Source organism: Mytilus galloprovincialis, chromosome 1 (genome assembly GCF_965363235.1).
Source record: "Mytilus galloprovincialis chromosome 1, xbMytGall1.hap1.1, whole genome shotgun sequence".
Lineage (NCBI taxonomy): Eukaryota > Metazoa > Mollusca > Bivalvia > Mytilida > Mytilidae > Mytilus > Mytilus galloprovincialis.
The window spans coordinates 19,198,419-19,435,929 of NC_134838.1; the positions used below are offsets into that span (position 1 = coordinate 19,198,419).

Below are 237,511 nucleotides of genomic sequence, written 5' to 3' on the forward strand. Positions count from 1 at the left end.
CGCTGAGGTTAGGGCGTACACTTGAAAATAGCCTAGCTACGCCACTGGATACTCAGTAAAGGATTAAAGTATATACCGTCTCCCTCAACGAAATTTGCACGATCTAGTATATTGTATCGAATTTCCATTAATTTGCCAGAAAACTACAGATGTAAATATCATATTGACAAGAGTGATCATGATTTTTAAACGTAGATTCAAATTTCGTTTATCAATGAAGTTTTCAAATTGTTTTAGGATTTTTCAGTAAAGTCTACGGATATGGATGGTAAACTATACCAGAGACGTATTATAGGCCTTTATGTCTCCGACTGAACATTGCTAGAAAACACAGAAATATCACGGCGGAAGCTTACGTTAAAAACGAAAATACGAAAGGAGTTTGATGAACCAAATTTTAATCTGTTAACCGAGTCACTGTGCATGCAAACATCTTTAAACCACTTGTATACAATGATCTGGGACTGTATTATACTAGATCAGCTGTTAATCAAAATAATCATGATTGAGTCCCGCGATATTTTAAAGGCACTGGCTACGGTTACATGGAAATGTAACAATAATAAAAATATTATTGTTACATTGGGGACTAAATGCCGGAATGCATGGTTGGATAAGGAACCGATTAATTACGAATGTAACAATAATTATTGAGGCTACGGTTACATTGCGTTATTGTTACATGAAAAACAGCAATGCTCGATGGGACTAGTAATATGTACCAAATAATAAAAGTTGAAGACATTATCTTATATTTACAATACATACAAGTATAACATACAATTTTTTTATTTTTTTTTTATAGTACGTCCTCCATGGATTCTGAAATCGGACTCGGACATGCTACTATGCGTAGTGTTGTGCGTTTATTTTTTCTACATTGGCTAGAGGTATAGGGGAGGGTTGAGATCTCATAAACATGTTTAACCCCGCCGCAATTTTGCGCCTTTCTCAAATCAGGATCCTTTGCATGGCCTTTGTAAGTCTTGTATGATTTTTTAATGTTAGTTTCTTGTGTATAATTCGGAGTTTAGTATGACGTCCATTATCACTGAACTAGTACACATATTTGTTTAGGGGCCAGCTGAAGGACGCCTCCGACGGGTGCGGGAGTTTCTCGCTACATTGAAGACCCATTGGTGACCTTCGGCTGTTGTCTGCTCTATGTTGGGGTTGTTGTCGCTTTGACACATTCCCCATTTCCATTCTCAATTTTATACATGTATATAGAAGTTCACAGTGTTAGTTCACAGTTAGCAAACTTTGTGTTTGATGTATCAATTTTTGGTAAGTGCGTTTGTATAGCTGTATGAAATTTGTGTCTTGATATTGTTTCAGTTTCGTTTCAAACGCATCCCATGCAAGTTTTAAATTTTTCACCCAACTTGACAAAATTGGTAATAGGAATCTCTTCATCTTTTGTTCAAAGTATAATGACAGTAATACGAGTAGGTGTGCAGTTAAATACTTAAGTGAATAGTTTTCTCAGCCCGAGTTTTCAACAACAAACCATTGAACTATATGTTTCGCTCTTTGACACTACTAATTTGAAGTAGTATCTTTAAGAACATCAAATCCATTAATACTTAAAACTATTTAAACACCATTTGTTGAATAATAATATTTATTATTTATTATTATAACAAGTATTATTTAGTAGACATGAATGAATTAAGCAACAAAACTATATAGAAGATTTAAGTTTAATAACAAGTTTAATAATCTAGCTTACATTGCTGTTTTTCATGTAACAATAACGCAATGTAACCGTAGCCTCAATAATTATTGTTACATTAGTAATTAATCGGTTCCTTACCCAACTTTGCATTCCGGCAATTAGTCTCCAATGTAACAATAATATTTTTATTATTGTTACATTTCCATGTAACCGTAGCCAGTGCCTATTTTAAATGCGCAAAATACGTCATAACTTCTCAAATAATTTCCTACCATGACTGACATGATCAAGCCAAAAGTTATAATACTAAAACTGATCGAGAGCCTCTGCACAGTTTTCAAGTGAAAATATTAGTATTAATATCAATAAAAAGCGTATTTCCCGCGAATTAAACAAAACCATTCGGAAAGGAAAAATTCGGAACAGGACATGCGCACATCAGTGGTTGTGAAGATCAACAACATGGAGGATAACTGAACTATATTTGTAAAAAAATAAATACCTGATTTATGTCATAAATGCAGAGATATCAGCTTAATTATGAGACAATAACTTAATAAAATAAGAGTAGACGAATTAGGTACAATATTTTATTGCTAAATAAATACTCGAAAGGTTCTATAGCCTAACTAAGAAGATATAAAAACTTACAAATGTATCCAAAAATGTCTCAGTTGTAAACACAGGCACTTGTTTCTGTCTATAGGAAGACCCAATATCAACGTATATGTAAATATACGTTGATGGTTGGTCTTTTAAGGGATAGAAACAAGTGCCTGTGGTTGTAAAGCTTTAAAATAGATAACCTGCAAATACCCCAGGTCGTGTACATTTGTTTATCATGTGCAAGGATTTGTACGTATAGTTAAATCCTTGTCATGTGTAAGTATCTTAATTTTGTGAACAAAATGCCAAATGAACATACATAAGGAACATGTCAACGTATATTTGTTCCGCCTAACAGAAGTTCCAATGAACATTGTCATTACATGTATTCCTGTTGGAACAAATATTCTATACCATTTATTCCGTTAGGATATGTTCCTAACGGAATAAATGGTATAGAATAATGTAGTATTTGTTCCTGTGGAAATGATATTCCAGAATTTTTTTTTCCTTTTGGAACTTACAATATGAAGGAACTTCTGTTCCGTGACACCATCCTGCATAATGTAACGGCCGTGGCCTGTCACAGGGGAGATTCAAGTTTAGGAGGGATATTTTTATTTCAATATATATAATTGTCATTGTTAAGTACAGAAATGCTGAACTTTATTACAGTTATATAACGTATTGAATTATTATGAAATGTGTTTCTTACCTATACTAGATAATAGTTGGCATTTTTCGTGGTAGTTAGCATATCTTATTAGGGATTTAAAAGGTATTGTACAGTGTTAATGTTGCACAACACGGTCTGTGTTGTTATATTGTCGTCAGCCATTATTGTTGACGTTATTGTATTGCATCTTGGGATAGCGATGGTGGCATGACGTCACAGACGTTACCATGCTATTGGCATTATGTCTTTAATGAACTTTGTGTCGCACCGTGTTGTACTCATTATAAATAAGGAAGTTCGCATCTCTCGGGTTCAGTCTTGTCTTTTCTAGGCGCCATATCCAAATATTTAGTCTCCTTTTGCACAATAATATTGTTGTTTGTCGTTAAGGTGGGCACAATTAATATTAGTGTCAAAAGTAATTTTGATTCATTTTATCTATAACAATTAATTTATCCTAATAAAGAAAACAGTTAGCTTTTATTAAAGATAATATACTGTATTAACTGTGTCTTGACACAACACAATCCCGACACTGCTAGAGTGTCATTTCTAGGAAAATAGGTTAAAACCCTTTGGGGAAAATAGATACCCGAAATTTGATATAGAGTTACGTAATTGAAATTAATAAAACTATTACAAGATAATATTTATTCTACAACACATACAATCATATTACAAACATTTGACTACGCTAGAGTTTGTTGAGGGCCAACAGGGTTTTTCATATACACATACAAAAATCAATTCAAAGTACGACATGCTAGTGACACATTTTTGAGCTATCATATTGAATATTTATTACTATATCAGTATAAAGTACTTTAAGTAGATTGACACTCACAGAGATAATAAAATGTTAATTATACGAACAATCATAATATCAGACATTATTTCTCTGTTTATTAAGAAATATAATTTTGTTGCTAGAATTATTGTGTACTATTTCTGTTAATACCCTTGTATCTACCATATTTTGATACCACAGCTAACTACCACGAATGCCAGTAATACCTATATATAAATCCCCCTTTTTCTCACTTGAGTTATAGGTGCACCACATATTACTAGAGCAGCTAATAGTGTTTTAATTGTATATACTATACTTATTTATATATATATATATATATATATATATATATATATATATTGTTCAGCCTTTATAAACCATGATTATTTTGGTTAATAAATCATTACCTTTATTCAGTATCATTCTATAAAAGCCCTACAAGACTCAAAGTGGGTACTGATTGCAGATTCGTAGGGTGCTACACTAACAAATAGAAATAGTAATACGCAACCTACGACCTGTTTTCAGGTATAAAAAATTATCAGACACACAACGCTTATAAGAAAGTTGTCCGTCACCGGAAGTTGTAACCCTCAGCCCGCTGCTATAATATTAATAGTACTGGAAAGTACTTGACTAGGGGTGGGTCTTTTCACCACCGAACACTGCCGAACACCTCAAAAACCACCAACCACTAAGAAAAACTGTGATATAATACAATAAAATGATAAAACAAATGAAATTACGTATAATTTAATAAATTTTTAGATTTTTACGGGCATCATTTTTATGTTAAAATCGATTATAAATATAAGGAAAAATGTCTCCGGATTCATCAATCATCACTTTCCGGATTACATTGTGTGTGTTATTCAAATAATAGAATTCAAATATATTCATAATTAGTAATCAGTTCAAGTATCCTCGATCTCTGTTCTCGGTTAGATCTTGATATTTTTCTCTTCTCTTATTATTGGTACAACTATTTTATAGAAGAAAAAAATGGAAAAAAATATATTTGAGGTGTCCATGGGGGTCTGCGGAGTTCAAAAAGTGGGGTGTTATAGACTCTCCCTTTCTGTTTTCTGTAGATATTTGGACTCTTGATCTTCTGATTTGTTGTCGAGCCTGCAACTTTTGTTGCAGAAAGCTCGACATAGGGATAGTGATCCAGCGGCGGCGGCTACGGCGGCGGCGGTGTTAGCTCACTTCTTAAAAGCTATATATTTTAGAAGGTAGAAGACCTGGATGCTTCATATTTTGTATATAGATGCCTCATGTTACGAAGTTTCCGTCAGTCACATGTCCATTGTCCTTGACCTCATTTTCATGGTTCAGTGACCACTTGAAAAAAAAGTTCAGATTGTTTGTAATGTTAAATTCTCTCTTACTATAAGTAATAGGATAACTATATTTAGTATGTGCGTACCTTGAAAGGTCCTCATGCCTATCAGACAGTTTTCATTTGACCTCGACCTCATTTCATGGATCAGTGAACAAGGTTAAGTTTTGGTGGGCAAGTCCATATCTCAGATACTATAAGCAATAGGTCTAGTATATTCGGTGTATGGAAGGACTGTAAGGTGTACATGTCCAACTGGCAGGTGTCATCTGACCTTGACCTCATTTTCATGGTTCAGTGGTTATAGTTAAGTTTTTGTGTTTTGGTCTGTTTTTCTCATACTTTATGCAATAGGTTTACTATATTTGTTGTATGGAATGATTGTAAGGTGTACATGTCTAGCGGGCAGATGTCATCTGACCTTGACCTCATTTTCATGGTTCAGTGGTCAAAGTTAAGTTTTTGAGTTTTTGAGTTTTGGTCTTTTTATCTAATACTATATGTCATAGGTCAACTATATTTGGTGTATGGAAATATTTTATGATCTATATGTCAGTCGTGCAGGTTTTATTTGATCTTGACCTGGTTTTTCCGGTTCATTGCTCAGTGTTAAGTTTTTGTGTTTGGTCTATTTTCTTAAACTATAACCAATAGGTCAACTATATTTGTTGTATGGAAGCATTGTTAGCTGTACATGTCTGCCTGGCATATGGTTCATCTGACCTTGACCTCATTTTCATGGTTCATTGATCAATGTTTAGTTTTCTTGGTTAATGTTAAGTTTATGTGACAGTCGTAATAAAGCTTTATATTTAGGAGTATCAACATAATATCAATGATTAGTAAAGAAGGCGAGACATTTCAGTGTGTGCACTCTTGTTGAATTAATAACTTGATTATTATATTTAAGTCACATTTATAACGATAAAAGACAAAATAATAAATTTTTGGGGTGTTTGGTGGTGAAAAGACCTACTGCTTGACTAGCACTACTGAACATACATTTTCTATTTATAAACATATTAAAGGATAATATAATACAAATAATAGTTTTATATCCAGGGTTTACTACAGAATCTGAGATAGTATAAAATTTCTGCTAAAAAGAAAAAGTAAAATAAGAAAGGTTTCGTTTTGAACCTATATCTATTTACCAACTAAACATAGAAATATGTGAGACCTAAAAAGGGGGTAGAGCGATCAAACAAAAGTCTATTTATTATCTCAGTGCAAGTGCAACAATATTGTGTTATTTAAAAATAAAAACAGTAATTTTAGGTCACTTTGAAAGTAACAATAAGATTAAATGCTGACATCGTTTGATTAAATTATCATACTTATTAAATGCTTTATTTTTAGCTCACCCGGCCCAAAGGGCCAAGTGAGCTTTTCCCATCACTTTGCGTCCATCGTCCGTCGTCGTTGTCTGTTGTTAGCTTTTACAAAAATCTTCTCCTCAGAAACTACTGGGCCAAATTTAACCAAACTTGGCCACAATTTTCATTGGGGTATCTAGTTTATCCTGTTGTTGGGTTGCTGCCCCTAAATTGGTAATTTTAAGGAAATTTTACTGTAAACAGCAATAATGTTCAGCAAAGTAAGATTTACAAATAAGTCAACATGACCGAAAAGGTCAGTTGACCTCTTTAGGAGTTATTGCCCTTTATAGTCAATTTTTAACCACTTTTCATAAATCTTAGTAATCTTTTACAAAAATCTTCTCCTCTGAAACTACTTGGCCAAATTAATCCAAACTTGGCCACAATCATCATTTGGGTATCTAGTTTAAAAAAATGTGTGGCTTTACCCTGCCAACCAACCAAGATGGCCGCCATGGCTAAAAATAGAACATAGGGGTAAAATGTAGATTTTGGCTTATAACTCTAAAACCAAAGCATTTAGAGCGAATCTGACATGGGGTAAAATTATCTATAGGTCAAGATCTATCTGCCCTGAAATTTTCAGACAAATCGGTCAACCCGTTGTTGGGTTGCTGCCCCTGAATTAGTAATTTTAAGGAAATTTTGCAGTTTTTGCTTATTATCTTGAATATTATTATAGATAGAGATAAACTGTAAACAGCAATAATGTTCAGCAAAGTAAGATCTACAAATAAGTCAACCAACATGACCAAAATAGTCAGTTGACCCATTAAGGAGTTATTGCCCTTAATAGTCAATTTTTAACCATTTTTCTAAAATTTTAGTATTCTTTTAAAAATTTTCTCTGAAACTACTGGGCCAAATTTAACCAAAGTTGGCCACAATCATCATTTGGGTATCTAGTTTTAAAAATGTGTGGCTTGACCCTGCCAACTAACCAAAATGGCCACCATGGCTAAAAATAGTACATGGGGTGAAATGTAGATTTTGGCTTATATCTCTAAAACCAAAGCATTTAGAGCAAATCTGTCAGGGAATAAATTGTTTATCAGGTCAAGATCTTTCTGCCCTGAAATTTTCAGACAAAACAGACAACCTGTTGTTGGGTTGCTGCCCCAGAATTAGTAATTTTAAGGAAATTTTGCAGCTTTTGGTTATTATCTTGAATATTATAATAGATAGAGATAAACTGTAAACAGCAATAATGTTCAGCAAAGTAAGATCTACAAATAAGTCAAATGACCAAAATTGTCAGTTTACCCCTTAAGGAGTTATTGCCCTTTATAGTCATTTTTTAACAATTTTCATAAATTTTTGTAAATTTTTAGAATATATTTTCCACTGTAATTACTGAGCCAAGTTCATTTTAGATAGAGATAATTGTAGCAACAAGAATGTACAGTAAAGTAAGATCTACAAACACATCACCAAAAAACACAATTTCGTCATGAATTTATCTGTGTCCATTGTTTAACATGCACCAAGGTGAGCGACACAGGCTCTTGAGAGCCTCTAGTTTTATTATTCATGTAGGTGAGAAAGAAAATGTTTTCAAGAGCTCACCTTTTGATTGAGAGAGAATATGAGAAACTGCAGAAGTCTCCTCCTTGGGTATGTTTATTTGTTCTTTCCTATTTTGCTTTGTTGCATAAATATTACTTTTCAAAATAATTCCTTTTTGAAAAAAAGAAAACTTTTGGCCTGAAAAGTTAATTGTGTGTTTGGTAAACACTAAAAGTATATGTTTCTGTCAAGTTAAGTATTATCAAGCTCCATTCCACCTTCGTTAGGGGGCATCAATATATAGTTTAAGTCTGTGGTTAATGTTTTTTAAGACATTGGTTGGACTAATTTCAGTTATTGTAAATCATTGACAAAGATATACGTGTATTAAAAATCACATATTTTTTATTTAGGGAATAGAAGCTTTACCGTTACAGAATGACAGTTTATTTGAATGGGTAGCCAAGATAAAAGGCTTGAAGGATTCCTTATGGGAAGGTATTTCATAATCTTACATGTACCTTACATATTTTAGATAAAGTTAACATATACATTGTAAATGCAACACTGAATAGTTTTAATTCAGTTGTCGTTGTCTTAAAAAAGAAATAGGCATAATTATTTAAAGCAAACAAAAAGAAAAGAGACGTACATTTCAAAATACTATTTCTTTAAAAAATTATTTTTCACCTCATTTCTAATGTGCTGCATTGTTTATTTATGAAATGTCAACCTGTGACCATTTCTTAAGTATGAATAACTAAAGTTGTTGTTAATTCCAAACTAATAACTGTCAAACTGTTTGTGTGAATTAGGTGGAAGGGAGATAATTAAATTTTGATGTGTGAACAACTTTTGATGAACATTTATAATTTAATTTTCAGGTGGAATATTTCGTGTATACATAAAATTTGATGAACATTATAATGTGAGGCCTCCTGATGTCTGTTTTCATACCATCCCATTTCACCCTAATGGTAAGTACTATTAATTAATTATCTTCAACATGGATAGCACTGGAAGAATGACTTTTTGTAACAGCCTTATCTAATTTTTAAACTGTGAAATTTTATATTATTACTATCTTTTAATGATTGGTCAAAGTAAAAATGAATTTTTCAAATGTCAATTAAACCACATATTTACCAAAATTTAAGACAGTATTTTTTTTTCTCGATATTTTTAGCTCACCTGGCCTAAAAGGCCATGTGAGCTTTTCTCCTCACTTGGCGTCTGTCGTCGTCGTCGTCATTAACAATTTTTCAAACATCTTCTCCTCTGAAACTACTGAATGGATTTGAATGAAACTTAAAATGATTGTTCCTTAGATTATCCTGCACAAAGTGTGTGCTTCGATTTTTGATCCGTCAAAAAACATGGCCGCCGTTACTTAAAATAGAACATAGGGGTCAAATGCAGTTTTTGGCTTATATCTCAAAAACGAAAGCATTTAGAGCAAATCTGACATGGGGTAAAAATGTTCATTAGGTCAAGATCTATCAGCCCAGAAATTTTCAGATGAATCAAACAAACCATTGTTGGGTTGCTGCCACTTAATTGGTAATTTTAAGGAAATTTTGCAGTTTTTGGTCATTATCTTGAATATTATTATAGATGAAGATAAACTGTAAACAGCAAAAATGATCAGCAAAGTAAGATCTACAAATAGGTTAATATGACCAAAATTGTCAATTGACCCCTTAAGGGGTAAATGTCCTTTAATGACAATTTTTCACAATTTGTTCATCATATTTGCTAACTTTAAAAAATCTTCTCCTCTGAAACTACTGAATGGATTTGGATGAAACTTAGCATGATAGTTCCTTAGATTATCCTGCACAAAGTGTGTGCTTCGATTTTTGATCCGTCAAAAAACATGGCCGCCCTTACTTTAAATAGAACATAGGGGTCAAATGCAGTTTTTGGCTTATATCTCAAAAACGAAAGCATTTAGAGCAAATCTGACATGGGGTAAAAATGTTCATTAGGTCAAGATCTATCAGCCCAGAAATTTTCAGATGAATCAAACAAACCATTGTTGGGTTGCTGCCACTTAATTGGTAATTTTAAGGAAATTTTGCAGTTTTTGGTCATTATCTTGAATATTATTATAGATGAAGATAAACTGTAAACAGCAAAAATGATCAGCAAAGTAAGATCTACAAATAGGTTAATATGACCAAAATTGTCAATTGACCCCTTAAGGGGTAAATGTCCTTTAATGACAATTTTTCACAATTTGTTCATCATATTTGCTAACTTTAAAAAATCTTCTCCTCTGAAACTACTGAATGGATTTGGATGAAACTTAGCATGATAGTTCCTTAGATTATCCTGCACAAAGTGTGTGCTTCGATTTTTGATCCGTCAAAAAACATGGCCGCCCTTACTTTAAATAGAACATAGGGGTCAAATGCAGTTTTTGGCTTATATCTCAAAAACGAAAGCATTTAGAGCAAATCTGACATGGGGTAATAATGTTCATTAGGTCAAGATCTATCAGCCCTGAAATTTTCAGACGAATCAAACAAACCATTGTTGGGTTGCTGCCACTTAATTGGTAATTTTAAGGAAATTTTGCAGTTTTTGGTCATTATCTTGAATATCATTATAGATAAAGATAAACTGTAAACAGCAAAAATGATCATCAAAGTAAGATCTACAAATAATTTAATATGACCAAAATTGTCAATTGACCCCTTAAGGGGTTATTGTCCTTTAATGACAATTTTTCACAATTTGTTCATCATATTTGCTAACTTTAAAAAATCTTCTCCTCTAAAACTACTCAACCAAATTCAACCAAACTTCATTTGAATGATCAGTAGGGTGTATAAAATAAAGTTTGTGTTTTATTTTCTATTTCGTCAAAAAACATGGCCGAAGGCATTGTTTACCAGGTGAGCGATTCAGGCTCTTGAGAGCCTCTTGTTAGAGAAAGCGATGTATAAATTCACTATTTAATGAGCATTATTTACCAAAACCAATTGACATCAAACATCTTGCCATAAAGTTACATGTAAAAGCATGTGACATTTAGTGTGATTAATTTCCCTATTCTGTAGCTGAATATGCTGTTTTATTTTAATCAAATTCATGTAGAAAAACCTTCTAAAGTTATACCAATATAGAATACCTTATTATTTATTCAAACAAAACTCATATTAAGTACATGCATGATCCTTATATAGATGACTTTATTTTGTTTTTTTTCAGTTGACATGATCACAGGAAGACCTTGTATAGATTTCCTAGATGATTATTCAAAGTGGCAAGAGTCCTACAGTCTTTCATTTATATTAATAACAATACAGGTACACATAGATGCATAATTTTAAATTTCAAAAAGTCATAAAAAGTGCAGGTTGACCATCAGCATCAATTCGGTTTATACTTGTGCTTGGGGAAGATAGTTAAAATTAAGTCCAAATTAGAATAGCTATTAACCAGTTATATACATGTATATCATATTCCTACTTCTTTGTTGTGCCAAAGTTGCATACAAATTTTCATAAAATCAAGTGGGATGCACCTGTTACCTTAAATACATAAATTGCATGATCAATCTTTATTATATTGTAGAATTTATTATCCAATCCCAACCTGGACAGTCCTGTGAATCCTGAGGCATCAGATATGATTATACATTCACCTCATGCCTATAGACAAATGGTACTTGACTGTGTTGTAGCTAGTCAGCGTGTTGAAGGTAATAATTAAAAAACAGGTTATGTTACGTTTTATTTCTTTTGTACATGTATGCATGAAATTCACGAAACTATCAAAACTAGTATTTGTATCCAGCTTTACTCATTGATCATTTCATCTGCATAAGCCGTCAGAGGGAAACTTTTTTTGTAAGAAAAAATATCAATAAAGATATGATAGTTCATCCCATGTTCATCTTTTTAAAAAATGGTAAAAAGTAGACATAATTGAAGTAAATCTGCTTAGAGATGTCTCCCTTTGTCAACAATATGAAAAATTTAAAGCCATCAAAGGGAAACTTTTTTTGTAAGAAAAAATACCAATAAAGATATGATAGTTCATCCCATGTTCATCTTTTAAAAAAATGGTAAAAAGTAGACATAATTGAAGTAAATCTGCTTAGAGATGTCTCCCTTTGTCAACAATATGAAAAATTTAAACAAATTGATAATTTGAAAATATCAAACTGACAGTTGCATATATTGTCCTAAATATGATATTAAATATCATTTAGATAGTTGTCTTGTCTTGTATAAAAGTCACAGAGTGTGAGACATATGTAGATTTATGTTTTTGACAGTTTCAGTGATAATTGTTCAAAAAATCTTTCTCATGCCTTTTTTTACGTATAGCCACTGGGTATACAATAGACTTTTTATGAATCATGGAATAATAATTATGTCATATTTCTGCTTTCTACAAGCAAACCAACATTCTGAAGTTAAAGAAATGGAAGTTCTTATTCTTACTAACACCAAAACAGTAATGTAAATTGATTATTGAAAATTTCAACATTTTGATTAAAATATACTGTATACATGTAGCACAAGTCACAGCTAACTATATGTTCATAAAATGAGTGTTTTGATAAAGTGGCAGACATCACTACAAAATAACAATATTAAATATCCTACTATTGGCATTTCCTCAAAACAATTTTTTTGAAGTTAAAACATGCTAGTTATATTTGATAAAACAAATGTTTTAAAGTATTTAATTTATTTTTAGCGGGTGTAACTCCTCATTCCGAGTTGGAGTCGAGAGTGAGATTTGCCACACCCACAGAAACTACAAAAGTAGCCACAGCTGCTTATAAACCTTCATCATCAAAGATAACAAGATTGTCCTTTGATGATTATCACACAACATGGAGTGGTATAGCTACTTCTAAACCAGCACAAGAATTGAAAAATCCATGTAAGTTTAAGAATAAGTGAATGAAATAAACCATGTTTTGCAAGTTGTATGACTACTAGAAATATTAAACTGTTTGATATTATAATATGATAAGGAAATAATGGATTACATTTTTTCTATTATTTTTTTTAAAGAGTGTTTACAATTTGAGTTTGCTGAAACTATTGATTTTATTACAAAGATTACTCAATTTCCATGTATGTTCACATATCCTCATGAAAAGCAATCAGGGTAAAGGGACTTGACATGGTTGTCCAAGAATAGCAAATAAGTAAGAAATGACATGTGAATTATCAAGGTATCCATACAGTTTTCAACAGATTCTGTTTACCTGCATTTTAAGCTAATATAGCTCGATCAGACTCTTATACCATAAGCCAAATTGAGCTATAATAGAATTATCTCCCTTGGCAATTTTTCAAAGAAATTCCTGTTTTTTGTTAGTTATTTGTGAATGATTTTTAAACTTTGCAAAAATAATATGGTAGCCATGCTGAGTATAGTGTTATTCTATAATTTTGTACAAGAAAAAATACACCATTTAATTATCTATATTCCTGAATAATGTTAATAATGTTCTTATGAAAAATGTCAAAAGGGAGATAAGTCTTTTGATATCTCAATATCTCAATCAAGCTAATTTGTACTAGTCTTGTATTACAACTCCAGTTTCTGGTTCTTGTTAAAACATTGAATGAAATAAGATAGTCCATCATTTTTTTCTGGACTCATCAGAATTTATCCTGAAATGAACCTTACATTTAAAAATTAAAACAAAATATTGCATTTTTGGGGGATATCACACCATGAAAGTGGAAGATACATTTTTTTGTACTATGGTTACTGGAAGTGGTGCAGGATAGTAAAATCAGAAAACAGAAAGTAGAAAAAAGTGGTTTTGAATTGTTTATCTTTGTGTCATGAGGTACCTTTTTCAAATAAATCACAATTTCACAGACCAACAGTGTTTGCATATTTAAGATTACGATTTGCATGATGTATACAGGCTTTTGTCCTTATATAAAATCTTCTAAAAAATAACTTGATTTTTTGTCCAGGAAACTGTTTATATACAAAGTTATATTTTTAAAGCTGTTATAAAGTCAGAAACAAGAATACATGTCCAAAGTGAATTGAGGGTTTCCATGAATTATGTTAAACAATTTGATTACAGGAGACCATTAAAAAAATGTTTAGCATTATTGTTTTTGATTTTAGTATTAGAGATAATTAAAGAAAGTACAGTTTTACAGAAAGTACATTTAGGTCTACCACAGGAAGAAATCGAAGAACAGATGAAAAGACAAATAGAAGAGTAAGAATAACTGACTTTTATTCTGGGGAAAAAATTAATTACAGTTACTGCAAATTCTTGAAGGTCCTTTGTATAATGTCATTTAGGAGATAAATGTATTGTTTTTGAAGTTCCGACAGCATTATTTTTTTTTTGTGATTTGATTGTCGGAAATTAAATTTACTGGTGACTTGTTAGCAGAGACAGTAAATGGGTTTTCACGACCATCAAATCACCAATTGAAGCCCTCGGAGTTTAAAATACAACAAATATTACTAAGGATGTTGCATTACAATTGTCATTTTGTAAATTGTAACAATGTTTCAAGTTTCAAAGATATGTATGAAGTTATGATATGAATTATGTGCATGAACTTTGAATTTTACATCAGATTATAAACTATTGATCCCTAATAAAGACAATTGACATGTTTCTAACATGGTTATTACCAGGAATATTAGTGAGCACATTGCTACATGTTCTTTTTATTTTATATGTTTTCAGACATTCTGCACTGATGTATGGTAATTTCAAAACCAGGCCAAATGAAGAGGATGAAAAAGCTGCCAAATTAGCAAGATTAAGTAGAATGAAGAAGATATATCTTCCTCCCAGATTATCACCAAGTAAGAACAATCTTACCACTCAAAAAAGAAGAGACAATGTATAAATCTTTAAATTATACCCCACTTAAAAAGGGGGGAGGAATATACTGTTTTACCTCTGTCCTTTCATCCCTCCATCTTTCAGTCTGTCAGTTCCATTAATATTTTCTGAAATTTGATTTCAGGGTTTATATGAGTCAGCTATACTGTGTGATGTGTTTTCAGATTCATTACTCAACAACTTCCTGTTTACATTATACTTTTAGCAAGGCATGGGTATCATGAGTGGGCAGTAAATCAGATTCACTTGTTTAAACTTGTTTTGTTGCATTTTCACTTGTATAAAGAAGACTTTCGTGTTGTGGATAGCTGCATGTATTATGAAATATGCCTCATTAAATGAAATTCTATTTGATTTGATAAATTATTGTTGGACTATTTTAGATTAATGTTATCATCAGTAGTTAAAATCTGATATAGTTCATGAAAAGTTGATGTTTGAATTTTTATTGTTTCGATAAAAAATTGACCTTATGACCTTTGGTATCTTACAGCACCATCAACAGCTCCACCTCCAACAGGCCACAGAGATGAACCCTGGGAAAATGAAGTTGAAGATCTGGTCACATGGTCTTCTAAACTAGATACTGCTGCTCTTGATGAATAAACCAGTGTTCTTTTATTGTCAAAATTTGTCAGTACAGAACTTAATACTTGATATATGGCCTTGTGGGAGAATCTGCTGAAGGTTCAAAGACAATATATATTTTACTGTTATACTTAGCAGTGAATAACTAAAGTTTCAACAAGTATCTATGGGCAGAACTTTATAGATAAAGCATAGACTTTAATCAGTCTAGTTAAGAAAATACTTTTTTTTACATTTTTATAGCACACTTTTTTTTTAAGTTGTGTGTTGTGTGTAGGAAAAAAAGATCACATTCCATGAAGCTATGTCAAACCACTGTATTGACCTTATTTATATTCAAATAAATATATAAAAGTAGTATATGTGTGTGCTCTGTATGAATGTGTTTGTTTGAGAATGTATCATGATCACATTTAATTAGGGTCCCGCCAAAGGCGGTCCCCTATAGTGATCAGTCTGTCCGTCCGTCCGTCCGTCCGTCCGTCTGTCCGTCCGTCTGTCCGTCCGTCCGTAACACTTTGTGTCCGCTCCATATCTAGAGAACCATTATGATTTCATACTTTATACTTTACATGTTTATTAACCACCACCAGAGGGCGTGTCATGATGTATGTACAACTTCCTAGGTCAAAGGTCAAGGTAAAAAAACTTTGGTTTCAGTTGACAACCCTGTGTCCTGTGGTGAAGATCGTGTCCGCTCTATATCTTGAGAACCGTTATGATTTCAAAGTTTATACTTGACATGTATATGAACCAACACCAGAGGGTGTGTCATAATTTATGAACGACTGCCTAGGGCATAGTTCAAGGTCAAAAACTTTGGTTTCAGTTGACAACCCCATGTCCTATGGTAAAGATTGTGTCCGCTCTATATCTTGAGAACCGTTATCATTTCAAAGTTTATACTTGACATGTAAGGTAAAAAAACTTTGGTTTCAGTTGACAACCCTGTGTCCTGTGGTGAAGATCGTGTCCGCTCTATATCTTGAGAACCGTTATGATTTCAAAGTTTATACTTGACATGTATATGAACCAACACCAGAGGGTGTGTCATAATTTATGAACGACTGCCTAGGGCATAGTTCAAGGTCAAAAACTTTGGTTTCAGTTGACAACCCCATGTCCTATGGTAAAGATTGTGTCCGCTCTATATCTTGAGAACCGTTATCATTTCAAAGTTTATACTTGACATGTATATAAACCAACACCAAAGGGTGTGTCATAATTTATGTGCAACTTCCTAGGTCAAAGGTCAAGGTCAAAAACTTTGGTTTCAGTTGACAACCCCATGACCTATGGTAAAGATCGTGTCCGCTCTATATCTTGAGAACCTTTATCATTTCAAAGTTTATACTTGACATGTTTATAAACCAACACCAAAGGGTTTGTCATAATTTATTTACAACTTCATAGGTCAAAGGTCAAGGTCAAAAACATTGATTTCAGTTGACAAACCCATGTCCTATGGTAAAGATACAATTTTTTAATGCACATTATTCACAGCGGGGCCCACAGAGATGGCTCCCATCTCAATGATATCTAGTTATATTTGTTCATAAAAAAATACTTTATTTAAAAAGCTGTGATAAATGACATATTTGTGTGAACCTGTTTACTGGTTTTATTTCTCTAGTATCTATAATTGCATTTACTTGATTTAAATCTTACTTCTGTTGTATGATTGCCTTACTATATACTTTTAATAAACCTCTGTGACAGATTTTGTTTTACCTCTATTTTTGCCCATGTAGAAAAGTCAGTATTTGGTTTCTTAAGTAAATGAAACATGACCTAAACCTGCTTATCGCTATTTTGTGCATTTTTCCTTTAATATTTTTTAGTGATAATTTTTCATATCATGCTACTCGCTTGAGATGGAAAATTATCGCTAGAAACTAAGGAGGCATGGGGCGTTGCTAATGAAATTGACATGAAATTGACAACGTCGTCATAGGTAAAATAGCGATAAACAGATTATCATTGGTCATCTCAACTTGATTGCTTTTCTCGCTTTCGCCGTCCCGGCTCAAGCGAGAAAATCAATCTCGTTGAGATGATTAACGATAATCTATAAATATATATGACAATTTCCAACCACAGACAAGGAGAAAATTAAATGTTATATCTAACAGCTGCTTTATGGCAGTTGACAATGAAAAAAAACATGGAATGTTGTTAATAGAAAACCTTCCAAAGCATAAAATTGAAAAGGCCTATACAGAACATCAAAACCTGTTTTGGGTTGGCATGTCCTGATTAGCAAGTTTAATACATTTCACAGGCAACAACTACAAAGTCTTATTAAGGACAATCTTAATTTTTTTTTTCTCACTTGTTGTGGTAATAAGCATTGTATATAATTTTCATAACATTTGGTTGAGGCAAACTAAAGTTAAGAGAACAGAAACGAAAAATTTGGCAATTTTTCCATTTGTAAAGGGGCATAACTCTAGAATGGTAAAAGTGAGGCCACCAAAATTAAAGCTTGATCTGTATTTAGTGGTAATAAGCATTGTGTATAAGTTTTATAACATTTGGTTGAGGCAAACTAAAGTTAGAGAATGGAAACCAACTATGGGACATGCGTACAGACAGACCAGGGTAGAGCTACGGCAGGTGCATAAAAATGCTACTATAAACCGTGCACCTAATGGATTGGATACATTCGAAATTGTGATTTTCTTTCCTTGTAAGAACTAAGGTTGATGACTCCAATGTTTATCAAAAGTAACCACCAGTTTTTGTGTCGTCTTGCATTTAAGCAAGAAACTAACCTGGCAGCAATGGTGTATACTATTTGTATAAAGTTTTCTGCAGAAGGTTGTACTCCATACCCTGGCTATAGATGCTGTTTACTCTGAAGTTTCTATTTGTCATATTTTCATTGTTCAGCCACTACTTGGTAAACTTTTTTTTATCAAATATATTTCTTAACTTTGTTTTGTGTATGCAATACTTGTATAGTTTATATGCCTATCTGGCAATGTTTGTCTGCCCATGACCTTATTTTCTTGGTCAATGTTAAGTTTTCTGAGTTTTTTTCTGTTTTTCGGTATTATAAGAACAAGTAAGCTATATTTGGTGTATTGGTTGATGTCTGTTTTGCTGTTTGGGAATAAAGATATAAATATACAGTTAGCTATAATAAATCTGCAATCAGTTCCAGCTTTATTCCTAATATATATAATGAAATGTGTCCGGGTGCGGGAATTTTTTCACTACATTGAAGACCTGTTGGTGACCTTCTTCTGTTGTTTTTTTCTATGGTCGGGTTGTTGTCTCTTTGGCACATTCCCCATTTCCATTCTCAATTTTATTTACAACTCTTAGATTCTACAGACTGTACTGAAAATTAAAGGTAACACTAGGCCACAGAAAGCTGAATTATATTAGTTTAGTCTAGGTGGCAGACTGGTCTTAAGTGATGGACACAGTGCAGGTTGTGTTGTCTCCATATCCCAATAGCATGAGTTTGAATCCTAACAAGGGATTTAACATTGTTGTATATTTAGAGAATTCAATGTTAGTTATGTATATATAAATAATTACTCTAAATAACAGAACAACAATATATATAGAACTAGATGTGTTAGAGCGGCACGAATGGCGTCTCAAAAAGTAGAAAATCTGCAATTTCAATAACACATGTGGACACAAACATGATGGTAGTCTCACATATCAAAAATCAGCTCAAAATTTGGAGGAGCATCGAAAAATGTCCATATCACTGTGATTTCCAACAATTTTCAAAGATGTAAACCCTTAATTTTGGCAAAAATTAGGGGAGCTGAATGAAACAACTTGATCTGTAACTCATCATGGTTAGCTCACTTACCAAAAATCAGCCCAATATCTGAAAGCATTTAGAAAAAAGGTCCGTATAACTGTGATTTTTAAAAATTTAACTAAGTCCAAAGCCCGAAATTACAGCAAAACCCATCTGAGCGGAACTAAACTTATACTTGATCTATACTCATCATGAATAACTTACATACCAAAAATCAGCCCAATATCTGAAAGGGTTTAGAAAAAAAGTCTGTATAACTGTGATTGTCAACAATTTATCAAAGTCCAAAGTCCGTAATTTAGGCAAAAATTAGCAGAGCGGAACAAAACTTAAACTAGATCTGTAACTCATGATGGTTAACTCACATACCAAAAATCAGCCCAATATCTGAAGGCGTTTAGAAAAAAAACTCTGTATAATGGTTTCTTGCGGAATGACGGAATTAAGGAAAGACGGAATGACAGACAAGGGTAAAACTATATGACAGCTTCATTTCGGGGCCATAAAAATTCATCTGACCTTTTATAATGGTTCTCAGAAGGGTGACATGCCTTCCTCTTCCTTATTAACTTGAAGAAAAAGTTGTTAAAACTCAGCATGTTGGTCTAGAGTGCAAAGCAGGGTATAAATACTAAGTTATATAAATATGTTTTTCGCTGAATATGAATGAAGTGTTTGCTGCTAGAAACTAGACAACCATCAATCATATCTTGGAGATTTTTAAAATGTATTGGCCAAGGAATGTAAAAAGAAGAGGACTAACAAATGGATGGGCCATTTCTATATATCTCATAATACATTTTGTGGAGAGAGCTTTGCTTAGATCTTTATATGATATCTCAATGAATAAAATATGTTTAAAATCAAATCAACTATATCTGATAATCTTTTGGTATCAAAAACTAAAATGACATCAATTATTATTTTTTTACTTTTATTCATTGTCTTCATAGCATATAACAATCAAACATCAAACTAAAAATCAATATCAATAGTTACCTGCAAATATGTAAACAAAAAATCAATCACAAACAGTACCATTTATAGTTATAGTTATCTATTTAGTTGGGGAAAGAAGTCCAGGGGCGGATCCAGCCATTTTAAAAAGGGGGTGTTCCCAACCCAGAGTAAACAGGGGTTCCAGCTGTATGCTCACATTCAAAAGCATTGATCAGCCAAAAAAAGGAGGGGTTCCAACCCCCGGAACCTCCCCTCCTGGATCTGCCAAAAAAGTCTCCATTGATGACATCAAGACATCTACATGAACATCATGTTTGTTCTTTATTAGCACTTAATTATTTTTTCAATATTATGTGTTGTTTCTTGATATTAAGCAACCAACAACAATCAATCAATCAATCAAAGGTAATTTCATTAAGGAATGACTAATATTTTTTCTGTCTATGAAGAAATAACATTAAAAATGTGGTGCATACTGAATAACACGTGTTATTCAGTGTGCACCACATTTTCTATGTTATTTCTTATAATTTAATTCTAAATTCCTTTTAAAACTGTAGAAAACCATGAAAAAACGTTAGCCAATCAGAAGATGTGTTACATTCAAAATTAAATTATTTTTAAATATTACTTTAAATGCCTTTCCATAAGCAGGGTTTGAACTCACATTCTCAAACATACAAATCAAAGTAGTATAACTTATTTATAAATAAACAAAATGTAAAAAAAATCCTGAATAATTTAAGTTAATATTTTCAGATCTCACAACACATAAATGTTTCTTATTTCTTGAAACTATTGTTTTATCAGAAATGTAAAAATATCATAATTAAATTAAGAAAGAAATATATGGTATTTAATTCTTGATCTTGATTTGTAGGTAATCAATAAAATCAAACTTGTTTGTTTGTTAACTGAACATGAATTTGTTTTATTAGGTATGAAAAATACAAAACATTTGAACAATGAAACTGAATCTACAGGCATCATTAACTTAATATCTTATATTTATAGTCTAAGATTATCGTTGGTGATCTCAACAAGATTGATTTTCGTGCTTATGCCAGTACGGCGAAAGCGAGAAAAGCAATCATGTTGAGATGACCAATGATAATCTGTTTATCGCTATTTTACCTATGAAGACTTTGTTAATTTCATGGACAACGGCACTTGCGTCCTTAGTTTCTAGCAATAATTTTGTATATCACGATTCTGTACTGAGCAAGAATTTATCAGTCAGTAAGATCAAGAGTAAATGCTTAATGAGCGAAAGTCAATTTTAATGTTCTGATTTTTTGTGTATAATTGGCATTCTATACTTTCTACATTGATGCAAGTCATAACAGAAATGTGTTATGACAAATCTGAGTTAAAGAGTAAAAAATACTGTTTAATAAATTATAATAAAATGATAAGTGCTGCGATGTGCTTGTAAATTTATCAATCATTTGTTCCAAACATTAATGAAAATCTTTATAATGAGGTAGAATGAAACAGAATTAATTTCAAGATAATTTCCTCAACAATATTATCATCATTGTTCACCAAGAGCAGTTTTGGGAAAAGAAATAATTGTACAACTCTTTAACATCATCTCCAGTAAATAAAAACTATTTTCAACAATTTAATGCCCATGTTATGTTCATATAAATGAATTCAAATATTGGATTGGTGGTTGGTAGAATCTTCAAATAAATAACATGCAAAGAATTCCAAAAAAACATATATTACATGACATGATATTCTTAAATTTATGTGAAGCACAAGCTTCCAGTGAAAAATCAACCAAGTCAAACAATGTGATTTCAAATATCTTGATATTGTCAAGTCAAATGTGATGGAATTACAATAAATAATTTCCATCCTAATAATCTGCTATTTAGTATATAACTTCACAATGTTTTTATCACTCTCTATCTCTTTCTTGTACAAGGCCTAAAAATACAATACAACAATAAAAAACTCATTTTATATAAAAATGTTGTTTTTCATGCTTCCTCCCTCTCAATAACATTGTCAGACTTTTCTTGGTAGAGCTCTTTATAATTATAATCATTTGAATTTGGTTGAAGTGAAGGTCACACAATGATTCCAATATGAGATTAAAGCTTTGACTATCACTAGATATCAGTGAGGCTGAGGTACATGTCCATCAACATAAAAGTTCCTGGTAGCCTGTGGTAACGTTACTTCTAAACCTTCCAATTCTTTGCTTAATATTATCTGACAACCTGAAATTATAAAAAATATTTAAGAAAAAAATCTACTTAAAATTCAGTTTTCTTTTAGAAGATTTAGTTATTGATTAGTTTGAACATATTTATCTGTAGTGGATTGGGAAACAAGTTATTACAACTTATATTAATCCCTTTCCACTTTGCTGGCACAGGTGCTGCCTTGTAGAGGCATGAGCTTGTTCCCTTTTTCAAAATCTACAAGGGTGTCTTTAACGTGTAAGAGATATTGCTTTGCAATTTATCATCCCCTTCCAACAGGCTATCATCATTTCTCTAGACCATACATGCAAATGTTGTAAGGGAAGGCCGAAAATAAAGTCTGAAATTTTATTCCTGGAATGGGAATCAAGCCAGGAACTTGTGTTATTAGTCCAATGCGCAAACCACTACACCTAGGCTGTCCACATTACAATATTATTGCTTAAATTGTAACAAAATAGGTATCACAAAAATATTAAGAATTTGTCCATAGTACACAGATCATTTTCTATGTTCAGTGCACAGTGAAAACGGGGTCAAAACTCTAATTTGGCATTAAATTAGAAAGATCATATCATAGGGAACATGTGTACTGAATTTCAAGTTGATTGGATTTCAACTTCATTAAAAACTACCTTGACAAAAAAACTTTGATCTGAAGCAGAACAGACTAATGAACAGACAAATGAATGAAGGGATGAACAAACAAACGGATGCCCAGACTGAAAAACATAATACCCCTATGTGGGGTATAAAACTCACATTTAAAATTTTGATAGCATTATTTTTATGTAGTATCTAATACAATAATTGTAAAAAATAAATTGCTCTTTTGTCCATCACAATAATTTCATCGTTTACAGTACAATGTAGTATTATTAATCAGATTAGATATTTTGATGTCTGATAGTGTTAAATGTTAAACACTTCAACTCCTTTAAAAAGCTATTAACTTTTAAATCAAACGCTTAACCTTTAATAGCAATGTTAAAGTTTTCCAATATTGTTTCAGTTTATACGCACCTAATCTAGAATTCTCCTTCAAAAACACAGCCATGTCTAACATATCTTCTTCCCTTAAAAAAATGTATTTAAATCATGAAAAAAACTTATTTCTAATCAAACCTTCAACAATATATCATAGAAATTTCATCTATGCTATTGAATATTTTCCTGTAAGCCTTATAAAAATAATAATTACATTACATGCATGTTTCAGAAGAATCTGTTATTTTGATTGGATAACAACGCTTGTGTGTCATACTTAAATTCACCTTCATATCCCAATGAAGTTTAACATTCATGATGACACGTGCTATCACAAAACAAAAATCTGATTATTCAAAGAAATAAATGATAAAAAATGATTTTTCCTGATCATAGCTAAACAATGTAATTATAAGTATTGAATGCTTCTTTTAGTAATTTGAATTTACAAATATAAGCATTCAATTCTTAAGTAAATCTTAAATAAAGTAGTTTTCCAGCTAGGTTGTTAGTTAGTTTAAACATATTTATTTATAGTGTATTGGGAAACAAGTTTTGCATTAGCCTGCTCTTTTTCGAAGTCTATAAGGGTGTCTTTTATGTGCAAGAGATATGGCCCTCTCTTAACACGGATCAGCCATTTATCGTCCCTTTCCCACGGGTTATTACTGATTACAGAAATGAATGCTGTACAGAATAAAGAAATCATATAATCATACAGAAAAAATTAACAGTAAAAGTGATCAGAAGATTGTAATTTTAAAAGATCTTTATTTGATAAAAAATTTTAAAAAAAATTACAAATGTAAATTAATGGAGAACACAGATGCTCCTGCTTGCAAATATATGGCAAATTCTGCACTTATTCAAACCACAAAAAGGACTTAACTCAAGAATGGCAAACCAAAGATTGAACTTGATTTGTGTTAGGTGGCAATAAACATTTGTATAAGTTTAATAACAATTAATTCACCAAAACGAAAGTAAGAGTGCCAAAATGGCAAATTTATAAAGGGACATAACTTTAGTTTAGAAAAGTGAAAGTGAAACCACCAAAATTCAAACTTGATCTGTATTTGGTGGTAATAAGCATTGTGTATAATTTTCATAATATTTGGTTTAGTCAATTAAAGTAAGAGAATGGAAATTAATTTCAGTACTTATCGATGTACCAACAAACAGACAAGGGTAAAACTTAATGCCCCCTCTGTCGCAGAGAGGGAACAAAAATAAGACTAAATATTCTTTTTCCCAGTCAGTATACAAAAGAACCTTTATATTATGGAATACATACTCTTCTTCAGGCTCTTGTAACTTATCAAAGTAATTGTTATGAACATAAACATGACATGTTGAACAGGCTAGTGATGCTTCACAGGCTCCTGAAATAGAAAACAAAATTTGATATTATACAGAGAGACTGAGAAGGGTGATACAGGTGAAGGAAAAAATTATTATCAAAATTTCCTGTTGATATGCACATCTACATAGTATGTCCTTATTATCTAAAAATGTTTCATCAAATTCTGTTGTGTGGTTTCCGAGGAGTTGTGATGACAAGAACAGGGCTGATGGACGGACTAACGGACAGACAGACTGGTCCAAAAACATTATACCCTTCGCAGCTTTGTTGCATGGGATGTAAACAGTTATTGTTGAACAGTTTGTTCAAAATTAAAAACCATGTTGAGGATGCTTAAAATTAAAATTTGATTATTTAAAATAATCATTGAACTCACAAGAACCTCAAATATATACCATTTTTTTTATTAAATACTAAATCATGGTTTTAAACGTTTTGATGATGCTTCAAACATTTAAAAAAGAAAACAAGATTGTGTTTGAATACATATATAACCAAGATTTGAGTTCAGAAAACAAAAATACCATATCCTGATAACTCAAATGATCCAACTGTTCCAACACCATGCCTAACAAAACAATGGTAAAATAGAAGTATTATGATAAGTTTTATTTTATTTACCTTCCAACTCTATGTCGTATCTATGAGCTAAATACATCAGATTATCACCAACTTTTCCTCTGACAGGTTTTTTAACTCCATTTCTATCTATATAAGTAATATTTACTCTAAAAAAAAGTAAAATGATGTAGATCACCAGTTGCATTTTAAATCCTTTTCTAAAATTTATTAACTTTTTTCTGATTATACTTTTCATAGGTTGATTAATTTGTACACATTAATATAATTAGTGTGAAAATTACGATGAAGGAAATTACTCTTTTGAAATCACCTGTTTTTTGCTCTGATTGAGTTTTCAAGAAACGAAAGGTTAAATATCAAATGTTTTTGTTTTGTTTTATATATATGTAGGACTCGGAGGTGCGAAGGGGACGCTGAAGTGCGAAGGTCATGCTGAAGTGTGATGGTCTAATCTAAAGTGTGATGGTCCGTTCGCTGATGTGCGATGGTCTATTTGATGCATGCTGTCTATTTTAAAAGCTACAGATGTGCAATTGTTATGCGAAGTACATGTATATGTTAAAATAGCTAGTACATGTATATGAATTTACATTCATTTTGTCTATGACTGTCCTAAATAACAGTTGCATATTAAATAAGAGATCGCTCTCTTTGATTTTCTGCATGTGCACATAATTTTGCATTAACATTTTATCTTTACTTGGTTCCTTGCATGAGTTATTGGATTACCGTAATATTATTATACAGATTGTCTGTATTCAAACCTGTATATTGTAAGAGAATGTCATCGTAAGTAAAAAGGAACTGTTTGTAGATTTTGAAAAAAAAAGTTCGCTACAGAAGGTCAACTTTCCCCTATTCACCAATCTTTGCAATTTCTCTTGTATAGTTTTTAAAGTTTACAAGCCCCTAATAAAATTTAAAACCCAGAAAACTGCTTCTAACATACAAATTGACATGAAAAGCATGGAAAATTAAGTTTATTATATTATCACCATCGCACTTCGGCATAGCTATCAACAAGATAGCGTCACAAAGCCACCATCACACTTCAGCGTAATCAAAAACATACTTCAGCTTCAGACCATCGCACCTTAGCGTAACCATCACAGTTTGGAGTACCATCACGGTTCAGAGTCCTGTTTTGAGGTTTGCTGTCTCAATTTGTTTGTCAAAATGTTCCCCAAAATCTTCTTTTACTCATTTTTGTCTATATTATAATATTCTTGCATTAATCTAGTTTAGTGCTTCACTTGTGTGTGCATATGGATGCTTTTATATAAATGAACATTTTTGCTCACAATCACATAGCTGTCTTACTTTGTATGTCTATTGTGAATATTGTATATGTCCTATATGTATAATATGTACTTACACTTCATCTTCTGATTTTGGATCTTTATATTCATAATCCCCATGACGTAATGGACCTTTAATAAATATCATAAAATTTTTAACTGCTCTTTTTACACAGATTAGTTTAAGGCTACACAAATTTGTTGATGTTTCATTATTAAGGAGGAAAAAACAAAAGCAAACACAATTCAATACAGTGTACGTACATGTCACTACCTTGTAGTTCAAATTCCATCTTTAAATCTATACAACAAAACATATAATAATTTGATGCATTTTTTAAATATATATTTTATGTTATAGTTGTAATTTTTATTTGCCTATCATAATCATAAGAGAATACATATTTTGTTTATTTGAATAGAGAATTAAACTATATAAATGATTAAATGTTTTATTTCACATAAATCAAACTTCATACAATGTATGTTGTTTAGTAGTTGTTAATTTTTTTTTTAAATTTCAATCTTGTTGCATTTTTATTTTACATTGTATCTTCAATTGTTATATATAATTCAATTTGGACCCTCTAAAAAAGTGAATTAAAAAAATAAAATTCAAAAACTTAGAGCTTTGAGAAAATGGGTACTTCCAGGTCCTGGCAGTACCCATTTTCTCATGGATGTACCCATCTAAGTTTTTGAATTTAATTTTTTGAATTCACTTTTTTAGAACTATTCCAAAAAATTATGATGTCCTGCAGGCGTGTTTAATTTTATGCTGCATCACTTTTCATTGTAGGAAGTCGTCACAGCAACAACAAAAATAGCATGCAAAGGTCATAGTTGTTTTGTCTATAAGTAGTTCCTGTTATCTGAACTGTAAATTCCACCTTTATAAGTTTAAACACTTCTTGTAATGCTTGTAAGACGTTTCTGCCACATGACCAGTTTGTCCAAAGACATTTCAGACACAGTCGATTAGACCATACTTTTTCATATTGTTCTTATGAGTTTTAAAAGATGGTATATAAGTATAAATTAGCATTAAACGGTTCCGCGGAACCCAATGTCTCGGCTACTCTTGCTGTTAATCATATTTTGAAAACTATAAACACAGAGGGAATGTTATGTTTCCCAGAAGAATAACTATCTTATGATCATAAACAAGCCTCCTTCCAATTTTGGTAGGAATCTGGTTCTTTTGTAACATTAAAATATGTTTGAATTAAATAGATAATCGATACAGACTTCGCCCCCTCATATTGTTTCTTAATGTAAAAACAATCATATTTCTCATTTCTAAATAAATATGAGGCTTTATAACAAGTCAAAAATGACTGAAACGACTTTACAAAGTTTGGCCAAACTGGAAGAATGGCCTACACGACTGTGGTCAAAAAGATATGACCGATACAGCATGTGGACGAAACGTCTTGAGCATCGGCCTGTAATTACTTATCTTAAAAAGTAAAACCTGCCTTGATAAAATGATTATGCAACACTCAGAGCTTAATTTACCTGCACTGACATGAAAATGTCTCGAAATTTTTGGAGTGGTTGTCATTTTTGTTTGTTCTGCAAATTTAAATATTGAAGGAACTCTTTGAGATTGCGCGATCTTGAAGCATTTGCTACAAAATCTTTTAGAAAAAAACTGCAACATGGGGGCTGACATATTGGACAACTAGTTTCTATTTTTTCACTTATTTTCGGATTTTACGAAACTTCCGGCTGTTTTGTGTATTGGATAGCTTTACATATTAGCATGCAAGATTGGTGATGACAAAAAAGCGATACACTCCAATACACTTTATTGATATTTTGCATTATGCTAGGGAATTTAGTGCTGTTTAGTTATGGATATGAAACTCAAGTGAATTTTCCAAAGGACGAGTGTAATAAGAATCTGTTTGGATTTCAGAAATGTTGACAGATGACCATTCAAATAGTCTGTTGAAAGGTCAACAAGATCTTTTTCAACATGGCGACCTGTAATCAAAATAGAATTTTAGTTTGTCTTTGTATTTTTATAACAGCCAATTTGACGTTTGTCAGATCTGGTAGTACTAAAAAACGTGATGTGTACAATTGTAAAAATAAACTTGAACAGGAGGCTTTCAAAGCACTCTTCTCTGCTGATGGATATTTCTCTGACACAAGGCAAGAACCAGTTGACCCTAAAATTTTAGGTGGAATAAGAATTCAGATAGAAGCTTTGAAGTTGTGGTCTCAATTAAGACAAACAGCAAATATTGAATTGGGGATTCCGCAAATGCAGGTAGGCTACATGTTTTTAAAAAAGAGTCTTGAGATCCTGTAATTAAAAGCTTCTTACATGAACATGTATAAATATTTTTTTCTTAGAATGATAAATGTACATGAATGACTTGTCTGAGTTGTCCCTAGTGTACAAATCTGGTTGACAGGTCCGTTCACCCTGATTAAACATGTTCGCCCTGAATCTGATCGCAATGAGTTCATTCACCTCTAGAGGAGGGTGCTAATGCCCTTTAACGTCGGGCGTCAAACGGTTATTTTCGGCTACCATTAGCGTCAAATTGGTAAAATTTTACTGTGATTCGTCAAAGGTCTCAAGTAATCATTACCGTAATTTTTGAAAAAAATTAACTTCATTCGTCAAAATCAGCTGATTTTTTTTATTCGTCTTAAATAAAGTGTACATTTTATTGTCATGCACTAAAAATGACTGTTAATGTCATTTGGCAAGAATTTTTACCGTTATACATCATGAAGGTACCCCCAATACTACCCTCATAAAGTCTGCTCGCGCTGGATTCCTTCTCCCTACTTTTATTAATGAAATATTAATATTATAGGTATTACAGTTAAATAAACCTTATTCAGATTTTTATATGGTATGAATTCTTGAAAATTCACAAAAGACATGGAAATAAATAAAAGTTGGCTTGTTTTGGCGCATTAATATGTCATAATAATTGTTCTCACTGATCATTGTAATTAAATTATTTGGTTGCAGCAATTCCAATATTTGGCAAATTTTCAAAAAACTCAAATATATTCTGTTCCAATAATAAACATTAATATGCAACTAGACAACAGCAAAAAAAAAAAAAGGCAAATGGACCCTGGGCAAACTGGTACATTTATTTTGTTGAACAGGTACATTTGTACTAGGACGAGCCTGAATCAGGGTGAACAAACCTGGATTCATGAATCTGTGTCTGTTTGCTCAAAATCTTGTCAGCTCTCATTGCCTCAAAATTACGTTCCACTCTTTTTCTTACGTACCCTAGGCCAAAAATGAAATATTGTTTGTTTCCCCTCCCACCACCGACCCGGTAGAATCGCCGCGACTCGAAAAATTTTATTGGCCATTCTTGCCCAAAATTTTTTTTTTTTTGCTATGTTGGTTTGTGGTGATATTTTTCCGATGCTGTAGTAAATGTGTGTTGGTTTTTTGTAATACCTTTCCGATGCTGTAATCAACAAGCGTTTTAAATCAAGGCATTTTTGCATTGAAGCGTCTATATGATTCGGAATCAAGGAAAACAAACTACCTTGCTACACGATTTGTGTTGTGTGCAGAGGTGATATTTGAAAATAAAAAAATCTGAAGCATCTTTCAACCCACTGAGTCCACCTTGATTGGCTTTGTCTTTTACCTCTGTTCCTGTTTAAAGGATAAAATCTTTGAGTAAAAATGGTCTGAATCGTGCTTTGAAATCAATCTATTTTGTCCTCGACTTCGAACAGGTTGGGCACAAGTCAGAAAATGTTGGATACATGAATTCTCTGCTTTCACCTCTTGTGTAAACAAAACCAGTTTAAATATGTTTTTATTTTTCAATTTATGGCATGAAATTTACAAAAGGGCACGTTTTACGTTATAACTGGATCAGTTGAATTTGTAAATACTTAAAGTATTCTAGGAACAACAAAACATATAAGTGAAGCCTTGTTTTTTCTAGAACTCGAAAAAAACATGCAAATCCTTTGTTTAGGAAATAATTGACCAAGCTGCATGATCCAGGTGCAACTGAACATAACTGAATTATGTTCACTGCTATTGAAAATTTTTATTCATTAAATTTTAATTCCCAAGTCATTAACATATCTTTTTGTCATCTCATATTTGATGATCAAGGTATGAATTGATAAACAGGAATTGTTTTTTTGTGAGTTATGCATCAAATTAGACTTGAAATAAGCTTGATTTTTAACTAATTAAACACTTGCTTTCATTACACATATTGTTATCATCATGATCATATGATCAAGGATATGTGCTTTTGTAGATTTCATACCATAAAATGAATAGGAAAAAGGAGGTCCCTGTATACTGTTTTAAACATCAGAAAACTGGGGTGTACACTCAATACAGGTTATACCCCACTTTTCTTGACTTATCTTACCTGTTGAATTTTGTAAAAATTCAATATACATGTAGAAAAATTATATCAAGAAATAAAATAAAATAATTTGCCTACCTACCTACCTACCCATACCCTGATAACCTCAGTCGGGGAGGGGAAACAAAGATATTTTTAATGTTGGCTCTACACAATTGCACCTTTTTTCAAGATTTTGTCTTGAACAATTTTTAACATCACATTTTAGTTAGCGTATTGTTATAAAGAAGGCTGTTACAAAATAAAGTGACATTACACACAGGTATACTGTTTTTCTTTAATATTTTGTGAATTATATTCATGAATATGATATTGTCATGATGACCAAAGGCCAAGTTCATTCATCTTAGACTAAGACTTGTAAAAAGGGAAAAAAAGGATATCAAACTTGTTACAATGACATTCCCACAACAATGCAGTCTGTACTAAAATCAATTCTGACTTTAGCTTCTACACTATGTTTCCCACTGTGCTAGGCAATACTCATAAAACCTGTTTTTTGCTAACCCAATACAATGTACAAATAAGCTCTTCTAAGATTGTGATTAGAAATAAATATTACCAGGAATAAACTAATCGAATATGATCAAATTCTGATTTATTTTAATACAAACATAAATAAATTTCTAAAACGTAAATAAAATTACTGTAAATTCAGAAATGATCAAGTGTCATATAAGATTCAAATGCGATTTAAATTATTGCGATATTGAGGAATATCCATTTTTATTTGTATAAAATATTTCAAAATGCAAGTTTAAATTATAGCGATTATAACCCTGTCATAATTTTCGCAATAATAGAAATTTAATATTGCAACAATTTCTGAATTAACAGTATTCAGAATCAGTGGGTCGGGCGCCTATGTCAAACAAATGAAATTTAATTTTCGGCCTTAGCTATTGATAGACTCAAGATATTCTTTTCTTTAATGGGCTTCACCAAAATCTTGCAATATTATCAGAATCATTCAAGTAAATTTATACTGAAAACCCTTAGTGTATGCATGCCAATTTGTCAAATCTTCGAGTTCTGAACTTATTTTAGATGTCTATAATAAAAAAAAATATGTATATCAGCAGTGTTTTGCACAAAGCTAAAGCTTGTTAATGTTAAGCATGAACATTTACAAAATGTAGTAGCTTTGAGTGTGTTCTTTTTACATGTACATGTATATGTTCCAGACCGTATGAGTATTTGGACCGTACGCGTACGGTCTGCACGCGTACGGTCTGGACCGTATGCGTACTTTTTCAAAATACTCATACGGTCGGACCGTACGCGTACGGTCTGACTAATATTAAAAAGTTGGTCAAGTTTATTAGTTACAAATGCATATAGCAGATCAACATAACTTAACTATCAAATTAATCTAAAAAAGTTCAATTGTAATTGAAACAAAAACTTTATATTTTAACTTTTTTTCAAATTCACGCTAATTAAATCTGTTAGTCTCTTGTATTAAGCATGTCGATCAGTAATACATTGAATTATGATCACTGAAATTGAAGATATCGGAAGTAAACATAATGTGGGAGGTCAATTGTTTTAGAATATTTAGCAACTTTACCAAAAAATGCAAATGCAAAGAAACATGCATGAACTGCATACATGAAAATGTAAAAAAATATTACGTTACTTGAATTGTGTCACCTTGGGCGAGAGTACCAAAATAGGATTCAGATATAAAATTAAACAAATACTTAATTTCAATTGTTCGGTTGTTCATTTTATCTATCTAATTGTAATAAATTATCAATAACAATTTGTAAAACTAAAAATAAAGATTGTGATAAATGCTTGTTTCAATTTAACCCATATGATCAAATAACATGTATGGTCAGCTCGTACTGGACCGTACGCGTATACTCATACGGTCCGACCGTACGCGTATGGTCGGACCGTACGAGTATACGTATACGGTCCGGACCGTACGCGTACGGTCCAAATACTCATATGGTCTGGAACATATATATTTTGTGTTGTCAACACTATACACAAAAAAATGTAAAATGTACCATAAAGGTTTAAAGATTCTGGTTCAATATTCCAATAATGATATTCATGTACTGTATCAAGAGGAATCATTAATCTTGTAAAAATTTAAACAGCGTATGACAGATTTTTTGGGGGGTTCTTCCAGTTTGGAAGATACATGAACACCTGAAAAAAACTTCCAAGTAAATACAAACTGAACGGCATTATAGGAAAGGTGTACTGACATAAGAGTACAAAAATACAAATTGAAACTTAATAACTAAGGTCTCCAGCAGAAATCTAAGGGGGAAGAAGACCATCACAACATGAGTACAAAGAAGAAGCAGAGATACTGTACCTAAAATCTTGATGATGTTTTATCAGGTTTATAATAACTTTATATATCTATGTATTTCATCAGTTTTTGATTCTGAAAAATTTACCTGCTGACCCAATTTTCACTAAAAAAATTATCAAATCAGATTTTGTCCTAAATTGTAACAGTCATTTTTTTTTCTATGAATAAATTACATACATTGTATGTACATAGTTGAAGTTGCAATATAGCTGTGAACAGCTTTCTGTCTCCAATAATTTCTGATTTTCATGTAATTTATTCTAAAGTCTTGGTTAAAATAAATTGTTAAACTGTTTCATCCTGCAATCAGCTAATGCAACTATTGTACAAATAACAGGTTCACAATTAAATTTTTGCCTTATTTGTAAAGTCAACTGTTACCCCACTTTCATGTTGAGCAAGTGGTACTGTGGATATTTCTTATTGTGTAACATTTCATTTTGGGGTCCTCTTCATGGGCTGCATTTAAATTACAAAAAATGTACATGTAATATGTAGATTTCTTTAAAAATTAGAGACAAAGATTTGGAGTTCAGCAACTAAAGTTTCATGCATTTACACAATGTATATATATATACATGTATGCATATTTGCACATCTTATTTCTATGGAAATTATTATGCCCGACCTTAGTCATAGTCGAATTTTAAGTCATTGCTTAAATAGTGATATACAATGTACATGTACATGTATAACCCGAATAATTCAGTTGTTATATTCCGCTGATCTACGAAGACTACATTAACGCCTGAACGTCTTCCTCGATCAAGATCGTCAACCGGAATTTTCACACCGCTTTGCAATATGGGAATTTTTATTTAAATTGGCAGCTAAAGAAGGAGGAGTTCCGGATGTTAATTGATGTTAAATGATGTAAACTGATGTTAATTGATGTTAATTGATGTTAATTAATTATTATCGGATTTGTGTTAATTGAACGCACGTGTTTGGTAAGACAATTACAAGAGAGTTGCGCAGACTCATTATCCTCATCGCCGCTGATTGGCTCTCTCTCACAGAGAGCAGGCGACGCGGCCAATGATCACAAGGAGTTCAAGCCCTCGTGTGGGAGAAAATCGGACACGGAAAGGGCTTGAATTATTCGAGTTAGTACATGTATGAAAATGCATAATATCAAAGATTCAAAATTGATTAAGTGCAATTATTTCAAAGGAAAGACAACCATAGATCTCTCTTGTATCTTGTTTAAAAGAGAAAACCCTCAACACCAAAATTTATTGTTCTGTTTCTATATAGCACATCAAAAGGAAATTTAGTACTTTAAAAAAAAAAATCAGGGTTGGAATATAAACATGTATAAACAGCAATATCTGCATCTGCGTATACAAATATAGGCCGAAATAAGTTTGTGGAAAATGTTTTATTGTTTTAATTTAAAGATTAAACTATCTTTCAAGCTGAATAAATTCTGAAATACAGTGAAATATAACTTTTACAAAATAAATGATCAATCAATAAATTACTACTGAATTGTGCAAGAAAAGTTTGATATATTTCCTTGAATAAAGATACTTGTGTGGTAACAGTTTTTTGTTCAATCAGAAATTGTTACAGTAAATGTATGCAAGTATCTATTTTCATATAGTTTCTTATCAGACTTCAAAAACTTTGTGAACAAGGTTTGTTTTTAATGTACCAGAGGATTTGTTTACATTTTCCTCCAAGCATACAGACCAACTATTTGCTTTAGGTTGATTTAGGAAGTTTGATCCAATAAAGTTCTTTGAAAGATAAAGACTCTCAACAAATGCTAGACAATATCAAACATATAAATTTGACATATGGATGTGAAATTTCTTTTAAACTTGTTAAATTAAAACCTTTAAAGATCTTTCTATCTTTGATGTTCTAAGTTTACACTGAATCAAATATTAGAACAGGACAAAATGTCAATAATTTCGCTTTATAATATTAGTCTACATTGTATTTTAATATGCATTTGCACCTAAAAATCTATATATGAATAAAATGTTCATGTAGCAAGTTGCAAGCACATGAAAAGGATTTGTGAATAAATTAAACTAAAATTTTGATCAACTAAAAGATAACATTCAGGGTTGTTATTATCTTTAGTTTTCATTTTCCTTGTGAATTTTTAACAGTTAAATACAATCACGGCAGTGTTCTGTTGGTGAATGTACATGTTGGTACATCATTGATTATGTCAGCTGCAATAACAAAGCCTATTTGGTCCATTTTAACTAAAAGTTTACATGGAATATGACCCTGATGACAATCCAGAGACCTAAAGTTTCTTTCCGTTAAAGTGTGGATTTATTACAATTGGAGAATTATTGTTGATGATCTAAACGCCATACACATGTTACTTGGCTGCAGCAATTAATAAAAGTAGAAAAGAGAGTCTGGACAATATAAGACCCTTATTTGATATAATTATAGTGCTAATTTAGAAATGACAATAAGGGATCTGAAATCTGTCTTAAAAATACTAAAGTAATTATATATTAATAAATGTTTAGAAAATAAAAACGTCATTCATATTTTTCATATGATCATGACAACAAACCCAGTCTGCACCATTAGCCACTAGTCCGATGCCTCAGACTAGTAAATATTGATGCAGACTAATTAGTGAAAATTTTCAAAATTTTATATAGTTGTATTGGGCCAAGTTTTGATATTTAGTTTTCAGACTAGTAGATGAAAAGGATTTGACGCAGACTGTTTCAAACCATTAAAATATTTGTGTATTTTGTATATTTTGTTCAATTTCTTGATTTTCCTTGTTTAACATCAACTCCCTTAAAGTACATGTATATTTGGGATTGTAAACATATACATGTATGAGCACCAAGGAGAGAACTTTATATTTTGTAAGATTATGTAAATAGTTGTAATAAACCTCTTAGATTATTTTGTTGTTTCCTTTGTCCTGGCTACAAACTTTGATATTAACATGTTATTATTACAAATATGCATGCAACACATGTTTGCTGGATGTTAAACAGTTTTGTAGTAACTTAGCAATTATTTTTATTTTTTTGGCCATCATAATAATTGTGATTTTGAAATGTCTAGCATGCAGTTAAGAAAGATAAAAAACTAAACTGAAGTAGGCCAATTGTCTTAAAAATTGTTTAAATACTACAATAATTTATAATGTGTCCTCTATTGGAATTTTGAAACAAAATGTTTAACAGGTGTCAATTGATACATGTAACAAGAAAGTTATAGTTTTTATGCCCCATTTATGGGCATTATGTTTTCTGGACTGTGCATCCCTTTGTTTGTCTGCCTGTCCCGCTTCAGGTTAAAGTTTTTGATTGAGGTAGTTATTGATGAAGTTGAAGTCCAATCAACTTGAAACTTAGTACACATGTTTCCTATGATATGATCTTTCTAATTTTAATGCCAAATTAGAGTTTTTATCCCATTTTCATGGTCAACTGAACATAGAAAATTATAGTGCGGATGGGGCATCCATGTAATAGGGACACATTCTTGTTTGACCTATTGTTAACTGATTTTTTAATGATTTTATTGTTTGGATCTATATGGTTCTAATGATCTTCATGGATGCCGCCAAAAATAATGTTTATACAGATTTACATCTGTAATGTTTAACCATAGGTTGGTGTCAGTGGTTGATGTTATATTCAGAATCTAGTTGTAGGTAGACAGATACTTTTCATATTTTTCTTTTTTTTACAGTCAATTTATGATTCACTTCCATACAAGAAAAAGAAGACAAATTCACAAGATGTAGTAGAAAGGGTAAATATTTAACATATTACTGGTTCAATGGGGAAAAGTTAGTTACGTTTTCACACATAATTCTGGTTCAATGGGGAAAAGTTAGTTACCTTTTCACACACAATTCTTACATGTAATGCTATTTAATTTTCCCCTTATGTACCATGATTTGGAAAATAGAAGAATTGTAGTAGAAGATTTGATGAAATGATTTTATGGTTACAAATTGAGTACTGGCAATGTGTCTGTGAAGCCTGATAAGGATATTTGCTATCATCAAATGCAAAACATAGTTAGCAAGCCAACCTGTCTTGATCTACAAGCATTAGGAAATTAGCTCTAAGTTCATTTTCATTTTTCATTGATCAGCATAAAAATTTATTGATTTAATTGAAAACAAAGACTAGAAGCAATAGGTCAGCTAGTTTTGGTCCTGAGAATTATTGTTATTTCAATGTCTCTTTGACCTTGACCTTATAATTAAAGTTCATCAATTTACAATTTGTATGGTGAATCATTTAATTATTCTTTTAGTTAGACATAACATTCACTGCTCTCAGACTATTTGTCTCCTTTTATTCCAGTACTTGTTACAATGTATGAAATAATATAAATTCATTAAAATGTCATATTTGCCACAATTTTATATAAGAGCTCTGTAAATTCAGGGAAACGTCAATATTGAAGTAATTGCCTTAAGAATTTCATCAAAGAGTCCTAGAAAGTTTTGAACATGCTAATTGGAAATTATCTTTACTCCTGAAATAATTACATGTATAATTTGTTTTTTCAGATTGCAAATAGGTTAAAAGAAAGATTTTCGGAATATTTCAAAGTGTTAAAAACGAATAAAGTTACTGTGCAAACACTGTACCAGTTTCATGTAAAACAACCAATAACTAAAATCTTTGGATGTTGTGATTTACAGTTTACTCAGTTACAGTAAGTACTCATTATCATTTGGTCATCAGCTTACATAGTCAGCCAGTCAAAACTTTTTTGCCAAATCTAGGTGCTTTTCGTGACAGCAAATTTATTTAAAAAGCATGAAAGTGTAGTTTGGATAAAACAATAACCACTTTATATTAAAATGGAATATGTAGATTTTCACTTGTTATATTTTATTTTTACCAAAGTGGTCTAATTTTCAAAGTCTACATGTACTTTAATGTTATTTTTGTATGTAGATTGTATTCGTTAGACTGTTTCATTGCCCTTTGTAATTTCCAGGTAATCTATGATGAGCTGTACTTGTTATGCTGAATCAAAGCATAACTGTTCAGAATTGGGTTGGGGTCCCTGTCTTAATTGTTAGAATCTGTTTCCATTTATTTGATAATGACATTTTTGAGTGGTCAGGAATTTCTTTTGTAAGGTAAAAATGTTGTTCACAGGCAAAACCAAAGAATTTCCAATACTGAGTACAACTTCTGTTTTGGACCTCATGTTCTTCCAGTCTAATCATTATATCAAAAAAAGAAATTCATTTAATTTTAAACAGATTGACTGATTTCTTTAAAAACTGTCAAATATATAAATGTCACATATCCTTTCATTTATGAAGATGTTTTACTACATTGTAAGTGAACCTAAGTTTGCAAGTAAAATATAGCCTTTGTTTTAAACTAAATTGCTTTATTTCAGTTCACTTCCTCAGTATGGATGTAAAGTGGCAACAAAAACCAGTTGTGACCTGTTCCCAGAAAATCTCAAGAAGGGTTCTTTTAATCCAGGAAGGAATCTCACAGAAGGTATGGTCATCTTGTTATTTAAGGTATTTTAACTTCCAATGTTTGTTATTGTGATCATCTTACTATACCTCTGAAAGGCTTAGATAAGACACAAGTGGGACGGGAAGATGATAGAAAAAAAGTCTCTTTTTTGCCACGAAAACAATCCAAAATATAAAGTAAGTTGTTTGTCAATGTTTTAGTCAATGACTATAAAAGCCAACATTACAGACAGTAACAAGTTTAATTAGACAATGTATATATATTAGATGACCAATTTAGTGATGCAGTGCTTATTCCACTATCTGAAATGCCAATCACTAGCCAGTCAACACTGAGGTTGTGAGTTTGAACCCCACTCTTGTGGGTGCACTTGGCTCCAATCTTAGAGTGCATTTGTTTCTAACCCGAAATTTTGTCATCGATGACTATCGTTTAGTAAACGTTAAGCTACTAGAAACAAATACATCGTTTGATAAACTTTATCGACCCCGCATAGTCAGACAGAAATAGATTACACTCAGGCACTGTAAACAAACAGGTAAAAGTACGGGAAATAAATAACCAGGACTTTGCGAAAACAACACGTGCTCGTAAATATTTAAACGACAGATGCAGAAACAAATTTATCGTTTACACATCTCAACGATAAACGATCAACGACTACGCAACTATTTTGCGCGTACATCATTTATGTGAACGATGTCAACGTTAACCAAAAAATGTAAGAAACAAATGGATTAAACGACTATGTACGTAATCGTTTAACTCATTTAGGTTAGAAACAAATGCGCTCTTAATTGACCAGGATTGTCAGTTTTCATAATTTATGTCTGTGGTTTTTACTGGCTTCCTCCACCAATAAAAAGTGGCACTTATAGTGGCATTAAAACAACAAAAATCAGGAAATGCTTTCAATGTAGACAAGTGGACTTTAAAATATATACATGAAGTATTTTAAAACTAGTTCTACACAGAACATCAACACATCTTTTGTAATCAGCATCCAAATTTCAATACTACAAATGACCCAATTAACAGTTGCAAATACACAATGTATGTCGAACTGCAGGCATTTACTGTCATTTAACAACATGCATCTTTAAAAAAAAATGACAAAGAAGTTACCAACTATAGGTCATCATGTAGCCTTCAACAATTCAAACAAGAATTTGATTGTATTCGTACAATAACTGGTAGCTTTTTGCAAAAGAGATATATTTTTGTTTGATATTTGATTTAATTTTATTAATAACAATTGCATTTAGAAAAAATCAAGAGATAAATTGGAAATTTTTTGTTTGATATTTGATTTATTTGAATTGAATACATTTGCATTTAGAACAAATCCAGAGTTAAGTTAGGAGATAAACCCCTTCAAAGGTACCAGAATAAATATCTTTGAATTTCCAGTGCTTTTAGGTGCTAATACATTTGTTATAATTTAATTGTTTTTGATAAAAGATATCTTTGAAACATTTAAAGCTTCATATTGGATTCTTGTTGAATCTCTGTGTTTGTTGAAATTGATTGTTTTGTCAGAACTATTGTAGTAGAGATTTTATCATTTTGCTGTTAAGCAAATGTTTTTCATTACTACAAATTCAATTTCTTTCACGAAAATTAATTCTACATAGTTCACATTAATATAAAAGGTTTTGATGAGCGTTTTAACTATTACTACATAAATCACAAAATTATATACTGTTTTATCATAAAGTCTGCTGAGAAAAACTTCAAAGGCCGTCTTCATTCTATACCGTGTTGATCAATTATACATTCACAGTAGCTCTTGATTAACAAAAAATCTATAGGAATTTATTTAGCTTTTTATCAACTTTTTATCCCTTAGATGTGAGTTCATTTCCTATATTATTTTTGTAGCTCTGACATTGTTCTTGTGAAAATTACTTCCTAAGCAAACCCCTTGGCATGAGTTAAAAGTATTTTGTAAGGGGATATGTAAGAATGTGTAGATAAACTTTTCTTTTCCTTCAAATTAGTAAAACGACAGATTTACAAAGATTTTATATATGTTTTTAAATATGTGAGTGTACATTTATTTGCTATAATAACTCATTCACATGTAAAGTTGAAAGAAAACACCTCATGTTAAATGTAACTTGAAGAACTCTCCCCCTCAATGTACCCCTAACTTTTATAGATGGTTCATCTATACAAACATTTAATGTGGTCTAGCAGTGTGGTGCACATTCAACATTTCTTTATTACCCCTGTTTCTATTCATCTTTTTAATAGTAGTATCATTTAGTTTGTAAGGACTTTTCAATGTGATATTTCAACTCTGACCCTTAACGCCTGTTGAAAGTATGATAGAAAAAGTATAGAAATAACTGTGACTATTTAAGTGTAAAGTCTGATAAGAAACGCGGAGATAGCTTTGCCATTGTAACTGAAGTCTTCCCTCATTCATGTATTCTATTCCAACCATGTTATTATAATATCTTGTGTTGATAGGACATTGTTAAACTGAAAATTAAAAAGTAATTGATCTGACTAAACCTTAGATTGTAGATAAAATATTGTTATGTAAAGACCTTATTATGTTATTGAATATCTTCAACAAGTTTTCATACATGTAACAAAAAAGGCTTTCTTTTGTTAGTAGTTCATTTGAAAACCTTACATTTATGTATTTATTTGGGACGGCAACCCATCAAAACATGAAAATATCACATCTTGTCGTTAGCAACAGGCATGTGTGCATACATCTTTTTATTACCAGGGTTGATACGAGTCTAGACAAGACTTATGACTTTATATATGAGGATTCGGGGGTGTGGTGTGATAGTCCTTCCTCAGGTTCCCTCCAAATCTTCCTCTAATATCATTGACTGAACAAATTATAATTTGTCATTTCTTTGAAATCTTCTTAAAAATTAAATATTGGCTAATAGAGGCTTTGTAAGCATAGGACTCCTCTGAAAAGCATGGTCATATTTTTCTACTTGAAGATATTCACAGCACAACCCATAATAATTTCTATTATTTCAGTATGGAGAGGCAATGTACAACTGGTTCCCAGTCTGAAGTGGCAGTATTTTATATCTGTGGATGGTGTCCACAGTGAGTACCCTGGAAATGCCTTCCAATGGTTTGACAACTGCCATGATGCTAATAACATTAGGCACAGGTTAGTATACATAACAAATTTATTTTACAATGAGTTCAAGGTCAAATTGATTATTTTTATTTTTGCTTACCTTTAGGGTCATATTGTATTGTTATGAAAGCAGTCAGCAAACTTTTGGAAATCAATAGGGATGTATGTTGAAATTTTGAGCGTCTTATTGTTCCAATCTTGCAACTACACCAGATTAACATGCAATATGTCACAAAAGGAAAATCTTTATTTCAAGGTCACACTGTCATGGTCATAGCATGAATTTGGAAATGAATGCTTGAAGATGCCATAGACCTCTAGTCTTTCCTTGCCATGAATAAAACTTTAATCCTTTTTTATGTGGAAGTTTGTTGGTCAAAGATTGCACTCACTTTACAGAATTATGGAGAAACTGACAATTTAAATTAATTAGGATTTTAAAAGGATACTACACTTAATGGTGCCTTTGATTTTAATTGAGTAACACTTTAAGAGGGTATTAATATACTGAAGAAATACTTTATCCTACAGTTTATACTGTTTCAAATACCATAGCTCGTCTTTTGAATAGACTTTCATGTTATGAGAGAGTAACCTAAGACATCAATATTAGAGGGATAATGATAATTTAACCTGTATAATCATAGCTTCATAACTATGCTTAAGATTACCTGCTTCACATAGGTAATAAGGAATACCTGTATTGTAGTATAGGTAAAATGACATTGGTATATATCTGCTCATCAGGAAAATGTTAAGTCTTTTGTTTGGTAATTATCTTATCATTTCGGATGTCATCTCAAATTTACGTAGAAATGAAATATACTTGTATCATTTTATTTAGGAAATTGTTTAATGCATATTGCATTTGATCTCAAAGTTTGTATGTATGTTAATAGGAAGGGAGACACCTTAATTTATTTTACCTTGCAAGTCCGCTGCATATATTTACGTAAAGATCAACTCTTTTAAAAGTTTTATCAGAAGTACAGAGCGAAGCATGCATTGTATACCATCACTTATCCTTTTGCAGTTTTCTTTGAACTTAGAATATGATAGTTTGAAACTTTTCCAAGTTGAAGTTGTTTGATAAATATTATAGTGAAAATTTGTGATATTGAATACAAGCCCAACGGTTTCAGTGACCTAGATTTTCTGTTCTTAATGTCTATAAAAATCAAATGAATTTATTTTAATGTACATTTACACATGAGGGAATTTATGAATCTTTTCCTTGTTGTTATATTCAAACATACAGAAGAATATCTGGCATATTGGTATTGATTTATACAGTTTTCCCTCAAAATAACATATTTTACACAGGGTTTCTATATACTTAATGATGGTTTGATTTCACTTTGTGACTCATAATGGTGAAATAATTGCTGGATTTTATTACAAAAGCCATCTTAACCAAAACAGTTTTAAATTGATTTTTACCAGTCTAGCCAAAATCCTGACATCAATAGTAAAGACCTATACTGATATTAAAACCTTTGTTTGAATTTCATGCTACTTTTTTATCTTTTTGTTTGTAAAACTTCAAAAGAATTTTCTGTTATTTGGAACATGTGTTTAATGCAATAAAACCATTTTTATTATAATTCTGAAGGCAGTTGTTAATCTTTGATAATTCTGACTGTGCATGTCAACATGCTTAATGGGGAGTACTGCATAGGCTATTTAGTCATAAACACTGCTATTGTCCTATAACTTCAAACATTTAGCCATGCTCTGTAATTATATTGATTTACACTGTGGGCCTTTTATGTTGTTTTGATCATATGTATCACATGTTACATATCTTTTTCATTTGCTTCTTTCCTTTTATCTTGGTTACATGTTTGTAAATTGTAGCCATTGTAATGTTAATTGGGTCTCTATGTTAAATGTTCATTTATAGATTTTAAAACAATACAGACTGGAAAACAGGCTGCAAAATATCTACAATGCAAATCAATATTTTATCAACTATATAGCTAGGTACATGTAGCTGTTATGAAAATATCGTCCTGAACATACATGAAATATTTGCCACTGGACATTTAGCAACCAACAATCAATCAATTTATGAAAACAAACATTTGAAAATAGAGTCAATAGGCAGAAATTAGTGTTTAATTTAGCAGGTTCATTTATGTAGTTTCAGTTCGAAGTTAATAGTAGTTTTTCAGAATACCGAAAATTACTGAAAAACTGATGTGAAGTCAACCTTGCAAACATTAAAAAAATATGTTATCCCTTCCCAGATTAATTTGACAAAGCATGAAAACCAATGTGTTTTCTGGGTCTCAATGTTTGACAACATGTGTTTTACAAATTACAACTGTCCTGTGATTTTATACACAGGTATTGGCATACTAAACACATTACAAACAATCATAAGCATATTAAACTTTGCTAGAAATAGAGTTACCTAGAGAGATGTGTTAAATGATTTTACAGTATTGTCAAGTGCATCATATCTCTGCTTTCATAATTAAAGATGTTGAATAAGGTAATTGATTGTTTGTTTCTGGTGGTTAACCTGGTCAGGAGGTGTACAATATAAGAACGTAAAGGACTCACGCTGAGAGATGTAATAGTTTCTCCTTCTAATTTATAGTTATCTATAGAACATTACCACATGTTTTTTTACTCTTTTGATTTTCATACACATGCAGGGTTTATCTATATTGCCAATTGCAATTCTGATGGTATGTGGAGACTATTATATATTAAATAGATTTAAGAAGATGTGGTATGAGTACCAATGAGACAACTCTCCCAATTTGTAAAAGTAAACCATTATAGGTCAAATTAAGGTTTTCAACAGGGAGCCTTGGCTCACACTGAACAGCAAACCATAAAGAGCCATAAATATGACTAGTGTTAAACCATTCAATCAGGAAAACCAACTGTCTAATCCTGTATAAAAAACAAGAAACAGTTATGAACCAGATCAACAAACGATTGAACATCAGCCTTGACGAGAGAGATGCACTATTAAGGTTTTTCTCTAGTAAGGAGTACACTAACAGGTTGCAACAGCTGATGTAATCTTACTCTGTCTAACCACATAAAATCATGACTCCTTGGTAGTGCGATCCTCTTCATGTTGACATCAAATGATTTTCTCTTCATAAATGTTTTTATATACATGATAAAAGGCATATTTTCTTTATATCTAATGACATGTTAAAGAAACTCTTGTGTTAATCTCAAATTTGTATGTAGGCTTCAAAAGATTTCTTTACTTTGCTCTATACCACAGGAACTGCATCAGACATCAATATTTCTTTGAAATGAGTTGATTACTAAGGTTTATCAGTGCCTTTAGCTTCTCTCTACAAGTCATCAATGGTTTTTACTTTGGATGATGTTACACTTTTTATTCATAAAAAAAGTAATAAATTTTATACCCTAATCCAACAAATGGCTCCTATTTTTAGTTTACTGAAATAGCTATGATCACCCAGTACTAGTATTGAGTAAAAATGTATTTAAGAATCACTATTTTCTAAATTGAATTCATTAAACCTATAACATGCCAAGAAATACATATAAAATTTGTTGGTGAAATGGTTCCGCAAGAAATAACTGAAAAGTCAACTGGGTGCAATTGTATTTTTTGTCATTAATAAGCAATTGAACCCTATTATGCAAGAGATATGCAACAAGATCAAAGAAAATAATTGTTGTCAATTGATGTATTTACAGTATTTTTTTAGAGTTACCCTTTCATTTTAAATGTGGCTCCATATTACCGATAAAAATATGGTTTATTACTCAATGACTTATTTATGATTTCAGAAATGTGTATGTTTCTACAGTACAACCACAGTCAAAGCATCTAGTGATTGTAATGGACCATGGTAATTCATTGAGTCCAAACCAACTACGAATAGCTAAAGGAATAGCTAAACATATACTGTCATCATTGTCAGAAAAAGACAGGGTATGTATGTTGTGGGAGTTATTTCCCTTATGTAGGAAATCAGACTTATTTCTTCAATTAATGGAAATGGTTTTAAAGTATCAATTACATATACATATATATTAAAGTTAATTCTACAAGCTAAGATTTATTTGTAAAGAGAAAAGTAAACACATTTGACAAGATTGATGATAACAACAACAAATTAAAACTACTAAAAGAACCAAGGAATAAAATTGTATGACGTAAGTGAAAAAGAATTACATATTTGTTACAAGAGTAAAAGTTATGATCTAAAATTGACTTTGAAGTAAAAATTAAAGGAATAAACCCTTCTGAAATGTGAAATGTAACCATAATTTTAATTATATTATGTAGGTTGCTGTGATTGGTCTTGCATCAAAGGTATCGTTTCCACGAGAACCTGATACAGACTCCTGTCTCCATAACAAGATGGTTCCAGTTACATATGAAGCTAATCTACATTTCAGTAACTTCATTGATAAGCTGGAGAAAGAAAATGGTAGGGACTGTAGTGTTCTTATACATGTTTAATTTATCAGAATTTTAAGTCCAGGTTATAACTTTTTATAAACATTTTTCCTTCTCTTGGAATGTAAACTATGAATTACATATTCCAGAATCTGTCTTGAGTTCTGATTCAGGAATCGGGATCATTGTATACATAGCATTAGAATCAGTGTGAGTCAGATTCTTGTTCCTACTTAACATCTTATTAAATTTTCTTTTTTAGCTCACCTTTCCAAAAGGAAATGTGAGCTTTTGCCATCACTTGGCGTCCGTCGTCGTCCGTCCATCCGTCCGTCTTCGTCGTCGTAAACTATTTCAAAGATCTTCTCCTCTGAAACTACTAAACCAATTCAAACCAAACTTCATCTGATTGATTCCTAGGGTATCTAGAATAAAGTTTGTGTTTTAATTCCCATTTCATCAAAAAACATGGCCGCCATGGCTAAAAATAGAACATAGGGGTAAAATGCAGTTTTTAGCTTATAACTCACAAACCAAAGCATTTAGAGCAAATCTGACAGGGGTAAAATTGTTTATCAGGTCAACATCTATCTGCCCTGAAATTTTCAGATGAGTCGGACAACCCGTTGTTGGGTTGCCGCCCCTGAATTGGTAATTTTAAGGAAAATTGCTGTTTTAATACGACCGCAAAATTTGAAAAATTTTGTCGTATATTGCTATCACGTTGGCGGCGTCGTCGTCGTCGTCGTCGTCGTCGTCCGAATACTTTTAGTTTTCGCACTCTAACTTTAGTAAAAGTGAATGGAAATCTATGAAATTTTAACACAAGGTTTATGACCACAAAAGGAAGGTTGGTATTGATTTTGGGAGTTTTGGTCCCAACATTTTAGGAATTAGGGGCCAAAAAGGGCCCAAATAAGCATTTTCTTGGTTTTCGCACTATAACTTTAGTTTAAGTTAATAGAAATCTATGAAATTTTGACACAAGGTTTATGACCACAAAAGAACGGTTGGGATTGATTTTGGGAGTTTTGGTTTCAACAGTTTAGGAATTAGGGGCCAAAAAAGGGCCCAAATAAGCATTATTCTTGGTTTTCGCACAATAACTTTAGTTTAAGTAAATAGAAATCAATGAAATTTAAACACAATGTTAATGACTACAAAAGGAAGGTCGGTATTGATTTTGGGAGTTTAGGTCCCAACAGTTTAGGAATTAGGGGCCAAAAAGGGACCCAAATAAGCATTTTTCTTGGTTTTCGCACCATAACCAGCTGACCATAACGTTAGTATAAGTAAATAGAAATCTATGAAATTTAAACACAAGGTTTATGACCATAAAAGGAAGGTTGGTATTGATTTTGGGAGTTTTGGTCCCAACAGAATAAGGGGCCCAAAGGGTCCAAAATTAAACTTTGTTTGATTTCATCAAAATTGAATAATTGGGGTTCTTTGATATGCCGAATCTAACTGTCATGACTGTGTATGTAGATTCTTAACTTTTGGTCCCGTTTTCAAATTGGTCTACATTAAGGTCCAAAGGGTCCAAAATTAAACTTAGTTTGATTTTGACAAAAAATGAATCAGTTAGGTTCTTTGATATGCTGAATCTAAAAATGTACTTAGATTCTTGATTATTGGCCCAGTTTTCAAGTTGGTCCAAATCGGGGTCCAAAATTAAACTTTGTTTGATTTCATCAAAAATTGAATAAATGGGGTTCTTTGATATACCAAATCTAACTGTGTATGTAGATTCTTCATTTTTGATCCTGTTTGAAATTGGTCTACACTAAAGTCCAAAGGGTCCAAAATTAAACTTAGTCTGATTTTAACAAAAATTGAAATCTTGGGGTTCTTTGATATGCTGAATCCAAAAATGTACTTAGATTTTTTATTATGGGCCCAGTTTTCAAGTTGGTCCAAATCAGGATCTAAAATTATTATATTAAGTATTGTGCAATAGCAAGTCTTTTCAATTGCACAGTATTGCGCAATGGCAAGAAATATCTAATTGCACAATATTGTGAAATAGCAAATTTTTTTTTAATTAGAGTTATCTTTTTTTGTCCAGAATAGTAAGCAAGAAATATCTAATTGCAAAATATTGTGCAATAGGAAGATTTTTTTTTAATTGGAGTTATCTTTCTTTGTCCAGAATCAACTTAAATCTTTGTTATATACAATATACAATGTATATTCACTTTTTACTACCAACTGATAAATTAAAATAATCTTTACCATTCAGTGATAACAAGCAGTTTTTTTACATCTTAATATTTTATGATGTATTTAAATGAGTAGTTATTGTTGCAAACTCCATTTGAAATTTTAATTGAGATTAGTTTTGGAATAAGGGAAAGGGGGATGTGATTAAAAAAATTGGGTTCAATTTTTCTCATTTGAAATTTCATAAATAAAAAAGAAAATTTCTTCAAACATTTTTTTGAGAGGATTAATATTCAACAGCATAGTGAATTGCTCTAAGAGAAAACAAAAATTTTAAGTTCATTAGAACACATTCATTCTGTGTCAGAAACCTATGCTGTGTCAACTATTTAATCACAACCCAAATTTAGAGCTGAATCCAGCTTGAATGTTGTGTCCATACTTGCCCCAACCGTTCAGGGTTCAACCTCTGCGGTCGTATAAAGCTACGCCCTGCGGAGCATCTGGTTGGTTATTATCTTGAATATTATTATAGATGTAGATAAACTGTAAACAGCAATAATGTAATGCTTGGGGTATACAATGTTTTTTTATACTTTCATCATAAATTATATTATGAACACGAGACAAACAAGACATTTCAGTGTGTCCACTCTTGTTTTTGCTTTTGAACAAGATATGACAGAATCGAAGAACCATTTATATAAATTGAAAACCCAAAATAATCATTCATGGAAGATTTATTTTTTTATTTTCAGCTGCTACAAACCATACTCTAGGATTTAAGACAGCTTTGGACATTGTACAGAAAACTATGCACAAAAGTCCAGATGTCAACATAGGTAGGTCCTTAAAAAATGTTTATATGTATAGTAAGTGCACAAAAGTCAAGTCAAGGTTTGATACAAATAAAATATGTTCAGTAGATTAAAAACACATTAGTTATTTTTTTGTGAGTCCTCATGCATGTGAACACTTTTAATGCACAAAAGTCTTTAATTTTACAAATGGAAAAGATAGCTGTGTTCAAAATCCCAAGAGAAGCTTACATGTGTACTTTATACTATGTGTAGAATTTTCTAGTGGTTTTTTTTTTGGGTGTACTTAAACCATTTAAAAAATAAATTCTTTGGAAAATATTTTAATTGAATTATTCCTAATAATAATTCTTTCAACTCTTGTTAGGCATAAAGTTTTTTTGGAAGGTTAATGTATTCAGATAATTTCAGATTTATTGATATATCTGAAATAGGCATAAATTTGTTCTTTCATTTTCGGTATTTGTTGACCAATTTATCTCATTTTATTTTTGACTTTGCAGATTATGCTATGGTAGTTTATATCAGTCGTGGATTACTGTCATCTATTAATGAGCCCAGTATAGTGTTAGAAACAATTGCAGAGCTGAATGGGAGACTTAAAAACAGAGTGATTATCAACACATATGCTGTCATTGATGGTAATCATTAACATGTAGTACTTATGAGTTGTGCAATCTTACAATATTTATAATGTACTAAGAAGTCATAAGTCAATACTAATAATGATATTTTTGTTTTGAACAGTTTACTGCTTACTTAAAAACTCCTTTACATATGTTTTACATTTACATAAGACATTTTTGGCAATGACGAAAAATTTGGTAACTGTCATAGAAATCAGATTGTTCTACTAGAGATAAAGCTGATTTATTTCAATTTGATAAATAGCGATGTGGAGCAAACATTAATGAAACCAAAATCCAACATTGTAGTTAAACCATTAACTATCTTGTGGTCACAGAAATTCTATGAAAGTCTGGAAATATTATTCAGACCTGTCCTGACACTTCTTAAATCTAGTTGAAATAGTTATCAAAGGTACCAGGATTATAATTTAGTACGCCAGACACGTGTTTCGTCTACATAAAACTCATGAGTGACGCTCATATCAAAATATTTATAAAGCCAAACAAGTACAAAGTTTAAGAGCATTGAGGATCCAAAATTCCAAAATATTGTGCCAAATACGGCTAAGTTAATCTTATGCCTGGGATAAGAAAATCCTTAGTTTTTCAAAAAAATTCAAAGTTTTGTAAACAGTTAATTTATAAAAATGACCACATTATTGATATTCATGTCAACACCGAAGTTTTGTCTACTGGGCTGGTGATACCCTTGGGGACAAAACGTCCACCAGCAGTGGCATCAACCCAGTGATGTAAATAGTTATCAAAGGTATCAGGATTATAATTTAGAACGCCAGACGCGCGTTTCCAGAAATCCAGAAATGCAATATATATATTATATATATACAAGTCTTAGATTTTGTTTGGCCTGACCCTCAGATGTAAAACCTTACCATCCATCACAAGAACACAACCATGGTGGGTTCTTTTGTGAGAATTTTTAAAACATTTTTTTTTTTTTTTTTTTTTTTTTAATAGACAAGGATATTTGAATGTCCTCATCATGTTGATTTTAAAGATGCAAAAAGATTGTTCCATAAAAAATATCAATATTACAATTAGACATATAACATGGTATAGTTTTGTTCATTACAGATGGAAAACCTGTTACATGGGAGAAGAGTTTTCTGCAGAATGTTGCCAAGCAAAACTTTGCTCAGTATAATGTACAACAAAGAAGTTCTGAACCAATTGTTGTAAGTGAAATGCTCGTTTAATTTATGAACAATATTTATTAGTCAATCTTGTTAGAAAAAACCTTGTAGTCATGTTTACCTAATATACATATACAATTTTACCTATTATGACCATGTATGAAAAATGTAGTCAAATTTTCTCTGAACTACAAATCAGAGCTTCCCAAATTGGTTATCAGGCTTCATTTGAACATACTTTAATAATGGAGTAAGAATTTTGTCATTTGACTTATTGTTTACCTAATACTTACATATTCTTACACACAGTGATCATTTATGAAAGTTTATAGAGGACAAAAATACTTTTTTGCTGTCAATGTTTAAAATTACATAGATTTACCAATACATGAGTTTTCACTTATTCTTGTTATTGCAAGTGCTTCTGGTCTTATTGCAGCCTGGTACAATGATGGCTATAAATACCACCAAAGATCTGAGTATGTCTGTAGGAAAGTTTTACTTACCATTTAACCAATCAGCATCAGAACAACCTGTCTTCTCATTACCTTATATAGACAAAGCTGATAAAGGTCAGTAAAGTTCTATTTACCATTTAACCAATCAGCATCAGAACAACCTGTCTTCTCATTACCTTATATAGACAAAGCTGATAAAGGTCAGTAAAGTTTTATTTACCATTTAACCAATCAGCATCAGAACAACCTGTCTTCTCATTACCTTATATAGACAAAGCTGATAAAGGTCAGTAAAGTTCTATTTACCATTTAACCAATCAGCATCAGAACAACCTGTCTTCTCATTACCTTATATAGACAAAGCTGATAAAGGTCAGTAAAGTTCTATTTACCATTTAACCAATCAGCATCAGAACAACCTGTCTTCTCATTACCTTATATAGAAAAAGCTGATAAAGGTCAGTAAAGTTCTATTTACCATTTAACCAATCAGCATCAGAACAACCTGTCTTCTCATTACCTTATATAGACAAAGCTGATAAAGGTCAGTAAAGTTCTATTTTAGTAATATATATTTCTATTTGAAGATAAAGTTCTTAAGAGAAAAATCATAGAATAAGTCAATCTGTTATATATATGTAGCTATTCATTTTCTTTGCATAAATCTCAAACACAGTCTTTAAACATAAGACAGGTGTTTATACATATTTTAAGACTGTTTTAAGTCGTTTACCCCAAGTGTGTAAACAAGAAGTATATTAGTTTAACAGAGACTATCTAATAGATATTTTTTTTTAAATAAAGGAAACGTTGTTTTAAATTAATAAAGCCTAAATGGAGATCTGGAAGAACCAAATGTCTTCTCTTTCGCCATATATAAACCTTTATAAAAGCCACCTCATTGATTTTAAAATGCTCAAATAAATATGTCTTTTTTTGTTTTTTCAACAGCATTGACCATTACCATTAGTCAGACATGTTTCCATAACAACAAGGTGATTGGAATTATGGGAGTAGATCTACATATGGAGGATATTGTCCAGGATATTACATACTATGATGAAATGGATGATTCATATGCATTTGTAATCACATCTGAAGGTATGAGTGAAAACTTGTAGAATAACTGTCACATTCAGATAATGATGAACTGCTTGCTTATATTGTTTTGTCACAAATCAATCTGAAAGTGACTTCAAATTTCCAAACTTTTTTATGACAATTAGATTCAACGCTTTCCCCAAAAATGTAGCGGAATTTCATACAGCAATATACAAACATACCAGAGATATTTATGGATTTAAGTACTGCAGATATTGAAATTTAAGGATTGCTTTACATTACTTTCTAGTAACATGATAAGACCAAAATAGATTGTTATAAAAAAGTTATTTTACTATGTATATAATCACAGTTCATTGAATTGAGGAGATGTTGGTAATTGATCAATAGGACTAAAATCCATCATCTTTAAAAAAACAAAATTTTATTAGTTAGTATTTACTTACTCATTTATTATTTTTGTTGCAGGTTATACTGTTATGCACCCATCTTTTACACGTCCAGTTAAAACAGATGTACAACCAATGCATACAGACATTTGGCATTTTGAAAACAATGAAGGATTTGCCAGAATAAGGAGTGACATGATCAAGTTAGTATATATTTAAATATTTCATCAACCCCCCCAAATAAACCCAAAAAACTTTAAAATCAATATCTTTTTAAAACTTTTATTAATTTGTAGTTTTAGTTCATGTATATAATTTATAGGTATAGAAATTAGGTTTATTTTGAAGAAATTCATTGATGTGTATAGGACTGGGTAAAAGCCTGAAACTTTATAACTTTCTAAAAAAATTAAGGGAAAAAAAGTTCAGAAATTATATTTGTCAACACTTACAGTACAATATTTTGCATACTCTTAAAGTACAATATTTTGCATGTGCAGGAATTTTTACTTGTGTGACATCATGGTTGCAATAAAACAAATGAAATAAAATTTAACATACAACAGTGGAATTGCAAATGTATAATAACTTAAATGAATTGTGTTTTCAGTATGGAATCTGGTGAAAGAACATTGATCTTGAGAAACGATGTGAAGACCAATAGATCTGAAAATGATGCCAATTATTATGCTACATACATATGGAAAAGAGTAGATAATACACCATTTATTGTAGCCATTAAAACTTTCTCTCAAATAGAAGATGCAAAAGTGTTAGAGAAAATTACCAGTAAGTTGAAAATTAAACAGTTAGGGTGATGATATATTTGTTAGTTTAAGATAAATCTGTTAAACCTAAAAAAAAAGTTGTCCCCTGTGCGACAGTATTTCTTAAATCATTGTCATACTTTACAAATTTGTTTGACCATGAATCAAGGTGAGACAAAGTAATGACCTTTTATTAAGTTCATCACTGCTTGGCTGAACCCAAACCAATGTATTTTGAAACCTTGTCAGGGCCACATTATGTATGATTTCAGATTTATTAAAGATACAGGCTTGGGTATGACTACCACAAGGGGACAGTTCCAGTTTACAAACACCACCATTTATTGCATGATAAAAATATAGTCATATTCCTTGAATTCAGAAGAATGTCTGTAAATAATGGTGTTTGATATAAAATAAAACTTTGTTCACATTTAATTGATTGATTAATATAAAAAAATAAGTGATAAAGAAAAAAACATGTAACCAACTTGTATCAGTAGATATCATAAGCATTAGAGTCAATTTTTCAATAGAAGTTCATTGAATGTTTGTTTTATAGGTTACAGTGCTAGTGATGTTAATATGTTGTATCACCGACTAGATCTTCTTCCAGCTAGTACCATGTGTTTACATCTTAAACAATTGGCCACAGAAGGTATGCAGTTATGACCTAATTATTGTTTAGCTTGATTTATGTTCCAGTGGTGTTTAGGTTACATCTAATGTATGTTTGGATATTGCTTTGAAGGAATACTGGCCATAGTATCAATTAAAAATTAATGTTATTGTACAAGATTAAATACCATTTATTAAAGAAGAGTCTAACATAGAGATCTTCAGATCTGCAGTTTCGACTATTTGATTGTATGGTCGCTCCAATTTTGCTTTATGGGTCGGAAATCTGGGGTCACGAAAATGTTGACATGATTGAAAAGGTGCACTTGAGTTTCCTAAAAAGAGTCCTGAATGTTAGATCAACAACACCAAACTATATGGTCTATGGGGAAACTGGCAGATTGCCATTAAAAATTAATATCAAAACTAGATTACTATGCTTTTGGTCAAGGCTAGTGCAAAGCAGTAGTAACAAATTATCTGGGATCTTGTATCAGTTAATGTATAACTTACATAACTCAGGCCAATACTCATTTAAATGGTTATCTTCCGTGAAACAAATTTTAGATGATACAGGATTTTCTTTTGTCTGGAATGCACAGGGTGATATCAAAAGTTCGGATATTAAAAAAGAAATAAAACAGAGATTGGTTGACCAATTCGGACAGAGCCTATCTGCTGATATGACAAACTCATCTAGAGGTGTGTTTTATGCTTCATACAAAACAATGTTTTGTTTAGAGCCATATTTACTCAATCTTAAAGTGGCAGATCGATACATCTACAGTAAATTTAGATGTTCAAACATCAAAATCCCTATAGAAGTTGGTCGGTGGAAAAATACACCAAGAGAAAATCGTATATGCTGTCACTGCGATTCAAATACCATTGGTGACGAATATCATTTTTTTTTGTATGTTCCAATAAACAAATTATGTCTTTAAGAGAAAGGTATATACCTACATATTACATAAAAAATCCTTCCCAATTGAAATTTATTGGTCTATTATCACACTGTAACGTGCCAGTGCTAACAAAAGTGTGCATGTTTCTAAGACATATTGAAAAAATATTTTCATAATTCATAGCATGTTACAATAATTTCTAATCACGTTGCAATTAAGAATTTTGCAAACAAATCAACCAAATATATTTCAGTTTTATTGTATGATATCAATTATTAATCTATTGTGTGACTTTCTTGTAAATGTATAAGTATGTATGTAATTTTTAATGTATAATTGTTATCCTCTTGTAGCACCATACGTGTGCCTAAGTTGTAATAAATTGTCTTGTCTTGACAGAAAGGGCTGTTTGTTCTTTTTGAAGAATACAAGTTAAATGACAAAAGCATTGGTTTCTTCTGATTATATTTTCCTATTGAATAAGCTCTCTCAACAGTGATTAGAGTTAGAATCAAAATATAATGTTATGCACACTTAAAATTTATATCAAAGGAAATGAACATTTGTATTTGAAAATTAAACATCTAAATATTAACAAGGAAATGTTAAACAGTGTTATGGGTGTCTTTAGATTAATGTATGTAATTTACCTTTGCAGATACAAGCACAATATTTTTGTCGCCAAAATGTTTTAATGAACCCTACGATCACATGAGTTTACGTGAAGACAAGAAAATGGTCAGAAGTTACACGGCTTACCTGAAAGAACCTTATGTAGAACTAACCAATCCAGGAATTAAGGTATGCTAACAAATTGAGCAAATAGATGTTAAGACATGTGTTATGAACAAGTCGGTGTCTATTTAAGAAAATTTAATGCAAGAAAGAATTGAATTTGTAATGAGTTGTTTTTGGATGCATTATTAAGAAAAAATGCTGTTTCTCGATATGTGCCATTCAATGCACAACTAGAAATTTGTATTTTCAAAGAGTATTTATTGTTAGATGCTACTGTACCTTGTTTTACCCTCAAAATTTCATTTTTATCCATTCATTGTCACACACTCTTTTATGAAAATTTCTTAAATCTCTCTTTTTGAAAATGCCAATGATTTTTTTAGAGTATTAGGGCTAACGTATTGACTTATTTGTTGACAGGATGGTGTTAGAGATGATGCCTTAGCCACTGGTAGAATTACCAATGATTGGAAGTTAAGATACAACACAAGTGCTCACAGAGATAGTATAGTTAGGAGGTCAGTGTTTTTCTTGTAACTTTTTTTTAAAGAATAATACAGTAAATTTGACATTAAAGAAACATAAAAATGTTTACCTTGTTGAAGTTATATCCTCAATTTATAGTAAGGGCTATTCCATAAAAAAAATACTTTTGTTTTCATAAATGACATTCACTTTTACAAAAAAAACACAAATAGTTAATACAAACAACAAAATATTGTGCGATGTCTAACCTCCCATAGAGTTTCTCCTGGAATATAGTCCTTATAATGTTGGTAATAAAGGAGAAGTTCTGCTACAATTATCAGCAATATATGTGGTGTTGATAGACAAATGTTATGGTAACTAATAGGTTGATACTAATATGTGCTCATCTTTTGACCAAAATAAGACCTATTCCGACCAATTGAAACATCAGAGTCTTTTAAATTATATGAAGTTGAGCTTTTTCAATACTGATGTCTTATTGTGAATAAATCATTATGATTGTAGACTATAAATTCAAAAACTCAACCTGACCTTGCTTAATTTGTATTTGTAGGTATATAGCAACAACCAACGGTGTATTTAGAATGTACCCTGGAACATTACTAGACAAAACATTTGATCCTTCAAAAAGAACATGGTAAGTTAAAGTTAGGACCTTCGTGTATTTAGAATGTACCCTGGAACATTACTAGACAAAACATTTGATCCTTCAAAAAGAACATGGTAAGTTAAAGTTAGGACTTGTACTGTTTTAACAGAAATTACTACAAATGCTTTTTAAAATCTGTATTTTATCAAAAGGATGTTTAATTCTTATTTAGAGCTAAAATAAGTGAACATGATTTCTTAATAATTTTTAAAAAAAATATCCTATTTATTGATTAAGATTTATTATACTTTATACATGAACGTGAATCCATAAATTCTTATATGTAAAACATATCAAACTTTTGTTAATGGTGTGTATCTTTCAAACATCATACATTGTGAAAGCCAACTGAAGCAAAATTTTGACTCATTCTTAGTTATACCTTCACACATCACCTTCTATATTTTAGGTATACAAGGGCGTTTGAGTTTCCAGGGAAAGTAACTCTGACAGCACCATATTTAGACATGGGTGGAGCTGGTTACATTACAACCATAAGTCATACCATCTATGAGGGAAAGTAAGATATTATATATGTTGAGTTCTTATATCGAAAATTTATGAGATATGTAATAGAGATATGCTATACACACGCATTAATTAAATGTTTTTTTATCGGTAATTCGTATATTTTCCCTTTGATCTTACTGCCTAATACTTTCGAGTATCAACGTACTGGCTGTATCACTGAAAATATTAGGCAATACATTGTGTGACGTCATAATTACCGATAAACAGAATAATAGGTAGTTTCGTTTTTGATACTGCCTATATTATGTTGAATATCTTAACTTGCCCTAACGGGCTCGTCTAGATATTCCACATGATATAGTCAGTATCAAAAACGAAACAACCTATTATTCTATATATATCTGTAAAATCAAGACTTTTTGAACAATTCAAATATAAATAGAATACCCTAAAAATGAACGCTGAAGCCTTACGATAAAGATACTTTTTATGTCAAGAATTAACAAAGGTGGAAATAACGATTTTGTTTTGTTATAGAGTATTCAAGTATCAAAAGTTTCTTTCAAACAAGAAATTTGGTTTGTAGTGTGTAAGTGTTTTAACTATGAGTTTCATGTTTTTAAATCTAAATGTGATATTTCTTTCAGAGATGATGCCATGCACAGTTCAGCCAATAAAGTAGTAGCTGTGATGGGTATGGACCTGACTCTAGGATATTTCTACAAAATGTTACAAGATCATATCTATATCTGTAGCCATAAGACTGTCAGGTTAGTATGTTATAACATGCAATTATTGTACATCTGGTTATTTTTACGTTCTGATGTCCAAGTTGAGTCTTTGAAGGGCAGTGCAAACTTGACTATTTTCATTTTAAGCTTTTCACAGCCCAGTACAAGCATTTAAAGCTCGGTAAAATGTTTGCATAGACTTAGTTTTTGCGCAACAATGCTTACACTACAGTGAAAATTAAAAAGTGCTAAAATTTCCTAAAGATGTTTACTGCTAATGAAACTTGAGTTTCCAGTCCTAAATGTTATGGTTTGAATTCCCCAAGGAAGATTTTTCAAAGTGTATTTGCAGAACATTATGATTGGTATTAAGTTTATATGGCTATTCTTTTGAAGTATTTAACATACCCTAATGAATCTAAGTATAATAATATCCAATATGAGATATTTTCTTTGTTTATTGTAGATGTTTTATCATGGACGACAGAGGTTATCTAGTGGCACATCCTGCTTTGATAGAACCCAATGGCAAAGGGCCTGTAGAAAAACAACATATCACTCATCAGGTATAGAAAGTTTATAATTGAAGAAAAACAAAATAATTACTAGCTGGAACTTACTTAGAAAAAAATAGTCATAAGAACCAAATACAATGAAGTATTTACTTGTGTGTATTTTACATAAAGATGGACAGGTTTTCCAGTGTTTCTGAATTAAGCATGATACATAGTATTAAATTATGAAATAAAAAGTTTCATAAGATTGTTATAAATTTTGAATTGACTTTTGGTGTAATTACTTGTTTCAAATTATTTTAAAAGATGGGATATCATTTGATTTCTTAAATTGCAGGAACCACTAGTGGCTAATGACATCTTGAACCACAGATATTTTGTACACAAGAAAAGATGTAATCGATTCAATGATAGAACCATTCAGAGATATTATAATGTAAGTTACCTATATTGATTAGCCTTATCTGATTATGTGTGTCAAGCTAGGTTGAATTAAAATGTTTCACTAGTAAAGTATATTGTTTTAAGGACAATGAAAGACAATGTGTATGCCCTGTCTGCAATATTGCAGCGGCATTATGTATGTGGGTGTGTGTCTCTGTCTATTATTCTGTTTGTCTGTTTTACTCAAATCAGGTTAAATTTTTTGTTTACGGTAATCTTCCAGGAAGTTTGAGTCACACCAATTTGAAACTTAATGAACATGTTAATTATGATGTTTTTTTTTTTAAATTTGTGCCAAAGTGGAAAGGATTAATATAAGTTGTAATAACTTGTTTCCCAATCCACTATAAATAATTAAATTTAAACAAAATTGAGGTTTTTACTCAAATTTCAATGTTCTTGATAATGCAAGATGGGCATGGTATTGTTGTTTTGACGTCAACTAAACAGGGGATTGTATATGTCTTATAAGCCAACAACATAAAAAAGACAGAACAGACATTTAATATATTTTGATTGTTGGCAAGCAAAATTTAACAAGTCTAATATGGAATTTATGCAGGGATTTATAATAGTATGTGTTCTTACTTTTAAGTTTAACACCAGTTTAGATGGAGTTCTTACAAACTTGGTCCATGGAGAAAAATGTTCAAGATACCAGGTTAGTCTCTGTAATATATTTATCAGTATAAAAACATTCTCATAATTCATAGCTAGAACTATCATAGGAAAAGTATCAGGAAATAAATGAAACAAACACAAACAGTATAAAAACAGAAAGATAACAATCTTTTTATGCCCCACCTACGATAGTGGAGGGGCATTATGTTTTCTGGTCTGTGCGTTCGTCTGTCCGTCCGTTCGTCCCGCTCCAGGTTAAAGTTTTTGGTCACGGTAGCTTTTGATGAAGTTGAAGTCCAATCAACTTCAAACTTTGTACACATGTTCCCTATCATATGATCTTTCTAATTTTAATGCCAAATTAGAGTTTTTACCCCAATTTCACGGTCCACTGAACATGGAAAATGATAGTGCGAGTGGGGCATTCATGTACTGAGGACACATTCTTGTTATGTAATGGAATGATAGATCCAAAGGAGTGATAGTTTTCCATGTAGTTTAGAGTGTGGAATACCTAAAGGTAGATACCATTGGTGTATAAACAGCTGGAATTTCCATCTTGTAAATGCAAATTGAAGTTCTTACAGAGAGGACCAAATAGATAACCTTACATTTTTAGTAATCTGGTAAAAGCAAGAAATTTGATAATGACTTCAATAAATGTTTATTAAATCTATTTCAGATTGTACATATTCGAGGAACAAATGCTTTCCTAGGAATAGTAAATCACACATGTGATACAGCAACTGCCTTTTGTCCTTGTAGTATGGTAAGTAAGGAATATATAATCCTACAAATATAGATTAAAGTTTTGTATTATTTTTTTTTTTATATACCATCGCAAAAAAAAAAAACAACACAGACAACGACATCATACCATTATATGAACGCTTATTTATACGACCGCAAAAAAAAGTGTTCATATAATGGTATGATGTCGTTGTCTGAGTTGTCATCCGAAGAAATATTTAGTGTCCGGATAATAACTTTAGTTTAAGTGAATGGATCTCTATGAAATTTTATAGGTTTAATACCTGAAAAGGAAGGTTGGGATTGATTTTGGGGATGATGGTCCTTAACGTTTTGAATTAAGGGGCCCAAAACAAACATTTTTTTTTCCTTTCAGGAAATCTACTTGTGTACCATCAATGTTTAATACCACAGATAGAAGGTTTGAATTGATTTTGGGGGTTATGGTCTGAAATGTGTAGGAATTTGTAAATTTGTCTCATTCCAAAACATACATGATACCCAGGGAAGGCACTTTGAAAACATAGTCCTGATTAATTTTTAACCTGTTCAACACAATATTTTGCATCCATCCATTGTTGCAAATTCCTGGGTCCCATGTATGTTTTTATGGAACTGCCCTTAGACTTAATTGATATTTTTATTTTTCAGTCTGACAGATTATGTTTGAATTGTAAACAAATGGAACAGACAGTATGTGAGTGTCCTTGTGAATGTCAGTTAGATGTAGATTTCTGTACAGGGGGACTACTGGAGGAAGAAAACTTGTAAGTGTAAATGTATTCTGCTATTTTATGATTTTGATGCTGGGATGCTTCTTCATGTATCAATTTCTTTCATAAAAATGACTTATGGAATTGTATCTTTTTATATTGGTGGAAATAAAATGAAAACTGTGATAGTGTTATAAATATATTTATTTGTAAACAATATTTAGCACTCATGTCAATTTCAAATAAAACATATAAATACAATATAAACATAGCTAAAAGTCAGATATAGCACTTATGCAAACTAGTACATGATAATATGAATTAAAAGTCTATCTATAATAGGATCCAGATGTCAACAGGTGGAAACAATCTTGTTCTGACTCCATGATAAGAGGAAGTCTTCTTGGTATCAAAGCTCTGAGATCTTTAGGCTTGGTTTGTTTCTTCTGGTTCAGATATGTACGGAGATCTTCCCTTTGGACTGAGTTGTGGGAGTCAGTTGATCTCTTCTTGTTGTGCCTTCTGTATCTACGATTACTGTTGTCATGTTGTTGTTTTTCTCCAAGTCTTGAGTATACACTGGGTTTTGCCAGTTCTGTTTGGGTTGTGCTTGGTTTCTCTGGAGTTGTCTCCCATCTGATAAGTGATGGCTTAACTTTTTCCTGTTTGATATCTTGTAAGGTTGGTTTTATGTCTTGGTCCATGGGTTCCATCTTGACAGTTGCATTAATAGTTGGTTCTTGTTTAATATTGGTCGCATACTCCATTGGCTCTTGCTTTACTTGAACTGGGTTACTGTCGACTGGAACTGGATCATTCTTTAGATGCAAGATAAGGAAGTGACCAGTATCTGTTCTCCTGGTATGGTGAGTAACTTGTAGTCCTTGTGGTATTGAAGACAGGTAACTCTGGACAGAAGACTGAATTGACTGGTAGTGAGACATCTTGATGTACTGGAGGTTACTGTATGAGATTGTTTGATGGCTGACCTGGTGGTCATGGGGTTTTTATCATAAAATGTTGTAAAAACACCTAGTCTGATTGGCTAGTGCAATGAAAACAATGTTTAATGGAATTTAACAGCTTGGGATTATGAAAAATAAGAAATGATTTGATTGGTTGGTATAGCTTGGGATTTGAGAAGGTTACACAAGCTTATTACCGTAGTTAATTAATAAGTTCTTGATTTGTAATTAAAGGTTTTAATTATGATTTATCTTTTTAATTAGTTATATATTACTTATGAACAATAAATGAAACACTGATAAGTGTTCATTGTTTATGTTATTCCCCAAAAAAGGTTTAAAATAGTTAAGAAAAAAATCTAAATAAAGCAAAATATTTGAATTAACATTTTAAACATTTAATATTCAATCTGGCTAAGATAAAACATTAGTTCAGAAAAAAGTACCATTAGGTCCAATTTGTGTCTTGTTATGTGAGAAACTGATATAACCTTGATTGTTATCAACAAAACAGTGAAATAAGCACCATTGGATTTAAAGTAAAATCTTACAGTAAAATATTTGTAAATTCTCAAAAAATAGCCATTGCCATTAGGTACAAAATGTATACATTATAATGATGACAAGTCTTCAGTTTTGTCTTGTAGTCTGTTGTATTCTCTTTACTTCGGTTACTGCAACATATACAAATATCTCTGCTGCTGTTATCGATAAAAACAAAGGATATGGGGGTATCCTTCCATGATACAAAATCAGTAAATGCACAGTAAAAAGCACACAAATAGCAAAGGAATAACATTTTTATTGTTGCTCTTCATTTCAAAGTCACAGTAAGGCATTCGACATGTGGGCAAAACCGATCTCACCTCACTGCAAGTTTAAGTTGACCCTTGCATCAACTTGAATGGAATACTTTGCTAAAACAAGTAGGATACAAATACAGTATAATACTAAATTTGAACATTTCAGGAACTATTTTAAGACTTCTAGTGATATAAGCATTGCAGTAAATATGAATATCATAATCCTGGTTTTACATAGAATGAAAATAATTATTTTACTTTTTCAGTAATCCAAGTTGTGAAAGGGTACCAGAGAAGGAATCAATACTGAGACTGGATCCCAAACTAACAGAAGATAAAACTACATGTGGAAAACATATCTGTGCAGGGAGAACATCTAAATTGTAAGTCTACAGGGCACTTTTTATGGAAAATATGAGTGGGGGAGAGGTTTGTCCTGCTCCCTTAATAAAACATCTCCAAGTTAGCCATTTTGAGATAGATATTATACTTAATTGCTGTTTTTAACTTAAGTGGTATATGATTATTATGGTTCAATAGTTCAAGTCATTCCAGGTAAATGAGATGCAACCCCTTTCTCAAATTTCTACATTGCAAATCAGAGCTATGTTATATTAATTTTATTACTATATTTTACAGGGGTTGTATCAGTGTGATGGGATGTCAGTGGTGCCAGGTTCATAAAGACATGAATCCTATATCTACACCTTATTGTGCAGACCAGAGAGTATGTTTTGGTGGGATAGAGGAAGCACCAACTCCATATGGTGATGAAGTCAGAGGTAAGTAACAGTTTGAAATTACACTTATCAATAAAATACAATTAAAAAAATGGGAGATTTACAAAAGACATATTAAAGAAATGAAAGAAATACTTATTAACACTTTTATTGTAGATCTCAATCTATTCCTTATCCATCAAATAAAACAAACATTCAATATAAAAGAATAACAAAAAATTTGGAAGATTTATGAAAGACATGTTAAAAAAATAGGAGCTATATTGATTGATACTTTTATTGAAGTTTGTGTCTTTTTCTTATTCATCAAATGAAACAAACATTTAATATGATGATGCAAATTACATGTAAATATTTAATTTGGTACAAATTACTCAGATTTTGTATTTCTATAGAATCTCTACACCATATGCTTGTACCAATACAAATACAGTTTTTATCAAATAAAATATTAAATTAACAGCATGAAATATTGAATTAAAAACAATATGCTTCCAGTTTTTAGGAATTGTAAGAAAATTGTTTGAAAGTTTAAATTAAATTTTAATTTATTTTGTAGCAATGGCTCAGAATACTGAACAGACGAATACAAAGACAACCCCAGTAGGTCCAGTGGCAGGTGGAATCATGGGATGTTTCCTGGTTCTAGCGATGGGCGTTTATTGTTATCGTCATCATATTCATCGCACTAATCATCAATATATTACTACTTTACAAGAGAATACCAATCGTACCTCTAATTTTTACGATACAGATGATATTGATCCTATTGATGAACCTGGGACAGGTAACATTTCAATTGTTGAACAACAGTGATTATGATTTAAGAAAATGTGGTATGAGTGCCAATGAGACAACTCTCCATCCAAGTCACAATTTGTAAAAGTAAATGATTATAGGTCAAGGTACAGCCTTCAACAAGGAGCCTTGGCTCACATTAAACAGCAAGCTATTAAGAGCTTCCAAAATGACTAGTATTAAACCATTCAAACGGGCAAAACCAGTAATCTAATCTATATAAAAAACTAGAAACACTTATGAGTCACATCAACAAATGACAACCAGGTTTTGCATTTTAAATAGATAAATAAAATTGGTACCTATCTAATACTAATACCATCACCTTTAAGTTGCCAACACTCAAAGAATGATAAAAGGTGGGGATCAATCAATGATGGAAGTATCACCAAATAGAGGAATACAATGAGTTGATATAATTGAAATTATTCTTCAGGAAGCTGATGTGCATGTTGTTATCAAAATATAAAGTTTTTATTCACTAAATGTATTTCTGATATTGCTTATATCTAAAGTCAGAATAATATTTCATATTTTATCTTATCAAAGCAAATATTTACAGACTGTTTTCCGCAAAGATTTTGTTTAGGGCAAATAACAAACAAGAATTAGTTATAAGTTTGAAATTTCATCGGGATATTTGATGACAAAAGCTTGCAATTTCTAATGCATTAAATTGCTTGCAAGTTTACTTATAATTCTATTTTGTCAGTTAAAACTTAAATTCTTTTGTAGGTCACACAAATTTTCTGTTGGCAACATTTGAAAATCCAGCAGCTGTATCGCCGTATCGTATGAGTACATCATATCGTCGACCTCCAGGTGGTGGTGACAGTGATCATGGTTATAGTACCATGACACCACACGAGGACAGTGAACATGCTAGTTTGCCGTGTTCTGAACCTTTTATAAGTAAAGACAGATACAAACCAGTGTCGTATGCAATAAGCAAATCTCATGCATTACCTCCTCCTCCGTCATCCAATAGGAGGAGTCGAAGTCCAACTCCGCCACAAACAAAACTTACAAACTTTTACCAACCAATACCTGAACAAACTATCATACCTCAACAAACAATCTTACCAGGTGTTCACAGTGTAATAGCTAATGTTCAAGTTCACATGGTGGACACACATTAACATGTGACTTAAAGGGCAATTATTTTACATGGAGTACTTCTCATCAGACTGGAGTGATGGTCAGGGATAAAATTCTGAAGAAAATTTAGTGTGTAATACATGACCATTTGAAAAGCATTAATAGTGAAGGTAGACAACTCTTCTCTGATATAAGTGAAGGTAGACAACTCTTCTCAGGTATGATGGATAGATAATTGAAGTGTTTAAATGACCAAATCACTCCATGATGAATAAAGAAGTTGGATCTCAGGAAGATGGCTAAGATTTAATATTTATTATACGTGTACAGATATATATATAGTGCTATAAACCTGCTTTGTTAATATACTGCTGAAGACTTTGTATATACATATTTTATGGCAAGCTCTTTAAATATGCAACTGTTCAAATTTCTTATTGTATTATGCAGTATGTGCATATATTTATTGCCTATTGTAAGCCTTTTCACTTCATATGTTATGAAGGTTAGTATGGTAAAAACCTATAGTGCAACAGAGTATGTTTCTATAGATGATGTGCAGGTACTTGCTATTTTTGATATTTTAAAAGTATTTTATAAGACAGATTATTTTGCAGATGAAATTTATGCCAACCTACTATATGTTTTAATGAATTAAATTTTAGCTGAGCTTTAAACATATTAATCAAATATTCAGATTCAGAAATAATTGTAACTCCTAGTTATCAAATTTTAATCAATGATGAAATGTATGAAGAGCTAAATTATAAAAAGAAATATATTCTAAAGATTTTTGTTTTAAGCAGTTTCTACATTATTTTAGCAAAACCATTTTTACAGCAGATGTACTTTGATGTGCCATTATTTTTTATAAGTGGATGTTTTTATAGATCTTTTTTCAATGTTTTACTGTGAAATATCAGAACAATTTTAATGTATCCCTACTTTATGCAGGATTTTGTGAGTTTGTGTTGTTATCCTGATATAGCATGGTTTTTTATGTGGCCTTTTTTACCAAGCTGTCAAATTATTTTAAAATGCCAAACAGGAGAAAATATTAAGTTTTTTTTTTAAATATTTGTTCCTTTTCTTCAAACTATTGCATCAGTTGTGACTTTAACTTTCATATGCTGATATTTTTGCAGCTTTTTAAATTTGTCTGAAAATGTATGAAAACATTCAAATAATGCATTTTTTAAACTGTGCCATGATATATATGTAACACTGTAAGTTATAGTCTTGTTTAATTTTAATTGTTTCTCAAAAAAAAATCTACAGTTTTATTTCAATATCTTTGATCACTGAATTTTTGTTTTACTAAAAAAAAACAATTAAAAAAAATGACACATGTATTTATAAATTTGATTGAAATTTTGATTCATTTAAAACTTTTTTATACAGAAGAAAATCATGGATATATTTTGACAGGATGGACATATTTCAAGATAATGACACATTTTTTGGAGTGTTACATACATTTGATGAACACAATTTTAATGGCAATGTTTATGTTAAAATATTTCTCAATAGAAATGTATGTGTGGTATGTTTATTAAAATACATATATAATATATATGTAAGAGCTTTGTACAAACAATACAATTACGTGTTTTTGTTTTAACTACCTCGATATAATATGTCATCCTATGTATATTCCATGCTATTCATCGGTGTGTCGTTCTTACACACGTTATACATAATATTCATCCGTGTGTTGTTCTTGGACACTTTATTTTAGACAATTTATACATACTATTAGTTTATCTGTTTATTTTGTTAGAACTTTACCACTCACACATTGTAATTAGTCAACATAAAATGTTGTTGTATATATGTATATAAGTCATAAATTCATTATTTATATAACAGCATTATAGATATTGAGATAAGTTGAAAGTAAGGTTGAATTTTTAATGTTTTCTAAAAAAAATTTGGTTTACAGATGACTGACTGTTATAAGATCAGATTTTTCCTTTAATAGAATATAATGAGTTAAATTTAAACCATGCTGTTATAAAATATACCTTGAATCAATGCAATGGTAAATTATTTGTATCTTTGGTTAAAATTGATCATCTCCTAAAACCGATATTAGAATGATAATTCAATTTTGCATCCTACAAATAGGAATCTTACAGTTCTTTATCAGTTATTCACGATAATAAAAAAAAAATAGTATCAGATTGATTAATTTGATTTTCAAACAATAATACCATTATATCAGATTTTAAATTTAAAAAAATGTTTTACTGTTTAATATAATTATGAAATGATATTGGGTAAAAGTGATGTTCACAGTACAGTATCTTGCTACTCTTGCTTGGCAAAATAATTTGGAAACAAAGAGTTTTCAATCCAAAATCTAAAGTAAGAATGGATGTTATTATTGATATTTTGAAAAAAATATACTTCAGATAACTGTTTATTGTTAATTTCAATGAGTCTTCTATTTTCAAATTTTGCCTGTGGACAGTGGTCAATTAACACAAAATGAATCTGTTTCTTCAAAATCCATTAAATATTCAATTTCTGAAGTTGATATTTAATGGATTTAGTATTTATGTTTGACTGCTTATATTGTCTTAAATTCCTATGAAATAAATAAGAGAGAGTGATTTTACAAGTTTATTGTATTCAGATTTGAAAAAAAGCCCATACATTTATGTTTTGGAACAAATTTTATGAAATAATCTTTAGAGTTATGAAATATATTATGTTAAATAGCCTCTGGAATAAGATATAACAATTAGTTTACCATTTTTCCTTTGTATAGACTAATCACTATTCTGTTTAAGGATAATTTAGATTTGGGTGCTCTCTAACACCTATGTAGATATGTTAAATAACTTGATAGTATTTGTGTATGAAAGATACAGACTGTATTATAAATAAATAGTAAGGAGTATCCTAAATAGGTTTACCTTCTACTTCAATTACATAAATGAAATAAAATTGATGAGATCAAAATATGTATTTACCCCAGGTCTTCCTATAGAAATATGTATACTTCCAGTGTTAAACATTATGGTTGTTTTATCAATGGCTAATGGTGAATGAAATTTCTCTTTTTTTTTTAAAGGAGTTCTCTTCAAAAACAATGTTTTCATTGTAAATAAATGCCTTTATATATGTTTATTAATTAGCAATATGTGATATAAGTTCCTGAAGGTTTGCAAATACTTAAAGGTTTTTGTTAAGAATTTATTAGTTTTTGTTTTATTATTTTATGCTCTTTAAAGTCCAAAGGATAAAGGCCACAACTTATATTTCACAGCTGAAAATTGATGTCATAGTTAAGGTTTTATTTTAAGTTGATTTAGTTCAAAATATCACCATTGTTTTTGGTGTTAGAAAGTTGATTTTAAGCGTAAAGTTTACATTTTTAATGAATTTTGTATTTTGTGTTGGAATACACAGTCTGAAAATAAGAGGATGTACAGGTTGTTTCATATCTCAAATTCAGATAATATAACATTAAGATGACTTTGATCCAAATTGAAGCCAAGAAGAATGATAATTATATTGATTTCCTTTGTCTATATCGACACGGTGTAGAAATAAATTAAATAATGAAGCTTCATGTTTGATCCTTCTTTATAACCTTTGAAATTATATTTTTACTATAATAAAACTAGTATTTGTAAAATTGCAAACAATTTGAAGAGTTTTCCTGAAATATTCATTTTGTTAACAGAAAATTTTACTTTTATTAACACCATTAAGGATCTATAGTTGAGATACTCAATTCAATTATAAAAGAACATGTTTTTTTCTTAAAAGGAGAATTATTTTAGTGTAACAACCAAATCTGTACATTGGAAATTCTGCAGTGCCTGAATGGTGAAATTTTAATTTTCCACTCTGACATAATAAAGAAGGTTATCTCCCTTTTGTCATTCTTAAAGAAGTTATTATCTCCCTTTGTTATATTAGATTTCAGCAAACCAAGTCTTAAGCATATTTATTCACCTGTTTATGAAATCGTTTATTGTTAGTGATGGTAATATTAGATGTTCATTACTGGTAATGGACTTTGGTTAATATATTATTGTGTCAAACATTAAGTCATATAAAGGTTGTAGCATTACAAAGTTAGTAATTCATTTTTTTTTTCAAAATAGTTTGTGGAACAAACATAACCTATTGTCATCCTTTACAATGAATTGTCATTGGAATTTTATAATAAAATACGTCAAGAAATTCTTTGTTTTATTTTCTCTGACCAAAAACAGCAACAGAGATGGAACTAAGGTATAAGTCTAAGATTGTGTTTGAGAAATTAACCATAGCTACGCAAGGATCTATTAGGTACAAAAGCTAATACTAAATACCTTCAAGACTTTGTATTGGTAGAAATTTAATAAGAATGTCAGATGGCTGTGATCAAATAGAGAATATTAAGACATTGGCATAAGGCCCTGTATAATTTCATAAAATTATATGTGTCAGACTAAGGATGTATGGAGCCAGGAAAATATCTTTATACATAGTTTGAATCAGTCAAAACATATCTGTTGGTCTGTTATATATTGCTTACTTCATATTTAAGAGATTGATTTAACAGCATCAGAGAGAATAGGGTTTTCTATTAAATGCTTAATGAAGGAGTTTGAAATTTGTAGGAAAAAAAAGATATCCCATATCCCCCTCTTTTCTAAGGATAAAAGCCAAAAAGGATAGACATTGATGACTCATATATTATTCATTTTTTCCTTCCCAAGAAATTGATTAGGGGATACACAGCTACTTTTGCATAGGTACTATTTCTGTACTAAAAAAATGCAGTACTGGAAATTTACTTTTAATGTTTAGTACTATTTTTTAATTTAAAACTATTGTAATATCTAGGTACTTGTATTTTACAGTACTTGATGTGTAATAAATATTTTGGTACAGAAATAATACAATATTCCATGTTTGAAAATCATAACTTTAAGAGATTTGAAATAGAAAATCTTTCAAAATGCTGAAAATGTATCAGTAGTAACCAACAATCTGTAGTACTTAGATTTCAAGTACAAATAAAGTACTGTAAAATACAGGTACCTAAATATTACAATAATTTTAGAGTAACAAAATACATGTAGTAATGAATATTAAAAGTAGATTTCCAGTACTACAAATTTTTAGTACAGAAATAGTTCCTATGCAAAAGTAACTGTCTAGGGATCACCTATGATATCAAATCATGAGGGGGATAGAACGGGTGTTAGGAATAAATATTGGAATCCGCTTTAAGCATGGACCTTCTTTACATAACTTTAGTTTCTTGAGAGTTAAAATATTCAGTCATTCTAATATATCTATATCTTTTAGGTACTAGGTTAATCTTATAGATAGCTTACAAAGCAGAAAAGATTGCTTAGAAATTGACAGATTTAGATATTGCTCTGGAATCATTATATTCTTTAGATGGAGGAAACTAGTCTGATGTAGACCATTCATTATGTCCTTGTGGAAAAATGTCTTTAAATAAAGTAATTGCTGTTAAAGGGACTGAAGAAAAACATTTTTTTTAATTCTCATTGTTTCTTTATTGCTGAAATTTCTTTAGATTGATATGTATAAATCTTTTTTATCTCAAATATTTGAAGTTGATGATAGTTGAAATAAATTATATTGAATACATATATATATAATTTAATTTGGTCATAAACCCAACTTTACACTAGGCTAGCAGGTTGAGCTTTATAAAAAGCCTACTCACAAGGTAATTTTAAGACCAACAGTAAGACACATTGTTATGGGTTTTTATGCCCCACCTACGAAAGTAGAGGGGCATTATGTCTTCTGGTCTGTGCGTCAGTTCATCGGTTTGTTCCTTTGTCTGTCCGTTCGTTCGTTCGTCCTCTTTGATTTGACTCTGAAAAAAAGTTCTGGATTGGGAACTTAAGTTTTTATACGACCGCAAAAATTTAAATTTTTCGTCGTATATTGCTATCCTGTTGGCGTTGTCGTCGTTGTCGTCCGAATACTTTTAGTTTTCGCACTCTAACTTTAGTAAAAGTGAATAGAAATCTATGAAATTTAAACACAAGGTTTATGACCACAAAAGGAAGGTTGGAATTGATTTTTGGAGTTGAGGTCACAACAGTTTATGAATGAGGGGCCAAAAAGGGGCCCAAATAAGCATTATTTTTGGTTTTTGCACCATAACTTTAGTATAAGTAAATAGAAATGTATGAAATTTAAACACAAGGTTTATGACCATAAAAGGAAAGTTGGGTTTGATTTTTGGAGTTTTGGTCCCAACAGTTTAGGAATAAGGGGCCCAAAGGGTCCAAAATTGAACTTTGTGTGATTTCATCAAAAAGACATCTAACTATGTATGTAGATTCTTAATTTTTGGTCCCGTTTTCAAATTGGTCTACATTAAGGTCCAAAGGGTCCAAAATTAAACTTAGTTTGATTTTAACAAAAATTGAATCCTTGGGGTTCTTTGATATGCTGAATTTTAAAATGTACTTAGATTTTTGATTATTGGCCTAGTTTTCAAGTTGGTCCAAATGGGGGTCCAAAATTAAACTGTTCAGGGTTCGACCTCTGCGGTGGTATAAAGCTGCGCCCTGCAGAGCACCTGGTTATTTTTGGATTGTAATGAAACTTATACATATGGAAGACAAGAGAGAAGGATGCAGCTTATTAATGTCAAGGTCAATCGATCAAAGGTGAAGGTCACTTACCAAAAACAGGTAAAATCCCAGAAATTGTTTCTGGATGGTAACCTTACTTTTGTCAAGCCTTCGACTTTAGTCGAAAAAGCGAGAATATTTATATATATAGTGATCCTCCATTCCATCGGCGTCATAGACAACATTCACAAATGTTCACTCCATGGTTAAAGTTTTTGAAATTTTGATAACTTTCTTAAACTATCCTGGATTTCTACTAAACTTGGACAGAAGCTTGTTTATGTTCATAAGATAGTATCCAGAAGTAAATTTTGTAAAATTAAAATCCCGTTTTTCTTATTTTACTAATTTTTTTGCCAGGAAACATAACATTCACTCTGTGGTTAAAGTTTTTTTTTAATTTTAATAACTTTCTTAAGGGAAGACATCAAAAGATCGATGTAGGATAAAAAAACTTAAATCAAATAGTTTGGGGGTGGGGGGTCAACATTGCTGCAAGTTTTGTTAATCTAAAATTAATTTTACATATATCCCTATTGGTCAATCAATTTATCCCAAATTAAGTTAAGAGGGGTTGTGGGGGTCAGTGAAAAAACTATGTGAATTAAGTTTTTTATCCTTCGTTGAACTTTAGATATCGTCCCTAAACAATCCTGGATTTGTACCAAACTTGGACAGAAGCTTGTTTCTGATCATAAGATAGTATCCAGAAGTAAATTTTGTAAAAAAAAAAAATTTTTTTTCGTATTTACTCATAAATGGACTTAGTTTTTCTTCCAGTTAACATTACATACAGTCTGCAGTTCAAGTTTTTAAAACATATATAAGATTCGTAAACTAACCTGGATTTTTACCAAATTTGGACAGAAGCTTCTTGCAATCAAAAGAGAGTATTGAGAGGAATATTTTTATTGATTTTCATTGAGTGTGTGATTAACAGCAAAAGTAGGCGAGACACTGGGTTCCACGAAACACTTACGAATTTTTCTTTGAATTATGGAAATGAAACTTACTGTTACATATATATAGATGAAAAATAAGCAAGCCTACTGAGTTTTGGTTCAAAGGTCACTTGCCAGATTTATAGAAATAGCATCTGGATGGTAACTTGATTTTTCTTGCTTGATTGGAATGTACCTTGTAGATTCAAATATTTAGGGAAGGGGTAGATTTGTTTAGTCAGATCTTTCTATACATTTTATTACTTTTTTCTAACTTGATTATCATACTTTTCAAAGTTATAACTCAGACATATTTTGTCCCCAGTTCAACCTTTGGAATAAATAAATCATGTTATCCTAGTATGTCAGTTGACAGAATATAACAAGAAAACTGGAGATAATTTCACATTTTTCATGAAATGCTGGACAGATATATTGGTTTGTTTTGTAATTGTTTTGACATTCTTGTGTCCTTAATTCGTCACTCTTAGATAGTGTGTAAATTTTGTTCTAGAAGTTTTAATATTTAAAACCACATTAACGCATATATACGCTACCTAATTGATGGTGGAAATTCTAGTCTTTTTCGAAATATATTCCAGTTATAAAGCTGATACTATTATTGCCCAGATTTGATAAAATCGTTGTCGGGTGAATATGTCCGGGCGACGGTTCAATTAACCTTGACCTTTTTGTTATTTATCTGTAATCTGTCTTATCAGAGACATGTATTTATATATCTCTGGTCTTATGTATGCATAAAAAAAAATATGGTCAACTAGTAGTTATAGTATGTACTGCATGTCAGAAGAGACATAAAATAGTCTCATGTACCATAATTGCACGAGCCTGGACCATTAGTGAAATGAGAAATTGAAGGAACCTTGAATATCTAAATGAAAGCCGTTGGAAGTTCCCTGTTTTAAATCTCAAACGTTTGGAACATAGGTCACTGTTAGTCCCAAAAACAACATACTAGTTTATCGTTTTACTCCATAGTTCTTGTTTTCTGGAAAACGCTAGATGTACAACTTCATATCCTGTATAGTTTGTGTAAGTCTGTATAAATTGGAGGATTCATTATTCCATAGATGTGATTATTCTATCCGCATCAGCTGGTTTCAAAGGTATATGCAAAAAAACTCCAAATTTTGGTCAGGCAACACTGAACCATGGACCCCGACTCAATTTGATTAGGTAATTGAAAAGGACAAACGTGCTCTAAAGTGAGCCTTATATGAAACACGCTTGCAAATGAGGCCCCTCATGGGGGGTCCTAGTAATCACATAATCACCATTTTTTTGCCAATATAATCACATAATCATTAAATATTTGCTTATCTTTAGTAATCAAATAATCATAAACTAAAAATACAGTCCTAGGTAATCAAATAATCATGAAATATTTGGCTTAATAATCAAATAATCATTAAAAAAACGGCCAAGTAATCACATAATCAAAAACCCCAAGAGGGCCCTCGCAAATAAAGCACTTCACTATACAATATTCTAATCACGAGTTTAGCTGAATGCATGAAAGTATTATCGTAATCAGAGACATATATACACATGTGTATATATGTCTCTGTCGTAATCTATGTTATGATTTTTAAATAAATGTACTAATGGACAAAAAAAGCATAAAATCAGAAATGTAAAGTACATTATATGTATCTGATTAAACCAACAAAAATTAAGAGTGACAAATATTGATTAACAACAATATAAACAAAAGAAATATTCATTTGACCAAATTTTAGGTCAAATTTTCGATTCAACTAGAACATTTGACCGATGTAGACGACTAAATTTTTTCCACTGCATCTACCACCACTCATTTTTTTAAATGAAAAAAATAAAAATAAAATGTAGAATAACAAACTAGTTAAAGAAATTGTTAGTAAATCTCGTCTTTATCTCAATGTGAGTAATAGTCAGATTAAGGTAACTGGTTGGTAAATCAACTTTACGATCTCAAAGATACATTGTGAAATTTTAAAAGCAATTACAACATAGAGAACAGAATATGAATATAGATAAAATGATATTTTAAGAATTGAATGCATCTTTTTGTAAATTTATTGGGGTGTAAAAGCGTTGACCGAAATAAATTTTGTATGAAGCGCGGAAGCGCTTCATTCTAAAAATGTGCGCACGGTCAACGCTTTTACAACCCTATAAAGTTACAAAAAGAAGCATTCAATACTTATAATTACATTTTTTAGCTATGATCATGAAAACACGAATTTTATATATTTTTTTTATTTAATTCACCTGTGCACTATATTGTTGGACCACGTGTTATCATGAATGAAAAGTTGTATTGAGCAATACAACTGCTTACGGAATAACACGTGGTGTGCAGTTATAGCCAATCAGAATAAAGTATTATAATGAAACATACATCTAATGTAATTATAATAATATCAAACGTTTACAATTAGAAAATTAAACACTTTGATAATGAAAAAAGTACAGAAAATGTATAGATGAATAATGTGTAGATATTCATTAACTTAAACGAGAGGCTTTACCGAGGCTTTTGTATATAACTTTTAGAATTTAGCATTGACTAAATCTCCAACAATCTAATTAAAACATAGATCGCTGATTTTGTAGCTCATATGTAACGAAATCAGAGATCTTTTTAATGATATTGAATCTCAAATAAAATCTTATCAAAACATTTGATTTTCGGAAGTTTTTTTGTTGTTTTTTTTTTTGCGACATCTAAATGATAGTAAAATCAATTCCTTTTCAATCATAGATTTCCAACCATCCCCTCTTTTGAATATGCAAACAAATAATCCAATTTAGATGCAAAATGTTTTAATGTACTTTAACAATTTGACCCGTTTCTAATTCTACGGTTTATCAACAGATTTGTACATCATTAGATATGATTACGCCTGACCTTTTACATGTCCTAGTATGTAATGATTGCTGGGAGACAGTTCTGACAGATTTTTGACAGCTATTACATACTGATATTGTTACCTGGATTTATGTCTCATATTTTTTAGTCAATTCATAAAATCAGTCATTCTCTAAAAAGTGTCACCTTGTCGAGTTAATGACACAGAATAACTGGACTTTACATCAGTTCTACCTAAAAGACGACATTTGAAGGCGAGCGGAGGAGGGTTCATCTTGATGAGAATATTGGCTTTAAAGGTAAGTCACGATTTAGCTCTCAAATTAACGGCATAATGTATTGTATGGAGTGGAGTGTTGGAGTGGAGTATTGGAGTGGAGTGTTGGAGTGAACTTTTGGAGTGAGATTTTGGAGTGAAATTTTTGAAGTGAGATTTTGGAGTGAGATTTTGGAGTGAAATTTTTGGAGTGAGATTTTGGAGTGAAATTTGATGAAAAATTTTGTAGTGAATAATTTAAAAACAAACTATACTGAAATAGAAATAAAAAAATGCATGCAGTGAAGTATTAGAATAATAATGTTTCGAATAATAATGTGAACGACCCCATATCAACAGTCCTTTATAAACAATTTCAAATTCTCCTGATCTACTGATGCATAACTAGGAGTTATATAATTATTTAGCATTGTGATTTCCCAATCTCTTAAGAATCTGGCAGCATCCTCATTAGGAGAATTGTACATGCTCGTGTATTAGGTTTAGTCCCCATTTCCATTCTTTATTATATTATATTATTTTGTAAAATGAACAAAAAATCTTCACATTATCATGTTTAAAAGTATCATATTTATTGTTTTTGCACTGTTGTTTTTAGTTTTTTAAATGATTTTGTTATAATAAAACACCCATGCAACCACGCATCCCATATTGCAGATAGGACCCGACACAAATAATTAATTTCGTGTTTCGGCAGTTAAGCTTGGGATTGTCATTTTAAGATGTTATTAGTTATTATGACAGATCTGCCATCATCAGGGGTCCAACTGTCAATTTTATGTTACATTCTTTAACTTTGATCTACTAAGCAGGGCGCACTACGTTTGTAGTGGTAATGCGCGCAAACGTAATGCACCGACTAAGCATATCTCCAATACTTTTATGTTTGCTATACGCAACTATTGGTGCTGTATTGAATATTTGTACACAGTCTTCGTCGAACTGTAATAAATGCCAGTGTTTCATTATATTATACGTGCCCCAGAATTTTCGTCTATTTTTATCATGTTGCTGTAAGGCTAGGGTACCTGATGAGGATAATGCCAAGGTAATATAAAACCTAAACCGAAACACCAGGTGAAATTACATCATCAAATCAATTATTTCTTACCAATATCTATGCGTATATATGCTTGTATAATTTTACTATTGAAGTAATAATAAATAGATACTTGCCTACATAGTTTGGTTCAAAACGAAACTAATTGTAATATTGACCGACTATTTCAAATATTTAAATACATGAAAATAAACTATATATGTATTTAATGATAAGATAGGTCACTGATTCTCTGAAGATATATACTGTTACAAAAATAGAAGAGTGTGTCCTAGAGATAATATTGAGATGTTTGGATTGCTTAAGAACTCGTTCTTATTTCAACATCTCTGAAGATTTATGTTGTTACAAGAAAAGGAGAATTGTGTCTTAGGAGTTGTATTGAGATATTTGGATTGGTTAAGGACTCGTTTTTATTTAAACAAATTGACGTCCCCCAAAAATTGGTTGGATGGGGTCATTGAGTGCAAAAAATAAATTTTCTTTTACGATAGGGTTGTTGTATATCAAATGAAAGGTCATTGTGTACATTTGAAATATCAAATTCCCAACCTCCAATGGGGTTATTAATTGCAAAAATCAAACTTTTTAGAACATGGCGTTGTCGCATATCAAATGAAAGCTCATCTACCCTGTTTTACATATATCATACTTCCGATCTCAAAAATGTAGGCGGATGAGGTCATTAAGTGTAAAAAGCGAAAAGTTTCAGAAGGTATGCTTGTCGTATATCAAAGAACATTACGAAAACATCACTTTTACAGGAAAGACCTTTCAATTGTTTTACAAACAATTGAGATACTAGTTATTACGAATTTTATTCTTTGCACAAAGATATGAGCATTATTATGATATTCTGGTTCAATGAGTTTTCCCAGATTTTTGCCCATTAGGACTTCGAAATTCTGTGCAATTCAATGTGCACTTTGTCACCACAAGTCAAATGACACTCCCACAAGGTGAGTTAATGAGAGGAGCATATTTCATATTTTTAAATGAACATGACCAAATAATTATTCATGATTATCTGTGATCAAAATTTCAATCAATATTTAGCACTGTCAGTGAATTTTTCTTTATTTATTTTTAATGAATACTTGTTCAAAATTAAACAAAACATTTAACCCCCTGACATTTTACTAATAATATACTATATACTCTAAAATTTCACCAAAAAAAAAATCACTCCAAAATCTCACTCCAAAAATTTCACTCCAAAATCTCACTCCAAAATCTCACTCCAACACTCCACTCCAATACTCCACTCCAACACTTCACTCCATAAAATAATTTATGCCCAAATTAACGATATTATGTTTAGATTTTGCATTTCCGTTCTTGAATTTAAGGTGATTAGGTATGAAAACAATGCACTTAATTGTGTTCCCTGAATATGAATTAGCTTTGCGAATGTATAAATAACTAAAATTAAAATAAATATATTTTTATGAATGTACGACAAATTAATTTTAACGTGGAAACCGATTATGATTCGTCCTCTAAACTGTAGTAACAACATTGTCGGCATACTATACAACTTTGTAATGTGTGGGAGATAAAGGATGTGAGAGATTGATATACCAGGGATTTAAGGAACAGGGTTTGTTGTAAGGGATTTTAAGGAGTACTAGTATCGTTTTCTTGAGACAGGATTATTGAAGATATAACCTATGTTATATTTTTGTTACTAGTATATTATTTCTGTACTTCTCAACAAGTTTAATTTCGGTCGTTGATGATAATGACAGTACGAGTATGTTGATTCTTTAAAAAAAGTTGCAAATCTGGGTTTTTTTAATTCAATTTAATGAATACGCACGCCAGGCCTCCTAATCCTTCTAGTGGACCGCATAATCATTTTAGATATACACTTAATCCATCAAGGAGCCTGTATGAATTTTCGGGGTCCGTCTTCTCATTCTTGGGGCATGCACAAACACTGATACTTTTTGTGTTAATCGTATACCTCAACATGCATTAGTATACAGACTAATGCAAAGATAAAGTAGAATGAAATTCAAAACAGTGTGGCTGTGGCCATTGATTGACACATTAAATTCATCCATTGACTGGGACAATTTACGTGAACGTTTGTCTGTAACGACCAATGTTCACGACGTACCTACGATAGACATTTAAATTGTGGGGTCACCAAAGGTTTCTTAACGCCTTTAATTATAAAATAATTTGAAAAATCAATCAAAACATCGTGTTATTTCTGATTAATTTTTCGAATTACTTTATTAAGGTGTTGAGAACCTTTGGTGACCCCATAGTTTACGTGTCTTTAAAAAGTACATAGTGAGCAGTGGTCTTTACATACAAACGTTCACGTAAATTGTCCCAGTCAATGAATGAATTTAATGTGTCAATCAATGGCCACAGCCACACTGTTTTGAATTTCATTCTATGAACATTCACGAAACAGTGACCAAACAACAAAAACAACACATTAACACATACAAATTATCTTGAGTTAAAACAAATCTTCAACAAAAGACAGATGTCTTAACAATATCTCAAAATCTAAATTGCCTCGAGTTTAAACAGTTGAATGAATTTAACATTAATCAGCAAGGTTCAGAAAACTAACAAACACACACGCTGCTCAATACTTTATCATTCATATTAATAAAATTACAGTGTGGTGTCAAGCAGGGTTGTCTAATTCCTGCTGAAATAAAATATGATTAATATAAGGTAATATGGGAAAACGTCAATGGGACAGCAACAGAGCAACACAAATAAACAAAAAAACATTTAGAGGTTAACACACAGTCTAAAACATTAAAGACAGGTGTTCTAGCTTCGTGACAGTTACACATATAAATTGTTATGTAGTATTTCAATTTATTTTAGTTGTATTACATGTTTTATCATGTTGTGGTTTGTTTTAACAGCCAATATAAACACAATTACATTGTTACTTTCAGGGTGACTTTTTCAAGTTTTAGATGAGTCAACAAAAACTTATTTTTATCCTACTGCAATACGTGAGTTTTAATACGATTTTCTATTCTATTTATAAAAAAACATCTACTTATTCATATGTTGTCATGATATTCTATGATATATGCTTATTGTGTGGTAAAGTTTTCAGTGTCTCATTGGCAAATATCCGCACTTCTATCTATCTTTGTATTTATTGTTTTTGTGTGACATCATGGTAAAGTGTAGCATCAGCCAAGTAAAAATGAAAAAAAAAAAGAGAAACCAAAAAAAAAAAAGTATCAGCATGAAAATACACGTAGCGTAATTGTTTCGGTACAAATCTATATGCAACGACTGTGATATTTAAAGAAAAGTAAAGCAAGAATATTTAAGGATACAAACTATAGTCGATAAGACAACCTCTGCATAAGCTTTTTATAAACAACCTCACTGTATGTGCACTTTTCTTGTAATGTAACACGAGCTCAAACTATCTTGCAATTGCACATTCATCCCTAAGCACGCATCATTCATCAGTAAGAGCAAATACTGGTTGACTCGTAGTCAGAGTGACAAGTTACATTATAAGCTACACTAACTTTTAAAACATGCGTCTTTCCAGTGTATTGTACATGTTGATACTAATTAACAGAATCGAGTCCGGAATGTGGCTTTGGAGTATACCCACTGTACAATGGCCATCCATTCATTTCTCCAATACGTATACATCTTGTGTCTGTTTTATTGAAGGTGTTGTTCTGTTCATCGGTATACTGCTCCGTAACATTAGATGACCACAGTATAGAGTCAGAAGGTTTATTGCCAGCTTACAACATAGTCAGTAACCGTGATGTCGTAGAAGGCAGTGGAGATGAGGGGGTCGCTCCAGCAGAAAACGTTCGCTTTACAGCAGAAAAGTGTGACTGCTCCAATATAAACACAACACCCGACTCGAGGGTTTTCTACAGTAAGTATGAGTTTATTGACAAAGATTGTGGGTATAAGTCAATGAGACAACAAGCCAATTATACAAAAAAAAAACAAGAAGGTTAATATTAAATCTTTGTCTTGATAGTACATGCATGATAAGTTCCGAATTGGGCAAAGTAGAGAAAAGTTTTAAGTAAATATATGTTCCCAACTTACCCATTATTACTTCAGACTGGCACCATTTTCAAAGTAATTTTATCTGTGCATCGTTCTATAGCACAATGTTTGTACTTTAAGACTTAATTAGCATTAAATCGTATTTCTATTTTGTTATAAAATTGTAATGGGAATAACTGCTTAAAAATTGTCCCAAACTGCATTTTGATGAAAAGGGACATCTCAAAACCAAAAATCTACCAGAGTAAAATGAAGTACAATAAATTAGTACCGTTAGGTAGATAGCAATTTTTTTCTTTCAGAAACATGTAAAATTTGTAATTCTAATTCACCATTGTCTTTTCAATAATTTATGGAGCTATTTAAAATATCATTTTTTATTTTTGTATACCTACATGAATAATGGCAGAAAAGTCAAACATCATCAGTGTTTGTTTTTGATATAACAAAGTCTCACCAAGTAGCTTAAATAGTAACTCCATTTGTATATTAAGAAAGATCTTGATTATTTAGAGAAAAGATAATAAAAACCAAGGTTATGGGTATCTATCCAAGACACAAAATCAGTACATACACGACAAAAAACACACAAATCAAAGGAACAGAGCTTTTATTGATGTTCTTCTCAAAGTTAAAGTGAGGCTTTCGACGGGAAAAAAACTCCAACCTCACTGCGAGGTTTAAGATGGTCCCAGCACTGGCTCGGGTGCAATGTTGTCTAAATATATGCAGGTATTGGTGAAAATCTATCCACTTGTTTTTTTGTTTTTATGTCAACCCTTAAATGCTCGCAAGGAATTAATCAGGAAATAAGGTGGACACCGTTTTAGTCGTTTTTTGTTGTTCTTATTTTACTTTTTCTTTTCGTTCGTCCTTCCATAAGTTTGCATCTACAATTGTACCACTCGAAACTTTTTCTCAACTTGTCAAATATTTCCGTGGTACGCAAGAATTGCTCTGCATCTCTTGTTCTATATTTTTTCAGAATGATTTGAGGTGTTCCTTGAAGCAAAATGTGAAACTGGGAATTTTTATCCTTCAAATTGAAACAATACAACTCAAGGTAGTTTCATTATGCGCTTATTATTATGCCTATATCTGTCTAGTTTGTACCTACGAAATTCTGTTGACTAGACAGTTTATATTTAAATCACTAACCCCGAAGGACGCATGGTATCCGTCGTATGACATAATATTACGAAACACTAATGACACAGCCATTTGTAGAAAGTAACACTATCAATTATTGCCTCTGGCTATTTGACCTAAATTTCACTTGTCCACATGTTTATTTTTTCAGATAGTCCCGAACCACTAGTTGTTACATCGACTCCATCTGTTGTAGTAGCTATAATAGTGATACTATCAATCCTCTTGCTGATCTCGATCAGTGCAATCGCCTACCTACTAGGTAAAGTCAAATACCTTAACATGAGACAGAAGGCTCCAGTGCCGAACAAAACCAAAGAAGATTATGACTCAGATGAATACTCAGTAATGATGGACTGGTCGAATGAACCGAGTATAGTGATCAACCAAAAGAAAAATAGGAAAAGAGAAATATAAAAAGACTCTACTCATCTGCGTTTAAGGAAATGAACAAGGTCGTAGACGGCAACATCCACAACGTGTCAATCAATTTAATAGTAACGAAAAGGATTTACTGAAAAATGCATGGAGACACATTTAATAATTTGAACTTTGTAGAACATTTAAGTATTTTGATGTAAAAACAAATTGTAATGAACTTTTTGTACTGATAGTTGTGAATATTAGTGTTGTGCTTGATGAAGTACATCGAAAGAACAAGAGACCTTTATTTTTATTCCTGTCATTTTACACCTTTAAAATGTTAGTTTGATTAAAAGGCGTCTTCGTTAGAACCTATAAATGCAATAATTTTATAAAAACGTAATAGTTCTTTTATATTCAATTTTATTTTTTCGCAATCATTTACAATATATGAAAAATCACTGTATAAACTTGATCTATTTAAGCAATTAGCTCTATACTGTGTTAACAACAGCTATATTTTTATTGGAACAAATTCTGCATTCTTGTAACTAGATATATATACAATTCTTTTGTACTATGTTTACTTGTTATGGCTTTAATGTATTTTTGCTGGTAACCCAAATAAACATATAGAACTCGTACAATATGTATATTGTTCTATAATGTTTCATAATAATGTTACAATATAAACATGATCAGTTTACATATTACTTTCAATTTAATTAATAAACATTTAACCTTTTAAAATGAAGACAATATGAATTGATATCTATGGTTCAATATATCTGTGTTTGTTTGACTTGTTTGATGTTCCACAAAAATCTCTCTACACCAGGCATGGCAATTAAAGACGCTTTTCATTCTTTGTTTGTATAATTTATACATTAACAATACAACTTGGTCAATATTGACATGGACTCCCTCTCTATCCTTTCGTTAGAGTTTGCCGTTCTATCCCAATGATCATTTCAAACACAGATTTGCATTCTTTATGAAAAAGGTAAGATAATTTATGAAGTTTATTTAAAAATTAGTATTAAATTAATAAAAATAAAGTATTTTCAAAGTTTAGATTTGATTTACTATGTTCGGCAAATTGTAATCAATTCCAGTTTTCAAAAATAATTAAATTTTAAACACAAAATTTCATATGCTTTAACACCCACTAATTTTTCCACTTGACAACTTATGATTGACGATAAATTTGATAGTTTATTTGATATAAACTTGTTTTACCTGTAAAATATATGATAAAATTTGACTTAACTATATATTATGTAAGATATACAACTTCCTACATTATATGTAATTATATATATAATGTATGTACATAGACTTTAGTCACTTTTTGTCCTCAGTTTTGTCATAGACTAGTTGTTCGGCCTAAAGTTCAATATCGATAAGATGATGAAACCTGAACGAACTTGCTAACCTTCTACGTTATTTTGTCTCTGGTTGAGAGTTGTCTCATTGACAACCATAACACACCATCTTTTTTTTATTTTATATATTAAAGAGTCGAAATGATAAACTTTCATAAATTTACTTTACTGACTTACTGCCCTGTACGCCATTTGCGTGTAGGGCAATAACAAAGATCTTCTGCTACAGTTTTCAGTAGCGTGCCCCATGCCTGTTGATGTTTACTAGCCTCTGTCTCTACATTGTCCCTCTGTGTCATTTTGGGACTTCCTCTCTTTCTTTTACCTTTAAGGGTTTAGTTGAGTACTGCCTTAGTGATATCCCTTTTCTCTTTCCGTAGGACATGTCCAATCAACATTAACTGTCTTCTCACAATGATATTGGTTATATCGTCTTGTTAGTATCTGATGAGAGGATTCTGGTTTGAGATTTTTTTATGGCTAATATTTATCAAAGGTACAAGGATTATAATTTAATACGCCAGACGCGATTTTCGTCTACATAAGACTCACCAGTGACGCTCATATCAAAATAGTTACAAAGCCAAACAAGTAAAAAGTTGAAGAGCATTGAGGACCCAAAATTCCAAAAAGTTGTACCAAATACGGCTAAGTTAATCTTATGCCTAGGATAAGAAAATCCTAAGTAATTCGAAAAATTCAAAGTTTTGTAAACAGGAAATTTATAAAAATGACCATATAATTGATATTCATGTCATGTCTCTCATGCTTTTTGTAAGGAATACCGAGTTTGTTTAGGTCGTAATATGCCATTCTCCAACATTGTGATCCATATAAAAATACAGGTAAGACACATCTGCTGTAAAATTCTGTCACCAACACCATAGTCTCTCAAATTGAGAGTTATACTAATTTTTTCAGAACTTTTGAGCATTTTTAATATCATTCCTTACTAAAACTAGATGGACTCACATAATTCAATTTTCTCTATGTAATTCTATTAGATAAAATGAAAACATTTTGATGGCGGATTGTCCTCTCTTGCGGAGAATAACATTGATAATGGAAATAGGGAATATGTAAAAAAGACAACAACACGCCCAAATAGCATATAACGGACGGTGGCCACCAAAGGGTAACGACTCGATCCCCTTCCGGGTCAAAGAGAAGACTTTGAAAATAATATTTGCTGCTTATCCACAGTATATGCAAAATCATGGAGTGAAAGTAAAGTTGGAATTATGTGTTTGTTTTCTCGCCCATGAACAACTTGGTTTATCGGTCTAGTAGTGTCCATGTTATCTTTTTGTATATGTATGTAAAAGTTTCCGCTGAACTGAGTGAAAGTGAAATGTTATGTGTGTCATTTTATTTTCAATTAATTGTTGTAACCTTTAGTCCGCAAACAATATCGGATTGCAGTCCCTACTTGATGACTTTGTTGTGATAATTCCAATGTAGTCAGTGTATGACCAAAACAAAAAGATCATACATAATCAACATATAGATTAAATACTTGAATCAGGAAATGTTCAACGATTGTTTAAAAGCAAGAGTCGTCTTGTTGGTTTAAAAATTTGAGTGTTCTATTAATCATCACATTTTAAATGGAAGTTTAAAAGTCTTTTATTTATTAGTCTTGTTATATTTTGGTTAAAGTGACATATCTACCGATGCACACTCTAGGTAAGTGTTTGATTTGTCAGTTTGTAAAACACGTCTTTTAATTATGACGTTAAAAAGTGTGTATTCCCCAGTCTTCAAGTTTGTTGTCGGATTTTTAAGATATACTTATTCATATTTCAGGACTTAATTACTTTAACTTAAGTTCTACGCGCAAAATACACCGCGAAAGAGTTCATTTTGGGTATATTTAAAAGATTAGACTATTAGCCTAGCCCTACTGTTTATAGGAAACACGTTAGTGAGAAGTCGGCTTTTAAAATATGCAAAAATAAATTTTATAGTTAAATTAACGATCAGAGTCCTGTTAGACGACGCAATAACAATTGATTTAGTTCTATTAATCCTCTTTAAGGAGAAAAGTTTATGGAGTTTCTTATCAATCTATATTTATTCCGTCTTATAGAGAAGCATAACTCGTCCCTATAAAATGTTTTACATCTATTCATAGGTCGATTAAAATGTTTAACGCCATGACACGCAGACTACAGATTCGTACAATTGGATGTGAAAAAATGTAAATTGGCCTCACTAACAAAGCTAAGTATTTAAACGAGAATTAATTCATCTAGATTAAGAAAAGGAATAGTTGGAACTCATGGCTGGAGCCAAATTACGTCAGAAAAGAACATGTTTGCTAAGTGAAATTAAAAAAGAACCAGTGATTATGGCAATGTTTCCGCAATATGATCTGACGAAAGACGTTCGTTTCGAGCTTATGAAGAAAGTGTTCGGCTCTGAACATTTACACAAGAGACATACATTCTTGACTAAAGACACAGAGCGTGAGTGTAGAGCTCACGACCGACAGAAGAAACTGGTACAAATAGAATACGATAGAGAGAAACAGAAAGTGCAACAACATTTCTTTAAGTTATTGAATAATACTAATATTCCAATGGATGATCTGAGATATAGTTACAATAATTGGCCTCATAACTTCCACAACAGACCAAGTAATAAACAAGAGGAGCTCGAGCAAGCCTCTCTTGAATGTACTGTCACTTACAGAGATGGAAAAGAAATGTACTTTCCCGCTAACAATAGGAATGAAATTCTACCTAAATTGAAACAGAAGGCAACGAAACCAGAAATAGTTCATAGCAAAGGGACAAAATTTCCGTTGTATAAAGAATTCACAATGTGAAGATGATATGGAATATATACTTACATTGAAAATGATTTTGAGAACAACGGTTAGTTTTTCGCTGTTAATTACCGTGATCTACCGTGACTTCCTTTCTACCTCGAATGGATCGTTTCAATTTCACGTGTAAGGTAAACATGTCATTTTTATGTTATATTTCTGTGAAAAAGTAAAGAAGTGAAAATATTTCCAAAATATAAAACCATATCATAAAGCAGTTTTTTTTCATTTTGTCGTATAAGGCACCACATTAAACAGAAACAATTTATTTTTCTTTTTCCCTTCGTCAATTATTTCCTGAAAAAAATCCACTATTTATATTGACAAAACCGTTGTGTTTATTATTGTTTAAATAAGAAAATAAAACCAAAATAGCAAGAAGGAAACACAGCCAAAAAATACAGTTTGAAACATTTATTGTGTATTACGTCTTCACAGTTAAATCTATCGGATGTGTGCTGATATTTTAGTCTTTGATGTATGAATATCGTGTAAGTTGTTATTGGCTTTCAGTAACTATAAGTACACTAAGATCAGAACTCTGTGTCATTGCATTTTTGTAGTTGTTGCTTTTTGTATGTTTTTTTTGTCGATTTAATGAGTCAAGATATTTTCAACTGATTTGTATATTCTTATGTTGTGTAACTCAATTGCTTTATGTTTGTGCTGTCCCAAGTCAGATAAGGCTCTAATTCAATGGTAGTCGATTCTTACTGTGCAAAAAAACTTCAACCCCAACCTCTCTGAAAAGCCGGATCAGACGGCATCTTGTATTTTGGTGAGATTCGTGGTTTAATTTTCAGTAGTTTTGTGAAGTGTTTTGCAGACTGTTTTATATCTTATCGTTTTCCTCCTGCCATGAATGATATTGTCTTTTTTCCATCTACGATGTTGTGTTCTTTACCGTCATCCTGTTATCTCTTTACTCCTTTCCATTACTTCCACAAATTGTCACTGTAATAACAAGTATATACACACGTACAGCAGCTGCAACTGCATATTTTTTCGACGGAGTATCTTTTGTATCTCCCTCATGCAAAGCTCTAATTCCTTTCACAGATTTGGCTATACTTTTTTGGAACTTTTGGATTATAGCTCTACATCTTTTATATAAGCTTTGGATTTTACATATTTTGGCCACGAGCATCACTGAAGAGACATTATTTGTCGAAATGCGCATCTGGTGCAGAAAATTGGTACCGTTAATGTTATTACTACCACTGGGTCGATGCCTCTGCTGGTGGACTGTTAGTCCCCGAGGGTATTACCAGCCCAGTAGCCAGTACTCCGGTACTGGCATGAAAATACGGATTTTTTGTGTTATTAAATTTACTGTTACAAAATGTTAAAAAAAATATTATAAATTAAGGAATGTATCTCCCTCATGCAAAGCTCTAAAAATTGGTACCGTAAATGTTATTGTAACAATTATTTAGTTATTGCTATGACACAATACTTCGATGATGCAAGTATAATACCTCGAATTAGACTATTCAAATATTAGTCATCACGAGTGTTTTGTTGTTTGAAAATCAACCATAACTTATTGCCATTGATATAATCATCGAAAAAAATGAAAAACAGAAAATTCGGAGAACTATGAAAACAAGAGAATTTTAATAATACAAGAACAGACACAAAAGTAACATAATATTAACATAAGCACTAACAATAGAAACTCAAACTGGATAATATAGTTCCGTTTAAAACCCTAGAGTAAAATCAGGTATCATGGAAGAACTCTCATATTTTGAACCGCCTGTGGATTACACCAGCTTGTCGGTTGGCAAAACCAGATCCGCATATATAATCAAATAAGAGAAGCGACAGGATATTTAGAGAAACAAGTTACATGTCATCAAGCATTCGCCATACCCCCATCTTATGGCATTTCACATATCCGTGATGGGAATCATACAACAGTATTTGAAATGATCTAAATGTATCTTGATTAAACCATTTGATGTTTTGTACGTCAAACACACGTTTTGTCTACAACATAATTATCAGTGACGATCGAATCAAAAAGTTAAAAGTCGAAATAAATTAAAGACATTGAAGACCCAAACTTTTGAAAGGTTTTCTTGCAATATATAGCTTCTAAAATATCTGGAGGTATAAAACCTTACTATTTCAAACAATTCAAAGTTTTGTAAACAGTTAATTTATAAATAAATGTATGATAGTATCAAAGATAATTCATGTCAAAACAGACTTTAAGGCTGCTTTAACCACCACCATCAGTGCAATCGACACAGTGGTTAAAAAAGTCATCAAAGATATCAGGCCTGCAATTTTGAACGCCAGCCACATGTTTGGTCTACAACATACTCAGTGACGCTTGAAACAAAAATGAATATTTATGCATTAGGCTTCTTAAACAGGTTGTCGCAATCGAAAACAAGTAAAATAACAAAAATACAAAACTCCAAAATCCAAAATCTACGTAAGATGTGCAGTAAAATCGATATCATGTTTATGAAATAGGGTGATGTGGTAGGAACATTCAAACTAAAAATCAAAAATAGACTGACAACGTCATTGCAAAAAAGAAAAAGACCATAAAGAAAAACAACTATATACAAAACGCAACATAGAAAACCAAAGATTTATTGATAGAAAAAAAATCGAAAGAGGGACGAAAGATACCAAAGGGACAGTCAAACTCATAAATCTAAAACAAACTGACAACGGCATGACTAAAAATGAAAAAGACAAACAAACGACAGCACATTTCACAACATAGAAAACTAAAGAATAAACAACACGAACCCCACCAAAAACTAGGGGTGATCTCAGGTGCTCCGGAAGGGTAAGCAGATCCTGCTCCACATGTGGCACCCGTCGTGTTGCTTATGTGATAACAAATCCGGTAAACAGTCTAATTTGGTAGGTCACATTCATGGAAGGGAAGGGGATTGTAGTTACGACGTAAGGAACATATCCGATAATTAGTTTTCATACAACTTTATCTAAAACTATCACTGACAGTAGAAAAGAAGAATCAAGATTACTTTTATTTTCAAATGACAAGTATTAATTACTGTCATTTTTTGGTTGACACGAAAATGAAGTTCTTTTAAGTACTCAAAACCTGTGGTGCATAGTGATTTTTAAAAGTTTAATGCATTCTTATGTCTTTTTATGAAGATCGATTGAAAAAGCAGTTTACACATGTTCTAGTTAATAAAGCTTATTTAATAATCGAAACATAAAAAAATAATTACTCTTTAAGTATGAAACGCCCGTATTACATGACAATATAAAGCACCTTCTATGTTCGATTACGATACCAAGGTATTTATATTTCCACTTTAAGTTTCGTTAGAGTCACCTGTTTGCAAAACGTGCATGTCAATTGGGTAAGGGTTACTGATTGTCCATTCTTCCATTTACAGTTATTTTAACACCAGTATATTCTACTACATCACAGACGCCTGTCTCAGAAAAAAAAATCCTATATATACCTTAATAGGGTATAGGAAAACATTTGCTGAGATAAGTGCATGTGTACAGCATATATTTTTTTATTTTAAATCTATGCATTATCAGCAGATCGAGATTCTATAACATATTTTGAAACTTGCATCATTAACAGATCGAGATCACTTAATATGCAACAATTCTTACAATGAATTTGTAGAAGATGTGGTACGAATGCCAATGAGACAACTGCCTACCAGAGACTAAATAACGTAGATGTTAGCAACTATAGATCTCTGTAAAACTTTCAATGATAAGCAAACTCGTACGGTAGAATGAGCTGTAAAAGTCCACTACTTGATAAAATCAAAACCTGTTTTTTTAAGCTAAGTTTTTATTATATTGTATCAACTGAGACATATACAGTGAAACTTGGCTATACCGAATCCTGCATTAACCGAACATCGACCAAAACCGAACAAAATTAGGTCCAGAAGGGATTCGATGTGAACAGGTTTCACTGTATTTGTTTAATGAATGCAACAGTAGTTTACCGTTGTTCAATTATCGTAAATCAACTGGAAAGAGATAAATCAAAGAAACAAACATAAACTAAGGAAAGAAACTGAACTTAAACAGCTAGACCAGAAGCGTAGTCAGGGTAAAAATTTGGATAACAAAAAAAACGAACTCCGAGGTAAAATCAAAAGGGATAGTCTATTATGTATATGATACTTCAATGGTTTGAGTAACAAGAAGCGTCTAAAGTAAAGGGTTTAATTGGAGACCCATTGGTGGCCTTCGGGTGTTATCTGCTCTTAGATCGGGTTGTTGTTTCTTTGCCACATTCCCCATTTCCATTCTCAATTTTATACTGATCAAAATACCGGAGAGAAAGTATATTGGGTTTTTGTTTGTGAGTTTTTGAAATGGAAGATTTATATCTATATTATCTTTTGAAAATTGTGGTTTATTAAATACCTGTAAGTATATACATTTTCAATTCAAACAAATACTTCCAAAAACTTGATAGCACAGTCAATCTGTATTTGAATGCTTGCTCATTAAATCATTGTTGACTTATCTATACGATTATGTTCTTTCAAGATATTATTCATTTAGAAACTATGGAAATTTTATGTTGTTCGACCAAATAAGTCCATTTCTATGTATGTTATTTCATTCATTTGATTTTGCCATTTGATTAGGTACTTTCCATTTTGAATTTTCATCGGAGTTCAGTATTCTTGGGGATTTTCTTTTAGCGTTTGTTTTTGTTGTGCTGTTGTTTTTTTCTTATTCGTGTAGTTGATGTGTTTCCCTCGTTTTTAGTTTGTAACCCGATTTTGTTTTCTCTTAATCGATTGATGACTGCGGTTTCCTACATTTTTTTTCTTAATTTAACATAAATTTGACTTATGTAGGATCTACATTCCAGTTACCCTATCCTCCCCAAAAGAAGATAGATTGATTTAACCATAATTCCCTAATTTCTTCATTTGGACTGTAGTGGGACTGTGGTTCAAAAAGCCTAGCTTTTTTGGTTTTGTTGTTTAGTGGTTTAATGAAACGTACCGAGTCAGGAAAATGGCCATTGCTATATAATAGTTCATTTCTGTGTGTGTAACATTTTTACGTTGTGTTTCCGTTGTGTCGTTTGTTTTCTCCTATTTTTTAGTGTGAATTCACATTACTATAAGACGTGTCACGGTACTTTTCTATCCCAAATTCATGTATTTGGTTTTGATGTTATATTGGTTATTATCATCGGATGTTGTCTAATGCTTATTCCGTTGCTGTGTGTGTTACATTTTAATGTTGTGTCGTTGTTCTCCTCTAATATTTAATGCGGTTCCCTCAGTTTTAGTTTGTTACCCCGAATTTGTTTTTTGTCCATAGATTTATGAGTTTTGAACAGCGGTATACTACTGTTGCCTTTATTAAGAACATTTTCAAAATGGACACATGTTTTTCCCATTCTTCTTTCTATACAGTAGCAAAATGAAATGTGTATAATCTGGTTTATTTAATTTTGAATGCCAAAATACAATTTCGTTTTCAGATTTGAAGCAAATAAACTCATCATAGATACCAGGATTAAATTTTGTATTTACGCCAGCCGCGCGTTTCGTCTACAAGAGACTCATCAGTGACGTTCGAATTCAACTTATACCATAAAGCATTTTGGAATTTGAAACTTCTATAGTAACTAAATGTGGCAGAGGGATATATTTGAAAATCAATTTGGATTTGAAACTGATTTTTGATCAGAAACAAATTAAATCGTATGACAGTTTGAGAATCAAGATTATTACTTTTATTATATTAGCACAGTAGCAAGTGTTTTGAATTTTTCTTCGTGTACGGTATTTTTCTTTTTGTTCAGTGACTTTGATACAACTACTGGACAACAAAATATCTTTGAAATCCGAAGATGTAGAAGTACCGAGATCTTTGAAGAGCTATGTGTCAAGAATACCTAAAATAGATAGCCAAATTCATCTAAAGCTAACTTTGCATGAGGGAGTTGAAACCTTATTTTCTTAATAATTTATAAATTTATAAAGGGACAATTTTAGTAAAATTTGTTAAATCAACAACTGTCATATTTCTGACTTAGTACAGACATTATGTCTTCTGTAGAAATGGTAGATTTAACCTGCAGACTATGATTGAACTGAAATCGAAATATCTTAACAATGCAAGACCCGAAGGATTGAGCTTGAAATTGGTAATTCAGGATTTATATGGCTTTACATTTATATATCAATTTTTTTCAGACCAAATATAGAAAATGGCCGTTTAAATACAAAATGTATAAGCTATAAAACCAGGTTTAATCCACCATTTTTATATAAGAAAATATCTGTACAAAGTCAGGAAGATGACAGTTGTTATTCATTCATTTGATATGTTTGAGCTTTTGATTTTGTCATTTGATTAATGACTTTTCGGTTTGAGTTTTCCTCCGAGTTTTTCTTATTTTACTTTTTACCAGTGACATTAATTGTTTTAGTTGATGTGCTTCCCTTGGTTTTAGTTTGTAACCCGGATTTGTTTTCTCTCAATCGATTTATGAATTGTTGTTGCCTTTAACTATATATCTTTTGGTGATATAGTTGTTATGTATCAGTCCATGAAGATTGAAAATCTGGTAAAGAGCTTCTGAAGCACGCAATTTATGAAGTGTTATTCCTATTTAATGTCAATAGCATGTAGATTATAATGATGATGACAGATTGCCTATATGTTTAGCGAAAAATTAAAGGCATTTTCAAGACGAGAACATGATAATGTGATATGAATATAAACCCTGCATGGTACTAGATTGACACGCTGAGCCGGATTGTTTTCGTGCTAGTTCACAAGAAAACAGTTCACATGAATACAGTTCACGGTACCCAGACACATTATTCTGATGAGTCTTTGCTCTAACTCATAAATACCGGAAAAGCAGAAACTGCATATTTTCAAGTCTTTGTTTTGATTCTTACATGGCTGAACCATGGATCTCAATCACTTGTGGAGATCAGGCTACCACAACATTGAATATGCGGTTATTTTCAAATAGAAGATAACAAACAATCTGAGTGATATCAGATTCTTAAAAGGTATATCTGACTAAGCATGCGACACTTGTCATATTGCTCAGTTGTCGAGGTCAACAAATGCAATCTCGGTTTTTGTCTTTACTTGGTGGATTTTCTGTTTTGATATCACTTATTTGATTGATAATACGATTATGATAAAAGCCACAAAAATAAACGCTGGAATGTCGTATATGGCCGATTAAGTTGTGACCTTAACACTTATATAGTAAATTGAATTAGTATAGATACCGATTGTTTTCAAAAGTAAAATTGACTTAAACGTATCAATGTATCAATCAAAGAGTAGAGTGTGTTTTTTAGATGAGAAAATTCTAATGATGTTGTCAATTTAGACAAGTTATTATAATACCAATTATATTATACTCGAGGATTCTGCTTATAACTTCTTCGACAGATAGTTGTATAAAAATTGATAAATTAAATATATACTATTAGTAAGAGTAAATCATCAAAGTTAACATTTATAACCAGATACTTATAACACAAGACGCAAACATAAACCATCCTTAATACTTCGACAGAAGAAAATATACCAGAATTTTACTACAAACTTAACAATACAGAACATAAAAAGAGTTTCCTACGAGTTACTTCATTCTGTGACGACAGACATCTTCTAAAACTACAAAGAAAGCTAATGATAAGCAAGAAGAGTTTTTGAGAAATTAGACACTGCAAATAGACCGAAAGAACGTTATTTTGAGACATATTTAGTCATTAGGAACACATAACAAGATAATCAGAAACTGTAGGACAACGTTTGGACAAGAAGTGTAATTAGAGTTATCACCCTTTGCATTGATCTAATTTCTGTAGTATCTAATTCTGGCCTTATATCGTAGTACATATTTGCTTCAGTATGGGGAGTATCATTTTGTCAATAAAATCTTTAGAAAATCACATTAGATAAACCAGGGTTTCAATTTGATACACCAGATACTCGTATCGTTTACATAAACACATTTAAGATGCCAGGCGGTATACTACTGTTGCCTTTATTTACAAGTTTGTATGTCAGACTAGCTCATAAGACTCGTCAATGGTATTCTAGTCAAATACAAAAGTGTACTGCATAACATTCCGAAAAGTTGTGCCAAACATCGACTGGGGTTATCAATGTGGATAGTTTAACTTGAAGATGCAGTCTTACTAATGTACATTTAGACGAGAATTGACTTTCATAAGTAAGCAAATAAATGGAAAATGTAAACAACCAAAATTGTATATTTTTAGGGGAATATGCCAACAAATCTTTACGCTTGTTAAGGTGCCTATTCAGTCTAAGATTACGCCATGGAATTTACTATACACAAAAAAGGAGACGTAAACACTCTTTCCGAAATGATTAATGCTATGAATTCGTTGATCAAAATTGAAAATTAAAAAAAAATATTGATGTCTATGAGTTTTCATGCTTTATCGATCTTCAATAACCAAAAGCTGCTAAGCACCTGTCATTTACCTCCATGATAAGTATGTTGTTGTCCTCGGATAAAAGCCTAAACAACATCATTCTTGATTATGAATCACATTGCATAAGCTGTCGGATAAAGGAATACGGAATTGATATTTTTTCAGAAACTCAACCCCAACGATACTTAACAATGAAGAAATCCAGTATTATCATAAGTTTGTTCTCCAGTCATTGTATTGCATACTTTAATTGCACAACTGTCCTTTTTTTCATATAAGGGAAAAGCGATTGTAGATACAAATATCTAATTATACAGGAAGAAAGCTTTTTGAGAAAGTCATAAAAATAACAAGAAATGTAAGGAAAAAAATCACGCAATAAGTGATGTCATTGTTATCGCTCTTTGTATGTATTAAGTTATGTCCTGTCTCTGTCCTTTATTTTTTTATTTTACTTCATTACTTCAACAAAATTATTACACACCTCCTAAATAAACATTGCTTATACTTTTGATTCGCCAGATTCGCGTTTCGTCTATATTGGAGTAATCATCGGCGCACGAATGAAGACAGTGGGAAGGCAAATCAAATTCCGAAAAATTGTACAATATATGTGTCTTGCAATAGGATTAGATAAACAACTGTTCTATCCTTTACACATGTATTCCTTATTCTTAGATTAAAGACAGATTGGATGAATTGGTATAAATTCAAATATTTTTTTTATGGAGGAATTCATCATACTTTGAAAACCCCCATTCTATTTCATACCAAAAAAATATGGAAACTGGCATTAATAATATTCTTCCTTTCTTTAAACCAAAAGTTTTGACATTCAAAAGGGATGGTAATAATCAAAAGATTTAATCCATAGATAACCATCTTTATCGTAGGAAGTTGCAATCATTTTTTTTGTATATAAAAAGTAAAATCACAAAAATACTGAACTTAGAGGAAAATCAATTCGGAAAGTCCATAATCACATGGCAAAATCAAATAACAAAACGCATCAAAAACGAATGGACAAGAACTGTCATATTCCTGACTTGGTACAGGCATTTTCAAATGTAGAAAATGGTGGATTAAACCTGGTTTTATAGCGCTAACCCTCTCACTTTGATGACAGTCTCATCAAATTCCGTTATATTTACATTGATGCGTTAACTAAACAGACACAATAAATAAAACAGTCAAAATATGGGTACATCAGTCATCATCGTATAACAATTTTAAAAGGAACAATTTAACATTGATTTGTGTGTCTGACGTCAGAAAAATTGATATAAATCATCAACTATTAATTTCAATGTCAATTTCAAAATGTGGATAGTTCCATTGGCACAAAACGTCCAATATAAATGATTCAAAGCGGCGAAAGTAAATAAAAATAAGGAAATAATATAGAAATTATGATGATTGCCAATGAGACAACTATCCACCAGTTTCAAATAACTAAATCGGCCATCATGCAGCAATAGGCACCAAGTGTACATATTGTCGTTTTGAACAGCTTTTGTCATGCTATTGACATATTGACAACGAAAAAGTAAAAAAGCAAAAATACCGAACTCCTTGAAAAATTCAAAACAGCGAGTCCTTTTTCAAATGGAAAAAATCAAAAGCTCAACAACATCAAACGAATGGAAAACAGCCCATATTTCATTTGTAGGACATAGTGGATTAAACCTGTTTTTATAGCTATGTCAAACTCTCACTTGTATGACAGTCGTATAGAAAACCATTATATTGACAACAATGTGTGAGCAAAACAAACAGACATAATAGTAAAATTGCCATCCTTATAGTTTAACTTATTTTCATGTGGTACCAACATATCACAAAAACACGATCGGGGTTTTAATATAACATTTGCTACATGGCACACGTTTTAAACATACCATACTATACGTTATTAATAATCCAGACAGATATGAGAAAAAAGAAACGCAGTCTGGTTGAGCTTTGTCAAAGTTTAAAAACAAGATAAATTTGCTATTAAAAAGTACTTTGAAAATAAAAAGGGAAGATAAGGATTTCAATTACGCACAAAAAACGAAGCATAAAAGTTTACATCAAATATATATAGTACTATACATTTACGATATACATTCCTTCCCATTACGCTTATCCAAATTAATGAGGCACTATCTAATATTTTGCGGATAGAAAACAAAGGAGCTCCCTTTAATAAAAACTAAGAGTTCTCAAATTATTTTCAAAAGAACAGACATGAGCAAAGATGACTGCAGATTATCAAAATTCAAACGGAAAAGATCGGAAAACAGAGAGAAGAAAGTTAAAACAAACATTAAGTGAAGAAAATGATAAGGAAAGTGTTTATGTCAAAAGTGCTTGACGGCATTAGAACTACAAGCTGTCGAACAAAGTTGTTTCCATTATGATGTCAGTAGTCTATGGAGAACCCATTCAATGTATCAATTAAACACATTATCTGTTAGATAATTCACCATTTAACGATGTCTACCTATGATTAATATTAATATGAATTACTCTCTTTTCTTTGTAAACCATTATGTTGGAAAATTTTCTTCAAAGTGCTGCGGCATTAATTTGTAGAGTTAAATATTTAATATTTCATCACTTTCAAGTGCAATGACAGAACACATTGAAATATCATAGTAACATAACTGAGAATTAGACTACAGTCCGACAAAAATACGTTTTCTTTTGTTGAAAGTTGGAAATTTGTCGCATTTCGCATTTCTTTATTGCTTAAATCTATATCAAAATGCTTTATTTTTTTACTAAGAATAAAATACTACATCTTGATAGCAACAAGTCTGCAAATAATGGTTTTAACCAAACTATTATATTGATTTGAAATTTAGGAATAGTATAATTTAACAGAAGATTTAGGTCATAGATGGAATATACTGTTTGTGCTGAAATGTGATATTATAATGGAGGTTCACAGCACACTCATTAATGGACAATAATGGATGTTACAATAGACATGTAAAGATATTCTGATACTTTTGTTAAAAACACGATAGTAAGAACTCTTTGATCAAGAATACAATTTACAAGCTTTCAGAAAAAATAAAAGTTAAGGAACCACAACCATTGCAGTGGAACTAAACCTAAAAAAAATAATGTCGAAAATTATTAGAACAGAATAGAAAAGTACCAGTCTTGAACGTTGATACGCCAAATGAACTTTTCGTACATATGAGACTCAGTGGCGCTTGAATCAAAACATGCGTAAGGCTGAATAAAATGAGACGTTAGTAAGCATTAAAAACCAAAAATCTAAAAGCAATGATATTTATTTCTTTAATAAAAAGAAGAAGATGAATACAAAAAGAAAGTGTTTATCTAAAACAATGTCTTTTGATTGGGACATTTTTTTTTTCAGTTCTCTTGGAATCCTTTGAGATCCTTAGAATGAAGCAGGATGAAGGAGGATTTATGTATAAACATATGGATTATTTTTTTGTATTTGGATAAGAAAAACTAATGCTTGGTCTCATTTTTTCAAAAACTGTAAAGATGCGTCAAAAGGATAATAATTCATTTAAAAACGTAAACATACATTTTTACCATTTATGTGCAAAAGTTGGTAAAACTTGTGTAGCAGTGTTAACTAAGATATCTGATGAAAAATCATGATGGTTGCATGTCGCACTTTATCTAAATTCCAATTTAAGATTTGTATATTTAATATTTTTGTTGCATTTTTTTTATATATAAACCACATATATTTTGAAGAATCATTTATCAAATTCGGAATATATATATATTGTATTGAAAAATTATTCTTCCATCAAAAGGTTCAAATAATTTGCTGATACCATTTGTAATACATTATACAGCGCAGGGTGGAAGGAATCTTTATAGTTCAAGCTGATATTGGAAATAACTGTTCATAGGATAAATACTAATTCATGCCAACCATTGTTCAAGTTAATTTGTATGCACGCAAGACAAATTTTCAAGAAAACACATCTTACAAATAACTCATTTCTTTTTGCTGGGTAGTTGTCTTATCAAAAATCATACCACATCATTTTCTTATTATTATATAATTCTGCTCAGAAAAAAACTAGATTACCAACATTGCCGCTCAAATTAATTATCATCAGTTCTATTGTTTTCTAGAACAGCAATTTTGTCGACAGCCATCTAATAGTTATCTTGTTAACTGTAATCGCAACATCCCATAAACCCTGTGCTTTCTGTACTATTTCAAATTTTGACTAGTACCATTTTGAATGAAATGGAATTTAATGTCAAACAAGTGAGAGGTTTATCTAGATATAAAATCAGGTTTTTGCTCACTATTTTCTATATAAGAAAACGTATGTGCCAAGTGAGGAATATGACAAATGTTTTCCATTTGTTTGGTGTGTTAATAGTTTTTATTTTGTTACAGCAGATTTCAGTCAGTATGTAGCTAATGGTAATATCTTTGGTTAGCTTGCTTGTTAGCTGAACCGTGAAGTCATTGTTAGGTAAGGTAAACTTCCCTCCTTTACTAGTAGACTAGCCCAACAGATAAAAAATATATCTCTCTGTAGGACTAAGCTACTTTAAAAGGAGGATAGTATACCTTACCTAACAATGACTTCACGGTTCAGCTAACAAGCAAGCTAACCAAAGATATTACCATTAGCTACATACTGACTGAAATCTGCTGTAAGATACTTTCCGTTTTAAATTTTCCTTGGGTATTTTTTTAAACTCTGCTCAGGTTGTAATGATATCTGTTGCTAAAGCCTTACATAAAATTCAGACCGTTTTCTGTTGTTTAGTTTCCAACAGATTAAGGTCAATTCTAGCTCCTCATCTTTTTGCTTTACGTGTTGTGCTTTGTAGACGCTTGTCTTTCCGTCACTTTTTCCATATTGTACCATGTTGATGTGAGTTTGTCTTTGACTTTTGAATTTGATTAACCCTTTGGTATCTTTCTACAAAATGTCAATCCTGGTATCTATGAGTTTTATGAGTTTCGAACAGCGGTATACTACTGTTGCCTTTCTTTACCTATGATGAGTTTATTTTTCTCCATCCTTTTACTCTTGTAGGTGAACTAAGAAATAATCACCCCAATGTTGTTTTCTAAGATTTAATTTACGCTGTGAACAAATATCTAACCAGTGATATAAGTTAGAACTGTTTCATATTGCTTGTTTTTACTTTATATACACTACTTTTTAAGATATTAAGATATATCGTAATGGAAATTGATTTCCCTCGGAAACCAAACATAAACCGCAACAACACTCACATAACAGGAAATCATGAACAGGTGTGGGTTGTTTCTTAGAATTGGACCCCAAAAATATAAAATTTATTGCTCTACTTGACATCCAAAATTACATGCATATCCCTACAAACCACATGGAAACGTTGTTTCTAAATTCTAGTATCTATTCAAATATCAATCAACACCACAATTCTTTGTTACTGATAAACTAAAACCTCTTGGACTTCCACAGATGTGTATTCGTAGAACATTCTGAATTCTGATATAGTAGTTAAAGTACAAAGTCCCTGTCGTCATCTTGTTAAAACGATAATATTTACATTAAAAGTATGTTAATATCTTCATATTTTCTCGATATTGGCACAGATGGACGATTTCAATTTAGAATCTTTGACTTCCGTGATGATTTCAACTTTCCAATTGTCAACTTCACATTTCCCAGTAGTAACATACATTCTGCTCCATCTCAATTGATATGTAACACTCGCGCATGTTTACATTTTTTTACTTTAACAGGACCATGCTTCAAACACAAACATTGTTCCAAACGAGTAATTGGACAAAATGACTGAATTCGATACTACAGACATTTTACGACAACTATCACGAATGGTTGACCAATACAAAATACATACGTTTCAATTCACTAGCAATACGATTTCACAGTCTTTGATCTTAAGATTTCATAAAGTTAAAAAAAAGATTTAAAAAAAAAAAAATAAGTTAAGCATTTTTTAAACATTGTGGAATTCGAAACTTTTTGTGGAATTTTTTAGTTTTCAATGCGCTTTGATTTTTTTTATTTGGTTTGATATTTACCTGTTAATGTGTTTCCCTCGGTTTTAGTTTGTAACCCGGATTCATTTTCTCTCAATCAATTTATGACTTTGATTTGGTCTTCTTAGTTTTTTTATTCGAGCAACACTGGTGAGTTGAGCGTCTGCCATACCAAATTATGTTTGGACACTGCTAGAGGTCGTAATATAACTCATCTAATACAAAATATTTAATATTTCTTGTAGAATTATTTACAAAAACACAGAATAGTAAAATAATAAAAAATACTGTATTACAGTATAACAAAACAATCAATATAGGAACCAGTCTCTACATAAAATGTTGATGCCAACGACATGATGTGATAAAAAACATTTAAAACCAAAATCGTGTAACATAATGTTAAAATGTGTTAAAATGGCAATTGGTCCCATCAGATATAAACATTGCACATTGATTTCAAAATACATGCAGTAAAACATATTGTGAAATACTACATAACATGAAAAATCATCATAGGAATTACAAATCACTTTTAAGCATCAATCATACAATACATTCTACCATTCATTCATTCACTCCTTTTATTGCACAGAATTGTAATAAAAAAATGCTGCTTTTCAATATTTCACTTCAAAACAATAATATTCACTTCTTACAAAATCAATTTCTATAACCATAAAAGAAATACACATTTTTATCATATATTTGATATTTAAAGTTGTATTTGACTCGCAAATATGAAAAACTCGATTTGAAAACGAATTTATAACTAAAATGATGCAATGAAAAATGCAGATTAATATTAAAATTAGATAGAAATCATAATAAATAGTACACTCTTAAATATTTTAGTATACAATGACTAATTTATTGGTTAAAATGGATTTCATATAATTAAAAAAATAAGTAAAGCCTTTTCTAAAAATTGTGAAATTCGAAACGCTACTATAAAATTAATAGCACAAAAGTTTTGATTCATCTAAACTAACTGTTTTCGGTGATATTTATATAAATGAAATTATTTACATATGAAAATTTGGCATAATAATGTGTTTGCTTCATCAATAACTGCATAACTTTTTACTCTAGAGTTTTTTTTATGTATAAATCTTCGAACTACATTTAGAAAGCAAGAATTGTCTTTGGGTATCTACTAAAGCTATCTATAACTCATAAATCATGCATTCTACAAGCAAACTATTTACTGAAGTTATATCGAAATTCTTTTCACACTTTCCAACTATACATTGCACAAATACATGTACAATAACAACCTTTCATGAGGTACCATGTATATATCCATATCGTAAAAGCAAAGCAATACATCACTTGACTAAAATGGCAATTTTGCTAATATAGTAACTTTATATAAAGGAACAAGTAGTTTAAAATATACTGACAATTTTAAAAGAAATATATTGATAACTCCTAAACGATAACACATTGTAATATACTTATCAATTTAAATGTTTTATATTATACTAATTGATGCTGAGACGTTTTCTTTCAAATGAAAAACGGCCTGCACTTGTTCTACGTGTCACATTGAGTTAAAAGAAAAAGAAAAATACAGGATAATTACAATTTAAAGATTGCATCTGTTTTGAATAAACAATTCTTCACAGTGTATATTAGCAGTAATGCAAAAATATTCTGTAAAGAGATGGGACTAAATAAACGGATAAAGCGCTGTGACGTGGTCATCAAGCATTTTTGTATGCCCTATATTAAATGTGCGTGCAATTTTGCGCCAAACGGGAAACGCGTTAAAACAGTTTTATTGAGGCATTTCCTTATTGAAATGCAACAATACAGTGAAAGGGCTGAATGTCTTCGATTGTCACGTGGTATGGGTTATTCCCAACAATTTCTAGCCTCGACTTAACAGTTTAATAGAGTAGCTTCGACCGGAAACGTCGTCTTTGGTATTTTGTCTCACGTGTCTATCATATGCATCTCCATATATGGCACTTTGAGAGGGATTTTAAGAAATCGGACGGAAGTTGTTTATTCATGAGTATAACTTCATACTTCCGCCTCTTGTCCATCGTCGTCATCGTCGTCATCCTCATCTTCCGGATTTACATTGGCACAAAGATAAAACGATATCACAATACCAGCTATCTACAATAGAAAAAAAAAGAGTAATTTATTATAATGTGTATATCATTTATATAGAATGCATTGTTTTATTTATCTAAGAACAAAATAAAATAATACCAATGTAGCTCGGTACTTTCTTATTATGACACATAGGAATGTTGATTTAAAATTTCTTCTGAATATAAAAATCAAGGAACAAGAAGAGTATGATAGAACAATTATGAATATTGTTTGCAATTTCTATTGTTATTGTTCTATAGTGCAAATTTTGTATTCTTGTTTTTCATTTTGATAATGTGCTTTATCTATTTGCATTTTTGTGTTTCTTTGTTACATATGACGTGGCTCTGTACTTATACATCCCGTCATTGTGTTATTGTGCTTTGGTAAATATGTGCATCCTTTTCTTTCATATTTGCAAACGTACATTGTCATGTATATGTCTTTTTGTGCTTCTTTGAAACATATTTTATTGTTTTATAGTGATTATGATTATAACACAATGTTGACTGCTGTATCTATCTTTTGACATTTTTACCTATTATGTCTACTTTTGTTCACACATCGTTGTCAATATAATACAGTTTTACACGACTGTCATACAAATAAGAAGTTTAGCTAGCTATAAAACCAGGTTTAATTAACCATTTTCTACATTAGAAAATGCCTGTACCAAGTCAGGAATATGACAGTTGTTATCCATTCGTTTGGTGTGTTTGAGCTTTCGATTAGGGACTTCCGTTTTGAATTTTTCCCTGAGTTCAGTATTGTTGTGCTTTTACTTTTTGCTAAAAATCATGCTATAACATAACACATATCTTATTTTCATATTGATAACCATATGGAAAAAATCTCAGTTCTTATATTACTATTGTGGTTTTTTTTTAAAGTATACTTTAATCTATTAATCTGTGATACGATAAACGAAATTGGAAAACAAAACAAAACAGAACAGAACAGAATAGAACTTAACCAAAAGAACAATAAAACAACTCGTCAGCATTGTGTTTCTCGCTCTTTTGAAGACCCGTTTTTGGCCTTCGGCTGTTGTTTGCTCTTTGGTCAGGTTGTTGTCTCTTTGACACATTCCCCATTTCCATCTCAATTTTATTTCTTGTTATATAGAATGATATACTGTAGGAATTATTTCGTTTACAAAACCACCTACCAGAAATACTGGAACTGCGCCTGCTACTATTGCAATGTAAAGACTATGCTTTTCTAAATATTGAATAGCTTTGTCATAGCAACCCTGAAATACAACATTAATAGTTTTAATTAAAGAATCTTTGATAATCAGTATGTATCTAAAGAATTATAAAATCTGAATAGTATCAGAGTAAAACATGCATGTATAAAAAGTAAAATCACAAAAATACTGAACTTAGAGGAAAATCAATTCGGAAAGTCCATAATCACATGGCAATATCAAATAACAAAACGCATCAAAAACGAATGGACAAGAACTGTCATATTCCTGACTTGGTACAGGCATTTTCAAATGTAGAAAATGGTCGATTAAACCTGGTTTTATAGGGTACTGTGCTAACCCTCTCACTTTGATGACAGTCTCATCAATTTCCGTTATATTTACATTGATGTGTTAACTAAACAGACATGTATGTATCAATTTATCAATGCTGTAAACAAACTCATCCTAGATATGAGGATTGAAAAAATGTATTTACGCCAGACGCGTTTTTCGTCTACTAAAGACTTATCAGTGACGCTCCAATAAAAAAAAAATTAAAAAGGCCAAATAAAGAACGATTAGATTAGTGTTATTCTTCATGTTCTTACCGGAAATGAAACAACTTTAATAGCATATAATTGCTTACATTAACTTTATTTGAACTCTGGTGAAAAATTGTGTCATTGGCATTTTAACCACATCTCATTATGTTTTAACATGTTTTTTTAGTGTTTGGGTTTCTTGCAAAAGTCACGACTGAATGTTTAGTAATCCATGGACTTTTTTTAGAATTGAAAGTCCCTGAGTAATCTAAAAGTTAATATTTTTGATATGTTTACTTTATTTATCCCAATGAAATAGTCAAATGTTTTTGTATTGATATTGAGTGGTGAATTTGATTCTTTTTTCTAATTTTAATATTCTACAAATTGCATTACTATTGACCAATTCTATTTTATATAAACGGCCGGGTAACTAGTTATTATCAAACCGAATTAAAAACTTTCATTCATCAATACGAAAACATTTTCATATACCGTGATAAACTTACATTCGTATATAATGCAGGATTACCATGGACACTTGGGTCTGGTCCCTTTACGGGAACACCATCATATTCACTATTTATACCCTGACAGTCGTGGGAAGGCCACCCTGGATGACAACAACTCTCTGGTACAAAAGGAAACACTTGAAAGAGAAAAAAAAATATAATATATTATAAATGTGTTTAGGAATACAATATAACAATTGTAAAAGGTGTAAATATATCCTGATAAACATTTGAGATATAGTGAAACAATTATCATAATAGAAACTACAGACAGAATAAATAGAGATGAACAGACCATGGTACGTACGGGCTTTAAAGATGGACGCAAAATCTGTAAAAGGCAGAGGATAACAAGCAGACAATCAAAATTCATAAGTCGGAAAGCAATTCACAAAGCTATAGCAACAACAAAAAGACAAGCAAGTCAACATTACATCACATAGAAAACTAAGCACCAGGAACCGGACCAAAAAACCGTGCACCGGAATGGTAATGCGATACTTATCCACATGTAACTATATGGAGAGAGCTTTTATAGGCTGTGCCTGTTGCTCAAACATTTTCATATCTTAATAAATAAATGTTTAATCAAATCACATGTGACTGTGACGCGGCTAAACAAGGTCACAAAAACAAATTTAAAGTTAAAACTGATGCTTAATGAAAGGACCTGCTTTTTTTTTAATTTTTAACACATATAGTACCTTTAATTTCATGTATGACAAGTAGGTGTCTTTTTATCTATACTGTTACTTTTATAACAACGTTTACCAATATTCAATTTCCATTCATATTGAGTTATAAACTTACTCTTTTGACTAGGCCGTTTTAAGTACCAAGCAGTTCTTCCTTTGTAAAAAGCCCAGGAATAGCGTGATGTAATATTACCATGCGGACCACAACATTCTAGCTGCAATACAAAATCAAAGATCAAGTACATTTTGAATAACAAAATCAAATATTAATGTACATTTAGCTTTAGTTCGAGTTAACTCTGATGTCCAACGGTTGGTTGTTTTGCCAGACAAGCACAGAAATCCAGGAAAGTAATTCATGAGCAGAAATTCTTTTTGAAAAATTAACAAAAACAAAAAGCACGTTTTCTGATATGGATCTTCGTCTTTTTTTATATATATAATTTCAAAACACACAAAATTTCGGATGGAAATGTTTCATTTCATAAAACATTACTTTTGTCAACTAAATGCAGTTTTGAATAAATTTGTACACACTCATTGGCGATTGTACTTTGGACTGCAGTCTATCAAATGTCTGCCTCCATCGACAATACCTATGTTTTCTTATTTCCTAATTTGACCATGTTGAACGTGACAATTAACCTACCGTTCGTTGCATTGCATCCCACGCATCTGTTAAAAGTCTGTTTTCTGAATTTTTTATTATATCAACATTATAATTATATTCTAAAGTATCCTCGAATCTTCTCTTCATTCCTTCGGTTATCTAAAAAAAAAAAAAAATATATTAATAAGTATATAGTGATGCCTTAAGGTGATACGAGAGGTTATTTGTCAAAATGTTGTTTATATGGTTTTTTTTAATGGTAAAAAGTACAAATCACCGTCGCTTGTTTACAAACTACATTTTGTGATTTTTGTTTACATTTTGTAATTATTTTTTGCTGAAAAAAACAATAACAAAATTCCGCAATGGAATATAGAAAACTAACCACATCTTTTCTTTCGAATGATTGAGATTATATATACTTATGCAATAATGAATTAGGGAGTTTCGTGTGACTATTACTCTAACACCAAAAAAGAAATAGTTATTACTTTTTCGCTAGACCCGTTGGTTCGTTTTTGTAATAAATCAGTAAAAAGAAAAATCTCACGATCTGAAATAAACTTGTGACAAAGTTGCAAATATGTATACAATACTAATTATTTGAACATTACACTTACTTTTGTTCTGAAAATAATACCAATTACACTGCCTCCGACAAGCACACCTAGCACCATAAATAAAACTGTTCCATACTGTAAATAGATAGTACATTGTTCAATTACTGAAATCTGGACAAAGGAAAATGTTGATAATTATATGTAAAGAACATTCAGTTTATTATCAGTTACTGACGCTGCTGTCTGTTGGCCATGTATCATTTTCTTCTTTTTCCTGTTCATTTGTACATACATATACTAGTAATTACTATAGTGATAAAGGTATTATTTTTAAACTTCTAGTGGTTCTTTAAAACTTTACATTTCTTTAATTTGTCGGGTTTCGAATTAATTTCAATTATAAAATTGACGAATGTAAGTACTCACAAATCCGAGGACATATTTATCCTGTCTCATAGTACCACAGCAACCACAGAAGGCAAGAATAGCCACAGTGCCACCACCTGCCACTAACGCATACGTCACATACTCGAACAGACGAGAATCTACGATCGCTGCTATCTCCCTTGTACTGTAATCTTTGACCAGCATCCATATTCCTAATCCTAAAACACCCGCTCCAAGTATCTGAAAGGATAAAGATATATACAATTTATACTAAGTAAAATTGAGAATGGAAACTGGGGAATGTGTCAAAAGACAACAACCACGACTAAAGAGCAGAAAACAGCCGAAGGCCACCAATGGGTTTTCAATACAGCGAGAAAATCCCGCACTAGAGGCGCGCTTCAGCTAAAGATTTGGTAGAAGTAGTTTTTCCCCAACTTTTTTTGTAAACTTGGCACTAACGAGGATATTGCCTTTATGACATCGGATCCGTTGGAGCAGTAATATTTAGCTAACCTCTTTCCCAAAAATTTCGATCATAAATCACAGAAAGCATGAGCAATCTTAATATACACTATTTATGTCATTGACGTACATCCATAGCTGTATAACATTTCTTTAATGTCTGCTAGTCTTCATGTAATTTCCTGTGATTCAAAACTACTTTTTTAATATTTCATGTCAATGTTTTGTCTGGATTGTACGATCATTCCCCCCTCCCCTTGTGTATTCTTTATGGTATTGTAGAAGAGAAGATTAATAATATGGTATAAAAATATCAGGGTGCGGAATTTCCCCGCTGTGTTGAAGACCAATTGGTAACCCTCTGCTATTTTCTGCCCTTTGTTCGGTCTGTTGTCTCTTTGACACATTCCCCATTTCCATTCTCAATTTTATCATTTTAATGTCGTTCTGTTTATCATTTGAATACTATACGCAAAGTCGCACATACATTCATTTATAATACATGTATTATTTATCTTTTACTTTTTTGTTGTCATTTCCGTTATACATGTTATAACTATGGTTATTGGTTGCACAAGTTTTTGCACTGAACACATTTGTATGTATTGTTATGTTAGTTCTTATAGCAAACAGAATAAGGATGAGAATTATAGTGTTTCTGTTCTTTTTTAGTTATGAAATAAGAGAAGAACTCGATTATTTTCAGATTGATCTTCTGCTATACTATAGACTTAATATTATAATTAAAAAAAGTGATATTTGCAGTGTTTTTAAAAAAAAAATAATCCTGGATTCAGATTTTACGTTGTTTTGAAACAATGTTGAAAAATAAATATTTGTTTTTACGTTAACTGTATGACATGTTTGCTTCCAGACTGAGGTTTTCCATTCTATTACCGTATTCAAATATATACAATTTTCTCTATTTTCCTATCAAATACTGGAAGGATTGTATAACAATGTCTTAAGTGAATCAATCTGCTTGCGAGATGCTATTTGTTTCTCCTGCCAGGGTTCCTGCTTATTGCATTAATTCATCAATTGAAATTCAATGATACAATGCCTTTCTGTCAGAAATACAGCCTTATAGACAATACTCCGAACAAAGTCCACTTGATAAATCACATGATTTAATGTCTATGGGCAAACTTGATATTAGGGGATTCAACAAAATGTAATTTTAGGTGATGTGTGATTATTCACCATATCGATATATCAACAAAAATGTGTTTTTGAAGACAAATTTGTAATGTTAGGGTAACGAAGGCATCTGTTGACAATGCATTAATCAGTATTAGGGTCCGATATCTCTTCCTTGCAGATCATCAAATTATGATGGCAGTCACCGCTATCTTTTATCCCGTTTTGGAAACTTCTCAAGTGTCAGGACTTAGTGACATAACTCATCTTACTTAATCATTCATATATTGCATTAACATATAGTTTTATATTTTTATCGTTTCTATGAAGTTTAAAGAGCAGACTAAATTATAAAAGATTATATAACGCAGTTTGAACAAAGAATTCAGTTCAGGCAAAGTAAATGTAATTTGGAAGATATTGAAAATAATATGTGAAGCTTTTATCTTCCAGAGATGCAGTCAAGTAAAATTTTGTGAAATAGGTTTATGAATGTATAGAATGAATGCAAAAAGCGGCCAAAATATGCCTTTTTGTTTAAACTGCGATTTCTCGACAATTTCTTCACAGAATTTAGATAAAGTTAAATGATTCAAAATAATACTTATTGCTTTAACAATTTCCGTTTTAACGATAAAACAATTTAAAATTCAAAACAGATAGACAAAAAGATATATAGATACTTGTATTCAGGACAAAATTTGTCCAGCTTTTCTATATTCTAAACTCTGGGTTCCGTTTAAAAATATAACATTTAAACTTAGCAGTATCTAAATTTATTCCACTGAGCCTAGGTTAAAAAAATTTAAGATCCACTTTCAATGTCACCAGTAAGTTCAAATGCACTTCAGATATGGCAATGAAATTCGCATAAGCTGATCTGAGAAGTTGGCGAGGGAAATGACATGTAAATTCGTTTCAAAAGAAGTTCCTCGGGACGTGACTAAACATAGCGATGAGAATCCATCGCTCAATAAACTCATTACAGCAAATTACACTTCATTGTATTTTACACAGAGACCAATTATTATTCCAAATACTTTATAATGAGAGTCTTTATATTTGGGGAAATATGTAGTTTCTATTATGCAAATAGATGCAAGTATTTAATGAGAACTGTTAGATAAATCGCTCGAAATGCGTCGTTGGTATATTACATGCTGATAAACCGTTGATTAACGCAAAATCTTTATCAATTAGGTCATACTTGAATAGAAAGTTTAATTGATATATGTTTTGTAATTGGATTTGGTTAGATTTTAGTGAAAATACAAGCATACACATTAGCTTCAACTTTTTGTGGTGTAGAAATACATGGGTTTTTTGTTTTTTATACAGATCATGTAGATTACACCTTTGGTTTTGTTATTATAATTGTTTTACTCTAGTATTTTTGTTTGCCCTTTATGGTTTACTTTTAAGTGTGAGCCAAGGATCGTAGTTGAAGGCCATACTTTGACCATTAATTTTTTATACATTGTATTGCAAGTTATCTCATTAGCACTCGTATATCATGTACTCTTGTAGGTCAAAAGATGAGCTTTACTACAAAAATCACATAATTATGAAGATATTGAAATTAAGATAAAAATGAAATTGATGTCAATGTCATGTGTTTCTGTAGTGCAGATCGATGTGTATTTCACCAAAAGTACAGCGACGATGGTTTCATCACGATAAAATAACTTTGTTCAATGAACTTTGGAATTTAGTCCAGGTCATGTTAAAATTATCCTATACTAAGGTCATGATTTTCACTTCACAAAATGAAGTTGACCTATTACTCGTAATGACCGATAGATAACCGACCGTAATTACAAACACTTAACTTTCCTAAACAAATGCCAATGTAATGTCAAATGTCGTTGTCATACATACAGACATGTACAGACATACAGACATGTATATATTGTAATGAATCGGACCAATACAATAACAGTTATAACGGTGACGGTAAATGAAGAAAAGCATGACATTTACAAAGTGTTGTTTTCAATTTTTACTCATAATCATTGTAAAACTGACCAAAATCATGATCATTGTAAAACTGACCAAAAATCATTGTAAAACTGACCAAAATCATGATCACTGTAAAACTGAAAAATCGTAATCATTGTAAAACTGACCAAAATCATGATCATTGTAAAACTGACCAAAATCATGATCATTGTAAAACTGACTAAAATCATGATCATTGTAAAACTGAAAAATCATAATCATTGTAAAACTGACCAAAATCATAATCATTGTAAAACTGACCAAAATCATAATCATTGTAAAACTGACCAAAATCATAATCATTGTAAAACTGACCAAAATCATGAAAATTAAATGATGATAACATGAGGTTATGGTGAGGTGAACTTTTTTTCAGCCAGGAATGATTTTACAGTTCAAATGAAATATAGGTCGTCTATTACTCATACTAACTGAAGATACAACATGAACATGAAAATTTAATGTTGATCAAAAAGTACCATACAATGAGATCAATGTCCCTTCCAGACTTCCGCTGATTCTGTATGAAAATATGCTTGAGTTATTACTTATATTACCTGCAAAGATCAACAAACCACTAAAATAATTAAAGCAATTGAACTTTTTAAAAGAGACCACGCACAACGGAAATTAGCCAGTTCATGGAAAACTTCAGACCTCAAAGTTTCTGTAGATGATAAAGATATACTAGTATTGCATTCATTTCTGCTCTTCTGCGTTCTCATAAGAAATAAATCTCAATACTAAACATTTATAAATGAATATGTCTCGCCCATTATTTGTATCTGTGCTTACTGTAGTGTTTTGCTAGCAGTAATTGTATTGAAGAATTGACTAGAAAATTTAACTCTTGTTTATACTTTAAACTTTTTCTAAGAAGACATAAAATTGATTCCTATTTCAAAAGTTAAATGGATCAAGACCACTGAAGTTCGTCACTGTCTGAAGTAAATACAATTACAATCAAACTGACTAAATCTCCGTGAAATAAAAAAAAATCAACATCAACGTTAAATTACGTTAAATGTCATTTCAATGACTATTCTTTAAAATATAAAAGATTAAACATTTTACCAAGATTCTCGAAAAATATCTAATTTAAGATATGTATAGTAACTGCAACAATGATAATCAACAAAAATCGTAATTATTCACTTAAGACAAACAAATCAAAATCTGACTATAAGAACCGCTTGATCATAAATTCACAACGTATAGGTTATAAAAGGGGACAGTTAACGTTATTGTAAGGCATTGAAGCATACATATAAGGTGTGGCAAGTCAGGGACGGATCCAGGATTATAAAGGAGGGGGCGTTATCCTGGATTATATATATATATATATAACGCCATGCGGATGGAGTCAGGAAAAAGTGGGACAATATGATACTAGAAATTTACTTATATCGTGAAAACAATATTTTTGTTTGCGATAAAAGGGAAGGGTATACCATCTACGCCCCCTAAACATGTCACTACAAGTGAATACAACGAAAAAGACTTACAAGAAGGAAAACATTATAACAATGTAAAAGTCCAACAAGTTGATTAACACATCGATCAGAGTTAGAGTTGTTTCTCCTGTTTCTTTTTCTTGGTATTGCCCTGTGTGTAGAACTGTCCATATAAAGTCGTTGCTTTTTATGGTGGTTTATGCTGTTGTCTGCACTGTTAGATAAAGATTTCTTTAATGGCTGAAAATAGAAACGGATGTGTCTTCATAAATGATTAAGCAATTACACTATGATTTGGCCTCTTAACATATGACCAATTAACGTTGATCACGCACAGGATGGTGTGACCTATGTACAGCCTCCTCGGATATGGTATAATTCAAGATTAAGTACAACAGTGAAATAAGATTTTAATACACAAAATATTTATTGATATTAAATTTTCGTATTGAAAACGAAAAAACTCACACTGCCTATAGGATTCAAAAGTTCATATTTGCACACAGGTATTCAAAGTATTTTGTAAATGATTTTATAATGTGTAAGCCCCACCTTAAGTGCACACCTTTGCAATTTAAGATGACAATGAAATACAAATGATTTCCGCTATTACCTGTAACTAACATAATTGTACCTGTGTGATGAAATGTCGCAGGTTTCTTTCATAATCTAAAATCTAGTTACTCAGGTCATTTGGAAAACGCGATTTATTAAATAATACAAAAATATTATTTGTATCAATCTGACTGAATAAGATTTTTTTTTTTTGTTTACAGAAAACTTCATGTTTTCCTTCACTAAGAGGATTAAATGTCAATCACAAAGCCTGTCGATGTGTTACTATGATACCGAACATTTACCGGAAATACTTAGAAGGGATTTGGTACGAGGTTCAGTAGTCGTAGTCACCAGAATTAAATTTAATGGAAAAACCTTGTCAACATCAATACAAAGATATTTTTCTTAAGCAAACGAAATATGTTCGCATGACAATTGTTTAAATGTCTTTTCATGGAAAGACGTTTTCTGCGGAAACTTTATTTAAGACCTAGTTAATCTTATTTCAAATCTGCCTGTAATGTGAAATGGAGCGACAGAATTTCAGCAGTGTTACAAATCCTGACGTGATCGCAGGAAACGGATTTCAAATTCGTTTTAAGGATCTGGATAAAATAATTAAAATAACGTGTTTTAACTAGGTGTGGCTAAGTCCGGATACATTTTTTCAAATCTTCGTTAATTTCGTGACTATTTGTCCTCTAGAGTACCAATCTTCCTTTCCTAGAGGTTAATGCTTTTCGAATAATTTTTTTTATATCATGCATTCTCTGATGATGCATTATTTTTAGTAGTTCTTAAGAAAAATATAGACAAAGCTTGGCTTAGTTGATCATCTTGGCTCTTTTTGTCCTTAACGTGTCGATAGCACTCCTGGTGAGCTGTAAGCCTCTCAGCCTATAAGTGATTCAATACTTTGCAAAGCTAATTTTCTTTGTCCTAAACTAAAAACTTAAATTCGATTGTAATGGCTATTCTTTCGATGTTATTTTACATATATTTTCCACATGATTGCATACATTCCGATTTTTGAAACCGTCTAGGTGTTCTCTTCATACCGTTCAAGTGCAGGAGTTCGTAGGTTCTGTCAAAGGTTTGCTTAAAACACTCTAAAATTGGCACATGCTGCTTCTCCGCTAAGGATGTGGCATTAGAAGACAAAGCAAAAACTGGTCGGTTTGGAGTCATATGAATGTGTTTAACCCGAGATATATGTCTTTCTGTTGACTTTCAAATTGTGAGTTTGTACATTACCGACTGAATTGTTGTTAAAGTTTAGACTCATCCTGAATATGCATAGCAGTGACATTTGTCACTGGACGTTTATATGTCACCAATCAATCAATCCATATTTTAACTCTGAATGTGCGTGGTGTTTCCTACCAAAGCGCTTTGAATATTGGTTAAGCCATTGCTATATATGTCTTCGTATTTCTGTATAAATTGTCCTTTTTTCACGAAATGATGTTTTAAACTTGTTTTCTATTACATTTTTTGGCGTGACAATTTTTACATTTCTGCTATAAAAAAATTAGACAAGTTCTCTGTAATTAGAATGAAAACAGTTTGCATAACACGTATATTACAAAATTACAAAATAGATGGATGTATTTATATTAACTGGAGCAGTAAAAACAGCATTCTAGACAGTGGTTAGAACGAAATCGTTAAACGAGCACTTACAGTTTGCTGGGTAATAGCTCAGAACGGAAGTAGTGAAGAGGTTTATACATTAGTAAACATACTAAAATACATAAAGCCATCTGTTAACCCTTGTCAATTGTGTCTCAATTTGTCAATATGATGACTCTTGCTAATAAAAAACAGTGATTTCAAAAAACGATAATTAAGAGACTATTCATTAAATGTCTCAAAAAGCGCATTTCGTCAAATTACATTCTTATTATTGTTTTTGCATACAACTTTTTATTGATTTTCTGCAGAAAGTGTTTAACCTTTTTTTACTATTTCATTTGAAGTTAATAAAACATATGCTTATGAAATTTTCAATCTAGAATTTTCAATCGAAATCTTGTTACACAAGTGCGATGGACTACAGTCGATCAATCAAATTGGTGCAGAATTTATCACGTTATCACCCATCCCATCCATCAATACAATACAACCACAAAGATTACCATCTGAGTATCCAGGGATATCAGATTAAATTTGTCGCTTTTCTGTACTACTTCCGATAAATTTAGTTGGAATCTCCACCTCGTGCACCTGCTGGTATGATTAACCCAGAGAGGTCATACAACCACCTTGGACTAATCATACTTTGGAACAACTTTTACCCAGGTACCGCAACTAAATTTCAAACATGGGTTATCATCCAGGATACGTTATAAATAGGAAGATAAGCAATATAGTGTTGTTTAAGTTAACCGCTTAACTGATCAATTATCCTCAAAATGCATTTATAACATAATTTCTTATTATCCCCAAAATGTGTTACATAACTACATATGTTAACAACGGGCATCATGGCATTAATGCTTCCTTAGCAAAGACAGAAACAAATATTTCATCCCAATGAAGATCATATATTATATATTTGTACTTTAAAGGTATTAACCGATTTCGAGATGGAAATCGTCTACTCATCGTATTTTACTAATTGTAACAACTTCATGAGATTATTAAAATCTACACAGTTTTTGCGATGGAAATGATTTAGTCGTAATCAAATAATAGAGAGAACATTAAATGTAGCTTTTTAGTAACACTTAACTCGTCTTTTATTGTAGAAGTCGATTCGATAAATTGTTAATAACGCATCTATTTAGTTGACAAGCTACTCGTAACAGCTGACATGACTAACCCAAATACAAAGACTTGGTCATCAACGATCTTTCGCCAGTTTCATTTTAGTTAATGAAGTTCCATTTAGGTCCGTTATGTTCATTTCTTCAGTAAGCTATGTTTGAGCAATCTTCTCTGAACCTTGTTCGCTTAAGCAGTCACATCGTGTAATTGTATAGCGGATCGCTGCTTATCAAGTGTATGGAAACGAAAATTTGATTGATTATTTGGCAAAATTTCATTTGCAAAATGTCAACCAAGGTTTTGGCCTCGTGAAAGCTTTGGCTAAATGTAAATATATAGATTGAGACAACGACATTTCTTGTCAAATTAAATATTATTCTCACGTTTTGTTGCAATGCAATCGAACAAGCTGGAAATTAAATTCAATGTCTTTATGAAAAAAATCAACAAAATTGATAGACGAGGAACGATATTTTTGATTATTTAACGTGAACATGTTAAAATTAAATTTGTTCCAAGTCGTTATCTCTAAAAGGCGTAACTCTACAACAAATTACTTTTACAATTATTGCATTCTTTACCAATTTTGAGAATTATCATCTGTATAATATGATCACAGATTTTTATAATCACTCTGTATTTAATAAGTTGTTCATTTATAGGTCTATTATCAGATAGGACTATAATGACACGTTTGTCCAGGGTAAATTATTATTGATTTTATCATGTATTCATTTCCAGTTTAATACAGAATACGTTTAATGAAATGAAGAACAAAGCAGAAATTTGAATAAATGAATATGATGAAAAAGGTCTGTCTTTAAAAAACAGAATAACTAAAGGTTCGTTTTCATTAATCTCAAATTACCAGAAACTTAACATGCTTCCGAGTTAACTACTCGTAAAATCATGTGAAAATAATACAATATCAAGTGGAGAGGATTTAGGTTTATTCATCTCTTCCTAGTTGTCGTATTTAACACATGTTTTTAAAATCATTTCGGCAGGGCGTCCTTGCATTTTCATTTGGACTGATGCAACAAAAACCAACGTTTGAATGTCACATTCCTTCCTTCCATAAGAATGTTTCCTTTCAACTGCCACAATATGAAGTCATAGAATATCACATTACAAATTCATTATTTAATTTTCATAATGAAACAGTCCCTCTACACACAAGATATAATCACTTTGCCTGGAACTGTTTGTATAAGTTGTATTACCGCCTGTAGCGCTCTGAACTATGTACATTTCATAATGTTTATGTAAACATCATAGACCATCAAGTTTCTTCAAATCACTTCAGAATAAATTATAAGTTTTTAAAATATTTCCTAAAAAAAGTCAAAGATCAATGATCATTTCCTTACGCAGAGAAAACCACATTGCATACTTCTACGCCATAGATATTCAAAAAATAGACGTCATGTTAAAAATGTGCAATTTATATTATGTCATATGTAAAGAATTAAGGAAAAGAAAACTCACCACTTTGTGCAAAGCAATCCCATGTTTTCGAACATCATATTTCCGTTTCATTTTTACAATTATTTCACAAAGAACACTGATTTCAAAATAAATTCTCCCATTTGATGGTAAACAATCTCAATCAATTTCCCCTCCAAATACTTATATTGCCTGGGGGATTTACATGGTTTAGATAGAACTGACCACTTTTGACTGACCAGGTTATAATAACTTATATAATCTCTATATCCAAACACAGATTAAATACTTATTGTTATTCTTTCCGATCATTTAACACTATCATACATAATTTTGTTTCAAATCGGACAAATTGTCCAAGCCTGTTTCAATAATTGAATGACATTTGAAATATTCACATGTGGCGGATGTTAAAATGATGACGCTCAAACTGTATGAACCAGTTTCTGTAGGATGTTGTTACATCACCCATCTCAAGTAGTTTTATAATTTGGGATTTTGACTTGTACTCCTTTCAGATTAAGATGTTCCCTTTAGTTTCTTAGTAAGTTTGATCTCTTTTGGTGTTGAATATGACAATACACAAAAAAATGTATTCCTAGAGAAAATATCCCCAAGCAAACTTGATGATGTCAATTTTGCGGTTTCAAAGGAGAGAAAGTGTTTAAATTTTCATTGAAAAGTAATTTACAATGATTAGTATAAACGCCCTTGTTATTTCGACGAAGAAAAAGCGAATACATAACAAAGGGAGACTTATGTAACTTCACTATCCGATAGTGTCCTTTTTCTGATTTTAAAAATAAACAACAGTGTATAATTTTGGGGGGAAGTGGTTATTTACACGTCTACATGTACAAATGGAACAGACTTGAGGGAACAGATCAGGATTTAACATGCTTTTAATTCAATTACTTTCGGATTTTCTTGAGCCACGTTGCTAAATTTGCCATACAATCTCAAATTGAAACTGTAGTTACTGAGAGATTGATGTTAGTAAGTCATGTAAGTTGTTGACTTTAGTAGAAAAGTACTTACTTCCGTTAGTTCTGTAGGATCCATGTGTTTTTGATGATGGTATTTGATCTCAATTCTTTAAGAACCCTTCACCACAAGTACTTGTTCAAACTTAAAGAAAATGTTATAATCCATTTTAAAAATCCATTTATTTGAATAAAAATACACTGTTATAATTTATACGTAGAAAGATTTTGATAAATAAAGAAAGTTCACATACAATTTGATGATAAGAAAGTTCCCAGACACATGCAGAGCATGAAATCAAGATCAACACGAATGTATCAAATTTCTTCTCTTAGTTGTAAACAAACGCATTTGACAAACATACTCCACTCACATTTTGGCGGGCTTGCTTTCTCTAGGTAACGTTAAGATTAAAATGTAAATTTAGGTTTTTAAAAATATCGACAAAATTTTCAATACAGACCGGTAGTAAAGCTTTTTGTTCGTGTTCATTGAACTTTAATTCCATTCATTCACCTCATCACAAATTGACTCCATTTTTAAAATCGAAAGACTATAATTTTTGGAGAATAATTCAGTTTTACACACGATTTCCCAATGCAAGAGAGATATCCATAGTAATTTACGTTATTATGTTCAATTTATGTGATATAGATTAAGCGTAAATTATACAGTTATTTACGATTTTTCTACAGTTATTCATAAATATCTATAGGGCAACTAGCATGTCATCTGTGATAGCAGTAATCAGTTTTAATAAAACCATTTTAGTTGGAATGGACATAAAATCTTTTATAAAAAAAGGTTGAAGACATATTATATAAGTCAAAATTTCTCTGCACTGAATTGAATCAGGGAACTTATTTTCATTTCTAGTCTAGATATATAGCAAACTGCAATAAAAAAAAAACTATATCACATAAGGTATCATAAAACCATATAAATTCTATACACATTACCCATGAACTACGCATACCTATAGCATACACAATCTCTCCTTCTAAATGAAACCTTTTTTCTAACACAAAATTACATATAAGTCGACATATGGTTAGACATACAAACAAACTGTGTGATGTGGCAATAGTCTGTTATAGTTCAGATACATGTGACCTTCTCAAATATTTTCTAAATAACTGCAAGGATTTATCAACATATTTTAAATGAGGTACATAGAGATATTTTGCCAACCACTTGCATTTTCAATAATTGAACGTAGATATGGGGTAAATATCAATGAGACAACCAACAGCAGCAATAAAAACCGAACAAGACATTAATTTGTCAACAAATGGTGGTCAACAAAAGACAAGTGTACCCAAACATGTATACCGATATTCTGTTTGAAATCCCGGGGAGAAAGACTTTAACTATAATGCGATAATCCACTCACTATACGTGCTGTTAATTTGCAATGGGTTCCGATTTTCTTTTCATTTGAAATAGGCCGTGCCAATGCCAAATACTAACCTTGATAAAGATCAATGTACAGTAATTCTATCATGTTGTCTGATTGAACTGTACACAAATTATAATAGAAAAGGGAATATGACGTAAAAACCCAAAAGCAAATGAACATTGCTTTTATAATACTGTTCTTTATCTTAAGGCATGTGATTCCCTCAATACAGTGCTGCTCAATGCTCGAACCTAAATGCAAGTCTAAGACGGCTCCAAGAATGCACCGGATTGAATTGGATTTTTTCAAGGTGCCGATGTAACAACATATATGACAATTTCATAAAAGAGCAATTTTCTCCTATGGAAAAGTTCAGAAAAGTATAATGTCTATGGATATCTTAAAAATTGTTGGGACAGTTAAATAACATCGATGTTCAAAGGCTGATTCGGGATTTTAAAGGGGCCAGGAGGTACACCGAAAAAGGTAAAAGTGGCAGTTGAATGTAAAAATGTCTTTGCTTCTACCATATTCGCTAATTCGTAAGCGCATCTCTTTACTCGCTGGTTCAAAGGCCACTTTCTATATATATTTATTTTTTTGTGCAAAGAATATTTTCCAAACAGATTGAGTTTACTGTTATAATGTAATTTTTAAGCATCGTATCCAAACTGCTTATCTGCTTATGTGAACAGAAGAAACAAAAAAAAAGCAATTTACTTATGCAAAGTCAATTTCATCAAAGCTATTTAAAAAAAAACCTGGTTGTTGAAAAGGGAACTGTTCAGGCTGAACTCTGTGTCAGCTTTATGGATTAAATTATTTAACTTGAGCAATTTAAATCATTTCTACACTTATATACCATATCTTAAATCGGTGCTTTGCTTTTGCTCCAGTTAGCATTTTATTTGCGTAAAAAAACTGTCATTTGGGCCAGAAACCATATTTCATTTGCGCTAAAAATAAACATTTCATTTCCGCCATTTACAGATAAATAGTATAATTTTTTTTTATTCAGTTGACACTTTACTTTAAAACTCAGTGTTTGTTTGCATAGTAACACATATTCATCAGAAATCAGGTATCATAAAACGATATTCAATGCACAATACACTGATAAGAGACTTCATAATAACGTTTCAACTTAGTTCTGTTATAAATCAAAGCAATCATATAACCTGAAAGAAAGCACTATACACTGGAGTGGTTGCCTAAACAAATCTCCTAAATTCATTAAAATGTATTCTTGCATTTGCAGATAGAAAATATATGAGTATTATTCTATAGATATAAGAAGAAGTGGTATGAGTGCCCATGAGATAGCTCTCATTCCAAGTCATCATTTGTAAAAGTAAACCATTATAGACTGTCATAGTACGGTCTGCAATATGGACCCTGGATCATACCTAACAGCAAGCTATAAAGGGCCCCAAAAACGACTAGTATAAAACCATTCATACACGAAAACCAACTTTCTAATATATATATAAAAACGAAACAAATAACACTTATGAACCACATCAACAAACTAAAAAACATTGAATTTCAGGTTCCTGACTTAGGACAGGTGTGAACAAATGCTATATTGTTTCAAACGTCTACGTGATATGGTCTCGATTGGAGAGTTCACTCGTTGGAAAACTTACAACACCTTACAATTCCTATCATTATATTTTTCTTTTTGAACTTCAACTTCAATTCGAGTACACAAGTTTGTTTCAAATTGCGGAGTTAAACAAACACATCGTGAACTATATTTTTAGACCACTTAATTTTAAAGTTTATACAAAAAATCGTTAAAAAATATGTGTTCATTGAGGTTGTTGCTAAATTAGTCCCAAACGAGTTAGAGAACAAAGCCTATTGCAATGTTTTGACAGCAATGTCATTATTCATTTAAGTCAATACAACTCGAATAACAATTTGTCAAATATTCTGTTTTCAGTTTGATCTGCGGGGCCAATTTACGATCATAGTTAAAAATCTAAACCATTAACACTGTAAACTAAAAACACTTAAACATTGAATAGGATAACCATTAAAATACGAAAATCAATCCGCAGTGAATGACATGAGTTATGAGAGAGCCAAGTATGGTGCGAAGATCAACATTGACTTAGGAGCTCATCTGTCCTAGGCTTTTGTACTCTTTCATTACATCATGTCCCATCAACAATTGTAATCTATTCTTCTCCGCATTCAGTCAACAATACCGCCTTGGTTAAATTGATTTCCTTAATTGTGGTAACGGCAAGTTTATTTGTTTTCTAAGAAATTTATGAAACATGGAGTAAAAATTTAAACAGTTTTATTAATTTACAACTTTCTTTGGTAAATGAATTACTTAAAAGTGACATTACAACCGTTAAAACACGCCATAACTTCTGAAAAGACAAATTACCGACAAATAAGGACATTCTTACAATTATCTAGCATATAATGACCGAAACAGAGACTAGTATAAATATCGTACTGAAATTTAATTATTTTCCAATTTATTAGTCCGATTCACATTATTATCTAATTTATACGGACAATAATCGAGGAAAGGTTCACACAATTTGAACTACTGGAAACCGTCCTGTAGAAGTACGCGTGATTTAAAACTTCTTAATTCAATTTTCTGATATTACGTGCTGCTCTTTTTTTTTAAATACATATTTAGAATGAAATTCAAAACAGTGTGGCTGTGGCCATTGCTTGACTCATTAAATTCATTCATTGACTGGGACAATTTAGGTGAACGTTTGTATGTAAAGACCACTGCTCACTATGTACTTTTTAAAGACACTTAAACTATGGGGTCACCAAAGGTTCTCAACACCTTAATAAAGTAATTCGAAAAATTAATGAGAAATAACACGATGTTTTGATTTATATCAATTATATAAATCAAAACATAAAGGTTATTCCTGATTGATTTGTCGAATTATCTTATAATTAAAGGCGTTAAGAAATCTTTGGTGACCCCACAGTTTAAATGTCTATCGTAGGTACGTCGTGAACAGAAGTCGTTACAGACAAACGTTCACGTAAATTGTCCCAGTCAATGGATGAATTTAATGTGTCAATCAATGGCCACAGCCACACTGTTTTGAATTTCATTCTATATTATGAGGATACCAGCCCAAGCATCATGTCTCATGCTGAAAACGGATAGATAAGCGAACTCTTTACCATAAACTGCATCACAAGAATAAAGTTATCAGTTTTAAAAGACGTGTATTTTTTTATTTAGTCTTTAAAAATAGATTTTATAATTTGTTTTATTTAAAAGGATTTTAGAATAAAAAACGATGATAACAAGTTGAAAAATGTATATACATTGTTGCATGTCTGATAAACAACCAGTAGAAATTCATCTTAATCAGGAGAAATTGAATTTCTTTTATTTATATCACGTATAGAAATATACGATTTGTTTTTAATTTCCTCGAAAACAGAAAAGAAGTAAATCGTATGTAATTGTTGCTCAAATAAAGAACTCAATATGAAGTGTGAATTTTATTCCTGCTCCAGAGATTCTTTGTCAATCACTTATTTCATTAAGGAAGCTTTGACAATACACTAGGGATTTAAAAAAGTCAGTTCGTGAAGTAAGATCGATCTTTTAGGGTAGAAATCTCTATTGAAATACATAATTCATGCAGCGAGCCAGTATTGTTAACGACTTGACGTCTTAAAGCTACAAGGGGAAAACATGTAGTCCCATCATCGACTTATGTTCGTGTCAAAAATCCACTAAGATCGATGGATTGTTCAAAGACGTTTCACCACAGTATATACGACTGTATGACTTAAGGTTTTTTGTTATATTTGGTAAAGAATTATGTCTTTGAGCAAGGACTAACGGAGAGCAGTTTGAATACAATATTGTAACATTGAGGTCAATGGTTAAACTTAAAACTAAGAGAGGAAAACATGTCGAGTTGAATCAATAAATACGCTGAAGAAGGCCATGCATCTTTTATAAATCTTTCTGTATCGGACATAGCTTTGATTGAAATTAATTACACTAACCTTACGGCATTAGTAAATTAGGCTAGTAATTAGAATTGTTGTCGTCTCCTGGTTTAATAGATAGTATCAATGCCTCAGTTGTCAACAAGAAGAACAAATTTCAGCAGCGAAATGCAGGCTGGGCGGACGTTCCGAAGTTGGCTTAATATTTACTATATGTACAAACATAGATGTTTTGCATTCTATTTTTGATAGTGAAAAAAAATGCACTATGCGAATCTTTCTATAACAAACGCGAAATTAAATTTTTAAAATGTAGACCAAAAGAATCGCAGGAAATTATGGAAAATATCGACCCACCCTTCACATTTTCGACTTGATACATATAGACATTCTTTGTGCATACTCTTCATTGCTGATAGTAATGATGTCTTTATTATTTTCAAAATTGTGCGTCTCAGTAACTTTGCATGTAGAAGAATTCTTAACAGCAAAGTTTGAAAGTATCCTGGTCAGTGGTAAATAGTGTCTGATCCTTGTTTTTTTTTTATCTATATCAGCACATTGTTCATACTAGCCTTTGTATACCGTTTATCTCCATGAAGAACCAGAGAAAGACAGCCTAATTCTCAAAGACAAACGAAATATATACTAAGTAATCAGAAAACCTTGCAACGTATATCAGATTAACATCAAACAGAATGGTTTAAAGTATAGATACTCTACACACTTGCTTCAAAAATAGTCTTATTATCTACCAATTTATAATATAGGAATGCAAAAAGTATAAGAGTGAGCATGCCTGCATCTGCATTGACTTGTTGAAATTAACTTAGTTAGTCCATGAGTCTGGCAGTCTTGATGACTACCTCACACGTTTCAGAGCATTAATTGGATGAACTCGAAAAAATCCACTCATTTGAATATATTTTTACAAGTCAGAGAATAAAGGAATTACTTAATTTAAACATTTCCTGAATTTTAATTAGTAGCAATTACTTCTTCATGTAGTGAAAAAGATTGATAGCTTCCTTATTGGAGTCCAATTCCAGTCTTAACTTCAAATGTCTCGGGTCACGCCAGAACATACAAAGAACAAAGGACAAACACATATCAGCATGGCACAATCTATCTCTGGCATATTAGATAACTTTAATAATCCTCTCACGGAATGAGAAAATATATCGTCTTAAATTCATGTTATTGATGATGGTGTAGTGTATCACAGAGGAACATCAGTCAGGTTTAATACCTGTAATTAATACCTGTAATTCATAAAAGTTGTTGCCGCAAATATAATCATATTAAACATATCATTTTTCTTTATATTGATCTTCTGATACTTTTTACTTTTCTTTTTAAGGTTCTATAATTACATCACTAATCAGGAAATTAGCCAAAGCAGTAAAGTGATATCGTGATCACAGTAATACATCACCTTTGCTTTATATCACTGAGCCAAAGAAGGCAAAATCTTGGTAAGCTTAAACCATAAATACGCGAACTCCCTCTAGTATTTTTCGATTTAATTAAGATTGTTGGATGAATTGTATGGATTCCGGAAACAGGACTAATTTTGATCCACAACTTTCGTGCAAACACGCAGGATTGCAGTGTTATACGACATTTCATCTAAAGATTGAAGCTTTTCTTTATTATTTCTTCAATAAAATATCTGCATCGATCGCAATTCAGAAGAATTAAGTCCAACTAACTTATAACTTTTTTATTTACAATTGTGATTGTTTTCTTCAAGTTTATTGGGAATATACAGTCTATTCCAAACCAAAGTGTGAAGTAATAACGATAAAATGCAAGAATATTTATTATGATCACGCCTAATTTGGTGCCTTTCTCTTGATAACGACTAACATGGGACTCCAAGCTGTAAATCTGATGATTTTAAAAGTGAATAATAGAAGTGAATATTCCCTCTCCAACATTTATTGTCAGTCCTATCCCAGTGGTATTAAAACAGTTGCAGTGATAATAGCATTGCCATTTTGAATAATTTATTAGCCAGAAAAAATGGCACAGATCTCTTTTCATAAGTGAAAATTTCAACACATTTTTACCACAAAATCTACAATTGAATAGGAAATGATCACGAAACAGTTTCTCTCTATGCTTTAGAAAGTTATTTTAAACTTGTATATTTAACATAACAGCAACAACAAAAAAACGAAACGACCATTTGCGTCGTCAACGTCTTATTTCAAATTCCAATGTCTCAAAATTTACATAGCTGTACACACATTTTATTTGATGGGTCATAAAAACTTTAATATAATTTGATATTTTAGCATGGTTATGTAATATTTTCCCCATGTTGCAAGTTGTACACTTTTAAACAATGTAGCTTTTAACGAGTTGAGACAGTTTTATAATTGATATAAATTTATATATATAGTTTTATCTTATATACTTACATTCCTGTTTAATTTTATTTATTCCCGACTTTTCACTTCATAATTACGTGTTTCACAGCGCATGTTGTGAGTATGACAGTAATTAAGGGAATCCAAAGTTAATATGCTACTAGTATCTTCAAAATTTACCTCCTTTGTTTACTCATATTTTTAGAAATATAGAAACTGCTCCGAATTCATTCGCAATAAACGTTTTTAGAAATCTTTAAACGGTTTCGGTCATTTCTATAAATTTACTGTTTGCAAAAGTAAGAATTATTCGAAATACTTAGAATTTTCTTATCCAAGGCATAGATAACCTTAGCCGTATTTGGCACAATTATTTGGGAATTGTGTGTCATTAATGCTCTTCAACTTTGTACTTGTTTAGCTTTCTAACTATTTTGATCTGAGCGTAGCGTATTAAATTATAAGCCTGGTACCTTTTATAACTATTTACAGCACTGGGTGGATGCCACCCCTGGAGGACGTTTCGTCCCCGAGGGTATCACCAGCCCATTAATCAGTATTTCGGTGTTGACATGAATATCAATTATATGATCATTACTATAAATTTACTGATTGCAAAAGTATGAATTATTCGAAAACTAAGGATTGTCTTATCCCAGACATAGATAACCATAGCCGTATTTGGCACAACTTTTTTGAATTTTGGGTCATCAATGCTCTTCAAGTTTGTACTTATTTTACTTTTTAACTATTTTGATCTGAGCGTCACTGACGAGTCTTATGTAGACGACACTCGTGTCTGGAGTTTCATTTATAAGCCTGGTACCTTTGATAACTAATTCGACCAAGAAAACATATAACTGTCGCTTTCGTAAATTATTCTTCAGTATTCATGGTATATTATTTGTTATTATTTGGGATTACTCAAAAATACTTAATTATACGAATATTCATATATCAGCTAAAGCCTAAATAACATAATAATGAAAAGTTGAGAAAACAATCAAACATAAGATTACGGAACTAGCCATGTATGCAGATGAGGCTTATATACACCTACTTCATAATTTGGAATCTAATATTATGGATCCATAGTTCAAACGTCAGCTATTACCAGGAATTTGTATTTTATACATTTTATGAAAGTTGCTATATACAATCCACCATTTTCTACATAATGAAATACCTGTAACAAGTTAGGAAAATGACAGTTATTTCTATTCGTTTGATGTGTTTGTACTTTTGATTTTGCCATTTGATAAAGGATCTGATTTGAATTTTCCTTGGAGTTCGGTATTTTTGTTATTCACTTTTGTGCATGCATAGTTGGTATTGGTCAGCTTAAAAAAATCGCAGTTATAAATGAACAAAGCAATATACAATGAATTTGGGTAACGGTAATCTAGAAATAATATATTGAGTTTTAGTGATATAGTTGCAGTCGGTTTTTTTGTATAGGTAAAATTGATTATTTACTTATTCAGAGTTGTTTTCCCAAATTTATAATTCCTTCAAATGATTGCTTTTACTTTTTGATAATATTGCATAACTAGAATGTCGAAGTTGTACCATACAGCTTAGATATACATATAACCAAATAAAATGCACTACTACATAAACTGAATATTTATAACTCTGAAATGCGTAATGTACTACTGAAAAACACAGCTGAACGATTCTCTGAATTTTCTGAGGGAAATAAATTATGTATGGCTGTCTAGTTTGTTTTACTCATCTTGCTGTATAACTGAGTAAATTACATTTAAAATGACTTTTATACACCACATTACAATTTACATTCAGCAAAGTGTTTACTAAATTATATCAGAAAGTTCAGGTCCGATATTCCTATCTTGTTTGCAAATTGCTTAAACCATGCATTGAAATAAGTTCTCCAGATTTTACCACCCTCTCCCTTTTCAATAACCCATGCTGAAATGGTTTTAGATATTACAAGCGCGTAGCCAACAAATAGTCTTTTATCTTGAGAATTTCATTTCTTGACCGAAAGCTACTTTTCTCCGGAATATTAGTTCATTTACATAGAGTGTCAGAAGTGAGACAGTAACTGTTTATCCTTCATAAGAACATGAATATTATCTAAATTCGTCTTGCTGAATAAACATCAGGTGTACAAAATTACACGACATTGATATATATCAAAACAGAACGGTGTGCAGAATTATAGTTAAGAATATCAAGCTTTCAACTTGCAAATGTCTTTTTTTGTTTGTTTTGGGTCTGTTGTCCCTTTGACATACACACCACCCTTTATTTTATTATTATACAATGAATGAGGCGAACTTGAACCAAGTCTATAATATGACAGCTGTTTTGTTTTTGTTCTGTAGGTTAAAATAGTGGAACGAATGATTTTTGTTTATATTTAATTTTTGTTTATATTTAATTGACTTCCTATTTTTTTAATTAACCTTGGAGTTTAGTATTTAAATGTAAGCAATATTTTTAAAAATATTATTTCCATGGAATTTTGTAAATAAATATTTCACATAAGATTGTTCAGAAATACGTATTTTGACAACATCAACCTAACACTAACTACAAAATCCTATTTGCATGTTGATAACCTCGTGATGTATTCTTTATTTCACTGTGTTCGTTTCTTAATTAAGAATTTGCATGTCTATTAATGAATTATACAATGCATACTGATGAAACTCATTGATTTGCAGGTAATGAGAAGTTACACCCTGAGAAAGAAAAAAAAATAAATTAATAGGAAATACTCTTGAAGAGAAATCATTGAAGCCTAATGGAGAAACAGATCCCTTTATTAAGGAATATAGTAAATTCCAACAAAGCTTCTTTCTTTTTTGGGGGTACATTTTCATTTGTTTTATATATTTATGATTTGTAATTTTTATGTATTTTTAATGTGTTTTGTGTTTGTATTTTCTAATATGAAGATTGAAAAAAAAATGGAGGGAGAATACTAACTCTGTGACGACATTTCTTTACATATAAAAAGTGGAACAAGTTTATATATTTAAACCTATTGAATACCAACAAATTTCACAAGAGCCACGAACATGAAAAATGAAATTGTTTAGGTAAAACAAAAAACAAATGAGGCAAATACACACAAATGTTAAATTATTTCATTCTTATCAATATGATATTTTATGGATTTTCATTCAACATAATCATATGCCACGGGTTTTTACCAGATGATTATAAATACATAAAAAATGAAACTTCTAACTTGATAGGAAATAACTAGATTTCATTTTGATTGTAACTTTAGAACATTATAAAATTAAATCATTTGAGACCTCGTGAGGGTTCATTGGAACCTCAGGTTTCGTTTGTTCATTCTTCATTTGTCGTTATATCGTCAAAGAAACATTATCAAGCGAAAGTTGATTCCATACGTGATCTCGTTCCAATAATACATTAGTCTTGTATTTCAGGAAAACGTTAGAGTAATCACTGTGATATTTACTAACTGTCAGATATCATGAAAAACCATACAAATTCATGGGATCAGGTTTAAATTAATAGTATACTTGTATATATAAAGGCACCAGTAGTATTCCGCTGTTTAAAAGTCATAAACCGATTGAGAGAAAACAAATTCGGGTTACAAACTAAAACCGAGGGAAACACAACAACTATGGATAAATAAATTCATTTGCCCAAATCGAACAAATTACAGAAGTTGGAAAATATCATAAGCGACAGAATAGACAATTGACTGATGCTATTAAACGGTTAACTTAAAAGTGATGTTGGAGAACTTTTAATTTTTGTTTCTCAGAAGTCCTCAATGCTCTTCTACTCCGATTTGACCGTTTAAACTTTTTAATTCGAGCGTCACTGATGAGTCTTATATGGACGAAACGAGCGTCTGGCTTACCAACAAATCCTGGTATCTATGTTGAGTTTATTGAAGCTTTGAAAAATAGTATATGAAATATACTTTCATGCTGGCCCCACATTTAAACATTATGCTACTTGGGTGATACATTATATTTGTGTTATGATATTGATCATCAGTATTGGATATAGACATTTCTATGGATCAGAGTGAAACATAGATTCAGTTTAAATGAACTTTTGACAAGATATGTATAAAACTGTCTACGGGTTCGATACTCTATACGGGAAACAATCAGAATAAAGCCATGCGTAAGATCTATGCTACGTTAAAAAATATTGTTTATGGTCACATTTTAGAAGGTTTTCTTCTTAAAGTAGAATACAGTTTATAGCATAAATGCGTGGCCTTTATCACAGCTAATTCAAATTTAAAGAGATAATTCTGAGGTAATACACAATTTCTTTGATTTCCTTAATGTGAAAATTGTTTTACAACACCATATATCTTTTCGCAAACTAAAGAGATGTGTTTACTGAAGACAATACTATCAAAGAAACTAACACGATTGTAAAAGAAGCTCACCAGATAATGATAAGACATAACTAACACATAATTTACCACTTTAGTACGAACCACAGATACGGTACGCGCATTGGTAGTCACACTTAAATTCGAATTGACATAGGCATGACGAACAGAGCCAATTTGACAAAAAGAGATCAGATTCTATCAATTTAGTTCATGCTTATAGCTTAAATATGGTTGCTAAAAGGTGTATGGCCAATATATTGAAAATAGTCTTCGTAATCAGTTCATACACATACAATTTAAGATTCAAAAAGCAGCTTATTGCAATTGTAGTTGTAGTACATTGTACAAAGTGATCGATACGAGGGAAAGGAGCGACAACATTGATACAAGGAAATAAGATCAGTGGGAAAGAATATGGACAGACTTTACCGATGGCGATTAAAACAAGAAATATGCACAGCTGAAATAAAGAATAACAATGAAATATCGCATAAAGTTTGGTCAATAAAACCTCAGAACAACTAAGTTAAGAGGTTTAGCTAGCTATAAAACCAGGTTCATAGGAAAATGCCTGTACCAAGTCAGGAATAGGACAGTTGGTATATATCCATTCGTTTGATGTGTTATATCTTTTTATAATGCCATTTGATTAAGGACTTTCCGTTTTGAATTTTGCTCGGAGTTCAATATTTTTGTGATTTTACTTTTTACCTGTAAAAGCTGCATACAACGATCAAAAAAGCCAAAGGCACCTGCCAAAAATGGATAACATCTTAAAATAATTTTACAAAAAGAAAAGTTATTTAGAAAATGTTTGTTCAAGATGTCAAGTGACTTTGCAAAACCTCATGACATAAACTAGGTCAGAAGCTCGTTCCGTCCATACAAGACTCATCAGTCGTCATAGTATCCAATTCATTGTCAGGCAAAATCAAATACGAAAGTAAAGTGCATTAAAAATCAGTAAAATCCGAAAAGTTGTCTAAAGATACGACTAAAACTTTCTATGCCTGGGTTAATAGGGATCGTGTCTAAAAAAAACCAAGCATCAATGGTATTTCATGTCATCCCAAAAACAAGTTGATTACTTCGAAATGTCCAAAGGCAGTGACACTGACGCTGTTGTTTAAAAACCTCTTCAAAGATACCAGGTTAATAACATTTTACATCAGACGTGTGTTTCGTCATCATAAGATATCAGTGACGCTAAATTTCAAATAATAAGATGGCCAACTAAATCATTGAGCTGGTGATATTCTCAAGTTTATAAGATAGTCGAGCAAAACATAAGACCGTACAACGTCAACAGGTTTGATGTCAACAAAACTTAGAATCAGTGACCATTCATTATTAATTGAAAAAAGGAAGGCATTTTATAATTCCTCGAGAAGAGAGACTTTACAAAAAATGCAAAGTACTGGATGATGAGAAACATTTCCTCATAAATTGTTCTGACAATTCTAATATTAGATTAGCATATTTTAATTGCATTATCATAGAAGATGTTTCATTTTCTTATCTCATTGACAATGACAAAGTTATATATATACTTAGACCATAAACACCAACACAAGTGAATAAAATAGGATCCTTTATTAAAAAGTCAATGGAACTGAGGACTGGGGATCCTTTAATATTTACCTTGAACATGTATATATAATTATTATTATATATATATATTGAGTTACTTAGTTATAGTCTTCATTTGTTTTTGTTTTTGTTATATGTCACAAACTGTAAAGTTTATATGGCAATAAAGTTTTGAATTTGAAAAAAATTACTAATTTATGCAATGGATTAGATAATGTTCCAAATTACCAAACTTATATAATTTGTTTCTATAGACTATCTTTTCATCTATATAAAACTTATTAGTTGCCCTCTATTTAAAAAAGTTGAAAGTTTAAACCAAATACGACTTTACTTGAAGAGAGTTGAAGATAAAAATCCCGAAAACTGTACCAAATACGATTATGATCATCTAAATTAGATATGCCAATATGTGCTACAACATGTAAATGGCAGAGGGATTGAGACTTGAAAGAAAATACATTACAACACAGATAGTGTTAGATACAGTACAGGTACTTTTTAGTAGAATTATTGTTTAACCAAGAACCACTGATGCTTCTTGGTTTTTGGAAAGAGTTTACAAATTCATATCCGGTCAGTAATATAAGGAATTGTCGACTCCGCTTAAACAAGAATTACTTTCCGGATAATGACATGATTTGCATATCTTGGTGTGGTATTCTATATCCCATTGTAAAGAATCGTCCAAAATCAACAGACCATAATAAGACGTAATTGTGATTACGATATTTCTATTCACTCTTCAGTAAAATAATACAAACAGTACATATACTTCATTATTTTACTTCTTATGCATTTCTAGTAATATTGTCGATAAAAGTAGACAATTTGCTTTCACGAAGGATGTATTTATTCCCTTAAAAATAAAAATAAAGTGCAATATCTATTAACGCTAAGAAAAATGTCATATCAGTATGAAAATGTTTCATTTATATCTTATTTTTGTTTTGGAGAGAACTGCGCAGTGATGCTCAAAATCACTTCACATGACAGAAATGGTTAAACCTCCCGTCAGAGAATTTAACTTGATATATAATTTCATGGTACCATTCTTGTGTAAAGTTTGTTTGACACCCATATACTAGCTAAGAAATGTTTACAAAAGTATTCCCAAAGTTCAAACTATCATTAATACATACACCAACAGTATTAAAACTCTTAATACATATTGGCATTGTACAACGAAGAAACAAGGATGCCAATATGACAAATTAGGTATAATTCGTATCTTGGCCACACATATCCATAAATTAACAGTGAGAGTAAGTAGAGAGTTTTTCAATTGTTCATTTACATATTCTTTTATATTTTGTCTAATTTTTGACTGAGTTTTAACTTGCCAAGAGATTGATGTATACATAAATGAAGACGAACCAATATGGTTACAATGTACCAAATAAAATTACATGGGCGCAGCCATTTTATGAAGGGAACATGACATAGAGATAAAAATAGATGGCTCTCTGTGATTGGTTGTTATATCTTTTATATATTTTTCTTCTGGAAAGCATTATGAATGAAGTTTCATGCAAGCACAAATTTGTCCTTAAATGTATAGTATGAAGAGCCGGAAATATTTTTTTTATGTTGCTCAAAATTAGGGAAACTTTCCTGCGAAATCGTCAGGTATCGTGAAAAACCCCAAAATTCACCAAGAAAAGCCATGGGACCATATATATTTGAGTGCGGTAAAATCGCAAATAGATATCGAGCTTCAATTAGACAACAGCAGTTTTTCCATAATTAGTTTATTAAAAGCGCCTTTTAAGGTGATAATTGCTAAAAATAGCATTGCCGGCAATGGGGCCACCATTTAGTACTTTATATCCATATGATCCTCTCATATTTTTTTTCTCGGCTAAGTTAGTTTACTCTAGTAGGTTAGTATATTAAAAATGGTTTTGAACATAGATAAACTTCTATTGTCTCTTACCTATTGACCCTAATTTCGTTTTACAATGTGATGATGATGGAAGGGTTTAACTGGCTATACAAACTGTGCACGGTCGGTAAGTGGTGTAGTTTTAAACTTCTTTTAGTTTAACTGTTGTATTTATGTATGTATTAATTGTCAAAAGTGTTTCTCGTTTCGCGTTTTTATATAGATTAGACCGTTGGTTTTCCCGTTTGAATGGTTTTACACTATCAACTTTTGGGCCCTTTATAGCTTGCTGATCGGTGTGAGCCAAGGCTCCATGTTGAAGGCTACACATTGACCTATAATGGTTTACTTTTATAAATTGTGATTTGGATGGAGATTTGTCTCATTGGCACTCATTCCAAATCTTCCTATACCTATTTACTTGTTGATTTATTTATTTACCATCGCGTTTTGGGTTTTTTTTTTATAAAAAAGAAAGATTATAAAAATACATTGATATGTTCTCGATGGCAACACTAAACCTGCTTCATATTTTTATACCTACAGGAAAAGCAAATTGAATATATGAATCAGTATAAAGAATCTATATTATTGAAAGGTAGGCTATACTTTGAAAATAAAATGTTTCAACCTATAAATACGAAACAATCATCAATCATACATTAAAAGTTGCAAGATCATTAAATTGATTTCATACAAAGTAAAATGCGATAAAATATTCATTTTCTTAAATAATCATAAATAAATCATAAATCAGTATATTTGCCGAAACCGTAAAACAAACAAATGCTCAAAATATTCTAAAAAGCTTTAAAATCTCTAAACATTGATTTGAAATGTGAAATCTTGGAATTCTATAAATGAAGTACTCCAAGATATAATGTATGTTTACACCGACAAATAAAGTATTCAATCGGACAAGTGTGTCTATTATCCAAAATACAATGTTTTAAGGTATTATCGATTTATAGTAATGGTGAATTTGCATATTAGCAATAAATACTAAAAGCATCTGTTGTTTGAATCATACACCCATTATATTCATGATAATAAAGAAACTTCGTCAGAGTTAAAATAGAATATTTTCTCAAAACAATTTCAAATTTAATGTAGAGGTAACTGCGATAAATCAATGAAAAATTGGCAGTGATGAAGCGTCATGTTTTTTAAGTGGTCTTTCAAAACATTTTCCAATTTAATTCGATTGTCTTTATTGTATGAATATAAACGTATATGTTTGCTGATTTATCACCAGAGTAAAATGTTGTTGTAGTTTAAGATTCCCTGTCGTAATCTATGAAGATTTAATTTTTCAACGACAATTTCAGATGTAATAGTTTTTTTTTATTTTGATACTATTTTAATACAAATGCTTTATCCTATAAATGCAAGAATAGTATCCGAAAGTTTACAATACATACATGATTGCAGCTTATAGTACCTTTGAAAAAGGAATATATCGTATTGAAATCTTATAAAGCTTGTCAAATACAGCTAAGGTGATCTATTCATGGGTAGAAAGTTCTTAGTACTAGTATTTTGAAAAAGGACTAAAAGCGACTGGTAATCTTAACATTTCTCGTTTCTGTTACAGTTAGACACTTGCTGTGAGACGTATGTTTGATTTAAGGGGTACGGCCGGTGTTTACAAAAAATATGTTCTATAAGTGAAGCTTTTTATAAGTTTGCAATGATGCCGTTGAATCTGATGCCCCCTGTTAAAATTATTCCAAGTTCGCTGGATTAGTTAAATCCGAATACAGATTATTTTACTTTGAAATTTTTCATAATGCTCAATAAATGTGATTACGAGCTAGAGGTAAAAAAAATGAAAAAAAAAACTTATCTAAGAGAACAATTTAAGAAATGGAATGGAAAGGAATAAGTATAAAATATTGTACGCCTTAAATTTCCACCGTCACTGATGAGTCTTTTGTAGACGATACAAGCGTCTGGCGTATATACAAAATTTAAACATGGTATCTATGATGAGTTTATCTCACAATGTTGGAAAAAACTATGAACAAATATGCGAGCGGTCCGTAAAGCAAATTGTCTGCTCTAAGTGAATGTGCTCTTCTTACAGTTAGATTTCCTCGCCTCCAAACTTGGTCCTTCTACTTTCATCTAATTTTCCCCAAGCAAAAACCATGGACTTTTGAAGATAGTTGTGAGGTATGTGTAGGTGGTTAGTTGTTTATGATTCATATGTAATAGAACAAACACTCTTCTATTTGGATGATATAGTAGATATACTTGTATAGGACAGATACAATGCATACTAGTATTAAGAAATACTTTTTGGTTTGGCAACACTTTAATCAAAATTATTCCAAACAAAGGATTTTCTTTTTGGGGATAAAACGTAGCGAGTTATTGTGCACATATTATTTGAATCAATCAAATGTGTGCTGTTAACGTATAGAATTTAAAAAAAAAATTCAAATCAATATACTTCAATACTATTGACTATTGAACACAAAATGTTAGTTCAAAATATCCACTAAAATACATCAACACAAGTGAAAAATTTCTATTTTTTTCTTTTTTTTTCTTCTTTATTTCTTAACTTACAAGAATAGATTTAGTTCCTTTTTCATACAATTATAAACTGAACTTTCAAAATTCTTTTTTCTTCTATCTTTTTCTAAATTTTGTGACATCGTTTATATTGCAAAGTCAAATATTTGAAATTGTACAGCCTCAATTTTTATACTACAACCATTATGTCTGAGATTGTATATGTAACAATTAATGACATACTTGCTCTAAATTCGGACTATGACCATAGGAATTTGTACTTGTTGTGGTCAAAGTTGTTAGTCAGCTTATTATTATATAAGTATATTTGTAAATTATTTACTATATGCATTAAAAATAGTTTAACATTAAGTCTACAGCTGATTGCAAGTAAAATGAACCAACAAGGGACAAAACAACAACAAAAAAACGTTAAGAAATTAACAACATACCCTCAAAAGCAATTTAAGAGTATACGCACTAACACGATTAAATCGTAATGTCATAATACATCAACACTTGTTTTCCCTATTTATGATCAACATTCAATACATGAATATTTTTCATATAAAGCTTCGCAGACATCTGTTGTAAGCATATTTGTAAAATCAAACCTGAAATATCATAGTTGTATATGCAAATTATCAGATAGTGTATCAGCTACGTTGGTAAGACTGAGCTTATAATAGCCAGTTTAATGAGAGGGCTTGTAATGTATGAATTCCGACATATAGCAAACCAAGTTTTGTTTTAAATATAGAAAACTACTAGGTTTTAACAACGTAGTTATATTTTAACCTCATTGGTTCATTCTTATGAAGAGGAAGATACATAAGAGTATTTCTTTGGCCTCGAAAGGGGAGAAAAGGTAAATTGCTGAATCCTTTTAAATAAGAAAAAATACTTCAAGTTATTTTAGTTTTGTTACAAATGAAACCCTTTCTTCCGGAACACCCGAGACCACACTTTTTAAATGGGGTTCGTGTTGGTCAGTTGATTTTTCTATTTTTAAATCAGTATATAAACATGGTTTAATCCTCCATTTCTACACAAGAAAATGCCTGTACAAAGTCAGGAATATGACACTTGTTTTCCATTCGTTTGATATTTTTGAGCTTTTGATTTTGCCATTTGCCTATTAACTTTCCGTTTAGAATTTCCCTTTAAGTAAGGTATTTTTGTTATTATACTTTTTTTTCTATATTTTGTTATGTGTACTGTTGTTTGTCTTTTGATCGTTTTTTTTTTATATTGCGTTGTCAGTTTGTCTTCTGCATATTCATTTGAATGTCCAAATGATATCTTCTTTCCTTTCTATTCAGAACATGAGTTATTCAATTTGTTTATACTTATCCAAGAAAATAAACAACACCAATTGTTGTCTTCAGAAGTAAGTTGATAAATCATGTGACCACTGAATACTATTTTCTTATTATCCTCCGAAAACAACAAAATTCAAATTTGTATTTGCTTACCATCGTTTAACTATTATATTAAGCTTAGGTTTACATTGAAAGTTCTAACCACTAGATAAACCGGTACGAAAAATTCCAAGTTATTAATTTATATTACGGGTATTTATAATTGAACCATTTTATGAATATTTTCATTGGTCGGAGACAAAATAAGAAGGCTTATCTCATTTCACCATAATATATGCAAATAAGATGACGTCATAAGTATGAACAATGGTTGATTAATTAATATATAGATTTATAAAATTACTAATAAAAGTAAAAGGATTGCAGAAACTGTGATTTTATAGAGTATACTTGTAAATTCGTGTTTTAAATTTGAGACCGTTTTGTTCTGTTAAAGTTTGTTAAATCTAACGTTTAAAGATACAGAAAAAAAAACTTTACCGTTTTCGCTTTTTTAATATGTGCAAGGAACATTTTTTAACCGGTTGTCCAAGACTTACTCAGCAGAATGGAAATATAACAAATGGGACATCTTTCCTCACCTCATAAAACCACAAGCTATTAAGTGTTATTTCAGAGTAAATTATTTTCCATTAAGTATAGTTAATGGCGGTCAAATGTGGGAAAACAGTTTTTCGGATAAGGGATAACACTTTATATTGCATTAACTCTTCAACAGAGCGCACTCGCACCTGCCTCCTTCTACATTATGAAATTACAAATAATGACGTCATGACGTTGAAGACATTAACATGCAACATTCAAGTAAGATAAGATGATTTTATGGATACAATTGATTTTCTCCCGAGAACTTCTTTTATTACACTTATATTTATTTAATGAAGGACTTTCTTGTAGGTTTACTTACAGGCACACCATAAGAGTAATTACAAAATCTGAAGCCAAGGCTATTTGACACATCAGTGTTAATGCTTCTTATCTACTTATCTTAACATTTCCGTTTCCATCCAACTGACCATACTGATTACTTTATAAGTCGAACACAAACCTTAACATGGAAAGACACATATAAAAACAATATAAAATTGCGAGAAAATAATTTCAAGATGGTATTGAACAGAAATTTAAACGAATAGTCTTGAGAACTTTTTTATCCATTATTTTTTAAAACAGCAAGATTTTATAAGCTTTTCTTACCTTAGTGAAGTGATTTGCTTCCATTTTAGAGTAGATAATAGTCAGAACTTATAACGAACCACCGGTTAGACAAATTAACTTTCAACTAGTAGAGGAATGAGGCATTCACGTGTAACCTTTGAACTTCAAAAGATTCAAATTATCGACAATCATTGTTCATTGCGTCTCATTAATTAACATAACTATGTGTCCGTGTTGCACTTGTAAAAAATCATATAAGTTTGTTACTACTAATTATTCACAACATCTGTTCCCTTTTCGAATCATTTACAACGCATGCGGTTGGCTCTCTGAGTTGGAAACAATGACTACAGTATCAGGATCCGATTACGCTATAGGCCAGCCTATCAATGCAAAATCCGATTTGAAATAAAAGTTTGTGATATTGATCGTTAATATGAATTTACCATACAAATAACCTTTTCCTTAAACACAGACAATATATTCGTGATTTAGTGATGGATATGTAAAGATACCTTGTCGCACTGTCCGTTTCTCCGGACACTATTGATTCTAAGAAATTAATATCCCATGTGCAGTACCGAACTGTGAAGACACAGATGAAGACAGTGCTGTGAGTAAATGACTTTAATTTTCTTTTGTGTTTAAATTTATTTAGTTTAAACCTGTCTAAGATGATATTGAATGAAATTTTCATGTGATTCTATGGATATTGTTGTTGGTAAATATCAGAAGTTTATAAAATCTCATTTTGGGTGATTTAAACGATATTGGATAAATTTGGCAGTTTATTTTAAAACATGTATTGTCAATTTGATGTTATTATTCAGAATATAATACTTCGGATTATTTGTCATGAAATAACTTTATTCAAAATTTAAGTATTAGTTTTTCTTTTGTTGCTTCTGTCACATTATGAAGGACATGTGCAACAAAAATATTATTTTACTTGACTTCAAAGTTCACAAAAAAATTAGCATTTGTCAATTTATTGTAACAAAACATCTGTGATGCTTCATTTCACAAGAAACCTTTAAACGATGTATTTTGATCGAGGCACTTTGCCTCCTCTAATGATGATGTTATGTTTTATATTAAAACGTCTTTTACCCTGAAACAAAAGCTTTTATGTTTTTACGTATTAAATGATGGAATTTTACCTACAAGGCACAAATAAATGAAAAAATCGGACACTAACGACTGAACATGAATCCTTATTATGTTTTATTTCTTTATATTGTGTCATTACTCACATTCTAAATTAAGAAAACTTAGTGCAAAAAAAATAATAATTCGATACCAAAGTCGAATTCTCACGGTCACAAATTGTAACTGATTTTATACGTGAAGCTTAATGATATATCAATAGAACTTGATGATATAAAACCAACGATAATTTCTTCCTTAAGATGTGTTTGTGTTTATGTTACACCCATAATAATTTAAGAGTACAAAGTTCCATTTGTAGAGAGATACAAGTAGGGTACAAAATACAATTATGTTTGAACCTAGTTGATACTAGTGATATAACAATTATTTAGACTATTTCATCAACAGGGTCTAACAAACAATCATAAAATTGTCATTATGTCATGATGTCATAGATGGTTTTCAATAAGACATATTTTCATTTCATTGGAAAGAATTTTTAACATCGTGAGTGTCATTCATTTACTTTTAAATAAAATAAAAAACGTACTATTTTGCCAATTTTATTCTGGCATCGAAGTGAAAATTTCGAAATATTTAAAGAATCATACATGGCTCTAATCATTTAAATTGAAAATCTTTTTCTTAAAAAACTCGTCAAATAACGTTCACATTACTAAATATATCATATCAAAAACTGAAAGAAAAAATAAACTCATCATATATACCAGGATTAAAATTCCGTAGGTCAGATAAACATTTCGTAAACATAGTCTCATCAGTGACACTCGAATAAAAGACGACTAGCAAGCCAAAAAAACTATGAAGCTGAAGAGCACTGATGTACCAAAATTCCGTAAGAGAACAAAATAACTAAGAACTAAAGGTTTTAATAATAATTCTTTTCATTTTAAAAGTTTTACTAATGAAATTTCAAAGAATTGGAAAGAATTCTATCAGAATTCTATCTTCTTGAGGTTACCGGGTACTGATTTTTTTTTATAACAAAAGCAGTCTAATTGATAAATTAAAAGTTTAGGCAGAAGTAAATTCAAAAACATATTTTTTGGTGTTTTCATGTATTCTCACAAGGCTTACAATTTTCACTTTAAATAATTGTTGGCTAAATTTATGGATTTACAATAAACGAGTTATGACGAAAAATATATATATAAGAAAAGTGAGATAAACTGATTAAATGATTAAAACAAACGAAAGGATTCATATTTGACATTTACGTTTTGTTTTTTCTTCTGATAAATAGTTATCAAAGGTATCAGGAATATAATTTAGTACGCCAGACGCGCGTTTCGTCTACATAAGACTCATCAGTGACGCTCATATCAAAATATTATAAAGCCAAACAAGTACAAAATTGAAAACATTGAGGATCCAAAATTCCAAAACGTTGTGGCAAATACGGCTAAGGTAATCTATCCCTGGGATAAGAAAAGGTTATTTAAGTCAGAAACATCTGTAAAATATGTTTTACCACATAAATTGTAAGTGTTAGGTTTATATTGGTATATATATATATATATATATATATATATATATATATATATATATATATATATATATATATGTTATACAAGACAGTTAAGACACTAACACTTATCGAATGCATATGGATATGACCCTCTGTCCAAGATTTATTTAGGTAAAACAAAAGATTCTGATAATTTTTGTCAGAGTAAAACACTGATATAAATGAATGTGTACCAGAAGAAAAAGTGTGCGGAAGGGGTTTGCGGGCGTAAGAGTGAGCCAAAGTTTACTCCTTTCTTCCGACGACCTCATAATCAAAATAATGACCTCTTAACGTGCTTAAATTAACATTTTCTGCATAATTAATACGAGTTTAATTAATTCAGTTCAATCTATAAAAGAATCATAAAAATAAATTTAAATCTTTTTTTTTTCACTTTATAGAGTATTCCTATGACATTTGATTGTGTAAACACGTTTAATTGTTATATTTAAACCTGTATCAGGTAAAATAAATTGTTATTTTAATGCATGTAATACATGATTCAAGTTGAACAATGAGAAAACCGATAAAAAGGAGAGATACTTCATATAAAACGAGTAAAAGCTTCTGGGAAAAGAAATATGTCCGATGAATGTTTGAGAGAATATATTTGGAAAGGTCCTAAAACAAAGAAAAAACGATAATTATATTTTATTGCATAGCAATATAATATTACTCACAGAAAGTTTTAAAAAATCATGACGTCATCAACGACAAAATCTTTGTTTAAACCAATTTTTATTTTCAAATATTATATTGCTATACAATAAAAGGGTTATTGCATGAATGTTGGGGAATATTGTTCATCGTAGAACATATATTGCACTCGCAAGCTCGTGCAATATAAAATTCTACTCGGAACAATATTCCCCAATATTTATGCAATAACCCTATAATACTTTTCGTGAGATTAAACTAAAATATAAGTCCTCAAACTATTCATGTTCTTTCAACCCTAAAAATGGATTATTTACTATGAAAATGGCCGAGGTTCTCTTGGGAGAACATGACTTCTGATAATAACTAAGTACTAGTAGTAAAAACTCTATTTATCAATACGTTTTCTGGTAAAGATAGACTTTTTATGACATTAGGGATAAACAATACGATACTTAAGTCAATTATTAATGAATTATTTCTTGGACTCTATAGTAACTAATACAAAATCGCCATATTATTATATCAAAATCATCTAAAACAAAACACAAAATATCGAATATTCACCATTCAGTTTTTCATGCAGGTTTCCACACCTTCATATATTTGATGCTTCAATGTTGTTATGCAACTTAATAACAAACAGGAATTTGTCACCGCTTTTGTATGATATCGTCAATGTGAAATGTTAACTTAAAATATTTTCTTTTACAAAAAAGACTATGCGACACGTATAGTTTTTATTCTATAGAGTTTTTAGCTTTATTTCCAATTCTTATATTTTGCGAGTTCATGAGTCTTCCCCTTCAAAATTTTTTTTACAAAATAATAGGAAGGGAGGTGCAATTGAAGAACACACGTCTGAGAGATACAGGCAAATAATGAACAATAGAAGCAAGGTCAAGTAAACAAATAATACCTGACAGACTCTTCTTTTTGTGTTAATGATGATGCAAAGATCTGGACTAAGGTCAAAACCGATAATGATGCACTTCGCGTCTGTTTATTTAGTCTACCAAGAGTTGAAAGTTTGATGATGAATACATTTTCCTGTTTTATTCAAATATCCAAGGGAATTTCCAATCAAGTAGTCAATACCTGTATAATTCCAAACTTGTAAGTCCACTCAGGTTTACCAGCTTTCTGACTTATATTCTTTTAAGACCTGAAAGATTTACCATTATATTGGACAATATGTTTTGGAGACACATGATGGTGCATAGCCAAGTCTAGATCTATTGATCAAAATCTCAAACCATTTCTGTAATGTTGTACCAATTGGTTCAACAGTGCATCTAGTATAAATATGGATCTAACGACTGTAATAAGTCTTCGTAAATTAAGCGGTTGCTGTCCAATAACATTTGGCTATTACCTTCGTAGTTCTTGACATTTAAGAGTCCGTAATATTCACTGTTCAAGTGATTAGTGCTAACGTCATTTTATATAAGATGTTTGCGAGATTTCAACATCAAGATTCCAAAGACTTATAATATTGAACTTTTATAAAACAATTTACCAGCGTAGTAAATATATCATTTCAGATAATTGGTACCCGAGACTTTACCAGCCCTTTTAGTATATTATTCTTGTTTGGTGACTTGAATATCATAATCCGAAGGCTCATTCATTCTTGATTATTGCTGCCAAATGATTCGCCGTTCTAGTGGTCAATAGTTAATTTTTTCAAATATTACTTTTATGAAAAATATACTATTTTAGTTGTTCAAAACCTAAATCATACTGAATTGAAATTTCTCGTCCCTATAATTCTAAAGCAAATATCTCTCTTGAATGTTGTCTTTGGTAGATAACACGCTTATGTACTATGTCTACAGAATACATGAATACGATGTGGATTTTCTGTTTTGAATTTTCCTTGGAGGTCGGTATTTTTGTTGTGGAATTTTCCTTGGAGTTCGGTATTTTTGTTATTTCACTTTTTATTGTTATCGTTGGTGTATTTTTGGAGGATAAGATTTGAAGACAAAGTTACCTCTATTATAAAGAAAAGCGAGCTATAAAAAACACATTGGACACCTTAAAAAAAGAGAGAATCTGCTTCACTGATCTGTACAAACATTTTTCCTTTATAGATGCATGATTTTTTTAATAAAAACTGCTATTTGAATTTAATCTCTGAATATGAAGCAACGTTTTCAGACTTTTGTTCTGTCCTAAAATTGATATAAATGAAATAAAAATGCAGTAAATTGGGATCATCTAGAAATCTACAACGTCAAATATAAGAACAATATTGAAGTTGCAAATACGGAAACGAAAGGACGAAGCATACTTTGAGCAGTTTCATACAATTTACTTCCTCTTGTTTTTAACGAGAAAAAGTTAAATCATACCGCATCAATAGATATTGCCTTATCAGATTTCGATACACGAAGATAGTTAAGTCATCAATTGGCACTACTCAAGAATACCTGAATATCTGTTATGAGATTTTTGACACAAAAGTTGAATGTTGTATTATGGATATTTTACACATTCATTTTTAACCGGATTTTTGTGACAAAAATGTCGGTTATTGATTTGGGGATGTACGGCGGGCGGGCGGTCGGGCGGGCGGTCGGTCGGGCGGGCGGGCGGTCGGTCGGTCGGGCGGGCGGGCGGGAATCAAATGTTGTCCGTGCATTAACTCATGAACCGTTCAACCAAAGCTTTTAAAATTTTAATATGTTGTTACTGACAACTAAATGAAGGTCAAGTTCAATAATGGCGATTTTGACTTTTACCGTTCAGGAGTTATGGTTCTTGAAAGATTGAAAAATGGAGTTTCCAGTCGTGTCCCTGCATTTACGCATGAACTGTTCTACCTAAGCTTTCCAAATTTTAATATGTTGTTACTGATGACAAAATGGAGATCAAGTCCAATAATGGCGATTTTGACTTTTACCGTTCAGGAGTTATGGTTCTTGAAAGATTGAAAAATGGAGTTTCCAGTCGTGTCCGTGCATTTACGCATGAACCATTCAACCAAAGCTTTTGAAATTTTTATATGTTGTTACTGATGGCAAATTAGAGGTCAAGATCAATAATGACGATTTTGACTTTTACCGTTCAGGAGTTATGGTTCTTGAAAGATTGTGAAATGGCGTTTCCATTCACGTTGTTGCATTTACTCATGAACCATTCAATCTAAGCTTTTCAAATTTTAAGATGTTGATACTGATGACAAAATGGAGGTCAAATTTGATATTGACGATTTTCACTTTCACCATTCATCAGTAATGGTTCTTGTGATATTGCCAGGACACAAATAAATATTAATAAATCCGGTTTGCTGTCGTTGTGACAGCCTCTTGTTGTTAATGCTTGGATATAAACAAAACCTAAATAGTAAATGTGATTGCGATATTTGATAATGAAAAGAATAAATATTTGCAACGTCAAAAGTGGTTGTTTTCTGGCACCTCAAATGAAATACGGGGTATAGCTTCCCTTTTCCCTTTTCCCAGAAGCTTTCTCTTGTCTTAGTGGGTAAAAGAAAATTATTTTACATATAATATACATTTACCGGTCTTTAGATTTGATCATCCTATTGCCGGCCTTGATGACTTATTTCAGTTTGATTTCATTTTTCTTAAAACAAGGAAAAGTTAAATCACAAAATTATCCACCTCCAAGAAAATTTCATATAAACAGTTATTACCAAGCAAACGTTAAACTTGAAATTTTTGGCAAAACCTTCAAATTTTTAAGTCCTCCATACTCTTCAACTTCATACTTTATTGGACTTTTTATTAACTTTTTGATTCGAGCATCACAGATACTCTTTTGTAAATGAAACGGTCGTCCACATTTTAAGCCTGGTATCTGTGATTAAGTTTTCGTTACATTATTATTTTCAAAATCATGTTTTGTTTATTTCATCAAACAACACAATATGCTTTAGAATTATTTCCTCAAACAGGACAATAGCTGATATTTCTAAATAAAGGTAAGCATTGAATATAAACGTTAATATCATCAGTATTGTAAACCGTTTAACATGCGGACGCGGTGTTCTTATCTTATATACTCTTACTAATAACCCTTATACAAGAAACAAGAAATTTGTCTAGTACTATATATTCAGTTCGTATGAATTTAATCCCTCTAAAAATAAAATCATATTAAAACAATGGCAGTATAGGCTTAGACGAAATAGGCTCTTATTTTTAGATGAATAAAATATGCTAATTTGAGGAATATTCGTTTATGTTACATGAATAACTTGATACCATTTATCAAACATTTTTCAACTGTATAGACAACAAGGAAAACCCAGCAGTATTGCTATTGTTTTATTTCCTAATTATACCACTCGTGCTAATGATTTTTAAAAAATCTATTGAATGTTGCCGGGTACACGTTTAAGCAGCGATTCGGATATACACGTGTGTGCGTTAAGTTGATGCATAATTTCCCAAAAGCGTTTCATTTTGTATTTGCCATCTCACAATGATGAGGTTCTCAATTATCAGTAAAAATTAAAAATTTGAATAATTGCAAGTTATGGTAACATACAAACTCTCATGCATCAACAAGTAAATTATGAATCTTGTGTAAATAGTTATCAAAGGTACCATGCAGGCTCATAATTTAGTACGTCAGAACCACCTTTCGTCTACATAAGACTAATCAGTGACGCTCAGATCAAATAAGTTGGAAAGCCAAACAAGTATAAGCTTGAAGAGCATTCATGACTCAAAATTCCAGAAAGCTTTGTAAATACAGCTAAGGTAATATATACCTGCGATAAGAAAATCTTTAGTATTTCAAATAGTTCAAACTTTCACAAACAGTTAATTAACAAAATTGATCATATAATTTATATTCCTGTCAAAAGCCGAAGTGCTAACTACTAGGATGGTGATACCCTCGGGGACGAAACATCCACCAGCAGTGGCATCGACCCGTTGGTGTAAATAGTTATCAAAGGTATCAGGCTTATAGTTTGATACGCCAGCCACGCGTTAACTTTATTAAAGGTTTTTGTTAGGGATCTTTATACTTTTTAGCCAGGTTTAACTTTAGAGTTAGGTTTCAGTTAAAGTTAGGTTAAGGTTATGTTAAACTGTAGGGTATAACCAGTTAGAAAAAAGTTTTAGCTAAATGGGGATAAAGGTTGTGTTTACCTGTAGGATAAACCAGCCGCAATAAGGTTTTTGTTGAGTTAAACTGAGGTAAATATTATGTAAGGGTGAAGGTATAATCAATAAAATAAAAGGCTAAAGTTGGATTTATATGTAAGGTGTAGGTTGGAACCTATAATACACTTTATGGCAGTGATAAGGGAAAAGATGCTTGATTGTATTGTAGTATCATTGTAAGGGTATGGAAGGAGCTAGATGATGGTGCATAAATGCTACGACGAGGGGGGCTTTTAACGACAGTGAGTCCACTTGAGGGTCTTGCGTGGTCAGTTATGTTACGAATTCTATAATGTTGATATCATGATGACCACCATAAATAGATTTAATGATTGACATGCATGTAGTATTAACCTTTGACCTTTTATCTTTTCCTTTTAATTCCTTTTGGTGGAAATACCAATAGATTGATACATTGAAAGTTTTCTTGTCACTTGGCTTTAAGCTATTCTGGTCTCATCAATCCATGAAAAGCTAGTCAAATATATCGAAGTCGATATGTTTGAGTTTAATTCACAACAGGCAACATTAAAAACCTAAATATACAATATACAAAACATCACCAGCGGGACAAACCACAAAAATGTTAAATTGAATATTGTGTTTTAAACTTAAAGTACATTAGGTTTACCAAATATTAACTAGTCTTGAAATGACAAAACTCTAAAAAGTAAAAAGGATATGAGTTTTGAACTTGTTTAATGCTAAAATATATATTGAAGGAATGATGTTTTTTTTTCAGTTTTCTTTTTCCATTTATTAACAAAATTACGAAGTTAATTGGACACTTAATATTAACTTTCATGATTTTCAAATCCACAAAGATTAATTGTCTGTAATCTGTAATGATGTTATGAATGCATCGGGTCTATAGATTTTTATACTAAAAATCAATAAATACAATAAATGATTTAAGTTATTTTCCTTTTTTTCGAAAAAAAGACCCCAATTTTATTGTATATGAAATGAAAGAGAAAAATTTCTCATTTTTTTGTTTCAGTTTATTTAATGTTTTTTGGATGACGACAATATCAATTTTCATTAGACTTACCTCCTCGGGTATCAATGCCAATGTTAACGTGGTTTCTGATATCCTGTGGCGACATCGTCCACATAACGGAAGCCGTAACAGAAGCTCCACACTTTCACTGCGACTAGTGACGATTTCTTCGTCTTCACTTTTCAATGACATATCTGCCAGTTTTGTCATCTCCCATAAAGTTGGAACTTATCTAAATAAATATTTTAGATATGGTTATAGATCACCAACCCCAGTAAGACCTCTGGACAATGCTACGATCTTGGCACTAAATAAAAATAATATGCAAAAAATATTGAATTTCAATAAAGGAACTGCTCGTTGAATTGTTAAATACAGATAGTTTATAGACAATCATAGTCCTCAGAGATCCCCATCAACACATCTGAATAAAAACTTTATATGTTATCATGTTTCTTGGTTTTGTTATATAAAACAGATACAGCACTGTTTAAGATGTAGTACCTTTCTGACTTATTGTAAATAACTGGTATATAAGTCTACATGTCTAGTGCTATTAGCTTGGTTCAGGGTGTTTAAACAGTAACAATCCAACGAAAGGAATAAGGTAATTAATTAAATGATAAGATATGAAAGAAGTATGATTAAGAATACGAGTAACAGCAAGGTTTCCAAACTTATGTTGTAGGCTCACTTAATTTATAGTAGCAATTCCTTCAGGCAAATTTACGAAGACAAAGTTCGCTAACGTTCTGTTTAGTCTATTATGGTTTTTGTTCTCTGCAGCGTTCTACGGCTTTCAATTTCCGAGCAATTGATCTCGAGCTTTCATGGTGAATTTATTCCAAAAAAATGGGTTGCGCGCAGCGGGAAATATCTGAGGTTTTACTGCCAACGGATCATGATCGCTGCTTGTGTATTTTCATGTACATATGATACCTCCCGTCCAGCAACCAAAATTTTAGCATTATAAGTAAATACCCGATCATTAGACTTATTATTGTGTTCATTTGTATTTGGATACAAGATAAGGTTACGACTTCCTCAGGTTAAACTAACCAGTGACAGTTTTTGATTGTTCTGTTTAGGAACTTTGAATTTTGATTCCTCTTAAGTTTATGTTTTTCGATCTCCAATGTTTCAATCTCTTGGTCCCGAGCTTAATTAGGTAGACGCAATTCAGTAACACGTGTTGTTTGCATAGAAATCAAATGTCTTACTTTCTCTTCATTCATTGTGACGGTACTGATGCATATTGTTTATCAGGCGGAGATGCTAATATTTACCCCAAACTTCAAGATTGACATGATTCATATGATATATATTGTGTGTGTTATTTTCCAGTTCATTAAGATAGGTCAGTTTGCCAAATAAAGGCTACAGATGTATACCGCTGTTCAAACCTATAAATGAAGCTAAATCCGAAAATCGCAGTAATCGCGGACAAATAAGCAGCTGATTTAAATCGGTTAAATGACGGTTCTATTTGGTCCGTTTTGGCCTTTGTTCTCTCATATGTTTTATTTTTCATTTTTCTTTTTTTTTTTATTTCATGCGTTATAATTTGTAATATTAAAATCATGATTGGTACAATTTGAAATTTTTGTTCACTTTTCATTGACAGAAATTATTACGAGGTTTCAATTAATGCGAATATGTGAGTATCGCAACAATATAAGAACTGCTTTCAGATATCTTACACAAATTTGTTTGTCCATACTTCAAAAATTGTAATAAAAACTGCACGTGATAATTCATAAATTTTTAACAAAAATCTATACTATTTCATTTATCATTTGAAATATTTGATTTGAAGTTCTGAATACAAAGATTTGAAATAAAAACTAACCTTTAAGTGAACACACATCTTACATGGCATGAATGTAATTCTTGTCCATTCACTAACTGAGGTGAACAATAAACAGTAAAAGTTTTGGTTAGAAACTTTCAAGCATGGATACCCTTGTGGTAACTTACCATATGAAGAAATATAGCGCTTGACTTATATGCAATAGATCGAAAAGCTGATATAATATAAAGACAATAGTCAAGACTTTTGAACCAGATACACTTTAAATGAATTGTTAAATAAAGATTTTAATGCTACAGTGAATCTGCAGAGTATACATTTTTGTGTTAGTATGTTTTTGATATCAGCAAATACTATTCAATGGAAAATATAATAGTGCGTCTGTCTCTATTCTAGAAGAAGGAAAAACACATTTGATTACCATCCAAATATTAGATTTGACTAGAGAAACGCATTTTGAAATAACAAGAGTTTCCTTATATGAGGTGGTGAAAATACACTTGTTACTAGTGTAAATTCAAAAATTAAAAGTTATGATAAAACTTATTTGAAGCAGAAATAAAAAAAAAACTTCTTTTACAACGAAAATATGTAGCTGAATGGTGCCTCCGGGTGCGGGAATTTCTCGCTACATTGAAGAGGTGTTGGTGACCTTATGCTGTTGTCTTCTCTATGGTCGGGTTGTTGTTTCTTTGACACATTCCCCATTTCCATTCTCAATTTTAGCCTTAACTACTTTTTGAAGATTTTTTGTTATCGAATAAAAAGGGCTATGCATTTTAGTATCGAATAATAGTAAAACAAATAAAACAGTTTGTGTAACATAAGTAGCATGTAATTAATACACGAAATTAAATTGAAATCAACCTGTCCATATTGATTTTCATGAGAAATATGTGTATTGAGAAGTAGTACATTCGCAGAAGTAATGGTAACAGATGTAAGAAACTAGTATTACAATTTTAATTAAACTGTCTTTATTACATGTGACAGGTGCGGGCTCCTATATTGTAAAGATAAATAATGGATGTTAATCACTTGCTTTAATGTAAACAGAAATGGACATGAAGACAAATCGATTTTTATATCCTATTAACAGTTCCGTTCCTTTATTTCAGACTATGCGAATTATAGTACATACCAGTGAAATCATTTTTTTGTTTACTTATAAAAAACATCAAAGATACTATGTTTATAACCAGACAAAATAGTTTGTTGGACAAATCGAATTCAACGTTATGCAGCTTTGAATACAGAAAATTCTGAAAAGTAAATACGGCTTATGCAATCTTCAACCTCTTCACCTAGAGGTAGACAGAAAACCTTTGTGTTTCCATTAATTTTAGTGTTCATAAGATGTATTGCTCCATCGCAATTAATATGAACAGTCCAAACTTTAAGGTAGTTTCTTAAATTAAAATTCTGATGTTCAGAAAAGAAAAAAAAATACACCCAAAGTATGTGGAAACAAATTTTATAATGATTCTTAGTTGATACGTCCTTGCAAAATAATCCAACCAATCTTTCAAGTTTTCACATGTCCAAAATAGAACACGGAAGAATAAATCAGGACCCTGTGGTTCAGTTTTTCTATCCGTATTCATCTAAATATTCATCAAATAAATCAGGCTTATGAATTTACACGTCAAAAAATCGTTGCATATGCATATGACTTATACATGGCACTCGAATTAAAAAAAAAGACTTGACACTTGTTTGTGCTCTGTGTTTGTGTGCCTTGAAAGGTTAATGATTGAAAGGTGTTATATTGAATAAAATATTTTGGTTTTCTTTTGTCTTTTGTGTATTTCTTTCTTTTTTCTAGGTTTTGAGTCATTTGTCATTGGTGACAGTTCTTTGATAATCTTTATTTCATTTATTTCACAGTTGTTTAAGACTCACGAATACAAATTTCATCTCACTAGTTTTTTTAGACATCATATGTTGATCTCTAGATATCTTTTTTTTTTTATCTCAGTCATAAACTCATCACAGATATATACCAGACTTAAAATGTTGTACGCCAGACACGCCTTTCGTTTACATAAGACTCATCATTACTGACTCGAGAATCGAAAAAATTACGAAGGACAAATAAAGTACGAAGTTGAAGAGCATTGAGGACCCATAATTCCGAAAGGTTTACCAAATACAGTTACATACATCTTCTTTTATTGAACGAAATCGAATATTGAAATTGAAATTGTATTCACTCTTTATAGATTGCCCACATACGGGTTAACTAGTTTGACGTTAGGAGAAAGTGCGCGATTATACGGGTCTAGTTTGCATTTTTTTCAACTGCACAATGTCCACGATATTCAAAGTATGATAATAGTTGGTCGTATAGATTTTAATTGAATATCGATGTGAATATATTACAGCATTTTGATTTAATGATGTGATATTGATACTTTAAACCATATATACGTGATATTCATCCATATCTTATTAGTCCTCAGTTTTTTTAATATCAATATTTTTTAATATTATACCGCACACGTGATAACAAATTATTGAATATGTATGTGTTGACGCTATGGACTGTTGTCTTTTACCTAGACACCAAAGGACAATGTTGATTGTATATGAATCCTAATTGTGAATGTATTCATAATTTTACTTAAACTAAATGACAATATTTAATCAGTCGAACAAAACGGCATGGCAAAAATATGGGAAAAAACGTAAAGACAAACAGTCCACAAAGTAGGTAGCATAGTTAGCTAAAACTGAACATCACGAACCTCACTAAAAATCGGGATTGTTCTCAAATTCTCTGGAATGGCAAGCAGATCAAATATAAAAAGCACTGCAATCAGTTAATATGGGCTTAAAGTCTGCTATGACCGGTGTTATATTTCCATTTGTTGATTTCCAAATTCTTTTCTTGCTTTCTTCTTTATGTTTTCTTTCTTCTTCATGTTTGAACTATTGTCTACATGTTTGTTTCTCTCGTTGTTGCTCTGGTCTGAATCTGCATGTTTCTTATTTCTGTGGGTAAAGATACGATATCTCCTAATCTGTCTGAAGCTGATTTTTTTATCTCAAAATATCTACAGCTTTCGTTGTACGTATTGATCGAACAAATTCTTGATCCCATAACATGTACCTGCAAATGAGTATTAATGAAAGTACGACAATATGGCAAGATATAAAACTATTTGATTTTACAATATGGCAAGATATAAAACTATTTGATTGAGTTTAGTTAAAGTTACTTTGAAGTGTAAAGAAAGCATAAAAGGGGAGGTTATTTGTTACTTAAGAGTTAACAGATGGTAACTAAACGTTTATTTGTATTAATGTTTTCTTCAGTTGAATTTGCTTGAAATAAACAAATGTAGCAAGATCGAACTGGTAGTGTGCTTTACGTGGATGATCTTGGAAAATGTGTTCTGCAATGGTACATTGAATAATTTATCTTGAAAAATAAAATAAATTATCTGTTAAATTTATATTGTCATAAATGTGTATTGATAGTTATCAAAGGTACCAGGATTATAATTTAGTACGCCAGACGCGCGTTTCGTCTACATAAGACTCATCAACGACGCTCATATCAAAATATTTATAAAGCCAAACAAGTACAAAGTTGAAGAGCATTGGGGATCCAAATTCCAAAAATGGTGCCAAAAACGGCTAAGGTGATCTATGTCTGAAATAAGAAAATCCTTAGTTTTTCAAAAAATTCAAAGTTTTGTTAACAGGAAATTTATAAAAATGACCACATTATTGATATTAATGTCAAGACCGAAATGTTGACTACTGGGCTGGTGAGACATTCTTATAGTTGGAATAATATAAGATATTAGTATTTGAAAAACGAAAGGAAATTTACCGTGATCGTTATTTGTATTGACTGATAAAAATCAAATGTTGTGCATAAACTCGACATAGATACCAGCATTAGAATTTTGTAAGCAAGACGCGCGTTTCGTCTACAAAAGACTCATCCGTGACGCTCGAGTCGAAAAAGTTAAAAAGGCCGAATAAAAGGTTCGAAATTGAAGAGCATTGAGGACCCGATATTCTCATAGGTTTTGTCAAATGCGTTTTAGGTAATCTATTCCATGGGTAGAAAATCCGTAGTATTTCGAAAAACTAAAGTTTTGTAATTCTGAAGCTAAAATTTGATTATTTTAACTTAAGTTATTTTGACACATTTCCTTTAATATAAAAAAAAAATGATTCAAACTCTGTCCAAACTGAATATTTACTTCAAAATCGGTTTCATATTCATGTATCAAATTGATATAATTTTAAAAACTTAAGTATGTTTTCAGCTACTTACCATTCATTTCTCGGCGTATATTTGTACAGATAACATTCTGTAAAATGCTAAATCTCTGCCTTTTGAGTTAAACTTTTCAAATGGAAAACTCTTGCGTCACCAGAAAAACTGAAATATTTTTCTTCTGACAGTTGAAGTTGATTTTCTAGTATGTCATTTAAAACAAAAGACAAATTAAACATTAAATTGGGTGAAAATTGTGTCAGCTAAGACCGTTTCTTTTATGTTGCTCTTGTATTTGGAAACTAAATTGGGAAATGGTTTAACAATAAGATGTTGATAAGGAAAATTCGAAACTAAATTGGGAAATGGTTTAACGATAAGATGTTGATAAGGTAAATTCGAAACTAAATTGGGAAATGGTTTAACAATAAGATGTTGATAAGGAAAATTCGAAGTCAAAACAAATATAGAGTGTGATTATGATCTGTTAGTTTGAGATGTGATATTTGGAAACAAATAAGACTATGGTTTACCTTGTTTAGATATTTTAAAACATGGACAGTTAATAAAATGATTGAAAAATATTTAAGAGGGAACATTAAGAAACAAAGACGGGGAGGATTGTGTAATTTGTGGATAGCTTGGTAGGATGTATGTGGGAACTATATGTTATTGTCAGATAGTTTGAGACATCATAATTTGAAACAAGCAAGGATAAGACAGAGCCATCAGTTCACTGCTGTAGTTGGTTGGTATCTGTCACATTTATGGTTTTGTAATGAATAAGGTCATTGTGTTGTTTGAATTGTTTCGCGTTTCATCCTGCCGGAGTCGTTTATAAGTGACTATACAGCATGAATTCTGTTCATTGTTTTAGGTCTTACGGTTCATATTGTTGATTGTCTTCGTCATTTGGATAGTTGTCTCATTGACCATGTTGACAATTCTTACACATGTTCTTATTTTTGTATTATGAAGTCAGGCACAAATCCAGACATATAGTAACAGGAGGTCTGATTCTGAACATTATGTAACAAGTATGCATCGGTTTGATTTATTTACATCAAATTAATTTTGCTATCATGAAGTGGTTTCCATAGAATAATCTTCTGACTTCATCTGATAAAACATGTTTGAATTTGTTCGTCTGAATTTTATTAAATCATTTCATTTATGATCTGTCCATTATCTAATTATGTTTGTAATATTTCCTTTGTAAAATGTATTCATAATAGATGTTTAAAATTATGAGTATATAATCGGATTTATTCAATAGAGTAACCAAACACGAGTTTGACAGCGTAATTATTTCTTTATTTTGTGGGTTTCCGAAAGTATAATGATTAATCTAAAAGTCATTTGAAACTATTTCCGAATTCTCACGTTCGTGTCACTCATTCTGTTAGTTCTCACTTATCTTTCCAACTAGATGATTTTTCTTTATTCCAAGCGGCAACATTCTATGAATTCGTCAATATTTAAGCACGCTTTATTTTAACGCGCCATGCGTTTGCATGTTATTAAGATGTATAACCATGAGAATTGAATTTCGCATAATTTCTAAAAGTATTGCTGAAAGTTGGTAATGAAAAACAACACGGAAAGTTCTCTGTAATCCTTTGCGGCTGTCAGAAAATGTCAACTTTAAAAGACAGATTGGTTCTCGTAATTTCCTGACCTTTTTATTAAAATGCTGACATTTCCATTGGTCACCATTTACTAATATCACAATACTTGATCAAAAAGTGTCATTTGCAATAAAGCCTGACAAATTCCCTGTTTGTAAAATGATTTGTTTCATGTAAAAGTCAACGGAATAATAACAGCAGTAAAGGGTTAATATTTTCTCTATAATTCAAATTGGTATTTTTAACAACTCTCGGTTATTATGTAATTCATTAGGATAATTGTATTGTACTTTCCTTGAAGAGAGAAGTTGTTTGACTATTTAAAGATTTAGCGTATGAAACTCATTTTTCATAATTGCACGTGAATATCTTATCAAAGACTAATACTGACAGATTTTGAAATTCGATAGCAAGGAAAATAAAAAAATCAAGAGTATTCTTGATAAACAATAACATTTTTTTTTTCGAGAAAGGATTTTTTTCTAAATTTTTATTTTATATTAACAACAAAGCATTCAATTTTTTTTCGACTTTTCGAAAGGTCGCAAGAAAAAAGGAATCTGCATATCTTTCAAAACAGGAATAAATGTACACTGACGTCTTTCTTTCGGGCGTGTGGAAATTTGTGTACTTATTTGAAATATCATTGTATGATCAATCCCACATTTTAGGGGTGCAGAAACAGACAAGGACATGTCTAAAAATTAAGCTTACACCTTTAATCAAAACGAACGCAAAAATTGATATTAAGCAACCTTATACTATATTGTTTGTTTGTAAATGAAAGTTGGTCTTGAACTAAAATCTACAACACAGCAACAACAAAAACATATTTTCGACCCTCAGCAATAAACTACATACTACTATTTTCTTCCTTCAAATATATGTTATATTTATTAACTTTTTTACAGACATCTTTTCTGAGATAAGAAATATCATTTTTCTGGTATTTTACATTTTCCATAGTAATATTCAAGGCTTTTTCAAATGGGAAAACAAAGACGTAAAAGACATTGATATAATGCGTGTTTGAGATGGATCTATCTCGAAGATGAAGACGTAAAAGATATATGTCGCTGCAATATTTTTTAAATTATTGATTAATGGTTTGCATAGATAAAAGTAATAGAAATTGAGAAATTGAAATCGTGATGAGAAAACATCTGTAACGACATTTTTGCATGATTAAAAAAAGAACCTAAATCGGTTAAACACATTTAATTTGATCTGGATTTAGTGTTAAATCCTTTTACTGTAGTTAAAACGGTTAAAAACTGGCTGTTGCCTTTTCAAAAGTGTTGAGGTAAATTGTATCAATGCAAATGTATGATACAGATTCAAGTCTGCATATTTCTTGTATTAAAAATAACTTTTTAAATGTACTATCGATAATAACAGCTACGAGGAAAACTGAAACATATGTAACGTTCTTGACTAACAGTTATGATATATTATTTTTGTTTGTTTTATATATGTTCCTGTTAGTTTTCCAATTAAAGAAATATTTCAAAAATATGTATACTATCATGAACCACTATTAAATATATTTCATAGTGAGTATAAGAACAAATGGGTATCAAAATGTACAATTAAAATTTCATATTTAGATATAGCTTCAAAACATGTATATCCCATTGAAAAGGTCAAGTATGTGTAAAACAAAAACAAAAAAGAACTTTCAAACATAAGAAATATGGAAAACTTTAGTAGTTCTTTCCGGAGTATAAATTTAAAGAGAAGTAGTTAGCACTATGCATTAGTTGTGTTTTATATGATGTAATCCACTTAATACAAAATAGCCTTTGTGTACAAAAGCTTACTTAGTGCAGCTGTTAAATTACTTGGAGCATAATCCTTATTTCCTACGAAATACTGCAGAAGTCATTTGTAATCAAATCTTTTTCATCGGTTAAACTATTTCGATGAATGTACGGAGGCTAAAGCGAGCTAATATTTTTATTCTTTTGTAAAACATCATACCAATTAATAAAAGCGTAATGATAACCCGCTATCATAATAGGAAATTACTATACAAGAACACTCTTGTGTATCAGTGTTTTGAATCGAAAACAGGGTCTGCTTTGATGATCGTTTTCCAATTACAAGAGAAGCACTCAATATTAACCTTTAGGGTTAACCCCATGATGAAACTGATGAGTAAATTTCCATTTCTTTAATTGTTAATGCAAATAGAGAGATAAATGAGATATTGTCCCTTTTTACAAGTTTCCAATTTTCCTATATTGACTAAATATCATTTAGTGACGTGTTACCATAAGTGCATTTAGCGCCAGTGTGACGGAACATAACTAAATGATTTGAACACTAATTTGTAAATTGATACATTAAAACGCACAGTGTTCCCGTACAAATTATATTAGTTGCCAATTTTACGCACAATTGTACATGCAATCTTAGATAGTGTTGTTTGCACTAGTTCTTTACAGGGTTATTTTAATTCTGTCAAACACCTCTGAGAGATTGTTTCAAATGGATTCAGCAAACCAATAGACATGATATGTTCTGTCAAATTTAAACGTTCTTTAGAATTATGTTCAATTCTATGTTCATTTGTCTGTTCACTTTTACAGTCCTATTTTTATAAAGGATATTTTATCTTAATATGCTATGACTTTCTTTGAAAAAAACGATACATATTCATGACATCTTAATGATTCATAAAACACTCGTTTTCATAGGTATGTCACTTAATGATCACCTGGCAACCTTATACTGCATTATTCAAATTTTACTATATGTTATGGCTCTTGAAGCGTGCAAACTTTAGTATGAACAATGAAAAAGTATTAATTTAATTTTTTTTTTTTAAATCTTAAAATCCCTCAGTGGTTTCATTCAACGAGCGTCTGGCGCAAATATAAAATTTTAATCCTGGTATCTATGATGCGATTTTTTACAACCACTGGGTCGATGCCACTGCTGCTACAGTTTTGATTCCCCGAGGGTATCATTAGCCCAGTAGTCTGTGTTGACTTGAGTTATCACTGATATGTTCTTAATGATAAATTAAGTGTTTAAAAAACTTTGAATTTTTAAAAATAATACTAATGCTTTTCTATCTCAAGAATATATATTACCTTAGCTGTATTTGGCAAAACTTTTAGGATTTTTTTTTTGTCCTCAATGCTCGTCAACTTCATACTTTGTTTGGCTTTTTACTTTTTTTTTTAATTCGAGCATCACTGATTAGTCTTTTGATGACAAAACGCGCGTCTGGCGCAAATATAAAATTTTAATCCTGGTATCTATGATGAGTTTATTTACAACCTAAACCACTGGGTCGGTGCCACTGCTGGTGGCGTTTTAATTCTCTGACACTGCTGGTGGAGTTTAAATTCCCCGAGGTTATCACCAGCCAAGTAGTCAGCACTTCTGTGTTGACTTGAATTGTTATTGATATGTTCACAATTATAAATTAACTGTTTACAAAACTTTATTTCTTTTTAAATAATGCTAATGCTTTTCTACCTCAAGAATATATTACCTTAGCTGTATTTGGCGAAACTTTTTGGATTTGTTTGTCCACAATGCTCTTCAACTTCATACTTTGTTTGGCTTTTTACTTTTTTTTTTTAAAAATGCGAGCATCACTGATAGGTCTTTTGTAGACGAAACGCGCGTCTGGCGCAAATATAAAATTTTAATTCTGGTATCTATGAGTTTATTTACAACCACTGGGTCGATGACACTGCTGGTGGGATTTTAATTCCCCGAAGGTATCACCAGCCCAGTAGTCAGTACTTCTGTGTTGGCTTGAGTTATCATTGATAAGTTCATAATTATGAATTAACTGTTTACAAAACTTTGAATTTTTAAATAATAGTAAGGCTTTTCTACCTCAGGAATAGATAACCTTAGCTGTATTCGGAAAACAACTTTTCCGATTTTTTTGTCCTCAATACTCTTCAACTTCGAACTTTGTTTGGCTTTTTACTTTTTTTATTCGAGCGTCACTGGTGAGTCTTTTGTAAACGAAACGTGCGTCTGGAGCAAATATAAAATTTAAATCCTGGTATCTATGATGAGTTTATTCATTGATTGCATTAGTAAATGCTGATCAATGTTGTAGGTGTTGCATTCCAAGCAGGATAAAGGACAGTCTGCAATGGATTTCTCATTCCCAGTGTTCCTTCCACCAAAGTCAAATCAGACTGAGTCATCTCTCGTGTTTTGCTCTGGATTTCTCATTATTAGTGTTCCTTCTTTAAAAGCCGGTTTATTCATCTCTCGTGTTCTGCTCTGGATTTCTCATTATTAGTGTTCCTTCTTTAAAAGCCGGTTCAGTCATCTCTCGTGTTCAGCTCTGGATTTCACATTACCAGTGCTCCTTCTTTAAAAGCCGAATAATTCATCTCTTGTGTTCTTATCTGGATTTCTCATTATTAGTGTTCCTTCTTTAAAAGCCGAATAATTCATCTCTTGTGTTCTTATCTGGATTTCTCATTATTAGTGTTCCTTCTTTAAAAGCCGGTTGATTCATCACTTGAGTTCTGCTCTGGATTTCTCATTACCAGTGCTCCTTCTTTAAAAGCCGGTTAAATCATCTCTTGTGTTCAGCTCTGGATTTCTCATTACAAGTGCTCCTTCTTTAAAAGTCGGTTCAGTCATGTCTCGGTTTTGCTCTGGATTTCACATTACCAGTACTCCTTCTTTAAAATCCGGTTCAGTCATCCCTCGTGTTCAGCTCTGTATTTCACATTACCTTTGCTTCTTCTTTAAAAGCCGGTAAATTCATCTCTCGTGTTCTGCTCTGGATTTCTCATTACCAGTGCTCCTTCTTTAAAAGCCGGTTAATTCATCTCTTGTGTTCAGCTTTGGGGTTTCGTTACCTTTGCTCCTTCTTTAAAAGCCGATTCAGTCATCCATCGTGTTCAGCTCTGGATTTCACATTACCTTTGCTTCTTCTTTAAAAGCCGGTAAATTCATCTCTCGTATTCAGCTCTGGATTTCTCATTACCTTTGCTCCTTCTTTAAAAGCCGGTTAATTCATCTCTTGTGTTCTGCTCTTGATTTCACATTACTAGTGTTCCTTCTTTAAAAGCCGGTTAATTCATCACTTGTGTTCTGCTCTGGATTTCTCATTACCAGTACTCCTTTCTTTAAAAGCCGATTCAGTCATCCCTTGTGTTCAGCTCTGGATTTCACATTACTAGTGTTCCGTCTTTAAAAGACGGTTAATTCATCACTTGAGTTCTGCTCTGAATTTCTCATTACCAGTGCTCCTTCTTTAAAAGTCGGTTAATTCATCTCTTGTGTTCTTCTCTGGATTTCTTTTTTCCATTACTCCTTCATTAAAAGCCGGTTCAGTCATCTCCTGTGTCATGTTTTGAATTTTGGTAATGTTCCTTCCTCAATAATCGTTTCAGTTTTCAATCGTATTTGCTCTGGATTTCTCATGGTCAGTATCCTTTCCTTTATAGTCGTTTAGGTCATGCATCCCTCAATTCCTGCACTGGATTTTTCATTACCAGTGCTCCTTCGTAAACAGTCGTTTCATTCATCCCTGTGCTTGATGTCTTATATTTAGTGTTTCTTCCTCAACAGTCATTCATCTCTCATTTCCTACTCTGGATTTTATATTTCTACTGCTCCTTCCTCAATTGTTGTATTAGTCATTTCGTGTCTTGCTCAGGATTTCTCATCACTAGTGCTCCTTCCTCAACAGTCGTGTCAGTCATGCATCTACCATGTCACAGTCTGCTCTGCATGTCTCGTTATTAGTATTCTATCTTCAATAGTCGTTTTATCCATCACTGAAGTCCTACTTTGGGTCATTTTCAGAGAAATTGACTATTTATTCAGAATAAAACATAATCATTAGATGCAGTACTAAGAGTGACAACTCTTTCCTACATTTTCTTTCATTAATATCATTCTTTTGTATATAAATGTATTCCATAATTTAGTCGATTTATTTCTTTGAAAAATTTGAAAGCTGCCATTTAATTTCTCTGTCTTTGAACTTGAAACAGCACTCATGATGAGTATCAAAGATTCTTCAAATCATTTCGGCTTAGAACAGTATTCTTGATCTTTAAAGAATTGCTTTATATTCGTTTAACACATAGTTGGAACGGATTTGTACGATTTTCAATTTTTAGTAACAAACTCGTGAGTGTAAGGCTTCAGGACTCGTTAAGGAAAACATTCTACATGTATATATAAATGATATAAAACAATCAAATAATAAAAGTTACATATGCACCCAAACGTTTTCCTTAGATCGATGAAGCAAGCGATTGTTCTGTGAATAAAATATCCGACATTGAGATAATAAATTTATTAGATATTAAACATTGAATTTCTATAGGGACAATGGATTTTAAACTTTTAGAGATAGTTTCCGTTTTCAAATATTGAAGCAGAAACTTTATATAGTAACAATTGTGTACATCAAACTTTCCATTCAACAACTTATAAATATGTTTTCGGAGGCAGAGTCACGATTGACATAACAAAACCAACATAACAATTTGACTAGCAGGAGAGTACAATTAGTTTCCTTTGAAATATCAGCTCTGTTGTGACATGGAACTACCAACTTCAACAATATAAATCGTCAGGATATGACGATTGCGGTTATTTGCTATTCGATTCGAGTATCATTGTTTGAATCAGTGTTGTCCAAACTTGATAAAGCAGGATTTTTGTTTGACTATACACAATATATCTGTTACTATTATTTAATGAGAAGTTGTAATACGATATGTGTATGTGCATGACATAAGTTTCTGGAAGTTATAATTAGGTAAACATGCTCATAATATTAGAGCTTGGGAAACCAAAACACATGTTTAGGTAAAATGTCAAACAAAGTCCATGCTGGTTCTCATATTTGAATCTCGTTTATTGTTTTCTTACATAGTCTTACTTAGTTTGTAACTGAGCACTGGATCACTCCACTATGATCAGATATTCAGTTAGACTTGTTTCGGTTCCGGTTCCTGTGTCAGATTTTGCTCTATAGTTAAATTTCATCTCAATATTTATCAAAATTTGTCTAGTCGGCTTTCAAATGTCTGAATAGTTGGTGCATTTACAACATTGCTGGGTAAGCTGTTCCATATTGGTGCAATTCGTTGGGTGAAATAGTTTAATTTTATATTTATCTATATATAGCCAGTTTCTTTTTGTGTCCTCTTGTTGCAGAAGTATGGTGTTGTATGTTAATAAGTTAGGCAACGCTTTATCGTATATCTAAGATGGTAGTTTGTAAGCTTCTATCATGCGTCTGTATTTTAATGTTAGTAATTTAAGCTTCTTCCTACTCTAAATCCTTCAATGTTGGTATCAGTTTCGTTGCTCGCCTTTGAACGTTTTCAATTGCTGTTATATCTTTAACTGTAATGTTGTTCTTATATTGTGCCGTTACGCAAATGTTCAAGGTTAGGGCTTGAGGTGGCACGGTAGTATTTGCATTCCAGAATTTAGGTTGCTCTTTTGTGTACCCTACTTAGGTTAATGTATCTAAACAGTGCGATTGGACAAAAAATACAGTATCAACTGAACTTACTTTCCCAAACTGAGGGATGAATCAGGTGTAGAAAAATATGAAATAATTTTACATACAGATGAAAATGAATTTTTGAGAATTTTTTGAAATTTTGTATTCACTGCACCATAAAAGACCTAAAAGTACTAGTGGCCTTAGGTTTTTAAAAATAGCAAAAAAAGTAAACGGTCATGATACATATTCAAATTCATTTGTGAATAGTAAAATGAAAGTACTTCAGTTAACTGTGAATGTAGAATTTTTTGCAGTGTTAGAAAGTGGTGAAAATTCTAAAAAGGCTATCATTATCCCTTATGGGCCAGGAAATACTACCGTGCCACCTTGAACATAATGTATTGTTTTTATAATAATACTAGGTTGATGGGAGGGTTGGCGCCTTCAAACATGCATGTTTAACTATGCCACTTCTTTGTGTGATTTTCCCAATCAGAAGTCTGTAATTAGAGTCGTTAGAGCATGGATGTCAGTTTTGTTTTTTTTAAATAAATCAGGCGGTTAGTTTTCTCAATTGAAATGTTTCATATTCTTTAGTTTTATAGTCGACTATACGGTATAGGTTTTTCTCACTATGAAAGGCCGCATAGTTGAGTATTAATGCTTACATCCACTAAAGTTAAACTTTAAAAAATATTTGTCTCATTGGCAGTCATATCATATCACTGGTTTTTATATTAGATCACCAAAACCCGTATATATCCATTTGTAACATAAATTGTATTTTTTCTTTTGATGTTTTAATGAAATAATTCGCTTAAAAAGTGTGTTTACGGAAAATCATGGTATATTATATGCAAGTTAATGTTGTACCATACTTTGCTAATTACAGCTTTTACATTAATGCTAGGAAGACAATTCTTTGTTTGGCTTGCTTGCTTTGTTTGTATCAATGTTTGCTCAAGCATGGTAATTAAGATAGGCGGGGCTTAATCAGCTTGTATACATCATACGTAAATTTTATTGGACGTTATGTTTGAGGTTAAGGACACTTAATTTTAAAACATCACATGACAAATATTCTCACATGTTTCCTCACCTGTAAAAATACAAACTTTTTTCTTGAAACTGGCCTTCCACAGTTTTGCGCCGAGTACAATTTTTTTTAATATTTTTGTGACATTGACCTAATATTGTTTTTTTTATAACATATCAATGTATTAGTTCAGTTTAAAACCGTGTCTGCCCTTCCATTAAGTGACTCAAGAAAAAATATGTTAGGGTGTGTTTGAGATGAATATTTTGTCTTGAAAACGTACAAAGCAAGAGTATTTGATACATCATCTCGCTTCAAATTCTATCAGTTTTATATAGCAAAGCTACAGGTTGACTTTATAACATAAAAAAAATCACAGTACTAAAAGATGAAATACCTATTCAATGAATCACAAAATCAGAGTAGGTGTGTTCGAATAGCTATTTTACTAAAAGTACTTGACGACACTCTTTAAGTTGGATGATGAAAATGCATATCTTCAAAAAAAAAAAAAAAAAAAATGGCTTCCATTTCTACGATTGTGAAAATGAACTGGCTTAATGGGGAGATAATTTTTGACGAAGTAGAATCCTGCCTATATTGTATATTTACAGGTAAGGCAACATGTGAGAATATTTGTCATGTGATGTTTGAAAATTTAGTGTCCTTAACCTCAAACATAGCGTCCAATAAAATTTAAGTATGATGTATACAAGCTAAAACCCCGCCTATCTTAATTGCCATGCTTGAGCAAACATTGATGCAAACAAAGCAAGCAAGCCAAACAAAGATTTGTCTTGCTAGCATTAATGTAAAAGCTGTAAATATGCAACTCAACTAGAATTTAAAGGAAAGAAGGCGGAGCTTAGCTATGGTACAAAATATTCATGTTCATGTTATTCCATGGTTGAAGCTCCACCCTTTTTTTAAAAAGGTATGTGCCTCTGAAATATTTAGGAAACCGAAAAACGTAAAAGGTCAAAAGATTTTCATTTGTTTTCATTTATAACAAAAACAATAAATCATGTGTACCACATCTTAAGAACCTTTTTCAAACTATATAGGATTGTTACGAGTTGCCTTAATTTTGGAAAATTACTAAAAGTTTCTTCTTTCGTTCTGAAAAAAAAAAAATTAAAATGTAATACTACAATGTACTACCATTTCCTTTACAAAAATTCAATTACATTGCGAATAAAAAAAAAAGTATGTATAGTACTTGTAACTGAGAATCTGAAGGGTGCAAAAAAAAAAAACTACTATGCAACATAACTGGTTACAGAATGAATGGTTTTTGTACTAAGAGAATTGTTTGTTCACAAGCATTGTCACCATCGAAATAGTAGTATGAGATACCAATAACAGGCAATGCAAATAACATAAATTTCTATAATAATCTCTATAAGGGACACTTTAAACTAAAAGCAAATGCATAAAACATTTTAAAGAAACGAAACCAAAATTAAAAATCATCTTTTTTTAGATTTAGTATTGTAGAGAGTTAAAAGTCCAACATTTTGATATTGTTATCTTTGATATTATTTTTATGTCATTGAACATCAAACAACCATCAGAATTTTTCAGATTTATCCCTCTTGCTACTAGTTGTAATTTTGATGCAAACTAGGGGTTCTTATGCCTAGTAAGAAGAGTTGAAGAATTTAAGGGGAAGTTGAGTAGATGAAGAAAATAAAGAGTTTGAACACTGAAATGCCTCATTTAGTTAGCTACATTATCAATGATCCTCGATAAATTAATAAGGTCAGATAAATCCGGTCAGATACAGTTTACAACCATTCTATACACCCAATAGTTGACCTATACCTTATAGTGTGCAAGTAACACACAATAAAGAGACCTTAATGATGACTAAAAAGCATGAGTATCCTGTTAAGGTCAGATGGACACCTTGTAAGGATTCTTTATACCAAATGTAAATAAACTCATCATAGATACCAGGACTAAATTTAGTAATATATACGCCAGACGCGCGTTTCGTCTACAAAAGACTCATCAGTGACGCTCGAATCCCAAAAAGTTAAAAAGGCCAAATAAAGTACGAATTTGAAGAGCATTGAGAACCAAAATTCCTAAAAGTTTTGCCAGATACAGCTAAGGTAATCTATGCCGAGTGTTCTATAACTCATTACAACCTTAAAATAAAATCACATGATAAAAAAATATACAGATTATTTAAGTAGTCACTACATTGTGAAAAAGAGTTCAAAGACAACAGATGAAATCTTCAGAACATAATTCATCTGCAAACAAGACATGGTGTTCTACCTTCTGTAATTTAAAGCTTTATACAATGAGCTAACACCACTCATGGATTAGCATACCAATCCATCACATTCTACAACATTCCTTGCAGGTGATACAACCCTACGGTAATTCACTGTATATCTTAATTTAGGTATCCAATGTCAATATGAATATAAAGATCAAGGAAGAACATCATAACCTGGTTATAATTGTAAATTATGTTACAAAACTTTGAATTTTCCAAACTTTTGGATTCTTTTTAGCCTAGGAAGAGATTACAGAAGCTGTATTTGGCAAATCCTTTCAGAATTTCGGGTCCTCAATGCTATTCAACATATCCTATTTTGCCTTTTTTACCTTTTTTGTTCTTGTGTCACTGATGAGTCTCTTGTAAGAATAAATAAACACATGTCTGGTGTACAAAACTGTATGTCTGGTTTCAATGATGAGTTTATTTGTTATAAAGACCAAAGGGAGACAACCAAATCAATAAAAAGTAAAATCACAAAAGTACTAAACTCCAAGGAAAAATCAAAAAGAAAAGTCCCTAATCAAATGGCAAAATCAAAAGCTCAAACACATCAAAGAATGGATAACAACTGTCATTCAAAAAATTCCTCCTCTTGGGTTATAAGTGTGTACCAGTAAGTAGAATATTACCAGATATATTTGGTAATAATGAAGAATTAGATAGTTCATACACTCCCTGTTGAAGACTGTACTATGACCTATAATGGTTTTTCTTTTACAAATTGTACTCGGATGGAGAGTTCTCTCATTGGCAATCATACCAAATCTTCTTATATCTATATTCAAACCAGAACTAAATTCCAAGTCATTATGTAGCACAATTGCATTGCCATCTTCTGTATTTCTTTGGCTAAACACAAAGACAATATCTATTGATAGTAAAATATTTTTATTTCATTGACAAAGATAGTGATTACAAAAAAGAAGTCATGAAATACACTAATCATGACACAGAAGTCATGAAAAACACTAATCATGACATAAAAGTTAGGCAATAATCAAACTCAAAAGACATTGCTCACACAAAGATATTAAAAGATTCGCATTTATTTCTGACTACAATTTATAATTAACTTTTTTAATTTTTAAAACAAAAAAAAGAAGGACAATGTAATATAATGATTGATCTACACATAGATTAAAATTCTGTACAATGATCTTGAATTTATACATAATGATAACATGTTTCCATTATATGAAAGGAATGTGATTTTATCTATAAAATGACTGATGATCAAATGATATTTTTGCTGCGTAGACATAAATTCGGATCAGGAAAGGTGTTCAACATTGCGATGTACTCAACATTATGCGTTTATTATGTTCAACATGAGATACATTGTAAACTGGTTTAATTTACTGATACTTTTACTTATAATTAATCCAAGATCCCATATACTATTCAATAAAATAATAAAGTAAATAAGTTTGGAAAGCATCCCTGAAATTATACAATATCAATCCTTTAAATAATCAATATAAATGTAGAATTGTACTAAACAATATAAGATATGTCTTAATCGAATATATAAATAAGACTGTAAAAACTTCAATTTCTTGAACACCGGAATTAACTTCAAAAACTTTTCTACATAATGTGATTATGTCTATTCTTCTTTAAAGGGAACATCAATATAGAATTTAAATTGCAGAAACTTTAATATTTGGTCTTGCATTTCATGGTGCTTTATACACAATTTTTTTTACTGTAAAATATTCCTATATAGGCTGGTGCTCCTCAACTATATTTAAGAACTTGCTCCAAAATTCTTTGTGAAGAAAAGTAATAATAATTCTTGTTTGAATTCACATATTAACTAATGTGTATATTTTGCAAATGATATCTCATGTTTGTTAAATTCTTATTGGATTATTTCCTCCATTTTATCCTTTTTTTTTAAGTATTACAAACAAAACAAAAACTTAAACATTGATATATAGTATCTTATAATATGGCACTGTGATCAACACTGTAGTACAATCATACCATATTTTCTGCAATAATTTTATAAAACCTTTATAAAATTTTCAAATTTGTCCCCAAACATTAAAGTCCATTAGAGAATGACTGCAGTCCTCCAGTTTATTAACAGCAAAATGAAATTATGATGGTATACTTAAAAATGTTTTTTGCTAGACTTTATTCTATGCTTATTTTGCCCTAATGTTATAAAATATTATTTTAGATGATTCAACTATGTAAGTTAACTTTAGTGGCCATGGTTCATTTTTATTTTTTTCCAGGAATTCACAGGGTCATGTTAGTCCAAAAATTACATTTTCTTATTCAAACAGTTCCATAAAGCTGTCTTTGTGAAATTATTTTTCAAAATGCAGTTTAATTTTATGAAGCTTAACCACGTCAATTGTTTTAACTGGTTGAAAAAATCTTACCAGTAATTTCTGATATAAAACCTTAAGTATCAACAAATTAAATAATAATAAATCTAAAATATATGTAACAATGGAAAATACAACAAATAAAATATAAACACTAACTTAATGTTCACAACTTTACTACACTAATCACAGAGCTCTTAATAAAATATGAAGATATTCAATCTTTAGAACAATATTGTGCAATAAAAAAAAATGTAAATTTTAATAAATTTAATCATTTGTTTACTGGCATTTAAATCAATATTTAGTCCATATACTTGTAATATCCAACTGGCAAGTAAAAGAGGTAACAAACTGTATCACAGAAAAAACAAAACAAAATCAATTAAAAAAAAATCGTAACAAAATTCAAGAGTTAATTTTTTTTCTTTCTGATATTACACATACATATTTATAAGTCTAAAAACCATTTTTTTGGTAAGGAAAAACAACTTATTCTTTCAAAAAAACAACTGATTTTTTTAGGGGGATGGGGACATGTTTTACTGATATGAACTATCTTTTCACATATTCAAACATACTACATGCACAATTGGAATTGTTTACACAGTTTGTTGAACATTTGTAAATGAAATAAGATACATATTTACATCATGAATAATTTTATAATTGACTAGCATTAAAACAGAATAATGAAAAACAATAAATGCAGTTTGGATGTATGTTGGGTATAATAACCAGTCCATCATTTGAACTCTGGACACATGAATAACTATTTTTATATCTGATGTAACCTGGTTCTATTATACAATACACTTTCGACATAATTTTTTAACAATCTTGGATAATTCATGATGAGATTGTCATTTATGTCTTGATTTCAGTTAATGGTTCATTTAAATATATAAATACTCTTGTATTTGTACAACAAATTCAAAAGTGAATAATAAAAGTGCAATCAGCAATTCTTCAATTTTATATATCCTCTTATAACAGAAGTTTAAATAAAACTATTTTTAATAGATACCTTAGAACTGTTTATTTTAGTGTTTCTCCTATTTCAAAAAACAAAACAACAATAAAAAAAAAACAATATGAGAAAAAACTAATAAAATCAACATTACTGACTGTATTGTTCAATACTAATGAAATACCATTTCTTATTTTATAAAAACAAAAAATTCAGGCGATTTTAAAAATATGCAACTAAACCAAATATGCTAGAGACTACTCCTCTACTAGTTAGTAAATATTAGTATTTCACAATGCAATCAATTCTAAAGTTCTAATGAAAATAATGCTGCAAGTAAATATTTACAAAAAAGAAAATGGTTTTAACAAAATAATAAAGAATTACTGTGGATTTCATTAAAGTTTGGGTACCAATTTCCTAAGAATCGTGTTTTTAGTGGATTTTTAAAATTTAAGTGGATTGAAATAAATTGGTACTTTCATGTTTGTTTTTTTTTTCGTTTCATGGTTTAAAAAAAGTCTGCATACAAGACTATAGAAAATGTGTACTTTGTTGTACATTTAAATTTGTTACTAAAATAGTACAATAGAAATTGGTACCCCACAACTAATAATGAATCCACAGTACTCAAAACTACATGAATATCAACAAAATAAAAACAATGATTTTAATTTTTCTATAATATGCATACACCACAATGACTGATTTCAAAACATATTTAAATAAGGAACCAGCTTGATATTTCATTTCTTGGGTACCAGTTTTTGATTCTTAATGAAAGGTGGGTCAGTTTATTCTGATAGTTGATGTTAAAATTCAAACAAAATGATTGTAATATGTATTTGAAATACAGATTTGCTGTTAAATGATTAAATGATTGCTTCATGAAATGTTTTGAGATCTACTTTAAGTCATCTTATAAATTGTATAAAACCAGTACAAATTAAGATAATGTGTATCTTACGTCTTTTCACCCTTCTTCATATTGCACCTATGAAACCATCTTCCCCAGTAAATTGTAATATTTGTGAACCATAGATTTTTTTAAAAATTTCTTCATAATTGCTACTGGTTTACAATCACTCTTTAAATATATGTATTTTAACTATATACAATATATGTTGCTAAAATGTGACCCATATGTAAGCCACATATGTGAACTGAATATATGAACACACATGTAAAAGTGACACATGGAAAACATGTCACAAATATATCATATGCATGGCATAGATATTTATATTTTAGAAAAGTGCACACAATTCTCATAAATTGAATGTTTGCCCTGGATATGAAACTCTGTAATGGTATCATAGTGATTTAAATATTCATCACATCAACAGAAATCTAGTTTCCACTTCAATTGTATACACTGTATTCATGAATGTTGTCTGTTTGTTTAATCATGAAAATTAATTTGACTATATTGAGAAGTATCTACATTGAAATCAAATGTCAATCAATATTACCAAATATGGTCATTCAAAGTGTACTACACTTTTCTCTGCAACTTTTTCTTTTTTACAGTTAAAACTAAAAAAAAAAGTTTGCTTAAAAATTATACAGCATTCTTCTGCACAGAAGCCAAAATAAGACCTGTATTAATTAAAAATCTCCAAAGCTTACATTGTTTAAACTCTGGAATGAAATGGCAGCATTTGGTTAATACAACAAAAGCATGTATACACAACAATAATATGTCATATGTACGTGTTGTGCAAAGAACTACATATATTTGACATATATTATCAATGTCTGTGATGGCTTCACAAGTCAATTAAAACAATTTTTGATCAAGTATTTGGAAACAATAATATATATATATACTTTGGAATGTTTTGTGTCATAGTTTACTCCACCACATTAAATATCTTCCTGATTAAACTACTTCTGTTTTAAGCACATCACAACCAATAACAAAAAGCCTTTGTACAAAGCACTAAAGCAACAAATGGCTACAAAATGACTGTATTACGTTCCGGTGACAGATCTTCTTCACTTGTCACAGTCACATGAAGTACTATTCAAATCAACTTGAATAATGTAAATTATTCATACTGTTTGTGAAAGGAATAGTTAGGTCTATCTAACTCTGGTTTATTACTATAATCTATCTTCTGTTGTTGTACATGTATTTGCATATGTAGTAGGCTGCGTTTAAATGCTTAGCATTAATATGGTCTTATTGAGTTTTTTTATATTTTTTTTTTTACTTTTCACATCACTACACATTTTTTTCTTCAATATTTATCCAATTTTCAAATAATAAATCCACATGCTATATTAATCCAATGGCAAATATTTAATCCACTTGATTCCACTTTTAATTTTTTTTAAGCATCATTTTTAAAAATAAATGCAAGCAACATTGTCAGTCACAGAAGGAATCCATGAAGTCAACAGATTGTCCATTTGATGGTTAAAGCTTGCTTTAGAGACAATACTATTATTGATGGCAGTGTTGTAATGAGTGGACGGGTTTCATAACTAAGTGGATTATTAGAAGATCTCTTCGTCACCTTCACCTTCAGCCTTTTTAACTTTACAACACATACAAAATGTAATTATAACTCCAACAATCTGTAAAATAAAAACATAAAATTTATTATTTCAAATTACTCAATTGTTCCAGTATGCCAACATGATTCACTGTTCTATCTTGTCCTTTTGTTGTTTAAGTACTAATTTTTTGCTGATACATGATAACACGTCTACGTAAATATTTATATTTCATGATTAAGTTGATATTTATTTTTGAGTTATCTCCCATTGACTGATAACAATAACACTGAACACATACTTCTTTAAAATTGTCTCCCCTTGGACCATGAATGTAATTTTTGATAGTTATAGACAAACATATATAAAAATACTCACCAAAAATAATGGAACTGCTAAAGCAACTGCTCCAAGAATTAAAGAATGTTGCTGTATATGGAGAAGAACTTTATCATAACATCCCTGAAATAAAACAAATACATTTAATTATCGAAATACATTATATAAAATCCAGTTACATTTAGTTCTAGAACAGTGTAATGCAAGATAAACTGGGTTTACTAACATAATTCAATCCCCTGCATTATTAACTAAAGGTAACTTACAAAACATAACATTATCCCGAAAGGTTTACAGTTTAAATGATCATTAAAGGTCATTTATTAAGACAAATTGGGACGCCTATTTTTTTAGTTGATGAAATTGAAAGCTTGAATATGAAAGCATCAATAGTTAGATTTCATTCTATAAATGTATATTTGTCAACGAAAATGTGAATGTGTTGAAAAATATTTGATCATAAAACAAGTGAATAATGAATTATTATGGTTGAATTACAGATAGTCATGATTGATTTTAAAATAATAAATGATTTTAAAATAATAAAGGACTATCAATTATTTGTTTGACAAGACTAGTCATTCACAGTTATTTTCTTTTAAAAATATTTATTTATAGTGGATTGGGAAACAAGTTTTGCAACTTATATTAATCCCTTTCCAATTTGCGGGTGCGAGTGCTGCCTTGTAGCGGCATTAGCATACTCTTTTTCGAAATCTACAAGGGTCTCTTTAACGTGCAAGAGATATGGCTCTCTCTTAACACGGGTCAGCCATTTATCTTCCCCTTTCAACGGACTATCATCGTTTCCTCAAGACCATACTCGCATATGGTGTCAAGGGAGAGCTGAAAATTGAGTTCCTGAAATTTTCATCCCAAACGGGAATCGAACCAGGAACCTTTGTGTTAGTAGTCTGATGCACTAACCACTACACCATGGCTATCTTTCTAATCTATATCATAGATGTAATAGCCTATATTATGTGTGAACAAGAAATGAGAATTCAATCCTTGAAAGAAGATAAAATATCCATTTGTTTGTAATTCCACACAAATGGAAACAAGTGGCTTACTGTAGTGTACAATTTCTATTATTTGAATAATCAATTCTGCTTTAACTTTTTTCATAGCAATAAATGGTCAGTCCAAATTACTCCAACAAATCTGGTTGCTCATATGTTATGAATGGGAAAAAAAAAATATTTTAAAGTTCTTTCAACTGTGTGTTTGGGTAGTAACTTACATCTGTATACAAATGTGGGTTTACAGGGTGTCCTGGTTCATGAGGCATAGATGGAGGACCCATAAACTTTTTGCCCTGACACATTTCTAAATCAGCATTGGGTGTACAACAGCTCTCTGGTACAAATGGAACCTCTGAAATAGAAAATTTGTAAGGGTTCCGCGGAACCCAGTGTCTCGCCTACTTTTGCTGTTAATCACACACTCATCAAAAATAATGAAAAAAATCAATAAAATTATTCCTCTCGATACTATCTTTTGATTGTCAGAAGCTTCTGTCCAAGTTTGGTAAAAATCCAGGCTAGTTTAAGAATCTTAAAAATGTTTTAAATACTTTAACTGCAGACTGTATGTAATGTTAACTGGAAGAAAAACTAAGTCCATTTATAAGTAAAATACGGGAAAAATGGAATTTTATTTTTACAAAATTTACATCTGGATACTATCTTCTGATCATAAACAAGCTTCTGGCCAAGTTTCTTACAATTCCAGGATAGTTTAAGAAAGTTATTAAAATTTTAAAAACTTTAACCACAGAGTGAATGTAATGTTTCCTGGCAGAAAAACTAAGTCCATTTATAAGTAAAATACGGAAAAAATGGAATTTTATTTTTACAAAATTTACTTCTGGATACTATCTCCTGATCATAAACAAGCTTCTGGCCAAGTTTTGTACATTTCCAGGATAGTTTAAGAAAGTTATTAAAATTTTAAAAACTTTAACCACAGAGTGAATGTAATGTTTCCTGGCAGAAAAAACTAAGTCCATTTATAAGTAAAATACGGAAAAAATGGAATTTTATTTTTACAAAATTTACTTCTGGATACTATCTCCTGATCATAAACAAGCTTCTGTCAAAGTTTCGTACAATTCAAGGATAGTTTAAGAAAGTTATTAAAATTTCAAAAACTTTAACCACAGAGTGAATATTTGTGGACGCCGCCGACGACGACGACGCCGACGACGACGGAATGTAGGATCGCTATGTCTCGCTTTTTCGACTAAAGTCGAAGGCTCGACAAAAATCATCAAATATAGAGATACAAAATTAAAATAAAAGGATATATGTGGGAAATACCTTTGACACAATAGCACAACACTACCATTAAAAAATATTCTAAGGTTATCTTCTACTGAATATAGTCTAACCCTTATCATGTACTAGTAACTAAATTTAGGTATTTCTAATGCAATACGTTTTTTTTTGTATATCCACAGAGGGAAACTGTCATGCAGGAAACATTTAAATTGTGTTTAAATCATACTCAAGGAAATTGTTTGACTATATTTGAATGATATCTAAGAAAATACTGTTTTTAAAGAAATGATTTATATCTTTTTTCAGATTTCCAATGGATTACTTATTCTTGGAGTTTAATATTTCATACTTGTGAATTTCAATGGGATATAGTAAACAGAGAATGTGTTTTTTCAATGTGTTACATAAACAATGTGGATTAAGTTTTTCAATAGTGAAGATGGGAAGAAATGCTCACAACTATCTTGATTTTAAGCAGGTAAGAGCAATTAAAAGAAGTATATATAGTTCACATATGATTCAAACAGGAAAATATTAGCATACTCAACTAACAAAAGACATTTATTTCATAGTCTTAGATCGAAAGATACCAAAAAGGTAATTCGTTTGGTTCATTTACAAATTGTGTCCTTTTCCCTGACATTGTGACATTTTTATTGAGATTGGATTTGCATGAATAGCAGGAGACACTGTCACTTTCACCACAACCAGACTTCCAGGCCATTCATTAGGAGGCGGTACCCGGTACTTTTACCCTCCTATGCTATTGACAAGTACCGCCTAAATGTAGGAATTTTTATATAAGATATTCATGGAATAAATTGAAAAGTACCACCTAGAAACCTGGAAAGTACCAGTCAACATGAAAGATAATGAAACCCCTGGACTTCCCCTGTTTGGAGATTATGAAATATATTTCCTAATAGATTAAAGGAGATTTGAATTTCAGTAAAGAACTAGTCCTATGAAAATCTGAGGATGACTTTAACTTGCACCTACCTGTACAATATATTTTAATGATTTAATACAAATTAGCACACTAAAAAATCAATTTATATATATATGTGTGTGTAAACACTTACGCTCAGTTCTACTTCTGTACCAATGACTTCCATCTCTATAAATTTCCCAAGAATTTTTTGAGAACGAAATATTTCCAGTAACTCCACAACATCCAAGCTGTAAATAACAATTAAAGGTATAGTAACATTTCTGGCCAAGTAAATTAAATATTGATGTAAATTTCTATACAAGGTAAAGTTACATTATTGGGCAGTCTTATCAAATAATGTTAAAAATATCAATGAAAGGTAACTTTGTAATGCAGGTAAATCAAGATGGATATTTTTTTTAAATTTGTTTTATTTAGATTTAGTACTTTGCACATGCAAATTAATATTAGTATGTAAATTAGATATATAATGTTAAGAAACAGGACTACAACCATCAATTAAATAATTTCTTTCATGATAAAAAAGATATTTATGGGATTCTGATATAGTGTCTTAATCAAAGAAACATACAACCATGGTCTTTTCACTAACAGTGATATTTTGATTTATTTTTTTAATTAAATTGACTAAGTTTTAACCTTTGTACTTGAAATGTTTACCTCTATCTTATATATTTATTAAGTCCACATCTAGAGATAAGGAGGGGCACATTATATTCAGTTAAATTCTTTGTGTTTTTTTTTCTTAGATTCAATTGGATTTGTTGCAGTTTGCGGTTTTTAAATAGATCCGAGTTTATCCATTAGTTTTTCTTTGGGAGAAGAAAACACAGATTAAGATGTGAAATTGTTGCATATAATTCATTACATAAACATAAGACTGGTAGGAAGTGTTTGAACAAGTTGTGAAGCTTTCATCAAACACCAATAATCTATAAACAACATAGTTGATTAATCACATTTTACTTTCTTGATTTGTGTTTAAGGTTTTAAAACTATTCTTAAACAAAACACATGGATGCTTCCTATTAATTAACTGCCAAAGCAATAACTTATTCCAATAAGAAAACCTGATATATATGTGAAGGACAAAGCAATTTCTTGTTAATGGAAACTTTAGCCATTATTTACGGGAGTTATGAATCAATAAGTTTATATATGGGTATTTATAATTGATATCTGATTAATAACCTCGTATGATGTCATTCACGTAAGTTACGATGAATCACTCATTAGAGGATTCAGAATAAATACGTAATCATACAGTATGGTTAGGGTCATTGTATTTCTAACGAGATTCAAATCAAAGCATAGACAAACAAAAACATTCTGATTTTTAAATCGTGATAAAATTGAATTGAAAAATTAAACATATTGTGAATCGTATTTTTATGTCATATTGTCTGTGGTGGTTAGTTATCCAAATCAGCAATCATACCACATCTTCTGTTTTTTTTATATGGTGCTTAAAGATATATTCAAAAATGTTACAAAATAAAATTTCTTGTGGGAAGGTTTTGAGGAGTAAAAAGAAGATGTAACACAGTTTTGTTCATAAAATATATCTTAAATTGTTATTATTACCTTTCTCTGCATGGAATCCCAAGCGTCAGTAATTAGCCTGTTTGTAGAGTTGGATCTCACATCATTACCATATTGTAATCGGATTGATCTGATCATTTTTTGTGACATGTCATCTCTTAACTGAAAATATACATAGTAAATATTCAGTTTTGCTTATTGCAACATCAATCGTAAACCCAGACCAAATGCGCCTGTAAACTACAGATTTTTTTTGTTTAAATATAAACTAGACCTAAATGAAACCCAGCAAGGGTTTACTAAAAATTATAACCATTTAAATTTCCAAATGAAAATACATATCTGTCTATCTTTTCTATATCTATTTTTGATTTGGTCATTTTGTTTTCAATTGTATCCTAGTAGTCTCAGATATTATACATATTTCAGACATTATATCACAATGTTTATAGGTGCAAAAGCATAAGTGAAATACTTGTTTATTAGGCAGAACTTATTCTTAATATATCATTAACAAGATTAACTTGTTTATAGTTGATTGGTTATTTGTTTACAGTATCCGGAACTCAAAATAATATAATATAGTCTTTAACTAACAAATATCTCAGAATCAAGACATATGTCTCAAGAAACATCTGTATCATTGGCTGTACAACAACAAAGATACATGAACAAGATTAACCAGGGATATCCTTAGAGATCAGATTTAATATATAATAATTAACAGTTTAAAACTTTAAAACCATATTCACTAATCATTGGTTATAATACATCTCTCTGCTTATATGCAAATTAGCACAAAAAAGTACAAACTATTCACTGAAAGCGCCCTAGTTTTTTTCTATTCAATTAGTTAAGTTTCAAATTGTTTTCTATTGAACACATTTTTCATCAATAAAACTTGCTACCATTAATATATCAACTGGTTGATTGATTTTTTTAGTTAAATGGCAGTTTACAAATTAAGATCTATATTGATTTCAACATTAATTAGGCACTTCCACAAATAAAATGTTTAACATTCTTTAATTTTCATCATTAAAAATAAATTTTTCATCCGGTTTTCATTAGTAAAAGATACTCTCTTCATCATAGTCAAGAATGTATACTATAATTCAATGTTACAGTTAATTACATCAGATATACATATAATCTAGTCAGTCAAGTTTCATCTGAATGTTCATTATATACCATGATACAATTACTGCTCACATGGTAACTTTCTACTTTTTACTTAGTATATTTATGTGATATTATGTAAGATAATACAATGTAGTTGTGATGTTTCTTTGTCATCTTTTAATGGCCTGAGTTCACTCAGGCTTTTATTCTTTGTACTGTAGTTTTTGTAAGTTTTGTCATGATCTTTAGTGGTTGATATTTTTCTGTTCATTCAGTCTTTCATTCTTTGTACTGTAGTTTTTGTAAGTCTTGTCATGATCTTTGTGGTTGGTTCTATTTGCCTTAGTTAATCAATCTTTTGACAATTTCGTCCAATACATTCCAGCATTATATTATCATAATTGAAGTTAATTTTCATGGTTTTACTTTTGTAAAAGCATATCAAACATTATAGCACTTCTGCATTTAAAATTGAGTATGGAATTGGGGAATTTGTCAAAGAGACAACAACCCGACCAAAAAGCAGAAAACAGCCGAAGGCCACCAATGGGTCTCAACTCAAATACGTTTGCTTTGTTTTGCCCAAATAAATTTCTCAGTATTTCCCCAAAAAAATGGGTTTTATTTATGGCTTTGTTTCATTCTAGTTCACATGAACATGTCTTTTTGTTTGTTTATTAAAAAAAAAATATGATTAAACTTGCTAGGATCAATAATTTCCATCTGACATTACAGATATCAATATGATCTATTTATAGAATGTCATCTTAAGTCCTTATTGGTGATGTCATGTTTTAGTACTTATTGATAAATCATTCATCAGAAATAACTTGAACAGTACACATAATTAAAGCATTTTTTCTTTGGATCATTGATTTTTGCAATCATTACGATATATGGTACGCATATCAATATTTGTAAGGTGGACTTGTATGTTTCAGGTTTTTAATTTATATACTGTAAAAGCAATTTCACTTTGGGATATAAGTTTCTATTACTTGAGGAAAGTAGCCTAAATTTCTGGGGCTATATTCACAAAAATTCTTTCTACAATAATTGATTCAAGTCATACTGAAATGTTCATCAACAAGTTCTTTTGTCATCAAATTTTTAACTTGACAGTGATAGAAATGAATGAAAATTTTGTCAAGGGTACTATTTCATGGTTATACTAAACCGTGAAATCCAAGGATAATAATAATATAACAGGGTCTATTAAAATGGAGTACTTTCATGACCCAAAACGGTAAAAATTCTTGAAAAAATCTTGTTAACTATAATAATAAAATGAACAATAAAAAAGTTGACTGATTTTGACAAATCGCATTATTTCTTTCTTCAAAAGTAACAATTTGAGACCTCTGATGAATCACAGTGAGGATAATTTGACGAATCACAGTAAAAGGCATTCCTACCCTCATATTACAATAGTTAAGAAATAATTCCTTCATGTTATGCTCTATGCTCATTTTAATATGGGTAGGCATTATATTTGTTGATATTTTACACTGAGCGTTAGCGAGGTGTAAAATGTGGTCAAATATAATGCCTACCCATGTTAAAATGAGCATAGAGCATGACACGAAGGAATTATTTCGATTCTAATAGGACAAATACAGTATTTTTATAGGTCGAAGCGTACAAAAATACCATAAAAACGTTTGGCTTTTCCTGTTTCCTCCCAGTCAGTGCATTACATTTCATATTTGATAAGTTTAAAAACTACGAGCAGGGTAAATATATGTTGTTTTATAAAAATATATAATAAAAGTTTAGGCTAGCTGCTTAAATGTATATACAATGTATTTTAAAGGATAATGATGGAAATAATGTTAATATACACAGTAAGTCCGTGCGCATGTGTCAAACATATTTTGTGCTCATTAGAACACGGCTTTGTTTACAAAGCGTAATAAGGACGTCATATTAGAACATCAATTTGTCATTGTACATCATAATGTAATCCAACTCTCATACTTACTGTTGCTTTAAATGTAAATGCAAGGACTCCACCAACACATAGAGCACACAAAACTAATAGTAAAACAACTCCATACTGTAAATACAAAATACAGAACAATCAGTAAATAAACATAAAAGTTTTCTGAACACAAAATACTTATTTCCTGTCAATAAACACAAGGTTTATGTTAAAATATAATTGAGTTAATAGAAATGTTTATCTTTGTGAGGCAAAAAAAAACCAAACATAAATATGAAGAATGAAACAATAAATATACATTTCAATCAGTCAAACATGCAGGCATATTCTTAATTGCCAATTTGTCTTAAATCTCTTAAAAAAATCTGCATAGATGAAAGTATGAGCAGATCTCTTAACATTTTAAACCAAAAGTGGAATTGATATCAGTACTGGATTATTTGACTTGTTTCATACATATTTGCACTATAGGAAAGGAAAGGGTTACCAGTTCACTACTTGATACATGAATGTCAGTTTCTAAGCTTGTGTTGTGGGGTTGCTGTATCATTGACATTTACAACTAACGTTTTACAAATTATGTAAGGAACACACCTAGTCACAAGGACAAGGTATAAACAGCACCCAATTGTAGTTAAATAGCAGTTGAGATAAGAGTCTAGATTATCTTATATTTGTACCATATGAATATTGGTCAAAATGATTTTCTTTATCATATAAATTTGGTGCATACACACTTATGAAATGAAATTTATCTGTATTGAGTTCATATTTGAAGTGATTATTGTTGACTAATAAAATAACATTGAAAGATTGTACTTATGGACACGGAAAGAGACACAGATATGCTTTATATTTATATCTGTAAAAATGAAGTTGTTATTTGATGCATTGGCAAATAAAAAAAAATTATACTGGGTTTGGGGGTTTGGGAGTCCTATATTTATTTCAACAGTTCGACAAGCTTACCATTAAAGGAAATCTCCATGACAGTGTCTCCAAGTTTATATTTATTTTTCTAGTCTATTTGGGACTATTATCTTCTCAGACTTATAAAGACTTGACAGCTTACAATCCTTCAATTTCCTAGTACCCCTTCATTAAGATGTTCCAATATAGAATTATGTGGTAAGATTATGCGGTAGAGCAGAATTAATTAATTGATGGCTTGTTGCTGGCTAAATGTCCAGTGTAGTAAGATTGAATAATAGGGACTGTAGTACATGTACTTGAAATTGATTATGTAACAGACATTTTAGAAGGAATCTTGCTTTAACCCTTTCTTGTAGAGGATTGAATTTAATTTCATTCTTACATGACGTTTTAGGGGGGATCCAGCCATTTTTAAAAGGGTGGTAGGGGTCCCAACCCTGGATATAGTGGGGGTTCCTACCCTGGATAAAGTGGGGGTTCCTATTCAAATGCATTGATTGTCCAAATAAAATGGGGGTTCCAACCCCAAGAACCCCCTCCCTTGGATTCACCACTGAAACAGTCCTACAATGTTCTAGAAACAACATCTAATAACTAGCTCATAAACTGTTTTGTTATCCCTCAGGTACATGTTTTTGCTAACCAGGCCACAGAATTAGACATAATAAATGCCAGGCTATTCAGTACAAATGGACATTTATCTTCTTAGAAAACCTATTACATTTGTATATCATTTCAATTTTCCCTGAAGATTGTTTTTTTCATATAGCTTTTATTTTTTATTACATATAGGCAATGATTGTTCAAATATTGTTTGTACATATTTATGTCTATCAATAAAAGGAGTGTTTTCCTGATTTATAACATCTATACATGAAGGATTTGGAATCAGAATGTCTGCCATGTATGGACAAGATATTATATATAAGTCAGGTTGAAAATAACTTGGTGTTTATAACATGCAAGCATGAAAGATTTTAATTCAAAATGTTTGCAGAATAGCCATGATATATTATCTATGTCAGGTTCACTATATAATTTACATTTATGCCAGGTTCACAATATTAGAGTTTGAAGGAATTGAATTCAAAATGTCTGCCCTACAGCCAAGATATAATATTTATGTCAGATTCACAAGAACATAGAGTTTATAACATGCAAGCATGAAGGAATTGAATTTAAAATGTCAGTAAAACCACCATGATATATTATTAATGTCAGATTCACTATATTAAATTTATGCCAGGTTCACAATATTATAGTTTATAACATGTAAGCATGAAGGATACAAAATGTCTGCAGCAGTACAGCCATGGTATCATAATAATGTCAGACTCTCCATATTATAGAATGAATCTCATGTGTACATGTTCTCTTGATTAGATTAAAAACAAAGTTGACAATCGATAACTCCTCAGCTTTAATGCTCTCTACCCTGTATTGATATTTCTACACTGATTCAGTTGTTGATGTTTCATTTAAAAACAACATTATAGAAAATCTTATTGGGTAAATGGGAAGATTAATGATTTTTTTATGTACAAAAATAGCAAAATATTTGAAATCATTATGTGTTTCATTTATTATGAGCATTAATTATTAAAATGATCAATCAGTCTGGATGTTATACATGATAATTTGAGACTATGCCTTCTTTTAGTTGGGTATAAATTGGTATTTAGAAATTACTATAATAAAAACGAATGTGTGATTCATAACAACATAATAAACAGCTGTGCCAGGAGTGCATGATATGCTTGTCTCCAGCAATCTTTAAAAAAAAAAAAAACGCTTTTATTTGAAACATAGACTGATACAAAAAGTTAACAGTACCGCAAAACTGTTGACAGATGCAGTAATGTTTTCCTTGTACGACAAGGAAAATAAAATTCCATATTAGGATTTCAGATAATCTATTAAGAGAGGGCGCTTACATGTAGCACCTGTCCATTGATGAAGTTTATCTTTAAGATAAAAACAGTAACACTTTATTTTACTTAACTGACTGTACATGTTAATGAAAATATATGTTAAAATTACATCTATGGTTTAATTAAGTTTTAAGTAAAAACTGTCCCATAATGCAAAGTCCTAACTGAAAAATCACTAGCAGGCCTCACTTAATTGCTTTGCTTACTGAATCATTATATTTTACTTCTTCCATTTTCGATTTTTCATGAATAGGACCATAAACATTGATTTTTATTAAATGATCACCTAAAAAACTATAAATTGTTCACATGGTGTGTCTTATCTGTTAACCTAGATGTTACTTTTAAAAATATATTTACACTGATATAGTTATACACTTCAATAAATTTACTGAATACACCCTTTTTAAATTTCTATTTTGACCAAATGTAGTGATGAATTAATTCTGGTTTTAAGTATATCGTAGTAAATATGATCTCCAAATGACAAATTCACAAATGTTGAAAGGTGTGGGTTGAATTTTTTTATTTTTTTATTGACAGTAAATCTATAAGGCAATTACAATGTTTAAAATAGCTGATCTCATAAATATTTTAAATAATTTATACTGCATCAACTAGCATTCTCATTTAATGAATATATGTCAATGCGCTTATTTCTTTAATTATGTGAATCTAAAAATATACAGTCAAAGGTGTTATGAATTTAGACGAACTGGCAAAATTCCACCAGTCTGTAGAACTTGCCTACAGCTCAGACCATAAAAACTCCTACCTGAATGATCATTTAAAACCTAGTTGACTTTTTACAATTTCAATACACTTTGCCGACTTATTGGATTATTTTGTTCTTAATGTGATTAATAAAAGAACCTTTGGTACTTTATTGGACTATATAATAAATGGTAATAAGATTTCATATGTATATTTAACAGGCCTTAAACTGGTTTTACTAATTCCTTTTTAGTACGTAGAACAATTAAGTATAAATACATTTATTATAAAACCTCCTGCAGGTAACCTCCGGCTAAACAATACACAATTGTTAATGTTATTAATGAGATTATTATAAAGTCAAACGCTAACAGCTAAGGGAAAATAATCTATAACATTTACTTATTTTCACCCCAGTCAATTTAACAGAAAATTAACGTTTATTTGGTATGTTGATTATATTATACAGGAAATTTGTTTGTTTTTATTTCAAAGTTAAGCGGAACAGGAATAATTGTATTGAAAATTCAATACTGTTACATCTCTACCTGGTGTTTGTCAAAGGCAGAAAAAAGCAGCAGCTTGAAGCAACAATCGATAATAACAATCGATATCGAAAATTCTCAACCACAACTTAAATTGCTTTTTATATTTGGTAACACGTTCGATTGTAAATTGTACAACAAATAAAATTAGACCATGGTTAAATAGTAATCATAGTGCTTCCATGATCAGACAAACATTTAAAACATCAAATACAAAACCCTAATCATATTACATGTTAGCTGTTAGTTTTTTTATTTTAAAGTGAAATCATTTCATGTTTTACTTCTTTAGTAGGCTGTAGTATTGATTTGTATAGTTTTGTTAATAGGCATTCAAAACCCAACTTGGAATGACAGCTATTTTTGTTAAGCTCTAACTAATGGTCTCCCACCTAGGTTGGTAAGACAGATTTGATATGTAGTAAAACAAATCTTATTTTAGTCTATAGGTATATTATGAAAAATTAAAAAAAATACTGAATTAACTTAGCTAAAAAATTATAACGAGCTATGAAAAAAAGTAGCCTTCTTTGTAATTTTAGTTTTAGAAACAGATAAATATATACATTTCATTATTTGTGCTTCAATTCATGTTTTAAATTTGTATTTACTGGTATGTTTGCTGTATAGTGGTTTTTGTCCTCAATATCTCTATCAGAATATAGGCAAATAGTTAATATACTGTCAAACAATCTTCAAATGTTTTCATTTTTCATTAAAAATCTTCTCCAATATTTGTATGGAAATTTAGTAGATAGATTTAACCTCATAAGGAGCAACCACAAATAGTTTAGCTTTACATGCAGAAGCAAAATAAGTTTGTGCATAGATTCAAGACCAGCTTAAAATTGAGATTCACAAGACTGCTCATATGAAAGTCTTGAAGAAATGCTTTTTGGGGCATTGATAGCTGAACTACTTAATTATTTCCAGGAATCGTCTGTATAATTTCCTGAACACTGTCTTTAGTTTCATGGAAAGGGACTCGAATATATAAAATTAAGAATGGAAATGGGTAATGTCAAAGAGACAACACTCCACCAAAAGGGCAGATAACAACCAAAGGCAACCAATAGGTCTTCAATACAGCAAGAAAAATGCCGCCCCCAGAGGTGGCCTCAGCTGGCCCTTACATATAACCTTTTTGATGACACTTACAAAACCCAGTATACATTTATCTTCTCTCATGGTTCCACAGCAGCCACAGAATGCTAACAATGCTATGAGTCCTCCACCACCTAATATTAAATATGTCCCAATTTCAAATAAATTTGTATGAACTATAACAGAGATTTCTCTTGCACTAAAGTCTGTCACTAACAACCACACTCCAACAGCTAAAGCTCCACATCCCATTATCTGGAAAATAAAATTTTTAGAGCTATAGTACTCAGAAGTTTTAAAATGAATTTTGTTTAAAGATATGAGGATAGTTCAGATGGATCTATAACCTTACAGCTATTTTCCTTCCTGCATTTCTCTACCACCAATCAGTGTTTCATTGGACGACTTTCTGTTTTGGTTTTAAGCAGTATTTAGGTAACGATATACATTTTCATTTACAGGATACAGTACCAATACATGTGTTTCTAAACACACTGTTAAACAGAATTTGTTTTAAACTTTCTCTGTATGCTCTAGTTTATAAAATGAAATTAACACCTTCGAAAAATGGACAACATATTTAAACATACATAAAGCTAGTTGACAAATCATAGGACAAACACATCAAGGGTTTTATAAAAGTACACAATGCCTTAAATCTTTTAAATGTTAACCATGGGAACTAGAAAGTTTTTCCCAGTTATATACATTTCAATAACTATAAAAGTGGATAACTCTCAACTTTATAAGTGACTTATTACAATAAGCAGTGTTATAAATCACAATAAGATTCTTAACCTTCCAGTTATAAATGACAAATTCATATATCTTTCCTTTGTTCACCTTTCTTTAGTTTTTAAAGTTTTCAATATGGGTCAGACTTAATGTTATCATTCATGTACTATCAATGCCTAAGGCAAAGTGAAATCCCAAAGTCAATGATATTCAGTGCATACTTAAAACAATATATCAGCATTTTTTTGTCTGTTTACAGCATGTACTTTGTTACGTTTAGTACATGTACAGGATTGTTATGAACCTACAAAACACTGATCTTTTTTTTCTAATTGACAACACTATTTGAGAAAATATTATTGAGGGATGAAAAAGGGGGATAAATGGACATTACTTAAAGTATATTGGGTAATAATAAATAATAAATTGCATTGCTGTTCATTATATAAATCTACGCTATATCTTTTTATGTTAAATGGTTATGAATATACAGAATTTAAAAAAAATTATTTCACAATGTTCTTTCTGATTTTATTGTGGTTAAGGTTCCCGTCTAATTGATGTCTATCTCTTTATTTCTATCACATAATCAACATTATGATAGGGACTATAACCTTGTTTGTATAAACAAACATAAAACCTCACACTTTACTTTTATTATTATTCTTTACTTGAGGGCAATGTTTAATCTAGTCCTATAAATAAGATAAACCAATGACCTTTAGCTTTTGACAGTTCACTGATCCAAATAAAAATTAAATTCATTCTATTTCAATGAGAATGTTATTTCTTAAAACAGGGTAAAATCAACATCACACGAATCAAATTTAAAGTCCAAAGTAATATTCTAGTAACAAAGGTATTTAAAATCTGAACAACAATACAAACTGAAGATTGGGGACATTCTTAAATTATCACACTTTAAATGGTTGTAAACACAATACATATTATCTGATTTTCCTACAGTTTATTTTTGACAGTATGTTGAAATATATGTAAACAATTTCAAATGTCCAGTTCTTTCTGGTTCAAAGTAAACTTTGGACTCATTACCTAAAGGCTGTCAATGTCTTAAACCTTTATTAACCTATGACTAGAGGATTTGTATTCAGATATATGGATTGGTTCTGAATACCAGAGGCACCATTTTTTTTTTATGTACATGCATATTCAGGATGATCACGTTAATGTCATATGAAAAATACATTGTTTGTTGGGGAAAACATGCTGAAGTCACATTTTTAACATGCAAGCTCAAAAGATAAAGTTCTGACTCAAATTGGGATCAAAGCCAAGACTGCACCCCAGAATATTGTCTCAAATGTAATTGTCTTCAATATAAATTTCAAAAACTTACTAAAACAACAATATTATAACAATGTAGAGCACTTCTGAGACATTTAAAACATGGTGTTTGTATTTCCACGGTTGTAGATTGTCTCCTGTACAGCCGAGGATCTTTATGTTTCAAGTAACCATCATCCCGATGGTTCATGTCCATGGAATTGGCTCGTTTATGTTTTAATGGCTGCAAAAGATAATAATGCAAAACATTACAACAAAGTCATAGCAATTTATAAATAAAATTAGTACTGTAATTATCCCAAACTTCTGCTACTTTCTCTGTTGTTTAGTTATATATCAATGACAACAAATCAGTGCTACTTGGCTAATAAATAAAGTGATTCCAAAATAGCACATCTTAACAAAATTACTTCATGAGGACTTTTGACAAATTGTCAAAATAAACAATATAAAGCTATTGTTAATATGGACAAATGGATAGGATAATTGTTTTCATATTAAGTTGTACTGCATGTAATGCAACAGTGCGCAACTACTATAGAAAAGTAACATTGAATGTAACATGCAACCTCTGTTTATATTAGAGAAGTAAACAAAATAACATCTAATATATTTCATACTAAAAAATATCACTTAAATATTCATACTATTTTGGAGAAAAAAACTTTAAATCATGTACTAAATATTTACATCTGCACAACTAAATGATCCACAATTATATATGTGGGAGTTTCTAATATGTTCTCAAAAATATACTTTACCATTTAACTATCTTATCTGTTCAATATAAATAACCTCAAATAACTATCAAATACTTGGGCTTTCCTTATATATCATAGGTGTATTTAATTTCCGTCATTGTAAGTTCAATCGAGCATTGCGAAATACTGGTTTATAGGATAACAAAAAGTATATAAATCTTAAGAGGTTAAGAGCCCAGATTTCTGTTGATTTAAACTTTTAATTTCACACTGACCACAAGTTTGTTGTTAAATAGTCCATTACTCTCAAAATGTTTACTCATTCACTGCAAAATGATACTTTAGTAATTCAGCTCTATCTTTTTTTAAAGCAAATGTTTTCAATGTAAGGTTTCCTCTATATAAAGTTATTTGAGCATTGTTTTCAATTCTTATATTAATTAGAGTTTGTTCTCTTTAACTTTGCTCCAAAAATCTACAAATTCTATAAGGAACACTTGTATTATACATGTAGTGATAAATGAAATTACATCAACATGCAAACGTCAATTGACCCTTTCTAGAGATTCACTTTTTTGTATGTGTTTCTGTATACATCATTAATTTGCCGTTTCAGAGTGTTAATGATTATAAATTGATTTTAGGACCTTGTTTATTCATTTAGATTAAGATCCCGAAATTGTTTCGATATTATTAGATCTGACTGTTAAGGCTGATTTCGGTTCTTCATTTCTAAATAGTCATTTCATCTAGCATAATACTTGTGTGCTCCAACCTCTCTCTTACTTCAGAACTAATATTATTTTGTAAGTCTCTCCGAAAGCATGTTATTCATGTTTCATTTCCACCAGATGAAGAAAAAAGTGTATCTGATCAAATGTATGCACTTGACAACAATAAATGCAACAACAAAAAACTTTTTAAACAACATTACTCCTTGCCCAATAATCACCACAAAGATTTGACAAGTCTGTTACATACGTTAGCTGGGTTATTTTGTTATACTCCTAGGATCTAATATAAAGTTTTATGTAAGGGTCGCACCGTAAAGAAAAGCTAATGGACAATACCAAGCGTATAATTTGTTGCCAGACAAGCATTTGGTCTAAACCGGGTAAAATCGCTTGACGTAACTATCTTGCTTAAAAGTTATATGGATAAATTCAATATATACATGCCTATGTAATACAATTATTTCAAATATCAGTCATATACAAGTGCCAGTACTATATATGTCTCTGTTAAGTACAAGTACGTTTTTTGCTTATTTGCTTTCATTTTGTAAATTAAGATTTCAGATTGTAAATACCGCATGTGGGATATTGATCCGAACAACAACATGCACCTTAGCTTTGTCGTGGTCCCTGAGCTAATTATCAGATATTTTTATCTCAAATTGTGTACATAAACTTTGTATGCAGGAATTCCTAATGTCACAAAATCCGGAAATCCCTTTTTGTCAATGTAGATAAAATTTAAGCAAATATATAAGTTAACTATTAAATCAAGTTTTAACCCCTATCAAGGAATTATACTTGACTGGTCTTTGAATGCACAAGACATCTTTTTCTTTCTGTCGGTTGCATTTAACAAAATACTATAGACACGGTATAGCCTGCCCAGCATTTATATCATTTGGTATCATCAGTGGCGGATCAAGAACTGTTTGCCATAAGAGGGGGTCGCTAGTCATGTTTCAGTGATTCCCTAATTCATAAACCCCAAAAAGGGGGCACAGATCCCTCGTGATCCGCCTTTGATCATGTCTTTGATCTGCTTATTTAACAATACTTAGACAGATTGATGGTCATTTCACGAACCCCCACCAAAATATGTCACCCTAAGGTAGCTTGGCCGTGTAGAGATTGTTAAGACAAAGGTACGATTCGCAATTGCTTCAAACTTAAAACTCAAATTTGTATTTGCATCTGTAAAGCACTTTACAATAGCTGCTACTGGATATATTCAACATTAAATAAAGATCAAATAATCAATTAAAGTCGTTGTTTAACTGTACTATTAGAGTAAAAATCAAACTACGACTTACACAATTTTTAAGTGTAAACGGAACCCGCAAGTGCTCTATCGTCCCATGTCAACGTACCGGAAAAGGTAAGCTTAGACCCGTACGATTTACGCATTTTGTTTTTGACTATAAGTCTATTGTATAGGACCGTCCACAAAAAAATATAAACAAAAATCAAACTGAAAAATCAAACGTTACAGAATATCAATCAACGCAACAAATGGGAGAAAGAGGTCAATGAAACAAGGTATTCATACATCCTTAACAGCCAACGGACACATTTTTTTTCATGGGTCTTACTGCATGACTTACGGAGACGAAAAGGTCGATTTTATTTCTGTATTCTGCATGCATGATCTTTTTGTTTGTCGTAATGTATGCACTGATTGAGAGCATGCACATATTTAAAATAATTTTCTATGAAACTAAGAAATTCAACATTTGCAATTGGGACCAGCCTCTGTCAAGATTGTTAGGTACAAATTAATACGAAGTTCCGAATACACAAAGTTGAAACCAATGAATGAAAAGGGTGTGTGTCTTAACAGAGTCGAAATAAAATGAAAAGGGTGTGTGTCTTCACAGAGTCGAAATAAAATTTCAGAAAGTTCGAATCAAATCTTTAACCTATCTTCCTTTTATTTGATATTTCAATTTAAATCATTGTCTACGGCCTGGCTATTTATGTCAAGATGGTCGTCTCAATTCAAATTGAGAATTCTTTTTCAAGTACTATATAGCACGTGTTCAAATTGAAAATTTCAGTTTTATATAATTTTTCTACACTTCTATTTTAGTCATATAAAAAAAGATTTGATTAGTTCGAGTCGAACTTATGAACGTTGGTTCAAACATTATGACGTCAGTGATAAATCCAGGTAAATAAGAATAGGAATATTTATTGTACCAATATTGACCGTCGGGCAGCATGACTTATACACACAAAACAATACGCTATGATTTGAAACAGTAAAACCTTTTTGTTTTATATTGAAATCAAAATGACGATCTAAATGCTTTGCACGGTGAACGTATATGATTTTGACGTCATATGAGTATGCAGTTTTGTGATGATCTGAGCGGGACATATTCGACTATACAGTTTGGATTTTTCTTATTGTGACCTTTGGTTGTTCACACTCGCTTCATCTAGACTTATTTAGATAGTTGTCTCATTGACAATTACCACATTCCCTTATTTTTGTAATGATATACAGACAGAGGGAAGGCCGATAAAATTATATCATATCATTAAAGACATGTACATGTAGTGTAAACCGCATCCAAACAAATACCTGCGATGCACATTGTTTCCTTCTTACGACATTAAACTTCATAAAATCTTGCTTGTGTGCTCAAGGCGTTCGTGATTCTTTGCGTGTAGTAAACATCCACAAATGATAAACTATATGTTCTGAAGAAATGTGTGTTTACCGTAAAGAACAAACTGTGTACGATCAAATTAAAACATGAGTATTTTGTGAGGAAAAAAAATCTTAATCAACACTTGGCTTTTCTTTTGCGGATATAAGTTAGACACTGATAACAACAAATCAAATGCATAATTAGTAGAATTCTAGTTTTTCTGGAAAACATTGTTGCGTTCAACAAAATATTAAGAAAGAAAACAAAGACAAGAACTTTTCCCCAGGGACAAGAAAATCTTGTCCCATATACTTATACATGTATCATTGTGTGTTGTTTGCCGATATTGTGTTTTTTTTTTTAATTTATGGTATCAAAATAAATCAGGCCGTTGTTTCCTCTTTTGAATGGTTTCACAATTTGTCATGCCGGACCCTTTTAGAGCTTCCCATATGGCATGGGTTTTTCTCATTGTTGATGGTCGTACTGTAACATACACTAGTAGTTGATTGTAATATCTTCCTGTGGTCTCATAGGAAGTTGTCTCGATGAAAATCATACCACATCGCCGTACTTTCGTGCACGAGTTTGTTTCTGAGTAATTTATATATGGACATAGAAATCTCTACACTGGTCTTTGAATCTCCTTTAAATACACATAAATTACATTGATGTCAAAAGGTTGCAATATTGCAGACTGACCATCGTGCTAATGGCGTCTTTTTTCTGTTTTGGTATGAACCTGTTGTATAAAGTCAACAAAAACGCGATGTACAATTGATTATTGCGTTCAAATATTTTGTAAACGAATTACTGGGTTATTTGAAAGCTAGATCAATATTTGTTTTCCAAATTTGATATAATATTGTTGAATCATTCAAAAGATAACATTCCTATATCCTATCATCTAGTGTGTCACATTTACTATCTTCTTTGGATTTTTTTTTATACAACCTTCTATTACTACATGACCCTGCATGTTGATGTTGAAGATACAAATTTTAATTTGGTTTGTTTGTCTTGCTTTTTTGGCGGGAGGGGGGGTGCAAGATTTTATAGCTTCTGAAGATAAACGTCTTCACCATCTTTTACTGTGTCGGCTGTTGACTTATTTATGTAGTAATATATTCAAAATCCAGCTCTCTAACTGTTCATCATTTTCGAATTTAATCAAGCCAAATGAGAATCAACAGCTATAGCCGTTACATCAGATGTATTAAGCAGAAAAATAAATTCGCCTGCATCATGTCCTTCCATATTTTTTTATTACAATCATATTACATTAAATCATAATTGTTGCTCGAAACTCGAAACATGAGCAATTTATTTTCGACACTATACACTAAACCACCATTATTTATTTTGTAGCATTAAATATTCAAAATGAGAATTTTATCGATTGCTTCCAAAGCAGTGTCACCAAATTCTTTCTTGTCAAACATGCATTCCATCAAATGTCAACCATTTACAAAAAAATAAATATATGTCGCTCTTTAATTTTATGCACAGTAAAATCTTTTCAGTTCATCATTTAATTCAACAGGGATCACCTCAGCTACTACTTGATATAAATTCTGGATTTATTCTTTTTTATCGTCCCTACTAGCTCGCGGCTCCCCCCTTTTTTTTTATTAAGAAAACATAAAACATCTATACCTCATGCATGCATGTATATGGAAAGGAAACTACTATACCTGTTCCATCGTGGTTTCTATTGTAAATATTCTACATCCTTGTTCAGTACTCATCATTCACAACAGCAAGTTTGATGTGCCTATCATTTATTGATTTCAATTTCACACAAATATTTTAACAAACGCGACAAAAACGAGATTGCTATCCTCAACTCCTTGGTTTCAAGATGGCATTATGTCATAGCTCTAATGAATTTAATTATTAGAATGTTTCTTCATGGGTTTTGGTATGAAGGGAGTTTTATTTTTGTCATGTGAAAACCAGAAATACAATTGACAAAAAGAAGAACCATGAAATATTTCAATGTATATAATATGAATGTTTCAGCAACACAATTGGGGATTCCTTGTGCAAGACAGAGGAGACTTTCTTTTAATATTATTCCAAATATCGTTTTGGAAAAGGCCTAAGAGAGAATGTAAGCGACTGTAAATTTACAAATATGACAGACAAGTACCAACGACAACCATTGAACTATTAAGTTTCTTACTTAGAACAGTCACATAACCAAGTGGCGGGGTCTAATATTTATGAAGGAGTTCATCTTTCTGGTTCTCCAACCTCACGTATTAAATCACAACAAAGAGCAGTCAACATGAACAAGAGGTCATCCAACTAGAACTGGACAGGCATATCATTAAAAGCTTAAATTTTGATGAAACGTATTGGAAACCCATATCATATTTCAATTCGGATCACTACAGGTGACTGTATTTCAAGTGTACTAGAACACACCCGCGAAATCGCGGGCATTCAGAGCGTAGTTTAAAGTATGTTAAGTGTTGTTGGAAGAATTTTGTAAAATACAGAATGACTGGAGAATTTTAGCAAAAGTATCATAAGTCATAGGTTATTGGGGACAGGAAAATGTTTTTTTTTACCCTCCACCTTTATTTCCAAAGTTCCCAATTTTTGGTTTTCTATCAATTTCAATATGAACATACAGTATGTTATGAACATTTATTTAAGTAAGGAGCCTGTAATTCAGTGGTTGTCGTTTGTTTATGTGTTACATATTTGTTTTTCGTTCATTTTTTGTACATAAATAAGGCTGCTAGTTTTCTCGTTTGCATTGTTTTACATTGTCATTTCGGGCCTTTTGAAGCTGAGTATGCGGTATGGGCTTTGCTCTTTGTTGAAGGCCGTACGGTGACCTATAGTTGTTAATATCTGTGTCATTTTGGTCTCTTGTGGAGAGTTGTCTTAACATGGCAATCATACCACATCTTCTTTTTTTATGTAATCAATGAATTTTGTAAAAGATTTAATGACTGGAGAATTTCAGAAAAAGTATCAAAAGTTCACATGAATAATTTTAGCGCTTATCTGTATATTATGAACATTCATTACTATATATAAATAAAGCGTATTTACTTTCAATTCTAAGTTTACTAATCGATCCATGGTGATCATTGATATAGTATACAGACCCTCTCTATTTAATAAACTCTGTGACCGCCGTGGATAGTAAACTTGAAAATGATAGCAGATAAAATTCTGAAAATACACTTTATTCGTAGAATATGTATGTTCAAAGTATACAGAAAAACGCAAACCGGAAGTCTAATCTGACTTAAAAATTCGTACAATGACGGGACAATATCCGGATGCCTTTTTTTTCGTTTTTCACCTAAAATAACTCAATCTGAATAATCATATGAATGGATGACAAATGCGCCTATGCACTGTACCTATAGGACACAGAGGCGTGTTGATTAATTTATTCTGGAAAGAAGAGAAGCGACACCAAAAATGAGGTCTTCTCGTTTAATAGTATAGATATGCCCTCGTTTTTACGGCTTCAATAATTTTTGTCTATGCATTTTTGTAGCATAAATTTTAACTATCACATTGTGGAAAAGAGTACACTGTAACCGTGAAGTGTAATTAATGAACACTTTTGTGTTTTTTTTTAAATCCAAACCCATCGCATGTATGGTACATGCAGCCAGGTTCTACTTTGTTATTTATACTCTTATAAATTATAAAAGGATGATATATAAAAATTGAATAAAACTTAGATAACAAATGCACGTGATTCCGAATGAACTTACCCCAAAACCAAATAAGTATCTGTACCTCATATCTTCGGTAACCTTTCGAAATAAACATCCCTGATTATCCATTGCCTATTGCTTAGTCCAAATTAAATAGCAAACCAAAAACAAAACTGAAGGTGAGTATACTTCAAATGTCACATTTCACTTCAACCAAAAGTTATTTGTAACTTGTTCACGTAAGCCGAATTGTTATTTCTGGACCTCTGAATGTTCCAGGCTCAGTGGACTCGACTTGAGTCTCATGAGAGAAAACAATACGACGCAGATAAGTTTTGTATTGTAATTGGCAGGAGGAAAAGAATCCGTATATGGTGTCTATAATATTAGATATCAGAACTTCATCAAAAGTTGCTCCGGACTGTATCTTTTGTCCGATTGATTTTTGATGTAATTAAGTTCCGGTAGCGGAAGATTTATCGCCATAAATGACACGATGATACATATAACTTATTTTTATAAGACAATGCTGACATAACTCACTAGTAGGTAATGGATAGTCATCAGACAAAACTTAAAACAGAATTTAACCACCCCCAAAATTATTATCTCAAAAACGAACGATCGCCTCCATAACATCTAACATTTTATTAGCTAGTTTTGCATATGAAAAAAAAATAAAACAAGAAACGACCGGGGAATCAGCCAAAAACTTTTTTTGGTTTTGTACCTTAACCATAGCACCGAAACTGTCGTGTATAGAGAGAGCAACGTTTTACAAGTTAATGAACCCTTGCATTTATTCATAGGGGTGATAGTCTCCTTCCAAGGCAAAAGGTCGGTATCATCATACTTCCATTATATACATAAATAAGAAAATGTAGTATGATTGCCAACTAGACAAGTAAATTCTCCACAAGAGACCAACTGACGAAGAAGAAGGCAACTATATATGTTGTACGGCCTTCAACAATGAGATAAACCCATTCATTACAGAACCTACATTTTGGGTTTGTTCCTATTTGTCTCGTCCAATATTTGCAACTGAACATTAAGCAAACATCAATCAATCTATCCTGTTTTTATCGTGGGTACAAAATATAAACACAAGTTCGTTAAACTTAGTATAGAGCAAAACCAATAATATAAGTCGACAAAAATGCTGACCTAAAGGCCCTATCATGAACCACTATAATGTTGTTGTGAACTGAGGTAAAACATGTATGTATAATACTCTTTCAATTTATAAACATATGTTAAGTTAAAATCTCTATAGTAGGTAAAATTAAATGTCCTGACTGGCCATTGCATTGCCCGAGGTCATAACAAGTCGTAAAAATCAAGTCTTTCCTTTAGCATTTTGTCCTTTTTCAATATCTTGGTAGAAGAGCACACTTACATATGTGTACATTCCAGCATACATATTCAAGTGCATGTACAGTGGACACATTACGATAACATGTAATCATAACATGCAATATCATAATTAGAAATGACAAATTTTGATAGCTGTCAATGTCACCTTTCATCTCTATCTGATGAAATTGGCAAAACAATACATGTTCGATGTTTAACACCTAATCCAATACATTGTACATTACATACTGTATTGTACGGCCATTCTGGACGCGGGTTTTCCATTCAAAGGTTTTAACAACTGAAAATACACGCTACTGTTTAACACTTCAATAACACTTCTTTGTCCATTTCCATTAAAACTTTACAAATGTTTATATTTCACTTGTTTCTACTTTATTTCAGAATTCCAACTGCATGAAATTTTATTTAACATATAATGCATAACCCATGTCACGACATGTAAGAACATTAGAAATGTCATCAACAAAGAAAACCAAATATAAATGTAATTTTTATGTAATTTATATTCTTATTTAAAGCTTTCCAAATGGAAATTACGTAAGAAAAAGGTCAAGAAATATAATATTTAATATGTAAATATAGATCACAACATAATTTATCATTAAAAAACAGATACTGAATAAATGATCTGTTTATTTCATTGTGTTTTCAAAAAGTTACCCCGCTACCCATCCCCAAATAAAGGAAGACGCACGTTTTTAAGAGAAATCACAGCAAATATCATACAACTTTGTAACAATTTATAAATAAGAAGATACTGATTTGTACTTGAATGTGTTGTCGGAAATTGTATCCCCACCCTATCCCAAAGTAAAAGACAAAAAGTTGGTATTCAACTTACAGAGCTCGCGAAAAGTGGTTGTCTGAACTTGTTTTTCCAACAAATTTTGCACAGAACTGACACAATTTGTTGACTTTGCATGAAAATAAGTTTTTCAAGGACTACCTGGTGAAAGTAGTCAGTAGAGAAGTCATAACTAGTACGTTTTTAAAGTAGAATCACATCAAACATTTTACAACATGAAACATTCAAACAAAGTGTTTAGACTATAAATCTCACTCAACACGACTTCAAATCACTGCACGTCAGTCACGAACATACCTTAGGTGGCTTACTGCCTGCCCCACCAAGTAAGGCAACGGCTTCCTTTTTTTCCTTATCCTTGAGTTTTCGTTTGCTCTTTTGATCCTTTTCCTTTCCTGATGATGTGTTCGCCATACTGTCAGTGTTAACGTTTCTAATGGTTTGCAATGAGTCCTGTATCCGTTTTACCTATGATAAATTATTGTAAATGTGACAATTTCGTTCCCTGTTCATTCTCTCTGCCAATCTAGTGGTACACAAACTAAATCCTACCGGTACATATAGGTAAATGCTATGACAAACCACACAAATGTTAAATGGTGTATTAAAGGATATACCGATATATTATCTCTCAACATTATCTAATGTTACAATCTATTAAGGTAACTAAAATTTGTTAATATTGACTAGAGGGCAATATACATGCAATAGGTATTAATCATTTTTGAACATATTTCTGTTACCCAGGAAAGGCAGTTCGTTTTTAAATAATGTCATTCGAGTCTCCAATCACCTTGACAATACAAGCTATTTTCCCGTAAAAATAACATACACTTTAAAGAAAACGTGACTATAATTACTGCGAAGTTAGTATAAAATGGCTTTTACTCGTGATCACTTCATTTTCTGATGAAATTGTATTTATTGATCAATGGAATGGTATTAGACATAACACAAAGAAAATTATCCTTGATTTAAATATATGTCGATTGTATGTGTATGTTTACATGGCGGAAAGTTGACATCTTACCTTGTTACCTGTATATTAATTCAGGTGATATGTTTATATATATTCCTTTCAAATCATAATACCATAATTTGCACACATATATAAATCGAGTTCCAAATTATTCACATTATCTAATGTCGCCGTAGACTTAAACAACAGAAAAAGGTTGGTATCGAAAATTAAAAACGTTGTTTATCTTTACCTAGCACATTTGATTTGACATAATATATGACAGCTCTTCACCTTTGGAGGTCGATAAAGTTTTTTGGCGCGGTTATTTGATTTTTTAAGATTTATAAATTGAACAGTATGTTGGGACGATAATATTTCATAATGGTAGGGCCTGATTCACTTTTTAGCTTTTAATAATTACTTTACGGATGGGATCAGACCAGATCCCGTACACAGTAACTAGCCACCATGATATCAACTCAGTTAAAAGTCCTTAAAAGGGAATATTGTTATGTTTATTATAATCTTCTAAAAATGATGATCGGTCACAATATTAATTTATGTTTATGTACTATCATAGGCGGAACTACGGGGGGGGGGGGCATGGGGGCCAGCCCGGCGGCCCCCTTTTCGTGGGAAAAATTTGGTTGCTTCTATAGGGAATCACTATAGCATGACTTGAGCGGCCCAGCCCTCCCCTTTTAGCAGTCAGTCAGCGCCCCCTCCCCCTTATGAAAAGTTCTGGATCAGCCACCGACTATAATGACAAGACAACTATTCCTCGAAATCAGAAATGAACGTCACCCGATAACTTACTATAATGAATACAACAAAAGCTCTATGCGGTTGGCAAGAGTTCCACATCCCCAATACTAAAGGATATTTGTCTGTGTGTATAATGTTGCTTTGACCAACACAACAAAGAAGTATTCATAACCAAACTCCATTTGATATAATATATAAAAAGGCACAAGGGGAGGGGGAATCCAGATATCTGTTGGATATCATATAGTAAAAGTTAACTACCCATACCTTCATTTTTATTGGTTCTGCACTGTAAGCATCGTAATAATAAATTTCAGATTTTGACATCTCAGATCTTTTTTTAAACCATTTTAAAATCTATTCGTCTCAATAAGTAGTCATACACTCATGATACAGTAGAAATAAGCCTGCTTCTAGTAGTTTAACGGACAGCGCCAAATATGTTCTGAAATGGTTACATGTTATGATATGCAACCCATATATATATATATATCAAATGGAAAAAGCATTTTGATAGCGGTGCCAAAAACAGGAAACGTCATTTTGAAAATAAGCAACGGAGCAAAGTTTTATTGGCGGGATTTTTAAAAATGGAAATGTACTATTTCCGGGAAATTCTTGACCATGGCAGACATATATAATCTCTGACTATAAATATGGAAAAATGGAGATTTGAAATAAACTGGCATTCTAATAAGATTAATCAGATCTTCATCCATTTAGTGTTAAAACTGACAGAACTGAATCCATGGCATACAAAACGCCTTCGACTCAGTGGTATGATTGAATTAACGTAACGGTACCCAAATTGCACCGAGTACCCAAATTGCACCTTTTTATCAAAAATAGCAGCGAAAATCTAACAAGATTTCCTAGAGACTAAAAAAATGGTATTTTTATGATTTGAAACTATGCACGTCTTTCAACATAGGTAAAAATATTTAGATATACACAAAACGTTTACAATATTTATCAACAGATGAAGTGTTTACTGAAAAATCAAAATGTACTGAAACGTCGCCATGCGACGTCATCAAAACGTTATCTTTTTAAAATTAACAAATACAATACGTTTCAAGTATCCTTTTCTTAAAAAATGAAGAGTAAGCATGGACAAATATCCAATTGTTCAAAATATTTGAAAAAAATAATCAAAAGCTCTGTTAATCGACTTTTGACGATGCAAATTTAAGCATGGATGCAATTTGGGTACTCCTCATTACAGAATCTGGGATGGTTTGGAGGTAAGTTCAGACCAATTTTTCTATGATTCCTTATGGATTGAAAATCAAATTGGTGTACCTTTATAATAAAGAAGGATACGGCTACAAAATAAACACAAAATGGAAATTTTTGTCTTGATCATAAAAAAACTTAGTTGAAAAAACTGTCAAAATAGGTGCAATTTGGGTACCGTCACGTTATCGACATTACCAGAAATCGTCATTATTTTTGTCATGCAATCATAGGGAATGTACTAATCACTGCTGCATTTGACGAATTTGTATAAGAGTTTTAATTTTTAACTATGCATGGAGACGTTTTATATTTTTGGTATAATTCACATTTCACTATTATAGATACTTATAGGAGGGTGGTAATGGAGGTACCTTCATGACGAATCACGGTAAAACTTCTTGCCAAATGTTTAAACGGTAATTTTTGATGCACGACGATAAAATGTACACTTTCTTTTAGACGATAAGAAAATTGACTGATTTTGACGAATCACATTAAATTTTCCCCAAAAACGACGGTAACGATAATTATTTGAGGCCTCTGACGAATAGTGATAAGGTTAGTTTGACGAATCACGGTAAAAATCTTAACCAATTTGACGCTCACGGGAGCTGAAAATGACCGTTTGACGCCTGACGGTAAAAAGGGCATTACTACCCTCTTATAGAAAGCTATAAAACTATGCACCATGCAGAAGACGAAATAAACGTGTTTGTCTGTCTTGTGAGACTTTCATGATCTCTCTTGTGTAGTCGTCTTTGTCGTTATACAATCCCGTCTTAATTATTTGTTTTTTTTTAAGCGAAAACATGGCAAATTTTATGGCAATTCACTTAAATTTTGATTTTCCCGAAAGATATTTGCTACACGAAGGCATACTATATTCAAAATGATCATGACGATCAAATATTTTTGAATGTAAGGCTGTGTACGTGTTTTTTTTTGTGCGGGAGAGCATGCGACCTAACATCTCATTTAAAACGACATGCGTCCTCCTAAATACTTCAATTCTTTTTTAAATCCTGGATCCGCCAGTAAAGTACTATGAATTTGGCACATTTGGTTTGATTTATACAGCACAAACAGAACAAGACTCGAACTAATATATCTATACTGTTTGAATTTTTCATGATCTGCTAATATGTGCTGTGTTTCGATAGAGTTTACACAGTTAAAATAAGATGTTTCAATATCCTGATCAGGTTTATATTTCTGTTAAAAAAAAACCTTTAAGTTTAGTTTTAGTCAATTTCAGTCGAACAAAAGATTATTCAATTATTCTAAATTCTTATTCAGAGGCTGATTAAGGGGAGAGGGCACTTATGGCGCTTCTTATATGATAAATGCGTAAACTGTCTTCAAGTATCACTCTTAACGCTGACTTGCTAGCCCCCTACGCTTTTCAAAATCGTGGATTCGCACCTACAACCTCTCTAAAAGGATGTATTACCAATTGTTAGTAGATAGATATAGGAAGATGTGGTATGAGTGCCAATGAGACAACTCTCCATCCAAAAAACAATTTATAAAAGTAAACCATTATAGTTCAAGGTACGGCCTTCAACACGGAGCCTTGGCTCACACCGAACAGCAAGCTATAAAGGGCCCGAAAAATTGGTAATGTAAAACCATTCAAACGGGAAAACCAACGGTCTAATCTATATGAAAACGAGAAACGAGAAACTGGTATGAACTACATAAACAAACGACAACTACTGTACATCAGATTCCTGACTTAGGACAGGTGCATCATCTGTCTGATCCCCTGTCGAGTAGCATCGAAGCTATTGGCCCTTCATAGCTTGCTGTTCGATGTGAGCCAATGCTCCGTGTTCAAGACCGTACTTTGTCCTTAAATTGATAGCTTTTTATACATTGTGACTTGGATGGAGAGTTGTATCATTGGCACTCATACCACATCTTCTCATTTAAAAAAAAAACAGACTGTGCCGGGTAAGACTAGTTTGAAGTCACCAACCCTCCCATAACCAGAAACCGAGCATTTTTTTTATAAATCTAAACCCTTAACTTTACGTGTTCTAAGCAACCTTTCAGTTCTCTTGAAAATCAATACATTTAATCCTGTCTTTGCCGGAATAAAGTCGATGTTTCGAGAAGATTAGCCACCGACCTGTAAGCTTGCAATTTTTGGAAGATTTTACCCTGGTTCATGACTTTGACCTGACCTTTTATCCTTTTTTTTCAATTGGTGTTATCCTCTCGTTTACCAAGTTTGGTGAAGATTGTTCAAGCTAGTTTGCATAATTTGTTTTAACGAGTTGTAGTTAACCAACCACGTACACAAAAATTCTTTGTACGGACAAGACCGGTTCTGCAATGCCCCATTCCGCCATTTTATTATAATAGGATAGCTTTTGATTTAAAATATACAGTTATTTGAAGACATAAATAAATGAGTTTCGATAAAATATTTCATCCATGTTTAAAAGCTTACTAATTGCCTCTTGTTTGTTTGCTTTATTTTGTGTCCCGATATATATTAACATGCGTTTTTAAGACGACATGACCATGCCGGATGTGTCAGACATCAATGCAACTAAAATAGGTTCTACGTTAAAGTTTTAAATTAATTCATTAAAAATGTTCACTTAGTGTACATATAATCACATATAGTATTTTATATGCATTATAGGCATTTTATTTTGATTGTAATAAAACGATTTGAATCGGTAATTCAATTTTTTTTTCTATTTTTGACTGGTACCCCCTTTTTCACGGGGGTAAACCAAACACTGCATTTAAAGTTTAAATTTAAAACCAGTCCAGTTTATAATAATGGATTTTGGTGTAAACTTAACCAAACTTTCCAACGATTGGCTTAACCAAATTAACCTACTTTGATTGGAACACTTTCGCCTTCAGATTAATACTTATGACCATAGCTAATTAGGCGCGCCGTTCCTGCAAAGAATTATAAAAGCTTCATGAAGCTGTCCCTCGATGACAGCTTTACTATAATAATCAATATAGTTATAATTTGAATCATTGCAATCCTCAATAATTACATTCCAGTATGTAAGATATGTGATAAATGTTTTCCTGTATCGTTTTGATGTCTAGAATATATATAAGACACTTACTGTAATAGGTACCTCTTCGTAGGTTAAATCATTCAAACGAATCCTAGTTAAGACAAAAATAAAGCTTCCATCTATTATCTTGTCACTTGGAGACAATATCCATCTCCAACATAACACTTATCTTTCTATCTGTATTAAATCGATACCAAATACTTAATTGGTGATTTTGGTAGCCCTCTTTCTAATAAATAATGCCATCAAATTTATAAACTACAACGTGTTTTTTACTATTTCATCTACAGAATTGATTATGCATTTCATCTTCCGGAACCTATGTACAACAAAAAAGGGTAAAGCAGTAAATGTCTAATTTGGTTTGGTCGATATCCTCTTTAAAGTAATATTATTTCCAGAGCATTCATAGAGAAAACGCTTGCTTTTTTACAAATCAATACAACATTATTTTTTTCAATACTCTACATGACCTGTATATTCAATAAGGTCAACTTGCTTTGCGTGAAATCGTTTTATTGAAAGGAAGCCATCATTGACGATGATTTTTGTGTTTGCATTTACATGTATTACTTCAAAGGCTATACCGAAAATAAATTTGAAGTTCTCAATTTAAACATTTAGTCTTATTTATTGCGAGAATCTATAAACAGGCGTTCAATTATAGTAATTGAGAGTATACAGGGTTAATTCACATTGAGGTGAGTGTTCTGTTGATTGTTTACCCTCGCAATTGAGCATTGTGTTTCAAAACCAATTTCTGGTAATAATGAAGTTAAAGAACATATAGAATATAGCAGCAAACTGTTCTGCATATCTGACTATTCCTCATACTTGGTATTGATATATGTATCCGCGTTGACATATTTGAAAAATTCTTGACCAGTTTCTTGGTTACGGAAATGTTATTGAATACATGTATCATTTAAAATCAACAAAATTGTTGTAGATACGATTTTCTGTATAGATTTAGGGCCGATGTAAGTCATTAGCGGTAACTATATAAGCGTCAACCAGTCCGTATGGTTTTGTTGGTTGGTTTTTTTTCTTATCTCTAAACACCGCCGTGTTATAAACACCAAATTAGCTTGTTCGACGTTCTTGGAATCCTTGCAAATTTATGTAAGATTGTTATCATATATCTGCATAAAATGAGAATAAAACATACGGATAGGAAGACTTGTTCCAGTTGACATACGAACCCGGAACTTGGATAATCTAACGCAAATGACATTTTTCTCCATTATTGTTAAACGTGCAGAGATCCATATGATATTTGGTATTTTATAGCAAAACGAATCGTTACAAATTGAAAATTATGGATGTTGTGCTGAATGACCGAAATCTGATCTGAACCTCTTATACCCCTATATTCTAACCATTTTAGACAGATTTCTCTTTTAGATATTTGATTGTTTCATGAATACTTATTAATCTCATACCAGTTCAATTTAATTTTGTCAGTGTACTTTCAACATAATCACGACCTATAAACAGTTGTTTGAAAATGAAGACTTTCGGTTCCGTTTTCAGCCCTCCTTATATGCCTAACCCTTTGAAAGCAATTCCTTAATGCTACTGGGCTGTGTGTTCTCGGTCGAAAGAATGTCATCAACCATTCAATGTTTTTACCTTTGCATGGGATTGATTAAAGATAAAGACGGTTTTAACCTATTTTGAGCATTCCTTTGCGTAAATTTTAAGTAAGCATAACTAAGCTAAGAATTTATTTAAGTGTTGATTTCTAAAGTAACCGATTGTGATTATATATATTAAGGATTTGGAAACATGCGAGAAACGCCTAATTTCCATTGGTCTCCACATCCTCAGATTGACCAAGAGGTCGATTTATTTTCACGCGCAAGACATATACATATATCTTTATTACATCTTTTAAAATCAATCTTAGCTACATTACTCTATATGGTGTAATATGATATAAACATAAATGGTTAAGTTTATAGTATTTAATCTGTTGTATATATTTGACGAAGTTTGGTATTGTTTCGCCTCTTTGGTCTTCAATTTGCAAATCCGGTGGTAGCGTCTAGCAAGATGAGGACAAAAAAAAAAAGCGCTATTCGTTTGCTTTTTCACTTAGTCTAATTGAATCATCGGTAAGAAGATTGTGCTTTACCATAAAAGGCAGACTTTTTGTTTGAGTTTCAATGTCGTCAATTTCGTGGATATGTAACACCAATTAAGTTTTAAACTGTTCTTAAACAATATGTAAAACCTGAACATTAATCATCTTACAAGCAAATAAGAAACAAACGCCAGAAATTTAACCCCACGAAAAATAATCTGAAATTGTTTTCAAGTATGAACCCTCTAAAATACATGTTGCCGTAGTTTTCAAGCTATTGTTCATTAGTTTCGTACATCATGCTTGTATCATAAAAACATTAAAGTATATTGTATGGTGAAACTACAGAAAGCGTGAAACTAAAAATATGCACAAAAGAAAGAGGCAGAAAACGCTACAATACAGAAAGATTGCATTTTTAGTTGGGAGTTGATAATGATTTTCGAATTTGATTTTTTTTTGGATTTTATATTAAAGATTATCCAATTAAGCAACCATATCTTCGTTTTGATTCATAGAATTGTATGACGTCAGGGCAGTGAAATTACAGCTATTGGAACCAATGTATGTCATGTTCAAAGTAAAATACTTTGTAAAGTATGATGCTATCTCGTATCGTAATCTGAAAATGATTACTTGCAACATTCTTATATATGTATATATATATATTCTGATTTATTTATTACAATTCCCTTATACATGAAACCGAGGATCAGCACCGTTACATGACGATAAACAACATCCAATAAAACCATCTCACTGCACTGATACAATACAATACACAGAAATCACTAAGTTCTATAAATATAGGCTTAAAACATGGAATTTCCATGTTTGTAGTCGGTATTAGAATTAAACACATTAGGCAATCTGACGTCCATATCGATCAGCATGTGTGTATTGTGTCATCGGAAAAGAAATTATCAATTGCAGACTCGGAGGTGCAGTACAGGGGAAACAAATCTAATGATAGAAAAAATAAAAGATATATATACGATTCAATATCTAATTGAATGTTCCAGTGACATTTATAGAAGAAATGTTACTTAATTCTTTCAGCTTGTTGATTTACTATAACGCATATGCACATTAAACGGAATTTTATGAGAGTGCAGTATAGACTTTTTGCTTTACCATGGAAACCAAAACGCACAGAAAAGAATTGTGGGCGAATTTCCATGTTTAGTTTTGAATTATGGTGCATATATTAAGTATGGTTTATAATGAACGAATAAAAAAATGAAAACATCAATGGTACTGTTGTTTCTGTGGCAAAGGCGATTGTAAATTTAGAAAAGTTGTTCCTGTAAATATAAATTTGGCCTAATTCTTTCAATCTGTCGCTAAATTTATAACGATGAATACTACTACTATTACTGGTAAAAAGTGTAGAGAAGTTGAAATTTTGCATACATCGAAAGTAAAGAAATATGATAGATTGCATGTTTTTAAAGATTATCGTTGGCAATCTAAACGAAAGCGAGAAAAATTAATCGAGATGAGATGACAAATGATAATCTGTTTATCGCTATTTTACCTATAAGGACGACGTTGGCAATTTCATGTCAATTTCATAAGCAACGCCACGTGCCTTAGTTTTTAGCGATAATTTTCCATCTCAAGCTAGTAGTATGATATTATCAGATTATTACATGTCATTTTTCATATCGCATGTATTATCAGCCCTAGGTTTAATATCAGCCCAACTCGGAGTCGTATGGCTCGAGGGCTGATATTGGCCGAGGCCTGGTAATACATGCCATATGAAAAATGACATGTTATGATCTTTTTATCATATGCTTCAACAATGGAGAAAAATAACAGATTCAAATAATGATCCTATTTCGGGGTTCCCAAAAAGAAGTTCAAAGAGCGAAAAGTTCACGGACGTCGGACCCCAAATTTAGTACATTCGATATGAAATCTTTCTATCATATGCCTCAACAGAGAAGAAAAACATTTTGATATGGACGAACGAATCAACAAAAAAAAAAATAAAATTTACCAATATTCATAATGAACACTGTTTGGAAAAGTCAATTTTTTCAAAGTAACTTTCTAAATTATGTTTGAAAATGCATTTATTTAATAATTTGTTTTTTATTTTTTTTATTTTTTTTTACACCATATACTTTTAATTATCCAAATAATTGTTTTGTACACAATATTTTGTAATGTTTTCCACTGAAAACGTAGCATTGAGGTGTATTTTCCGGAATGGCATGTGATAACAATCGAAACATGTGATAAACTTTTCATATCAGCCCACTAAGCACCAATTCGAAAAATATGTAATTTACGTTAATTTAACGCTATTATCATACAGTTAAAATCATGTTATTTAGTCTAAGTTTATGATAAGAAAATTTATCACATAAAATTATCAAAGGAAAAATTCACAAAATAGCGATAATCTACGGAGCCCTGTTGGTCTCAAACAGATTATAAAGTGTCTTTTAAAGTCCTGCGCTGAAGATGTGTAAAGTCTAGCGCTGAAGATGTAAAGTCTAGCGCTAGAGATGTAAAGTCTAGCGCTGGAGATGTAAAGTCCAGCGCTGAAGATGTAAAGTCTAGTGTTGGAGATGTAAAGTCCAGCGCTGGAGATGTCTACCGCTGTAGATGTAAAGTCAAGCTCTGAAGATGTAAAGTCTAGCGCTGGGGATATAAAGTCTAGCGCTGGAGATGTGTAAAATCTAGCGCTGGAGATATGCAAAGTCTAGCGCTGGAGATGTAAAGTCATCCGTAAACTTTTATAAAAAGATCTTCTCCTCTGAAATCACTGGGCCAATTGGAACCAAACTTGGCCATGATCATCCTTAGGGTGTCTACTTTCAAAATTGTATCCGTTGACCCCGCAGACCAACCAACCGTTACTTTAAATAGAACATAGGGGTAAAATCAATAAAAAATTCGGTAAAAAAATTCTATAAAATCATTTAATGGACCAATTGCTACCAAAATTGGGGTAAATGATACACTTATGATTCCCTTTAAGAATTATGGTTGATGACCCCAACCGCTTTTAAACATGACCGCTGTCGTAACTAAAAATAGAAAATTTGACAATTTAAAAAAAAAATCAAAAATCTTCTCCTCTGAAACCACTAGGTCAATTGGAACCAAACATATCCATAACCATCCTAAGGGTGTCTACTTTCAAATTATATCCGATGTTCCGGCCGGTCATCCAACATGGCCGCCATGGCTATAAATGAAACATAGGGGTAAAATCAATAAAAAAGTTCTGTAAAATCATTTAACAGATCAATTACTACCAGATTTGGGGTAAATGAAACACTTATGATTCCCTTTAAGAATTATGGTTGATGACCCCAACCGCTTTCAAACATAACCGCCTTTGTTACTAAAAATAGAAAATTTGACTTAAAAATAAGGACGACGTTGGCAATTTCATGTCAATTTCATAAGCAACGCCACGTGCCTTAGTTTTTAGCGATAATTTTCCATCTCAAGCTAGTAGTATGATATTATCAGATTATTACATGTCATTTTTCATATCGCATGTATTATCAGCCCTAGGTTTAATATCAGCCCAACTCGGAGTCGTATGGCTCGAGGGCTGATATTGGCCGAGGCCTGGTAATACATGCCATATGAAAAATGACATGTTATGATCTTTTTATCATATGCTTCAACAATGGAGAAAAATAACAGATTCAAATAATGATCCTATTTCGTGGTTCCCAAAAAGAAGTTCAAAGAGCGAAAATTTCACGGACGTCGGACCCCAAATTTAGTACATTCGATATGAAATCTTTCTATCATATTGATTTTACATCTCCAGCGCTTGACTTTAGATCTCCAGCGCTAGACTTTACATCTCCAGCGCTTGAATTTACATCTTCAGCGACATACTTTACATCTCCATCGCTTGATTTTACATCTTCAGCGCTAGACTTTACATCTCCAGCCCTTGATTTTACATCTCAAGCGCTTGACTTTACATCTCCAGCGCTAGACTTTGCATTTCTCCAGCGCTAGATTTTACACATCTCCAGTGCTAGACTTTACATCCCCAGTGCTAGACTTTACATCTTCAGTGCTTGACTTTACATCTCTAGCGCTAGACTTTACATCTCCAGCGCTAGATTTAACACATCTTCAGCGCAGGACTTTAAAAGACACTTTATAATCCGTGTGAGACCAACAGGGTTCCGTAGTATAATCTAACATATCTTTGAATGGTTTGAGTATCATGGAAAAATATGATTCACACCGCTCATGTATATAGAGTCTATGTAGTCAGCTTTACGGTAACTCTGAAGCCCAGCTTTGATTGCTGAAGGAATAGATGTTACAGCAGAATGCATTGAGTGTGTAGGTAAATGTAATATCTTTGGTTAGCTTGCATGCTAGCTGAGCCACGAGGTCATTATTAGGTAAGGTAAACTACCCTCCTTCAAAAGTAGACAAGTCCGACAGATAACCAATGTATCTGTCTGTAGGACTAGACTAATCCGAAGGGAGGTAGTATGCCTAATACAATAATGACTTCATGGTTCAGCTAACAAGCAAGTTAACCAAAGATTCCACCTTTACCTACACACATAATGCATTTTGCTCCAATAATTTGAAAGATCTAGTGATACATTATTGGGCATACAGATCACACATTGAGGTATGAAACTTTAAGTTTCACATGAAATCAATGCAACTCTGAAATAAAGCTGTTTAATATAAACAGAAACAGAAACAGGTTGTTTTAACTTATATGTCACATAAGCTTTTTTTACCAGATTTATCTTTGTTATTATCTTCTTACTTCATGTGAACCGAGTAACCTTTCTATTTATGTATATACATACATAATGTGGCGGGGTTAAACATGTTAGCGGGATTCCAACCCTCCCCTAACCCGGGACAGTGGTATAACAGTACAACATAAGAACGAACTATAAAAATCAGTTGAAAAAGGCTTAACTCATCAGATGGATAAAATAGAATTTGGCCCCAGTGACAATTCTGATAGTGTAATAGAAATTGGCATCAGTGACAATTCTGATAGTGTAATTATTGAATCTTGGGAATTTAGGTACTACACTAGGACTGCTGTAGGAATTTGAACAGGATATATATTTGTCTAGAAATCAATTGATGCTGTTAAAGACTCATCTTTATTCACAGCTACGGTTTTTGAGCTTCGACTTTCTCTACGAGAATCAGATAAAGAGCTTTCAAAAACTGGTGATTAGGGGTTTCTCATGTAAACGCAAAAGGATGGAGGACAAATGAAAATGTAAAAAGCTTAAGATATTGTACAATTCCCGATGCCATAATCCCCTCACCTGATCAAACAAATGATACATAACTATTTTTTATATTTTGTAAATAAGGTTTATTGTGTGGTCATGGAATACAACTTCATTGGTGTGTATCAATGTTTTTTTTTATAACAAGATCCATATTATAAATTATTGTACAAGTTACAAGTGAATTTAAGTCAAATTTTGTACAAATTGTAATTTGTACAAGCACTTTTTGTACAAGCACTTTTTGTACAAATTACAATTTGTACAAAGTCAAAATACAAATTATAATTTGTACATTTTTTTTTGTACAAAACTATAACTTGTACACAACATATATGTATAAGTATAAGTGAAGATGACCTTTATCTTTTTATTGACAAAAAAAGTGTTCGCACTTTAACATCACTTCATTTTCTATGAGTATGAATGCATAAAAAATGATGATTTGAAAACAAATTCTTCTTCTCCTGTTGTCGAAAAAAAAAATAAGTCTTTAGCTTGTTAAAAAAAATCCTTCAAAAACAAAGTTGCAGCCCCATTCCAACAATAAATTATTCAACAAGATACCTATCCTTGCACATTTTTTTCTAAAAACAGAGTGCATAGTTATGTAGACCTCTCAGACAAATGTGTGTTTCACTTGTTACATGATGACAGTATGAATGACTTTGTACTAGAATTATGGCTGCATTATTGTCTTTACTAATAATGTGATGAGCTGTTTATACACCATTGTTTGTGTAACATTCAATCTTCCATAGAGGATACATATATATCATGCAAGAGGTATTCCTCTCAAGTTGTTCTGATGACAGCTGTTTTAGCGAAACAGAAAACTCTGTCATGATTTTGACACCAGTTCAATCGTTATAAGATGCATTATTTTATTTCTGTTTTAAACTGTTTAAAAAATTAAAGGCAGACTAGTGCAAATACATGTCCAAAACCAATAGAATATTTCTTCAAAGCTATAATAACATTTGCAAATAAGTATGAACGAAAATTAACTAGATCATTATTGTTAAATAAGTAGTAAAATGTATTTAAAGTCTTTTTCTTCTTATCAACTGGAACTTCTTTGAGCCAATATCTATGAAATATGCGAAATTAATTAAGAGGATTTCTAAATAGTTTTACTTTTATTTTCTACTAATTATTCACGCTCTTTCTCGGGTTTCTTACATCGAGTACAAATTACATTTTACAACGCAATGTATATTAAAAAAACTTCTTCATATGTTGCAGGTGAAATGAAGAAAAGGTAAAGATCTCATCTGGTGTTATAAAGATGAAGCAGGTATGCAATATGTTTCTCATTAATGTACAGAACCGGTATAAATTGTTTACATGATTAGACAGACACCGATCATACATCCAAAACATGCGTTATTAATTCTCCATTTAAATAAGCATAAGAAATGCAATATCTTATTAAATGTTAAACAAGCTAGATATTACACCGTCTTTTCATCTTCAACGTTGTACAATCAGGTGAATTAACGGAATTTCGGTATATTGTAATTTGAAGAAACTTTCATCTAATGTACAGCAGTATTTTAATATTCTTCAAAACAAATTCAATAATAAACATCCTTGACTTTCTAGCGTCTTCTCGACGTTTCAGAAAACCGGTTGATTAATTTCGGAATTAATTTTACATCAGAGCCATTTCTAAATGTTTCAATTTTTACTGAAATACTGTATCACACCTTCATGTAAGTACTATTTACAAAACTACCGTCTACGGCCGTGTATTTCGGATGGCTCAGAGCTACAATTTGGCTCTGAGGAATTTTGAAGGAATTGAACAAATATTGAATTTCATTAATAAAAATTACTAAGAAGGACACTCTGAACCAATACAAACATTCGATCTGAATTCGAAAGCTATATGTGCTTTCTTTTAGATCTTTACACAAGAATATGTTGGTTAACGATGTCCTTCGACGGAAAATATTACAAAAACATGCAAATTTGCAAATTTTGTAATACTAAATGACATATATTCACGAATGTTAAGTCACTTTGATTTTCAAGTTTGATAACATTGAGAATGGAAGTTGGGAATATGTCAAAGAGACTGCAACCCGACCATAGAGCAGAAAACTGACGAAAGCCATCACTGAATTGGTCTTCAACGGCATCGAGAAAGTCCCGCACCCGTACTCGGGCCTCAGCTTGCCCCTCAATAAAAACGCAAGTTTCTACAACTTTTTGATTTTGACTGAACAAATTCTAGATAAATTTGATTATATTACTTTTGATAAAGAATAAAGTAATGTTTATTCTTGTTGTAACGTTTCTTAAACACGTTTAAAATTCTTATCCAACAGAACTTCTTTAAAAAGCTACATAATACCAGTCATACATTTTTCAAACATTCCTCTTTTGTACAATAGCATGCACAATTTACTCACTGTGCATGTATAGACCGTTTACTTTACGTAGTTAAAATATAATCAAACACATTACAAGAAAAAGAAGATCTTCAATATATCACTTGAAGCTGTCCAGTTTAATATTAACCATGCAGTAATCGCCCAAAACTGTTATCGATTGCTCAAAGTATTATTTTGTGATTTAAGTTTGGATAAGGAAAAGTAGAAAGATATGCAACTCAGTCGCCGTATTTACTGTTTCTCCCTTGGAATATATGAAGGTGTAAAAGTTAAATGACAGAGACCACATCAGTTATCGCTTTTTAATTTGTCTGTCCTTTTTCTAGAAAGAGAGACTTATGATGTTGGTGTCAGACATTTGGTTATCTCTGTTGAATGTATTGTCCATACTCTGGGTTAAAAGAACTTATAATTATATATGTTTACATGTACATGTATTCTCGTTAACTCAACTTTGACATATCTTCGTTTATTCATATTTAACACTGTTTAGAGTTGGCTAACATATTGAAAAAGAACCACTAGTATGTGAAGAAATAAGGATCGAGTCATACGAATCAAGTAAAACAGGGAATGCTATAAAACGTATAGCGTATGCGGTTCCATTCATGACACCAATTGCATGTAGTTTAAAACGAAAGTTTTTTTATATATATTTATATATATGGAAAACATAAATTCAGGGGATATGGACAGGCTGATGACTGCCATCCGATATTTTAAACGCTATATTAATGGCCATATTGCAATAAGATTTGTGTTGATGGTTTGTGATGATTAACATCTGTAATATCTGAAACATGTAAATTAAGACCCACCGATTACATAGGTGAAGGAATTATACCTTTGCATATGTAAATAACACGGAAATGTTAACCGCTCTCGTGCCAGCTCGTGCCAACAATTCTATTTGAAGCTTATTGGAATATAAATGTCAAAGTTTTACCTCAGGAATAAGAAAATTAGGACCAATCCATCATTAATTGTTTTGGGACTTGTGCCCTTAGATATGTCGACAATATGGAAAATCAACATTGTGAGAACTCTCGCACCCACAATTCTCATTGGAGTTAAATAGAATTTTTGGCATTGGTCAAAATCATCAATATTTCAGACTTATTCTATAAACAGAGTTCGTCGAATATTTTGGGGATTCTATATGTCCCGTTCTAATATCAAAGATAAGTTACGGAAAATCATTATAGCATGCACTCTGGGACCTGAAGAAATAAATATGACCAACTTTAAGTTTTTGAACTTTGATAAAATATTTTTTAGAGTTAACATCAGCAATATTTTAGACGAGTTCTAAAATCTAAATTGTGGGTTATCACCTTTTAGTTTGATTAATATTGAAAAATAACAATGTGCATGAGCATGCACATGCAGTTCTCACCAGACTAAAATAGAATTATGTCAAAGGTCGGCAAAATCTTGTGAGTTACGTCAATTGGAAATGATTGGTTGATTGTTGGTTTTCGACGCCACTTTTCTTTATGTACCGCTTTTGAGTTATTTCATTGTGGCCAATTTTAATTGGTTGAGGATGCCGGAGTGCCCGGAGAGAACCACCAACCTTCGATAGGAAAAATGACAATCCTAGTCAATTAAGGAGTCAGGTGCACCCGAACGAGCGAGGTTCAAACTAACAACCTCAGACTCATTATTGACTGGCTAGTGATTACAGTAGTAGAACTACTTACACATGACCACCTGGCCACCGAGGCCCCTCAATTGGAAATGTTAAATAATGAAAGAAAAACTCTCATGCACTTACATGTATAATGGAATTTTAATGAAATTTATGTCAAAGGGTTCACTGGTGATATCGCCAATGAATTTGAAAATCAGTACAGATTGATTACTTTTAGTTTATATGCCCCTTCACAATATAAATGATGCATAAACAGTTCTTGTAACAATTTGGCTACTCTGTAGTTACCTTGTTTCGAGTCTAGAATTGAATAAAATTTGATACCAGCTACCAGAAACTTTATGCTATCAAAGATAAAGTAATATATCTTTTTATATGTTAATTTAAATGTAAACAAGGCGACATACTCTGTTAAGAAAGAAGTTACTGGATAAATCATATCAAATGATTGTAATCTCTTAAAATCAACATATGCATGATCCATATAATGTGTCTATAATTGCATACATAATTTGATTTAATTGATTTTAGTTCAATATATATAGTGATAAGAGGGTTTTATATCAAACATCTGTGACCAGACTTTTGTTCAAGTATATAATGTGCCTGATTTACCGTAATTGATATCCTATATTTATGTTATCTTTATTTCCAATTTAAATTTGATCCCTTTTGATCTCTGTCATTTCTTGTCAATTTTTATATAAGACCAGTGATGCTGCACAATATTTCGGACAATTTTGACGTCCATTCCTAATCAGAACTCAATTAGTTTTATTAGGCATATTGGCGAAACATTATATGGTTACAATATTCGTAACAGTATTTCGGACGATTTTGGCGTCCATTCTCTGTTAGAACTAATCTGAGACAGATATTTTACTAAAACATATACTAAGGCGACACATTATAAAGTTACTATTCTTAACATTATTTTGGACGATTTCTACGTCCATTTTCGGCCAGGATTCAATCTAAGACAGATGTTTTACTAACACATATAGGCTATACATAATACAGTTACAATTCTTACTAGTATAAAGGAAACGTGTTTAAATATTTATGTTAACATAATAGGTAAAATCTGTCTTTTCTTAATAGGTAAAGTAAATGTCTATTCTGTTAATAAGAAACCTTCTTTGTGCTAGTTCTATATATACATGCTAAATATATTGTATTCATGTACATGTACCTTGGTTAGTTATTTGTACTTGTATTCATCGTGCAAACAATACATCTCAATAAATGAAACACTTCCTTGGGTATTTTTTCTCTTTTGACATATTAGATACATGCTATGTTCAAACGTATGTCAAATATCTCTTGTTTTGTAAAAAATAAAGTAGATCTAATAACAAAGGATTTTCAAAACTTATGAAAATAGAATTAAGTATATACAGAACATGTATATAAATAAGAGATTCTGAGGTATATATATACAATGATCAACCATGAACAATTATGCTTAGTTGTCATAAATTGCGACAAATATTGAAAACTAATAAATGAATGAATAATTAATTTTAATTTAAACATGAAGTGCAAAAGCTATTGGAAAACTGATGCAATTAAAAATTAATTACAAACTTTACAAATAAATGGTGACTTTGAATATTCAATTCACCTTTCTTCATGATCTTTAGGAATCGGTACGATAAGTGGAAAGGGTAAATTCAGAGAATAGAAATATAAAAAAAATCTTTTTTTCAATTGTGGAATTGAAGAAAAGAAAAAAGTTAAGAATGAATTTGATTGTTTAAACATTTTCCACTCACCTGGGAATCCATATCAGGCTGAATTTCCTCCTCAAATTCCTCTGGATCCTCCTTTGCGCCCATTATTTAAAGAATATACAGAATATACAGAATTTAATTCCAAATATAATTTTAACCATAATGACCACAGAAGTTTTCACATCTTCAATATTGTGTCATTTATCCTGACGAATTTCACAAGTATTTAATTTCTTATGTAATCAAAAACTGTAAAAATTGTAATAAAATACAATCCATATTTCAAGTTACGAAATCTATATAAACTTATTCAGAATTGCACCTTTCGTACTATCATAACAATAACCAGGTGTCGTATTCCCATGGGCAGATAACCCGACATTTGATAGAATGAACGTAGATTAGTCCTACAACATATTTTACATTATTGATATTCAATAATATAAGTAAAGATATCTGTTGCTTTTGCTCAAGAATAATCCAGTAATTTAACAGATATTATGAATTGTTTGACATTAAGTTGGACGCATGCAGGCTACCGCACGCGTAATTATTGGTAGCATCTGTCAGATTGTAATGCAAGTGTATAATATTATAGATGTTACATTCCATATTTTTGCAATAACGAATGGGCCGTAAAGTAAACACGACTTTTATTGTATAAACTATTTAGTCAGTTTTCTAATTATTGGATTTATATACAAATAATACTGTTAATTTAGACGTTTACATGAAAAAGTAGAGGCGGTGACTGTGTTAAAAATCGAAAATTGATCCGAAAGGTAAATACGAACGACGCAAAATTACTTCAAAAATCATATGACTTTAACACAGTCTTTTAATGGAGCTCTCTGTGCTTCAAACTTTTATGTACTACCTGCGACTATCACCCCTTTTCATAAGACCAGTCTGACTGTGCTGACATGATATGAATGTAAACAAAAATCCAAAAGACAGATACAGTATCGGTAACTAAATTGAAATGGGAATTGAAAAAAAGATAAATAGCCTGTTTGTCAATTCTGGATCTATCTATCTCTATGATGGATCCATATTAAATAGAAATGTAAAGTCTGTCTAAAACAGTGGAAAAGATCAATTTTACATTTATGACCATGAATGTAACATAAAAGGTTTTGAGCATAAGACTAATTAAGAAACATTCTGTAATCTATATCCTTGGGTAGAGGAGTCATTACTGCGACATTGCATAGATATTGACGATCTGTCGCATCAATCATCATAGGCACATACTATAAACAACCGCTGTAAAATCGAAATTTATGAAAGTACGGCTTAATTATTTCTCCTCCTTTGAAATGCTATCATCGTTGGGTTGACGTCTCATTCAAATGTTTATCCTCAACATCTCTTTCATTCGTGTAAAAAAGCGATTAACAATTTTGTGGTCATTTAACAATCGTTAGATTAGATACAGGTTCGATACTTTATGAGTAGAACGAAATGTGAATGTATTAGAAGTTTATTTTATTAGAGACCATGTTTATCAAAGGGTACTTTGAAAACAAAATAATAATGATTTGGAGTGCATTTTTTTCTAACACAAACGATCCAAACGGCTAAGCGCGCACATGGTTTGATCATTTCTTTCCAACATACGTTTGCAAAGTTTGCACAACGTCTGACAAACTATGCAAACGATAAAAATGCGTCTGTAGTTTGTCGTTTGTTAGTACAAACGCTACATTTGTTTCTTAACTCAACCTGATTAAAAGAAGTATTTGTTCTGCGTTTGTAAAAAGTCTGAAAACAACAACAAACGCGACACAACGTTTACAAAATTTAGGTTAGAAAGAAATGCGGCCTTGATTTGTTAATTTATCAGTAAAGTCCTGTAAATCGAAATGTTAACAGCTCTAGACAACGAAGAGCTTGATCATTTTTTAAAGTGCGTCTGTAAACACTGTGAAATCATATAGCACTGCTCTGTTTCCTACATCGCTTGAATGTCTATAGAAACTACCCGAGAGATGTTTTACACAGTTCTTACTTTAAATATGGGCCAACATGCTTTCTCCGCGTCAGCGGATTACAAGATAACAGGAAATGAAAAACCCAAGACATTTCCCTACGCCGCCCGAACCACTAACAACCGTCTCCTTACGAAAATAGATCCGAAAACAGAAGAACAAAATATGGCCAAGTTAGTTTGATTTTGTATATTGTTACTTGGGTGAACCAGTTCTATACATGCGTACAATCCTACATATTTGAATATATTATAACCCATATCATGTCGTAATGTCACATTCTGAGCATGCTGTAGTACATGGAAATAAAAATGATAAAAATATGGTTTGTTCGCTCCACCCCATCTAATCCACTTAAAATTTTCTTACTGTATATCTTTACTTGATGTTTAAATTTGTTCAAATAGGAGGACGTGACAGTCAGTTTTTACGGAATTAGAACATGATTTCAAAAAGATGGGTTAGAAATGTCTTTGACAAATCTATATAAAGTTAAGAGATACACAATGCAATTCCGCTACCAAAACAGATATGGATATATAATGTTAAATTCCCGGAAGTGTTTAACGATACAGAAAAATAGTTTTGCAATATTTCATCCGATCATAAAAACCTTTCTATAGAGCATCTGACTAGTTTTACGCCTCTCTGTACAAAAACGCTTTAATTTATATGCGTAAAAATATAATCGTGAGGTTCATTTCCATTGTACTTGATTTTCATTTTGAAAATGTTTGATTCATTTTGAAGTTGTATAGTTTTTATGTGAATGTAAAAAAAATGTATGTAATATGTCAGCGTGCGATTCCAACCAAAACTAAATGATAGCTTACATTCAAAATCTCTCATTCCATAGATGCATTGCACCGTTGAATGAAGGTCTTGTAATTAAAGAATAAAATGATGAGATAAACAAAACACTGGTGTGAATCTATGACGACCGATCATTAGAGAACCACCTCGAATTCTTAATTGTTTGGGATGCACTCGATTGGTGATTAATTTGCCACAACCAAATACCTATGTTTCCCTGTAGGTTTTACTTATTCACACTTGTTTGTAAGTGCTTAGTTACTGTTTGACATTTCTGCTCTAGAAATAATTAGTTGCACAAGTTGAAGTAAGGTCTATTAACGCCAGGCATTAAATATATTTATTGCTTTTTTATGTTTGTTCTAAAACTACCTATGCTCCAATGTTTTAATTATTATCAATCCTGTTATACAGTGACTCTTACTGACCCTATTTATTCTCGACAACAGTATTGCACGACACAAAAACAATAAAAGCAAGAAGTCGGTTTATGGGAGAAATTAATATAGAAAATAGAAAAGCGCCATCTTCAATAAAATCTAACTTAAAACTTCAACAGTTTTTATGTTTCGTTAGCTTCAGTTTTTACAGAGATAACTCATGACAGACTTTTTATGAAATGAATTTTATCTCAGCCTGTTTACAGCAACTTAACAATGTATTGATCAATTTCAAAATACATCTTAATTAACATCTGATTGAGTTTGATCTGTTTAATCATACAGTATCAAGAATTTACATCACCAAGGATGGCATTTTATACCAAAAGTCAATTATTGAACGTAATTGTAAATGTCGATCGTACCAGAAATATATTCAATCGCCGAAGATAGATCAGACAACAAAATATACCTCCGTAGTAAAGGACAGACGGAAAGGTTGAACAGTGAATACATCAGCATATATTTGACGGATTTGATTTGTGCCGATGGACAATGAAATGACTTTATATTTTCAATATCCATATTTTGTTTTGTTTGAAATTGCCTTCTATCGAAAAATCATTGGCGTTTTCAAACCAATGAATACAACTGGTATAAGTAGAAAAATATCTTTGATCTGGTTGCAGAAAGTGTAAACTCGGTTTAAAGTTATTGATATCGGGCAATCGGAATGTGCGAGAAGTTGCATGGGTTAGGGGAAGTGAGTAATCGCTTCAATCTAAAGTTTTCGACCTAAATCCCTTGAAACTTCACAGAAAGATTGAAATTATGCAACCTCTACTTTCATGAAATTGTTATTTTTTACAGCCATGGGAACTTTGTAATTGTTCATAAAATGACGGTACCAATTTGGTTTAATCAACTCCAGTTTTCAACGGTAAATGAAGCTATCATCTGAGACCGGAAGTGACATTTTCTAAACCGGAAGTGGAAATATTCATATATTGAATCAGTATGAAGAAACATTTGCGTGGACGCCAAAAGTAACTTTGAGTAAACCGAAAGTAGCTTCTCGTCAATAATTTATAAAATTTAAGAAATAATTGATTGCCCGAGCGATAGTGAGGGCTAAAATAACACGAATATAATGCCTATCCATGTTAAAACTACAATATAGTATAGCTTGCATCAGTTATTTCGATTCTAAATAAGACAATTATGGTAATTTCTATGTCCGATTAGTATATAAAGTGTAAAAACGTTTGTGTACGCTCTTCCATGAACCTCCTTTTTTGTTTGTAAAGTAGCAAACGGCTGGCACTGTGATTTTTCAGAGGGAGGAGTTTGAACAGCCAGCATGAACGGTTGTCGTATCTAGGTCAAATATGTCAATTTCGGAATGCAACACATTACAGTCATAATAAATGAATAATTAACATCATGTGCAGCATTTAACAGTTTGGAAGTGTTTTAAAATTAAGGAAATATGTTAATTGCATGATAATTTGATAAAATTCATTATTCTGAAGAATTCAATATACGCATGTGCAAATAAATTTTATTGGATTTAGAGCATGGGTTTGTTCACAAAGCGAAAGAAGCACGTCATATTAGAATGATGTGTAAAGACCTTCAATTGTTCTCTGATATGTAATATTTATTTTTCAAGCACACATATTGCTGCGGTTGTCTTTAACGATTCCGTTTTCGTAGCTAGTCAACTAATATCCTTCAAATAGCTATGATACCATACACATACTTTTATGTTAAATCCAATGTCTGTCAAGTTCACACACAAACAATCATTAAACTTATTTTTTTAGGCGCATTAATTTTTTGAAAACTTCATCGCTCTGCGGAATCAAATATGGGACTTGCAACACTCACTACTCACACCCTACTGGTACTCTTCCCAATAGGAACACGACAAAACAAACAACTCTAAACGAAACCACTTTATGGTGGATTTTAAATAGATTTTCATATTACAAGTAAAAGCTCTATTTACTCAAACATTGTCAATAGTTCAAGCCTCTACGACAATCAAATTTCTTTCATATACTTATGGCATAAAGTTTCTACCCGTTTCTTATGTGTCGTTTTGAGTAATAAAATGTTAATCATCAATATAGCAGTGAATGTAATGTTTAAATTTGTCTTTATTCCTTTTCTATCATGGTGTTCTCTGGTTTGTTTTAGAAGGGATGGTCATAAAAAAAGTTTTCTTGAATAGAATCAAATAATCAATTTCACAAAAGCATGCTTATTTTGGTGGTCGGTATACAGTTTTTACTGATTTAGTAATTCTTTAGTAACACTAATCTTTTTTTCTATATATTGCGTAAAACTAACAAAGTGTATGTTCAACTTTAGTCAAAGATAAAACTCTCTTACAAAATTTCTTGTTAGTGAAGAATATTAAAATGTTCTCCTGAAATGTCTTAATTGACTACATACGCCAGTTGAGATACATAACAAATCACGCATTGTCAAAATTCATTGACTTTTACACTATATATTCTTTGTCTATTTACGGAACTCGGACATCATACAAAGATGAATTGAAATTATAAATTACGGAAACGTTTCCAAAAATCAGCTTTTAGCAGATTTCCGATCTAATCCGTCATTATCAACAGACATTCATATTGTTATCAATTTTATTTTCAAGACCAAAGCCTATTCCAAAAGATGATATTTTCACCCCAAGCCACTTTAAGCCATTTTCTGTATTTGTTATTTTGACAACTTCATTGTTAGTTTTCTTTCATGCACAACATTATTCCATCTATGCACTCTCGGAATTAAGAAACTGTTCGTTGCAAAAATGTATCTAATGTCATTGGCTATTTTCTTTAAAAAGTTTGTAGATATTTCTGTCTGATGTTTGGATGAATCGAGTCTTTGGTTAAGTAAATTCCGTCAAATGCAGAATGGTTGTAATAACTGCATTTATTTGAATATCAAGTTATTTAATATACCAAAGTAGATGCAGCGTTCACATTTCATTCCGGTTAACATATTGACCTTCTTACATTGGTAGTTTAGCGATTTTGTCAGTCTTTTTAAAAATATGCTGATCTGGTTCTTAATATGCATCAATGTAATAAGTTGTTGTATATATTACATATGGTGGCATGCTTCCTGTTGGTAACTATGAAATAGCAATGTTAAGCGATCCTTGAAGATGTTTTATTTTCAACAAGTAATTATCAAAACAGATATCGCAAAACGTGTTTTCTTCTTTGTTTTATTTTAATTTACCTATATTTTTTTACTGCTCTCTTTCATTCTTTGTGTTACTTTAACTTATTATTTTCAGTCTCCTACGCAGGTAGTTCTGTAATGAATAGGTTCAGATCCTGCACACATTAATGTGCCCGACATAGTTTTTGATGATTTAAATAGTCCGGCGAAACTATGAATTCTTATTTCACATACAGATGGTTGAAAAGGGAAAGCGGCTAAAGGGGGAGGAGGATTGCACTCATTCACCCGCAGAAATAGAACTAAAAACATACGGATTATAATACTTCGAGATAAGTCTTCTTATCTGGAATTAGAATGAAATTCAAAACAGTGTGGCTGTGGCCATTGATTGACACATTAAATTCATCCATTGACTTGGACAATTTAGGTGAACGTTTGTATGTAACGACCACTGCTCACTGTGTACTTTTTAAAGACACTTAAACTATGGGGTCACCAAAGGTTCTCAACACCTTAATAAAGTAATTCGAAAAATTAATCAGAAATAACACGATGTTTTGATTTATATCAATCATATAAATCAAAACATAAAGGTTATTCCTGTTTAATTTTTTGAATTATTTTATAATTAAAGGCGTTAAGAAACCTTTGGTGACCCCACAGTTTAAATGTCTATCGTAGGTACGTCGTGAACAGTGGTCGTTACAGACAAACGTTCACGTAAATTGTCCCAGTCAATGGATGAACTTAATGTGTCAATCAATGGCCACAGCCACACTGTTTTGAATTTCATTCTATCATTTTACGGGAGACGTTTATTCACATTTCTTTTTCATACACCTAGATAATATAGAAATAAAAAGATGTTGTATTATTTCCAATGATACAACTCTAAAGAGACCAAATGACACAGAAATCAACATTTATAGGTCTCCATACTGCCTTCATCAATGAGTTAAACCAAAAGCGCATTGCATAATCAACTATAAAAGGCCCCGAAATGACAAACTTAAATCTATTATAACGAGGAAACTAACTGCCTGATTTGTGAACAAACGACAACCACTGAGTTTATAACGGCTCCTTGCTTCGAACAACCACACACAGATATGGCGGGATTACATTTTTCTACAAATAAGCCATTTGGCACCATAACTGCATTATCCGAATCGAAATTTTATAATTTTTAACGTGGACATTTTTCACTGACTCTGAAATAACTCTGTTCGTATATAGATTATCAAAATAATTCATGCTTTGTCCCTTCTCATTAAATGAACTTCTTTTATAACTTCAAATAACATTCCCAATGTCTTTCGTGACATATAAAGCTACTAATTTTAAGTTAATATGCATAATTATATTTTTTCAGCATCCTTAGAGAGACGATACGATAAATACATATCTATCATACTCTGATCAAATTATATTTGTTCGTTTGTTATTTCATTATCAAGCCCATAAAGGAATTGAACTATACATTTGACGTACAGCAGACTAAAGCTTTTCTTGATCAAAGCTAGCCATTACAAATCAAAGGCTTGTCATCTTTATTAAAGTGATACTGTATATGAATCGACATTTGTACGGGAAACGGCACCCGATACCATCAGAAAAAGTCGCATGAAAGACAATACATTTATCCAATCTTTGTGCAATCTGTTTTCCTTTGTCAGGCGTAAAACGTATCGTTGTTCCAGACAGAATTATTTACAGAAATTGGCCAGAAAAGTAACAGATAGTTTATATATTAATACATCATACTTGTCTAAGGACATCTTGGTGTAATATTATATAGTGTCATCTACTGTCTTAATCAAATGTTTACGGAAGTGAAGCTGTTATAACGGATTAAAGAATATTAATACCCTCTTCTCATTTGCACTGGTCAGAAGGGAATGAAAAAACACCTGACTGTCTATTTATTTTAAAAAAGGGATAATACACCGTTAACCCACCGGATTAATAATTTATGTCCAAGGTCAATGAAATACAAGAGGCTCCCAAGAAGAGCCTCAATCGCTCACCTGTATTTCAGAGAAGATTTCTAAGTGTTAGCAAACTTGATGAACGAATTGTGTAAAATTGTCTTTAAAGGGCAATAACTCCTTAAGGAGTTGACAACTACCAATGTGGTGGCAGCAACCCAACAATGGGTAGTTCGATTCGTCTGATAATTCCAGGGCCGATAGATCTTGACCAATGAGATATGATGATGCTTATACAACTACATATACCAAATATCATTAACTTACCACTAGTGGTTCCCCATAAACTGACATAATCACAAACTAATACATGAAAACTAAGCAAAAGTTTCAACATCAATAGACCATAACTGAGGGGGCGGGGTCAAATTATTTCCATGGTAATGAGATGTGCCAACACTTATACAACTGCATACCTAATATCTTTGACTTACCACTAGTGGTTCACCATAAACTAGACACAATCACAAACAAATACATTGTTGATGCCGCCGCCGGAAACAGCATACCTATGTTTCGCTTTTTGACTCTGTCAAGTGAGACAAAAAAAAAACTGCAAAATTATGTTTAAACTACAAATTCGGTGGCAGCAATCCAACAATGGGTTGTTCGATTCGTCTGATAATTTCAGGGCCGATAGATCTTGACCAATTGAACAATTTTATCCAATGTCAGTTTAAAAGCAAGTTTAGTTTTTGAGATATAATCCAAAAACTGCATTTGACTCTTATGTTCTATTTTTAGCCATGGTGGCCATGTTTGTCAATGGATCAAAACTTCGGATACAATTTATAAACAAGATACCATAAGGAACATTTAGTTAAAGTTTGAAGGTAATTGGCTCAGTAATTTCAGAGGAGAAGATTTTTAAATGTTAGCAAACTTGATGAACAAATTGGATAAAATTGTCTTTAAAGGGCAATAACTCCTTAAGGGGTCAATTGACAATTATGGTCTAATATTTTTGTTGTTGATCTTACTTTGCTGAACATTATTGCTGTTTACAGTTTATATTTATCTATACTCATATTCAAGATAATAACAAACAAGAGGCTGTCACAACGACAGCAAACCGGATTTATTAACATTTATTTGTGTCCTGGCAATATCACAAGAACCATTACTGATGATTGGTGAAAGTGAAAATCGTCAATATCAAATTTGACCTCCATTTTGTCATAAGTATCAACATATTAAAATTTGAAAAGCTAAGATTGAATGGTTCGTGAGTAAATGCAACAATGCAGGTGAATGGAAACACCATTTTACGATCTTTCAAGAACCATAACTCCTGAACGGTAAAAGTCAAAATCTTCATTATTGAACTTGACCTCTATTTTGTCATCAGTAACAACATATTAAAATTTGAAAAGCTTTGGTTGAATGGTTCTTGAGAAAATGCACGGACACGACTGGAAACACCATTTTTCAATCTTTCAAGAACCATAACTCCTGAACGGTAAAAGTCAAAATCGTCATTATTGAACTTAACCTCCATTTTGTCATCAGTAACAACATATTAAAATTTGGGAAGCTTTAGTAGAACAGTTCATGCGTAAATGCACGGACACGACTGGAAACGCCATTTTACGATCTTTCAAGAACCATAACTCCTGAACGGTAAAAGTCAAAATCGTCATTATTGAACTTGACCTCTATTTTGTAATCAGTAACAAATTAAAATTTGAAAAGCTTTGGTTGAATGGTTCATGAGAAAATGCACGGACACGACTGGAAACACCATTTTTCAATCTTTCAAGAACCATAACTCCTGAACGGTAAAAGTCAAAATCGTCATTATTGAACTTGACCTCCATTTTGTCATCAGTAACAACATATTAAAATTTGGGAAGCTTTGGTAGAACAGTTCATGCGTAAATGCACGGACACGACTGAAAACTCCATTTTTCAATCTTTCAAGAACCATAACTCCTGAACGGTAAAAGTCAAAATCGCCATTATTGAACTTGACCTTCATTTAGTTGTCAGTAACAACATATTAAAATTTTAAAAGCTTTGGTTGAACGGTTCATGAGTTAATGCACGGACAACATTTGATTGCCGCCCGCCCGACCGACCGCCCGCCGTACATTCCCAAATCAATAACCGACATTTTTGTCACAAAAATCCGGTTAAAAACTGCAAAATTTCCTTAAAACTACCAATTTAGTGGCAGCAACCCAACAATGGGTTGTTCGATTCGTCCGAAAATTTCAGGGCTGATAGATCTTCACCAATCGATGAAATTAACCCCATGTCAGATTTGCTCTAAAAGCTTTAGTTTTTAATAAAATTTATAGACAAGATACCTTAAGGAACATTTAGTTAAAGTTTGAAGATATTTGGCCCAGTAGTTTCAGAAGAGGAGATTTTTGAAATAGTTTACGACGACAGACGACGGACGCCAAGTGATAGTATTTATAAGTTCACATGGGGCCCTTATGGCCCTGGTGAGCTAAAAGGATGATTAGGTTGACTTGTCACCGGCTTCTCAGGTTTCACGAAATTCAATAGTATAACATTTATTCAAAAACAATAACTTATACAAATAAATAGAATAATATAAATTAAAATGACATATAATGAACAATTTTTCTCAGATATTATGAAATATCCAACAATACTTAGCTAAATGGTAGTCTTTACAAAATGAGTAAAATACAATGATCAAGTACCAGCTTGATATGAAGTCTTTAAGCCAAGGGTGTGATTTTTTTTTCATTTTAAAAAGTATTTACGCAGATAACTCTATAAATGCGAAAAATAAAAAAGTCATCATGAACGAATCAAGACAGACTCTCAAGATACTATCAAGATTGTCGTGTTAAGGAAACATCAAACCAGCAAGGTGATCCTGTTCCGACTTGTGTATCAAAATAGCTTCAGTAAGAATCCACTTCTCGTATGGATCTATACAGAGACATACTGAAAATCAGTCCAAATAACTGAAAAAGAAGAAAAACAGACTATATTTGTTTCTGACTCGCTGTAAATATACTATTATAAATACGAAATAAAGTGCCAAACAACATGCACTGGCGTTAACAGTATGATTGTATGATATAAAAATTGGAAAAAATTTAGCATTGATATATGTTATTTTAATTTATGATGATATAGAAGAAATGAACTTACAATGACAACAATAGATGCAACAGCAATACCTCCGATCATTAATACATGTCCCTGGACATAGTTTACAAGCTCATCATAACAACCCTGCAATGGAAAAAACAGTAACAAATTATTATGTATTAAAACAATTAAATGTACAATATGAGTGTTTTGTAAATAAGTAATTAATTCGTAAGATTAAAACATTTCAAAAGGTGTGTCTTTCATCGTAAAATATAAACACTTTAATAGTTTTTACCTTTGAAAATAGCAGAATGCGCAAGAAGGAAGAGTCTTTATACAATTCTAAATAGTTTTGTGACAGTACCTTATGATAAAGATGAGGATTAACATTTCCACCTACTGGAGGTCCATCTATTGGGGTGCCTTCTGTACCGTTTAAACCAGTGCAAGTAATTATATCTCCGTCGTGACGACAGCAACTATCAGGAACATAGGCTTTCCCTTCAAAAAAAATTAGTTCATTTGTGACCAATGGAAAAAGGAAAAAAAATCAATAAAATGTTATCATCGGCTTTCGATTGGTGTACAATGATTCAATGAAATGTTAGCATCGGCTATTAATTGGTGTACAATGATTCAATAAAATGTTAGCATCGGCTATCGATTGGTGTAAAATGATCCAATAAACCAATGAAGTGTTATCATCGGCTATCGATTTGTGTACAATGATTCAAACAACCAGTGAAATGTTATCATCGGCTGTCTATTGGTGTAAAATGATGTACACATCAAATGAAAAGTTAGAATTGGCTATCGATTGTTGCAATGATTAAATTAAAACAACCAGGGAAATGTTATCATCGGCTATCGATTTGTGTACAGTGAGTCACACATCAAATGAAAAGTAATAATCGGCTATCAATTGGTGTACACTGATTCGCAAATCCAATAAAAAGTAAGAATAGGCTATCGATTGGTGTACAATGATTCACACATCCAATGAAAAGTAAGAATCGGCTTTCGATTGGTGTGCAATTATAATGAATATTTGTCATTGGCTATCGATTAGTGTACAATTATTCAAACAACCATCGGCTTTGAGTACTGGGTGTTTTTTAATCATAATTTTGTGTCGCTATTTATATAACTTTATTCCTTGTTGTCAATTAGTGCTTTTTTAGATGATTTCCTTATTGCATTTCTATCGCCATTACAAGAAAGAAAAAAACTGTAGCAGGACGCAAATGATAAGTAACTGAAAATTTAGCTTCTGAACTTTCAAATATGTATTGCCAATTACAATCTATCCGTGAGACCCTGGTGATTTAATGTCATTGTTACTGAATGTCTTACCAAATATTTAATGACATTTTTGCAGACGTAAAATAATTACATTTCATACATGGAATATGCAATTCGTTTTATTAGCAATTTTAAGGAGCTACCATTTGATTTTTATGGGGGGGGGGGGGGGGGGGGGCTAGGGGGGGGGGCTAGGATGAAAAATTTTGGCCTGCATTTTTTTTTAGTTGTAATCTCTGTCCTGCCTTTTTATTTTTCACTCTATTCAGTCCTGCCTTTTTTTTATTAGTTTATCCTGACTTTTTTTACCTAAATTGTCATCCTGCCTTTTTTTTAACTCAAAACTCCTGTCCTGCCTATTTTTTTCAAATTTCATCCTAGCCCCCCCCATAAAAATCAAATGGTAGCTCCCTTAATCATATCATAATGTACTATACGGATATATGAAGCTTCTAACCATGTCTAAATTGTAAATAACTGGAACTATAATTTCAAATAGTCTAATCGTTAAGGCAAGAATAATGTTCGTTATCTTTATGACTACCTGTATGATATACTGAATATGTTATTTTTCGGTGATAATTGACCTGTATAACAACTTATCGTACCTCCTATACATTTCTAGGAATATGATTGGTTAAAAGCAACCGCGTAGAGACCGTGTATATTCCATATAAGGTTAGTAGGCGGGGCTTATTTCAATACACGGTTAGTCGTGGTGTTATTTCCCTTTATACAAACAATACGGTGTTGAAGAAAAATCTAAAAGGTTTCAACAAATAATGAAATTGATAATGAACGATTGAAATAAATTTATAAAACACATTTAAAGTTAACAAATTGTTATTGTTGGCATTTGTTTTTGTATAGATCAATGGAAGTAGGTTCCTGATACCGTAACGGTACTGAAGACTTGATTTATCGTATTAGGTCACCAGCACACTATGTAACTAATTATAGTGATTGTTTTTCCATTGCATAAATCGTAATGCTGCGGCTGCTGTAACAGTCATATTTTGGATTTATTTCCCTTTTTAACACCATCATACTTATCATATGTAGATATAATTTCAATCTGTTTACTTACTGTTGTTTCCCTGCTTGTACCATTGAGATTTTATTTTGTATATCGCCCACGAATCTGTCGAATTGACTCCTCCATGTACTCCACAACACTCCAACTGTCAGATCAAATTAATGGAAAAGATGGTAAAAGATTTAATGAGACAATCGTTATTTTTATAGTGTTTAGGTAACTTGAAATTAAAAAAAGATAAAAATATCAATTATTACAAGTTCAAAATTGGAGCATTACAAAGGTGCTCTGTGTCTTCCCTTTTAAACAACACTACATACACATTTATTGGCAATGATGAATAGGGAACTTAAATAGTTATCAAAGGCTTATAATTTGATACGCCAGACGCGCGTTTCGTCTACATAAAACTCATCAGTGAATTCAAACTATTTAAAAAACCTAACAAGTATAAAGTTGGAGAGCATTGAGGACCCAAAATTCCAAAAAGTTGTGCAATAATACGATTGCTTGATAATAGATTTGAATATTAAGGAATATTCAAACAATAAGATATGAACATGCATGGAGCTGATGTTGATTTCTATGTCTTTTGTTTGATGTTTCTGTCGTTGGGCTTGTCCTCTCAAAAAGTTACATCCTTATCCCCCCCCCCCCCCCCCCCCTAGGTATACATTTTTCAGAAGATAAGACTTACGTTCTTCTGCATCAGATCCCATACTTCTGTTACCATTCTATTTTCAGAATGATCCAAATTCACACCATATTTGTTAACTAAAGCAATCTTCATAGATTTCTGAATTTTACCAGACATCTGAAATAAACTTTTATGTGTACTCATCTCTATTTTTTCTTCTTCACGTTTTATTGATATCTTAATGCCATTTATATTTATCAATCACCAAGGGGGGGGGGGGGGGAACTATAAAGTCTACAATCGCCATCTCTGTTTCGTTTAATTGTTTACATCATTTTTCATAATACAACAATGTATACATATATATCCAATGTGCCTTAGGACACCATAGAGAATGTATATGGAAAGGGTTAAAACTTAATCAAATCTTTACCTGTCCAAAGAACATATAAGAGAAACGAATTCAAACGAATGTATTAAAATCTTAGTGAAACATACCTGTCCAACGAAAACGAACAAGAGGATTGCTGTGACTAGTAATATTACGAGAATGATAGCCATGAGAACTGTGTACTGAAAAAAAAAACCCAATCTATTATATTTTACAGCCGATTTCAATGACTATGTAGCTCAAGGTAATATCTTTGGTTAGCTTGCTTGCTAGCTGAACTAGGTTGGGTAAATTATCCTCCTTTTAAAAGTAGACTAGTCCGACAAATAACCAATCTATTTGACTGTAAGGCTACTTCAAAATGAGGATAGTATACCTTACCTAACAATGACTTCACGGTTGAGCTAGCAAGCAAGCTAACCAAAGATATTACCTTTAGCTACATACTCATTGAAATCGGCTGTAAATGAAACAAATTAAAGCACCATTGATCAAATGAAAACAGCTTTTACAATTATGACTTTTTACAATTTGTCTTGCGATGTCTTTAATGGACCACACTGGAAGTCTGGTATTTAGTTGTTGTAGACATCCTTTGGGGGATCTGCAGCTGTTCGCTTTCTTTCCTGACGTATATGGTAACAATAATAATAATAGTATGTGTAAAAGGTTTATAATTGATAATTAGATAGTTGACAATCGTACCACCACTCCAATTTGTTTGATCTTTATTCTCTTATTTTGCTTTAACCAGAGTTTAGGAAATTTGTGAATTTTGGTTTTCAGTCCTCTTTATCTTCGTCATTAATTTGACTGTCTTACTGTTTTGATTCGAGCTCCCCTTGTGAATCTTATAGAAGAAACGCGTCTGAAGTAATATATTTGTAGTCTGGTACTAGTAGCCTGTTTGGCTGCTTACAATGTCGTTATACATTTCGTTCTTGTAGAACATGCATGTGATAGTCGACAATCTGTAGTTGTATACATCATGCACTTGAGAAAAGTTAAGTTTCTTTAAGAAAGTCATGACTAACTACTGTATGCGTTGCTTCAATTAAATTATTTAGACTTAAAAAGCAGTCACAGACTCTCTCCTGTTCCACGCCAATATACGTTTAACTTACAATGACCAAGACACATTTCTTTTCTTTCAGTGATCCACAGACACCACAGAGTGAAATAATGGCGATGGCGGTTCCTCCAGCAATAGCTATGTAGGCAGCTACGTGATACAGTTCATCACCTAGGACAGCAGACAATTGGTGTGCTCCATAGTCGGAGGCTATGATATATATTCCCATAGACAAACTAGATACACCAGCGATCTAAATGGAATTCATATTATTATGGAATAAAACTATTCTTACATTCATAAAATATGATCAATGAAATAAGTGATAGAAATGTTATCTTGTTTGTTATTTGCTGGTTTTGTTTTTCATAAACAGGCCGTTGTGTTTCTCCTTTAAATTGTTTTTACATTTTGTCAAGTCGGGGCCTTTAATAGCCCGGGATTTCGCTCATTGTTAAAGAGCTGTAATTGCTTATACCCTTGTCATTTACACTCTACGTGGTGGTTTTGGTCTCCTCATCTTCTTATTTTTTTTTATATTATTTGAAAACAGACAGGAATAAGATAACAAACCAGAACATATTAGTTTATTTACCAACAACTGTTTTATCCCTTTTTTCTTCGTTGAGTTTTAAGGGTCGTCAAAAGAAGTTAAGACTTAACAAAAGAATTCAGTGAAATCAACGATCCAAACTCATAAGATATACTTACAAATATCAGAAAATGGAACACTGCCGCACAACATTTAATATTCCCTTTGGTTCCCATAGTTTAAAACTGTCCGAAACTGCAAGAAAGACAAAATTAAACTAAAAATACAAAAAGATTAGAAAAACATGAAATGTTTCCGACTACAGTGGTTCCAATTTTAAAATATGTCCATAATTAGAGGAAAATCAACTCCAACTTTACTCCAGAACATTAGTTCGCATGGTATTTTGTATCAACATAGTCACATGAAACATGGATACGAATGCAAAAATGAAAAGCTTTATTATTATTATATCGTAAATAAATAAAGAATATAATAAATTAAACACTTACCTCTGTTTATCTAATAGCGTATATTTTTACATACACAGAGAATCAGGAAGTTGTTCATTCATCTGCCTTGAGCGACGCAAATCATATTTCAATGATGTCAATAACGGTTCTTGTAAAGGAACTATTTGACACGATAAAGCATATACTTTCAAAATAATATTTCAGAGATTTTTATTTTTATTTACGTTACATGGAGGAAAATCTTTTTGGTATAACTCAAAAATAGATAACACGGGCTTCGGCTGCTTTTGATGGTTCGTATGTTACTTTTATCGAAAGAGTAAAGCAGACGAGAAGCCCTGGTGACGAAATTTGTCATTGGAAATTATCCAAGTTTACTAAAATGACTAAAACTTACATTTTATATATAACACCTGATGAAGTGATCGAACAAGATTTTGCACATGATCGATAGGAAATTTTGCACTTTATATATTATTTTGACATAGCCGACTTAACATCATGGGAAAATAATTATTTTGTCCCGCCTTTTTCGCTAGACCAATCTTTCTTATTATTCAGAATAAAAAGAATGAAATATACCAGCAAATATTTGAAAGACGTCTATTGGCTTAAAAAAAACATGAAATTACTAACTAGAGGTAGTTCATGTAAAGTTGATTTAATCTTTAGAAAACAAAACATTGTTACAAAAAAAATGTTATCTGGATTTTGATCAGTATTAATAGTTATAAGATAAGAAATCCTTGTTTCATTGCCTGTTCCTTTAGAATTTCATAAATTTGTAGTATTAACTGACTGAGTACTAATTATACACTAAATGATGTGTTTGTCATATCATAGAAGTTTAGTGGTTTACCTCAATGGCATGTTCAACTTAAATTTGGTAAGTTTGCTTGACAATAAAGTTCGTAATATTGCTCATGTATGCAATTACAATAGTGTACACTCTGAAAGTCTCGTCTGCTTTACTGGCCATGATTGATTTAATGATTTCAAGCTTGATAACTAACAGAACTGAGACTGACAAAGCATGTATACAAGACTTCACCAAAATGGAAAAAAAAACCCAACATAGAATTTGAGACTCGAAAGGGTCTAAAATGGTCAGCTGGATTTATTTTGAATACGTTGCAAAAATATGCATTTCATCAGAAACAAATAAATAATTCAATCCATTTTGGAGGAATTTCTTTGATTCGTTCTTAAAATTGAGGAGTGAAATGTAATTTCCTATTAGGGTTTCAAAGTAAACTTTGACTTCAAATAGAGACCATATTGAATTAGTGATCAGCACCTTAGTAAGACCACTTATCAACAACCTTTAAATGAGCATTCCAGAAAAGTATGGTTTTAATTGTATACGTCGTTCTACAGAGGTCTTTGATAATCAAACCCCTTCAAGTAAAATTGGACTTTTAATCGAGATTAATGTAACACTTGGTAAGAAACTTCAAGGGAACTTTTCTGCATGGCTTGATTTGGTTTACTTAAAAAAAGCAAACTGTTGCATCACATGTGGTTCCAATGTTATGTTTGATCTTCGCTGGAATTTATCTTTAATTCTGTTGGAACCAAAGTAGCAACACTTGCTAATAATCTTTACAGCAACATACCTGGCATGTTGGTTTTATAGGTTAAATCAATCAGAAATTACGAAAGGCCGTGAAGGTCAAATTTGACAAAGGTAACAACTGGACAAGGAGGAATTCTCTCAAGACCAGAATGTGAAAAGTTAACAGATGGATGACAGATACAAAATGATTTCAAACGAAACGCGAACCTACCTTTACCAAGGTGAGCTAAAAAAACAAAAAGAAGGTTATAATCAAAATACTGGTCTTCAGTTTATCTATTGATCCAGAATGAAAATTAGCCACAGTATTTAATTTTTTTTCCTTTTGCATGATTCAGACTTTTATGAAATGAATGATATTGGTATGTTTTATTGACTTTAACATTGATAACTCATAATTAAGTCATTAGAGGTTATGGTATTGCATACTTCAGATATATTTAAAATGATTAGTTTAATTATTAATACATTTATGATCAATATTTTTTTTCTCCATATGTATGAATTTTACAGGTAACGAAAGTTGCAAGTGACTAAATTACAGACGCCTTATTATCCATCACCTGACCAAGTATTCTATTATTAAAATATTTGCCTCCAATAATTGTGGACAAGACTGAGGGAAAGCGTAAACTGGAATCTCTAAAGAGCCAGTGTCATGAAAAAATGTGTATGTGCATCTCCAACAACGAACACTTCATCATATATATATGTATGCCTCGTTCACACGTACGTTTAATTCGAATTGAATTCGAATCGAATGCGAATCGAATTCGCTATTTGCGTT

At 31.4% G+C, this 237,511-nt stretch overlaps 8 protein-coding genes and 1 long non-coding RNA gene across 19 annotated transcripts; 5 read left to right on the plus strand and 4 right to left on the minus strand.

Annotated features, from left to right (window-relative positions):
• Positions 1-2,111: 2,111 nt before the first annotated feature.
• Positions 2,112-15,788, plus strand: LOC143068256 (ubiquitin-conjugating enzyme E2 U-like). Of its 2 annotated transcripts, none has more exons than XM_076242175.1 (10): positions 2,112-2,258; positions 8,008-8,085; positions 8,391-8,475; positions 8,862-8,954; positions 11,194-11,291; positions 11,560-11,686; positions 12,694-12,882; positions 14,101-14,197; positions 14,681-14,802; positions 15,336-15,788. In XM_076242175.1, exons 2-10 carry the CDS (start codon positions 8,020-8,022, stop codon positions 15,446-15,448), a joined length of 990 nt encoding a protein of 329 aa, XP_076098290.1. In that variant the 5' UTR covers positions 2,112-2,258; positions 8,008-8,019; the 3' UTR covers positions 15,449-15,788. The 2 variants fall into 2 exon arrangements, with proteins under 2 accessions (XP_076098290.1, XP_076098300.1); XM_076242185.1 differs by having other exon boundaries at positions 2,144-2,164.
• Positions 15,789-21,637: 5,849 nt separating this feature from the next.
• Positions 21,638-28,327, minus strand: LOC143068281 (adrenodoxin-like protein 1, mitochondrial). 2 transcript variants are annotated; one of them, XM_076242205.1, is made up of 6 exons: positions 28,142-28,326; positions 26,701-26,755; positions 25,365-25,471; positions 24,675-24,762; positions 23,417-23,469; positions 21,638-22,408 (listed from the first exon to the last, which is right to left on the minus strand). In XM_076242205.1, the coding sequence occupies exons 1-6, from the start codon at positions 28,296-28,298 to the stop codon at positions 22,305-22,307; spliced, it is 564 nt and encodes a 187-aa protein (XP_076098320.1). In that variant the 5' UTR covers positions 28,299-28,326; the 3' UTR covers positions 21,638-22,304. The 2 variants fall into 2 exon arrangements, with proteins under 2 accessions (XP_076098320.1, XP_076098327.1); XM_076242212.1 differs by lacking the exon at positions 23,417-23,469 and having other exon boundaries at positions 28,142-28,327.
• A 42-nt stretch (positions 28,328-28,369) lies between these two features.
• Positions 28,370-70,034, plus strand: LOC143068272 (VWFA and cache domain-containing protein 1-like). Its single transcript, XM_076242194.1, has 29 exons — positions 28,370-28,901; positions 37,043-37,105; positions 37,878-38,026; positions 38,729-38,835; positions 41,830-41,968; positions 45,731-45,875; positions 46,233-46,377; positions 49,268-49,351; positions 49,831-49,968; positions 51,052-51,152; positions 51,550-51,682; positions 52,520-52,669; positions 53,099-53,222; positions 53,630-53,808; positions 54,349-54,444; positions 55,968-56,110; positions 56,468-56,565; positions 57,090-57,173; positions 57,595-57,705; positions 58,304-58,426; positions 58,854-58,953; positions 59,240-59,338; positions 59,942-60,007; positions 60,650-60,736; positions 61,369-61,484; positions 63,465-63,581; positions 63,838-63,980; positions 64,498-64,725; positions 65,472-70,034. Exons 1-29 carry the CDS (start codon positions 28,605-28,607, stop codon positions 65,873-65,875), a joined length of 3,969 nt encoding a protein of 1,322 aa, XP_076098309.1. The 5' UTR covers positions 28,370-28,604; the 3' UTR covers positions 65,876-70,034.
• A 6,305-nt stretch (positions 70,035-76,339) lies between these two features.
• LOC143068304 (uncharacterized) lies at positions 76,340-84,243 on the plus strand. Its single transcript, XM_076242247.1, has 4 exons — positions 76,340-76,581; positions 80,553-80,612; positions 81,301-81,517; positions 82,958-84,243. The coding sequence occupies exons 2-4, from the start codon at positions 80,574-80,576 to the stop codon at positions 83,221-83,223; spliced, it is 522 nt and encodes a 173-aa protein (XP_076098362.1). The 5' UTR covers positions 76,340-76,581; positions 80,553-80,573; the 3' UTR covers positions 83,224-84,243.
• Positions 84,058-87,598, plus strand: LOC143068294 (uncharacterized). 2 transcript variants are annotated; one of them, XM_076242234.1, is made up of 2 exons: positions 84,058-84,172; positions 86,689-87,598. In XM_076242234.1, the coding sequence occupies exon 2, from the start codon at positions 86,836-86,838 to the stop codon at positions 87,382-87,384; it is 549 nt and encodes a 182-aa protein (XP_076098349.1). In that variant the 5' UTR covers positions 84,058-84,172; positions 86,689-86,835; the 3' UTR covers positions 87,385-87,598. The 2 variants fall into 2 exon arrangements, with proteins under 2 accessions (XP_076098349.1, XP_076098341.1); XM_076242226.1 differs by lacking the exon at positions 84,058-84,172 and adding an exon at positions 85,855-86,240.
• A 14,453-nt stretch (positions 87,599-102,051) lies between these two features.
• On the minus strand, positions 102,052-149,606 carry LOC143068334 (tetraspanin-1-like). 4 transcript variants are annotated; one of them, XM_076242316.1, is made up of 10 exons: positions 139,937-140,188; positions 119,308-119,397; positions 113,548-113,736; positions 108,479-108,679; positions 108,113-108,187; positions 107,532-107,651; positions 106,998-107,097; positions 106,185-106,324; positions 105,110-105,193; positions 102,052-103,962 (listed from the first exon to the last, which is right to left on the minus strand). In XM_076242316.1, the coding sequence occupies exons 2-10, from the start codon at positions 119,329-119,331 to the stop codon at positions 103,864-103,866; spliced, it is 1,032 nt and encodes a 343-aa protein (XP_076098431.1). In that variant the 5' UTR covers positions 119,332-119,397; positions 139,937-140,188; the 3' UTR covers positions 102,052-103,863. The 4 variants fall into 4 exon arrangements, with proteins under 4 accessions (XP_076098431.1, XP_076098412.1, XP_076098439.1 ...); XM_076242297.1 differs by lacking the exons at positions 119,308-119,397; positions 139,937-140,188 and adding an exon at positions 149,433-149,606; XM_076242324.1 differs by lacking the exon at positions 119,308-119,397 and having other exon boundaries at positions 139,937-140,189.
• LOC143068356 (uncharacterized) lies at positions 140,214-235,005 on the plus strand. The gene is made up of 4 exons (XR_012976158.1): positions 140,214-140,510; positions 176,595-176,766; positions 213,702-213,753; positions 234,226-235,005. It is a non-coding gene; the product is annotated as an uncharacterized LOC143068356 (long non-coding RNA).
• LOC143068311 (tetraspanin-18-like) lies at positions 168,728-218,572 on the minus strand. 4 transcript variants are annotated; one of them, XM_076242258.1, is made up of 10 exons: positions 218,285-218,570; positions 199,380-199,550; positions 189,166-189,336; positions 187,128-187,328; positions 181,886-181,960; positions 178,825-178,944; positions 177,371-177,467; positions 175,250-175,383; positions 174,046-174,129; positions 168,728-173,748 (listed from the first exon to the last, which is right to left on the minus strand). In XM_076242258.1, the coding sequence occupies exons 1-10, from the start codon at positions 218,345-218,347 to the stop codon at positions 173,668-173,670; spliced, it is 1,197 nt and encodes a 398-aa protein (XP_076098373.1). In that variant the 5' UTR covers positions 218,348-218,570; the 3' UTR covers positions 168,728-173,667. The 4 variants fall into 4 exon arrangements, with proteins under 4 accessions (XP_076098373.1, XP_076098390.1, XP_076098382.1 ...); XM_076242275.1 differs by lacking the exon at positions 218,285-218,570 and adding an exon at positions 205,149-205,166; XM_076242267.1 differs by lacking the exon at positions 218,285-218,570 and adding an exon at positions 200,113-200,304.
• LOC143068350 (CD151 antigen-like) lies at positions 229,138-235,499 on the minus strand. Of its 2 annotated transcripts, none has more exons than XM_076242338.1 (9): positions 235,188-235,499; positions 234,855-234,930; positions 234,196-234,396; positions 233,179-233,253; positions 232,741-232,857; positions 232,095-232,188; positions 230,070-230,206; positions 229,763-229,846; positions 229,138-229,572 (listed from the first exon to the last, which is right to left on the minus strand). In XM_076242338.1, exons 2-9 carry the CDS (start codon positions 234,909-234,911, stop codon positions 229,510-229,512), a joined length of 828 nt encoding a protein of 275 aa, XP_076098453.1. In that variant the 5' UTR covers positions 234,912-234,930; positions 235,188-235,499; the 3' UTR covers positions 229,138-229,509. The 2 variants fall into 2 exon arrangements, with proteins under 2 accessions (XP_076098453.1, XP_076098457.1); XM_076242342.1 differs by lacking the exon at positions 235,188-235,499 and adding an exon at positions 235,051-235,069.
• Positions 235,500-237,511: the final 2,012 nt, after the last annotated feature.

Bases quoted from the DNA above. Each gene is read 5' to 3' on its own strand.
- LOC143068256 (XM_076242175.1), top strand. From the start codon at position 8,020: ATGTTTTCAAGAGCTCACCTTTTGATTGAGAGAGAATATGAGAAACTG. The intron at 8,476-8,861 runs GTATTTCATAAT...TTTAATTTTCAG, and splicing joins GAAGGATTCCTTATGGGAAG to GTGGAATATTTCGTGTATAC. The intron at 11,687-12,693 runs GTAATAATTAAA...ATTTATTTTTAG, and splicing joins AGCTAGTCAGCGTGTTGAAG to CGGGTGTAACTCCTCATTCC.
- LOC143068281 (XM_076242205.1), bottom strand. From the start codon at position 28,298: ATGTCAGCCCCCATGTTGCAGTTTTTTTCTAAAAGATTTTGTAGCAAA. The intron at 23,470-24,674 runs GTATGTATTCCA...CATTTTTTTAAG, and splicing joins TTACAAGAGCCTGAAGAAGA to GGAAGAAGATATGTTAGACA. The intron at 22,409-23,416 runs GTGCGTATAAAC...TTATAATTTCAG, and splicing joins GAAGGAGAATTCTAGATTAG to GTTGTCAGATAATATTAAGC.
- LOC143068272 (XM_076242194.1), top strand. From the start codon at position 28,605: ATGGCGACCTGTAATCAAAATAGAATTTTAGTTTGTCTTTGTATTTTT. The intron at 38,027-38,728 runs GTAAGTACTCAT...GCTTTATTTCAG, and splicing joins TTACAGTTTACTCAGTTACA to TTCACTTCCTCAGTATGGAT. The intron at 56,566-57,089 runs GTCAGTGTTTTT...TTGTATTTGTAG, and splicing joins AGAGATAGTATAGTTAGGAG to GTATATAGCAACAACCAACG.
- LOC143068304 (XM_076242247.1), top strand. From the start codon at position 80,574: ATGAGTCAACAAAAACTTATTTTTATCCTACTGCAATAC. The intron at 80,613-81,300 runs GTGAGTTTTAAT...GTTTTATTGAAG, and splicing joins TTTTTATCCTACTGCAATAC to GTGTTGTTCTGTTCATCGGT. The intron at 81,518-82,957 runs GTAAGTATGAGT...TTATTTTTTCAG, and splicing joins CGACTCGAGGGTTTTCTACA to ATAGTCCCGAACCACTAGTT.
- LOC143068294 (XM_076242234.1), top strand. From the start codon at position 86,836: ATGGCTGGAGCCAAATTACGTCAGAAAAGAACATGTTTGCTAAGTGAA.
- LOC143068334 (XM_076242297.1), bottom strand. From the start codon at position 149,591: ATGACAAAACTGGCAGATATGTCATTGAAAAGTGAAGACGAAGAAATC. The intron at 106,325-106,997 runs GTAAGTTTATAA...TTCTCTTTCAAG, and splicing joins AAAACGGCCTAGTCAAAAGA to TGTTTCCTTTTGTACCAGAG. The intron at 103,963-105,109 runs GTAGGTGGTTTT...TTTCTATTGTAG, and splicing joins GCGCAGTTCCAGTATTTCTG to ATAGCTGGTATTGTGATATC.
- LOC143068311 (XM_076242258.1), bottom strand. From the start codon at position 218,347: ATGGGCGCAAAGGAGGATCCAGAGGAATTTGAGGAGGAAATTCAGCCT. The intron at 199,551-218,284 runs GTGAGTGGAAAA...AATTTATCATAG, and splicing joins AGCCTGATATGGATTCCCAG to GTAAAACGGATACAGGACTC. The intron at 177,468-178,824 runs GTAATAATAACA...TGTTATTTACAG, and splicing joins GGGATTCCATGCAGAGAAAG to CTTGGATGTTGTGGAGTTAC.
- LOC143068350 (XM_076242338.1), bottom strand. From the start codon at position 234,911: ATGGGAACCAAAGGGAATATTAAATGTTGTGCGGCAGTGTTCCATTTT. The intron at 229,847-230,069 runs GTACTGTCACAA...TTTCCATTGCAG, and splicing joins ATCCTCATCTTTATCATAAG to GGTTGTTATGATGAGCTTGT. The intron at 229,573-229,762 runs GTAAGTTCATTT...CTTCTTTTTCAG, and splicing joins TTGCATCTATTGTTGTCATT to TTATTTGGACTGATTTTCAG.